We start from the raw sequence: 272,500 nt of genomic DNA, 5'->3' as shown, positions 1-272,500 counted from the left end.
CAGTAAAAAGAAGGGGTTAATTGTAGCATTTGTACAACAAAAAAAATACTATAATAATAATAATAATAATAGTATGAACAAATGAGACCACCGCTGAGCTCATTGTTCATCTCAACTGGCTTCTATTTCGTAATGTCTGCTACTGAATCAGGTTTTACATGAAAATCAATTGAGTCTCTTTACGGCAAAAGGTAACACTTCCTGGACACAAACCAGCAAAAAGAGGCAAGCAGCTCCAACACAAAGAGAAAGACAGGCAAAAATGATGTCATAGCAATAAAAAACACTCTTAGAATATGTTGATCAAAATGCACGAAAAGCAACACAAGCAATAGAGCATAGAGAGCCTGTCATCTTGGCCATAGTCTCAGTCATACATAACCCCCACAACAATTCATTTGATAATAAAATAGGGATACTGTTAGCACATTTAAGTGTGCGCTATATTAGCAGTACGACCAAATCAAGCTGATGTTGCATAACTGAAAAACCTTAACGTTAAATGTCTTCTTATGTGAATTAAAGATCATTATCTACACACACTGGCAGGACCGCACATTTTTCATTAGATTATTTAAGCTTATTAGTGGGATGTTTGGTATGAGAGTCATCTGCATGCACACGATGACGCATTGTTATTCCCCTGCATGGCCATGCAAGCAGATTACAGTGCTGCAGGGAAATAGTTAGCCTCTGCCCTCAGCGGGCCGCCACAGGGCAGCCTTGGAAAACAGTTAAACTGAATTATTTTGCACTGCAAAAACTACCTCAGGGCAAAATGACATATACTCACATAACAAGTTTTGAAATGGGGTGACCTATTCCTTTAGAAATATGTGCACTATAAATAAGCCTGTCAGTGGCACTGCACTCCAGACATATAGGGTCAAGTGTTAACATATCAGAAAACATAGAAACACAATCTTTTTTTCTAATGCTGCTCTCATCTTTGCTCCTTTACTTTTTGTTTCGTTGTTTATACTTCAGAAATATACATCCACAGTTTGCTACTAGGGCTGGGCTATATATATATATATATATATATATATATATATATATATATATATATATATATATATATATATATATATATATATATATATATATACAGAGTGCCATACAGAGTGTATGTACTCTGTATGGCTATATATATATATATATATATATATATATATATATATATATATATATATATATATATATATATATATATATATATATATGCTGCCTTACAGTAAATTTATGTATTTTTAATAAATTAAATGTTCTAGCTGATAAACAATATTGTGATACTTGATTTCCTCCACATCACCCAGCCCGGGTTACTTCTGTTTATATGCAAATGATTGTGTAGTTATATGTCTGAGTGTGTTTGCATATGTGCCTGAATGCCAAATAAAACATCTGAGTGCACGCATGGGTATTTTTGGGGTCTGTGTATGGCAGACTCGGTGTGTCGTGCTGTCTCTGAATCTGCTTGCCATGAACTCGGTATCGGGTGACCTTGGTGATTGTTGAGTGTGTGGATAAGAATAATGACACGTTTGCTAACAGACTCAGTGGAACGACAAAAACGGTTCAGGTGGGGATTGGCACTGTCAGAAGATACTGCATCTGACCGAGAAGGAAGGTGAAAGAAAGAATGAAACGCAAAGAATGAGCACGGCGACAACGAGTAAGGCAGAGTGTGTCACCAATCTTTTTCTATGCCAGACAAACACTCCAGTTTGATCCCAAAAAAAGCATAACAACTAGATAAATCCGTCTATAAATAAGTACAGCTGGTGCCGTATTAAGGCGAGACTGACAGTACTGCCTGTAGATGCATTTGAATTATACCTCTCAATTCTTCAAATAAAGCAATGACGGTACAGTTCAGATGACATGTCAACCCTCTTCCTTCTGTCTACAAAAAAATCCTCCTCACTTCTTCCACTGTCCAACATCACAATATAAATAATGTCAAAGTAAATAATCACAGCCTAAGTTGTGGACGATAAACAAAAAACCTGAAGTTTCTAGCAAAAAATAGATGACTAGATTTCCAGGATTTTGTACCCCTCAGCTTCACTGCTCAATTTGTCTGTGTCCACATGGCCAACCTTAGACGGCAAGGGTAAAGCTAAGAAAGATAATTAATATTACAGAATTTATTGCAGGACGACGTGGCGTTTTATTAACTTCTCCTTTATATATTTACCGGAGATGGATATTTACAGAATAATACATAATATTTTCTAGCTGCAATTGGTTGTTTAACGTCACATGATAAGGCGCTTGGGAACGTCTGGCAACGTATGTGCAATGCTACAGCGCTGTTCTCGCTTTTGAGCACCTTGAGAACAAAAGGTTTGAGGGCCCAAAAAAACGTGACCAGTGAACTAACCTGGTCCCATGTCCCGTTTATCATCTAATGACCCTTCAGATGTATGATTTTGTACTCAAAAGACTTGACGTACATGCATATATTGCTCAAAATAACAAATGGAGATGCGTCCACGGTGTAGTTTGATGAGTATGTAAATGGTGTGATTCGGATCTCAACCCAGCTGAACACCTTTATACGTGAGGTCTTAGAGTGACGTGTCCAACGTACTTTTCAAATGAAGGAATATATTTTGGGAAAATGGTTCATCCCTCCAGTCGAACTATAGAGTCTTGTGGCTTATGTGGACCATCCCACAACTGTGACGATTCCTCTCAAATCTAGCTTAACTTAGTGTGCACCTTTTTCAGTTACACAGTGTTGTTTAGCTTGTTGTTGCTGTTTAGTAAAAGAGCTCTTCCAGCCATGATGATATTATCTTATAATAGAAGACGGAAAGACAAACAGACAAAGAAAGAGCGTGAGAGATAGCAAGAAATGCTGTGGCAGCGTACTGTGACAGAAGTCCGGAAGTGGAGAGCAACACCAGGTGGTCGAGCGTCTGGAGGCAGGCAGTCAAAGAGCAGTGTTGCCTTGACAACTGTGATGCCTTGCTGATGATAATAACTGAGCACCTCGCCACCAGCATCCCACTCAAATAATGCAAGTGTTTTAGACTGTATGTATGCACAGCATCTGCACATTTGTTTTGTTTAAAAGAAAAACATGATTGCTTCATTAGAAATAATAGCATGGCCTAAATTTTTGGCTACACAGGCAGCAGTGCTCTGTATCAGCATCAGTACAGCCAGCATTCTGGCCAGAGTTGATTATTATTGTCTTCTCTCTCCTTTCGCTTGCTTTGGAGCAGTGCAGTTCATCACTCGCCAATGGCCGGCATCATATCATATAGAACAAGGAGAGTATCTGATCCAGCCGACAAGCCATCTGTTCGTCCAAGCCGCAGTGGACTCTGATCAATACAGCCACGGTGCACGGTGAATGTGGCTGCTGTGGCCTCACACATTGACTGGAATAATGGATCAGCTTTTGGGTCACAGTGGACTCATTGTACCAGCAGCATGACCGCTGAGGTTCCAGCCTCCACACCTCTTTGTTTCAACTCTTTTAATTAAGGAGCTGGGCAACAGAATTCCCTAACAGGCTTAGCTATTGGCAGCCTCGCAACCACAACTCATTGTTTAATTCAGGATTTAGCAAGTAAAGCTTTGTATGGACAACACATAGTGCTTTAATTTGTCAGGGTGTCAGGCCTTTGGGTGTTAATGCATCAGACCAACATTGACAAACAAAGTGTGGGCCGAAACGCAGGTATTTATGTAAAATGGGGTCCATTTCAATTGAACGCTCTGATGATCAGATGTGGACCAATCCAGTGTCCTTTCCTCTTCCGCTGCATCAGCTGGTGATTTCTGAGCACATAGCCACTGCAGCATCCTACCACCTCATCCTCCTCCACTCTCTCTCTCCCTCTTCTCCTCCCCCACCCTCTATCAACCCCCCCTTTTTCTCCTCCTCCTCCTCTCCACCTGCTTTTAAATGCATGGCGCTGCCCTGCTAGGCCAGTCTATGCAAGCATCATCTCTTCTATCAGCCCCTCTAGAGTGAAGGAGGAGACTGTGGAACAGGATGGATGTGGATGGTTATCAGCCTGCATGTGCAGCCAGGGGGAGGGGAGGGGGGTGGGGGAGAGAGAGGGGGAGTGTATGGAAAGTAGACAAGGTCGTAGTGAGCCAGCAAAGCCCCTCTGCTCTTCCGTGTAGTACCAATAATCGATTGGGGGATGAGAGGCGACCTGAATCCGGACGGCTCACCAGTCTGACTGAGAGGGAAATAGTTTAGCCGTACAGCTGTAGGCTGTCCTGCTCCAAGCATCCAGTGAGTAAATAGAATCCTGGCTAAATGAGACCCTGATATAGTCAACATCCAGACAGCACTGCACAGGAGCCAGGTTATAAATTATGTCTACAGTATTCGTCTTCTTCCTCAAAAAGGAATAAATACAGGTCAGATCCCCCAGCTTTGGGCAGATATGTACTACCATGCAGTGCACGCCATCACCTGATGCATGGAGGAGGGAAAACAGCCTGGCAGCATCCAACACACACGTCCTGTATCCTCCTAACGCTTTAGTCCTCCAGACCTACGTCTGCTGTACATTTTTGCTCATATGTTTCGTAACGGGAAATACGTCAAAAAAAAAAAAACAGCTGGATTAAATCCTCTCATATGGTAGGCCCGGCATCGCAGACACAACCTCCAATGGAAAGGGTAGAGATAGATTGGGGGTGGTGGCAACGTATATCTGATCCTTAAATAAAATGATCGCCGTTGCACTGGCCGTTTCTCAGCTACCTATACATCACTACTCCTTTGCGCACAGGATGCAGGGCCCTGCCTTCAACAATAGGCCGATGCATAATTTTGAGCCATTCTCATGCACACACATACACATATATGTCGATGGATAGCATAATGCTAGTCGGCCTTTGTTCGTGTTGGATTTATTTTTGTTAAACTGCTCAGTAGACGTGCATATCTTAGTGTCTTCGTTCTTGAGGAAAACGACATTATTTCGTTCGGGTCTCCGTGTTGTGCGCAACATTGTAGCGCTTCGTCGTTTGCTGGAACCTGCCAATGCATCACTTCAGGGTACATATCGGGGTCAGGAGAATCTCTTGCATACACTTTCCCTTATCCACTACAGTTCAACTGCAATTGTGTTTTCCTTGTTGCAGCGCACACTGGTCGTTTAGTCAACAATAGCTGGTGATTAGACTACCCTTCATGCCTTAGTGGGGTCACATGCTTCATTTGGGTCCTCGAGGTTTTACAATAATACAGCTTCAGCCTACGTATCCTCCAACACTGCCTCGTGTGTGCTCCTTTTTTATCTGCAGAAAAGAAAACCCCCACATCCATCCTTTGAACAAACAAATGACATCATCTCTTGAAAGCCACAAAGCCACGGGAGTGAAGCATCGTAAATAAAACATAGCGGGTTAGCACAGCGATCCGACTGTGTTTCTATGGCTGCCTTTCTGTGTTTCTAACAGTTTGCAAATGTTTTTTGTTTTTTTTTCACTCACCAGGTTCAGCACCGTCTCCACGATGTCCCTGTTGCTAACCTCCCCGACCTGGATCAGGCCCACCAGTACGGCGAATTTCATCTGGATATTCCTGATCGGGACAGCGGGGTTGATCACCCCGGCCGGGAGGACCATGGATCCGGCTGAAGACACCATCCTTTCCCCGGTGGCGCCGGAGCCAGCGCCCGCGGAGACCTGCAGCTGCGGCTGCTGGACGGAGGAGCCCGGCGGCGGATGGGAGTCTCGGTCTGTGTCCGTGAGCGAAGAAGTAGACCCCGGTGGTGCTGAAACCGGCTTCTCGCTCGACATTTCCCCTTGGAAACAGGGAGGAGAGGAGCGGTCGCCGCTGTCTCTCACACCTGGTGTACAAGCTCGAGCGTCTGCTGCTACACAAAAAACATCCACTGCGCAGAAAAAAAACAAGGGAGAGCGGTGTTGCAAAAAAAAATCCTCTGAATTCACCCTATCCTCCTGGAAATGTGTCGGGATTCATAGGGCTGGAAAAAGGGATGGAGGTTTGACGGAATGGTAGCCTCCGCTTCTTTCTCTCTCCTCTCTCTGTCTCTCTCTCATTGGCAGGTTGCAGTCAGTGCGGTCGTCGAGAAGAGAACGCCATGTTGACGCCCCCTGTCTGCGGCAGCGCGCGCTCGCCACACATGCGCACTCGGTAGCTTTCTGGTAGGGCACTGAGACGGAATAACATGGAGCCGTCAGCGCATGGGTTCATGCAGATAACAGTGCAACCTCAACCACTGTGTTTTTTTTTTGTATGTATTTGTTTGAAATATTGAATGGCTCTGGAGATTTAAGTGTGGAATAGTGAAGACGAGATGAATACAGTGATTTAAAAAAGAAAAAGCAGCCATAAATACTCGTGGGCATATTTTGGGTGCAAGGGGCAATTCATATTGAGTTCAAGCAGTTTAGGGAGTCTAGCCTCCAGACAGAGGCTGTTTATATATTCAGAAGCCAGCAATCTGTCCCACGCATTTCTGTCCTCATAGTTTAACCTTTGTTTCCTTACAGGTGTGCTCTCCTGGCACATTTTTTTCACCTCTCTTCCTCTTTTTTTCCTCACCTCTTTTTTCTACTTTGCTGCATTCATTTTCACTTTTTGCTCACACTTTCTTCTTTCACCGCCTCGGCTTTCTCATGCCTTCTGTTTTACATATAGCATTCATATATTTTCTTCTTGGTGCTACAATGTCCTGCATGCTTATCTGTGTCTGGACCTTTTTCTTTCGATTTGTTTGATGTCGTGCTCTCATTATTATTGACTCCCAGGCCCAGCTGGTGTCTCTCATACACACACTCATTCACTCATACACCTACAGTATCCCCTGGTGGCTGCCCAGACCGTGGCTACTGGTTCACCTGTGTGCGGACTTAAGCCTGTTTCACACTCCATGTGTTCTTCCAACAGGACACATCTGCTGGGTAGGATTCCCATTAGCAAAGACGCTGTAGAGGCTGATTCGTCTGTCTGAGTGTATTTTCATATAGGCAGTGATGCCAGTCTCTTTGATGTCTCGCTCTCAATTTTTCTTGAAATGCTGGCTGTTGACAGGGTGACAAGGTGAGGGTGACATGGGAGTGACATTTTTCGGGCTGTGTGTGTGAATGTGTTTCACATTTGGCGCAAATGCATGTGCACACATGAGATCATTTAAGAATATTAGCAGAGGGCGAGGCCATGTCGTTTTTTAAGTTCTTCCTCAACCCAGTCTTCAGCAGAAAGGAAGCGAAAGGGACAATTACATACACTTCTGTTACACATTTCCCTCATACCCATAGAAGCAATTTCTCAAACTAACACATGCTATCTTGCTGTCAGATGTGCACACACTTAGGTTCACATGCACACACGTGAACACACGCACACAACCACAATGGCGGGCTCTCTCTCGCACACAAACACACTCCTCTTTGTTTTCAGACAAAGGCTTGCTTCTGCAGCTTTGTCATGATTTCACAAAAGGCGTCTTTAGCATAAAGAGAGGTCTTAACAGGGATCCCGTTTGTGATTGGGTAGAAACACGAACATTGTTCTTCTCTCACTCTCTCTCTCTCTCGTTCTCTCTCTCTCCTCCACCATCTCTTTCCCCTCTCTCACCTCCAGTAGAGTCCATCAGTTTCCCTTCTGTTCCGTTGCACCTTTGTAGAGAAGTGTGGAGGTAGTGCCAGTGTCCTGTGGGGGTGATGATCACAGTGCTGGAGCTTCCAAGCTGCCAGCGGGGGCTCGGTGAGGTGGGCAGAAGAGGTGACATCTATCAGAAAGGGTTTGATCAGTGGATAATGGAGAAATTACAGTTTGTAGCTTGGCAATTTTTTTCCTGCGTAGTGATGCCGGTATTTGTATTTGTGGTTATCATTTAATGACGGATAATTCTGTCAGTGCCTGGACAAAAATGACACTACATTTGTTTGGAGTTGAAAGAGCAGGATCAATGTCCAATTGTTTTCATTTAGGATGTTATTTTGTCTATTCTGCTTCCAATTCTCAGTCTCTGCTATTAGGAATAATAGAAAAGCTGACTTGTTGATGGACAAATGGCTGACCTCAGACAGTAACACAGGTAATAACTTCCTGTTTTCAAAGATGTGAGTCATCATCAAGATGGCTGTGCCTGTGTGTGTGTGTGTGTGTGTGTGTGTGTGTGTGTGTGTGTGTGTGTGTGTGTGTGTGTGTGTGTGTGTGTGTGTGTGTGTGTGTGTGTGTGTGTGTGTGTGGGAGAGAAAGAAATTAGGGATGGGAGATGTACAGAAACTGATTACAAATCTGGCACAACACAGCAGCTTATCTTTACATGTAATTCGTCAATTTCATATTATTTCAGTGAACAGATTAAATTTGACGAAGTAGAAACATTTAATCAAAACACTAATGAGCTAAATTAGGTTGGGTTTTCTTTTCTGCTGTTAATATTGTCAGGGTCTTAAAGATGTTCTCTGTTTATCTGTGTTTGGACATGAGAACCTGGTGACCATTATATTGTTAAGATAAATCTAATCAAGATGACCATTTATAATGATTTATTTTCAGTCTTATGTTCTGCGATCTTATCTTTTATATTGATTCCCTTGCTTTACGACACAAAAACATTCATCTTAAACATTTATTTAGTGACAGCCTTTTTACCCATTACTTTATTTGTATTCTATAAATCAATTAATTGTGTAGAAATCAAGAATATTGCATTCTTGAAAACCATTTTCTCATTGCTCCTTCACTTAGATCCTCTGCAATCTTGCAACTAAATACTTTAAACAAGCAGGTCATATTCCCTCTCGCATTTTACTCTAATACTGGTGGAACTGCAGAGGACAATCCTCAAAGGACACCACAAAGTAGCTTATTAAAATTTCAAAGATAAAGAGTGCCTATATATAAGTCTGAAGGAAAGAGCAAATGAGAGAAAAAAATGGTCGTCCTGCTAAAATCTCAATAGTGGTCATTGTCATGTTTTAAGGATTACAAACCATGGGTATAGAAGATTACACCATCTTTACTTTCATGAATTGCTTTTTAAAACCCCTCTGGAGGAATTCAGAAGCGTGCAGAGTTGAATGTTTGAACAAGCTTCTTTTATCTCAGTCAAGAAAAAAAATAGTCATTTTGAAACAATTTTCTTCTGTAGAAGCTATATGTCACAGTTTTATCATTTTCATTACCCAAATGTTGAGAAGCATCGGTTTGTAGAAACACTCCCTTTGGTCTAGAGCTGTCACGAGGGATGAAGGAGACGATTCTTTGACAGGGGTCACGGCCCAGGATCAAGGCCTTGGCACCTTGACTGGGCTGGAGCGCTGGGCTGTGGAACTGTGGTGGTGGCCATGAATAACCCAACTCAGATGAAACCGGCACTTCAGTTTGATGGAAAAGCCTACGTACATATGTGGCCCTGACGGCTCTCGAGTTGGGAAGGCCAGCTTTGAAAATGTGTACACTAGAGAACAGTGGACAGTGTACGATACATCTGCCTGTTAGCAGCATCGGCACTTGTGCTGTCAGTAAACGTGACAATGATCCAGTATGGCTCAATCTTTTCAACCCCATGGACCCTAAACCTCCTGATGAGTCAATTCAGCCAAGCATTGTTTAAACTTGCGGAACTTTTTTTAAATTCCACTCAAGATTTCCCTCTAATTTGTCACATTGAATCACTGTATAACCAGATGCACAGCACAAGAATTTACTCAAGAGTTTGGAAATTTACTCAATAAAAAAAGTGTGAGATTCAGAGGCAGTGTGATAAAATTGTACTCCACAGCTGACATTGTTGGAAATTGGGTAAAAATGTGTTCTCAATTCTTCGCTACGTATAGGGGACATTAGTGAATTAAAGGAAAAGGGTCAAAGCCATTATGCCCCATTGGTACACATGATGTCAGGACACTGTGGGTATGACACATCCAACCCGATACCTGAAGACATATACAGAGAGCAACTAGCTGATGAACAGAGCGGAGCATTTAGCAGCTAAAGAGCCAGATATTTCCCTCAGGAGTTGGTGGAACTAGAGCTAAAGGAGAGTGAATATTGAACTCATGCACCAGGTGTCTAAAAGCAAATCTCCAGGACAGAGCACATTGTGAATTTGTGTGGGTGTTTTAATTGTACAAAATAAAATCAGCCATACTTTCAAAAACCTATATCTTAAAATACCCCAGAGTTTCCACCATCAGCATACCAACAATGATACATAAACCATGACACTCACAAGCCACAGTCTGTACCTTTCAAAGCCAAGCATCACATTTTCTGGAAAATAATTACAAGGCAATCTTTAAAAAACCTGCAGGGTCATTTAGCAAATCCTCAAAGACTGTTACCATCTCGATGGAAAAATATTTGCAAGATGCTACCTAGGATTGCTCAAGTTGTGCAACCTGAGCCAAAATTTAAAATGTTCTTAGTTTTTAAACATGCACAAAATAAGGCAAACATTTCTTGTTTGTATTTTACCAATAACGCAAGGGCATACATATATTTTGGCAATCAAAATATGTCGAGCAATATGATATGTTTCCATCCAGTTGGAAAGAGGATTCTGAAAAAACCTTTAGATCAGTAGGAAGTGCTGTAAAAAGAGCTACTGGGCTTTTCAAAGAGCGCAGAGTAGTTATTTTGAAGAAAATCAGCTGCTTTAATTCAATTACTCGTGACACATGAGAGGCACAAACTTTGTCCTTGAGCACCGCTAACGAGTTTGCAGGTGAGGCACTTGGGTCAAGGAGCCTGAGAAACATCCAGCAGACCTCACAGCAAATTGATTTGTTAAAAACTGAGCTTCACCAACTGCCACGCCAAATCACCCCAGAGGTGTAAAGTGCTGTATACCCGTATTTATGGCACACTTGCTCAGGCCACACCCATCTTTGAACTCATTTTGATCTCAACTACGCACCTGTCGAGTGTTGTAACTGCATCTTGCCCTTTTGACACACACAGATTAGCATGATACAACAATACCAGTGTTGTTTTCACAGCTGATCAGTTATGTTATACAATGCATAATTTAGATAAATATGTCTGCTGCACCTCATACTGTCAACCAGGGGTCAGCTAACTTTTTTTGATTTGAAGCGCTATTAACATTGAGGTTTACATTAAGAGTCATTATGACACCATATCAAAATTAGAATGTCCAATGAATCTGAAAACTCATGAGCCCATCTCTGGTGAACATAAGATATAAAATGGTGCTTTTCTGTGATGCTTTGTAGAAAATCAGTTTTACAAACCTCCAGATTAAATAAACTAATTGATTAGTTGATAGAATTGAGTGTTTGTCAACAAAGGAGTTCTTTGGTCGAGGACAGTCCTACTGTAATTACATATGAGACCACTATACAAGAATATCATCATCCTGATGAAAACCTTCACATCTGTTTTGAAATCATTCACCCTACAAACCTTCAACCAATCCAGCGTTACATTTCATTTAGCTGACACTTTTATCCAAAGAGACTTGCATTTCTTTCTCTGCACCGTAGACACAGCAACAGTGAGCACTTCAGGATTAAGTGTCTTGCTCAAGGACACATTGAAGTGGACTAGCGGAGCCAGGGCTCGAACCACTGATCCTTTGATAGAAAAAGAGGCATGCTAACCACGGAGCCACAGTCGCCCCATTTCATCAACAAAAACCTTCAAATGAACAACACTTTACTGAATATGCACTTGTCCACATTGTGTCACAATAACCCAGAAATCTTGATTCAATGTCCAGCTTTCCTTGCGCTGAAGGTTTCTATATGATGTATACAGAATAGGCAACGCAAGCGTGCAAGGATCAAAAAGATGATGCACTGTGCTTCTGGTTACAGCAACATTATTGATCTCCACAACTTGATTCATCTGTCATGAATGGTCCATGGTCATGCTCAACCTGTTTGCCATAACAGTTACAAATGTAAGCAGGGACCATAACCTTAATTATTATTATTATGAACTACTGCAGAACTTCATACTTTATGTATATCACATCTGCGTGGCTCTTTGTTCCCATTATGGCACATGATTAGATCAAGGTTATTTATTTGATGCAGTCTGTGCAGCAGACTCAACTACTAACAAGTTCCAACTGTGGACATAATGTACTGAAATTAAGTGATTGAAGTGATTTTTTAATCCCGCTTTGTTTTTCTTCCCTGTTTTGAAACGTTTAACTCACATTTCACAAATGTATGCCATGCATTGTGCATTCCTTTGGTTATAGTATGCCCAAAGAATACACTCCGGGATACTGTACACACAACTGCCAACATCAATAATTAATTTCTTGGATAATTTATTCATTAATGACCTTATCATGGTTGTCTAGAAGAAGCAAGTGGATTAGCCAGTCTCAGAGAAGACACATCTGTTTGCCCCTGTTTGACTCTCTCCCTGCTTAGCTTTATAGTGTGAATGTGACAAAGAGATAAAGAGATCAATAGATAAAAAGCAACAACATTAAACAACATTCAGAAGTCCAGCACTACAAACTCTCCATTCAACTTCAACTTCAAGATCTTCGGATAGTGTGGATCTGATGTTGGTCTCTTTCATGAGATAAGATGGCCTTTCTTTTTTTCAAATTCTGCTATTTTGGTCTGTTAATTAGAGCATTTTATAAGCAGGCTGGGTTGAGATTAGCCATAACTCCTACAATTATTTTATCATATCTGTAATGGAGGAGAACACATATGACAAATCAAAGGAAAGTGATAAAAAAAAAAAAAACTGATCAGCTTTGTGGTATAAAGTATCGCAAAGAATATTTTCTTCAAGAAAATGAACAGGCTATTGGCCTGCATTCAGAAATCATATCCTAAAGCCGCTTAAGTTGTTCTTTATCAATTAAAAATATAGTTTAAATATTGTTAAGTATATTTTTGTACATATCATTTTGGTGACAAGTATTTATTAACAGAATGTTAATGCAACTTAATGCAATTACTCAGAACAACATAAACGGTAAGCTGCATATTGTTTGTGATGTATTGGTTCAGTTAGACTTTTGGACGGTAACATGTCGGCCTATTTACAAATAGACAGACTACAGAATAGACTTCTACACATTAGTGTGCTTTAATACAAATGAACCATATTATAAGGGTTACATAAATTAGCGTCGGTGTTAACATGTAGATTTCATCTTCCAATAGTATCTTTCCAATCTGCCTATATTATGTCATCCCCACCACGGCAACAAACTAGATTTTGAGTTTTAATTATTTAGACCTATTATGTTCCATCATATACAATAAAACTGGCTGTCATGTTTACTTGAGTTGAATTAGTGAGAGGTATATAGTTGGAAGTATAAATCAGTCAAATCTGACAGACATGACATGATGCACATATTTTCAGTTTTACTTACATTTCCCGAGACTCCGATGTCGATGTCGAATAAACAAACGTCCACAAATCTGCTTAGAAATTACGCTCTTTACAACCTCAGAGCTTGCCAGATAATTTCAACATTTAAAAGTTTTCTTCAGAGTCAAAGTACTCCAATGATAGTTGTCTGTAAATCCGTGGGTGTATTGCCAAAAGAAACTGCCAGGAGATAATTCAGTATACTTATAATGTGGCCAAAATGTGTACGAATAGGGTGTCAAGTCAGAGCCTAAAGCAAACTAACTGACTCCACGGCCACATTAACTCTCTGTTTACATCCTTCAAACCTCTTAATCTTGAAAACTGTAGTTGTTGTACGTTGATCAGTATATTTCTCGATGGTTTCAGACTCCCATCGACACGACTTTTAGATTCCTGCCACACCAACACTCCTCATTAGGACGTTTGTTTTGCTAAGAGAGGGACGTAAAGACTCTTGGACAGGGCCAGCTGCTGGAAGTGCACTTCCTGTTCTTTCCAGAAGAGGTCAGCGTCAAATCCTTTTGCAGGGTCACCCTGCTGCGGAGCACCATTAATGATCCTATTAACCCCTCTTTATCTGAACATAAAAAGAAGCAGTGCTGCAAAAGCAGATTACGCTTTCTTTACACGTCTAGGTTTGCTTAGAAAATGTGCCCCTCGAGGATTAAATGTATTCAGTTGGGGAAAAAAAAACAATGTTTGAGTCACCTCGTCAGTAATCTTGTTTTGTTTTTTTCATGGTGTAATTTGCAACATGATGTTCCTCATTTGTCAGCCTCCATGGAGTAGTGGAGCTGAAGTACACCCACGGAGCAGAGGATCATTGACATTCAGGAGCTGTAACAGGGTGCCCTAGATAAAATCACTGACATGTTAAATGGAGTAGAAGTTAAAGTAATATTTCACACATTTCGGTGTCGTTACACCCCCGCTTTAGAGGGAGAGTAGAGTCTGTGTTAAAACACCTTCATCGCCCTCTGTGAGAGTCTCCATCTGACACGGCTAAGTAGGTAAATGTGATTGAATATTGATCTGAGCTGTGGGGGTTTAGTTTCCTAAATGAATCCATTGAAAGGACACAGACGGACAACAGAGAAAATCTGCATGGGGAGAACCCTCTGATGACCCTTCATACACACCTTATCTAAAAACATTCGACATGCAGGCACAGCTTCCAGATTCAATGCTGACCTTCAGACTCCAGCGTGGCGAGAGCGCCACTCCATGGACACCGGAGCACATGACGAGGACCATTATTTATCCATGTATTTACGCGCTATTATGCCATGTAATGTTAAAACAATGTACTATCAGAGACCGAAGAACAATTCCACACAAACTATGTTTTTGTTGAATTCGTCGATGTTTTTATTATCTTGTTTAGTAACAATGGATCTGTTTTCTGTCACTCAGAAATAACCACCCTGGTCTCAGCTCCTCAGATAGTTTGGAGCCTCTTCCCACACAGCCGAGGGCTCACGTCAAAGTCACGCACGCACGCTTTGTCTTTCTCATACACACATATTTACACAAACACACGCACTTGGCACACCAGCAAACAGCATCCACGCAGGATTTTGGTGGCACTGTCGAGATATTGTATCATAGCAACACCATAGCAACGCCTACAGCCGAAACATGTCAGAAATAGCCGCGGCAGTGCCGTGGCAGAGCAAGTTTGATTCTGCTATTGCTTTAGTAGGATGGCGTATTATGGAAAGTTGACATTTCAGCATATCAATATGATAGGAAGACCCTGAAAAGCTATGATGTTTTGATCTGCTGGCACAAAAAGCATATCTATATATATTTACAATAAAGGCTGTTCGTATACCTAGGTGCAGATACACAGGCGCATCCATGCATGCACACACACACACACACAAACACACGCACACAATTTCAAACATGCTTCCCGGAAGCAGTGAAATGGTCACATGTCTTAGACATTGTATAACATGACAGCAAAAACAAGGTGATACGATATACATGTATATAATGACATGTATATATAATGACAATGATAACTTTAAAATAACATTTACATATGATTAACACTGAGAATAGTGACAGAAGTAAATCAACAGTGATATCCAACACCATGTTTCAATATCAGCACATTTATGAACCTGATGAATGTTTTTGCTCTTTCTGTGATCCAGATCCCTCGTGTGCTTGTGCTTGACCTGTAGTGCCCTTTTCACAACGTAACGCTGACACGTAGCCATACTGTATCGGTCCTGGTCATTTCAAATAACAGGGATATTTTTCGGGGCACTGGGTTCCATGCATCTTCATCTGATGAAGGCTTGATCATAATCAAGTGCCTTTTATAAATGTGCATACCTAAATAATTAGTTCACCTCTTTCTAGGAGTATTAGTTAATAGATGGATGAATCACAAATTATTTCATAAACAAGATTATTAAAAGCAGGATTAAGAATCATGTGAGGACTGCATGTCCTCACACTGAATGGCAACTCTTTGGTTGGTTGATGCAATTTGCCGTGTTGTTTATTATTTGTCATTTTTGATTGACTGTGATAACTGACTGAAGTATACGCGTCCTGGTTTTTCAGGTCGATTCAATAGAACATCGAAGAAAAATGATTATGAACAGTTTCAATCAACTTAGTAATTCATATTCCACTTGCAGGCCGAGTGCAATTTTAAAGAGATGGAGTTAAGATAGATTTCTCAAAGCAAATCATCGATACAAATGTGGGTATTCTACTTTACTTGTGAGTTACCTCAATGTCATTTTTGCATATTATAACTTCAGTTCTAGTTTTATTAAATTAAGGTGTTAGAGACGGCGATCATTTCAGGATCACACCTTCTGGTGCTGACTGTTTCTTTTTTTTTTTTACAATATATTGGGTTAATAGACGAGGATTTAGAAGAATAATCCAGTAAAACTGAAAATATCTCCACTACTCCTCCAAAGATGCACATGGTTATGGGATTACTATACGAAAAATGAATGTCTATTAAAAAAATATAAAATTAGCGGTTTCATTTTTGGAATTGGAAACCAGTGGGGTATAATATTTATGGGATAATTAAGTATGTTATGTAGAATAGCTGGAATACCTGGCAAAACCTCCCTTTTCTGTAAATGACAGTAACTCAGTACAGTATGGTACAATACAGCTGAGTGTGGCTCAGAAGGAACTAAAGTCCACTGCCTGGATGATTCCCCTCCGGGATTCAGATCTTGGCCTCAGAGCTTGTCGGATCTGGCGGCTGAAAAGAGGATCGGATCCTCTGAGCTTCGTTAACACACAGGTAACCAAATGCTTTGTTGTACCATTCTGGAGATCTTCCCCTGTAACAAGAAAAGCAACATCAGAGACATTAAACGACTGCATTGTTTAAAAAAAACTTTTACAATGAGAGCACTGGAATTGCGCCCACACCTGAGGTCCACTCGGGAGATGTGTGTGAGTCTGGTCCTTCCAGCCCCACTGGGCTCGAGGAGGTACTGTGACTCCAGCACCACCCCCCTCACTGCTCCCGTGCATGGGGAGTCATCATGTTCGATGGACACGCACACCAGCGCACAGGAACCTTTACATAGGTCTGTACGCCACGATCTGAAGCGGCAGGGGGTAAAAAGGAGAGAACAGTCAAGCATTCAACGTGGGAAATGGTTTGGTAACAACTCTCATTATTTGTATTGTCTGCAGATTATGTAAATCAATGAAATGATGCTCAATAAAATATCAGAAAAAAATCTTGTTCTGTCAGTCCGAAATCCCAAAAATATTCATTCTATTTTGACGCGAGCCAAAGATAAGCATTACATTACAGGTGATTTAGCTGACGCTTTTATCCAAAGCGACTTACAATAAGTGCATGCAACCGTGAGTACGAACTCAGAGCAACAAGAATCAAGAGAGTACAGTTTCTTCAATAAAGTCAAACTACAATGTGCTGTCACTAAGAGCCATCTAAGTGCTGCTGAAGTGCCTACTGTCTTTATTCAAGGTGTAGTCGAAAGAGATGAGTTTTTAGTTTGCGGCAGATGATGTAGACACTTTCTGCTGTCCTTTATGTCAATGGGAAGCTCATTCCACCATCGAGGAGCCAGGACAGCAAACAGTCGTGACTTTGTTGAGTGTTTAGTTCGCAGTGACGGAGCGACAAGCTGAGCAGCAAATACCCACATTTGAGAACCTGCAACTTTCTCATTTTTGATTCAGATTCAACTATATTGTCATTGCACATAGTACAAGTACTGTGAAAAGAACAGTGGTGCAGAGTTGAGGGTGTTGACAGCTGAGTGGAAGAAACTGTTCCTGAGCCTGCTGGTGCTGGAACGGAGGTTTCTATAACACCTCAGGGGGCAGGAGCGCAAACAGTCTATGGCTGGGTTGGGTGGGGTCCCTGACGATGCTGTGCGCTCTCCGCGGGCAGCGCTTGAGGTGAATGGACTCAATGGCAGGGAGTGGAGTACCGGTGATGCGTTGGGTGGTTTTCACCACCCTATGCAGAGCTTTCCGGCCTGAGACCAAACTGTGATGCAGTTTGTAAGAAATATTTAGGTGTTCTCGCTTGAAATGAATGGCAACTAGTTTTCTTTTTCGTTGAGCTAATCAATGTAATGTTGCAGCTTTGTGCTTTTCTACAGTATCCTATTTTAAGGAAGTCTTACGCAGGTTGTTTTGAAAAGTAATAGAGTTCTCAAAGCATGTGAATATTTGAATGCATTAATCCTGACCTTAGTACCACATAGTCACAGCTGGGTTGAGGCGCCATGTTGTAGTAGGAGTAGTGGTACACGTCTGTCTGTTTATCCAGCGTCTCCAGAACCTTCTCCTGCTGTAGATCAGTCTGCCACAGGGGGCGCTCTCTCAGCAGCCGCTGCAGTACCTCATCTGGAGTTGCCGACACCTCGATACACACTCGCCATCGCCTCAGAGGATTACCATCTCCCACCTGACACACACCATGAGTGTTAGATGTAATGTGATTGTGTACAAAAGAGATTCTAGCCGTATCTGATCATGAATCATTTTAACGTATGTAAGGATGTGGGTCTTTGTGCACAGAGATGTGTTTAAAAAATACATTTTTCCTTTAATTGTTTCTTTGTTTTTAAAGTCTAAAGTTAAACGGGTTTCCTCTTGAGTTGTGCTTCCTGTGGAGAAGCTAACTGGAAAGTCTTAATGCAAAGTCTGCACCAAACAAGTAGTATTATAGATATGAAATGCATGTACAAAGTTGGCCCTCGTTCTTTCTTTCTTTCTTTCTCCCCTCTCAAATTCCCACAATATTCCAGATATTTAATGAACACACACCTTTTTGAACGCCAGTTCTGTATTGTCAGTTGTCGAGCGAGACACCCATCCTTTGCTCTTATCTTTGGCCTCTTCCAGCAGGTTCTGGATCAGCCTTTCTAGGTGTGCATGATAGGATCCCTCCTCATCCTCCTCTTCCTCCTCCTCCTCGTCTTCATCCACTTCTTCCTCGTGAGCCTTGCACAGCTCGTCCAGCGGAGGCACCATCAACTCAGCCTCCATATAGGAGTTGCGAGACTGGGTCACCATCTCCTCTGTTATCTGGGGGACAGCCAGAGGACGTGTATCACATCACATCGCACCGCATCAGCTCAAGTCTAAGCACCACCATGTCTAAAGCAGAAAATAGACCTTGACAAACAAAAAGAGAGCAATTTGACCCTGTTGTCCATTCACCATTGGAGCAACAGCAATGCTCAGCAGTTGCACTACAGAGATTTAAAACATGTCATAGCAGATCATATTAAATATTTGTTTGTACAAACAATTTAATATCAAATGTCCTCTGGCTTTCTGTTATCTTACATAAACATTTAAACTCCAACACCGGTCACTTTCATGTTTTGGAAGAATTGCACTATTCTGGCGATGGTTCAGAAGATTCATGTATTTTTGCTCTTGTGAAAGCCCCACATTAAACAAAAACATGCATGGTGATCAAGTCTCTCAATAGGTTTTCAGTATACACAGTACACCCCGTCAGCCTCAAGGTAATGATGATACACAGTTTTATAAATGATCTCATTAAACGCAATAATACTGAGGCTTTGGATAATAACCACTCAGCAAGGGAACATACAAAGCTTTGCAGTCATTTTTGTCTGTTAATGTCACATATTCAGACCTGCAGGTGCATCATTTCAGAGTGGACACAATTCATTTGTTTAGTCACTTGTTTTGTCAGTCACTTATTTTTTTTCGCTCTCGTGGAAACAATCCCTGTGAGAAGTAAGTTTTAAATCCTGACCTGAAAGAGACAGTGGCACTCGGTGATCATGTGAGACAGACCCTGGGTGGCTGCCAGGTTCTCATTCAGGTCTTTCTGATCGGGACGGCCCGTGGTGTACTTCCTCTGGATTGACCTTTACGAATAGAACATTTTACAGAATATGCAGAATATAAGTCATGTTAGCATTACAAAGACGGACAGAACAATGCACTTGAAGAAGTAAAAGCAATTTATATCAAAATAAGTTCTTATAGATAGCAAGCTGACTGATACATAACATTTACATTTTGTCATGGTGGCAAATTACAGGTAATGTAGTCACTGTGATCGTAATGATAGCAGTGGTAAGAGCTGTTTTCTATTATCTTATTAGCGATTCACCTTTATTTTCATGGCACTCAATATATAACATGTTATAAAAACAAAAGAAAAGTAACAAAATAAAGTGGCATAAGAATGTACCTAAACTGGATTTAACATCATAAAATACGGTAATGTAGTTTATTTTGCACGGCCGAAGCTGTTTTCTGTTTTTCTATGTGACCATCAGTGCTTTCACCCGTGTGTGACTGCACCTTGGGGAGAGCATCTCGTTCTTTAGTATGCTGAGGTGGAAGAGGGAAGGTCCCAGACAAACAGCCAGATTCATCGGCGTCATCTGGTTCTCCTCTACCAAAGAAGTCACGTCACGCAGGAAGTAGAGCAACGCCTGCAGAATCTCCCTGTTTTCATCTGGCATCAGCAAGATGGCCGCTCTGACGGCCTGCAATCTCTGCTCCTTTGGGACGTCTAAAGAAAAAAGATGAGAGGAAGTGAGGAGCGGTTCCTAACATCCAGTCATCTCTTTTAGTCCACATATGCACATTTCATACACATAAATCATATATAAAGTAGCTACAATTTAACTTTTCATATCAAACACTGTGTCTGTCAGATGTGACCAATGATGTCCTGAATTTCCCGGTAATACATTTCATAAGAATAATAAAAAAAACTTGTGATCATTTGTAACAGATGACACAGTTTGCTGACTGAAATTCCATTGAGGCCCGCTTAGCATTCAAAACCATTTACAGTCGCTTCCTCTGAGGCAGATGCTGTGATAACACATTTCAGCATTCTTTGCTCAGAGGCGACTTACACTGGTAAATATGCAGGAAGGTTTCCCCCAGCTTGCTTGTTAGCAGAGGCTCTGGCAAGTCCCTGAAGAACTGTTTCACCATGTCGGCCACGTCGTAAGCGGACTGGTCCTCGTAGCTCACAGAGTCAGGGGACAACTCACACTGCTGCCTCAGAGCCTGAATACGTGACTTCACGCCAGATTTGCGAAACAATCCCACCTGAGACGGGAAGGAAAGAAAAGTCAAACAAAGCCAACGAGGAAGCTAAAACTGTTGGAAACCACTGGTTTGATGCATTGTTGTTTCCTAAGCTCTTAAGCTACAGTTACTAGTTAAGTAAGCTAATTAGTAACTGTAGTTGCACTTGTTTAAAAAGGATTTACATCTAAATTGTGTAAAAGAACAATAACCGCAGTAGCATATCATGATGTATTCAAGTATAGTACTTGAGTAAATGTACTTTTGTACATTTCAGTTTTGACTAGCACTATATATGGACATGCAGACCATTATAAATGTTGTTTTCCTCTCTAACCTGGTCCAGACAGTGTGTTCTGAGGTGGCTGAGGGCCTGTTGTAAACACAGAGGGAGAGGAAAACCACAGCGCTGGACATGGATGATGAGGGGAACACCAAACACACTCTTCTCTTTGTAGTCTGGCACCTTCATGCGCTTCATAAACTTGGGCACAGACCTGGGAGCGATAGACAGAAAACAATTAGGGAGTGTGTAGGAGAAAGATGCTTTTTCCCTTTATGTACATGGTGGTCAACAGAATTTCCCTCCCAGGGATATTTAAAAACAAGAAGGAGTGATTGTTGACCACAATGGTTGTGTGGCCAGTTTTTGAGCTAGACTAGCCTCTTAAATTATGTACAGATCCATTGTAAGTGTGTGTCAGTGTGGTAGATGAAGTAGAGGTTATTGTTTGTGTGAAGGTGTTGATGCATATGGTCCTGCTTTTTTAGCTCTGATGTAGAGAAGTTGAAGAAAACACGAACACACATACAGATCACACCTTTTAAATTCCCTGAAATATGAATACATGCATTAAATCCAAGCTAACAGCCCAATATTGGAGAAGAGGAAAGAAACACATGGACGATGCATGTGGCAGAGTGTATACCCACCATGTCCAGCCATGTTTATTAGACATTGAGTATTTCTCCATGATGGCGGTGAGGCGGAGCAAAGAGAACTTCTGCAGCAGGCTGAGCTGGCCCGCTGATTGGCTGCTGATCTGCAGCGAAGACGCCGGCTGGTTGAGAGGATCAGAGCTTCGGAAGCTGGGCCACCGTAGACTGGGATGGGGAGAGAATACCAGTAAAGAATGAGACACACCCAGTGATTTAGTCTACATAAAGGCCTCACTAGGTCAATGAAAAGGATAAATACAACGTGGGTCTTATTATGATTGATTTGGACATATGCCTTATATCTATAACAATAACATTGTTCTCAATGTTATTGTTATAGATATACAACACACACAATCTTTTTTATGATATCCTGAAATGAGACCCATCAAAAAACCTCCAGACAAGTGAAATTAGTTTCAAAGAGAAATCAAATGCGAACAGCAAAATACCCAAACTGCTCATTGTTAACATCCATCACAGTTTATAGACCAACCTTCTGGTTCTTCTTTAACACGTTGCATTACACTTTTCCTCTGCATTGAGAGATTATTACTGACATTTTGGGTGCATTCACATTTGATTGTACTCACCGTGGTCTTGTCAGTGAGGCCCCAACTCCAGAGTCCCGCCTCTCCCGACTGGTTCCTGTCGAATCAGTGTCAATCAAGGAGATCCCATCTCTCTCGCCTTCACTGGGGGTGGTCCTGCCCTCCCCTTCCTCCTCCCCCTCCCCTGTCTCATCCTCAGGCAGCACACTGCGGCTCCAATGGTCCACTATTTGCTGCAAGCCGCTGACGTGCTGGATGATGTCATCTAGGTGAGGGAACAGATTGTCCTCTGTCTCCAAGTCCATCAGGTCTCCTGTGCTGGCGTAGAGGTGGGAGCCCGGAACATTGTCATAAACACTCACCCTGCTGCCACGTGGCGCTCCAGGACAAGGGGGCTTAGACAGCGGTTTGCTAGACCAGGGCTCACCTGGGCCATTCTTGGGTGGAGAGGATTGGCCGCGAGTCTGTGCGCCAAATTTTTTGTCACCAGGGGAAGGCGCTAGGCTCTCTATGGACAGCGCTTTTGGAAAGGTGCCTGGTTTATGGTCTTTGGGGATGTGAACGAGGAGGTTTTCATAAGAGTGAAATTGGTTTCTGCCAAACTGGCTCTGTCCTTCAGTCCGCTTACCTTGAGAAAGCAGCTCAATGTCCTCCAGATACATGCTGCTTCTCTTGCTGGCGGTGCGGTGTTTTGCACACACAGGCTCCTTCACCTTGGACGCCACTGTCTCACTAATGGGACTCCCCGTGGACTGGACTTTACAGTCATTGGTGAGCGAGACAGAGGAGGTGTCACCATCAGTTTGGTGGTTGTGTTCTAGTTGGCTGATGGGAGTACACTGGAGCACCTGCAGTGCGAGAGGCTCCTCGCCATGTAACACCGGCCCGCTGATGACCAGAGGTGCCCTGCGATTTGAGCTTTTCCGCTTTGTCGACGGCCCCCAAGTGCGCATTAATTCCATGCGACGCAAAAACTCTTTGGCTTTACTCCGCCCTCCTTCCCCGTGGCGGCTGCTCTTGATTGGCAGGGAGTTGTAGTGTGGAAGATCCCGAGGGGCATGGTAGGAAGCAGACAGAGATGCCATAGATATAGAGTCTGGCATGGCAGAGGCGGAGTCCTCGCTATGCAACGAGGAGATTTCTGCAATCTCCTGCTCGCTCAGGTCTGTCAGCACGCTCTCAATGCTCACTGTGCTGTGCAGCAAACCCTCCCCCGGACCTGTCGGGCTGCTTTCGCTGGTGCTGTCCAACAGGTAGTCTTGCAGGCGCGACCAACGTCTGCTGCTCCACTCGAACGTCCACCTTTTACTGATGGCCAACGGGTCATCTTCATCCGAGTCATCGCCCTATGGAACCACAAAGAAGTGATTTCAGGGTGAATAAATGTCAACATAAAAGGCCTAAATGAGAGTTAATACATAATTAAGATCCGCTGTTGTGCTCATTTATCCAAAAATTTAGGATTTAGGATTTACTATAAATAATTCAAGCCTTGTAGAATAGAAGTTTCTATCATTGGACAGATTTGGAAAACTATCCTTCATCATCAGCACAACTGATCAGAAAATATCTGGACATTAGTTGACCCGTCAACTGGATTTCATCATTCATAAATACCAAAAATTAATCATTTTATTCATTTATTTCCATGATAAGTGTGAACATCAACATTAAATGGCAAATCCACTTTAAGGAGCAAGGCATCACATTTCAAGAAGTCTATTGACCAAACAAAGAATTGGCCAGCGACACACATATTGTAATACAAGCAAAAAACAAAAAGCCTCATGTGTGTATTTGTGGCAGCTGACAAAGCAATAACAAAGAGTGTGTTAAGTTGAAGCCTTACAGTTAAAAGAGGTTGTCTTACTTTCTTCTTGGGGTGGCTGACATCCAGTTTCATGGAGGCACACTTATTCAAAGTATTTAGACGTCTGCAACATAAACACACAGGAAGTTAAATGTGTTGGAGCTGGTGTGGATATGTTTTGTCCGTTGCTGTGTTAGTTTCCCTTTGAACTGTCACATCCTCATTTTCACTCTCTTCTCTTGCACTCCTCACTGTCTCACATATTTATTTATTTTCTGACTCTATCCTTCTCATTACACTCTCCCTCAATTTTTTTTCACCCAAGCTGTCTTTACTCCTCCCTCTTCTCTGGCAAGTGATGCCAAAAGAGCTGGGACTGATCTTCACCCTCAATGAGTGTATTTCCCCAAAAACACAGCCGGCTCCTCCCTTCCACTTCCCTACCTCCTCCCTTCATCTGTCACCCACCCCCTTCCACGTTCCTGCTCTGGAGCGCTGCGGGCAACCTCCTTCTGCAACTCAGGGAATGTGAACAGCGGCTGGTCAGGAGGGTGGTGTCTGTGTTGGTGCCTTTCAAGACGGGATGATTAAAAACATTTGTAGGCGCTCGTGACCTCTGTCCTTTCAAAGATTTCAGCCTCTTATAGTACACATCCTCTTTTGTTCACTGTTTATTTTTTCTGTCTTCTCATACAAAGTAGCAGACAAGGGATTTTATTCATATAAACTCTATATAAACCAGAATGGCATACCAAGAGGAAACAAGCTGTCATATCAACTGTCTTTCTGGCTGAAAGTAAACATTCATGTTTTAAAATATACAAGGGAAAGAACCCCTGGAGTCTCCACACCCTGCATTTCTGCTGCAGGATGAAACAAACAATTCACCCTGGTTAAATATATCAATACAGATTTAGAATGATATGCTTCATAAACTATGTAGTCTTGCATGCATTTAGTAGAATATAATCTAGTATACAATCCAACTTTAAACAGTTCTGAGATGCATGAAGAAGAGAGATCTCATTATGAGTGTATCTTTCAGCTTCTGAGACGTTCTCAAAGAGACTGATACATATTCTCTCACAATATAGCTTTTAGGAATCACTAACACTATAATTACCACACCCTCCTCTACCATGGACATTGGAGAAGGGGGCGTGTAGAGAGAAGTAGGGTACACTGGTGCGAGGCAGGAAAACGTCAATGGAAAAAGAGGAATAGGAGATGTGAGACAAAACGATCAGAGAGGTGTGCAAATGCACTTAAAACACACACTCAAAGCCATCTGGTCAAATACACTGGCATCCCCTCACTCCTTCTCCATTCCCTTTGCCTTTCAGCCCCCCTGTTTTGCCCCCTGAGGGTCTCTGCTCTTTGAATGGGAGATCAGAGTGTTGCAAAGGGGAGGGGAGGTGACCAGATCAAAGCCTGGGCTGTCAGTTCATTAGGGGTCAGGGTCAGATATCTCACGATTAGCAGTTAGCACCAGGCCGCAGGGACAAGTGCAGGACCTGGGATTTTACTAGTGTTAAATGGGCACACCAAAGAGTGAGGGTTGCATGTGTACAGCTGGGTGACTTAAGTGTACAGTATGTACATGTCTGTTTCTACAAGTGCCCTTACCGACATAAAGGCTCGACCAGATCTCGATCCAAAAAGTCGTGGTCCCTTTTCACAGAGGAAATGTCAACTGGAAACTGGGAATCTGTACGAGAGAGAGAGTCAGGAGGGAAGAAGAAAAACAGAGATTGAGTTTCGTTAGTTAATGACTGACAGGGAACGGCAGTTTTCTCTGCCAGTTAACCATTATTGAAGTCTGTGAGGCACGGCACAACTGCTGCCACCGCTGTTGGCACTTGTCATGTGCATATGAAGTTTGGAGAAAATTCACCCAAAATAACCAGATTTCCACACAATGCCAATGCCAAAATGACTGTTATTTTGGTGATTCTCTGTGTGTGGTGGCAGTCTGCAGGCATCATGTAACCCCGGGAGTAGCCAAAGAGTCCAAGAGGCCGCTATCCATAACCCAACATTGTGTGTGTGTGTGTGTGTGTGTGTGTGTGTGTGTGTGTGTGTGTGTGTGTGTGTGTGTGTGTGTGTGTGTGTGTGTGTGTGTGTGTGTTGGCTGTTGAGTTTTTAGAGCTACTTCTTAGATTACTGGGGCCATTTCCTGTTTGTGCCTCAACTGTATGAGACCCGATGATCATCACATGAATGAGCGCCCGTTGGCTTCACAGAGAGGTGGGGAGAGGGCAAGACAGAAGGAAGGAAGGTAGGAAGGAAGGAGGAAAGAAAGCTGAATGAAAAGCAAGACAGAAAGAGATAAGTAAGGAAATACAGACTCGAGAAAGGTGGAATAAAGAAGGGAGAAAGAGACGCTGGGAGAGTCCCAGCAGAGATAACAAGGCCTTTCCCATGACCCCTCCCTCTGGACAGGAACTATAGCCTGGAAATAGATCGCAGCGGCCCAGAAGAGGAAGATACGCAGATAGAGGGATGGCGGAAAAAAAGAGACAGAGAGGATGCAATTTTGGTCATATGGATTTCAGATTTGGATTTAAACTGGGATTATTCAAACATGTAAAATGGTGGGATTACAGTATCATTGAGCTGGGTGTTGTAATAGCAGTATATCAAGTATGACAACATGTTAAGTATACACAATTAATCAATCTGTGTGTATGTATATATGTGTGTGTGTGTGTGTGTGTGTGTGTGTGTGTGTGTTTGTGTGTGTGTGTGTGTGTGTGTGTGTGTGTGTGTGTGTGTGTGTGTGTCTGTGTGTGTGTGTTACCTTCATAGAGCTGGGCATACTGTGGAAATCCTGCTGCTCGAAGCCAATCACAGGCCTCCTTAGCCTCAATCTCTGTAAAGTAAAAAAAAATAAAAGCACACGTGAGTGCACACAATAACATATTGATTGAATGGATTTGAGGATATTTAAAGTACTCTGTAATAATAAAACTGGAAACAACATTTTTGTGGAGAAAATCCCCAAATTGTTGAATTGTGTTACTTATTCCAGCGGACTGATGTCTTTTTTTATGCGCCGTGTTAATTATCTGCTCTCTAAAAATAAAAATTGGTAAATTAAGAGGCATGAAGATCATAACATTGTATTTGTTTGTCATCCCGATCCCAGCATTTGTAGCTTACAAAAGAGGAACATCTCAGGGAATTCAATTTTCCTCTGGGAATCAACTGGAATGATGAGATTGGAAAAACTGGAAGTGAGCCAGCGCTCACTTCCAACAAAGGAAACACTACACAACTTAACCAGCAGTGAGATTTCAGCCGTTAATGCGTAAGTTTAACAGGCCGTACACATGGCACCACACCCCATTAGATGCTGCTGCCAGCACCACGAGACGTTTTACAGGCATTTGTTTTACTACTTTTTTCCGCCAGCATTAGTATTGCTCACACTGCACCGTTCGTGTGTGTGTGTGTGTGCGTGTGTGTGTGTGTGTGTTTGGATGTATAGGTTTTCTTTATGAGCAGACACTGATTACACCTCTCTGCAGAGCTTTGTGCTGACAAAGACATTTTAAAGATCTTGGTGGCTCAATCACATGAGTATTATTTTACAGAAGAATGGTTGAAAATACAGCAATGTAAAATATATAATTTATAAACAGACACATACATGCGCACAAACACGTTCACACCTATCCTCGCATATGTTTAAAAACTGTGAACAACTGTGAGTTGAAAAGCTTTGGGTTCTAAAAATGAATTACAAAGAATTACAAAGCCATTGCAAGTTTTTCAAAGTTGTAAAGTTGAAAATAATACTAACTTCCACACGGGGTTATTACAGTCAAATAATGTCACTTGTCATTGAAAACCCACCATTTTTCAATATGACTTCTGCATCATTCTGCAGCCGCTGTCCTGATCTCGTCCCTCTTTTTTAAACCACCCTCCTTCTCACTCATCTCATTCACTCATCTAGAGGTGCTGGCAGTGAATGGGAGAAGCACCGCAGAAACACAGGGGTCAAAGTTCAGCAGGGCAATAAAACATCTCCGTCTTTACCATCAGAGAGGAGAACGGTCAGAGGAAATTATCCTTTCAGCGCAATCTAGCAATTACATCCCTCTCCCAGCATTCTCGGCATAACTCCTCTGTCTCTCTAAATCACATATGAAGCGACAGATCATGAAAAAGAAACATCTTGTATCACTCTGAAAAACAGACAGAGAAACACCAGAGAGCCTGACGGGTGAGAGAACTGAAAACTTACTTGAAGCCCTCATGGTGCAAGTGATGACATGCTTCTATTTGTTTCTCCAGCGCTCTCCTCTTCATCCCATGGCACATCCACTCGCTGCTATGCAGCTTTCCATCAAGTGGGAACGTTTCTGTACTTTCCTCATCTCTGCCTCTCCAACCCTCGTGTTTACAACTCCCTCTTCCAGCCTGCCCCATGCAGGGTTTCTCTTCTCTCTAATTTTCTGCTCAACCTCCTCTCTCGCACTTTCTGCTTTGTTACAATCCACATACAAAATCTCTCTATTTTTACATCCCTCCCTCTGATGCTGCACTAGACTTTTTCTTCTTCTCACTCTTATTTTAGTCAGTTACTTTTCCGTCTTGTTTATACTTGTGCATTTCTGTTTACTTCGTACTCTCTCCGCATCGCTCAGGCTCTCTCTCTAAAGACAAACCCTTTCCTTCATCCAAGCGTCCCCTTTGCTTCTCCTCATCCTTTCTTCCTCTTTGTTGCGACAAGAAGCTGGTCAATGACACCAACTCCACATCTTCTTTGTCATCACCAGAGCTCCTGCTGCCCATCGTGTCCCTTGAGGAAATGACTAATTTCAGCTGGCGTTTGCATCAGTCAGCCCTCGTGGTCACAGACAGAAGACTGTTGTACGCTAACTTCACATGTCAGCTCAAACCTGCTGGCGGGCCAATGAGGAGACTCTGACCTCGGCCTCCTTCTTTTGCTTTACTCTACAAAACTGCATACCGGAACAATGTGTGGGAGAATGCAGCGTGTACGCACACACATACATTACACACCCCAGAGCGGATATTTAGCACAGTCCAGATGTTACCCCCAGTGAGTCAGAGGATAGAAAAAGGATGAGACAGGCAGACAGCTGGGTTGGGAGGGAGAGCAGCCGAGATGGACAGAGCCTGTGGGAAAACCACAGGGAGGAAGACATACCACACCAGCCGCTTATTTACTACTGAAGTAAATGTGAGATTTGAAGATTATCAATTATTTTTAGAGACCAAGAATCTAATATGAGATGCAGATGAAGAGTGGGAGACATTTCAAGCAAGAAAGGTTCAAGGTTAAGTCTCTTTTCTCTAGTTCTCAACAAATCTCATACAAAAAAACAAAACCAACAATCAATTAATCCTGCTTCAAAATACTTCTTCCTGATTATGTGTCTCTGCCTCAGATTGCTTTTAATAACAGAAATGCCATCGCAAATCCGCACAAATCTTATTACTGTGCTGCAGCATTCTGTCTTAACAATGGAAACACTCAATTTAGAGATAAATGAGGGATACTTACACATCGTGCTACTATCAAGTGCTCTTTTTCCAGTGTTGCACTCAAAAGTAACCAATAGTTATGAAGCTGTTGCAGTTCAACCAAATAGTTGACCAAATAGTAGAAAAAGCACACAACAGTGTGCGTCATTACGGTGTCTGTCCATGTGTTATTGGCAATGTGTCTTTATGTTTGTGCACAAAGGTGCCAAGTGGCAAAGCCCCTGTCAGCATGGGAACAAAGCACCACTATTCATCTGTGCAGAATTTAATCAAGAGATTAATTAGTACATGAATATGTTATTAGTGGGTCACAAAACACACAAGCGCACACATAGTCAGACGGAGCTAATCCAAGCCGCCTACCGTGCTTTTCCTTCAGTCTATTCCATGTGCCTGTGTTCCTGCTGTGGAGAATATATGACAACAGGCAGCCAGCCACTAGGACAACAGCAGGGAAGGTAGACAGATGGTATGTGTATGAGTGTATGATGGGCTTGTGAATGTGGGCGTCCATGTGTGGGACAAAGGGGCTGTAAGGTAGTTCCTTACATAACAAGGACACCAGCTATGTTGCATAATACACATAATACAAGCACCCCCGTGTCCTCACAGTTTCTTTCTCAGAAAGTGTGCCTTTGCCTTTCTTTCTTCTACCTTTCATTTCCTCCCTTTTATCCAATGCCAGTAACCTCGACTTTCTGACAGCCTTTTCTTAGTGTTATGTCTGTCTGGTGCTGGGTCTCAAGAACCCTGAAGTGCCATGCATGACATCATTTCCTGCTCTGGATTTCCCAGGCGTCCATAGCCGCGTGTGACCTAAAAACAGCAACAGGAAGTGGATAACTCAATTGGATTGAACATGTCAGAAGGGACTCGGCTGGGATATATGTTTCGCAAACCATGGGGAAACATAGAATAGGACTACAAAGTTTGTTTGATTTTACAAAATGTGTCCTTTCAGTACAAATTAATTTGATAACTCGACAGACAAATGACAGCTTATAGTTTGTAAAGGCTGTACAGGCATAAATTGAGCAATCTTCATACAATACTACACACATACACACACATACATACATATACACATTACACATATACACACAGACATACACATACACACACAAACACACACAGCCTGGAAAGCAGCCATATTCCCACACAAGCTAAAGCACTTAGTGCTTCATGTTTTAAGGTCAAAAGGGGGAAAAAGTAGTGGAGAAGGCAGAAGAGGAGTAATGCAAGAGAGGAAAGAAGGGAGGGAGGGATTTTAAAAAGGGATATGTTCATCCCATCCCGTATAGTTCATCTGCGATGATGTCGAGCCCTCAGGAATGCGCTGTAAAACAGCATCACCACGGCATTAAATCGGTGCAGGTTCACGCGCAGCGTCTCCTGTGCAGCACTCACTGAGGACTGCAGAGGTTAGACAGCCCTGTATTTATATTAGGATAGAAATACCAGTATTAATAGGTTGGCTTATAAAGATCAAGTTGAGTATTTGGCTATGCCACGTTTCTCCAGCAGAGGCTGTGAAAGCAATGCACTTAATCTTCAGGCTACAATGACATGATGTATGTGTGCTGCATTTTATACATTTTGCTATTCAGTGATGAAGGATTTATTGTTTTGACATAATTTACTCTTTTTTACTCTATGTTTTCAACTTTTCCAATGTGAACAGGCTACATATTGGATTCAGTATTTAATTCAGTGTTGGGATACAGGTTCTGTGGTTGTTTTCCTTTACCAATGCAATAATTTATTGCTTTGGCCATTGGCAAGCGCCAACAAGCTGTGAGCACAACACTAAGTTCACTTTAAGCTGATGTAGCAAACAGCTAGCAAACAGCTGCAAATGTACACATTCATTAGACACAGAGACACATTAGCATTAATGTATCATTAATGTATAGTTATGCTTGTGGTCACCTAATGAAGGCAAACCAGATTTTCACTTTTCTTTATGCTTTGTTTTGGGTCTCCACCAACTCCTGTGTGAATATATATATATATATATATATATATATATATATATATATATATATATATATATATATATATATATATATATATATATATATTGCTAAAACTTCCACTATCTTCAACAGCTATAGTCACTATTTGGTGCTGAGCAGTTTATCATTGTTATTATAACAATACTGGTTGCTTTGAATTGTCACCTATCTGTAAATAGACCATGTGCATATTTAAATCTTAATGGCAGGAAGAGGCATGCACTTTGAGATAAATAAACTATTGCTTATGAAAAGTGTCAGATTGGGGGTCACTGAGATCTTTTTTATTTAAGTCTGTCTGAGACTCTACCAGCTGCTAAGAAGTGGAATGCAACTTGGGAGAGAATGCGTGAGAAAGACTGAGAGAGAGAGAGAGAGAGAGAGAGAGAGAGAGAGAGAGAGAGAGAGAGAGAGAGAGAGAGAGAGAGAGAGAGAGAGAGAGAGTATGATTGGAGTAGAAGAAGACCAAAGTGTGGATAAGTGCAGGCAGGGCGTGAAAGCTGCATAGGTCATACCATCATCCAAAAACAGCACAGGCATAAACTTGCTTCTCCATCTACATTCCTCATCTGCCACAGCTGTCATATCTCTCTCTCACTCTCTCCTTCACACATTTCAGTTTTTTTAGATGCTTCATATTAGATTTGGCGCCAGATTCATCATCAGAGGATAAAAAAACACAAGACCTGGCATGTTTCTGCTTCCTCATAAAACCAGAGTTGTGTGCGACTGTAAATCAGAACAAAAAAAACACACACACACACACACACTATCTGATCTCCTTTACGTGTTCCAACATGGAAAAAAACACGGACAAGACCTCAGAAAACAAAGGAGAGAGACTCATCTTCTACAAAGAACTCAACAATGAATGACGGGATGTTCTCTTCACTCCCCGGGAAACTTGAGCCATGTGACAGGAAGCTGAGGAAGTAGCCATGGAATACAAGTTGGGTGGGAGAGGTAGGGGGGGGGGGGATAGACAAAAACAATAACACTACAATCCTGTATGGTTTTTTATGACTTCTTTCAGATTTATAAAAGGCATCTTTGGAGGAGGAGGGTCGAGGAGGGGGTGAGGTGGAGGGGGGGGGGGGGGGGGCTTACGTCTGACTATTAAAACTAGAAAGAAGTGTGTAGGCACCCTTTGGTGTGCAAAATCTTGCTTTAAAAAAAAAGGAAATAAAAAGCATGATGAAACAGAAGATGGATGAGTTACTTCTAAAGATTGAGTCTATTCATTTTTGGTGTTGAGTAAACCTCTGATGAATAGTCAAATGTTGAAAAATTACGGAGTGAAGAAGAGAGAATCTCACATGAAACAGCTGCAGAGTCCCTTTTTATGGTTTAAAACTCACACTTTCTTCAACATAGTTTGTGTCTGCACCCAGTTAAGTTTTTTCACAGGAGAAAAGAAAACTATCGGGAGATTACCACTAGGTAGACTTGATATATATCTAAGTGTAGGTCTTAAAAACAATGATGGCAGTGTCAAATGTATAGCATGTTCCATCTCTCAAACTAAAAACAAAACAGCAAAAGAAAATCTATTCGGATAAACAAACTCAGCAAAGCCAATCCCAATCTAATCATGCTAGTGGGATTCCTCTTTCTCTAGTTCTACCTTGTGCCAGCCTCCGTAGCAGCTGCTGGCGGGTAATGATGCGCGAGAGGCGCAGGGCAGAGCGCCGGCGAGGGGTGTCGCCCAGCCTCAGGTAGTAGTCGTGCCCGTCAGAGGTCATGGCCTCCAGACAAGATCCCTCATTGGTGCTGTCGCCGTCACTCTCACAGCCATTACTGTTGTCCTTGGCGTTTTGATCCATGATGTCATCTATTTCCATACCCGTACTGCCCGTAACACCAGCTGAGTCTGCGCTGTCCTCGGCAGCAACGGTGTCAGCGCTCTCTGCATTGTCCCTCACATCCTTGTCTTTGCTACCTTTCATTCTCTTTGCGTTGTCCACGGGGTCCAGACTGTTGTTCGCTGAGTCTTGCTTTCCTGCAGCATTTGCTCCATGCACCACACTGTCCATAGTCGCTGCCACTTCATCCATTACAGCCACTCTGCAGTCCACAGCCTCCATCTAAAGCTCACTAACCTACAAATCTTCCTTCCTCGCGTCCTATGAGTTGTTGTGAGTACACACCTTTCAAATTCCTGCCTCTAACATGTCCTCACTGGAAGCCAAATCACCCCCCACCTCCCCCCACCTCCACCCCCAACTGCCTCCTCCCTTCAACTCAGTTGAATAAACACAAAACTTCATCACATAACCTGACACGGATGACAGACCTTGTTCTCGGTCACACATTTGCCGACCTCGCACGCTGAGATGGGAGGAAGACTGACAAACTCTTGCTTCAACAAGGTTTTTCCTTTTGGTCACGTGACCGGCAGCCAATGGCATGTGAGCTCAGGGAACACTGTTCTGCTTCCTGAAGCTGAGCCAAAGACACAATATGGTACATGCCTCAGGCAAATGTGCATGTGTGTGTGTGAGAAAAAAAATATCTGAGATGGAAGATGTGATCAAATTGGGAATAGGCCTGGAAAAACAACACTATCCCAAAGACCATCTGGCAATGTGACATGAGAAAGGGCAGAACAATAAAGAGAGAGGCTGTGTGTGAGAGACTGCACAAAGGAAATTATAGGAGCAAATTGTTACTAAAGTTGAGTGGATTGTACTGCCATTAAAAAGGGTTCTCTAAATCCACGCCATCAAGTTCATACCCTGTGACATTTAACTAGAAGCACAGCATGAAATTCTCCACCACTAATGGAAGCGAAGGAGTTTAAGTATCTCTGGGTCTTGTTCCTGAGTGAGGGTAAGATGGAAAGGGAGATCAACAGGCGGATGGGTACAGCAGTACAACAGGCACTGCACCGGACCGTCTCGTGAAGAGATGTCTACATTCAGACCCTCACCTATGGTCACGACCTCTGGCTTGTGATCAAAAGATCAAAGTCATGGATACAACGGAGAAAATTAGTTTCCTCTGTAGGGCTCAGCCCTAGAGAGAGGGCAAGGAGCTTGGACATCAGGAGGGAACTTGGAGTTGAGGCGCTACTCCTTCGTGTCAAAAAGAGTCATCTGAGGTGGTTCGAGCGGCTAATGAGGATGCCTCCTGGGCCATCCTGAGCTGAATAATGTTGCAGGTGAGCAGGTCTCCATCGCGACCCAATCCCAGGTAAACGGATAAAAATGGATGGATTGATATATTGTATTGTGTAAAAAACATCATACATTGTTCCCTCAGTGTCTTCTATCCCCTGATTCATTTGTGTTTAAAAACACTTCTAATAAACGTAAAGATGCCTCGAAGATATGCAGAACATGAATTACATTCAAATCAAACCCTTAATGGCCGGAGCATAAAGACCCTCTCAGCCATCCCTCGATCCATAACATTAACATCACAGCTTCCATAATGAGACTGAAAATTCACAAAGAATCATTTTGGTATAAAAATATATTAAAGTAAAATAAGCAAAAGTGAAGCTATGGGCAGGGTGTTACTGTTGAGAAATATTTCCTCCATACATGCCAGATAAATCGCTGATCCAGCACATTTACACCACCCACATTCCCTGCTTGGGACTCATGATAGCAATACTCACAAAATCTTTTGTATAGTTATATTAAGCAATGCTAATGCAATAAGTGTGTGACTGAATGTTGCAATACAGTAACTAGGTTGGAGGACAAATATATGAAATGCAGTGAAGGAGAGAAGTTCTACTTTGACCTGGTTCGGCTGAATAGGGATTTGCCAGAACCTAAGGATATAAGGGAGCACTTTTAATTCATTTTAGGGAGGTAAGGCGGCAGTGTGTACGAGTGGGATGGGGCTGCACGTGAAAAGTAGGTCATTGCGAGGTCAACTCTAGGTCAGAAGTCACACACACACACACACACACACACACACACACATCTGATCTCACATTAGATCGTATTATATCAGAGCTGTTAGTCTGAAGGTCAAATGCTGTAAGAGAGGTGCAAGAGAACAGTCTGAAGTGATGAAATCTAAAATCCGTGATTCAATTGATTAGACTGGCCTCTTGAGGAAATCTAAGACACATGCATTTCCTTTTTTTTAATTTCACGTTCGCCTAATTAGACTAAAAGAAAAATACACTCAAACCACTATGCAGAGCCCTTTGCAAACTGTCAAAGTGACGGAGGGTACAGCAGGCGGACTGAGTCACGTGACAGTGAGCTATTTAGATGTGTGTAAATGGATTGGCCGAGGGTGGGCTGTAGTAAGCAGCCAGTAATATAATATCCATCTCTTTCTCAGTTACAACCGGTCAACGTGAGACAGAAACTGAACAGGCAACCTAAACAGGAGACCTAAATATCAGGTATGTGACAGAACATATTAATCAAATATGTGGGGTGTAGGGCGATAACAACAAACATCTGGTCAATATAAAGCAAAGAAAATGTACACAATGTTCAGAGTGAGTACACAATGTTGGACACAGCAAAATAAACTGGACATTTGCACCGCACATATTCTCATGTATTTTCATTAAATATTTTAGAACGACCTTTAAAAACAGAGGAAACCTTTTCAGCTTTTACGGATCAGGTTGGATGTATTGATCCATAGAGGTTTCAGAACCCCACTGATAAGACTTTTTCTTTCTACTCATACATACCCACCAGTCCTACTCTCGAATAGATTCGTTATTTATCGATAAAAACCCTCTTTCCATCAGTGGCTAATACATAACAATCTGCAAAAGTAGAATCTGACTGCTCCAGTAATTCTAGACCTATCATTTCATCTGTTAAAAGAAACCGCATCCCGTATGGAGGTTCAACTCTCTTCTGGATAAAAACCCTTGTGATTTGATTAATAAAGTCAATCAATGAGTTTCTCATAAATAACCAAAAAGACAATGCATCCCCATCTCTTCTTTGGGAAACTCTGAAAGCTGTCCTGACAAGAGAGAAAGTTATAGCTTTTTCATCGCTGGACAGGATTTTTATGGGATGATAAGCAACCAAATAAGTAAAGTGATGCTACAAAGATATTGATCTTGAGATAGACTTTCTCTTCAGATATATCAGATATTACCACTGTGCAGCAAATTTACAGAACATAACATACTGATTCAAGCTCCCTCAGGCTGGTGCCTACATGAAGCTAAATATTGTCCATCTTCCTCTCTTCTGGCGTTGGTCACCTCTACTATCTTTTTCCCCAAGAAAATAGTCATCCAACCCGAGTAATGACAACATTAAAAAATCTGGCACAGTTTTGCACAAACTTTGGCTTCACAGATGTATCTACTATAACCGCTGATCATGATAATCACCTCTTTCCCCCACCCAGACTGGACTATGCATTCTCTCTATGGCTTAAAAATGACATTTCCAAGAGAGGTCAATTATACCTTGGTGGGCTGTTTGGAAGCTTCTGGCATATATCCAAGAGATGTAACACCCCTCAATCCCATTTCTTTTGCGATTTTAAAGTGTGATATTCAGCTAAATCTAACAACCACAATTTTCCTAGTCCACCGCAAGACTAACATTGTCAAAATCAAAGTAGATTGGGAAAATAACCAGGCCCTAATAAGGGTCAATAACAGCTCATTGTGTGCACGGTAAATGTACAATTCAAAGTACAGCATCGCCTCATTCGCCTACACTACTCGAACTCTATACTTTGTCAAATGTACTCCGGTGTAAAGGACAGCTGCGATACGTGTCACAATGCATCAGCTGATCTTACCCACAAGATCTGTCCCCAGCTGACAAATCACTGGGTTACAACAGTTTAAGTCAAATCGATGTTCCTCAATCTGAATGTGTTACCCAACACCTGCATGTGTATCTTTGGTGTTCAGGGAAACGAAGATCAAACTTTAACTTAAATGAATAAAAAAAAAAATTGCTATCTCAAACATTTTGGCATGAATGAGAATCCGAATAGATTGGAAGTCACCTCATTAACTTGTTAACTCAATAACCTACATAACTCTTCTTTGTTGTCTTGGAAGGCTTTATTTAATTTGTCTTTGTTGTTGTTTTCTCTCTCTTCCTTGAATTTGTGAGGAAAGGCTGCTGGTATCATAAAAAGAAGCCCTTCAGGAGGTTTTAGGTGATCTAAGGATGACACTTGTGTAACCACTCTGATCTCCAGGCAGGTATTTCCAAGCTTCAGGCTCTGACTGCCAAAGCCTGGTCACCTTTAAACTTGTAGACTTATATACAGCCATGGGACAAGATTCATAAGCATCCAAAAACTACCACAGGCTAAAAACATGTAAAGATTTTTTGTAAAAAACACTATCTGAAATGAGACCTGAGCAAAATAAACAAGTACTCTCAATCCTATACAAAGACATGTAGCAGCCTCTTGCATATTCTAAACCCGTTGAGGAAGACCTGCTTGCTAACACAGAGGAATAGCATTTCCTTGATAGAAACCTCGTAGATTGAGGTGGTTCATGGTAACATACACGCACGCATACACCAACACACACCAAAGCAACTAAGACCCACAAATCCAACATGCAAAGGGAGACCCGACCCCCACCGCTAACCTAAAAACCTGAGGGATTACATCTAAATGCAAGTGCTATTATGTATTCTCAGTTTACACACACACACACACACACACACACACACACACACACACACACACACACACACACACACACACAATTAAATGAAACACCATCAAAATTCAGTTCACTTTCCAAGGATGAACGACATTATACAATATGCCATTGCTCTGATTTAATACTGCTAAATACTAGCATCACGGTGAGGCCAGATGTGCACATTTTAAGGATCCCCTATCTCAAAATCTGATCCACACAGATGTGAACTGTGTGCCTCCTGGGCTGATGGGTTAAGCAGTGGGGGCAGTGAGGAGGGGGAGCTGCGGGTTTGAGGGTGTTTTTGTCTGGAGGGCAGAATAAAAGGGTGAGAAATTAGTGGAAAGAGGATTAGTGGGGCAGCAGGTGCTCTCTGATGCTCCAATTGACTGACATCCCTCTCTTATTAATTGTCTGCAAAGCATCACAAAACCAACATCTATAACAGTTTACCAGCATGCATCAGTTAAAATGAGCTTTAACAATGCCCGAGTGGTCTTTTGCCGGTCATACATGCAATGTATCACTGTGCACGACTGACAGGCACAGAGCCTTTGACGAATATCGTGGCCTGGTGGTTTGTGAAGTTGTGAATGTGGGAATGTTCATCTTTTAATTTGCTTAAGAGGCAGATATCTCAGTAATTACATTAAACCAGGGAGACAGACGCGTCTCTCTCTCTCTCTCTCTCTCTCTCTCTCTCTCTCTCTCTCTCTCTCTCTCTCTCTCTCTCTCTCTCTCACTTTCATCCGTGCGTCAAAGAAGGAAAGAGAGAGGGAGGTAGGGGGGATATGCATGCGCGTCCAGGCCACTGTAAATATAGAGCAAAATGACTGAGCCCCTCCAAACTTGGTGCATTGGCGCGTATTTGTTTCCATGCACATAAGCATGAAATGCCTAATCCAAAAATATCAACCCCCCCCCCCCATCGCTCTCTCGAAGGTGCAATAAGCAAAATAAACCATGATCCTGATTTGGACAACAAATGCTGAGCTGTCGGCATCTGAAGCCCCGGCTTGCCTCCTGTCCACAGCGCATGCCTGCGCGGTTTCAGCACTAATTTTGACAATGACCTTCCCAAAATATCAAGGGGCGCGCTTCATGTGACGTTACATGAGGCTATGTGCAGCACATAGACCGATATGAACGTGTGTCTTCTCTCCTAATGTGAAGTCGTTCTGCTGGCAAGTACACGCGCGGTAGAATTATGTGACAATAAGTCGAAAGTCAATGTCCAGACTCTGATTGTGTTTCAGGTTAGATGGGGTGTCAGCACTTCACGACTCATGCCGCCGTCAGCTTTAGTTGACTGACGTTTGACAGACCGAATGAAAATAAACAGCATTCCGCATATTAAAGCAAGTTTCCCTTGTTTTTGTTTTGGCTCTCTGACCTGCCAGCCGTCTCTCGCGGACATTCCTCCACAGCAGATCCCAAGCCTTGGACGTGGAGTCCCGCAGCTGCTCGCTGATCGACCGCCGCAGCTGCAGCTTGGCAGACCTTCGCTGGGCTGTCATTGCGGTGCAGCCGGACGCATATTCCGTGACTAAAACCAGCCCTCCGCCAACACCCGTTATTCCTCAAGCCTCCTTTTATTCCACTGTGAGCCGCCTCGGCTGTCGGGCTGGGGCAGCGCGCCCCGGCTGCTGCGTCTGGCTGCCGCAATGGTCGTCACCGCTTCACCTGGCATGGAGCTCCCCCTCGAGCTGCGTCACCTTCCTGCACCAGGGGAGGCGGATGAAGTCCACTTCGTAGGGTCTGGACTCACTGGACATATACCGGTTGAATTAATCCAGCATGTCTGCAATCCTCAGGCAACCACAGCCCGACTCCTCTTGTTGGAGCGAATGTTTCAACATAACTTCTGCATGCGAGTCTGGGTCTCTGACATGGAGAGCCAGATGTGAGAGGCTGACTCCCCCTCCCCATGTGTAGGGCTCTCTCTCTTTCTCTCTCTCTCCCTCTCACACACACAGAGAGAGAGAGAGAGAGAGAGAGAGAGAGAGAGAGAGAGAGAGAGAGAGAGAGAGAGAGAGAGAGAGAGAGAGAGACACACACACACACACACACATACACACACATACACACATACACACACACACACACACACACACACACACACACACACACTTAAACACAAGGATCTCTTTCAATCCCCTTGATAAACACTAATAACACACAGTCATGCCACACACACACACACACACACACACACACACACACACACACACACACGTTGCAACTGAGATGTGTTGCCAGGAAAAGCTTTCTTTAGCATCTCCGGTCATTCGGTCACAAATCTGACCTTAAAGAGCAGCTGTACAAACTGTTGCAACAGACATTTGCTTCAGCAGCAACTGACTTATTTTTCCTCCTGCTTCCCTTCCTTTCCAATGAATGGATTGACGTTTCAAATCTTAGCAGTGACAAATACAAAGCAGAGGTAACCGGAACTCACAGACAGGAAAAGGAGAACAGAACTAGCGTCACTGGCAATCTTTCTCTGTGGTGTTAATGTTGTGTAATGTGCCAGTTATCTCCAGGGATAAGAAAAACACAACAAGATGGACAAAGAATTGTCTTCAGTAGGTGATGGCATGACAAAGAGATAAAGAGGAGTGTACTCAACAGAATACATGCTCCAGTCTGACAACCTGAAGTGAAAACATCAGCCGTCTGAGCTGTCTCTCTTCGTGAGTCACATTCACCTGTCCGACACGTCAAGAGCTTCACCCCAAGCTCCGAGTTACTCCTGTGTTATCCCAGGAATGCCAGACAGAGTGATCAGACTGACCAGGACACTCCCCAGCTGCCGTCCGCCTGACACCATCGGATGTCCTGTTTGTGGCGTTGAGTTCCAGGTCAGCATTGATCCATGAGCAGAGACCTGATTCGACATACCGGCCTGTCGAAACGCGCTTGACATCCAGTCAGCAGAATTCAGCACTTATATGGACTCAGAATACCACTTTACCGGTATGGTTCACTGTAATAAACTGGGCTACGAATAATGGCTTATGGGTAAAAACATTTTTACTTCACCCAAACTCTGTACTTTTAATATTAGGCACCTAATTACAATACATCACATAGGTGCAAGGCTAGCATATGTACACCAACATGATGGCAATGTTTCATTTCCTTATGGTTAAGTTCTAAGTTTGTGTGCAGACATGACAGACAAAAATGTGAAATATAGAGCTGCAACTATATTTTTTACCATAAATTAATAATGAAATAGTGAAAAATGCCCGTCCCAATTACCTTAAACCTAAAGGGAATTAGACATATTCAGGCACACAGCATTGATCTGTGAGCAACGATGCCAAGGATCTCTCAAAAGAAGCTGCTTGGTTGCATTCTGTGTGAGCCAATCATGTTGAGGATAGAAGGGAGAGGAGGGGGTGGGGGGGGGGGACAAGCAAGGTGGTGAACCTGTGTAAGGTGGGACTGTGTGGGACTAAATCATGGACTTTGTGTGCTTTTCAAAGAGGCACAAGATAAACCACTAAAGGTCTTGAGTCATGACTGACAAAAGCAGAGCAAACACATGGACGCCTCAAGTGATGTCTGTGAGCCCGACACATCCCTGCTGTCTTAGATATTCAGGGAGAACTTATTCGCTTGTAACCCATGAAACCATCTGTTTGTCACTTACAGACGGGCAACAAATGAAAAGAAAAACCTGCACGCAGTTCTATTCATCCACTGAAAGGTCTGACGATGGTGTGACTCATATGCTCCTGTTTGACCTTCACAGTCACAAGATCCCAAACCAACAGAACCCCATTGTAAGGGGAGTTTTGAACCAACATCACCATAACACAAAATGAGCGAATATCTGTAAAAATAGACTTTGAGAGAGTTGGAGAATTCTTGCGGAGGAGCACTGAAGTTGATCTAAAGATCAAAGTGACTTTATGTTTTAAAAATCACAAAATAAAGACTAATTTAAGAACAGACCAAATAAGAGATGAGAGGAATATTTCATAATTCAAGTAGAAGGTACTACAAGGGTATAATGTGTTGTTGTTTTCTGGCGTGTTGCTGTACATGCAGCAATGTCTTGGATTAGAAAAAGGAGTATGCCTGCAGATTTAAAAAAAAGAAACAATATATGTGGGAGAAATAGAAATACAGTGTGACAGATTGCGTGTGCATTTTTTCAGAGTTTTTTTGGAGAATGGATGATTTTATAACCATGAAACAGCGTAACACCAAAGTGTAACATAAACCCTGAAGGTACCAGACAGAGTGACGGCATTGCAACTATCTTTTTTGTCACTCAAAGAGACATTAACATACCATGTCACATAGTAAGTAAATATAACATGAAACCCACACAAATACAAAGCATGCCTAATCTAATGCTTAAGTGGATGCATATGTATCCAGTATGAATATACAAGCATACACATATAGGCACACATTACCTTGTGAGCTGTGTTGCCTCTGCAAAGGCTGCCATGTGTGGGCAGCAGGATTAAGGAACACACACTATCTCAGCCAACTTCAGGCACAACAGGCTTATAATCTGAAACCTTTGACATGACTCTGAGGAGGAGAGGATTACCACTAACATTTTCTGTGTTTTCTTAGATCTTTCTAGACATTTACCACTGATATTTCTTTCTATGTCAAATGTACTGCGATGAGCAGAAGAGTGACAGAAGAGGTGCCTCAAAATGTTATCTGGAGATAAATATCACAAAACACACTTATGTGCTGATTTACTGCTTAATTAATCTACAATTTTGTAATGCACGATCACAGGGTCCCAGATTAGTCTTTTGTAAATAAACAGCCCATTTTTTTAAAAGAAAACTCTACTGATTTTACATGTGAGCTTCAGTTAAATTGTCTTAGAAAATCTGCTTGTAAAAAAAGACGTATAAGGCTCTTAAATCTTTAAGCTTCGCCCATAAAAGTCAGGATATCTCCGGCCCTGCTGCTTCAGTTTTTACAATTCTTTATTTAATCTGTTTCTTGTGAGTTCCCTACAGAGGCTGTATATAAGAAGGAGACGCAATGTCACCCATTGGTTTGTGGACTACAGTTTGGAAGTGTCAAGGTCGGCATTTTGGCTGTCGCCATCTTGTCTTTTGTCACCAAAAGTGAAAGGAAAGGGTGGCGCTAAGCACAACCAAATGCTGAATAAAACATTTTAGGAAACCACAATGTTACAATTAACCTCTGTGAACTAAAAACACACTGTGAAGGGTTTAAAGTTTAACTTACAATGCTGTGGTAGTGACCTTGCAATCACAGCCATGTCCTAGCATACACTGCTTTATCACCTGTTTTACTCTCAATAGGACAATAATGTACATCACGCTGTCTTGAAAACGACTTGAAACTAGCTTGAGACCATAAACTCATATTTGCAAAGGTAATAAATCATGTGAGAAATTTATTGTAGACTTCTGTACAGTTGGACTTATTTTTGCAACCAAAGGAGTCTCCCCTCCCTCCTCCAATGGTCGTTAGAAGAAATGCAAGTTTAAGGCCGCATTGGCTTCACTTTTCAGACCTAATTTTATATCTGGCATTGCTCGAGTGCCTTTTCAAGGAAACATAGGTTAGCACCTCTATCAATGAGTCAGAAATTATAACATGAATAGATCTTCTTTACTGACCTTTTATACAAACATCGGTCACTTTTTATCTTTAAGCCAGTAAACAGAGAATTGTTGAATAGTCATACTGCTTTTCAATAGTTATTTTTTTAAGGTAAGAATGAATTGTATTCTTAAGACATATACATTGTCTCTATTGATGAAAATACAATCAGACTGGGTAGATTGGACAAAGCGATGAAAGAAATTGTAAAAACAGAGGGGATTGTGGGTTAAGGTCCAGCAACAGAAGAGTGAGAAAGAAAATAGAAATTGAACACTTTAGTGGGAAACCCACAACACCACAAGTGACTTTGATCCAGGGTCAGTTTTGAATTACTCCGCTGTGATGTTGAAGGCTATGATATGTGGTTGGTGAGTTGGTCTTTGAGGTCCACCTCTACTCCTCACAGGGAGAGAAAACAACAATGTCTCACAGCAGCAGCCAATCAAAACAGCAACCGAACCCATTTCAGTACTTAAGCATCCAATCCAAGCAGCACAATGGACATGTTCTCTGGACAACCCGAGATCAGATTCCCAGGACAAATACACAGCCGAGCATGGGCGTGTCCCATGGGAGAGCGATCCAATCATGCAGCGGTTGCAAAATTTGACAGTAGAGCTGCTTTGGGGAAGACAGGTTTGGAGGCAGAAAAGATGAGTAGGTGGAGCAGAAATAGGAGGATGAGTTTCTCTCTCCGTCTTCCTGGCACATTTCAGGTTATAAATTGTATTATCAGCAAATTCTGCACAAACTGCATGTGATGGTCACAAAGATTCTCAAAGCCCTCTCGTGTCTCCAATGGTAGGAGATGGTTTAGAAAATTCTGCTGCAATCTGCTTCAAACAACACATTACACTGACATATTTTATATTGCAATTACATATGAAAACTGAATGCATTTATTAATGCCAGTTTTAGAGGAATTTTGAATGCATTTGTACGTTCTGAGTGCGAAACTTCTAGTTTCCAGGGTTTTCTGTCACTGACTCTCGTGACCTGTGATAGTAGGAAGGCACATTCTGCATTAGCGAGTTCAGGCTGATCAATGATTTAACAGGTCATGTGATCAAAGACTGTGAAAAACGCATCTGTGAGCAGCCCACGACTCTCTCCTGGCTTCCTTAAATTTACATGTCTGCTCAGCTACTGTGCTCCCTCTTTCCCTTCCTCTTCCTCTTGGCCCGCCTCTCATTTTTTCTCCTCTTCATCCCGGCCACTGTCTCCGTGGTCTCTGTCTTCTATTTTCAGAAACACTCAGTCATTCAGGCCGTGCTGCTCAGCTCACTCGGCTCTACTGTTTGAGACAGAAACACACGTGCATGCATACACCGCCTGTACTTATACTGTATGTCACCCCTACAACTACTGCTCACTTGAAATCTTCGGTTGCACTACAATTAAAACTAAACAAAAGAGGAATCCAGACGGATAATCATCTTCATACAACGAAAGCATTCGTCGTCCTATAAAATAGATTGACTGCAGTTTCGGTGAGCACCACAAGTCTGCTTAAAGTGGAAAACCTTCATATTAAATGAAACCATTGAACAGATGGCACTGTGTGACCCTGACCTAAACTCTGAGCACATATTATGATCATGTGATCCCTGAGAGCACACGCACACACACACACACACACACACACACACACACACACACACACACACACACCTAATCATCTCACCATGATTCACATAGTAATTCCATATGTTGCTCACTCACTTCCTTGAAGCGTTGGGAAGAGCACCGCTGCAGGATTCAAATCCCAACATCTGTTCATGAGTTCACTTGTGATCGTGTTCTTTACCTTCAACAACACAACATGAGCTGGAATTCTATATTTGGCAAGAAAAGCTTTGTGGAAAAATAAAGTTGCTTCTGTATATTTACAAAATATGAATGAATAAATAATAATAATAATAAATAAATGCTAGAAGAAGTAAAGGAGGAAACAAAATATCACAAATGAAGTATGTCCATGCTTTGAACATGGGGAGAAAATAATTTAGTATTCAAGAGGTGATTTTCAGAACACAACCCTTGACTTTGATACATCAGAGTGACACTGTGATTGACAGGTGCTACTTGCAAAAGCAAAGGCAGTGAAGACTCAGCAAGAGAGGAAACGCACAGATGATGGTGGCACTAGAGATCCAAAGAGTATGACGTCAAAGATGTGAGGTCATCTTTGTTAAAAGTTTGAAGACATTTAATTTGTCAAGACAAGGATGACAATTCCAGCTTTCCTTTCTGACATTTGACTTTGATCTTCATTAAAATTAAGAAGTAATATACTATAAAAACATGTGTATGCTTATCACTTGTATGAATGTTCCTGAACTGAAGCAACAACATTACAGCCCTCTGTTCACAAGGGCAAGAATCAACAGTGTCGGCGTGTCTCTGTCAATATTTCTGCACCGGCCGTCAGAGAATGCTGCTCCGGTCAATTCCATCAGAAAAATGGGCTGTGGGGATAGTGGTTCAGGAGCTAATTCTGAATGTCTTTCCTCCTCCTCTTTCTCCAGGAACAAAACTTACCCTTGTCCAGCATGCAAAGATAAGTCTGTTGACATCGCCCACCTCCTATTCTGAAGACTGGATCACCTGCAGCAGGAGATGGCTATCACTGTGACTTGCTGAGGCCGGGGAACACAAAGCAAACGTCTCGGCCTCAGGACCGAGGAGGAGAGATGATACAGATGGGAAATTTGGGGAAACCAGGGTTTGGGTACGGGAAGCAGACGGAGCCTGGAGTAGAAAGTATGGAACTTAATGGGGAGGGGTAGACATTGTATTTGGAGAATGACGTGGGGGTTTGAAAGCCGAGTGCAGAGGGCTACGCGGTGCAGACTGTGGTATGGAAGTAGCAGCGCCGGGAGGGGAAACAATAGCTAATGGATACGGAGGAAACTCCACAGGTCATGGGAGTGCAGATCACATGCTGATAGGAGGTCTTGTTGCTGGGTGTCTTATTCTAATGGCACTTAGGGGGGATATACACATAGTGATGTTTTTAGCTGTTAAAATAAGCAGTTTAGCAGGAAAATCCTCAAGGACCAACCTCCTTCCTCAAGCGTTTCCTCAGTGCTAGTGTAGGGTTGCAGGACCACACGCAAACAAACAAGTGTGTAGAGGCAAACCACAAATATGCACTCATAGGTGTGTCGTCAAACACACATGTCGACACATATACACACGAATACACAAGTAGTTGAGTTGTACAATCGTTCAGCTTATTGTTTTGGTTTTATTGCCTGTAACTGTTTTGGTTACTTTTTCTTTCCAGTGGTAGCAGACAGCTGCAATCAGTGACATCGCTCTAAAAAATTATTGCATGCTGCCCAACCAGCAGTCAACGGCAACCAGACACAGTGAGCAACTAGCAGGGGATCATAGTGAAGCATTTAGCAGCTGAAGTCAGATCTTTACCTCAGAAGTTGGTGGAGACCAAACCAGAGTGAAAAGAAACGTGTGAATATTGGACATTTTTCTTGAGCAATAAATCCAATCTCCGAATCCTGCTGCATGTGCAAATAGAGAAATCTTTTCTGACACGTTTATTTCATAAGGTATTAATGTGTCAGTGTGTACAGCTTATGTGTGTGTGTTGCTAATTTATCTGATAGCTTAGTTTAATAAAAAATAAAATGATGATTTGGAACTTTACAATTCAGACTGGAAAGAGAGTCAAGGTTAGATAATTTGAGATAGTAGCACTAAATTGTAGATGCACAGCAAATGTGTGTTTTTGTGTGTTGGCATGTTGGATTAGGGAGACAGAAATAGACAACACAGCAAAGTGAAACAAATCAAGATGGAAAATAAAAATCACTGTGGGGTCGAGTTACAGTTTGAACGATCAGAAAAGACAGCAGAGGGCAGACAAACAAAGAAAAATGAAAAGGGAGAGATGAGAAAAGACTGGGACAGCCAAAATCCACATCCAGACGTGTTAAAGCACTGCAATGTTCAACACACACACACACGCATGCTGACTTACCAAAGCCTGAGTTAATAAGAGACCTCCTAGCATCACAACCCCTTAAATGTATGTACTCTGGTAGCCCTACAACCTAGCTACTAACAATCACACACACACACACACACGCACACACACACGCAATAACACCACAACAAGCTACCGTCAATAGGCTGTAAAGGTTTATTGCAAGTTAATTGCTGAGCCAACGGCTTTTCTGTGGGAGGTATCTAATGCAAAGCACACAGTAGCAGTAGCACACACACACATACACACCCATGACATTCACACACACATGGAGAGACTGAACCCGCTGACACTTTAAATACTTTCACGCAAGTTAAAAGAAAATGTCAAGGAAGTGTGAAACTTTGGGGGGTTAAACATCAGCATGATTACTTCAAGGAAAATGTGTGTCAGAAGTCAGCTCGAGTTTTAAGTCATCTGAATCCCTCCAGTCAGACATATTAAAAACATATTTACAGACATGCAAGCGACACACCACAAGGATTCACGGACCACAGGTCGGGATTACACACAGCTTCCCAGAGTGCTTTCCAATAACAGAAAATCTGTCGGATTATGAGTTTTTTTATAATCCTGGACTGCAGTGAAAGTGTAGAGAATGTGTGTCAGTGTGCATTTGGTTCATGCCAAGGTCATTCGTAGCTTATCAGCTGCTCTAAAATAGCAGCACTCTTCTAAAATATCTTTGAGTGGCAAGTAACACCAGAACATGAAAGGTTCACATGAAAAGTAAGTTCACTCAGAGTGAACTTCAGACAACTCGTGTGTTTGCCAGATGCCTTTTTGATAATTCAGTATTCCATGAATCCATTTCTAAAATACATTGAAAGCACTGGGGAGTGACATATTAGAGTTGTTGTTATTAGCTTTGCAAATCATAAGTAAAGCTCAAGCCTAGGATGAAGTCACAAGTCCAGACCAACAAGTGCCGACTTGAGTCAAGGTACTAAACTTTGTGTTGCAAGTCTTAAACAAGTGTATTATTTGTTGTTCACAAGTAAGTCTGAAGTCGAACTCAAGTCCAAGGTCCTGAACTTTGAGTTTAGAGTCCTAAAACAAGCCATACTTTCTCCAAATGTGTGTGTGTATATATATATATATATATATATATATATATATATATATATATATATATATATATATATATATATATATATAGAAAAAAAAGATAGGGGGAATTATGTGTTGACATGCTGTGACTGAATATGAGAACGTTGGTTGATCCAGGAAATTATTTGATTCCTGTTTAAATGAAATTTCAGCCTGGGGAAAGTAATGAAGTCCTTGTGAAGTCAAAAGTAAGTGTTAATGTCCAAGCCGAGTCATGTGACTGGAGCGTAAACCTTCCTTCCTGTGTGCACAACTTGATTGGATTGGCTGCTTAATTTCAGTGGTATTGAGTATTAAAATTTTAGCTGGCAATTCATTTACCATTGATTAGTTAAGTCTATGTTATGATGAATAGCACGTGTCAAACAATGATGCACATTGAGTAGCTCACGGAATGAATCAAAGGACGTGTCACCATCTCTGGAGTAAGCGTTTGAATAGCAAATGGACATTGCTGCCCTGATGGATCCATCTTTAAAGCGAACACTTTCCAGAGCTAAAGCCCTTCTACATGAGACTAGGGTTTAAATGTTGAAAAATCAGGTTTTATGCATGTGCCACAGAGTGGAGGTAACAGCTGACACTGTGGAGGGGCTCTTAAAGATTAAGAGATCACTCAAATGCAAACCAACTTTAGATCAAGTAAAGCGCTTCAGCTTTTATCCCAAATTACTGTTATTGCATATTAATTCCTCATAAAAAAAATGTTGAAAATAAATCCTTTGCAGGGATTAAATGCTTTCCTTAGGGCAAATTTTGATTTAAACCACATATCATCATGGCATTGCATTACCTCATACAGGCACCCACATACAAAAAAGACATCAAAAGATTCACGCTAAGGATGACTACAAAAACCTCTAGCCCAGGGTGCCAAACTCATTTTAATGAAGGGGCCACATGCTGCCCATTTTCATCTCAAGTGGGCCAGACCAGTAAAATCACAGCATAATAAGGCATAAACAACGACAATATTTTTCAATGTTTAAATCATTGGTGAAGGTTGTTGGATCATAAGCCCTATTTTAAGGTCTTTCAACAAATAACTAGAAACATAAAGACCAAAAATTCAGACATCAGCCCTCTGTTTATCTGCCTGGGCCCTTCTCTGCAGATTCCCTCACTTTGTGACGCCACTTTCCTGACGTAATCCATTTTTAACGACTCCCAACACAATAATTTCAGTGCTCACATCAATTGCGACTGTGGATCAATGGTTTGCATGTCTGTCTTCCAAACAGTGGATCAGAGGTTTGAATCCCTGCTAATTTTGATCTAATATATATATATATATTTTTTTTCTTCTGTTGCACTGGACACCCTGGCGGGCCGGATCGGGCCCGTGAGCCGTATGTTTGACACCCCTGCTTTAGCCTGATGAGGAGACCCCCAGAAGAGAACACACTTATGAACACCAGTAGTGGTTTAATCTTCTGGAGAGGAATTCCCTTGTTTATCTGGCAGGGAGCAGACTGAATGTCAGCTATGTGAGCAGAGATATGTGCGTATCATATCCTGTCCCTTTGCAGTGAAGACACAGCCCACACAGGCCGACACACACTTGATTGATTAGACAGGATTTCTGTCAAAAAGCCAATGTGTTTCATATCAGATGAGAAAATAAACACTTTCAAGTGAGAAAATAAACCCACAGATCAAAAGCCCAAACAATGAAACTAGTCTACACGTCTCGCTCAGCGCTACCGTGTTTGTATGCAATGTTTCTGTGTCTCTCGCACGTACACACACTTTAAACCTCAGCAACGGCATCACCTCTGACCTCGTACAGCCTCTGGGGCCTCATTACCCAGACTGCACCTCTTCTCCGTGGACTATTGACAGTAATATGACCCTTGCTGTGGTCAACGGAGAAGCCCCAACATGTACACAACACACACACACACACACACACACATACACGTACAGACAAAACACACAAAAATAAACAATCCTGCAGCACGGCGAATGCGCGACATCTTGCTGGGTTACCGTTACCACAGTCGCCATGACGCCTGTGCATGTCAATCAAAAAGGGACACTGAGGATAAGAGATATGGACAGGGGTCAGAGTTGGACTCATTAATCATCTCCTCAGACTCTCGTATCACTGTCTCTGGGAACTTGAGTCCCAGAGGGAAAAACAAAAAAAAGACAAAAATTCAAACACCGAACAGAAAAAAATAAATAAACGTTCATCTTAAAACAAGAGATATAGTATTTTGTGTTTGTGGTGAAAGTATGATTAGCTTCCGAGTATTATCAGAAGACAAATTCCACCAAACCAAAACTTCAAAGCATAAAAGTATTTGTTTTGTTGTATGAGCTTGCCCGCATATCTTTGTTTATGCACCTAAATATGTATGTGTTGTGGCAATGCTGTGTGTGGGGGGGGTATGTGTTTTAGTAGAAACAGTATATCAATACTTCTGGGTGGTTGAGGTTCGTCATACTGGCTGGAAATCCTGTGGGAGACATTCCCAGAAGTCCGGTTTTATCCCAAAAGCGAGAATGCAAACAAGCAAACTAAATGGATAATGAATGGATGCCCTCCCTCCCCCATACCTGCGGATCCACTGGTCATCCTGGCAGCAGCCTGACGTGAAAAAAAAGAGAAGAAAACACACAGTGAGAACAAAAGCACAAGCAAAAAAAAAATAGTGTTTGTGTGTAAGCACATGAGCTTTGAAGAATGTAAATTCAATGTCAGCCAAAGGCAAAGACTCAGTTTCCTTGATACACACTCTCCTCCAACAGCAGCGCGTTTAAAATGTGGTTCAACCAGCAGAAACAGATGTCCTGAGTGTGTCATACACTCATATTAAAACCCACTGAGCCCTACAATATCATTTCTTTGAATCAACCAGAGTTTATTGGAATTGGAAAAGTGAGGAATATGTTGTTTAGAAAGCAACTTAAATAAATTATGAAATGAAATTAGAGGAAATTGGAAAGGATATTGTCTATTGTATTTATGTGTTTGTTTCAGTGATTCTTGGGAATATGATCTGAGAGAAGAGAAGGAGAAATAGAGGGCATGACAGAAAAGGAAAGGTAATGGAAATAGATGATACTACCTGGTGTAAAAAATAATAATAGGAGAGATGAAGAAAGAGAGCGAGGGAAGACAATAAGATCAAGAACAGTAAACTCCATCAGCAACATGGCCTTAATATTTAATAGCTAGAATATTACCACATAAAATTGAAGCTTTAACTCTGATCACGAGGAGTACATCACACACATATTAAGTCCCAGAATATAACAGGAACTGAAAACAAATGAGATTCATTTCTTTTCTCATGTGTGAAACATAATAATAGAAAAACAGACTTTGTAACGTGAATCCTGCCACTGTCATAGGAAAACCCCTCATCCTTACAGAGCATGGCATCAGGAGCAAGAATTTACCAAATGATGCACTGCACTTTTGCAATTACACAGGAAATTCTGCATGATTCCCAATGGGCTTCCCCCAGCCCTCTAAATATATACTGTAAATAAACACTAAACACACAAGGCATCATGTTACTTGTCAAATCAAGTTTTTAAACGACCAAAGATTTACAGTGTAATTCCTGATGAGTGAAAAGAAGACAAAGAAGAAAACTATCACTCGTTTAAATTGTGTGTTTGTGAAATGAAGATTGATAACCTATGTAGAATTATTACTCGTGTATATTATTACCCATAATATTTCTCAAGCAAATTGTAACCAGACAAAACCCTAAAATTGACCCAAAAGCAAACCTTTAAATATGTATAGCTATCTGCAGTAGCTGGTTCCAAGTAATATTCAGATGATCAACAAGCAGTGTGTGTGTGTGTGTGTGTGTGTGTGTGTGTGTGTGTGTGTGTGTGTGTGTGTGTGTGTGTGTGTGTGTGTGTGTCCAGTGTAGACAGCTGTGCTTTATCAGTCACAGTTGGGGGAAAATAAACCCAGTCCTCAGCATCAGTCGGGTCCCACGGCCCCTGCTGCTATCTCTAACTACCTACACTTTCACATATAAGCCAGACACACACACACACACACACACACACACACACACACACACACACACACACACACACACACACACATACACACGCACACGCACACAACTTGACTGCATGCTGACCAAAGGCATGTTCCAATGTATTCTGCAGAGGCATGTCAGCTTTTGTAAACATCTACATGAACAATGTTTTTGGATTTTTTAGCTCAAAACCCAGTATTATATTTTAGTATTTCTGCTGTTAAAGTGACAGTTTGTCAGGTTTGTTATATATAATTGTTGAAAGCAACTGAGTGTGTGTGCAAACTAACAGATCATGACAACAGAGCACAATCCATCCACTGATGAAGACTTAATATTTCTGTGATTAACATTATGAAATATCAATTAAACTAATTTTACCTCCCGTCATCTGTCTGACTGTTGTACCTGTTGTGTATTTGTGGTTCACTGTTGCCGCAGTGCTGACACAAAGAAAGATGACCTTGCATACTGCTGGATGTTAGCAGAGCCTTCTCATCCTTTTACTTTCACCTTACTTACACAACAGCAGACTGGACTGAAGCCCAGAGAGAGGGAGGAGGGGTGATGGGAGAAACAGAAGGGTGCAGAATTGAATTTTTTCTAAGGCAAAAGTGAGCTTTGGGTAGAAGTCACCAGTGTAAGGCAACAAATATACAAAGCAGTGCAAAGATCAAACTGTCGGCAAAACCAACAAGTCATTGTCCTTAATTATACAGCACAAACTAGGCCTGAACCAGATGGTTTTCCTCCTCTAACCTTCCTTAGATGATTAACTGCTCAACTGAAAAATATCAATCACACGAGTCCCTGAAGCTCCTGTCTGCAGGGTCAGCTGCAAATGTTGTTTAAACTATTCTGTTTCTAAAGAGTGAGTGAGTTAACAGCAGGTCTGTAAGATGATCAACTCAAGGGTAAATGACAGCCATCATGTGCTTGTGTGTGGTACCCTGACATAGTGATCAGTCGACAAAACCTGGCTTTCACAAGGGAGAAGCTGCCGTTTTCAGGTGAGTTTGTATTGTTGCATGTTTTTTCTGCATTCTTCTGATCAGCTTTCTATCTATATTGTGCAGTGAATAGTCCGCAGGGAGCACCGAACGCAAAAGGTTTGGCAGACTGACTCAAACACTCCTCGACACATCCACAGAAGGAGAGTCTCGCTCACCCGGGCCCGTCGAGCATGGAGATGCGTCGGGGACGAGAGGGACGAGCGGGTCAGCGGCCTGCTGCGGGTCAGAGGTCGGGAGTGCCGCCTGGTCAGTGGCTCGAGCTTTTCCGGAGCTCCGGTGATTCCCTTCTCTTGACTTGGCGCTTGACTCGCTGTCCGCCCAACAACCGAAGACCCCTGTGACGGCAGAGAAGAAAAAATCAGATAGGGGCAAAGAAAAGCTGCTTCTTCAGCCCAACCCATGACCCTATCAAGCTTTTTTTTTGATGCGCACTGAATGAATTTCTCATCCAAATTCATTCTTGTACTTGGATACGGCAGATGACAAATACAGTTTCATTGAAAGGCCCATCCTGTAACTTACCCTAAAAGTATACAGTTCCCTGAATAAATGGAAATTTGAACATCTCTTGGGAAACTCCAACTGCAAAGGAAAATCATGTCATGTTGTCAAACGCTCAAGAACAGCTGGGAGTGGACTTTGTGGTGAAGCTGCTTTTGTCATTTGTAAAACTAATGTTTGACACAAGTTATGAATAAGGCCAGCCACAGTCAAATAAAATAAAATGCATCTCTTTCCCACATCAGCTCTTCAACATCCACCTCAGTATAACATCATCCATTAGTAAGTTGTTATAAAATGATCACCACGGTCAATCATACAAACACCATTCCTTTTGCTTGTGTTTCTCAAGGTGACAACATATTCTGTTAACCCCTTCAGCTGTTGGTTTCCCTCTCTTCTTTATTTACAAAGATAATGTGCATTTTTAATTCTTCCACAACATGCAAGAAACTCTCCTTCTTCATTATAAGTCTGACAGGAATAAAATGCTACACAATCTCCTCATTTACTGTTTATTTGTTAGTGTTAAATTGCAATTATGTCTGAAAATAGATGATTCTTTGATACCGTGGCAGCTTTAATATCAGTCTCTCTGTAGCTGTGTTGCTTACCCGAGTCCCTGTCTTCATGTCACCTGCCTCTTCAGCAGCTCTCTGTACCTGCTTGGTTTCTGTGGCGTATTTAGTGGAGCTGCTGTTGGTGGGGAGTGTTTGAAGATATCTAACACTGCTGATGATGTGTCTGCCCTTCTCTCTTACTAAAAAATCCCCCCTTATCCGGCCCATCCTCGTCCCGCTGTATCTCCGCTCAGTGACAATACTGGAAAGTCCATGCCTGCTTGACCTCATGACTCAACTACTGTAACCGCTTCAGTGGGAAGACCCGCTGCTGTGCTTCCCGCTCTCCAGTACTGAGCTGATAACATGGACGTGTGTGAAAATGTGAGTGAAGGAGGAATGAGATACATTTCCGTAAACATCGTGCAAGAATCCAATCTTCAAATGCACGAACAGAGAGACGCATTTTCCCTTCATCACGACGGACAATGCTTGTCTGTGTTGAAAATTCCCTTTCTGACCCCGTGGAGCATTTCCATCATAGAAATAGCATGATGCCGTTGCTAATTTTCTAACTATGCAGTCATAGTTAGAAAGCAACATCACGGACATTGTATCCTCAAAACAAATGGCAGTTCAAACTGAAATCAGACTAGTTTTGGTGTGACTTCATTTTCACACTTCTTACTCTGAAAGAGAAAATGTGATACTTTTCTACAGAATCTCTATCGAGTAGATCTATAGTGTAAAAAACAACTTCTTGCCAATGTCCTCTGTGTGTCTGGGATGCGGTTGCAAAATCTGTTGTTCCTTCTGCACCCATTGACGTGAAAGTGACACAGTTGGTGGCGAGGATGAACCAAAGAGTGCTACTTCTTTGGAAGTTGTAGAACGTAATTATATTTAAAAGCATATGCATATAAGGAATATGAATGTGGAGGACACATTGAGGTGGAGGATTTTAAAAGCTTACATTTATACAATGTAGATTTGATATGGTTTTGGCCGACTTGGATACTCAGCCATTGTTCAGGCAGTTAAAGAGGCCACGCCGACCTGTCACTCATAGTCTATTTTACTCTCAATGGGTCCATAATATACAAATGACCATCATGCTGTATTGAAGAAAACTAGAAACAAGCAATTTAGACCATAAATGTTTACTGAGGTAATACATCAAGTGAAAAGTAAAGTGACGTTCTCATCAACTGCTATACAATCAAATAGTCGCCCCCTGATGGTTGTAGAAAAAATAACAGTTTAAGGCACATTAATTACAGTTAATGTAGGAGGGATGGTCATTCAAATATATTTTCTGATTACACTACAGTCACAGAATACTTGTCGCAGTGGAGTCAGTTATTTCTGCAGTTTTTTATTTATTAAGCCCTCAACTTGCAATAGCAAAAACATCATTGTTGTTAGAAGATCAATATTAAACTACCAAACTGTAATTTATTTATTCCAAAGAATATTGATGTCCTTATTACTCTGCCCTGGACTGAACTCTGAATGCCTATTACTGATTTTAAAAAAAAGAAAGTCAGGCATTACCCTTCTGGGCTGAGGTCATTTAATCTTTATTACCTTGTAAATATTTGACATGTTTGGGATAAATAGTCTCTTTGGTCCTCTTCCACTACAAGGCAGGCGGCTGAACAGAACATCATTATTGATTTTTCTTTTTATTGATCATAATATTGCGTGTTCTACCTTCATGGGTTGCTGCAAAAAATCTATTCCCACAGCAAGTAAAAGTTTATTTAGTGTTACATAAAAATACTTTATAGAAAATATGACGCAGAGCTAAAAGTGTCTGTTTTACTGCTTTACTAGCTCACCAGACAGCTTGATTAAGATTAGCTTGATTAAATGCAGCCTTTTTATAAGAATTCCTAAAGTTCTGTGCTGTTGGTTTAAGAGCTATTTGAGGTTACCACATTTACACTTGGCGTGCATAAAGAGGCAGCTGGAATGTAAAGTGAGAGGAGAACAGAGGAGCCCAGCACAGGAGCTGGCTACAGGCTTCTTCCAGAAATAATTTTAAATAAGCCTTTAAAATAACGGTAAACTGGTGTGAGCTCGGCTCTTAGGCGGGATCTGTAGATCCTGGAGGATTGATGCTGTTTCCAGATGGAGACCAGACGAGTCGGAAACCATGTGATTTAGGAAAGGCTTTAATGGTGGAAAAACAACAGGCTTGAAGCTCATCCAAACTATTATTCGCAATTAAGTCACCATATTAAAAAGGGGAGAGACTGCAAGCCTGGCAACCCATTCCCCTAAGTGGGCCCAACATGATTGTGAACTGTGCGTTGACTCAATGGCACATTCTTTACACTTGAGTGTGTGTGGTCAAGATTGATATGATGTTAAATATTGAGGAACTTTGCCTATATTGTTTTTTTAGTGCCAGCCAAATTACCTAATATGGAGCTTTGGTGTTTTGGCTACATTGCTGCTGTATCAAAACAATCTATTTATAAGCCTAATTATATGACTTAAAAAGTTAGTTAAAATAATAACAATAATCTTAAAGTTGTGATTACTTATGAATATATACACCTACATCCATGCAAAGACTACATTTTAGTTAGATTCCTTTCGTCTTGAATAGAAAGTCTATCCAGACTCCATGTACATGTTTGTACAAACAACTTCTTCACATTCCCTTTATGGTTGTCATTCATTCATTTATTATTCTGTTCATTTGTCTCAGTCAGGATTGTTTAGAGCACCATGTACATGAATAAGACTTTGACTTGACTTGATCTAACGGTACGTTACTCACCGTGCTGCTGTGCTGCTCCTCCTCAGCATTGGAAACGTCTGAATGGGAGGAATCAGCGCTTTGGATTTCCTGGATTTCCTCATTGAGATGATCCAACTTCTTCATCAGCAGGGTCATAGAGTCACCCTCAAGATCCTGAACACAGAGGTGAAAAGACACAACACTATATATGAATATGGTTCAAGGACAAACTCTGGGGTTAAACCTTGCACTGATGTATGCTGGTCTCTGAGAAATCTGCTGAACCCAACTCAACACACACTTCTCTTCCTCCTCATCCTACTCCACCCTTCATTGCCTCCTCACAGGAACATTGTGCTTTAGGGGTACACAGTGTACCCTGCACTGTGGAGGAGGTGACACCTTCTTAATGAGATTAATTTAAGGCGAGGACAAGAGAGGCTATTGATAGAAGAGAAACCAGAAAGGTACCTAAATAAACCTCATTTGAATCGTATTTAAAAAAGCAGTGTGCACAATGTACAGTATTTGAATGTGTTGTAATATCTGTTCATTTCATACAGCTCAGTTACGCACATACCTAAACCCTCGCTTTCCCTCTCTTTCGCTTTCCACCCATTGGTCATGGACTCTGACTGAGACACTTGTTCACTGGCCTTCCAGGAAATGAACAAACTGCTTTGTTTCTGGGCTCCACTGCCAATCCCAGAGTCCCAGAGGCTGATAGCCGTACATAGGGCCCCTTTGAGGAGCTTGAAGTCCAAAAACAGCCCCCTCACTCACACACATACATGCATAGACACAAGCGTGCCCTCACCCACCCACTCACGCACACAAACACACTCTTCTGTCCACTCCCATTCCCCAACCCATCATGTTGACCAGTTTAAAAAATATCTACATCAACAGCTTTGGCAGTAAAGCCATTTCCTGTGTGTTACAGCCCCCACATCTCCAGATCCCTACACACACAGAAGGCTGTCTATGTGCACAGGGGGCTATTTTTACCCTCACTATGGGGGTAAGAACCCGGGCGAGGGGAGAGCACAGGGAGTGGAGGCTTTTCTGTGGCATGAGTTACTGCAAACATGAACATTATACACTGAGTGGCAAGTGAAAGTACAAATATGAACACAAATGCACACCGTGGCAAGCGCAGACTCCCATTGGCACACTTACATTCACAGCAGAGTGCTCTCAAAGTTCATGAAATGTTAATAGGCTTCTGACCCAAGTATTTACAGAGTGTAGAGCTCTTAATGCATCACTGTATCTCTGCTACAAGGCCATTTCATTATCAGTCTAAAAAGCTAAAACACCCATTCTGGTCTAAGTAAACATATGAATAAATAAAGAAGTGATACTATTGGCCTGCACAGTAAGCGTGCTCTGCAGATGAAATGAAAGGTGTGTGTGTGTGTGTATGAATCAATGAGAATATCATGTTAGTAGTGTAACTAAATTATAGTAGAGGGAAAGTATACACACTTAAAACGGCTAAATATACCACTGGAAATTTCAGGGGGGGGAACAAAAGAAAAAATCTTTAAGATAATGAAGTCACACCTACGTAAAACAGATCATAGTTTGTATGCTTAAACATTCAATATTCTGTTCCATTTTTGACTTGGTAAAAAAAAAAGGAGAATTCGTTGAGACAGTAACGTGCTGAAGGGACCACGGCTGACATTTAAAACACCTACAGAATTTGGGGGATGAGAGAAATACTGTCTTATAGCGGATTGGAGTATGACAGCTACATTTGTAAGATTCATGCCTGTAAGATTCATGCCACTCTAAAAGCAGCTTAAACACTCTATTTTTACCCTAAATTGTTGCCCACATTGTGGAGTGTGACGAAACTGCCTGAACCAAGATATTCCAGGAATGTGGAACCACAATGGGGCCTCTTTGACTTAACAGGTATTCAAATGAGCCCTGCCTGAGTCCATCAATATGTGACTTTAAAAGCCACTTGGTCAAATTCTAAGAACAACACTACAAAAGCAGCACGGAGAGAACAAATCCTTTCATTTTGGTCCAAGGGGGAACAGTGTGCAGTGTGCCAGAGGACCGTTAAGGGAAGGTGCCAGTGTCTGAAGGCTGCTGACAGGTGTGAGAACGCCGTCAGGGGCACACTCACACTATACCCCTGTGGTTGCCTGCTGGTACGGTGCATGCTGGGAGGTGGTCATGCCAGGCCAGAAGAAAAATGAGAAGAATTTATGATTAAATTTATACCTGCCAAAATATTCCTTTTTGTTCAGTTCCCCTTTTGTTTCAACACGTTCTTTCTCTTCACCTTAAAAAATAAATATTCCAATGATATTTTGGAAGCACAACGGGCAACGTTATGATGAGATACATTTTTGCCATTTTCTACTTAACTGCCCAATAAGAAAGATACAACAGCCCAAATCAAACCACTGACATTACTACAACATAATATTAAACACATGCACGTTTTCATGACCACCAACGCATCAGGTTGCATCAGTGTGTTGCCTCAGTGTACATAATGAATGATGTAATCATTTATATTGTTCCAAGCTAATATTGAAACTTTAATGTGCAATTAAAATAACTGGAAATGACTCTGGGGAAAATAACAACAAGCATCAAATAGCCTTTTAGTTAAGTGGAAAGAAGATCATGCTGAATAGTTTGCTGCCCTTTAGTGGTGGAATTAAGTATCACAGTTAAAGAAAATGTCTTTTTTAACTGATGACAGTTTGCCGCATCATGAAATTAATGAAGGATCAATTACATTTAGCTGCTTCTCTTTCAGGCTGATGGCTTCTTGATGACCTTGATCAGAACAAAACTGTTGTTAATGTCAGTCATGATTTTCCTCCTGTGAGAAGTCAACTTGTCTGCCTATCTGCAGTAAAAATTGCAACACAGACATGCAGCTACACAACTGCTTTCATTGCTAACTCTACACAGTGAATAGGACTTCTTTGTCTTCGTTATCGCTTTGCTCCCATCTTGTTTTTCTTACCTGTTTTCCATTGTTCTGCTGTGTTTCCTCTTCCTCCTGGCTACCTGTGAACTCAGGTTTTCCCTTGTTGGCGGGGTTTTGCCAGCTGCCAGATGCAGCACCATTAAGCTGAGCATCCAGTCTCTTCCTCGAGCACTTCTTGTTCCTGCTCAAGTTTCTACGGTGACGACTGACCTGGAACTCCTTATATTGTGACACCTGAGGAAAATCATCGTCCTCATTATCATCACCCTCTCCCTCCTCAGTGGTGGATGAAGAGGACTCTCCATCGTCAGAGATCCCCTGGTTGTCAGTGCTACAATCATTGTCACAGAACACAATGGCACTTGGCTTATGCTTCACTATTCTCAGCAGATCCAAGGAGCAGTCCTGTGATGCGTTTACAGATGCTGGGAGATGGCTGCCACTGCATTTATCCATGTCACGGCCTTCAGGAGCCGTGTCTGAACTCTGTCTGCGTTCACTGTGTCCATTCCGCTTTAAGGCAGGCTTAGATGTGTCATAGGGGGAGCTGATGTCCACCTTCAGAGGCCTCCACCTTTGAGCATGACTGACAACAGGTTCAGACATGTTGGAGCTTTGACTCAAGAGGGGAACTTGAAGTTGCAGGTCACCCAAAGGGACACCCACAGCCTGGAGGTAAACATGCCTGTCCGGCTGTTGCTGAACAGCCAACGCAGCTACTGGACCTGCATGCATGACGAGGGATCCAGTCCTCATCCGTTGAGTTCTTTATGGTGAGTACAATAGAGGCTCATTCAAACAGAGCCGGGGGAAATGTCGTACAACTTGCAGCTGCTCAAATGGTGCGTGAGTGGATGGATGATATTTACACTTTGGTCCACATTTGAATGGCCTATCAAAATTCCTTTGATACCTAAGATGGAGAGAGATAAAAGGAAAGAAAGAAACACAGAACATAACTTTGGGGAAATTATTTAAAAATATATGAATATTTGCATGTACAATTCAGAGTTATTTGTTTCTGTAAATGGATGAGGATGTCTGGATTTGCTTGCAGACTTGACTGCTGCTTAATTCATCGGCCGATCAATAATTTCCCTCTCAGTAAGACGAGGTCCAGTGCTGCAGTTTGATTCAATTATTTAAGCAAAAATAATTTCCCCACTATTTGGATTCTGTGAATACTCTCCTTACGACTAGATATTAGTTAAATTGTTTGTGCCAAAATAATCACAAATATGACTGGCCTATGCCAAAGTCTTCAAAGTTTGCCCTCATAAAAACCCCACACCCTTCAGACTTTTTTTTTGACAAACACACTGTGCTCAAACATATTGTTTTTTCCTAGGGGACATTTTTGGCTGTGGCCAACACACCCTTTCCTTGCCTGGCATTTTTTTTCTTTGTCTTAAAAACTGGCAGTGGAGGGTCTTAAAATGAGGTTCAAACGACTTCACTGTAAAGCACAGGCAGCATGAACGTATAACAAACAAATGAGTGTCCTGCCGCAAACTTGCTAAATAACAATAATTTGTTCCCAATCATTAAGCTAAATACTCTAACTTAACAACATCTTTATTTCAATACAAACATATACCCTAATCTCAATGTTAACCATAATGGAGCATCTGTGACTGTAATGTCAAAAAAAACATTTTAGGAAACACCAAATGAATATTTCCACATACCATATATTTTTGTACATAAGTTGTGTCATCGAATAGCACATCAAGCGAAGCAGTCAGAAGGTAACACAAATATCCAGCAGGGCAACGTACCGCTTATATGCTGCATGAATCCAATGGTACAGAAAGAGTGAGTTTACCTCTGAAAAGTGATTCGAAAAGCTGTGAGGGGAGGAGAAAGAAAGAAAGGGTTGAGGAATGCTCCCCCTCCTTCATTACCTCAGCAAGAAGACAGTGAGTTCCACAGGCAGGTGTTTGTACCTGTGCAAGTGTGTGTGTGTGTGTGTGTGTGTGTGTGTGTGTGTGTGTGTGTGTGTGTGTGTGTATGCAAGTGTGTGTGCGTACAGGTATGTGTGCTATTTTGCATGTAAATGCGAGCTTATGTAAAAGAGAAAAAAAATATTTTGCACTTATGTTGTGGATATTATCAAACAAATTAAATAAAAATAAAAAAGACTTTGATTACAAGGCTGGGGGCCTTTCACTCTCCCCATTCCTCCTTTGCACTCAATGATGTATAATACAACTCCAGGCAAAGGATTCTTTTTTTCTTACCTTTGGGGGACATTCCTCATCAACACATGAGGTAATGCTTTTAACATGTTCTTATCTTCTCTCAAAATTTCTCAGTTCGTACATTTTGTAACTATAAATCAACGCTGTGAGCTAAAAGGACTTAAGGTCCTTCCAAAACTGACAATGTACTATGAAATTCCTAAAGTCTGCCAGCAACCATAACATTTTATGTAATGTAGGTCAAGACTACGAACCTGTTCTTTGTACACTCAGCTTGAGGATGGTTCTGCCTGTCGACGCCTGCTTGACCTCGTTCTTGGGGAGAAGAGATCTGGTCAAGGTAGACTAGGATTTAGAAGTAATTTCAATCACTGTCTGCTATCTCCATCCACAATCACGGAACAATATATTATTCTCAGAGTGCTCTGCTTATTGAGGAAAAAATATATTGACTGAAATGTATTCATATAAAGGAGCTCATCGATGTAAAGTTTGCAGCAGTCTAACTACCACAAAATGACATTTAAAAGCAACATTACGTCTTTTAACAGAGCGACCTTCATGATAGTGCAGTATGTTTCCTGCATCTTTAACTGCTACGTGTGATTTATCACCATAAAAACAGAACTTGCCAACAAACTTGCCATTGGGAAAGCTACCGTGACCTGAACCTTTGAAAAATAGGTAATACCTTAAAAAAGAGACCATCAGCACAAGTTGAACTATCTGACAAATGTATTTATGACTCAAATTGATACTTATGAATGAACATCATAAGTTATCTTGCATGAAGTAACTTGATAAGCTTCCACCACGCGTCCCAGATGTTTCATTGTCCTACATTGCTGTGATGATGGATGCTAATTAATTTAACTCCAACATGTATTTCAGTACAAGCTACGGCAACCTGCTGAGACATGCTCCTACATATACAACATTCCTGTCAAAAGGTATATTTACCTGGATCATGCTGAAGAAAAGCAGGGAAAAGAAAAGGCTACAGACAGATAGGATACTGTAAAACATTTTGAAAAAGAGTATAATGAGTATGTGTAACAGCTTATGATTGCCTTATATGAAGTCTAAAAATCAATTTGACTGCGGGAAACACATACGCGTTTATCAAGACTACTGCAGAAATACCCACACTGAATTGTGTAAGCTGTGTTATCTTGGCAGTGTGTACTGTAGATACAGTGCAAAATATTAGTCAGAACAAAACTTGATTTTGACAACAAACACATGCAGGAAGTCAGATAAGCAAAGAAAACATCTGCTTCCCAACTTTGTGACTGCAAGAAAAAAAAAAGATGCAATTACAACATGGCACTTTAATGAATGCACTATGTGGGCACTACTAAGTTTTCCTTTTCAAATGGGGATCATAGAATAATTGCATTTAATTAGTGTAACATACAGCAACACATTGAGTTAGCTCCTCCAAAAACGACCAGTTCTCATTCTCATTGTGGTTCGAATGACCTTATGGTGACATTATAAGCTTTTGTTTTTGTTGAATGGAATTAAATTCTCAAATTCCTTGGTGGCATCATAGTAATGTTACGGTCTTCACTGTAAACGCCTGCAAAAAATAAAAGATGTTATCTTTAAGAGACAGAGACTATTCTGCTAGTGGGCCTATAGGTGAAACGCTTGCTGCTCGGTCTCTTTTAACTCCCCTGGGCTTTCACCTTAACAAGGCACTTGTCTTTGCCATGGCTGTCCTTTGTGGTACTCATGCGCACACACACACACACACACACACACACACACACACACACACACACACACACACATTATATATATATATATATATATATATATATATATATATATATATATATATATATATATTTATATATATATATATATATATATATATATATATATATATATATATATATATATAAACACAGTCTTTTATGGTACTTTGTACTGCTTCTTCACAACTTTATTCAAAAGGAAATGTTTAACTTATTCCACCATTGCAAAATATAATGACTGTGAATCTCTGAATATTATGGACAAGTTGTACATCGCACACTAATGGTAGCTGTGTAACATGTAGTAAAATACGTCACAAATACGTTACAATGTATAATTCTGTCAGAAACGGGAACAACAGTCTATCGCCATCAGATACAAGACATGTCTGGGTGTCAATTAGCCTACTTACAGCTTTGTGGTTGCCAAGATGAGTTTTACCGCTCGCCTGTAGCCTTTTTGACCCGTTCGACTTTCCGTAGCACAAGCGGAAGTAGCAGTTGCTTACAGGTTGTCTATGAATACTATTTCGCGGGAGAGTTCGTTAGCTAGAGCCAAGCTGTCTGCTGTCAACACTGACGAGTACAGTTATTAAATTCATAACACAATGAGTTTGTGGGTGGACAAATATCGTCCGACGTCGCTCGGGAAACTCGACTATCATAAAGAGCAAGCGACCCAGCTGAAGAACCTGGTAAGAGGACCAACCTGCGATGTTAACTATAATCAGACCAAGTTAGCATTAGCAGCATATTCAATAGCTGCGTATAGGCTATTGATTAATTTAATGTAGGAGTCACATTAACGTCAAATATGAGTTGGAGAGCAACCCTAGTTAAACTAGCAGGTTAATGACATCATTGTCCACGTTAACGTGAAATACACAATACACAAAATTACAACTTTCTTTTTAATGTGTGTTTCAGGTTCAATGTGGAGACTTTCCCCACTTGTTGGTGTATGGACCGTCGGGCGCGGGGAAGAAGACCCGCATCATGTGTCTGCTGAGGGAGCTGTATGGAGCCGGGGTGGAGAAGCTCCGCATAGAGCACCAGACAATCGTGGTGAGAGAGCAAATATACACTACAATACACCACCGGCATGCAGTTACTGCACACTCCTCTGTCTTCATTTCAACACTGTCACATTGTCTGACGAAGGCTGACTTGCAACTTGTGTTTTTTGTCTCCAGGCTCCATCAAAGAAGAAAATTGAGATTAACACAATAGCCAGCAACTATCACTTGGAGGTCAATGCAAGGTAATTTAATGTTGTTAGTTTTGTACACTTACTCAAGTACTGTACTTAATCACAGTTTGGAGGAGAAATTGTATCTACATATCAGAGAAAATGTTGTATTTTCTACTCAAATGCATTTATTTTTACAGCTGTAGTCTCGGTTACTTTGCAGATTAATATTCATTCATATGGCTTCATGGTTGGGTTATTATTAGCTATCCACTCAGCAAACTTAAGCCAGAGGTGCACTTTTCCCCTGTGAATGGCTTGTTTGGTCACTCATTCAGAAAACTTAAGACAAGTCTGATTTTTGTACACATCTGATAAGAAAGAGACTTTAGCAGAAACAATAATGTTGGTTCTTCCAAGTTTGAGGCTTCCATGTTGTTTAACAGGCTGCTGTCTGGCTCGGTGAGACCAATTCATTTCTGTTAGGACAATAAGTATTTCTGTTCTGTTTCTAAAAGTGATGCTGGAAATCAGGACCGTGTGGTGATTCAAGAGCTGATTAAAACTGTGGCTCAGTCTCAGCAGATCCAGTCAAGCACCCAGAGAGAGTTCAAAGGTAGGAAAGACACAAACCTTTGTGTTACTTTAACTTGTGATTGCTGGTCCATGTTCAAGAATGTTATTACACAGCCACAGCGTGGAATCGGAAAAAGCTCAAGACCAGACTGTTATTGTTGTAACTGGCAAATGTTTGCTTTCAGTGGTGTTGCTCACGGAGGTGGACAGACTCACAAAGGATGCCCAGCATGCATTGCGCCGAACAATGGAAAAGTACATGTCCACCTGCCGTCTCATCCTCTGCTCAACCTCCACCTCTAAAGTCATCGGGCCGATTCAGAGCCGTTGTCTGGCTATCAGAGTTCCTCTGCCAAGCTCAGAAGAGGTACGGTGAAGATGATGTGCTCAAGATTGTCATTGGTAATCATCTGAAAGTAGCACGCCTTAAAGATTGCTGCTTAAATCACGGTCAATACTACATTTCACATTTTTACCCCTTGTCTCCTGTGTTATTGTCTGCCAGGTCTGCAGTGTTTTAACATCAATCTGTAAAAAGGAGGGCCTGATCCTTCCACCTGAGCTGGCCAAACAAATCACAGAGAAGTCTGGTCGCAACCTCCGCAAAGCCCTTTTGATGTGCGAGGCATGCAGAGTGCAGCAGTAAGTTTTCACGAAACGTATTATCATTGCTTTACATCATAATCCTTGGATTGGCGTGAGATATGAATGAAAATAATGTGCTTATTTAGACTGCATTATTCTTTCTTAGGTATCCATTCTCTGCAGATCAAGACGTCCCGCAGACGGACTGGGAGGTCTACCTCAGAGAGACTGCTAACGCCATCGTCAGCCAGCAAAGCCCTCAGAGGTAGGAGGAGCACAAAGAGAGAGAAGAGGTTTAGTTTGTTCTGTATAAACTAAGGAAAGTTAATTAGATGTGTGTGTATTTCACTGCTGAATCCCCATCTGGATCTGTTCCAGGTTGTTGGAGGTTCGTGCCCGGTTGTACGAGCTGCTGACTCACTGCATTCCACCTGACATCATTATGAAGGTATTGTTCATCATCTTCCGTCATAGTGTTAAAGTTTTTAGGGACGTATACAGTCAGGATTATTCATTTTCCTCATCCAATCCTCAAACAGGGTCTGGTAACGGAGTTGCTGAGTAACTGTGATGGTCAGCTGAAGACAGAGGTGGCCCACATGGCAGCCTACTATGAACACAGACTGCAGCTGGGCAGCAAGGCTATCTACCACCTTGAGGCCTTCACCGCCAAGTTCATGGCCATATACAAGAAGTTCATGGAAGACGGTCTGGACGGGATGATGTTTTGACTCTGACTAGAATACGGATACTTATTCAACAAGTAGTTCAACAGCCATTGTTTTCGCTATCTTGTTGTTTTTTGCCCTAAAAACACCTCCAGTGGACTTGATACAGGTTTGTATTCTGTAAGGCATGGTGACATGAACATAACTCACCCAAAAACAAGTCTGTCTTACAGTTTGTCACTTTCTGCCGTGGATTGTTGCCCAAACAAAAACGTACTGTCACTAGTGGGATAAAATAATGCAAGCAGACCAGTTTAAATAGTAGCAGGCAATTCCTTGTATTAAAACTATACTGCAAGGATGCAGTGTTTCCCTAAAAATCTGCATCAGAACATATTAAATTACTTTGTTTATATAAAAGTCTGACCATGGATTTCATTATTCTGAACAAACACAACATAATCTGTACATTAACCCTAATGTTTCATAGCAATCATGAGTTTGATGAGTGGCTGTGGCGTTTATTTTATAACATGACAATGCGTACATTAGTCTGATGATGCTCCAAGTGTCCCAGTATGTGAGAGACAGGAAACACGGGGAGAGAGCGAGGATGATTAATGCAACAGCCTGATTTAAGCCAGGGCGGTTAAAGTATCTACATTTGAGTTCTACCATGTCAAAACATGTTTGTTAGTGGTTGCTTTTACCTTTGTATTTAAGGAAATGCATTGTCAAGTTGAGCACTAAGATAAGCGTAACAAATACTCACAAATCTGCGCAGACATTACAAATATTAATTTAAAAAAATAGTCTTTTGAGATGTTCTGTGAACCCATGAAGGCATGTACAAACACGTTTCCTTTGGATTCTATGGATAAATTATCTTGTGGAGTGCAAGAGTTCTCAGAAAATAAAACCCCTAATGGGTGACTTGACTTTCCGAACGGCATTAACTCACAAGCAGCTTCGAAGAGGCCATTCTGTGAAATACATATCTGGAACCGATAACAACAATCAGCTCAGGTTTTTTTCCTCGAGTAATTTATAAAACAAACTCTATTTCCAAAGTCACAATGATCAGTAGCACTCTTTGTGTCTCTTGGCTGTGTAGTAGATGATGAGGCCCAGGGTGATCAGCACCGCTGAACCCACCAGAGTCAGGAAGCCCACCACAGGCCTCTTGACCAGCACATGGCAGCCGAGGCAGGGCTGAGGCATGCTGGGACACTGCTGGGGCGACGCTCCCTGAATAGGGAAGCCGTTGTGCTGGATGATGTTGCGATAGTTGGAGAGAGAGGCCTTGATGATGACCTCCTCTTGAACGTTGCCGTACAAGCCGAAGCCCGGATCCCTTTGGTCACTCAGGGCGTACGCAAAGTAACCCTTCAGGTTTACGCCGTCCAGAGTGTACGCTGAGGAGGAGAGAAAGATGTGACGGGTTCAAGATTCATCTTCAGGGACTTTCACGTGCACAAGGAGGTGAGTTGTCGGGCTGGATGCGTTTGACGGAAAACACTTAACCTTTAACGCCTCGTTCAGTCGGTAGCATATGAACGTATAATTAAGTTAAAAGCAGATCTATGGACGAGTATTTAAATATTTACAACAGTCATAACTTCAACTATGCAGACATACTGCATATATTGTCGCCAGCTACGTCAATGCATATTTAAAATATAATTGTTCTGTACTGCAGCTGGAGGGTTGAAATAAATCGTTAGCAAAAAACAAATATAAAACATGAAGCCCCTGTTTTGAGTCGCAATCCCCCAAGAAGTAGAAGTTGTTTTTATCAGTAGAAAGTAACTATGATAGTTAACAGCTATGTATTAATGTTTTTAAGGACATCTTGTCTGAGTGTTTGTTTTTCTTGTAAGCCCAATTTATGCCACAATAAAATAAAAGGAAGTTTCAAATAATTTAATGTAAAATGTAATACATTCCTCACATGTCATGGTTATTGTAGACAAAATACAGACACTAATATATAATGATATAAACTAATTGTTTTCTGAGGGTGGTTGCCCCCTAGTGGTAAACGAGCACACTGACACACAACAACACAATACTATGTGCACATCATAGCACGACACTGCAAGGTTTCAAAGTGCAAGTCAAGGTCTTCACTGAGTGTGACCCAATAAACTTTGCAAGGACAGGTAATTGTATCACAAGTGACCTTGACTCTACAATCCGAGCGAAGAGTGTGTATCTGTGTTGATATTTTGTGTCTGTTCTGAGTCAGCTGACTATTCAGGGGTCAGTGACCTAAATACTTGTCTAATAATTAAACTCCACTGAGGCCAGGAAGGGAGAAAAACCTGCAGTCACCACTCGATGCAGTGATTATAATCAGCGGTTTGGCATTAAACCTACAAAATCTCAACATCCAGACATTGGCCGCGTTTCCCAGATTCGTTAAGAAGCTCTTAAGCAATAAGAGCTTCTTAGGAGCGCTCTTAAGAGCGCTGTGAAAGAAGGATGTTTTCCCAGAGTCGTTCTTAGCTTAAGAGAATCTTTCATTAAGAAGGAAATGTAAGATCAGCCTGACCCACTCTTAACAGCAGAAGGCAGTTAACAACGCATCTGGGAGACACCTCTATCTTAGCGCTCCTTCTTAGCCAAACCCTTCTTAAGAGCCTTCTTAAGTCCTTAAGAACGATCGAATCTGGGAAACGCGGCCATTGTGTGTCTGGTCTCACCTTTCAGCGCCTCATTAATGTAGTTGTACAGGTAGTAGACTCTCAGGCTGTCTTTGAAGCGGGCCGGGTCCTCCTGCACCCCATTAGCCATCACGTAGACGGGTACATCGCAGTAGTGCTCCCTCACCTGACAGCAGGAGAGCAGCGTGAGTATGTATCTCTGTCAAGGGTCTGCTATCAGAGTATATCACATACTTCACATCGAACAACAATTAACTTTTCATCCACTAGGTACAAAAACACTTTAAGTAGAATATGAAGAATCTAAATCGGCCAATAAGCCACGCAGCGAAATACTAAAGATGGTGTTTGTAGACTTTACAAATAACCCCTCAATTAAAAATTCAGAATCTATTTATATTTAACTATTCTTAATGTCAAAGGTCACAAAATGTCGACTTGACAACTACTGGTTTAAGTATATCAAAAAGAGTCAGCTAGCTATCCAACTTTGTCATCTCTTCACAAGACGCCAACACCCGGCTCACCCAGTTGAGGGCTTTCCTCAGACCCCAGGGCACAACGGGCCTCGGGGACATGATCCATGTGGTGTCTATCATTTGCTGGACCTCCAGCATTGCTGTGTAGGTGTACCTGCGTAGCACATGCAGATGATACAGAAGCTGAAGACAAAATAACATTCTTATGAATATCTAACGGCTTTAAGATGCTGGAGGAATCACAACATCGGGGCTAAATATTGGTCCTCAACTAAACCCTATCGGAGTAGCTTTTTAAAAGCTCATACCTCGCTCTCCACCCTCTTGTTTCCGGTTTTTATGTCATGTTTCAATCTCAAAATAATGGCAAAAAAGTGACTTTATCTTACGAGTCTTCCATGGCGTGTGTCACCAGCTTGGTACTGAAGTGACTAATGGCAAAGAAGTCATACGTCCCTTTAACCAGGTGTCTGTCCTCCTCATTGAACACTGGCAGGCTGAAGAAGCACACACACACACACACACACACACACACACACACACACACACAAACGCACATCCACATTCCACAGATTATTGATTCAACATGTTGTCATTAATGATATACTGCTACTACAACCTCCAGCTCAATGATACTGAAATTCCACCATATTACATCTTTGAATAATATCAGTTTAAGCCCAACCCTGAAATCCTGTTCAACCAGAATGACAACAACACATTGAAATACGGAGCCTTCTTCATTGTGACTCTGAACTGCAATGTTCATTCTTTAGTCAACAAAGTGAATGTTTTGAAGTGAGAGTGAAGCGTTTGTACTCTAGTGAGTTGAGCTGCCGCAGCCAGCTCCTCATTTCCAGAGGGTAGTCCCCGCTGCCGAAGATCGGCTCTGCAAACCAGCCGACGCGGAAGTCCAAAACTCTTTTAGCCGGTTCCACGTCTTCGCGGCTAAATGAAAATGCCGGTTCCACCCAGTCCATGTGCAGAGCCAAAGACACCTGAGACACAACACAAAACATGGCGGAGCAAGTGTCATCTGTGATGTTGTCGTTCTCCTATTGACTGAAGTGATTCATGGAAGTCCTCTTATGCTGCATTGTGTTGCACCAGAAAGAGTAATTAATGTATATGTTAAATGGATTGCACCAGAAAGACTCATTCATTTAGAGTAGCAAAAGAGCCAACACAACAAAAACAAACCCAACACACAAATGTCCTCAACAGAAGATCCATTAAAAAGATTTAGCTGTACTGACAATGACTGTTTGAATACTTGCATACCATAAAACAACATACCACTATGATAAAAGTATTTGAGTATAGATAATAAATAACATAATGAATAAATTCCTCTGCTGACCTTTCCCCCCTGTGTGTGTCTGAACTCGCGGTCGTAGGCGCGCCAGGCCAGAGCGTGCGCCCGCAGCATCTGGTGACCCTCCTGGTAGCTCACCATCTCGTCGTTGGGCTCGTTCAGGGTGATCCACATCTTCACATGGGCGCCGAGTTCTCTGTAGCAAAGTCTGGCATAGTCTGCGAACGCCTCCGGAGTCTCTCTGAGAAGGCAAGAAGAAAGGGTCCAATTTGAATCCCGCACTAAGATTGCACATCAGACACACAGTGGTTTTCATTTGACCATGAAATTCAGATGTAAAGAATCACAATATAACAGAAGAATACTGATATGCTCACACGCATAAATAAATGTATATTCTAGAGGACACGTAGGCGATGTATTACAATCTAACATTAAATGTTGTGCCAGTACAGATGAAAATGCCAATACATTAGAGTGTTGCATTATGTAAATAGTGTAATCACTGCTTTTCCTGGTATCTCTTTATGACAGGAAAAGGAAAGATGATTCGGCATTTATAGCGGTTCCATGTTGATGGCACCCATGACAGACGGTTCCTGTGGACATCGTTGCATGTTTGCTCAACCACTCTGTAAATTGCAATAAACCATATCTGACAAAGATGGGTGTTTATTAGTTCTGCGTTCGGAACAGATTTTTTTTTAACCTCGAATTTCCATGTCAATAATGTAATATTTTAATTAAAATGAGAAACTGGATAAAACCTGCTTCTGACCTGTTCAGCCACCTGTTGGCGGTGTCCAGCGGCGCCGGCAGGCTGCTCCGCAGGCGTGTGTGGTGCCACAGAGTGACCACGGGCGTGACGTTGGCCTGCAGCAGCTGCCGGGTGAAGCAGCGGTAGTAGCCCAGCAGGGTGGTGTTGGGGTGAGCCACGTCACCTGAAGGCACCACGGCTGACCAGTTGAGGGAGAAGTGGAAGTGGTTTACCCCGACTTGCTGGATTTCATCCACCTGAAGACAGAGGAGGAGGAATAACGTGGCACTATAAGTTTTACACCTCTGGAGAAAAAGCACCAATTAGTTAAAAAAAACTGAGCTTTTTAATACAAAAGTCAGTGGCTGAGGGAATACTGAATACAAGTATGTTACAGTACACTTTCTCGCCAATTAGTGGTTGAACCCCCACAATTTTCACCTTAAAAAGTACAAATAATAGCATGTTTACATACAAGTAATCAAAGTAAGTGACTGAAAGAACTCCCAAATCCTTCACACTGCTGGTTACTTCATTATTTTACAAATAAGTGACATCAAGTGACAGAAATGTTTACTTGAAATGTGTGTTGAAGTAATTTTAAGGATTACTCAAAAAATAACATCTGCAAAGTCGTCTTTATTTCTTCTATCTATTTCTTGTGCATTTCGGAGCTACTCAGAGCTGTAAAACAGACATGATCCCTCACTGTCTTCCCACACACATACACACTGCCACTAATGTGTCACCGATGTGCTTTTATGTCACGGCAACTGTGAAAAAATAGACTTTTCAGAGCAGAGGTGTTCTCTTCCTCAAACTCGTGTTTGAAGCTCTTCAAAAGAGGACTGGTCGACAGGCAGGAGAGGCTTTACCTGTTGTCGGATGGTGACGTAATCGGCACAGTGTGCGGTTCGGCGTACAGGCGGTGCGCTGAAGCCCTCCAGCCTCAGCAGCTCCCCGTTGTTAGAGATGTTCCACAAGTAAACACTGGGGTCTGCAAACTGGCTGGGCGTGGTCTCCACCTATGACGTGAGGGGAAACAGAAGCAACACACCAACGTAAACATGCACCGAGCCGCCCTCTCACCTCGTGTTTACCTCATACGCACGAACGCAAACAGAGACCAAACGGGACCGATCGATAGAAAGACTCGGTCCTGTGCTGTTGAGCAGAGCTAGACGTTGTCAGGTTATGTGGTTTATGATTCAGAGATGATTCATCGTTGTGGCTGTTTCCGAGCTGGACTGTCACCATGAAAACTGCAAGTGTAAAACTTAGTAACGGTGGAAGTGCAGCTACTAATTTACTTCCTCACTGAAAAACAATACAATAAAAACAATAATAATATTATATAATAGTGATAATACTTCACTAAAGGTGTGTGAGGTTTGTACTGAATCGCTTAACCAAAGTTAATAAAGTGTTAATATTTTCTCAAGTTCTTCAGTTTCTGAGGAAATAATCTCATTGAGTCTCATTCACTAACAGACCTCTGCACTTTGGCAACTTATTTATCCTCCCACAACACACTAATACATTACACACACTCCTTCCTCTCATCCAAACACACACACATATGCACACACACACCTGTATGGAGTTGGCTGAGACGCCCCAGGCAAAATCACACGGGAAGATTCCTTGTGCTGGTCTGTTCTCCGGGAGTTCTGGGAAACCGTTCCTCTGGATGACGTTTCTTAAAGAATAATGAATAATCATCGACTCAGGAGGAGTAAGGCATCATGACATGAGCCAGGATGTGGACAGTTGCATCAACAAAGCCTTCAGAAGAAATATTAGCATTGTTATTGCACAGATTACAATATTGTGCGTCCTTTGCCAAACTCCCCACTGGTCACATGATGACATGTACCTGTAAAAGGTGGCAGATGTCTTTGGCTCTCTCTTCATGCCAAGAGTGTTGAAGTCAACGTAGTACAGTCCCCTTCGTATCCCATATTCCCTGTGCCACTCGAAGCCGTCTATGAGCGACCAGGCTGTGTATCCGATCACATTCACTCCATCTATGATGATCGCTGACCCACACAGATGGACGGAGCAGATTAGCTTCTCCGAGCTTTAGATTTAAATGTCATGTCAAATGGTTTATGCTCGTGTAAAAAAAAAGGAAAACAAGTGTATGAATGTGTATGAAGTGTATGAACGCAGTAACCTGTGTTTACTGTTTGAGATCAGACTGTATCATTACTCACATTTCAGCGCCTCTGCAATGAACCTCTTGAGGTAGTACATGTGTTTTGGGTCTTCTGTCTTAGTATTGCCGAGGACGTACCTGTAGTAAATAGCAGATGGTCGACAACACAGCAACCACCAGAACAACGCACAAAGAACATCACAGACGGACGGACGAATCAACAGGACACCCGAACCCACCAACCGCTCTGCACCACAAAGATGGGCGGCTTGTTGTACTCTGCGTTGACCCAGTAGAGCAGCATCCGCAGGTCCAGAGCCTCCTGCTGCCCAAACTTCAGGCTGTCGTTGACGAGCTGGAAGCTCAGGGCGGCTCCATGAGACAGGGCGAAGAAGTCGGCCGTCCTCCTCACCTGCTGCCTCTCCTCCTCGGTGAAGGAGGGCAGCCGAGAGCCCAACCTCGCCTTCATGCAGGGAGGGTAGTCTCCATCTATGAAGAGAGGCCGGGCGAACCAGCCCAGGACGTGGTCCAGGGAGCACTGACACTCTCGCAGGCTTTCCAGGCGAGTGCGGCTGGGCTTGATCCAGTGAGAGGCCAGCGCCATGGACAGCTTGCCCTGCTGGCGGGGCCGGTAGTGGCGATCGTAGAGATGCCATGCAGCTGCATGAGCCTGGAGGGGAAAGAAGAATGATGGGCAGACAGGGTGAAGGAGAAGAGGAGGACGGAGGAGACGGAATAGGATGAGGGAGGATATATACTTTATTCATCCCCAATGGGAAATCTGGTTGCGGCAGCAGCAAGCAGAGTTACATCGAAGACAGAAAATGAAATAATACAAGTGCAAAAATGCAAAGTATATGAAGTGTGTAACTGTAGTAGGATGGTATAGTTTATAACATGATCATGGAAGGAGGGGGCGAAGGGAGAGGGACCAAATGAAGAAAGACAAAGTGTATTTCACTCTGATCAGTGCAGTATAAATACTTCACAGGTGAAGACAGTCAAACAGGAAGACTTCTTCACACCAAAATAAAAATAAATTAAAATTAAAATGGACAAAAAGTTTACAAATTATAAAAGTGAAAAAAAGATGATCAAACGCAATAACATTATGCAGTTTTGGAACTTTACTCAAGTACATTTTATGCTGCGTTTTTAAAAAAAAATCCAATTCATAGAGGGACATCGCTTCATATCTATCGTTAAGTTGCTCGATCCTTTTGTTTCAAACGGGAGAACCCACCTTCAGGAGGTTGTGTCCGACACGGAACGGGAGATCGGGGTCGTTCTTTATCCCGGGAGCGACCACTCCGGTGCCGTACCCGTGCCGCGCCACCACAAACGGGTTATCAATGGTGATCCAATACTTCACGTCATCCCCGAAAGTCTGGAAACAGAAATCGGCGTAGTCCTTGAAGATCCCCACCATCTCCGGATGGCTCCAGCCGCCGAGGGTCTGCTGCAGGTGGTCCGGCAGGTCCCAGTGGTACAGCGTGACCACCGGCTGCACGCGCTTCTCCTTCAGCCTCTTGATGAGCGCCCGGTAGTAGTTTGTGCCGATTTCGTTGTAACTCCCGCGGGTGCCGTTGGGAAATATCCTGGACCAGGACAGGGAGAACCTGTAGTGGCTGACCCCGAGCTGCTCGATGGCTCGTACGTCTGTGTGGATGTTGTGATAGCTGTCGCTGCCGACGTCCCCGGTGGCCATTCGGTTCCCACCGCGCGTAAAAGTGTCCCAAATGGAGAGCCCCTTGCCGTCCTTCTCATACGCGCCCTCCACCTGGTACGCCGCCGTGCCCACCGCCCATATGAAGTCCTTGGGGAAGGTATCGTAGAGGAAAGCCTTGTCTCCTGGATAAGGCAGTTTACTGAAACGACCCCACGTTTTCAACCCAGCGTTGGGCTTTGCGGCCGCAGAGGTCAGGGCGAGACAAGTCAAAAGGGCGATCAGACCACTCATGTTGCCTCTGATGTCCAGTGTTGCACTTTAATCGTCACTCAACCATGCTGAGGGCTGTCAGGGCTATATAGCGGGCTGTGGAGTGCAGTCAACCAGCTGTGAACCCACCACACGTTGCCTCTACAAATCTATCAATTATTAGCCAAAGCACCTGACGCACGAAGGTCTGCAGGCAAAACATGATGTAAAGAGTCCGAAATGACCGCTCGTTAAGTAAGCAGGGACACATTAGTTTAAGATTTAACTATAAATAAATACATGAATAAGGAATGCTCATTTCAAATTAAAATGAATTGTTTTTTCTTATTCTGTTTTAGCTAAAAGAGTGTTTTTTCTTCAACATGAGCATTTCCTCCCTCCAGAGTGACCCAGGTGCAAAAGCCTTAATGTGATCCCAGTAACAGAACCATTACCATACATCCTGCACCGGCAGATAATCTCATAACTCCGTTTAAATGGCACACGTCAGGCGCAGAAAAACGCATCTGAATTTTTCACTGGATCAAGTTCAGTCAGGGAGCGAGGGGAGAGGAGGGGAGAGGAGGGAGCGAGGGGAGAGGAGGGGAGAGGAGGGAGCGAGTGCAAACAGCAGAGTCAGTGTCCTGCTACACCGCGGTCACCGCTTCATTATCGGCCTGCTTTCAGCAGGGTTGCTCGGAAACTCAGGCCTCTTACTGCTGGCCATCTTGGTCCATGTAGCACCTGCATAAATAACTGAAGAGGTGTTAGGCTGTAGGATGTGTGTGTGTGTGTGTGTGTGTCTCTGTGTGTGTGTTGCTCCATAGGAATACACATTTTATGGATAGCTTTAAGATATTAAGCCTGTAGGATTCGACAACAGTAAATTGTGTAGACAAGGCCATAAACATTTTGTTAATAGATTTATTGTTAAAATATTTTTTTCAAGCAAAAATGCCAAACAATTCCTCCTTAGTTTCTCAAATTGTCGGCTTAATGTTTTAGATCATCATAAGTCAATATAATCACCTGCATGGAGCTTTAAGTTGTTTCTCGCTTCAGTTTTCTGACCAAATGTAATGGATAATGCCAACAATCAGTTGTTGAAGATGTTGAATCTAGCAGAGCAGAAGATTTACTGTTTAATTATTCATAAAGACAAAGTTGTCAAACAAGTTATTACATAAGTAGTATACTGGCAAACTGTGCAGGGTGGTCTTTTTACACCGTCTGTCATCCAAATGCATTAAAAATACAAATGTCAACCAATATGAAAATAAATCTCAGCATATATTTTGAAATCACGTAGAGCTCAGCAAGTGACAGGTGAAGAATGTCGTCTCTCATTGCGTTTGCCTTGAAAGCAGGCGCTTTATCTGATGCAGGAAAACAGACTCAGCTGGCAGTCGAGCAGCACGTGACTACGGCTGGTCAGGGATCATAACCAGAGGCCGTGTGTGTGTGTGTGTGTGTGTGTGTGTGTGTGTGTTTCCACCAAGCTTAGCTGCACTGGAAAGTTTAGATCTCAAATGTACATGCATAAGCAATGTGGAGCAGTTTCCATATTTAAAGCAAGAAGACCATGTGATGCTCAGCCATGAGAACAACATGGTGGTGATGGGATGGTCTCTGTGGTTAAATCAGAACCGACTAGGCCCATAAATCTGTCTAAAAAAGATGCAGAAAGGGTCTGATATGATTTGGATTAGAGGATAACAATACGATATGACCAAAACTGACCTCCAACCAGAGAGCGCTCCATTTGTTTAACTGTTGCTTCATGAAAGCATTTGTAATTAGAAATCTAAACTTCATGTTGGCTAAAACAAGTCTCAAGACCACTGAGAAGTTAAATTATTCGAATCAAAAATCCATTTCTTCCGGTATATTAGGACATTTTAAGATGCTGTCACATCCCGCTTTCTTTCTTCTATCTTAGGCCTGAAACAAATATGCATCAAATACATTTTCTTAGTTTTATGGCAAACTGTACATAAGCAACTTTTGGACAAACCACTGATTTAGCGATGGATAACTTTACTTTTCAGAATGAGCAGGTCTTAACTGTAATGTGTTCTTAAAAAGTGACCACATAAAGTGAACTTAAAAAAGTCCCCAAAGCAGCAAAACATTCAACTCTTAGCTGGAGGAAATGAATAACCCATCTGGCTCTAAAGAAACATGCATGAACGCTGTTGCAGCTGCGCACTACTTTCCCATAATTACACACAAAAGGATGCACGCAATATTAAGCGTCAATATTGTAAAACCTTGAATATTTAATCTTATTTGTTTTGCAACATCTACCACTCAGAACTACGGATGAAAAATGTCCTCTTGGCTAACTGGCACATTTATAGAAATGGTTTTATTAATGTGCACTGTCCCTTATCACATAAAAAGAAGAAAAATTAAGCGGCATGACAAAAAATAAAGGCTTGTTGATGGTGGTGAAACAGCTCAGGGAATGTTTTGTTTAGAACAATTTCACATCCTGCTGTTAGTTTAAAAAAGAAAGGAGCCTATATTTGTGAAGTTTCTGATCTGAAGCCGTTTAACAGCAGAAATAGATTTCTCATGTTACAACTACAGGTGTTATAAAAACATCAACAATGTTTACACTTCTGGGATCTGTGACATAGAATGTATACATGCACTTACCTGAGAAGTTTCAAAGACATTGTACACAGAACCGGCCAATATTGCTCAATTACAGACACAAAAAGGCTGAATTACAGATACTTTGAAAGTTTCTGAAACAATGAATTTTAGATGAACTTCAAGCTGGTTACGTGACGCTATTCAACATGTTCATCTTCCATATTTGCGTTACACCTGAAGGCACCACAGCAGGCAAACTGCTTCATCCAAGACTTCGAAAAGAAATAATGAGAAATTGGGCATGTAAGGTTTTATAGAGAATTATATTGATACAACGGAGGATCTGACTGGGTGGATGTGAAGTTAATCAGCAGTGACAAACTACAACCACAGCTGCTCAGGACTTCCATCTACCATTAAGTACAAACCTAAAAAGGAGACTCACACTACAATCTTTTCCAGAGGCAAGCCTACATTTGGACAGGTTTCTGACATTTTTTTTAAATTTTTCAATACATGGTAAAAAAGTTAATATACAGAGCTGTAAACAAAAACGCATGTTTTCTTTTAAATTAAAAATGACAATTAACGTCACAAAAAAAGATGGTTAATCTCTTTCAGTTTTTAAAAGTGTGACACAGAGGGAATGATTGATAAGCAATATTGCTTTATGGGAGCACTTTAATAATAATAATAATATTGGCGGGTAAAAGGCTTAACAGCATCCCCCCAGTCAGCATCAAACAACAACAGAACATGAAACAGACATAAGAGACTATTTACAAGTGATCCTTTTTTTTTGTTTTTCTGTTAAAATTATTTCTACTTAATGTGGCGAACATCATCACAATGCAACAACCCACAGCTGATGATAAGATGTACTGATGTAGTGTGCATGTGGCATATGCAAGTGTGTGAATTTGTGTAACAGTAGGAGCGTCGGCGTATGAAAAGTTTAAAAAGTTCAGTGTCCATATTTTCTTTTCTACGTCATTCCTCCACGACGCGCCATTTCTGCCCGTCCTCCTCACTTTTTAGCTCATCTTCTTCGCGTCGCTGGCTTCTTGCGACCCTACAGAAAGGAGGTAGAGGAAATAGAGGAAGATAGATATAGAGACAGACATAGAGAGAGAGAGAACAGTGAAACAACAGGAACCTTATAAATTCTTCAACACATCTTACATTTGTTTAAAACTCTCATATACGATTCATGTTAACACTTTCAGTACCTTCGGTGTTGGCTCGTCCTCCTGCTCCTCCTCTTCTTCCTCTTCATCTTCTTCCTCAGAGTCGTCTTTAGCAGCAGCTGCCTTCGATCGCCCACCACGCCTGGAGACCACAGAGGGGATACGCTCAGAGTCAGAATGTCTCAGCATGCACCGGTGAGACATTGAGTAAATATAACAAAGCTGCATCTTTATCATTCTACATTAACTAAACTCAAAAATCAGTTTCCTTTGGTTCCTCGGTGCCTCTGAATGTATTTTCAAGCTAGTCAGCGCTGTTTGTTACATTAGTGCCTATTTGTCACATCAATCAGACACTCCTCGACTCCGATTGGTTGTTTTTCTTTTCACACATCACCATTATTATGAGGTGCTATTAATGAAATTTCATATAAGCCACCAGGAGAATATGTTGCATGTGGAAAATGTATTTTGATTGAGAAGAAATAGGTTAAACTTCAACAGAACAAGTTAAAACATTGACCTCGTGCTAAGCTTTCCATCTGAAAGCTGGTCCATTTCCATTACTCTCCCAGTCAATAGCAGGTGAGCAACAATTAAATGTATGGCACACAAACAACATTTCAAAGTGCAAATGTGCACTGGAGTTTAAGCAAGATGACAAAGCTTCTGTGCGCCTTACGCTGGTTTCTTGGCAGGCGGCTGAGCTGATTTGGGGGGACGTCCTCTCCTCTTCTGCGGTGTAGACTCTGCTGACTCTGTGCTGCTGAACGAAGACAAAATGCAAACGGCACCAGAGTTTGAGACAGAAATGCATCTTGCTGACGGAAAGCTAAGCGGCGACAGCAGATGTTCTGAGTGAAGCGGATCCAACTCCTCTACACATTTACTGCACACGGTTCCTTACCCTTGTGATCGCCTCGGCGCCCTGGCCTGCCTGCCTCCCTTCGTCTTCAACTCAATGTTTTCACTGCTCCTGTCATCCTCTGCTTCCTCCTCATCCTCAGCGGTTGCTGCTTCCTCCTCCTCCTCCTCATCCCCTCTCTCCTCTTCCTCCTCCTCCTCCTCATCCTCTGGCGGAGGAGCTGCCTTCTTTCTTCCCCTCTTACCCTTGGCAGGAGTATCCTGACTAGCAGTAGCCGACTTTGGAGGCCGGCCTCTGCGTCCTTTTTTGGGCGGGCTGTTCTGTTCATCCTCTGGCCGATTGTCCTCGTCCCACTGCTCCTCGGACTCGGCCACTGAGGTGGTATTGGCTGCTGCCTTCTTGCGTCCACGCTTTGGTTTGCTGTCCTGGTCTTCACTGGAGGTCACGCCACGTTTGCGACCGCGGGGCTTTTCAATATCCTGTAAAAAACAAAACTAATAGTTGATAATGGGCTGATGGGCTTCCTGCTGTGTGGACCACAATCTTTCATGAAGGAGCCAGAGCTCTTCTTTTAGTTTAAATGTTGTGCTTTTCTGAATGGAAAGGTCTTTCCACGCCAGAAAACTTGTTAACTGTCTGGTTTCCACAACAGTTTTGCTTGCTGTGTAGATAAACTGCTTAAAACTATTTACTTAAATTAATAAATTAATGTGAGAAACAAGTTGTAAATCCTTGTCAACAATCCTGTCAAACATTGGCAAAGGATGCAACAGTAAAGGATAGATTTAGAGAAGAGGGAATTGCTAAACTGCACTGATTCAGAGCTGAGCTGCATGATGTAGGCAGCCGGTCTGCAGGCTGTTATAAATAGTTAACACAAAGCGTACTTGCTCATCCTATCTTGCCTTAAATCCAGCCGGTGTTTACACAGCAGAACCAAAACGGAGTCACTCGGGTTTATGACTGGAAACACTCGACTGGATCACAGCAACAAACCTCTCTACTCATCCTAAACTACTGTGTGATTTTTGATCATCGTGTTTGTGCAGTCATACTTTAAAATAGGATTAAGAAAATGTCAGTTTTATTGCTTTTAATACTGAAGACCAAGATCATATTGTAAACAAAAAAAGCAATGTTTTATATTTCAAGTTCATCCTATTGGTGTCATGGGTGATAAAATAAATTACAGTCAGGAGTAAATAAAGCTTTGTTTCTAGAAACAAGGTTGTGCAAATATGGTACAAATTACAATACCAGCAACCTTTCTAACTGAACGGAGAAACATCAGAGGATTAAAATAACTTACCCATCTTTATTCATTTATTTAATAAATATATACATACACACACACACACACACACACACACACACACACACACACACACACACACACACACACACACACACACACACACACACAAATAAATAACTCCAACAAAGGAGCTAAAGACCTTGAAAATAAAACATTGATGCACTTCTGCTATATTATAATAACCACTCACATCACACGATATTATACGAGGACATAAACAGGTTTTAATACCTTGTCGGTGCTGTCTGCTCTTTTTAGGCTGATGTCCTCGTTTTCACTGTGATCCATTTCTGTGCTGTCAAGCCTGAAACAGTAATTATTAATTGTTACTATTTCACACACCAATGAATACAGTTAAAAAGGTGCAACAAAATAGAAAACGCCATCCATGTGTGTTTGTGTTGTCCTGTGTCGTCTATGAACATAAAATCATGAACATTATTTTCTTGATTTTCCCATTTGGTGAATAACTTGATCCAGAGGTTGTTCTCTGAACATTTGCAACTGGACTGGATTCATTGTCTTGCTCAACCACACGCCAGCAGGGGAAAGACTTGTGACATCAGGGTCTGAACTTGTGGCGTGGCGAGTCCTTAAAGGAGCATGGACGAACGTCACATGTCTTGTACCTGGTCTTGCTGCGTTGTGGGGAGCCTGGGTTGGACGAGGGGTCGTCGTTGCTCGCAGTCTCCATACGTGAAGCTTTACTCTGGAGCTGTTTCCCCGCCGATGCCAGCGGCTTGTTTACTGCGCCCAAAACGTTGGCAGACTTGGGCTTGATGAGGGAGGGGCGAGAGACGACCAGTGTTGGATATGCGTTCCACTCAAAACACAGAAATTAGCTGAAAAGCCAACGTAAACATTTCAGATTAAGCTTACCTTTCCAGGGGTGAAGAAAGACTTCATTTCTGGTGGGAGAAAGTTTTTTGTGTTGCTGAAATTCTGAAACGAGAAGAAATCTTATATCAGAGAAATTGTTTGTGTAGAGAGAACAATCCCCAAACACAAGATGAGGATCATAAGAGGTTTTGCTCCTGCCAAACGATCTTATTCACCTAAATGTAAGCCAGATACCTCCATAATGCCTGTGTTCACACCAAAACCTCTGGCACTGAAAATCAGGTTACTCCCGGGTACCACTGGTACCTCTTAGAGAGTTAGACATGTGTTTGTAGTTGTGTAACGTGTGCATCTCGCCCCGTCATTTAAAAAGTCAAATGATTTGTCGATCTCACAAACTCCTCAGCAGTTAACGTCAACAAAGAAGAATGTAAAGAAACTGCTTTGCTGGATCACTTTGGGGTGCAGAAACCAACCTTGTCGGGTTTGGTGAAGTAGATGGAGGGCAGTACGGGGTCTTTTGGAGACTCTAGGCTGTAGGTGGTGCTCTTTGACATGATAATGTGCATGGCTACGTCACACACTGTGTAGAGTTTCTGCACAGGGAAGAGACATAGATCTGGTGAGCAGGAAGGCAATAAGAGCAGTAAAGAAAAAAAAGGCTGTCCATATTGGATCTATTAAGTGAACATGAACTTGCAGATGTAATATTTACCTCGTTGATTTTGGGATCGCTGGGGGACTGTGCATCTTTTGTCTGTTTGATATTTTCCACCATTTTCCTTATGAAGGCATGGCTGTTGTTCTCATTCTTAGCCATGATGATCTCCAGGACAAACCACAGGGCCCTAATAAAGAACAGTTTGACATCAGCATATCAGACTTTAAAAAATGACTCTACACCATAAACACCAGATTGAAATATTCCACATTAATCCAAGAGTAATCTATAAATTAAGATTTCTTTTTTAAAATTTGGAAGCATTTCTTTTGTCATCATTGTTACCAGCATCCACTGGCTGTCCTGTACATTACTTACTCTTTAATTTCTTTGAGCTGCTCAATGTCCTGGACTTTGACGTAGTCTGGGTCATGTGCCAGAAGGTGGATGGTGTAGGGCACCACGTACTCCGGAAGCAGAGAGAACAGCTTGTCTGTTGTCACACAAACACACAAGGTAAATACATATTACATCATATTTCCTCATTACAACAGTGATAATAATGACTGCCATGGGCACTGAGGTGCACTACAATTCCCTTTTCATTTTTTTCAGTCACATCAGATATCTTGCATATATTCTGGTTTTTAGATCTATACTGTAGAGCGGGGGAATTTAATTAAAATTCAATGAGGCCCTGTTAGAGATAATTACCGCACGCAAAAGATACATAACATCACAGTATAGTCCAACATGCGCTATGATTTAGACCCATAATAGGGGACTTAACAGTTTTATTAACATCTGTATGTAGTGAACAACTGTCTGTCAAATCAAATACAGAAAGTTCCATGAAATACATTTTTTAAATTTACTTGATAAATTACAAATAATAAATAAATGTTCTTGTCTTATTTCAAATAAAATTAGAACAAAAAAGTAGTTTAAAGTACTTTATTTTAGAAAGATTAACTGAACTGTCTTGCAGCTTTAAATTCACTTCATTCAGTTGTGAAGTGATGTCACCCAAAAAAAAGGCACAACATTATATTCTTCTCATTTTTTAAAGATGATTTTGTGCGCAGGGACTTTATCTGTGGATATTGAAACCACTTGTTTCCGCTCTATTCGGCTCTCTTAACAACATTGTAGGACAATAACTTAATGTATTAGGATTCAGATCGTACTGGGCTTTTAGGGCTTTATTTTTCTCTCATTTTTTAGATGCGCGTCGGAAGGTTTGCTCAAAAGATAGAAGATGTAGTAGCGCTTCACATTACCGCTTTTAAAACTCCCTACGGTCTCTGGACGTATGACACATGCTAGTTATGAACTGCTTTTGGAAAGACTGAACACATAAGAGTCTGTTTATTCTTTTGAAGCCTCTGGTCTCGCGGTGGGAGTATAGTCTGAATGCAACCTCACTTTTTAAAATCTGAACCCTCTCAGTTATTTAATTTATTTGGTAACTGGCGTCACAACTTTTTGCTAACGGCTAACGCAGATAAACCTGTACTTTAGGATTAGAACAATTTACAAAAAGAAAAATTGGAAAACTTGATTTTGTTCAGTTTCTTTACCGCTGATGGCAGCATGCTGTTTGAGATACTCTCTGCGTATGTTGACATTTTTCACCAGGCACTGGCGAGCGTGAGCCCTCCTCTCCTTAACGGGGTCCTTGGCACACAACGCAAACACTGCCATGTATTCCAGAGGCAGACGGAGGCGGCACAGGCCCCGGTGGAGCTTCTGGGAAAAACACTGTCGCACCTGGTAGCACTCATCCTAGAGCGCAAAGACGCACAGAAAAGGACGAAAAGACATATTATGTTGGAGGGAAACATTACATTTCATTTAGCTGACGCTTTTACATTTTTGCTCTATACACCGTAGACACAGCAACGAGGAACAATTAGGGGTTAAGTGTCAAGCTCAAGGTCACAAGGACTAGCAAAGCCGGGGATCGAACCACCGATCCACTGATTGAAAGATGAGCATGCCTACCACTGAGCCACAGTGAGGGCAGTGGAGTAAGGCTGAGTGTCCAGTGCATCACTTCAAAACAATATAATATCAAACTGATGAAAACTAAAACAATAATATGCAGAACCCTAAAATGACCAAAAGCTTAGCATGAAAAGAGGAGACAATTCATACGTTGATGACGAGCGCACACAGCTGGGACTGCTCCAGTGTGATAATTTCGTGATAGCAGGGCTCCTGTGCCAGTTTCAGCAGGGCGCACGCCGCTGCCAGCCGCAACCTCGACATGTCTGGTTTACTGGAGGAAGGAGCAGGGGAGACAAGAGTAAACAAGGATTTCTTCATTTATCTGCAAATGTGTTTGCGATTAAGGCCCAACATCCCCCGAGGGTCCACAATACCCATTAAAAATCCAGCGTTTGACTTAAATTTACAAGATTACAATCTCAAGACAAAGCTTACTCTAAGCTGCTTAAAAGGCTGACACACATACACACAACCTTTGTCTCAGGAAGAAATATAGGCTATGCTGCTTACCCCATCCGGCCCTGCTCGGTTAAGTCTCCATCACTGTGTAGAATAGCGGTCAGCATCCTCAGTGTGGAGTTGCCTGATTTGCTCTGATTGTTCTTCACTCCTAGTAACCACCGCACCATGAGCTTTATGCCCTGGATCTGAATGGAGGGGGGTTGAAACATCATTCTTTGGTCAACAAAAGTGCATTATTTTACAATATTCAAAATCAGGGGAATCTGGACAATTTATACTGCATGATCAAATTCATATGATAATTAACATTGCAATTATTTATCTTAAAGCATACATGTACGAAAGGAAAATGATCAGAAACACACAGTAGACTGAACAGTTTCTACGAGACAAACATGGTTTCACCGCTGACCTTGGCCAGAGTCTCTGGGGACACTTCCTCATCAGGAACCCAAAGTTTGGTTGTCTTCTTGCCCGGGATCTACAGACAACACAAATAATACTTTAAGACTTAGAACTGCCTTCATTGCTATTTAAGCTTGTTGTGATGCTATTTCGTGCAGAATTTTCAAATGCCTCATATGTCTAAAATCTGCAAGTCATTTAATCATAGTAATTTATAAAATCATAAATTGTATCATAAACAGAAAATAGTTTTTCAAAAAATGTTAATACAAACACACCAAACATATTTTTGAAATATGTAAATAAATAAATTTCTTAATAAAACAATTCTCAACACAACTCACATTATATATGTATCTATGGGTTAAAATAATATTGATCCAACTGTGATGAACAGTTTGTCGGTTCATGGAGGAGTCCAGTTTCAATAATAATAATAATAATAATAAAAACATGCACTTGTTTACTTTGGATTTAAGGTCTGGAAAACAAAGACTTGGCTCTCAACTCGAGTCAGGTAAATGTCATGTATGCATGTGTACCCGGTCATTCATGAGCAGATCCTTCACAATGAAGTTGGCGACGAGCGATTTGAGCGGTGCAGCAAACTGTTCTGGGGCCAGCTGAGCCAGATGACCCAGGGTGGTCAGAGGAGTGATGAGCTGCTCAAGGTTAGCGGGGTCTAGGCTTTTGTGCAGAGGCTGGAGACAAACACACATTTCACTTACGGTTTGATCCTGGGGCAGACATGCAGATCTACTGGTCACATTATATAGCTTTGAGAGGTGCGCCTATTTAATTTCTTTATGCACTTAAAGGAAATATTGAGTTCACCTCAAGGATTTTTATTGTCTTCTTTTAAAACATTTTCTAAATATATCAGGCACATTTATCGATATAATATTTTTTTTGCATAAAATGATTTAATTAAAAAGAAACACAACATATGTAAATTATTTGCAAAATGTGTCAAACCAGGTCCTTTTGAGAGTAAAACAAATCTAAAACCAAAGAGATGGGACCGACTAACCTCAAAGATTTGGGCGAAGTGTGTGTCTCTGTTGGTGAACATGGTGTTGATGCAGTGGATGGCATACTTGGCCTGGCGGGGCTGCCCTCTTTTGGCTTTTGCCTGCAGTACAGGCAGCAAAACGCTTGGGGGAGCAGGCAGAAGACCACCATTACAAACCATACAAAGTATTGTCATGAGTCAGAAAGAGTGCAGCATGCTCAAAGCGAACCACAGTGATTTCTATGTCCCAACAACTACCCGCGTTTGACTGAATACACCCCGCTGTAAAGTAAAGAATGAATGAGGCAACGCAACGTACGATTTAATATGAGGAAAACTCTCTTCCAACTTGCTGCCCGTGTTCTTGAAGATCTGAAGAGCAGCTTCCGCGACCTTCTCGTCATCCATCTTCAGACAACCCAACAGAGACTCAAAAGTCTCAGCAGAGTGAAAGGAAACCGGGTGTGTGAACGAAAGCACCTGAGATGAAAAACAAAAAAAGGGGGGCGTTGCATATTCTTCAAATTTATTTAAAAAAATAATAATTTAGCAAACTCTAGAATTGGTTTTGTCTCTATGACAAGTTCTGCTGCTAGATTATGTTTGGGTTTCGAGCTGCTTTAAAAATTTTATTTTTATTTTTTTTACCTTCAGCAGTTCCAGTCCTGCTCTAATGGCCTCTTCAGTGGGGACGCCCTCCTCCTCGTCATCAGCAGTCCCGTCAATAGATTTGTTGACCTGTTTTATCAATGCACTGATTGATGATGGTATAGATAAAAGAGGGATTAAAAAAGAGGCCCTACATTGTACAATTGAATCAATCATCACTGGCATTTGAAGTCTTTGTATCTATACGATACAAAGTTTGTCTCATCTGCCTTTCTTCACAACAGAAAAACATTCACACAGTACCTGATGGATTCTGTGTCGATGTGTACAGGCGCTATTCTCTCCAGAAGGAACTTGACCATTTCCAGGAATGGATTGCTGGGCTGTTTGGGGCTGCCAAGCTTTTTAGTGATGTCTCGCTGAGAAGGGGACAACAAATATTTTTTATTCAAAAAAATAATTATTCAAATCATGACAGTAATGTAGAAACCCAGTCTCACACTTGCAGACTTTGTTTAATTCTAGTTCTGTAAAACCAGATTCAATTTTGATGATGATAAAATCAAATTACATTTGTCTCAGACAGAACAACGTGAAGTGCAACTTTTGTGTCGAGCTCAAGAAACCAACTAACGAGTCAAATAAATCTGATTTTAAAAAAAAAAAAAGGAGAAAAAGAAAAAGAAGAAAAAAACAAACAAAATAACAGTATGTTTCCAGGAAATGGAACAACAGTATGGCCACAAATGAGTTTCAGATATACATTCATATGCAATATGTTATAATCATAATATAAATTATGTGTAACAAGTTATAGACACAGGTTCACGACACGGATGGCCGGAGGGAAGAAACTCCGCTGCATCCTCTCTGTTTAGGCCTCGAGGCAACAGTAGCATCTCCCTAACTGCAGCAAACGTTGTCTCATGTCTGAGTCAACACCCTGCTCGGACGTGCCTCAAGTTTGAACTGAATGTTTTCAGATTAACGCAACGGCTGCAGGACCACACGGTGAAAGAAAGCAGAGGGATTTGTGTTTGTTTCACCCTCTCTAACTGTGACCAATGAATTATCTCAATCATCATCTTTTATGCATAAAATCAGACCAATACACTGGGAAATCATTAAAAAGACAATTTTAAAGAATCAATGATATCCATCTTCTCATATTTATGTTTCCCCCTGCGGTGCAACCGTGGCAAAGAGGTTATAAAACCCTCTTATTATAATTACAAAAATAATAATAAATCGGGCCAACAATATCGTTATGTATTTCCATTTATGCCAACAGTGTGGATGAATAAAGCAATATTTAGTATACTCTTTGAATGCAGTGAGTTAAACAAGAGTAACGACTTCATGTCCTGTCATTCAATGGTTGTGCACGGTTGAATATTATAAAAAATGGACAGTAGAGCCTGGTTTTAAATAACATCTGCTGTCACGTCTGAATGAAGCTGTAAGGCACATTAACATGAACAGACAGCTGAGTGAGGCTCGGCTTGAAGCTCCTCTTAATGAAACTACAAAGCATTTAGTAACAACTTCATCAGTCAATAAGAGTCTTTGACTATTTCTTCATACAAAAGATAGATTGAAGATAAACTATACACATTTTACATAAGAGATTGCTGAAGACAAACTCGCATTACAAATGATTAAACTATAACGCGTGGATGACAGCATTGACCACACTGATGAGGGAAATGTCAATACTCACCACACAGACTTCAGCTTGCTTGCAGGAGCATGAGGGGCTGACCAAGGTTTCCAACTGATCTCTGATCCGCTCGTCGTCATCCAGGACCTGAGCCAGCTTCTTCACAAAGTCCTGAGCCTTGCCCGGGTCTGGCAGGTTCTCTATAGTCACACAGTATTAAAAGATTATGTCTACAATGAATACATTTGAAACAAAGTTAGGTGAGGCTGCTTCAGCAATGTCATTAAAAGGTTTGTTCATTATTTTTCTTCTACTTCAGCTAAGCGGAAAGATCCTGAGGTTGTTGGTAATTCAAACACTGAGATGTAAAGAAACTTCTTTAATATGCGTGTAAATCCCTTACTTGTGATCACCATGACTTTGGCAAATACGGCCTTGCTTGATGCTTCAGACTAAAACAAACAAATAAAAAACAAAACAATAACACAAAGAAAAAGTTTAAAAACATGATACGAGAGTATATTAAAAATCAGTTTTTTTTGTAGTGTGCGTTAGTTAAAGTTACCTTAGGTTTTTTGACCAAGTCCAGCAAGTCTTTGACGTTGTGCCTCAGCAGGTTCTGGCATTTCCACATCTCGTTCAAAGCTCTGAGAGGCACAAGTGAAGAAGAATCAACGGTTGGAGATAGAAACAGATGAAGAATCGTGGTAGTACAGTAGGAAAATAATGGGAATGAATTTCATCAGTTCTGAATGTCATCATTAATCTTATCCTGAACATTTTCTACAAGGCAACTAATGAAAATGTTGTGTTTTGCTTATATTTGTGAGAAATACTTACTTGACAGCATTTGTGTCCAGGGTGGCATACAGATAATAAAGACACTTCATCCTCTCAGCGGTTTCCAGGTTGTGAGGGACCATGTACTGGGCAAAGACCCGCTCCACCAGCAACCTGTGCACATGGAATCATTTTGATTTAAATGAAGAATATCCTCGCAGACTCATTTTCCTATTCAATGGGTTGCGCTTAGAGTCCTGACAGTCATTAAGATACCGTTGGATTTGTTTAATAGGATTATCTCGACCAGGGTCTGAAATTAGGCCGCCCGTGACAAAGTACTGTTGAAAATTTGGGAATGTCCTAAAAAAACAAAAACAAGATGGGGCCAAAGTGCTATTCATAACTTCCCTTTTGAATTGGATCAAATAATTGCATGAATGCGTGAGATAGATATTAGTTCCTCACTGGGAGTTTCTCACCAAACATACCAGAGACTATACAATCAAGTAGACTGACATGATTTCTCAGAGGTTCCGGTAAAATCTTACATTTTATTAACCCTCATACTAAAAATGGGGCATTTTTAAAACCGTTTCCTCCTTAAATTTTGGATAATCAATTTTAGAGGTTTAAGGGGGACTTTGCTGAGCAGGCACAAGTATTTCAATACTGGCCTATTTAGCCTACACGCAGTTACATACTCAGGAAAAGTCTGTACTGTAACAGGAAGTGTCTGTTTGGCAGCTGAGCGGCTCCACTGCAGCAGAGTGATTGAATGGATAACTGCACCCTTACACACTGTTCAGCAAATTTCTACATTTGAGGCAATGATGTTTTATGAAGTTGTCATTCAGGCATTTATTTTAGAGGTGCCTACTTTGACTTTGGACATTCCCAGTAAGGAACTGCAGGATCTGCTGAAACAACACCCCACCAAATGTTATAGCTATAAGTGTATTGAGAGATGCTGCAGTGTGCCGTCTGCCTCCTCGTATGCTTTCAAACAAAATGTCCTACATATTTTCAGTGCATATAAAAACAGCTGGCAATACATTATGGAGCCCTGAGGCTATGGTGGGTGGTGCATGTATGAATGTCAAACTGCTGTAACAAAGAATTGTTCGAGTCTACAGGGAAGCCTCTGCTTTCTGGATTCTGAAGGGCTGATGTAAAAGTCTGACTTTACCGTTTGTATTTAAGACGGGTTAAAAGTGTTTGTCTAACTGCCAAAATCTGCTATGAAATATTTATTTAATATTCTATCAATATTTACAATGTTCTAGTAATCCATGGAACAAGACATATTAATCGAGAAGAAATCAAAGCTGTTTGACAATAGCTCAAGGCACAAAAGCTGTGGTTGAGCAATTGATTTAAGTAGCTCGCTGATCCTTATTAGCATCTTTAAGGGAACATAATTGAATGTGCTACCTTTTTAACTGTTATCCTCAGGTATTAAATGCATTATTACAATTCATGAAGGGATTTCAACTTTTCTATTGGCCAGGAATACATTCACACAAACCTGTCATCGATGCTGTTTTGGTAGTAGATGTGGAGCAGCTTGTCTTTTATCCAGGAAATCTGTTTAGAGGCCTCTCTTCCTCCCTCTCCCTGCAGAGAGTACTTCCTGTAGATCGATGCTAGGCCCATCATGGCCTCCTTACGTACACGCCACTGATGGAAGAGGACAAGGCAAGATAAAAGGAAGACAATTTTCAATCATGACAACTAGTTCAATGAGAACCGTGGGAGAAGTTACCGTGGCTGTAGTGCCCAAAACAAAATATTAACACTGATCACGACAGGAAATATTCTCAACAAAATGTGAAACACTGATATAGTCAATAAGCTAAATTATTGACAACCACAAACACAATCAAGTCATAGAAACAAAGCTATTAGTAACAAATTATATTGCAGTCCTTTAGGAGCAGACCGCCTTCTTCCCAAAACTAGAATGTTTGACTTGTGGTTGAATATCATGTTTCAATTTACATCCACCTGTCCAAGATGTCAGCATTTTATCCAATTAAGACATTTCTGTGAAATTGGCTTAATTAGCATTTTAGTTAAGACCAACAACTTTTTTTCTGGTAAGATACACCACCAAATTCTTATCAGTTCATCCTTCGAGTACCAGTGGACGTTTGTTTCAAATATGAGACCATACAGAGTCCAATCACAAACACACAAAGAGTTGTCCACTTACTCTCTTGTCCAAGGTCCTCTCCTTCACAAAATTGAGCAATGCATCATTCACAAGAGACAAGTCTTTCTTGGCAGCAGTTACTATAGACACGATGACATCATGGCGGATGGCCTCCTCTGGGTCATGTGATCTAACCCTCAAAAATTCTGGGAAAGAAAACAGGACCAAATGAGTAGGACGTGAGAGAACGAGACATCTCTAACAGAGCAAATATCTGGCAATTACTTCATCACAATACCACATTTGTTAATGAACAACAATAAACGTGTAACTTATCATTAAAATCTTGTAAAGTAAGCTTTGGGGCATCGCATCACATCCATATAGTGGCAAAATAACTCAACTCTGATCACAGCGAGCAGGTTTCTAAGAATGTGCTTAGAGGTCAGAGCATTTCAGCTAATTTACCCGTGAGGTCTTTGGCCAAGTCTGGGTGGTTCATGAGACAATGACTGGCAAACTTCACACACTCCAGTCTGATAGGCACATGGATGTCATTAAACCTTTTGGGGAAATAAATTATTGTTAATATCAGCAACTTCACACGGCAAAAACATACATAACCCAGCCGGTATTTGCTATACGCACACACTGCAACTTAGGAAATCAAATGTACGATTTGAATGTATATATTGCAATAAAATTATTAACAAAGAGACAAAGCTCAAATTTAAAACTGAAACTAAAAAAAACACCATTTCTAAAACTGTCACACAGTGTATGCTTGAAAAATTACAAGGAGGTATGATATGTTTAAGAACATGAACGAAAACTTGTGTGATGGTGTGAAACCACAACAAACAATACATTTCATAACAACCCTGTTCTGCATAAATGAAACACCAACAATAAAAAAAAAACTGAATTTAATGTTGCAAAAACCCATTGTAATACTGTAACCCACCTGCCGAGGTAACACTGCCAGAGAGGTTTGTTCTGTGCAGCCAACTCAGAGTCCTTGGCTCCAAACATCTTAGCCAGCAGCTTCACCACTTGCAGCCTCTCATCATTATCATTACTCTGCAGAGACAGAGCGACGGAAAGAGAGAGATTATGCACAGAATGTGGCTGTGTTGAATGGCCAGACAAGCATAGTCAATTACATTGGCAACAATACCACTTTCATTAAAAAAGGCAGCAGCTTTTTGGTATCAATCTTGCTTTAGAATGAGCCGTGAAGAAGAGGAAACAGCAAAGACGATGAGATGTAAAGACAAAGGAAGACAAGTGGTAGGAAGGAGAGAGGTTAAAAGAATAAAAACAGTAGGAAGAGAAAACAAGGAGACGTAAAGATGGAAAAAGTGATGGTGAGACAATGAGTGAGTGAGCATGAGAGAGAGACAGAGGGAGAATGTGTAATCTGTGGGGGAGAGATTTTATCGCAGCTATTATTTTGAGAAGACGGCAGTGATCTACGCTCCCTCTGAACGGTTAATGAGCGTTATCCATCAGCGGGAGGCCTTTATGAGACACTGCAGAGGCAACATTATGCTGACTGCTCTATCTTTCTAATATGAATCAACAACCCTGCAGATAATGTGAAACTGTTAGAGAATTAGGGTTTTTGGTTTGGTGTGTGAATATACTCATAATATTAACCAAAGAATTGCTGCTACTTCTATCTCTATAATATTTTATATTACAACTTAATCTAATAAGGCTAATTGATGGCATGTATCTGTCAAATGTCCAAATAAGGTGCAGTAGGGTGAACTTAACAATTATACTAAAAACATGACAGACTCAAAATGACTCAAGATTTAACAATTCGTACATTGTAAAGCTGAACCAGGTTGACGACAAACATCAAGACGGAGTGGAAAATTCAAAAGTGAAAAAGCCCCGCGTTTTCAGGACATCTGTGATGGAGACAACCGAGTCTTCCTCATGGAACACACACTTTTTTTTTACTACCTTGAGTTTAAACTCCAGCTGTGGCAGCACCGAAAGCAGCAGGTGACTGTCTATGTTGTAAAGCTCCAAGATGAGGTCAAAAACATGTTCGGACAGATCGCTGACTGAGGTCTTCCCCAGCATCAGCACCTGGTTGAAGAACTGATAAGAGGACATAGAGGGAGGAATAATGGTTACTAATAACACAGATTAAGAAAAGAGATTCTGTAAATTAGATGGTGACTTTTCTATCGACGGACTCCTTTTAAATTAATTTTTTTTTTTTTTGTGGATCTGCACATCTGTGGATGAAACAGCTCATGAGGCAGACGCTCAGATTTCATTCGCTGTCAGGAGAAAGTAAGAAGATGTATTGACATTGTGATCACTGCACAGTTCCACCTCTTTGGTAAGGTCAAAGATCAGCACCCTCCTCCCTCCCAGCTGCTCTGCATGAAGTTAGTTCCTCCCACTGTGAGACTGGTGCTCCATACATAGCCTCAGTTAATCTGAACTCCCAACACTAAAGTTGCATGTATACAATATGAGCCACAGCACAGATATTTGGATGTATCAAATGTTTTACACTCAACAGCTGATTTTAATGACCAACTTATCACACAGATCTTCATTGACAATACATTTTTAGCATAGTCATTTCATCAGGTTACCTGAGACAAACTTTGCATCTACACCATGAACTGTGATACCAATAACAGGTGGATCAACAGGATTTGTTTTGTTTATGACTACAGGATATAGACAGCTGCATGATGTCCTGTGTTTAATTCAGGAAAACTATTCACCATCGAGCCACAGATTTGAGTGATAAAAAGACAACAAAAAAAACCTGTGCATTAAAGATTGAATCTTACATTGGTGATGTAAGGTTCAATAGCTTGAGCAGTCCTCTTCAGCAGAGCTTTGGCCAGGTCATACGCTTGTTTATTCAAATTCTAGACAAATGGACAAAACAATTGGTGAATAAAAAAGCAGGTCAGAGAGCATGTTCAGACAGATCACAAAAAACACATGATGTCCAAAATAAGGGTGTAGTCTATCACTTCTTGTTTTTCACTTATCAGAATCCCATTTGGATGTGTGTACGTGACAGACATCCATAGACTCGAAAGCTGCTTTACCTCTTTTCACCTGCAGGGGTCTCATTGAATTACGGGGGATGGAATATTATATACTGACAAATTAGCTCAGACTGTCAGTTACTGAGCACCAAAATGTGTGGTGTATGTGTGAGAAAGTGCATACATGTAATGTGTTCTTTATGTGATCGTGTACGTTAAGAGCATGTGTATCATTTTGTGCACATACCTTGTGCGCAGGCACCAGGTTGACCAACACGGTGTCCAACAGCTCCTGCGATACAGTGTCTCCCTCGCAGATGATGGAGCTCATCAGGTCCACCATATGCATGTGCACCTTCTGGTTATGGCCGTTGCTGGTGAAAAAAAACAGGAAAGGTCAAAGACCATGGATGTCATTGTCATCATTGCATGAGTTAAAATACAATATCACATGCTGGTTCATGTTGAGGCAGCAACATCAAATTGGTTGGGATAAATCAAAATATCAGATATTCCTTGGTAGTTTTTAGAGACTTAAGATTTACTTTGCTCACAGCATGCCATTTGTCAGCGTCGTGTTTTTCAATTGCTGAATCTCTCATCTTGAAAACAAACGGTCCTCATACAAACAGACTGTGGTGCACTGATCACAGAGGGTGGGTGTACTTGCTCATAATGAGCTGCATTACATCGGGAAGTAACGCTTCCTAGATTTTTATCTCAGCGACTGTTGTCCACCGAGCTGCAAGGCATTACTAGTCTCATTACCTCCTATTCACTGTGTCACTTACACACAAACAAACATGAGGGCTGCACTCCCCTACACCTTCAAGCTCGCTGTAATAGTTCAAGCAGAGCGCTTTAAAATTTCCCCTTATGATTAAAAGAAAACAACATTGTTTTTGCTCAACCTTGACACACACAACCATCATTGTGTTCAAATGGCAATGAGCCAAATTCTGCACTGCAGAATTCAGCCCACAAGGTTGTGTTCAGCAGAGAGAAATTGAGAGCAGGGTTCGGAGGAAAGAGAGGAGAGGAGAGCGGGCAATCAAAGACAAACAACTGGAGTGCTACTATGCCGTTTAATGATGTTGCAGGAGACCAACCAAGGTGTTGGAGGGTGCTGCAAGGGCTCATTTCTGACATTAAGGACTGCTGCATACAAAAAGTGGAGGCTATGTGGGAGGGAAAAGAATCAAATACGGACAAACACCATGACAAATATGGACACAAATATTAACAAAAATACTTACTTGATAACCTGGAAGAGTGTTCTGTAAAGCTGGGTGAATATCTCATTGCTGTCTTCAAGTTCAAAGCAAATATTGTAAGACTTCACCCATGCTATGTTCTGAAGAAAAGGAGAGAAGAGGAGGCAGGATGTTAGTGACAATACAATTTACAATGGCAACAGACTTGGAAGATGAAAGAACAATGTGGTGAGGAAGGAGGGCATTTACACATACAGCACTTACAGAACAACATTAGCAATTGTTTGGAGATGTATTTGTGGCCAACTGATGAATTGAAATGAAACAGTCACCATCTTTTAGCTAGGTTTTTGGTCTTCACCAACTCCTAAAAGGAAACATCGATCTCTTTAGCTACTAAAATGCACCAGCGAGTCTGTGACGGTGTCAGTCAACCGCCGAGCAGGAAGTGCGCAGTGAGCTTCTGTCTTTTCTTTGAAAACAATTAGTGGTTACGTTTTTAGAATAATTAAAGTTTCTATTCCACCTATAATTAAACAACTTGACTTTATTTTGGCCTTCAGATATGAAAATGTCCAAAGAACAATAAAAACAGTAGTACTCTAGAATCACAGAATTCTGAAGAATTAATGGCTTAAATTAAACTAAGATATGTTGTAGTATGTCCTCCATCGAATCCGAGAACAGATACAAGTCTCGCAGACTCCAATTTGGCTCATGGAGCCAGAGCCGCTGTCGCTTTAGTTGGAGCAATCGCCGATGCAACCCATGCAGCATTCAGGACAAAAGGACTTAGCTGAAGCCTCCGGAGGCTGCATCACACACACATTTGAATCCAGGAACTGCCAGGGAGGCTGTGCGGTGTGTATTGTGTGGAGAGAGAAAAACTCAAAACCCTGCCGTTTAGAGGGTCCCGGCAAATTTGACTTTGAGATACGTCTACACAACCAACGCATGAAAACAGCACTTATGGACTTCATCATTAAACATTTTAATAGTGGGAAAAACAAGTGAGGTGGAAGCCTCAGAGTGCATGAATTGTGCTGCTTTAATGTTAAGGTTAAAGCTCTTTGACTATCCACGGCAAAAAAAAAAGGTCGTCCGTCGCGCCTCATTTGAAACAATTAAGACTGAAGACCAAACCAAACCATTAATGAAGAATATCAGAGTAAAATATTCTTCAAAGTACTGAGGGCTTTAGAATAGTAATTTTTGGAAGGCATACAACATTTATTATTGTAATCCATTTAAAAAAGTGTTCAGACTGCTGCAGCCCATGTATCCTATAAGCGTCTGTTGTACAGCAGAAGTGAGTGCATGTAATTCAGCCACCACTGCTACCTCCTTTGTGCCTTGCCCCCCACATCATTTATTTAATATGATTTACATACGATATTGAATACACATGAAATAATGAATGTATTCAGAAGAACAGAGGTCAAATGCTGTGTGAAAGCCTAATTCACAAAAGAGATCAAACAAAATGAACAGCCAATGCTTAAATTAGCTTTTGGCTCACGTCACAAGTCCTGCACAGGTTAAGTTGTTCACATTAATCAGTTATTCATGGTTCGTGGTCTATGCCTACTATTCATTATATGAATAATTTCTGTCATGTTTATTAAATGTGCTGTAAGTCTGTTACATTGTTCATTCTGGTCACATGACATCTATTGCTTCTGTCCTTCTGGGGAGAGGGATTCTCCTCTGTTGTTCTCCTGAATGCTACATCCTTTTCTTCCTCTTTATTTATCTTTATTTGGGGAGTTTTTCCTGATACAATGTGAGGTCCTGGGAAAGGGACCAGATTGTAAAGCCCTCCGAGGCAAATTTGTATTTGTGATTTTGGACTATAGAAAATAAACTCAATTGAATGGAATTTCTGTTTACTCTGTTGCCATTTATATACCAATAAAATATCACTCCGCCACCAAAAAAAAAACCTTCTAATTGTATACGGTGGATTACTTCCTAAACAAAGGGAAACAATTATATTCAAGAATCAGGCCATTTAAAAGTTCATCAACAGTGAGGTTGTTGATCGTGAAAAGTAAAGAAATGTTAACGTGGCAGAGTTAGACCAGGCATATTCACAAAGGAGGTTGGGATAACTTTCACATTAGATTCCATGGAAACCCATCCACACCTTTTCAGGCTACTCAACAGCCTCATGCTTAAAAGTCCCAAATAGACATAAAAGTACTATTCTTGGAATAACACAATAAAGTGGAAAATTACTCTCATAGATATTTTTCAAAATTACATCTACTCCTTTAACCTCCCTTAATCTATGAATAATGTAAATTGTGGGTTATAAGCCGCTACTTTTCTTTCTTTTTCCCCTGAACTTTGACTCATGCGGCTTAAACATTGATGCAGCTGATTTGTGGATTTTTTCCGATTCTAAAGTAAGCGGCAGTTCCAGAGGTATAGGGTACAAAATTCACAGGAAATATTCCCAAATCCCCTTCAAGAGTGATCTCACTGTAAAAGAGGGTTCTCTCAGCAGCAGCAGCCAAACTCCCTGCTGTTCTCCCCATCCTGCGGTGCCCCTCACCCAGCCACCCCACTTGGCTCTCCGCCAGCACCCACCGACGATGAGATGCGATGGAAAACAGGTCTGACTCTGACATCAAGGAAACCACTGCCTCTCAAACTACCTCTACAGCGCGACGTGTTATTGATCCCACAATAATTTGTTGCTACTGCACTGTTTGAGTAAACACTAAAAATTCAGCACAAAAAAAGTGTTGTCAGCGCTAGCTGCGGCAGCTAGTGTGGCATTTGTTATAAATGTATGTTGGTAATGTTCATAACAAATAGTACATGTAGTGACTTAGGACACCGGGGCGAGGGGGGGTATTCAGGTTGGAAGCACAACCTGTGATGGGGCTGCATTGGGAGGTCAGCGCAAGGAGTTACCGTTAAGAGCAGTTTGTTTTCACGTCTCAAGTGTATTTAAAAACACGACAGCTAGCTCCCCGACAACCAACGAAGGTAGCGGGACCAGCCCGACTCGACGCCCAACTCTGGCAGCAGCAGGGTCAGCAGCACATGCCGCTGGCTTATAAACTGTTACGGCTAGTTTATAATTAAATACAACTTTTCCTTTAAATTGAATAGATGCGGCATATAAAAGGGTGCGCCTTATAACCCGCATTTTACGGTTAAGTTTTAAGTTTGACTATTGGACACTAATTGTCTCAGCCTCCTACTTCACTGAAAAGTTCATTCTCGGTGTTTGTGTTATGGAGGCTTCAATAATATTGTTTAAGTTGCATATTGGACCATGATTGGCTTCCGAACTGTAAAAACGACTAACCAATGTCAAAATTCAAGCTTGTACATTCATGCCTGACAAAAAAACATCCTTGTAGGGTCAAACTCTGCAAAGTGAAGCGCAAACTTGGAAGAAACAAAACATATTTTTGAACAGACGGGCGGACAGAAAAAATTTACAATTAACTCTTGTATTAGTGCAGGCACTTGCAAATGACACGGTAGTACAAAATGTAAACCATACTTTGGTGATTCATTTTTAACCAGGTATGGATATCACTGGCTGGATCCATTATATTTGCTTGTGAATACAGTATACAAAGTAAGACGGTTACACTTGCTGTTTTACCTTGCCAGATACATCTAATCTCCACTTCACACTGGGGATGACACAATATAAGATTTGGATTTTTGTCAGAGAAAATATCACTGTTTCACGATTAGGAAATCAGAAATATAGCAATAAACAGTGTTATCCAGTGATTCCTATTACATAGACTCTGGCAGCCTGCCAAAGTCTATTTTGTACTACTTCCACAGTTTTATAATGAACCGGAAACATGTTTCAACTAGCTCTCCGTGCACAGTGAGCTGCTGTAGTTTGGCCCACAAATGGAACATGGCTCATGACTTTGGCCACGATAGCTTTACAACACCCTTCGGCAGAACTTCCCAGCTTCCCGGGACCGTGAACTGTAGTGCTATTTACACACTCTCTCCCCGTGGGAGTGCTGGGCCCGATGTTCCCTGAGCGACTGTTAACCAGTGCAGAACCAGTGCAGAAATGTCAGCAACCCACTGTGTTTGATTAAATTGTTTACGAGTGCAAAATAAAATATACTCGTTACAAGTAAAAGTGATGTATGGATAATGTTACTTCGTAAAAGTCTGAACGTATTGGCATCGAACTATTCCTAAAAAAAACCAAAACATTCATTATGTTGAATGGCCCATTTCAAGAGTAGACCTTATATCATTGAATTATAATTATTGAGTCATATTGTGCATTATATTTTGCATTAAGAATCTGTAGTAGCCAAGTTAGTAACTAATATGGTCAAACAAATGTTGTGAAGTTAAAAGTAAAACTTCTGAGTTGTAGTTACATAAAATGTAAGGGAAACATCAATTGTATCCAGTGAGTGCTCATGGTGTAACGTTGGCTACTAAAAAGCAGTGTTTCCCCTACCATTATAATAGGGGGGCGGGGCACCCACCTGATAACCCGCCCCCGCCCTCACCCCCGCCCCCTTGTAATTTTGTCTATAGCGCCAGATCACAAAATGTAATTTACGGTTCTCTTTCCTGTAGAACAGATTTACACCGTTATCTGTTATTGAACAAACTAAACGGCCGTATTTTATTGATCGGATCTCCATGACAGCTTGTCATTTATGTCTCTATCACCGGAGCAGCTCTCTGAACGATGTTCTCTAAACTGAAAGTGAAACGAGTCAAAGTGCTCGTGTCTTGTGCCAACAATGAGCTGTTGGCTTCACACATTAAAAAAGTACAAGTTATACGGATATAAAACTAAGTCATTAATAAATATATATGGAGAAATGCCTGTACTGTCGGGTAAATGTTTAGTTACGCCGTTAACAGGTTAAACTAGCGCATGCGCGACTCGCCGATTCTTGGCATTTTGCCAAAAGTAAAACTCCAGAAGTCTCTGTCAGGTTTTTTTCTGCTGTTCTGTCTCTTGAAACAGAAAACAGATCTCAGATGAACATGGAGCATAAACTGAGAGCGGCCGTATCAAATCTACAACCCAGTTCATATTTGTAGAGGAAAGCTGGTGCTTTCCTCTACAAATATAGCTCAGTGCAGCCACTAATACTGATACAACCTGATGCTCACATATCTGCACTCATTCTGTTTTGTCAAAAAAATATTAGCTCATTGTTTTCCACAATAAGCTATTTAGTAGTAACTAAATATTAGGGTTTTTTTTTGCACGTTAGAACGTTATTTTCATTGTTCTAAGTGATTGCAATTTAAAAAGAAATTGGTCTGATGGAGCAACCTGGTTTACTTGAAAGTTATTGTAATTTCCTTTATTCTGTGACAAGAAAAGCATAGAGGGAGTCACAAAATAATATTTTTTAGAGAAAAAGTTTTAGAACCACTGCATTAAGGGTCTGTGTCGTCGTCGCCGCTGGCCGACCTCCCCCCCGCCCCCCCTCCCCCACCTGAAGCTGTAAACCTAGGGGAAACACTGAAAAGGACTTATTGGTTTAATGGTAATAGGATAGCGAGAGTGAGAACGACAGCCCCTCCCACAGTCCTTCTCAGTTGGTAAAACTGACTCAACGCAAAACAAACACGTGTAGCGTGATTTGCTGGAGCAGAGATTTCACCGCACACACAAACAACCCGCCTCGTGCAGCAATGCAGGAATCAGGAGTCATCAGATCATCATTATTTTTACCTGTTATTTGCTGAATACAAATATCTATAAATGTTAAAAGTCAAACCTAATTACAGTTAATGAGGGATTCAGGTTTAATACTGGATTAAAATGTGGTAAACAGAGCTCCAACCCAAACCGCACTACTGATCCATACAGTCACGTACCTCAAGCAGATAGAAGTATCTGTTGAACTGGGCGCTTTTAGTGTCCTCCAGTCCTTTGAGCTGTCTTGTGATGAACATAAAAATGTCCTGGACAAGAAAGAAACAGACATGTAAATGCACCAGACACACACACACACACACACACGCACACGCACGCGCACACACGCTTTACTTATAAGTATATACATTTAGCCAACTTCTTAAAAACATTCAAAGCAATTTCTCAGTATATAAAAAGGGAAATGCAACAAGTTATGCAATTAAAGCAGTGAGTAATTCGGCTGGAGCGCAGTTATGTAGATTTGCAGTATTTTATTTTATTTGCCTGAGAAAAACCTTCACCACCATACCTTGAGTTTATCTGGGGAGGTATAGGGCGCCTCTGGGGCGTAAATCCTGAATATGTCTGCCAGACAGCAAGCCACCAGGAGGCGCACGTCCTTGTCTGGGTGTTTAAGGAAGAAGTCTGAGGCCAGGTGGAGGGCCAGGTTCAGATACAGCTCCTTCTCTTCCTCTGAGTCCTGGTCCATGTCCATGAAGGTCTTCACAACCATCTGGAACAGAGGTGTGTGTGAGGGTTACTAGCTTTGTGAGATTTCAACTAACTCAAGTGTGCAATCAATCCAAGACAATGAGATTCAAAGTCCCTCTGTAGCAATTAATTGAAGTGAAATCTAACTTGAATTCAATCTTTCAAAAAAGTTTTTTTTTTTTTTTTACTTTAAATACATTAACAAATGATAAATACTACTACTAATTACTTATACCATCATGCCTTCTGTGATATGATAACATTAGGGTGAGATGCCCGACAATTCCCCCATGAACTGTGCGACTAGGGCTGCAACAACGAATCGATAATATCGATAAAAATCGATTATCAAAAAAGTTGGCAACAAATTTCATCATCGATTCGTTGTGTCGCGCGATTATTACGCCGCTTAATAAGTCGCGGAGATGTTTGAGTATTGAACAAAACAGTTGAGTGAAGCGGAGCACCGCAGACTGAAGGTCCAGGAGCTTCTGTAGCGCGCTGTACCTTCTCGTATGTCACTGTATAGTCGCGTTGTGTGTACAATAACTTAACAGCTAGGCTAACCGTTGTCGTTAGCTCGCTAGCTAGTCGTTCATTCTCCGTGTTTGAGCCGCGCTGTTGGGTTAGGTAACGTCTTCGTTATAAAATACTGTTCAACAGTCCGATATAATGAGGCTTAATGCAGAGGAAGTGTTGCTGGGATTTGTAGTTTAATATCTAATTAACAACCTTTGTTTAGGTAAAGTGCAGTCTGTAAGTTATCCCTTGATACATTGAGTGTTACTTCCGGAATTCTCATCTCTTTTTCTCTGAGTTCTGAGTGTGTGTATCTGTGAGTGTGCGTCTCTGGGTGTGCATGTGAGTGTGTGTCTGTAAGTGTGCATGTCTGTGAGTGTGTGTAAGTGTGCATGTCTGTGTCTGTATGTGTGTGAGTGTGCATGTCTGCGAGTGTGTGTGTGTCTGTGCATGTGTGTGAGTGTGTGCGTGTCTGTGCATGTGCGTCCGTGAGTGTGCATGTCTGTGAGTGTAGAGAACAAGTTCTGACAAATCCTGTTAAGTTTTCTGATTTGTATTTCTTTATTTTTTATGAATTCTTTATTGTTAATAATGAATTAATAATGATGAATTTGCACAGTTAGTTCTGTTTTTGTAATAAAAAGGTTGCAAATTAATGCTTTAAAATTATTATGTTTTATCTGATTAATCGAAAAAATAATCGATTATTAAAATAATCGTTAGTTGCAGCCCTATGTGCGACTACACAGTAAACAGAGATGCTGCAGCAGCAGACACTGACCTTGAGCCTGCGGACCATTTCCTCTTTGGAGATCTTGTCAGAGATCTCCTTGACCCCCGGAGGGTAGGTCACCTTCCCATCTGTGACTCGAGCTTTAGAGTGAGCCATTCTCTTTAGCTCTTCACTGCCTGAGGAAAGAGAATTACAGTTGAAGATTAAAACAGAGAATAAAAACCTGAAACCTTGAAGAATTGCTGAATCTTAACCAAAAAAAGAAACGAAAGAAAAAAGGCGCACATTGTCAACTATTAGGGACCAGAGGCAAATCTTTATATTACTTCAAAGCTTCGAAAGAAAGCTGCAGAAGAGACTTCTGAAATAGTCAGCAAGGTATTCACAGTACACGGAAATAGCTTTCTACAAGCTGAATCAGGGATGAAATTGCTACATTCAGAGAGCAAGCCCACGTTTCACTGCAAGCTGCTGCGGCCATTATGCTCCCAATTTTATTACCATCGCTACTAGACTGTCAAAGAGTACACCCAATTCATGTTTAGAAGATTCACATGATGTAGAATGTGCTCAGACTTTCAATTCATTACACGGACAGATTTGCCATGCTGCACTTTACACTGCCTTTTGGCAACGCTACTGAACTGATCCGTTTCACCTTGCCACTGTTTTTTCTCCATTAAAGATATTAAAAAGGCAGAAATTCATCTATTGATTTTGACTTCATTTTACTGTTTATATCTCAACTATGTGTCAAAGTAAAACCTGACTCATAATCTACAAAAGTCTGCATGATGCAAAAAGCACACAAAGATAACATTTTTACGATACATTTTTTTGTTTGTTTTCCAATCAATGAATTAGAAGACTAGAATTAAAAAATTATCTCAAACAAAGCGCCTCATTCACAGTCTGAGAAATAGCGCAACCAAACAACTAACCAAAACAACTTTCCTCCAGCGTCAACTGTTTTACTAGCTAACTATTTATATCGGTTGTTTATTTACATTGACTGTAAATAACATCTATATACGTGTTGTGAACAATTTAGATATTTCACACATTATACAAAAACAGAATTAATTGAATATATTGCCCAACATAACGTCAGCTGCACGTAACAATACTTCTTGAATGGCCAAATCTAAACTTTGTCTGGTATTATTGTGACTGTACCCAGCTATTGCTATTGAAAAGAAACACTGTAACACCACTTCTGCAGTGTTTTTCTATTTTAATAAACCCACCATGTGAAAACCAAGAGAAAATAACCTAAGATGGCTAAATTGATATGAAACTTTTATCCAAAGCACTTTACAAGTTGCCTCCCATTCATACACTCATGGCGAGGCACTAGCCAGGTTCAGTGCCGACTGCTGAGCCCACTTCAGCACGTGGATGGGAGGAAAGCATTGAGCGGTCAACCCTGTGGTTAGTGTACGACCAGCCCTGAACCCTGATCACAGCTGATCGTGTCACGTCAACCTGTTTTGCATATCGAATCAATAGGCTCTTTCAACAGAAGGCTGCAAGCAACAACAATCATCAATTACACTGCCAAATATTTTCTTGATCAAAACAATACATTGTTAGGTTTTAAATCAGTAATTTAAACTAAAATAAATAAACAAGACAGTAAACTGAATACTGTTGGATTTTGGTCTGATAAAACAAGCAGGTTGGCTTTGGAAACAACAACAAACACTCCTCTACGACCAGCAACCTTGTTCAATTTAAAATCATCAAACATCTCCCATTTTAAACCAAAAGCTTTGATCCGACTTGCGATGTAACTGCAGCATAATGCGGTTAAAGAATAATTGGTCAAATTTCATAGAGATGAGCAACAGCAGTGAAAGACATGACATGGTGTCTGACACATCCTGCATGACGGATGGACAGAAAGTCACGACAAACAAAAAGACAGATATTGAACAGTCTGGTTCATAGTTCTTTCCGGGTCCCATCTGCTTTTAGTTGTTAAGTATCAGAGTCGACTGAGCGTGGTACACCCCGGGCTTCTGGTATGTTTTTTTTGTGATCTCCAGTATCTCATTTCACAACAACCACCGTACCTAGGGGATTCAGTCAAACAAGCTTATACTCCAAAAAATAAATAAGACACTGCATATACACCGTTACCAAAAACGTTAAATTAATTGACAGCTAACATTTCTTCCGTCACTAAGTAATGTTTGCTACTTCTCACAAAATACACTGCTTTCTCCACTGAGGGAGATTTGATTATTATGAAGCTGGGCAAGTAGGTCTGCCGTTTGACTAAAGTGCTAAGTTTGATTTAGAGTCCAGACCACAAAACAGAATTTTGAATAACAACCAAACATTTTTGTACGACTGCACTAGAGCTTTTATAAAACAGACACGCACAGAAATGCAAGCAGGGCCTAAAACTCGCGTACACTGGACACTGGCAGGCTGCCAAATTGTTTGATTCTGACCTTCTTTTCCACCCCACAGCTGCTGCCAAATTTGAGTACATCTCTCTCTTAGTCTACCAAACAGAGCTCTGGCAGCCAATCACAGTAGAGTATTTCTCAACCTAGGGGTCTGTCTGGGTACCATCCAGCAGAGAATATTTAACTTTGAATAAAAAGCAACAGTAAATAATTACACACAAGCAACACTAAAGCACTGGAACATGGGCTACTGTCAACTCAATACTGGTTTATCAAAGTAAAACACATTTATTTCCCCACTGAGGGTTTCCTATTGGTCTGGTGCTTATGCTCTCACCACTTTACCCCTTTGACACAGCTGCCAGCAGAAATATGAATACTCAGATCAGCTCTCCTAAACTAATCTGAACCTTGACACAGACGTCCTTTGTTTTAACCATGTGGGTGATTACAGGGAAGAGAGTGACCGTCAGCAAACAGAATTAGGAGGACTGGACACCAGCTGGTTATAAGGGTGAACTCAACGACCTCCACATTGGGCACTGACAAATACAAAGCGATGGAAACTTGCTGAACAGGAAGGCACTATGAAAGAGTTTAGTTTCCCCCAAAATGAAATGAAATGGACATTTTCTGAACACAGCATGCCTCTGCCAAATCGGAACCAGTAGAGGCCACCAGCCAGAAACAACAACAAGCGGAGAACAAGGGTTTGAAAGTAGTCCAACGGTTTTGAGAATTAGACAGGGTAGAAGTAAACCTTCATATTTAAAAATGACATGGCATGTTATTAGGTAGAACAGACATGTTTCTTCCTTTGAATCCAGTCAACACAAGTAAACCTCAGAAAAACAAACTTGGCACTTCAAAATGTGAAATAGTACCCTGTGTGCTCTTGTAAATTACCATTATACAACTATAACTAGCAATAATAAATGTACACACTAAAAAAATGTATTTGGTAATGCAACACCAAATCATTACGAGATACAGCAATATTGGAATAAAGTTATCTTGAACAGTACTTTAAGAGATTGTGGGTGTTATAGGCAGAACTCAAACGTTTCTAATCACCAAAATTCCATGGCATTAAAATCAGATCTTTCAGAGACTTTTTACAACCTTTGATTCGTTGAACAATCCGAGGTGTTGATGGTGACACAGTCAACAATCACAGCCTGATAGCTGTCAACTTATGCACTGCAGCACCCTGGAAGTGACCGTCCGAAGTCTAGAGCCCTCAGTTGTTTTTTTTATTATGCTGGGTGTCCAATTTCATCGTCTTGGTTGCTTCTAATGTCGCTCCTCTTCTACCAAACGCATTGTTTTTATTTGCATTTTTTTTAACAATAAAAACAATAATGTCCACGAGATTAGGTTTGATACAGTCATCATAAGAAAGCGTAAAATATCCCTGCGATATCTGTTTATTTATTTTTATATATATATATATATATATATATATATATATATATATATACATATATATATAAACCACTAAATAAACTATTAATGCTGCAAGACGTCTGCAGTACATCAAAGTAGTGTCTTGTAGAAACTGTTAGTTAAGCAGTCACAAACACAATAATTTTGTAAAGGAAAAGGCCACCGGTTTACTGTTACTTCAATAAATTAACGCGATATAACGTCAGTCAGTGATAAAGAAGAACCATGCAATGAATAGAGGTGTTTGTTGTTATAGTACAACAACATGTCAAGGCCATGGACTATGGTGAAGTCAGAGGCCATGGTGGACTATGTAAAGTTAGGGACTATGGTGGAATATAGTAAAGCGAGAGGACTATGATGAAGCCCGAAGACATATGGTAAAGCTGGAGAATCTCGTAAATCCACATAGTATGGCAAAGCAGGGGACTATAGTAAAGCAGGAGACTATAGAAAAGCAGGGGACTATAGAAAAGCAGGGGACTATAGAAAAGTGAAAGGCTATAGTAAAGCCGGGGACTATAGTAAAGTATGGGACTATAGTGAAGCCAGTCTGCCTTGTTGCCGTTATGTTGACCGTGGCTAATCTAGTGAGCTGCCTCTAGCTAACGTTAGCCGATATCTCGCTGGCGACAACACCGACTAGCGTAACTGAGCTAACGTTAGCAGCAGCAACCTCAATTGAGAGAGGGCGGACATGTAGTAACGTTACGCTGAACAAACACCCCGTTATATCGTTATAAATACACCGACCCCGGTCAAAGAGCCGAGTGGGGTCGTTGTTGGCTCGTGCTGCTGGGGACATTTAAGCTAGCAAACCGGCTAATATGTCACTAGCTAACCGTTATGCGCCGCAGGACCAGGTCAGCCAGCGTTGTGAATCGGACGCGGCTGCCGAGAACACAGGCGAGCGAGGCGGGCTGCGCTCCGCCTTTTTTAGCGCTGGAGACCTGGCTACTCCCGCAGATTCATCCTGGGCCGCACCTCATTGTTCGCAACAGCACTTGGAAAATATTCCTACCTTTCAATTTCAAACATTTAGCTTGTTTGTGCATTGTATTACCTGTTACGGTGAATTGTGATCAATCGCGTCCTCCTCTGCAGCTCTCTTCCCCCTCCTAGCTCCAAAATGGCGCCAATATGTGTGGATTCTGTGCCCGTGGGTACAAACGATGAGTGAGTGCGTAGCGCCACCTATAGGGCGAGGGTATGTAGGTCTTTAAGTGGTGCCCGTATTATCCTTGAAGAACCTAGAATTATCCGTCTTTGTTTATTTATTTATTTAGGAAAACGTACTTCACAAGAAAAATATATTACAGAGAACCAATCGTTTTTTTAGAGGGATTAATATATCAGAGTCTTGTTGTTTCAAAGCATTAAGAGGGTTTTGTTTACCCAATGCTGCTCAGAAAATAAATACTCATAGTTAATTATCGTGTAAAATTAGTTACTTTGTTAAGTAGCCCAGATTTTACAATCTGGCTGCAAAATAAGGAGCATTTGCTCTAAATTAAAATTGAGGCATTTCCGCAGCAACTAGCTTTTCTTTTTGATATGGAAAATATCTCATAAATGAGATTCGGTCACAACCATTTTCTCATTAGTGTAATATTCATGTTCCATCCGAGCAAACTTTATTTACAATCTATTTAGCTGCTTCTCCATAATGCTATTCATATCAGAAAGTATTGATGTATATTAAAGGGCATTTTAAAAAGTCAATGCGTCTATGTATAGCCTTTTCTCAGATACTGCTGCGGAGCCTGTCATTATCCCCATTTCTTTTCACTGGTATTCATGAATATGCCACGTTTCTATGTAAGAACATCTGTTCCTCTTGTCGCATATGTGCATTTACTTTAATTACACTCGTCATTGATAAGTCTCATGCAAAATCCATTTTAGGCTACTACACTTGTCTTGCTATACTCTACTGGTTTACAGTAGATACAAGTAAAATGAATAGATGTCAACAAGATCAGACCATGGGTCTTTTGCCAATATGAACTATAGGGGGAGCTCCAATACAACGTTTCAGATTTGGACCCCTCAAATCCAAAACTGTATTGCAGATGCAGAATGAGAGATACGTGCATAGTTAACTAGAGTAACACGTGTGAAAGGGTATAGCTTGAAAGCATATTGTCGAATTTGTTTGAAGTAGGCCACGACAGATTAGTGATCACATTTGTGAATGAGAATATAACTAAATAACAGTGGATTTAATATATTTACCTTGCATTTAAAGAACACAGCATAACCGTGAACGTAGACATATTTGAATTAAATCCACTTGAAATTACAATTATAGGTATTATTGGGTATCAAGGCATTACATTAATTATTTCGGATAAACAAGATAATTTAGAGATAATACGAGCTTATTGTGTCTATGTGTTTGTCAGTATCAGTTTACCGTTGATCCTTATGGATACCATTTTTAATATGCATATTTACGTCCATGGTGGCTCAATCGGAGGATGCGCAGCCCTGTTCTCAATCAACCAATTAGTAGGCTACTGCAAGAAGGACTGCTTAAATCCCAGTTGGAAGAACTTGGACTGGTTTCATGGCTCCGGTATGGAGCGGTTCCTGTCCACGTTTCCACCGTACACCGTCTGCGCGGTCCCAGCTCAGGACGGCAGCTGGGGGAAGCGAGAGGGCCGCTTCATGACCCCCCAGGGCTTCAACTACCTGGAGCTCTGTAAGGCCATCCTGTCCCACGTCAACCACAGCTTACCTCCTTCACTTAAGAAGGTAAACACCCGTGAATGCGGCGTGCAAGTTAACGCCAAAGTGGATAAAAGCGTGCAGTGCTCGCTGGGCCCCAAGACGCTGTTCTGCGGGGAGGGCGACCGAGACGTGTCCCCAAAGTCTCCATGCAGGAGCCCGGAGCTGTACAACACGCCTCCGCTCAGCCAGCCGCGCTTCCCGAGGCCCGTTTCTATCTATTCGCCGGTGTTTGACCGCCAGCTCTTCATGAAGCAACGCGAGGATGACGGAAGCGAAGGAGAAGCTGAAGCCGCCGAACAAGCCGCGTCTGACGAGGACAGCGAGACGGATCACAGGGGCGAGGACACTGCCCGGGACTTCAAGACTACTTTCCACAGGTCGTTAAAGAGGGCCAACTTCCAGGTGGGTCTCTGACAGGAAACCCGGAAGCGTAGCTTTCACACGTGGCACCGAGTAAACCCATTTTCTAGGAACATTATTAAGACTTAAAATAAAGTCTTCCCCAAACTGCTAAGTTTATAAAATGTATGATTTCAGAAATTCACAACACTGAAAGGCCCAAATTAGATTTGACACAAGGACCCTGCTATGGACATCTAGTGCAGTATCTGATAATACAGACTCACCTTTAATGCCTGTCATGGTTGTTCATTCTAGTATAAATGGCACAAGGTAAGGCTTCTTTTTACAGCCCCTTTCAACAAGGCAATTCAAAGTGTTTAAAATACACACAAAAGGCATTAAGTCAAGCTGTAAAAGAAACAAGCCGATACAAATTAAAGTAACCTACTGCAAAATAGGAGCTTAACATGATTTAAAAGATAATACTTAAAAATTGCAGTGCAAGTTATGAATGAATACATTGATATATTTCATAAAAGGCCGTTGGAAGGCCGTTAATACACAATGTGCCCCCTTTTCCCAGTTTGTGATTGAGCCTTAGTTCCAACTAAATATACTTTTTTCAATTTTTAGTTTCTGGAGCAGAGGTATGGCTTTTTCCACTGCAAAAAATGCAACATCCGGTGGGAGAGTGCTTATGTGTGGTGCATCTCCGGAACCAATAAGGTAAGTGGATTATTACCAATCCTGCATTTATTATAATAATAATGCTAATTATTTTTATTTTTTGTGGTCAGGTATACTACAAGCAGCTCTGCCGGACGTGTCAGGTGGGCTTCAACCCCTACAGAGTGGAGTCAATCCTCTGCCAGGTACATTTACTTGGTTGCTCTAAAAGCAAAGTGAATAAAGCCGTCATTTTTTTCCTTCAGTTTCTTAAAAGCAGAGCGTCAGGCGTCAGAATGATCCTCTGAATGCTTGTGCTTCTCTTGCTTCCTCCAGTCCCTAACAGTCTCATCCCCTCTGTCTCAGGGCTGCTCTCAAACTAGCTGCAGCTGTGAGAAGAAGCAGAGGCACATTAACATGAAGAGGCCTCACCGCCAGGACCTTTGTTGTCGCTGCAAGGGCATGAGGCTGTCTTGTGACGCCACCTACAGCTTCACATATATCATCTGAACTTCCTTGCATGCTCGCTCTGGTCTGGGATCTCTTGTTTCTCAGCAGACATCCAGTACCTGTATGTGTCACAAATGGAAGTTTCCTCCACTTGCAGACAAAAGAGCGATTCAAAACGTTCCTGCCAGCGAGAAAATGAAATCGGTCTTAGTTGTTAAATTGAAGCAACTTCTCCAAAGGGTTCAGTTTCCCTTCATCAATCCTGGAGCTTGAATATGAAAACTATTTTTGTAAAAAATGAAATTGATGAAATAAAGAAATTGCATATCAAAAGTTGAGAAATTATTCTATTATATTGAATTTGCACTTTCATTTAAAACCAATATCTTTTATAGCTAACGACTCAGTTTGGTTTAGACTCATGCTGCTTGAATGCATGCAACTTTATGCATAAGATATCCTGAACAAAAAAAATAGCCCCCAAATAGTGTTCATTACTGTAGTGTCAAGAGACAGTGTGTGCAGTCTAAAGGTTTTAGGTGAAATACAGGAAAAATAACTTTATGTCTTTTACTTTGACAGACTTGTACAGAGCATCAACTTAAACAACTTCACAAAGGCTGTAAAAGTATTTACAATGTGAAAAAAAGACTACAGTCTTGATCTAAAAAGCTTTAAAAATGTGCAATTTCTTGTATGGCATGCACACATGTTCTCCCACACAAAAGAAAAAAACATACCCGCGTGAGCTTAAAGCTCCCTTTTGTACCTCATACAAACATATCTTTCAGATAAAATATGATTTGTTAATAAATATGTCAAACACTCCATACAGTACACTGAGTCATGCATGGCAGTTTGATTTGAGAGAACAAACATCAATATAAAACCTAAGTCGAATGAGTGATTTATAGCTGATCAGATATATAAATAGGAAAAAGATATTTGTACAGCAAATGGAGGGGGAAACCAGCGAGTCACAAAAAGGGCTGACGACAGGAAGTGTTGGACTTCAGTAGTAGCGCAGGGTTTTGTTTTGAAAGACAATGAGTGCTGAATGTCAGCATTTCCCTTACATGTAAGGTAACTACAAACCACACACAAACATATGCTACAATGGTTGTGTGCCTATAAGTGTTAATAGTATACAGAGACAAAAATATTTGAGTGTATACATGCACCATCCTAGCATGTGAACACAAGGTAAACATGTTACAGTGTCGGACAGTGAGAAATATACGTGTACACTCACTAATGATGCTACAACTTGCCACAGAGGAGTGCACAGATAATGGCATGATTAGTGCACTAATGTTTACAACGGTAGTCGGGAGAGAAGCTGGTTCACTGATACAGAATATAAACAGAGTGAGGGCAGCATGAGGAGAAACGCTTGAATATTATGCTTCCGTGCTTTGTCGATCAGTCTTTCAGTCAGTCTGCAGAGGTCAGACTTTCATGGAGCAAAAGGGACACTAGTACAGTGAAAAGCATTCATCTGGGTCATGCATTGCACAATTTCCTCCAAAGGAGGATTCGAAACAGTAGACACAAAAGGAGAGATAACTTATTCCAGCTTTTGGCTTCTCTTCCTCAGTGAAAGTGACAGCCTTTTCTCTCACAGTGACAAAAAAAAGAACCATATTCACCTTTGTGTAACATCTTTTTAAAAACTAATCCCAAAATTCCATTTAGTGCAATAGGGAAAACTTTACCAGTGATGTTACGTAGTGTCACAGGTAGTTTCCTCACTGTCTCTGGCAATACTAACAGCAAACTACGCCCTTTTTGACGGAGGCTGTCAATCAGTTCTATTAAGTTCTTCTGGGAATCAAGTTAGAACTCAAAGCTAAAAGCCTCCACAGGTCCTCAGGTGCAGAAAAGATTTAGTGCTAGTAGCCCTAGCGTTTGGATAGAATCACATCACGTCGTCTTTATCAGCAGGCTGTCGCGTCTTGTCGGTTCAGTGATTCCATTATGTCTGGGACATGATTCAATATTCTAGTGTAAAATCTAAAAGTATCTCTGGGATGTCATCTCATTTTCAGATATAAAGAGCTGAGGGTTTCTCAGGGATAGTTAGTTTCATTCAGGATTCATAGAAGTCCAAGCTCCTTAGGTCCTCTGGCATGGTAAGTTTATGTCTTAGGTCTGGACGTCCGACGGTTCAGCATTCAGGAGACCCCCTACTTTCAAAAGGGGCAGGGCAGCGTGCCCCACTTTCCCAAGGTAGCGAGATAAGGGCGTAGCAGCTCCACCGAGGGAACAGCAGCAACCCCATGCCGCAGCCTCTAATGGGCCGGTTGGGCAGGGAGAGGGAGGAGAGGGAGGGAGAAGGGATGAAGACGCGATGGGGCCGTGGGTTAACACTGTGTCATGGCCCGGGTGTACATTTGGGGATAGACTTGAGTGTTTGTATGGAGAGCGAGAGACATGGGGGAGATGTAAACCCCGAGGGGGATCAGGAGATGTGTCTGAGTGTGTGAGCAAAGTGGGTTCTGAGGCTACAGTCGGGAGCATGCTCGATGTACAAGATAATACCAGGTGTCTGCTTCTATGTCTATGTAACTGTGGTGAACTGTGTGATGAATATTCTCTGAAAGGATAATAAAGGTCAGTGTTCTTATTAAGATAACTCCTCCTTGGCTCTTGTGTGTGCGGCGTTATAAAATCTAGTTGGCCTGGTGCGTTTGAGAACAAGTCTGGGGGTTTGGGGAAATCCAATAAGGAGGGATAAGAGTCCACAGTGGATGTGGATGAGGAGCGCAGAGAAATGTTTGGGTCATGAGTTAAATATGGTTCTGGTGTTGGGCAAGACGGTAGGCAGGTATCTGCCTGTTGCTGTGCAGCCGGGGCAGCAGGTACACAGGAGGAGGCAGGGGCCAGGTATGTGGGTGCTGGGCCTCCTCTGTCAGAGCAGGCTGAGATGAGAAGGGATGTGGAGATGATTTTGGAAGCGTCAATGTTTGCAGGGACGGGGGAGGTAAGGGTGGGGAAGGAGGGGGAGGGGGGCTCCTGAGCTCGTGTCAGAGGCTGGTCCCGGAGGCGCTGGAGTCGGGGAGGTAGGTTGTGACGACCCGGTAACCCTGGGCGCGGCGGATCATTTCGCGGATCTCCCCGTTGAGCTCCAGCAGCTTGGAGCAGATGAGGCTGAGGTCCTGGCGGGAACCAACCAGGGCGATGGTGCCCGTCTGGCCCAGTGTCTGGTGGCGAAAGTAGACGTTCAGCAATGTCTGGACCTCGCTCTCTGAGCTGCCACCAAACACGCCGCTGGGCCACTGCCTCCTGCAAACAAGATTAAAAAAAAAATGTGATAGGTGGATTTAAAGAGAGCAGAGTGCTTTGTGTGCATGTGAAGGGAATGCTATAGGTTTCTGGGTGCATATATGACAGTGTGTTCAGTTCACTTTCTGGATACTGATGCATTTTGTAGGGGAGAGCAAAAAGAGGTCGTGAGGTCATGTTGATGTATGTTGAGCATGTTTTGATTAATTTCTAAATACAGCCGTCAGTGTTGCAGCTGTATAAAGCAACAATTAAACACATAATGTATCCAATATTTTCTTGTACTACAGAATATGTGCGATGAATTTTCCTGCAAATGCACTGCTATTACTGCAAACACTTTAAAAGTACTGGATTCAAGACAGTTTTTACTATATTTCTATTGGATGTTTCAGGATATTAAATACAAGCACAAACTACTGGTTGTGGATGTCATCTCGCAACTGTCATCAAAGAATTTTGAGAGAACTGCCACTTACCTGCACTCCTGGATGTAGCGTACAGCTTTGGTGAATTCATGGTTCTTAAGGCACTCCAGTATGGCCTGCACAGCTACCTCCGAGGTGGGGAAGCTGGGCACAACCATGGCCGCCACCAGGGTGGCGTGTGATCGAGTGTGAGCCAAGTGTTTGTGTTCCAGGTCGCTGGCTACCGCCGCCTCAGCCAGCTGCAAGCTGGTCTTTAGATCAGTGAGCTCTCGAGACATGTTCAGAAGCTAGGACGGAGGAAGGAAATAGATGGTGGTTGAGCGTGTCACAACAGGAATGTTTATACAATTTGATATGCTACTCAGTATTTCAGAGATAGCACTTTCGGAGATAGCAAAACAAGCTTTTTTTATCCTCTTTAAAAAAGCCAACACAGAGTGTGTAGTATACTGATCATGTCGCTAATGTGAAGTCGTGCAGCTGAATGCAGTTTCATAGCGTCATCTGATTTGGCGATAAGAGAAGCATTATGAGCGGCGTTAATGAAGCCGCACGGCTCCTACTTTGTTGGATCTTTTGGATGATTATTGTGTGTGTGATGTAGCAGTGGGTCTATCCGAGGTACATGTATGTTTACATTTGATGCGATCCCATCATGCGCATATTCATGTATACGCTATCAGACAGCAGGCCTACGGAGGAAATGCATGGCCCGCCACAGCCCTTTGAGCTTTTGTGTACGAGGGTTGGGGGAATACGGCCAGGATTCTGCTGTAAAGCTGGTGTTTTGTTTAGTATAATTCATTTTGATTATTTCTGTTTTAAGGAATAGTTCTATGGGGTTAACTGTGTTTTTCTTATATTTACAGCCTCGGCCTTGGTGGTTTTCTATTTTCTTTGTTGACACCCTGAACAGTGTATAGACTATAAATGATGTCTTTGAAAGCTTTGATTTGGCTCACCTCAGGCACAGAGCTGACAGCATGAACTTGACCAATGAGTGAGCAGTAGGACTGGAACAGTAGGAGAAGCTGGAAATGCAGCTTGTAGAGCCTCTGACAAAGCTCCAATTGCTAGAAGACATTAAAGAAGAAAGCGGGTCAGGTTGATTAGTAGCAGAGAGCATGCAAACATAATAGCGTCACAAATATACACCTGCATGCAAAGTAATACAAACACACAACACCATGACTAGCAGATTGTCTTGTGCAAAGTAAATTAAGCAGTTTATCAAGAGGTAGTGAAGTGAAGAAACTTGTAAGAGAACTTACTGCAAGAGACTCCATTTGCTAGACAGCGAGAGAGCATGTTAGGGCATCAGAGTGAGGTGAGAGGAAGACAAAGCATCAATCAAACACATGCACAGCGAAGTACAAACAATGACTATTCAGTTAGCGAACATGAATTAGTCAACAATGTATAAAACCCAGCAGCTTAATATTTCATTTAGTGCTTGGTGGCTGGGGAAAAAAGAGAAGAAACTAGATAACACACTGCAAACATGCAAAGAGAGCAGAAATCTTAGTGTGCAAAGAGAATTAGATTTACAGGTTACTCATATGTTGAGCTTGTCTGCCTGTAAAGTCTAAATAGTTGCTTGTACCTTCTCCTCTGAGTCTCCAGGCTGGCAGCTAACCACACTGTCACCGGGGCACCTGGGAAATGTGTCCTTGCAGTTCCTCAGCCACTGAAGTAAAAAAAAAAAAGAAAGATGGTGAATATTTTGTTAGTTCATCAAACATTTACATGAATATGTATATATTTTTTTTTTATTTCGACTTAAATAAGGTGTTTGGTTACCGATACAGCAGAGTCCTCTCTGGTGTTGTAGGTGTCCAGGTACTCCTGTAGCTCCAGCGCACTGAACTTCATTTTTTCAAGGAGACCATAGGACATGATCTGGAAAGACCAATAAATGAGTTCAGTGCATTAGACTTGCATGACAAATTCAACACAAATCCAATCTCCCGCTGTTTACAGACCACCATTTGCTGATCCAACCAACATGCTGTTGTCAAGGTCAGGTCAATTATGTCTGCAATACTCACCGTGTCAGCATCAATGTAAATTGTGGGACAATCTGAGCATGTGGTTAGCATCTGTGACGACCTGAGGAACTTTGATCCAATGCCCCTTAAGCCCTCTCCAAGGTAAGTGGCAACATCAGTGGTCAGGAGGCAGAATTTTCCCTGGATGTTCTGGGAAAGAAAGAAAGTTTGATGAATGGTTGTACAGCTGCACCTTAATGCATGTGAAGTCTACCCGATATAAGCGTTTGCTTGACGAGAAAAAAAGAGCATCATAGTTACTAACAGGGACAGAAATAGGAATTCATTATTGATTCCAACTATTCCTTCCTGTGATTTACCGTAAAGAGAGATGAGAAGACTTGGAAAGTGTGGACAGCACAGGATCCATCTGAGTCGGTCACAAGCTGGTTGATGTGACAACGCCAGGCATCCTCAGCATCGTCACACACTGTGGGTTGGAAGGCTGCCAAGATGGCGGAGAAAAATGGAGAGGGGGGAGGAGGAAAACCGAGGTCTTCCAAGTCATCTACATCATCACGTAAGCTGTCGCCATGGAAATGATGGGAAAGATATGGGGGTACAAAGAAAACAGGTTTTGATACCTTCCCCCCAAAAAGGTTTTCTATCAAAATCAAGTGCCCAGCTACCTCATTAAATAATAGGAGTTGGATAATGCAATTGCCTCTCTTCAAGTAGTATTAGGCTAAACATTATGAATGTTTTTCAAAGCTAGCGTAATGTACAGGTTACAGGGGGCATTGCAGGGCCCAGGATTAACAAAAATCATCTAATAGGAATTATTTAAGAGGAATAATTTAATAAAGAAAATACCTGAAATTTCAGGACAATAAATGCCAAACACAAACTGCGGCAACAAAGGAAAAAAAAAGTAAATATAAAGAATCTAGCAGGGATATAACATGTACAGCTTGTAGAGGTTGAGACATACTGTCAACCTGCATGCAACCTAATATTACCCACATATATCGCAGTGTCTTTATTTAGTGATTTAATTTCTTACACAAGGTTTAAAGTCTATTTTAATGACACTTTTTTTTATTATTTTAATCGTGAGGGGGGGTTGCAAATATGAAAAATAAAAATTGGACGTCTGAGAAAAGTATTTACATCACACTTCATTGTGAATGGCAGCATCTCATAAATGACCTATTCTGTCCCAATGCTATACGCACAAGCACTCTGTTGTGACAGATACAAATCAGTGCTTGGACTGCAGCTTTACCAAGGTTCAGTCCCAATGTCAGTTGATAAAAAGTTCCAGTGAAACAATATTCCATATTGTTTCCTGTTCTTTTACTCCTGTCTGTCACATTCACCTGGGCAGACAGTTGGGGTCTAGAAAGTCCAGCGGTGGTTGGCAGTAGTCTGCGTTGAGGCTGTGGTCCAGATTGTGCAGATGATCCAGAGGTTGCCCTGGCAACTCCAGGGTGAGACTCTCGCCGCAGTCTGAGCCGTGAGGGAGCTCATTGGCACTCAGCGACAGTTCATCATCCTGGGCCTGAGTGTCTTCATCCTCCCCACACACCCTCCCCTGAGGAGATGAACAAGTTAACTTTTTCAGGGGATAACAATGCATATGTAATAATACACAACTATATATATATATATATATATTTATCTTAGTCCTCACATGTAGGTCCCCGTGATAATCATGGAGTGCTCCCTGTCCCGGTGTGGAAGCATTCAGGGATTGTAGGTCGGCAGATGTGTCGTAAGATGTAGATAGAGAATCAGTGTGATTAGTTTCCTCCGATGGAGAAGGGTTCGTCTGAAACAGGAAGTCAAACAAGGGATATCTATTATTCTGATTGACTTATCCTGCCAAATCCGGACAATAAAGTCTTTCAGGTTTCAGTGGATGTTAATGTAGCATTGATCCGACAGTTAAAGGTACGCACAAGCTGAGAGTGAGAGAGGCTCTGGCTAGTTGAAGACTCCTCTTCCTCTGAGGACTCGTCTGAATCGTGGGGGTCCTCGTGACCCAGGCTGGGAGTGCTGCCTGAGTGCTGGCTCTCCTCCAACAGGTCACCCAGCTCTGTGCTGTCCAGTGAGCGCCGACGCACACCCCAATTAAAGTTATCGACAGTCTCTCCCTGGATAAACACACACACATACATTGGAAGACAAGGGTAGAGGCGATGGTAGCAATGAATTTTCCTGCTGTGCAAACATGAATAGTTGCTGTCTAAGAGCATCTGATAACAAGCAAAAGCTGCAAAATGCTATTTATGGCATGAAGATATGTTAGAAAGGCTGCAGTCAATATAGCTACAATATAATTTATCTCCATTATGACAAATGTCAATAAGGTTCGAAATGTAGTCTGCAACAAAGCTCAAAGAGAAAAATGAAGCACAGTTATCCTTAGTTTTTTCAGTGGGAAACAAAGAAGCCAGCAACACCACAGCGCTTATTAAAGCTAATGTAAGTGCTCAGTGTGAGAGACCTTACCTGGAGCTCCTAGGCAGCGAGGGGAACAGAGAGAGACACAGAGTTAGACATAGAGAGAGACAAGGAGGAGGGACAGAGAATATATATTTCAAATGTATTGTTGTTAAAGAAAGACAGATGGATAAAAGTAAACATGCATCAAAGGTAAAACGGAAGGAAAGAGAGACTATACTTTATTATCTACAGTTGAAATCAAGAGACATATGTTCATTACTAACAGGGACTCAAAGTGTGTCTGTAAAATACAGTAAAATATAAATCTCACCTCTCCGTCCTCCAGCTCCACATCCAAGAAGTCAAAGTCTCGGAAAACCCTGAACTGCTGCTCGCTGGCAGTGTCGTCGAGCGTGTCCTCTCTGGTTCCCCCCTCCTCTGATGATACACCACTCTCCCGTATCTCCATCATGTCCAAGTCACCACACGATGAGAAGATCACCTGACAAGAAGGGGAAAAAAAGGTATTTACATCTGGTGAAGTTTACTTCCTTGTAAATATACATGTAGATATTTTTCCAGATTATCCATTTTATATGGACGGAAGAATTAATAAGCTCACTAAGACTCAGAATTTCAAAATTTCCCTAAAACAAGATGGACATCTGCACTTTTGTAGATGTTTGTACTTCTAACAAGTCAACAGTACAGGTTGTGTAAACAAGACATGGGAGGCAGCTTACAGATGGATTCTTGGTGAGTCCAAATTCTTGTCCACAAAGAGACAAAACATTCACCAGCTTCTCTCTGGTTCTTTTCTGTATGAAAGAGAGAGAGAGACAGAAAAAATAAAATAAAAGACTATAAATCCAAGAGGGACTCAACATGAACTCTTCTCTTTCTTGGGTTGTTCTTGGTTAACTACCTCGGATGTTTAAATATCAATAAATCAGTTAATCCCAGTGTTTGAGCCCTAGAAATATAGCATTTACAGTACAGATATACAAAGTCTTACATGGTTTTTCTCGTAATATTAAACTAAGGCAAGCATATATAGAGAAAAAGGTACAAATAAGGTCGCCAAATATGTCATTGAATATACAGTAAAAAATAGTGGCAGTTCTATAGGACAAATTTGACTGTTAATTAGTGTTATTATTATATATATATATATATATATATATATATATATATATATATATATATATATATATATATATATATATATATTATATTATTATTATATATAATATATATTTAATAACATTGGCAAGCCACATGCAAACACGAACAGTTAAAGTTACGCAAAGAAATGTACATAATCCGTGACAACGGCAATTCCTTAATGCAAGTGTCTAATTCTACCTGAGAGGACTGCGGTCGCCTCCAGCTGACGGGCACCAGGATTGTGTTGGAGTTGGATCCAGAGGAGGTGGAGGAAGTACTCCGCGTTACAGCCATGGCTCTAGCCTTCCCCTCTCTACCCCCAGAACCCTGAAGCTCGTCGAACCGACGCCCAATCACTGGAGTCTGTAAAGAAAACAGTGGACAGGGCCCTTATTAAAATGCTTGAGTGTTTTGAATCTCATAAACATATGACACGCAGTCGTCTTTTTTCTCCGACAATTTTGTAGTTCCCCCACCTCAGAGATGTCAAAGGTGAAGTCCAGCGTTTTTCCTGGCAGAGCCTTGGCTGAACCGTCCCACACCCGGCTGACCTCCAGGTTGGAGAGGTCACCCTGCGAGTGTCCGTACACCGGATGAACAAGGCTGGCAGAGCGTGAGACCACCAGCTTCAAGATGTTTAAGGCATCCTTCCAGTGCACTGTCTGTGGAATCACACACACAGTATAGAGTATCAAGAGACAGCAGTGCACACATTATATCACAATAAAACACAGACAAGTAGTGGAAAATGGGAATGGTTAACACTCAGTACTATAAGGAGTTACCTGAACAAACTTCTCAATGGTCTTGGTGACATCACCGTTGAACTGTTTTACATGTACAGCAGTCAGGTCCATGTGGCTGAGCAGGCAGTAGATGATCTGGAGGAGGGACTGTTGCATGCTGGGAAGGCCCTTTTCCAGCAGCTGAGAGATAAAGAGAGGCGTTTACTGAGTGACAAAGCATGCAACCACTACATTCATTTTGCTTAGTAGTAAAGACAAAAGGTGCACCTCACTAAAGAAAATGATCAACTGGTGACACCAACAACTTTTACCAAAACAATACACAAAATGTTATATTAACGAAAGTATAATACTTGTAGTGTATCCTTGCAGCCACATTGGGAGAAATCTAACCATATCAAGGTATGCAATGTATATTTATTAGCACTTGCCTCAGCCATATAGGTGACCATGTTAAGTGTGATTTCCGAGAAAGCTTCATGAAGGTAGCGGCAAACCACACTGACCCAGGAGAAAGGGTCCCGTGTGTAAGAACGTGTCTTATAGAGAGTCATCACATGTGCCAAATGGGACAGCTTTGTGTTCTTCTCCATTAAACACACCTGAAAAGAGGAAAGGGAGAGCTTGTACTTTTCTTGTGCATGTTTATTTCTCAGGCCATTTTTCAGACAAACTTTTGCTAACACTTTCGTGTAGCCTCATTTAAGCTAAAGGAAACTGAAGTGAAGCAAATAGTTTCATCATACCTGTGCGATCCTCTCAGCACTTTCCTTACAAAACTGAGTTGGATGGCCAAAGTGCAGCACCAGGTGAGGCAACAGACACAGCACATTTAGAGGGAAACCTACACAGAGAGAGGAGGTTGAACTTCCAACACCACCCATTATACATGACAACTATAGACATATTTGTTTAAAAATGTAAGTAATACAGGATGAAGATCACCGTTGTACATACCTATAGACTGAGAGCTGTCAACAACAGGTACGCGGGAGACCGGCGTGAGCTGACAGAAGAGCTGTAAAGTGAGGTCAGAGGTGGCCTGGGAGGTAAAACCTTTCAACAAAAGTTGCTGAATCCCAGAGAACCCGCTCCACCTCAGCTGAGCCTGCAGCTTCTCGAGGCGTTCACGGTTTTCGGCTCTGTCTAAGGGCACCTGGGGAAAGAGTTTTTTTGTTTTAACTGTGTTATTTAGTTTCCTCCTGCAGTGTATTCTACAACCTGATGTGTTTGTATTGTTTCACAGCAAGTTGCTTTTACTTCTGCACAGAACTGATCGCTGTGAAACACTTTATATTCAAGAGAAAGGAAGCTTTACTTTGAATGTATAATTAAAAGGGCAATTTTGTAGCGTTACAAGTAAGAGTATGAGATTCTTAGGGTGGCCGAAGCAGCACAGCCTTCAGACATTGCTTGCACTCTGCTGCTTCTAGTCTGATCCCTGTCCAAACTTATGCTACTACAATTACATCTATTACGCATTAAGATTTGTAAATTTCATCTCATCTACCTTTGACAGCAACTTGTGAACGAGGCGTAGTGACATCTGGTATTCAAACTCAAAGTCTGACTCCATGAGGGCCACTGCCACCCAGAAGACTGTGGCCAGTATTGTTGAAGGATGGGAAACATGGGCAGGATCTGATAGAACGCTGGGATCGATGCGATTGGTTGATGATGTGCATGACCCGGGGGTTCTTCCTGTCCGCGCGAGGCCATGGCTGTTGCAGGCCTGTCGATTGAAAATTAAATATCACACTGAATTAGTGAGATGCACCGTGTTCAACTAGTCAGCTTTTACATTAAGGTATCACACTAAACAACAATCTTCCGGTCTTGCCTGTATGCGATCCAGAGTTGCACTGCGGGGAGGATCACTCAACTGGTATCCACACTCACCAAACTTCTTGGGGACCGAGTAGGAGCGCTGGTGTCGTTGTGACGACAGACCGACAAATCCCGGGCCGGGGAAGTTCAACTGACCTGTGCTCTTTCTGTTCATAAGTTTGTCGCTCATCACAAAGTCTGGTGAGGATGTCCTGTGAATCAAAAACATTTAAAATGTATATACCTGAATATGGTTACATAATGTAAAGTATGGTATTTTCACAACATGAGGGCTGGCTGAACTTTAATTTTTTCTTCTAAAAGAGGCCTACCTGGTTAGAGCTGCCATAAGGTCACTGTTTTTCAGACACTCTGCTAGATTCACCACCACTGACTCTAAAGTCAACAGCACCTCCATCACATAGCCCTGAAACACACCAGCATGCGTTCTCATTTACAGAGTAAAGAGGGTGTTTCGTGTTTCTTATATACTGTTATTAACCAGACAATCTCACCTGCACCTCGTCTCCATGTTCTCCCACCACCTCAACGAGGCGGGAGATCAGGTCAGAGACAGCGTGGTTGTTAATTGGCTGTTTAAGGGCTCTGAAGATTTGAAAAGAGCGGCCAGCATAGTGACGCGAGGAGCTGCATAGAGCCGTCTGTAAAGCCACATCGCTCAGCTGATGCTCCAGGTGGAAGTCTATAGAAACCGATGGGTACAAAGACAAAAAAAGACACATACATGCAGGTTTGTCTGTAGATAAGCGTTACTGTTGTGAATATTAGTAGACTATTTGCTCCCGGACTTTATCATTTATTTTGTGCCAGTGAAATTTTGCATTAAGTATAGTGAATTTCCTTATGGCCGAACACTGAAAAGGGATTTAAACAAATCATCTGGAAGTGGAAATAGGTAGGAAAGACATTTGACATTGTGGTCAGTTTATGAGCAGCTTCTCACCTGACTTTGACTCCTTAAAGACAGAAACGACGTGGCGCAGGAAGTTGGAGAGCTGCTCCGTGCTCTTGGAGTTGGGGTTCTTTGGTGTGATGTCCTCATGCACCCACAGCGGCCCGTACGCTCTGAGCAACAACAACACAGTACTCCAGGCACTGTATACCCACCACCAGTAGCACCACATACATGTTACGCAAGCTCTTAAGTGTGTGCGTAGTGCACATAGAGCGCACAACAGTGAGACACAGATGCACTTTGCTAACAAACCTGCTTGAACCTTTTGGATGCCAAACTTCTAGAATTGCACAGAACGCAATTGTAGATGTGCCTACCTGGTGGAGAGGAACTCGATGAGTTTGTTTGTCTTCTCATCAGTTTCATTGGGCATATCCTCAAGGTCCTCCAGGTCATCAGGTGTCACAAGGGGCAAATTTCCAACACTGCCTGCAGTGCTGCCGCCACCAAGACTGGCAGAGGACGAGTGGGAGGTGGAGCTGAGGCCGGAGTCCGCCACTGGAGAAGCCTGCCACTCTCGCAGGAAGTCAGGTGCATCTAAGTGAACATGACAATAGAGTATACTATTAATATATTTCCCTGCAGCGTTATCATATTGTTAAAAACTGCACTGTTTCAGAACCTTTCTAGGTTTTAATCAAACAATATATTCTATACACCAGTAAATGTCACAGGATTAATACATGTGTGTTTGCATGTAGAGTATTTCTAACTTACGCGACTGCTGGTACTCTGTGTGGTAGCTGGACTTAATCGTGAGGGTCTTGTTGTCACTTATCTCTCTCGTCAGCATCAGAACTGAGGCTATTACCTGGAAACACAAAAAGGAAGATTCAATCATTTCAATTCATTTTTGACCAACTAACTTTCCACTGCTACTTCATGCAATGCTAATTCAGGCTAAAATAGCATTACAATAACAAATATGAGGATCCCACTCTGACCTGGAAGTTGTTGTTGCAGGAGAGAGCAATAAGGAGGTGGAGAAGGAGACGTTTACTGTGTTCATAGACCTCTGGCCTGTAGTGGTCCAGACCTGCCAATGAAATACAGACTCAGTAAGACAACCACATGATTAAGATTACTATACAATACTATAACAGATGCATGCAAAGAAACAGAAAAACACACAAAATAATGTGTATTAATGATGTGTATTAATGTAATAATGTGTTTAATATTCATCAGCTTGTATACATGCTGATATTTATCTGCATATCTGTCTCACAGTATGTGTAGATTAAAATTCTTAGGAATAATTATTCATAAAAATACAAATTCTAAGAGACTTGAAATATTGTTGTTACTGTGCCCAGATATGTTGGTGTACAGTTTATTAAAAGCCCTTGTATGAAGACTTGTTGTGTGTCGTTGGTTGCAATGACAACATTCCTACAAATTCACTGCCGGTATTAATATGATTTCTTTGACAACATCATGGACACAGTCGTACAGATTGGATGATAACTTGAGAGTAAGTATGCTAAATATCCATAATAATACATTTCAGCACAGCTGACAGGGTAGGTATGTGTCCAAATGTCTGAAGGAGAAATGCAGTCCCAGGGGAATGTGTCCGTGTCTTTATTGACTCAAGAGAACGGTCTGTTCTGAAATGCACATCTGTGACGAATGCAGATAAAACCTCACACTGTCACGTGATGATCCTATTGGACGTCATAGAAAATGCCTACATACCTCAAAGGTTATTTGTGTGTGTCTTTGTTTGTGTGTAAACAACCTTTTTGGCATGTCAGTATATTCTGATTTTCAATCTTCTATTTAAAGTTCCTTTAAGTCCACCTCATGTTCCCTCATTTAGGGGAAGAGTGAGCCCGGCTGGAGAACTTCATACAGTTGACCAGCCAGCTAATCTTGTTTTACACACAGAATACAGAACTTGCATGACATTGAAGTGGTTTTCTTTTACCTTCCTCTTTTTTTGTTCTCAATGAATCATCTAATGACTGACTGGGCTTGTACCACGAGTAGGATATATCATATCCGAGTTATGCGTATGTGTGTGTGTGTGTGTGTGTAGCGTACACCTACCCAAGAAGAGGGCATGTAGTAGCAGGGGCAGGTGTAAAGCCCAGTCTTCTCTCACGCTGTGGTCCACCACCATTTCTGTCATAAAGATCACTGCAATGTTACACCTGAAAACCAACATACGAGAGAAGAAGAATGTGATTATTGAGGCTCAGGTTCAAGCACGTGTGACATCAGTCCACACGACTTAAGTGTCCTGAAGATTTAGCCGTGAAAACATTTATTCTATGTTATTCAAAATAAAGAGTAAATGAGTAATGATTTTGTCCTTCAATCAAATTAACACTGCAACGAATTATTATATTTTCATAATCAATTAATCTTTTTGGTCTATAATGTCTTTGACAATAGAAAAACTGTGGAAGTGTTTTTACATTGGTTGTCGAGTCTGAACCAGGAATCTTTCTTTGAAATGTATTTAATTTATTTTTGAAATAAATTTGTTGATCAATCAATCAAGAATATCATCGACAAATTATTTCAGCTTTCAGTCAAGTCAAAGAAAAAAGCTCAAGACTATGTTCAAGAGAAAACTATTTTTTCTCCCTCTGAAAAGCACATTCCTTGACTTACTGATACAGATCCTCTTCATACCTGAAGTTCATTTGACAACTGAGACACTGCAAAACAATTGTTTTGGCAGGTGTATCTCACTATATCACTCAGTGAGTCTTATTATAGTAACTGCTTTTGTGTGTATATTGCTGTTGTGGCTTCTCTCTAACAATAATTAACATGACAAACTACACTCACAGAAACTGTATTTGCCTGAAAAAAAAACCTGCGTCATTAATGTAATACATATAGGCTGGAACTCATCTTTAGTAATGACTTTTGAGGTGTCGAGAGAGATGGAGAAGATAGACGAGTAAAAAGCCTTCTAATATTCATTCTCGACATAGCAGAGCCAGAGCAGGCTGGTTGGCTTTCATTCTGTGCCGAGTTTATCAGACCATCTGAGAGAGTAGTTGTCACAAGTCTGTGAGAGAATGCCTTTCTTTGTTGAGTCTGCTGATACGCTGCTGAAAGCAACATTGCTGGTTCAACTCTAAATCTGTTTTCTGCGTGCGATCTTTGTGGTTGTTTCATAGTGGATAGCCTGTTCAGTGTGCGTCTATGTTTGTTTGTGTTTACCTATGCAGTGGTCCTCTGGGTGTGATGGTCTCTGGGAGGTAGTCAACCAAGGGAGCCCAGCAGCCTCCATTAATGGGCATGGGTAACGGCTGAGGATGGTTGGTTTCCAGAACACCCAGTAGCCAACCAGCATATGGTGGGAGTGGGTCGGCTACAGAAACAATATTTAGTTTAGTGGAACATGTATATTATATACACAAGCCTCTTTCTCTCTCGTAACTTTCATGATACACATTAACAATGCGCTGACCATAGACCCTCAATCACAAAAAAGTTATGTCACGTGAATATCATAGCTGTGACGAACAGGTAATGTGACGGGTCACTTTTACGAACCGCGCAAAAACAGTTCATTCAAAACGTGTAAAATTCCAAAACGAGCAAACTTTACAGTGCATATATTTTAACAATAAAGTGGTTCTTGAGCATGTTTGCAGCTGTTGACACTTCTAGTTTAAGTTACTACCCTACACTAATACAACAGTTTATTTTATGACATAAACATACTTCGTTTTTTGAATGTATTTATGAATGATGTATGATGTTTTGTACTTAGCCTAAATGTTGAAATATGCTTATTTGCTTTCTTGTCAAGAGTTAATGAGAAGATTGATACCAATACTGAACATACAATAAGTATGAAACTACAGGTGGGTAATGAAGATAATCTCATCAACACCTCCAAAGCTCACTAATTAACATGTTACATCTCATTTTTTGAATCCATATAAAACCAAAAACAACAATCTGCCATTTTACGGCAGTTGCTTGGCAGCTGGCAGACACTGCAGGAAGATACGCCCCCCGGTCAAGAAATATTTCAACACACAATCTCAGGGACATGGTTTCATTTTCAGCAGGAAATCCAAACGTATCTAAAAAAGTTGAACATTTAGAAAAAATAAAAAACATACGTACTGAGGAATATATATTTTCTCGTTAAGTGCTTGACAACATAAAAGGGCACCTAATTGTCATGGTTAAGTGTGAAATAACTATCTCATTAAACACTGGCTTGATGAAAGACGTGAAACGTCCAGCTTTTGAAAAATGGACCCACCCTCGTACTTGGCTGGTTACAGCTCTGCTTGGTCACATGAGTACTACCAGCAGCAGAGTCATGTCATGCCTGGAAGCCTCCCAACACAGACGCTTGCTAAAGATAGACTGGGCACCGTTGTTGAGGTTAAATCTGTGTATCTGTGTCAAAGGGTTCAGTGGTGGGCCTTGGCTTGTGTATAAACAACATGTTTTATATATAACTACTACATAAATGGCAAACATTGAGTGAATAAGACACAAACATTTTGTCTTGGCCTCACAACAATACCTCTTTTATTCAGTCTGTATGGAGGAAATCAGTGTCAATTAGAAAGAAATTGGTAAACATTATGCACTGACAGGAAGAATCTAAGTCCTGAAGCTCTTTCCAAATAACAGCTGCGAGTCCCCTTCGGCTATGTGCGTGTGTGAGTACACATTATTAAAATAAAGCAAGATTGTACATTCATTCTCATAAGAACCAATAGAACTTACTCTTTTCATCCTCGTAGGAGCCCCCAGAGCTGTTGCTGTAGCGAGACTCCAGTCTGTTGTGAGCCCTGGCCATGCTGAGGCAATGTATGACATTAAGAGTTAAAAATAAAGAATTTGCAAAAAAGGCCTTATTTTTATGACTGACAAGTTGAACTGCATAACTGCACTCATAGGATGCTTACATGTTCGGCAACATTTTATCTACACAAAACTATTGAGAGACTGTTGTAAATGTATTAATATTTACCGCTCTTCACTTTCTCTGACCAGCTTATTCTCATCCGTGTCCGTCAGGTTCTCCTGACCGGCCACCACCGTGTTACTGCTGGACGTTGTGCCTGACGAGAACACATTTCAGAGTTATTCTTCAGAAATACAGTCAATCATCCGTCACAGATGTCGAGTTCAGACAGAAAGTCATGGTGGAGATGAAAATAGAGAGTATGACAGGAACACCTCCTCTTACCTGTCTGTGAGGTGGAGGCTTTGTTGCTGGCAGCAAAGCGATAGAATGGAGGGTTGTCACAGTGCAGCACCACCGGGTTGACTGGGTCAGTCTGCTGCAGCTCAAACAGGAGCTCCTCCATCGTCTGGATGGTGTTGTTGCGACACAGGTAGATAACCACCTTCTTTATCTAAAAAATATACAAACATACAGTATTAATTGTTGTAACCCAGTAGCAGTAATTTGTGGTTTGTGTTTATATTTTACATTGTTTTATTAATAATGAACTTTGAAATCTGTTTTAACAGGGGGCCCTCTAGTTTAAGTCCATACGGGGTTTCACGTGTCCGTGTGTACAGACTACACTTACAAAAGACAACAGTGTCGTATCACTGCTGACTCCACACAGGCTGATGAGGAACTGCAGGGTGATCCGCAGGTTGTTGCTCCACCTCTCGTTGGACACCAGAGCGTTCCAGGCATTCTCAATCTCTGGGCCAGGAACCTCGTCTCCGTACTGATAAAGTGAAGAGAAAAATGTCCAGTTGGCAGGCAATAGCTTTTACTGGAAAAGGCGGAGTAATTTCAGCAACAAGTACACATATAGCTTCGTACCTTAGCAGTCATGAACATGAGGTTATTAAGCACCAACGATGTCGCCTGTAAGGAGCCCCAGCCGTTGCCTCTTAAACTAGGGGACATGCCCTGCCCCTGACCACGTGGTTCTTCCTCTGGTGTGCAGGGACTTGAGGCTGGAGGGAGGAGCCCCGTGTCCACTAGCTCAATGTTACTGAGCCAGGGTAGCAGGTAGGATAACATTATCTGTCTGCCGTTGGTGTGGGTGGTTGAGAAACGCTGGCTCACTTCTGGACGGGCCAAAAAATATCAGAGGAATAAATGTTAGAAGTGCCTTCGGGAAGCTGAGCTTTCGTTAAATGTATCGAATAACAACAAAGAGACATTGGGAGCAAACGTAAGAGCTCTCGCAGATAATATACTAGCCTTGTTTTTTATGTATGGGTTCAAAGGTATTGTGCGGTTTCGGAGGCATTCCTCCCTGCTTCAGGACTCAATGGGTACACTACATGCAAACATTTGGCATATCGCACTGTAATGAACACATTCACCCTGAAAACATGTACCTGAGAAAAGAGGCAGAGTGAGCTCTGGGTACATGCTGGCCAGCTGGATGGAGAGTTGAGACAGGTTGACACTGTACAGCGGAGGCAGAGGACCGTGTGTTCCATACAGAATATTACCAGGCTTCTGCTCCACCATTCGCTTCGAGTACGCACATAGCTTAGACTCGAGCACCTGCAGACATATTATTTATCTTTTAAACTTATAATGCATCGCAGATTTTGACTTTATGCTTGTGTTTTCCTTTCCCTCCTCTTTGCATGAAATGGAAAAATATACACAAGACCTGTGTTTATGCACCCTGTGTGTGTGTGTGTGTGTGTGTGTGTGTGTGTGTGTGTGTGTGTGTGTGTGTGTGTGTGTGTGTGTGTGTGTGTGTACCTGCATCAGCTGCATTGAGATCTCATATATTTCCCTGCTGGTATCTGAGGCCTTGAACAACACCAGATTGAGCAAGGTCACAAGATCACATGGGTAATTCCTGGCAAAGTAAGGAGGAATAGTCATTAGTTGCTGATTACTATCTCAATAGATGTAGACTATCTACCCTCCTACATAGGGGTGTAACAGGCAATAAATGTGGCAAAAGGCGTAAATCCTCACCTGTTGCCGCAAACAGTGGCAATAGCCTTGAAGCAACCAGATGCTAGCTGGTAAGACCCAGTGAAGCAGCGGTCCACGGCCCAGTTGAACAGATTGATTTGGTCTGGGTTTAGTTCTAAGAGCAGTATGACCACCTCACACCCCAGACGGTGAACCTACACCAAACACAAGTTATTATGTAGAGGTAAATAATCCACATGTATAGGAAATTACACAAGGGGAGCAACAACACATAGAAAGCTCCTGTGCAACTAGTTGACCTACCCGTATGTCATGGCAGGCCAAGATGTTGTCAAGCCATTTGTAGAGATAGCCGTCAGTAGAGAGACCCACATTGTCAAACACTGGACCGCAACACAGAACTGCTGACATGGCCTACGACACAAAAGTTCAATTGAGGTAACGCTGAAGTTTCTGCCTGAAAATAACAGAATGATGCCTGTAGTGTACCAGGGTTTGGGACATTTGGGTATCGTTACCTTGAGAGCACAGTACTGGTAGCGAGTGATCTGGTGGTTGCGGTCACTATAGCGATCGAGGGGCGTGAACATGACACTGAAGGGTCCAGCCCATTGGCTGAAGAGGATGAAGAGATGGTGTCTCAGAGACTGTTGAGGGAAGAGAAAGCGTCTGTGGTGGACTGCGCAGATGTGAGGGTGAGAGAAAGAGAGAGACATGGACGGTCAAAATAGAAGACAAATAAAAAAGCTAATAGATTACAAATGTAAATTTAAGTCTGACTGGAATTGAGTTTGTCAAAATACAGCGGAAGCCAATGCTACAACATCTACTACTACTAAAAAAACAATGTTTTGTAACATATAATATCATAAAAAAGTAATACAGTGATTTACCAGGAACACACTGGATGAGATTAGCCACCATCCCACTGAAATGGGCTCTGATATCTTTAAGTACGTCCATTTCCTTCTCATTCTCAGCCTCTAGAAGCATCCGGGTTAGATCTACATACTCAAGGAACAAGGCACCCAAGGCCAGTGAATCCCGCTCTAGTGCTCCATTAGTGCTGTAGGGAAAGAGAAGATCATTATATACGTGCATCAGCAGGCAAGAAATTACACTCTAGATTAAATTTGTGATCTACCTGTCACTGATGACTCCTGCATTAGCCAGCAGTTCAAAAATCCTCAGTAGCTGCAGCCTCAGAAGATCCCTCCTCTCTCTGCGCCTCTTGTTCTGAAAGCAAGACGAGTTTTCCATTCACTGCTAAATATATGTTGGTAGATGTGTATTTGCATTTTCATGAATAATAAATTATTGACCTCTGGAAAACCTAAGATATATAAGCATAAACTATGTACAAGTACACACATAAAAGACTCCTTCTGAACTTGTATTAACTGTTGTTTATAACATTACATTTCATCAGGAGGAGGTTTTCACAATTTTCTGACTGGAATCAATAAAGTGAATCTGATCCTCTCTCAGTGTTGAGTGTGTTTCTCTCTCGGTATGTTACCTCCGGCCTACGTTCCAGGGCTTCCTTCATCAGGGGATGCAGTTCTTCAACCAGCTCCCTATGAACAGCATGAAAGAGGGAACAAGTCAATTGATTGCTTCTTTGCTGAGATGAGAGTGATGAAATCATTCTTCCTTGTAGATAAAGGACGGCCTGATTTAAGGAAACAGAATGGCTTGTAACAGATATCTATCTTGTGCAACCCAAATGTCACATGTCCTAAAAAACACTAGTCCTCATGTCATGTTAGACAAATTCGTCTGAAGAGACCTTAATCCCTTTGACAACAATGAACGCCCTTTTGGAAAACATTTTAAACTTTTTAAAAATAGAGGATCTATTTATAAATGAAATACCTTCCAACACAATGGAACCTTTGTCCTTTGGAAATATTTTATATATCTCTGTCCCTAGAAAGATCAGTGACATACTTTTCACATATTTTTTTTTTTTGTCAAAGGGGTATGCAGCTCAGTTATGAAGAAAATGTAAGGACAAATTGGACTCAGTAATAAAAGTAATAGAAGGCAGAATGAAAAGACTCGGATATGAAAAAGTTTAAATCTAGCACATCATCCATCTGTAGATTTCGGTCTCATGGCATTCCTTCCATTTAGGCTTTGTGTGTTTATTGTTACTCACAGTTTATGTTTGTTGAACATTTGAGCATTAACTCAAGATGTCAAAGACAATTTCTTTAACATCTTAGAAGGTAAAACAATATCCAGCATTATTGAGATACAATCTTTGTGTGTATTGTCGGTGCACATTTCTGAATGCTCCTGTTCCAGTACCTGAAGACCAGAGCGTTTGTGCATCCGAACCCCAGCACCAGAGACTCTGTGATCTCCAAACTCTCTGCTCTCATGAGCGGGACGAGCTGTTTCAAAAGCCAGGCTATTGAGGGAGTGCCTATCACCTGAGCAATATGAAAGAAATACACAAACATTAATCAGGCAACATTAACAACCTAAAACATGCTCTTACTCCCAGTTTGTCAAATACAGGCACTTGGTCAGTGGCTCAAAGCTTCAAACTAAGATACTTTAGGGACCTCTAGCGACAGTGTGTGTCAGTTTCCAATCGTTAAATGTACAGTGTCTTTTAAAAATGAACTTCCGTCTTCCCAATAACTTAGGTTTTGGCAACAAAACCATTTAGTTTTGTTGGCATCAACTTTACTTAAAAAAACGACTCACATGGCTAGCAACTTACAATTCACGTGACTAGCAAATGGCGTGAGTCATGTGACGCACGGGATACGAACAGCAGTCTCCTGAACGAAAGTCCTGTGTTTGTTGTTGGTTTTTTTCCGGTATATATTACTACAATTAAAATGTATTTTGATTTTGGTTGGCTAGTTGGACAAAACAAGACATTTTTACACTGTTTTCTGACATTTTAGAAAAGAATTGGCAGAATGATCTACATACAACAAAACTTTTTCCTAACGGAGAAATTCCAAGGCTTTTCAGGAGATGAAAATATTTGAACAATTCAAACAATTTCCAACACACACACCCACCTTGTTGTCGTAGGTGACGCTGCCGTCGGGCGTGGTGGCTGTGATCTCTGGTGTGGAGGCTCTGAGGTGACCGGGGGACATAATGCTGGGCTTAGCCACACCTAGACACAGGATCAGGTAGTTACGCCACAGAGAGATGTAGTTGTCACTGGAGCCTGCCGTGCTGGTCTTCTTTGCATTCACTGGACTGCTGCAGAAAGACAAAAGGATAATAGCCAAGTGGTCAGATTAATCTTAATCTCCAACACATTTGTTGAATGAGATAATTGATCATTCTATGGTCACTATGTTGTTAAAATAACAGGCAAATTCCTAAAAAGTGTAGTATTATAATGTGTGTACTTGGGGTCAATCAGTGGCAGTAGCAGCTGCAGCCGCGTGAAAGCGTAGGGCCAGGCGTATCCCAGGGCGATGGGGCAGTGTTTGGGCAGGTGCTCCTGCCGCAAGAAGATGTGCAGACAGAGCACCCACGGATCCTTCACACACTGTGCAAAGATCCAGACATGGCTGGGGCTCTTCACGTCGTAAGAGCTGCTCACGAGTCGAGCCGTCCACTCCACCAGCCACTGGAGGTCAACATGGTGGCTGAGAGGCAAGGTAGACTGAGAAAGGGGAGGGGAGGCATTTAGGAACAATACACAGCTGCTGAGGAAGTAACTTGGAGGATTGTGATATGAACAACGTATCTGATGTACAACCAATACATGCTCCACATAAACACACTTACCGTGTCAGAGACAGCCACATGAACAAAGCTGTCCATTACAGCTGGGCTCAGCTGGTCCATGACCTCTATCATGGGTTTGTCATCATCCTGAAGGGAGAATTATAGAATCAGCTATTTTTATAACAGCGTCATACAAATGTGAAATAATACACGTGCAGCATATGCTGCATACTGTATCTAATTACAGCTACGTCCCTCCTTTCATCATTTCTCCCTCGTTGGTACAAATTTGCCACCAGCTGTGTTATACATGTTAGTAATATTTGTCTTTGGACTGTACATTTCTTACTTTAAATCCATACAGAAACCTTAAATGTCAGAGAAGCTTGTGAATTGTTCTCCATTATGTTTTAGTCGGTGAAGATGTGAGCGTCCTGTACTCACGTCAGCATGTCCCAGAGCTGTGAAGAGGCAGCGTATTTCTCTTAACACACCAACAGCCAGCTTCCTCGTGCTGATCTGACACGAGCAAAGGAGCAGTAGGGCCAGACCCTCGACTGCATGGAGCACTGAGCAGTGAGGGCTTCGCTCTGGCAGTCTTGGGCTGGACTGCAGGAGAAGGAAGACAAAGAAGGAGAGTAAGTAAATAGTACAAATATTCCAGTAAGCCATCTTGTTTGACCAGTTATTAAACCCACAGTAATGGCAATAGACACTTTACTTAAAAAACCCTAACGTGTAATCAGATTACCGCTATCATTTTCTTCTTTTTCTGCTATCATTTTAATGATGAGCCACATCATTGGACCAACATATTTTAAAACAAAAAAGATATTGATGATGTGATGGGTGGAAAAAAAACCCCAAATATGTCTGTAAAGTAGTAGTTTTAAACTACAAACCTCAACTCCACCTCGCGTCTTCCCCTGGAGCTGCAGCGCTAACCTCCACTGAGTGAGCAGCTGGAGAAGGAGCTTCACTGAGGAATCCTGTAGACCCTGATGGGTGTCTTGAACCTGGAATCATTTGAAGAGGCATTTACAGAAGGGCTGCCAATGTCCTACGATTATATGTTGTTAATAAGGATAATGCCTTTTGAATGCAGGATCAATAGCGTATTTGTGTGGTAGCTGCATGTTTCCGTGAAATTAAGATATACCTCGCGTAAAAGGAAATGTGTGTAACCAAACAGGACGTCCTCCCTCCAGTCTGAGAAATCGAGTAACAGGCTCTGCAGGGAATTCTGGGAAATTAGACGAAGCTCATCGTCCATGTGCACTGTAAGTCTGAGGGATAGATGAGAACACAAAGCTGAATTAACAAGATCTTGTTGTACGACCTCATTGACAGAAAGAAAAACCGTAGGGGTTCCAACACAAATGTAAAGAGTGTATCAGTTATACCTCAACAATACATTTCTGAAATAAACACATGTATTTTGTATATAATAAGCATGTATTATATACGGTAACCGGACAAACACTAAGCATTTCCTGTCTCTAACTCACCGTGAAAGCAGGTCAATGAGCTCAGGTTTAGACATGGCATCAGGAAGGATACGAGGAATGGCGGCCACACATGTCCTGAACAGGTCAATTTTAGGCTTCCTTTCGCCACTGTCAAATATAGAGGGGGATGTTAAGCATGTATGCTTAGGTGAGGGAAAGTTAGGTAACTCCAAATACAGATAGCTCATGTTTGCAAAAGATAACAATGTATATGGTATTTGCCTTGTGCCAAAAGCTCAGTCATTAAAATGGCATAATTTCAAAAACTAAACATCTATTTCCTGTGCATCATTTTCAACTGAGGCTTTAATTACAGTATGACAATAACCCAAGCACTAAAAAGCTGGGGAAAAAAACACTGCATTTTGCGGTTACATACGTGATCATGTCCTCCGGTTCTTTGTTGAGCATCTGGACGCTGGTGAGCATCATACAACGACCCACCTCCTTGTCCAAGTGTCGCAGGATGTTGTCCAGAGCCTTCCGCACCTGGGAGTAGTACAAGGACATGCCTGTGTCGGACAGGAAGAGACAGTTTATGGCGTTAGAGGCTACATTCATACTACACTGTCTGGTATGCCGACAGACACACACAGACCTATAAGTTTGGCTTCCTCTTCAGTAAGTGTCTTGCTGAGATAAGTCTTCTTTTTCTTCAGAGAGTTCCCAGAAGGCAGAGTGGCTCCTGTGTTGGGCATAGGAGGCTCTCCATCCTTCTGTTGCAGAGCATCTGCTATCACCAGGAACGCCCGGAGACCTATATTCATACGCTAGAACACAGACAAAGCACACATCCTCACTATGAGCCACAGAGTCTGGTTATTAACAGCAATGGCACATTGAGTAAAGGCACCCCAGCCAGTGCTTACATTTTCATGTTTACTGTGTATGAAAATTCATTTGGGAAGATTATTTTTAAAACATTCAATAATTTGGTTCCTCTCAAAGGATTGTTATTCTTATAGTAGGTGTAATTTACTATTACAAAATGTACTATATGTAACAATTTATTGTACTTTAAAAATGAATGTAGTCTGGAGCTGCTAGCCACAAGCTGAGATGAGGAGATGTCCAAGAGGTCTACGAAGCTCGGTTCTTTAATTTTCAAACTCAAGTGTCAGCACTTTGGGCAATTAATCAGAGATCTCCAAACTCCCGCTGGAGCCACAGCTTGATACAACTGTTTTACACATATGCAGTCATACTCCCAGAGACCTCTAAACGTACTTAAATGAGTATAATGGCTTTCCCTTTAAACTGCATTGATTCTTAGGATTTAGTGTGGTTCAAATGACCAGAATCCTGTAATCACATGACATATGATCACCTCTCAGGGCATTTCTTTACTATAGCTGAAATATTTCCTATTCAAAGTTCAACAGAGAACATACCGTTCTATTACCTTCTTCGCTGACTGAAAACTACAAATGAAAACTGGAATGCTTATCCTTGTATCATGGCCCACAGGATACAATGTTGACCTGTGTGCGATTGTGTGCACATGATTGAATGTCTGTGTTGGCAGTCTTTACCTCTGGGTTGAGACTGAAGGCTTTGGCAGGTTTCCCAACACTCAGCAGATCAAATATTATCTCCTTCATAGCAAAGTCCAATTTCTCCTGAACAGAGGACAAACAAACTGGTGTTACAAGATGTCAGAGTTATTGTGTGAGGCAGCAAGCTCATCTATTGTATGTGACCAATGGGACATTTTTTATTGCTTAACTGTTTATAAAAATATATATAAACTTGAAGAGGCAGGACAAAGCAATATATGGATATAATACGTCTTATTTAGCTCTTGGTGTTATTTACAATAAATGTAATGTATGCCGTTTGGTAATTGTGTTTTATCAGAGCAGCTGGAGAAGGTCCCACAATTTTTTTTTTCTGCAACGCTGTCAACTAAGAATGTTTTGATTAACCAGTATTTGTATTTCTTAGTAATAGCAGAAAGCACAGAATAAATCTTGGAATTTGGCACATTGTTGGCTCCACACTCAAAAAAACAAATACTTCATTTCTCATGGCCTAAAGCAGAGTGTACTAACTTTGTGTATGAAAGTATGTGCAAGTATGATACACACCTGTGCAATAAACTGGATAATCTTGACAAAAATGTTCAGAGGCATGTCTCTGGGCACAACGCTCCGACTCCCTTTGGGGAACAGAGTGGAGGTGATGGACGTCAGACGACTGGGGAAAGAATAAGAGACGAGAGAGACAGACAGATAGGGAGGGAAAAGTGTTGAGGCATAAGTTAAATACCTCAGCAAAATCAGAACATATTTCTCTTTTTACTGAGAACAAACACAAAAAGTGCTCTGCGTTTGCTAAAACATCACAAATGTTACAGAACAAAAGGGGAAGCAAAAAAATAGCTGGAGTTCTCTTTTAACCCTCATTTGTTCACGATAACTATGACACTAAACACATGACACGTTTAAAGTTATATCTTAAATCTTGTTAATAATAATTGAAATGTGACTAGTGGCTGTTACCTCTGTGTTCCAGTGTTGCTCTCGCACTTTATTCGGATCATGTAAACCCACAGCAGGCGGTAGAGTGATTCTAGAGCCACACGTGCCATCTTTGGATCTCTATTCTGCATTCAGACAAAGATTCATCACGTGTCACCAGGTGAAGTATTTCACAATGCTCACATCTTACAAAAATGCTTCACATGGCCTATTGACCAAAAATACTTTAGTATTCCTCATTCCTCATACATTGTACCTACTGCTCGCAGTACTACTATGTGAAAATGGCCACGGCCATATGTCAGACTGACTAGTATAGGAACACCACAATGTGATGTGCCTAGAGTAGATCAGCTGTTGTTTGCGATCAAAGCAGAAAATAAGTCTGCCGTGAAGTTGCCTTGCTTTATTAAACGTAAGGTGTCACACACCGGCACCGCTGTTTGGCGGTGTCTTCAGTGGAGCAGCTGACAGCATGTTTGGAAAAGGCATATATTAAAAACGTAGATTTTGGAATTGTATTACTTTATAATCAGATCATTCAAATGAAGATCAATTTTCTCTCTTTATTTATTTTTTTAACCAGCCCTATATCTTACAATAGGGGTGAGCAAACTATGGCCCGCGGGGCGTTTTAATCTGGCCCGCCAAGTATTATAATACATACATACATATATACATACATACATACATAATTATTTTAAAAAAATTATAATAACAATCATAAGTTGTAGTAAAGACCGCTGTAGCGCTTCTCTGTTCCCGATTTGAGTTTCCTAAAGCACGATGACGGCAACAGACCAGCATCGATGTTTCTTAATGCTTATTTATTGCTCAGCGCTCTTAGGCTGTTTGTGTGTGCGCTCTCCTATTGCAGAACACGGCATGCAGGTCGGAGGACACGCACGGCTGTCCTCCTACCGCACGGTATGTAAAGACTGCTGCAACGCCTTCTGCTGCAGGAGGGCACACACACAAACAGCCTAAAAGAGCGCTGAGCAATAAATAAGCATTAAGAAACATCGATGCTAGTCTCTTGCCATCATTGTCTTTCAGGAAATCCAAGTTGGGAACGGAGAAGCGCTACAGCGGTCGTTATAGGCTGTCGCTGGGTGCCGACATTTCTGCTGGCGTATCAGCCTGCGAGAGCAACACAGTGAGAGCCGAGTGTTTAATGAGGGGTGGACTGTTTAATATTTGTTCATAGAAGTACGATCAAAGGCTGTATGTCTTATTGTATCTCTCTTACTGTATGTCTCATGTGGAATTCACACGAGTAAAAAACAGAACTAGTGGTTATTTCAATGGTGGATGGGGGAACGGTAACTGTTTTCAAGGAGATAAGTGTTGGAGATAAGCCACGCCCCCTTTCAGGCGCGAGTAACATCCGCAGCTTTACTATGCTGGGGCCGGCCCACCCCTGGCTTACATACACATGATTTACTGTGCACTACATACACCGCTTTCGGAGCCGGAATAGCGATGTTCAATGCGCAACAGTGTTAACATAAATCATGTGTTAACGAGCCGCCATCAATCACTTTATTCTTAACCTGCAGTGTTTCCCTCAAGGCAATACATACTGATTGTGGATTTTATAGTTGAAGAGGTATTATGTCATGCTGGTGTTGTGTGCATGTACTGTTTGTCACTTTGTAAAAATCATTCTTCCTTGGCGGACATTTTTGGCACTGGCAGCATTATTTCCGTGTGTGAATACCACACTCACTGCTTGTGAACTATACAAATAACCTTATCTCTGGTAATTCTCACATTTGCATGTCACAGACAGAAAGGCTGACCTTGAGGTTTGAGAGGCAGTTGTTGAGGAAAATGTGCCAGCGGCTGAGGAAGAACTGCTTCTGACTGACACACAGCAGGCAAGTCACAAGAGGATACAGAGCCTGGGGTGAAGAGAGAAGACAGATGGGAGACATTTGCATCAGGCAATTCACATTCAAAGTTCATTCACTGAATGTAAATATAAAATAAAAGACACAGGCAGTCTTCCTCACTAGTTTTCCACATGCATGCAAATTGCATCCTATTACTTTAAAACGGCTTTTAGATGTTGAAGCTTTTGTTGAAGTCTGTCATTAAAATAACTAGCAATGATTCATTCTAAACTGTAATCAAATGCCTGAGCTCCTCCTTTATCATCTAACAACAAATGTGGAATTACATTATTTCAGATTAAGCTTTTCACAATCATGTTCCACTTATTTTAAGCCATATAAATCCCTCATTAAACTGCTTCTTCAATCATCTATGTCTTCCTCTAATTTCTCTACCTTCCTTTCACTACCTTCCTTTAATGGAATTAAACACTTATTTATCTTTGCTTGATATTGCCAAAAGGTTTTTGTCGGTCCGTTTGTTTAATTCATTTATGGACTTCAGATTTCTTCCTCCATTTCATGGAAAAATATAAATCAACAACAGTTTCAACCATAGCAAGTTTATAGAAAACTCAACATACATCAATGTGAACTTGGTGTCTGTCTCGTTTGTTCGATCATCTGGTAAGGGCATGTAGACAGGTCATTGTTACATAGGAATGCCTTCAATGACGTGTGAGTCCAGGTACACCCTTGTCATGAATGGTTATGGAAATGCTAGGTTTGAGGAGTGCATCATTTACCTGTCGCATCTTATTCAAGTTGGTATTTGTTATCTGTATCCCTTTCATTTCACTGTCAACTCTCGCTCTCAGATACTCAGATACTCAGATTGCCCCACATGACTGTCATTCCTATATCTTTCCATTCTGCTCTGACATGGCAGGTTATTGTCTGTATATATATGCGTGGATGCCCGTGCCTTGTTCGTTTTGGAAAATGTTTGTGTGCAGAGAGGCGTGTAGAGCTTTGACTGCACAAATTGCTCTGAGTTTTTGGAGAATCTAACGAAGGAAAATTGCATAATGGCAGAGAAGCGTGTCTGCAGCTTTGAGGAGCCACAGCATGAGATACCCGGGTATACATCACAAATGACACATTGACAGCAACGAGCAATAAGGCAGTACATTTGTCATCTTATCTGTCTATCATATGGCTATGGAATATACAACCCAAAGGTGGGGCAACATTTAGGTGAAAACAAAGCAAGCATTGCTCCTCTGCACTACAAGAAATTAATCAACTACTTTCAATAATCTTCTACAAACGAGTGTTTGTATCTTGAAACAAGAAAGATTAAAGCATGTAACTGTACTAAAATAATTACTGCATTTGCATGTATGGTTTCACCAACCAGTCAAGTTGCAGTTCAGTGTCATATTTATATATTCTTGAGTTATGACCAAATTTGAATCAGTTTATCCTTGGGTCCAAGAAGACTTTTGTGCCAAATTTGAAAAAAAGTCCCCTCAAGGCGTTCCTTAGATATAACATTGACGAGAATAGGACAGACGGCCGGCCGATCTGAAAACATAAACTAAAGATAGAAAGAAATAGATAGAAAATATTTGTTAGCAAGATTTTTGTTACCAGGAAATAATGTTGTTATTTGGTAATCCTGCATTAGATATTATTGCCTGTTCTCTCATTTCCTGGATATTCATAGTTAAAGTTTTTAAGGTCATTTTCATACTAGTCTTGTTCATAAAGAACCACTATCCTAATAAGGGAACTGCTTCTAAAATGCCTGTGTACAGCATGCTGCACTCCTGTCTCCTTTCCATGGAAAGATAAAAGCCCACATGTTGAAGAGTTACAGTAAGTGTTTTCCCCAATTACTGTTAATGGAGAGGACATGAGGAGAGAGGAGCAGTGATGAAACAGAATAAAAGAAGAAACTTACCAGAGAGTGTTTCTTCCTTGAGGACAGGTCCAATGTGGTATCGTGCAAACTTTCTACGAAATTTCGTAGACACGGCACGTTCACCTCATTCTTCACATTCTGGGAGGAGGATGAATAACAAAAAAGTTAGTTTAAAGATGCTTTTTCCAGACTTCATGATGCATACAGACAAATAAAACACTTTATATTCAAACTTACGTTTTTTTAAATATTCTCATTACTCTTTTATGACTATTCTCAAGATAAACACTGTGTATTAAGACCAGCAGACACACTGTACAGCAGAAATACAATAACTTCAGTGGGACTCCGGCTTTAAATTAATCCAAAAAAAAGCAAAAGTACACTGAGGTGCTCTTAGCAGTAAAATGAAATGCACTTACAGCAGCTACAGGAACAAGTATCTCCACAAAGAGTCCGGCTAATGAGTGTTTAATATCTTTATCCTTCACTTCCAAGAAATACTGCGCACACTCCTGAGGAGAGAAAGAGAGTAAAAGACAGTTATAGAAACAATGTATGTACTTGATAATGCTGTGAATGCAAGGTCATCGGTTCTAATCCCTGTATTGTTACTGGTGAAGGAAAAGAGAAACATTTTTACCACCGCAACTACCATCAAAGGGACAATAAAAACCCTAATTACTCTCAGGAAACCTCTTGATAGTCAGGATACAATTGCTTTTTGATAGCACTAAACTGCTTCCAGAGATGAAAGTGAATGGACAAAAAGCATGTGAAATACTTCGTTAGATTCCTAAACCAGAGCCTATTTGCAATGTGTTGGTATGAAACAATCAGATAAGAGACGAAATGATTTCAGTTCTACCTGCATGAACTGGAATGAGGCTTCAAAGTCTTCCACCGGATACATTTTGATGCGGAAGAACTTGAGTCCCATGATGAGGCTGATGGTGGACTGGATGACGTAGGGACTCTGCTCCTTCTGTCTTAGCTCCTTCAGCTCGGAGATAAACTTCTTCCTCACTGCTGGGAACCTAGAGAGTGAATAGCAACCAGATGTGACCAGTTGCTCTCTTTGGAGCGTTCGTAAATGTTTTCATACCCCGGTCTCAGGTGAGTGATGGTATCATTAGCAGAATAACTACAAAATGGCAAGAATGTCATGTGCGTTAATTTGCTCATATCAAACTGAACTCGGACTCCTGTATTCACCTGTTGTTTTTTTTTGCATTTGCAAAAACGGGTGTATGTATCCAACATCCAAATATTTTTTTACCAAAAGTGCTCTGTAGGCCTAAATTTAGAATGGCATCTGGACGGGTGATGTGGAGGGAATGTGTATGTGTGTGCGAGATTCTTTGGTCGTTTTTTCGCGCATGCTTTTGCATGCTTCACAGGGGTTGCCACAGCAGTTAAGTAAGTGAAACAGCCATCAGCCTTCTGTTTAATGCTGAGTGTTTAAATAAGATACACATAAACACTGTGATCCATAAACCAAGCTGGAAAAACACACACTAATACCAAGAATAAAGTATGTGCCAGTGTGTGCTCAACCTTTTCACAGCTCTGTGTAAAAATAATGTACTACAAACAAATAACACTGAAAGGATTGTTACAATCATCCAGGAAGCTTAATCAAGTGAAAAAACACCCACACAGTCGACAGTCTGCATTTGCTAAACTAAATCTCCGTATTGACTTTGATCCAGTCGTGACGGTTAAGTTTAGGGTAAGGGGGAGGGAGCGAATTAATTATGTCAATGAGAGAGAAAGATAGAAGTGCAGAGATGTGTGTGTGTGTGTGTGTGTGTGTGTGTGTGTGTGTGTGTGTGTGTGTGTGTGTGTGTGTGTGTGTTTCTGAGCCGCCCTGTGAACCTCCTCCATCACAGTAATAACCTCCTGGAAAATGGGAACAGTGCTAATCTCTCATCACAACATTACACAGAACGAGGACCATCATCTGGAGTGTCATTATCCTCAGTTGCCATCAGTCAGACACGTGCACGTGCATGCGAGTATACACACACACACACACGCACACACACACACACACACACACACACACATACATGTGCACACACACACATATTTGATTATTTCCTCTCCTGTTTCTGAAGTTAAAGAATAAGTAAATAAAACCACTTTTAAAATTTAATTGTAGATATTCAATTAATTTATTGTAAAAATTGGCAAAAATATAAGGCCAATTGTAGCACTTTGAATAACTGGAAATTAATTTACTGGAATACTCTGCATCTTCATGAGACTTCAGATATTATTATATTATTATGAACCTGGCAAATTACCTCAACAAACAATATGAAAAATGTATTGTTGATTTAAATTGCATTACTCTTGAACACATAAGCAGCATAAACACCAATTTGCACATTACCTGGACTGAGCTACAACTCCCACTACTTCCGCATAGAGGTCAGCCACTATGTGCATGTTGCCTGTGTTGGGTCCCAGATACCTAAGAAGTGAACAAAACACATGGATATTATAGTATGTAGTGATTTGCAGACTGTGATAACCAAAAAACATAATTCCTAAATGGCAGTTGGTCAGAAGGTGAAGAAAATATTTCACTAAATACATTCTAGAAAATGATTTGTTTCTTTTTGTGATCATTCTTACCCTTCTTTGTATTTGAAGTGCTTGAATGTCAGATTTATGACTTCTTGGATGAGTCCATCCAAAAGTGGGTGGAGGGGGATCTGCATTGAGAGAAAATGTGTATTATTATTTTAGTCAGATTTCTTTCTTTTTATTCGATGTATCTGAGCATTTAATTTAAACAATACGTCCAAATAAAACACGGTATTTCTATGTTCCTGATAACAGTCTGGGGAACTTGGTGTGCAATATATCTCCATGTTCTTTAGTGAATCAAGAATATGAAAAAAAACATTTTAATTTGAGTTAATTTAGACACAGTTTAACATGAGTGGGGTCGGAAATACTAGATAACTGATATAATGTAATTTGCTAAATTGGAAATTTGCCCCAGCTTAAGTCAGAATCAGAAACAGAATCTTTTTATTGCCACGTGAGTTAGTACAAACGAGGAATTTGTCCTGGCGGAAGGTGCATCACAACACAACAACAACAAAGAACATTTAACTATACAAAAGAAAGTATAAAATAACATTTGGATAAAAACAAGTAATAAGTAAGTAAATAAGTAACATGCAGTAAATAATTAGTGATGCAATTATAAAATAAGAAATAAAGGAGTAACGATCAATAATAATAACAATAATAAGAGTAAAGGTAAAGTAAAGTGCACAGAATGAGGTTATGATTATTGAAAGTGACAGGTGATGGGTAAAGTGGCGAGTGACTTTAAATGTATGGGGGGATGTGCAGGGGAGAGAGGGAGAGAAGGGAGAGAAGGGAAGGTCCTGGGGGAGACAGAGTCAGTCAGTGGGGGACCCGGGCTCTGTTGATGAGCCCGACTGCTGCTGGGTAAAAACTGTTTGTGTGGCGGGTGGTCTTGGTCCTGATGGACCTTAGCCTCCTGCCAGAGGGAAGGGACTCAAAGAGTTTATGTCCGGGGTGAGAGGGGTCGGCCGCAATCTTCCCTGCCCGCTTCAAGGTCCTGGACGCAAACAAGTCCTGGAGGGACGGCAGATTGCAGCCAATCACCCTCTCGGCAGAGCGGATGATGCACTGCAGCCTGGCCTTGTCCTTGGCAGTGGCTGCAGTGTGCCAGATGGTGATGGAGGAGCAGAGGATGGACTCAATGATGGCGGTGTAGAAGTGCACCATCATTGTCTTCGGCAGGTTGAATTTCTTCAGCTACCGCAGGAAGAACATCCTCTCCTGGGCCTTCTTAGTGATGGAGCTGATGTTCAGCTCCCACTTGAGGTCCTGGGTGATGATGGAGCCGAAGAAGCGGAAGGACTCCACAGCGTCGACGGGGGACTTATGCAGGTTGAGAGGGGTGGGTGGGGCTGCGCTCTTCCTGAAGTCCACAACCATCTCTACTTTTTTCAGAGGATTGAGCTCCAGGTTGTTCTGGCTGCACCAGGTCACCAGGTGGTCAGTCTCCCACCTGTAGGCGGATTCATCCCCGCCGGAGATCAGTCCGATGAGGGTGGTGTCGTCCGCAAACTTCAGGAGCTTGACGGACTGGTGACTGGAGGTGCAGCTGTTTGTGTACAGCGAGAAGAGCACAGGGGAAAGAACGCAGCCTTGGGGGGAACCGGTGCTGGTGGTCCTGGAGCCAGAGACGTGTTTCCCCGGCTTCACGTGCTGCTTCCTGTCAGACAGGAAGTCTGTGATCCACCTACAGGTGGAGTCTGGCACGTGCAGCTGGGAGAGCTTGTCCTGCAGCACGGACGGGATGATTGTATTGAAAGCAGAGATGAAGTCCACAAACAGGATCCTGGCGTAGGTTCCTGGGGAGTCCAGATGCTAGAGGATGCAGTGGAGGGCCATATTAACTGCATCGTCTGCAGACCTATTGGCTCTGTAGGCGAACTGCAGGGGGTCCAGCAGAGGGTCGGTGATGTCCTTGAGGTGGGACAGGACCAGGCGCTCAAAAGACTTCATGACCACAGAGGTCAGGGCGACGGGCCTGTAGTCATTGAGTCCTGTGATCCTAGGTTTTTGGGGGACGGGAATGATGGTGGAGGCCTTGAAGCAATCTGGGACGTGGCATGTCTCCACGGAGGTGTTGAAAATGTCAGTGAACACCGGAGACAGCTGGTCGGCACAGTGCTTCAGGGTGGAGGGGGAGACAGAGTCCAGGCCCGCTGCTTTGCGGGGGTTCTGCTTTTCAAAAAGCCTGTTGACGTCTCTCTCCTGAATAGAAAGAGTCGTCACTGGGGACGGTGGCGGGGGGGAGAGGGTAGGTGCAGAGGTGTGAACCCCTGATGGGCTGGGGGTTTGTGGCTGGATGATGGGCCTGCGGGGGATGGCGTCAGGACTGCTGCATTGTCTTTCAAAGCGGCAGTAGAACTCGTTCAGCTCGTCTGCCAGGCGGAGGTCGTTCATGGGGGGTGGGGGGGGTTGGGCTTGTAGTTGGTGATCAGCATTGGTAGTAAATGTTGTCAATCGAAGCAGTTAATTCCACAGGGTTGATCAAGAAAGCCAAGTTCTAAAGTTTCTAAAGCCCAGAATCCGCTGCATCTCTCTACTACATTTCTTTGATACCTAATTCAAAATGTGTCTTTGTTCATAACATCCACTGCACTCATATTTTGGCATGGCTCTTTCCCAATTGAACGTACAACAGGTTTAGGAAGTTCTGTTTCCTCCAGGCTATCCAGAGGAGGAGACTAGAAATACAAGTTGAAGTAGCCTGTAGTTGCTCCTGGGATCTACTACATCACTGTTGCATCTAAGGAAGACGCTGAATGCAGGAAGAACAACTGATTTTACAGATGCAAACTCAGCTTCCTCCATCAATACAGCTAAGGAACGTCTTGCTTTAATTGACAACATGCATCATCAACAGTGATTGGATGTACACATACATTTCCCGTTAAATATCCAAAATTATTTCCTGACAAATATTACTTAACCAGTGCAGCTTTGTTTTCCAGTGATTGAAATACTGTTTGACGACCGACTTTTCTTTTTTACAAGCCCAAAAAGCACACGCCTTTTTTACAAGTCTTTTTTTTGTAATGTACATGTTGTTTACGCTGTAAATTAAGAATTACCTGCTTCAAAACCTCTATAAGCACAAGAGAAAAGATGAAGTCTATTGCCAGATCTCTCCTCTCCAATAAGTAGTCTTTCTGTTGCTCATCACTGAAACAGATAGAAAAAAAGAAACAATTAGTTTATTTTTTTATCAAGACCCAAGTGCACGTTCCTGTTCTTGCCTTGGTACTCAGCACACAAGAATCTGCTTTTAACATATGTCCAATAATTAATTAATTGAAGGCACTATCTGATTCACTACGCGGCTCTGTGTAATCCGTATGCAGTGTGTTTGAGATTTGCAAACAAGCTTCTGCCTTTAAAAGTTACTCCAGTATTGCTTATTGTCTTAAAAAGTAAGTTTAAAAAAGTGTTTCTACATTTTAGACTTCCAAATCTACTTAAAATTCTCAGGTAGGTGCAGAGAAGAGTTTTACAATCAATGTTGCTCACTTTTTTGACTTTGTGTTGGCCCTGGGTCGATATTCATGGGACTCGTCCTCCAGGCCGTTCTGCCTCTTGTACCAGTCAAACAGAGTTCTCAGGATGGACGGCAGGCAGTACTCTGCCAGAGAACTCATACTGCTGATCAACTGCACCGAAAGAAAGACAGAGCAGGTCAAGGTTAGTGTGAGAGAGAGAGAGAGAGAGAGAGAGAGAGAGAGAGAGAGAGAGAGAGAGAGAGAGACACACACACACATGTTAATTCCACTCTCAAAATAAAACGATGCTGGGGCTGATGTGGATGAGAGAGAAAAAAAGGGTCAGGACAAGTCAAATGTGTCCATGTCAGCTACACGAACCTGGTCGAACTGTGGGTCCTCTCCTCTCTGCAGAGATTTGTTAAGTGGCTTCTCCTGTGAGATGAGAACAGACAGAAGAGAACACATTAATGTTGGATAACATTTTATAATGAAACTTTGTGATCAGAAGGAGAGCTGAAGCTATCGCTATTCTACAGATTGACCACACACTAATTAAATAAATACTTTTGCTTTATTAAAAAAAGCATTAGTACATTCAAAAGAGGAAAAAAGACAAGGCTCTTAAAAAGAAGAACTAATTGATTTCCATAATAATTTACATGAAACCCATTTAGAGCCATATTATAATTTGGTTTTAAAAAAACGGATTAAACAATCGAGTTGCTCAAGGAATCGTTTCAGCCCTCATCAAAACTCAGTGTCACTAACTGCTATCTCTCCAGACTCCAACCTGTATAGTCTGTAAACAGTGAAGACACTGGAAACATATGTTAGTGTTGTGATTTCAGATGAATGTAAATGTGATTATCGACTAAGTGCATAAAACATGCCGTTGACCGACTTCACTACTTAGTATGAAACTAGCTGCTCCGGCACTAACCTTGTTATGTTTCTTTTGTGAAACATATCAGGTGTTCAGCAATAAGTGCCATAAACATACAACAATCTAAAACATTTAGATTTAAAACACATACTATTTTAAATGAAACATTTAAACCGGAAGAATACGTTTCTGGTACACTTAGTGTGACAAAAAGGTAACATGAGAGACTCAGAGGTTGGGTTACAGTACGTCATACATATTTGGTTACTTCTGCAGGCAGATATGTAAATCTAGGACAACCACATAAATCACATTTGTTTTGATCAAATTCATTCATTGGGGGTATGATGAGACTAAAATATGTTTTCCATACAAGGTGGAGCATATAATTTACTTTCCTTATGATAGGAATTCACTACAGGGATTTACAGTTTTGAATTGATGTAACAAACTTTTTTGTAGCTGTAGCTTTTGGGCACTTAAATGCACCAGAGGCAATAGGAAATTAGAAAAAACAATGCAATATACTAAAGCACTGTGCGCCACCAACAAGGCAAGTGACAAATAATAAAGCCTGCAAAGAAGCCACAGTGTGTCTCAATGTGAGATGGAAAATAAAACAACTAGTTCCTTCTCCAAAAAGATGAGATATTACTATTTATCATTCAGGTTTGCTTATATGTAAAGGAAGCTTTTTCATGTTTAAAACAGAAATGCGTGATCAGGGGGGGAAAAGGCCTAAATATGACTGTGAAAAAAATAGGAACAGAAAATATTGAAAATGTGTTCGGCCTTTTCTAAATAAAGTTATATAAGACACACTGATGGGGATATACTATTTAGCATAGAGGTACATTGTAGTCATCACTTCCTCTGCACAAAAAAAGATAAGTCAACATAAACTGTTAAAGCCACTCTGAGTAACACAATCAGATACGATGCATCCCTGAATGACGCTGTAACCTGAGAGAGATGAGAGACGGAGACAAAACTAAATGAGGCACAGATGCAAAGTCACTCACCAGGGGTTCGGCCATGATGATGCGAATCTTGCGTTCGGAGAGCAAGGTGAAGTTGGCAAACAAGCTTTTGAGGACGAACTCGCCCGGCTTACTCTCAGGGTCCACGTTGACGGGCGCCATGACGACAGGACCCTTCCTCTCTCCCAAGGTTCCAGTGACTGGCGGGAGGGGCGGCTTCAGTCCCACTGGAGAGGCTGCGGGGAGTCAGGAAGCACCAGCGAGTTAGAGACAGGTAAAATACTGTATAATAAATCACCCCGGGCCAGATCCTCCGTCAATCGAATCATCAACATCAATAACCCTAGCACCGCTTTCACTGTACACTGTATTTACACACTTCATATACTTTGCATTTTTCTTATTTAATTTTCTTAAATTTCTTATACGCAACTCTGCTTGCTGCTGTCCCAACCAAATGTTCCCTTGGGGATAAATCAAGTATATGTCTTATGTCACCCTAAGACACTGTTATTGTTCTTTGTCTTACTTCTATTTGGAGCATAATCATGCGCTTACATTTTGGAACCACTGTTCTCATTGTTTGGAGGTTGGGGATCAACTTTTTTAACCATTGTTTTTGCCTTTATTTGTTCACATTGTAACAAACTGGCAGCGCTAATTATGCCCAATTATGTAATGGCGGTTCCTGCTTGCCATGTATCCATGAATGAAGAGTCAATTATCACTGGAGTTCTTTCAAAGTGAGAAAACTCAATCAGATTTATGAATGTTTATTTGAAACTGACATTGGAGATGATATCCTCAGAATGGGTGTCACACTCAATTTAAAAACGTGTATATATGTCTGTTAGGACGTTAAGAAGGCTACAAATCTTTAGGTTAAGAGTTTTAAACACACAACCGCTTCTGCAGCTCCAACTGCTCCTATACAAACTCCTGTTATCTTCATCAAAAGAACCTCCTGACACTATACAGCTGAGTCACAGATCCTCATGCTCACTCTCCAGCCTCTCGTCGCAATGAACCTCATTCTTGGATGAAAAGAATTTGTCGACGTCAGAAAATCAATTCATCATTTTTTTCGGTTAAAGTTAAAATTCCTGTCATGACAGATTTGTGTTGAATGTGCTTCAAGTTTGACAGGCAACGCCTTCCACACACACACACACACACACACACACACACACACACACACACACACACACACACACACACACACACACACACACACACACACACACACACACACACACACACACACACACACACACAGGGCAGTCCATGTTTTCGTTCCTCCCTTCTGATTACATCATTAGAAAGACTGGGCACTATTAATTCTCGCCAGACGTAATGATAAACATTCACGGAAAGATAGATAGGGAGTGGCTGAAGTCTCAGAGATTTAAGTGAGAGACAGACGGACGGAGAGCTATCAGGATGGAGGGCATTTCCTGTCACGCATCTCGAGGAATATTGTCATCCCCTTAAAAATAGAACGAGCTCATCACTGTAAGAAATGGCGTTGGTGGCTATAGGACAAGAGCTTAGGCAAGACTTTTTTTAAATTGTGCATCCACTTCGGATTATTATTAATCATGTCAACCAATACAGTTTACGAAAACACAAACTCACACGAAGCCTACAACAGTAAGTTTAATTCCCTGAACATCCTGAGAAGAACAAGGTGCATGAAACACTTCTCTCCGTAAGGTGAAACAAAGCATTAGTTTCCCAGAGCAAGAATTGGCTGAAGTGTGTGAGTTACCAGTGTCAGTGTCAGGTCTAACTTGACCACATGACCTAGCCTCACACGAGAGGTGAAATCTAAACACTTATTCCCGGACAGAACAGGTCCCCCAGGCCTCATAGACCCATTTGTGTGTAAGATGAACACTAAAATGAGGCAAACATGCGTGCGTGCACAGGAACACACGCCCCTGCAAGCTTACCAAGGCCCTTGATGAAGCTGATCACACTAGCCCTGCTCCATCTATTTGGCACTTCCATGGTGCAGACAGTCGAAAAGATAAGGATACAGTGGGTAAAATTGGCTGGAACAGTGGAATGGAGGATGGATGGGAAAGGATAGGAAATTGAGGAGGGGTAGCTGCGTCTAAAAGGTGTAAAATTGAGCTCCCATGATTGACAAGTCAAATAAATTCCTTGTGGAGTGAGCACAGGAGAAAGTTGTCTTTAATATCCAACTATTCCACCATGACAGAAAATACAGAATATTGTCTGGCTTTGGCACAGGGCAGGTTCAACCAAAGCTAAAAGTGTCAAGCTCCATCCTTCAGAAAATGATAGGCAGGTAAAGTGAAAGACGTGTGCCTGGGGCGATAAAGAAAACTGTCATGGCAGCTGTAGTCCACAGTACCTCCAAATGAAACAGGAAGATATGCAACATCCAAAGACCGGGAGAGCCATTGCTGGGCTAAAACGGCCCAAGTGAAGACAACTTGACGCCTCAGAGCTGCAAGTGTTGCAATCACGGAGGAAGAGATGACGCCAAAGTGCCTTCTCGAAATAGCAGAAGAGACGACCAACTCCGTCATGAGTGAACTCTACCAACGAGGATCTAGAAATATTCCACTGCACTGCTCCAGCAGAGGCTTGGGAAGATCAGAGGCTGCGCAGGGCCCCATGCTTGAGAACTGCATGAGCTTAACTATCAGTTTCAACTTCAGCTTCTGGTGCGACTCCGGCCTGCCTTCGCTTCATTGTACGACGGCTCCCGTGACTTTGGAATCCTTGCATTGGAGCGTTGTGTTGCAATAAAGTGCGTCTTTCAAAGTGGTTTTGTGGCTGCCCTTTAGTTGTCAGCAGCAGTTAAGCAAAGTCTGCTTCTTGTGGAGATCTGACCAGAAGAGTTGGGTTGGAATTTCAACACTGCCCCGAGAGAGAGACGAGGGGCGGAGGGAGGCGCTATATTTAGACCACTGGAGGTCACTCTCTTACATACCCACCACTCCCACTGACCCCTACAAGTGCACACACACGCAAACACAGACACACTCACAAAAACACACACATACACATGTACGCAATCATTTTCTGAGGAACACAGTGACAAATCAGGAAAACTAAGTAATGTGATTAAACTAAAATGGAAATGGGACTGATCTAATTCAGAGAATATCAGGTTGACTCTAAACAGAGATAATCCGGTAAGGCGTCTATGTGACATAATTTAAGACGTGAATGCGCGTGTGCGCCTCGGGGAGAAGAAATGAGAGTAGGAAGATGTAACGTGACCGATAAAGCTGTTGATATTGCACACCCAGGACTTCCCAGGACTCTCGTAGACATTTGTATGACTCAGCATTTCAAAAGATTAATCAGCAGTAATCTGCCATGTCATTACAATTTAAACTTGATTTAATTACATTTTATATCCTAAAAGGTTTATTTCATACCGAGATGTCAAAAAGAAAGATGAGAAAGAAGCAGATAGAGAGCAGAGATGGGGAGGATGTCGTAGACCTGCAACACTGACCGGTAGTCAATTAATCAATGTACAAAATATGTATCAGCAACTATTTGGATAATAAAAAATAACGCTCCTTTGTACCAGCTTCTCAAAGTGAGGTTTGAATGCTTTTCTTTGTCATACACGACAGTAGGGATGTAGTAGAATATGGATGCACTTGAATATCTTAATATTATTATGATGCTGTGTGGATTTTAAAAATCACAGTCCCTAAACATCCAACATCATAGCACTATGTTTTAGTGCAATTTGATCCACTGTGTGCCACAGATCTTTGTTACTATCCCACAATCACATTTTTTTTTAAAACTATTCATGAAAAAATTATAGTGACAAATGCAAATGCAGATTTGATGCATATGGCGGTGTGCTCTTTATAGATGAAAATATTTGATTTTATGAATCGCAAGATTTTGCCTTGCTCACAGTCTCGCTAAATATTTAATTGTAATCCCTGAATATGTATCATATCGCTGGATTCTTACCAATACATAACCCTAAACAAAAAGGTAAAATAAATACATTTGGGGTTTGAGGTGGTTGGACACAAGATGAAAAATGTAACCACTTTCCAGACAAAAAAAGCATAAACCAAAGCTAAAATAATTTGTAAATTGATAACGTAAATACTTACTTCTCACTAGAAGAGAGACTACTTCTCATCTAGACCTCCATCCATCATGTCACACCAACTAACAAGCATACTGAAGTGATGAATCAGGACAGACATGTACACACAAACACCACCTGACTCATCAAGAACACAGCTTTCGAACTTATGTCATCACAGAGGTTTGAATCAAGACCCCAGGATATTAGTCTGGGTTGGTAAGCATCGTAACAAGTTTTCTAGGCTTGTAAAAGGATCAATCATTCTCGCATAGCTTGTATAGTTTGTTGGCAGCACAATGAGTCATTTTAAAAAGCACAGGCAATTACCACAAACACACCGACTGCCCCCGACAAGACCGAACAGAACCAAACCTGAATGTTGCAGAGGTAGCTCACAAATACTGAAAATGCATTTGATAAATGTATTCTGGCATTTTCATGGTGTTACTGTAGGTCCTTTAGTCGGTCAGTTATGGCACCTTTAACTACAACAAAGGTAAACAAATACGCTTGAACACAAGTTTATTTAAATATACAAAGTGAAAATGTGACATATAGCTAAAAATAAGAATAATTTTAACATTATTTTAACTTGATGAGGTCAGCTATTTATCTAGCAATTTCCTTCGATAAGTAACTCATGTTGGAAACACAAACCTAACATGAACCTATCAGGCCTGTTTTTTGCCTTTCAAGCCTTCTGACTGCATTCATCATCATGACCTTGGGGCAGACAAACCCATAAGCGACTGAATTAGGTCCTATAGCTGAAAGAAGCCAGACCTTAAATGAGGAAACGCATACACCATCTCCTCAAGGTTCCTGTAATTTCTTTTTTTTTAATGATATCACATAAATGGCTGACGGGGGATCCATCGACGCATCCTCTGCAATTCATCTGTAATCCTTAAACCAACATAACCCCCTGCTGACAGTAACCTTCAGCACACGCCTAAACAGCTTCCCTGCCGACCACTCACACAATACCAATTATATGGCGTCTGATGGAGGGGGACACATACGACACAAAGATCATTTAGCAAATATTGCACATTGAAAGGCATCTATCACTTTTAGACGTCTCACAGAAAGGTCCCAACACAAAAGCAGTGTCCCAGTCAACACAAACAAATGACAATGACAGGAAAGCCTACAGTCTGAAGAAAAGAAACATAAAAAGGGAAACTACAGGCTGCATGGTCACAACTATATTAGAGCCCCAGTGGTAAAACAGCTGTGCTTTTTACTTAATGTCCCGGCTCATAAGCCTATTGCTGAAAGTGGTGAAAGTACAGCATGTCCAGTTGGCGATAGTCAGGGATGATGTTGTTGTTGAGCGTTCATCCCCGACTAGCTCAGCGTGACATACAGTAGCTTCACTTTCTGTTTAGTAAACACTCACCCACTGACTGACTGGAGGACTGATTAAGATGATTTTACTTGTTTGTCGACAGCACACGTAAGCTTGACAGAATAATAAAACATGTAAACATGATCCTGTGTATTTAACTTTTAGTGCTGGCACGAAGATTAGAAGAAATTCAGAGACTGACTTCTGCTTTTACAGAATAATATGCTGTACAATTCAGAGTAAACTAATTTACACTCAAAACAAACCCTGGAGCTGTTTTCTCTCCCTTCCATTATTCCATTACGTAACATTGCCAGATATTGACAGTGTGGATCATGCTGCATGCTGCCTGTTTTTCAGTCTCATCCACTAACACAGATCAACAAAACAAAATATGCGTAGCTGGAACACTGCAGGATCTACTGACTGCTAGTCGTCGCGCATCACACATTTGTTTGGCACACCGGCATCAACAACTGATGTGGTAGCTGTACTGTACTCACTGCCTCCTAAGGACTTGAGCAGAGACTTGATGCTGATGTCAAAGAAGCCCGAATCCTGCTGGCTGGTCGCCATGGCTGCAGAGGCTATGTCGCCACGGTGACAGACAGCAGAGGGAGGACCGGACGGCAGGATGAGGCGTTGCGGACAGAGCAAGTGAGAGAAAGAGGAGTGCGCTCTGAGAGAGAAAGACTGGGATGCGGGTGGGCAGCCAGCGATGCGGATGTTGCGGCTGTCTGTTGCTGAGTGTGTGTGTGTGTGTGCCTTTGTACGTGCGCATGTGCACAAAACAGAGTGTGTGTGTGTCAAAGAGATAGAATAAGAGAACGGCAATCAGCCTCGCCTGCGCTCTGTATTGCTATCTTGCTGGCTAACACTCCCCATCCCCTCTCTGTTTTGCTCTCTCAGGACAGTGATACACAGATGTTGGTAGATGCCAGCAGCCAATCCTCTTAGAGGAAAGACACAGAGAGAGGGAGGGAAACGGAGGGAGGGAGAGAGAGACAGAGAGAAAGAGAGAGAGAGAGAGAGAGAGAGAGAGATAGAGAGAGAGAGAGGGAGGGATGGATGCAATAACGTACAGTAGATGGTACTGCACAGGGGGGAATGTGGGGAGGAGTGAGGGACAATGATGAGACAGTGGGAGGAGGGATGCTGGAGAAATTAAGATGAGAGAAACAAAAGAGACATAAATCGAGTGTTTCCTGATCACTTTTGTTTCCGTTCTGCCTTGCAATTAGTGATCACCAATCATTGACAAGCAGTCCGTATCAACAAATAGTCAGGAACAATAATAATGACAGCACTGCCTCAGATGATCATCTGAGTATGAAGTGGTGCGGTGTCCAAAATCACTCCTTATTCACCATATGGTGCACAATAACAATAGATGTAGTTTAAGGGGGAATTTCAATGGAGGAGACTTGTGTTTACATGACCATTTGGTTGTATTTGTGTTGGACAGAGGAGTTCTAATATAAAGCATCCAGACAGTATCAAAGTGTGTGTGTGTGTGTGTGTGTGTGTGTGTGTGTGTGTGTGTGTGTGTGTGTGTGTAAATACTAATACATAATGCATTAGTTAACCACCACTGTAACAGACATGCTCCCATGGGAATTAATAGCTTCCACCTGGGGGCGGTTTACTAATTAGCTTCATTTTAAGTGTGGGTGAGTGGTAGGGGAAAGGGTTTTGGGAGGTTAAATCTGGCTGGGAAATCCTAAACAGTAAAGGGAATGAAAATCTCCTCCATCTTGTTACAAGTAAAAAATAAGTCTTTTAAGAATCTTAAGGCTGAATTATACTTCTGCAACTACAACTGCGGCTGGCCACGCAGTTGGATTGACGAACTCGTTTTGGTTTATAGTGCCTGTGCATTTTTCATACGCCAGAACAGTAGGTGGCGCAACGACCGTTTAGAGTCGACCTGAATACTGACGTTCACCGAGATCTCCCTCCAGGAATTCACCTCCATCTGCGTGTCCTTATACTCCGTCAGACGGGTTATATAAATGCTCATATTTGCGGACCTCTTCAGCCAAACGTTCTTCAACGGGATCCATTGTTTGTGTTTCTGCTATGGCTTTTGAAAACAGCGGTATTATGCTATGAAACCGGAAATGCGAGACTCAGAAAGGATGTGGTTAGCGGACCAATCACAGCCTTGTGGGCTTGCGTTGCTTTGACGGATAGTCAGAAATTTGGGGTGACGCACGCAAGCACGCAAAATGGCCGATCTGACCACGCAAGTTCGGCCATGCGTGTCTTGCATGCTTGCGTCTCTGCGTAAAACCCGAGTATAAATCAGTCTTTACAGAACTTAAAGATAGACTTGCTGCTGTTTGTTCCAATATAGACAGTTGTTATTTGAGAAAAAGACATCTGATGTGTAGGTGCGGTGCTAATTTGCTTTACCCTATCAACACAGGAGGAGGATGACGTGTCAGGTGATGAAATGACAGCAGTGACACACTGTAGGGTGGTGCTGCATAGTAAATGAACTTGATTGTATCATTTGTAGTAATCTCTATACAATGGTAAAGTTTTTTATCATGCTGCTTAGCTAAATCAACTCATTGGCAATAAAATGGGAGTTTTGTTTTCACGTCAGGTTCATGATACTGGCTGATTTTGCAAATATAGTTTCAGTCTAAGACATCTAACTGAAACGAAACATCTGCGAAACATCTCATCTTGGCTAGAGAGATTTTAATGAGTAAAAAAAATGTAGTTACTGGGCTTGCTTGATAAAACACCATATAACTATGCCTTTCACTGGTTTACCACTGCAGCCACTTTTAATGTGTTAATTACCTCCTTAAGTTACTATGTGGACTAACACCAACATTCACTAGCACTTTGCTTTCAGCTAATATTAACCTTACATTCTTGACGAATGATTTAAAGAGCTTCAGCATTGTTTCTCACAATTAGACAATGGATAGTGTAAATAAATGATCTCCCTTCATCTTAAACATTTACTTAGCTGTCCTCCCAATTGTCGCAAAGCAGAAATGTATGATGGCCATCACGGCAATGACGCTGTGGTAGGGTGACTATGAGTGGAAGTAAAAGTGGATAATTGGGGTCATCATGTAATTCCCTGGATGAACTGCAGAAGTGCCACAAGACATGTAAACGGTGAGGGAGGGAGAATAGAAGAAGGGGGAGAGAAAACGAGAGTGCGGAGAGGAGTGGAAAGTACATAAGTTACGGTATCATGCAAAGCGGTGACACACAGGAGGGCTACCGAGCACAAGATGGCCTGGTTCACATTAACAGACAATTACAGTCGAATCTCAAAGGAGGAGAAATATAGAAAAGAACTGCTGCAGGCCTATTCCTGTCTGCAACTTGTGCTTACTCCATTACAGTCCGGGGCCAATCACTATCAGCAAATAACAATTTCTGCCTTTGTGTTAACCTGCTTACTTAATTAGGTTAATTCAGGCAAGTTGACAATCACAGTAAAGTAAACCAAATCTGACTTTTAAATTGTCTTCCTGCAACTGAGCATGTTTTTTTGTGTATATACCCTCCACCAAGCAGCTGAACTCAAAGATGATTACTGAATACTATTTTACCATTCTTTATTATCTCAAACCACCACAACCTCATCTCTTCTTACCTAAAAGAAAGTATGAACACGACAAGTATTACCGTTTGTTGACCCTATTTCTCACATTTCTTATTGGGTTAAAAAAGCTACGTCGGCCAGCTGTGGGACCATGGGAGGTTTCAGTTGTTATGCATTGGCAAACTAAACATGATGACCCAGGTAGTTTTTGTTTGAGTGTGGAAGCTGCGGACAAGGCAAAGTAAGAGCAACATTTCTTGCAGGATTAAATAGCAAAGTCAAGAAAAATAGAACAGAGAAATGTGTGAGCACAAAGTGTTTGTTTGTGCAACTCATCTTCTCATCTATTTAAACTCAGGACATATAAAGGGAATAGGGACATATGCCACAGAATGACACATTTATTCAGCTTACGAAACAAAGACATAGACGCGCACACACACACACACACACACACACACACACACACACACACACACACACACACACACACATACACACACACACACACACCCTTATGGAGGTCCTAGGATTCCTCACATTCTGAGCAGGGGCCTGGGCATGCCAGCTGTTGGAATGCGACTCTTCCACACAGACAGCAGCACACACCCCTACATGCACACATACGTACACACATATATACACTGGACTCTTATGACAAGAGCTTGTGGGTGATAACTGGTTGATCACAACACAGCAAATGGGTACACAAGCGCACACACAGACACAAACAAACACACACAAATAGCCACATATCCACAGAGGGACTGTTTGAGGGTCACAGTTCACACAGCGGTGTCTCCTTGACACAGCTGGGCTGATCAAATAGATAACTTAAGTGAAGAATGTGTGTGTGTGTGTGTGTGTGTGTGTGTGTGTATGTGTGTGCATGCATGTGCGTGCGTGTGCGTGCATGTGTGTGTGCCAGTAGTTTTCATGCCAGGCATACCTGCCTCACCAACATCAAAGCCTTACGTATTATTATTATGCACATTATAATAGCATAGAAGCCCCATAAAAGTACATTTCTATTGTGTTGACAATTTGAATTTTATGATCTATGTGCTCATTTATTGAGAAGTATTTTTTCCCTGAAAGACATGTTTGCGCAGGTAGTATTTTGTTTCACAGGAACCACTTCAGACCTCTCCTTTCCCTGTAAAAATATATGTTGTCAGATACAAAACGAGTTCCTTTCTCATCTCTCTGACATCACCTTTTTAGTTTCACAAGCACAAGTTTATTCTAGAGACACATTTGAACTCTTAAGTCTTCATTTACTCATCTTCACTATTATTGACTGTAATGTTAAAGGATATAAAAGATTATTCTGTTGAATAATGGTATCAGCCAAATAAAAATGTGGTCGAAAGTGTGGGGCTAAAACTAAATACCTGTGCCCCCCCCCCCCCTTCTCTCTCTATAATATGGATTAGTGGAGTAGTTTTGTGCCATTTTCTCAAAACAGAGAAGGTATCACTTTTCACAGGAACCACAACAAAGACACTTGTCAAGTCAAGTTCTCAATTCACAGCATAGAGGAACAGTGTTGTGGCATACATGGAGAGACAGAGGGGGCTGAACAGGCAAGAGATCTAAAACATTTACAAATCCCAGTTGGAGGGTGCGGGAGGGGAGGGGGGGGGTGAGGACCATTATGTCAGCTGGATGTTCCACCAGCCTTTCCACCATTTCCAGCATGAGAAAACCACTCAGGTCATTCTCATTCAAACCAACTAGGAGGCTAACTAGGCTAATTGTTCTCTCAACTTGTTGTGTTCACTCTAAACAAACAAAAACAAAAGATCCGGAAGCTTGTCTGCACCTACCTCTGAAGATCCTTGTCCTCTTTCTGAACTTGGACTGGATCTTGGTAAACCTCCCAGTGAAGTCACTGGGCTCAAACATGTCCAACGACAGGGAGGCAATACGCTCCATAACTATCCCATCCTGGCCTTGGCTCTGGTGGTCCAGATCCTGATCCTGATCTTGGCTCAGAGAGTGGCCATTGTAGTGGTCTGAAGTGCTGCTTTCCACCCCAAGACTTGCAGTGCTTCCTACATCTTCTAGAGACATGTCTCTACAGAGCGCAGGAGCTCGCCCCACTCCTGGTTGTCTATTGTCAAAACCTGGCCCACCTTAGAGCTCGCAAGAAGACACTACATGATGGTTCTACAGTAGACTCAGCAGGAACAAACAGAAAGAACCATTGTTTGCTTTGTTTCAAAAACACAACTCTTAAAAGAAAAAAAAGATTCAAACTGTTCAGGTAGTCCTAAAAATTCCCGTTTCCGTTATCTTCATCTCGTTTTTGTCAGATTTTTGGTATCCAATTTCTTGTCTTTTTGATGACTTCATTCAATCCTGAGCCAGTGAGCTCATTGCTTTGTTGTTTCAGAGACACAGCTCTCCTGAGAGTTCAGGTTCTCCCCTCAAGAGTTTCTCCCTCTTGCTTAAGATACGACAAAATATCTCTGTTTCTTCTTTTGTTTGAGAGGCAAGTTTATGTTCTGTGAAAGTTCAGCTGTCATCACCTTATGCCTTCTTTTTGCTCCTGGCTTTGTTTGTTTCTCTCTCTCTCTCTCTCTTTCTCTTTCTCTCTCTCTCTCTCTGCCTTTCTCCCCGCTCTGAGTCTCTAAGACACTGCTGTGTGTCTCTGCTCTCAGGTGGTGAAGAAGGGAGGGATCCAATTCCAAGAACGCACCTTGATTGGGTGGTTTGGGAAGTTTGGGTGGTTCTCTTATCTCCTCTCCCTCTCACCTTCTTCTTTCACACTCTGGGGGTTTTTCCAACAACCCCCCCTCATGTCACTACGGACTGACAATAAGGAAAACATTTCCTTCTTGCTTACGCACCTGCTTTTTTTCTCACATAGTCCTAAAGTATATTTCCCTCTCACATAGTAGTAAAGACATATAGAATGGCATGCATGGGCTTGATTCAAACAGCCAACACATGGCATGTGGGTGTGAGTAAGCGCCAGAGTCTCTGCACTCACTGGTCGAGGCTGTTTAGCCAGTTACAGTAAACTCAATGTGTTAATGGTGTAGGATTACTGAGGGAAGACACACCCCTTTACAGAGGGGGGAAACAAAGCCAAACACAAACAGGAAGAATCCCAAACACACCGACACACATGCATTGTTTTGTGAAAGTCTTCATTAGCAGATGTATTTTAAAAGACAAAAAAAATAAATTAAAAAATACCAACAAAGTAAAACTGTAGAAGTTATTCTTCATGACAAAAAACTCAGAGATACCAGAATTGAATGTATAGGTCTCAAAACCCAAATGAGCTCTCTGCTAAGATAAAAGATAATCTTCCAGGAAGTAAAGTTCACTGTTTTGGTCTCTCCCTAATTACATGTGGTTCTCTAAAGCTGGCTAATCTTCCCTTATCAAGAAGACTTGTGCATTCCCCATCAACACTTTAAGAACCTATTGCGAAAGAAAAAACAGCAATGTTTTAACATCTTCCACATAAAGTTTTCTGTAAAAAGTAAAGAAAGACCATTTCACACACAGTCAAGGCACTAAACCAGTATTCATTCTTCAAAGGTGAATATACATAAACAATTGTCAGACACACTTTTGTTCATCTGCATCTTTCCCTCTAGGTAGGCTAGTTCGTGTCTCTCAGGAGGCACTTACCCCGAGGTGACTTCCTGCTGTATATGCCATTATTGTCATGACATCAGCTCCATTAAGTGCCTCACCCGAGAGCTCGTTTGTGTAGATTGGAAAAAAACAAATCTTTCACATCCTCTTTGAAAATAATGTCAAACAAGTTTGAGTAACTGGAATAAAACATGTGACAGTGAGTCTATGTGCAGCGTACGTAGAAGAACATGTCTGATAGACATCAGTCTTAAACTCTTTCTCTGTACTTTTCTGAAAACAAGTGAATAAATAATGTTGTTTTTCCACTTTTTCCTGTTTTAGAAGAAAAATCCCCTTCACTTGAGAAATTCCTCAGTACTAAAAACTTTTTTAAAATTTTCATTACATACTTCATATTGATGTCAGATAATTTCCTCACTTCTTTATATAAAGAGTGAGATGTTTACATGTTTTACAATTTCTACAGCAACCATGTGGCGCAGAGATAGTTAAGGGTGGCAAACAAGCTGAGGGAGGCACTGTGCCAAAGTCAGTTAGAGAGGCGTGCCATCCCCTCGGGGAGTACAACAGCCAAGTTTTAAGACAGACACACACACTCTTACACACATGCATGCACAAACAGGAGATTGTTTTTTTTTCCTTTCATTAGCTGACAACTCTGACCAACCGATGAAAGAAAACACACAGGTTACCCAATCATCTTCAGGAATGTGTTGGCAAACAAAAAGTAGAGCGGTGATGACGGCTGTCACGAGACGGCAGCAAAGACAAAATATGCAAACCACATATTTTAAATAATATACTACTGATAATAAACTGATAGAAAATGTTGCATTTCGGATATTTTGACTGATGCCTGCTGCATCTGGGTTCTTTGACAAGCTCTGTAGGTTTGTCACTTTTTAAGTTTGCTTGAGTATTATTACCAGATTAGTTAGTTAGTCGTGTTTATAAGCAGTAGGTCAACTGCTGACATTCTCACTCCTGATACACAGAGGATAATCCCATCTATTCTTCCCTTTGCACATTTTTTAAACTGTCGACAACACTGATCTGAGACACACAATATGCATTAATGACTAGATTAAAATAGATATCATAATCTGTAGAACACAGTCTAATAAATTATCTACGATAAATCATTATTTTTAATTCACATACCCAAAAATAAATCCCTGAAGGTTAATTCTCACACCACATACGTCACTTAAAATCATAATTATTCAATTTGTATTATCTTGACTTCTTTTTTGGGGGGTTTAGTGAACAGATGTTGCACATAAATCAGCCTGAACTTGAATTATGAGCAAAGCACTGCCTTCTACCAGCTGTACAGACATGCTTTGGGTGACTGGGAGAACCAAACACACCCAAACATGCATACACACACAAACCACAGGCTGACAATCTGGATAAACAGCAACAGTATCTTAATAACTATGATTTCTCTGCTACCTCCGCGCCTATTCAGTCATGCATGACTTTCTTTGTCTGTCCCATTTTACTTAGTTCTTTATCCAAACCCCATCTTTCTCTCCGATCCCATCAGTCTCTATTCTATTATATCAGATGGTCTCCTGTTCTTTGGAGCTGGAACTAGAAAAAGGTTGACATGACAAAGACATGTGACGAAGACACAGTGGTGCCAAACAAACTGAAATGTAAAACTATTTCCCCTCCCAAGCAAAAACGGTTTAAGTCAAAAGGAGGCCACAAGGAATGTGCCATTGATTTACTTGTCATCGTCATAAGTTTGTGTTTTAAATGACCTGTCAAGTAATTTAAAAATGTACTAACTCTGTGTTATTCGTTTGGGTGGTGGAGCTACCTGATAGTTTACAGCTGGGTCATAAATTGGGCATTTAAGCATATTGCAAAAAAGTGTGTCCTTGAAAAGAAAGTATTCTGTACAAGATGCTATTAGCATACACTGCACACCTTTTTTCGGCTGTGTTTTGTTATTTTGTCTTCCATTAAACACTCGGAAACAACCTCACCCCATGAACCACTTCTTCTCTGATTTTCATCCCTCCACTTATCATTTAAATTGCACCGTCTGAGACGAGGAGACACCTTTTATTTCTTCCGTCACTCAAATATGCTGTCAGGTTAACACAGTTTCAAAGATCGTCCCGGATGCGCAGCAACCCGGTCTAACAGGAGGGCATTTATAAGCAAGTTTACTTTTCGCTTATGCACTTCAGCAAGACACCAGTTCAGGGGTTTACTGGGATGAAGGGTAAAATGAATGATAGGGTTGCCTCACCGCAAAAAAAACTATCAATCTTAACAAACAATGCAGCTTTGTATCACTAATATTAATGTTCTACTGACAGTTGTTCATTAGTAAACATTATTTAGTGCACATGTTGAGTACTCAACACCAGCATAGTTAAATACATGAAGACAGTGTTTTTAACATTTTATATGTTTATATATTGATTTTTATATAAATGACTGATCTATCATTGGACATTGTCAGTGTATTGGCATTGAAATTCAGAGGTCTGGAACCAGGCTCGGGCAGCAGTATCAGGTATAAAACAGAATCTAAACTAAAATGAACTGAACATATTTTTCATCACATAGAATCAAATGTAACAAGTTTAAATAATTGCAAAACAAATACTACTACAAGTCATAGTACAACTTAAACTGTTCACGGTAGACATCAAGCCTCCACACCGGCTCTACAATGGTGCCCCCTTGAGCCCGTTAGAGAAATAATTCTGCTTCTGCCTTTCGTCACATTTTTGATACAGTCTTAAAGACATCTTCAGAGACACTAATTGACACAATATTTGTTTTTTAATACTCATCTGTTCATTAGTAAGAAAAATCCTCATGGGGGGTTAAAAGACAGTTCTGAGGGTATAAAAGTTAATTTGTGTTTGTTTGTCAGGACTAAGCGGAGGAAATAAAACATGACGACTCAAAATAAAGACAAAGGACTTTTGTTTTGGACAAAGAGACTCCCAGTTTTTGTTTGTTTTTTGTTGAGTTTTAAAACTCAATGAGATGTTACAAAATCTTCAATCATTGAAGGAAAGAGGGGGGATATGCACTCCCACAATTAATGATTCAGGCACAAATATTAGCCCTAGATTATATGTGCCCATGCAAACACTAAGCCCCCCAGCCTTTGCATGCATGCATGCATATATATATATATATATATATATATATATATATATATATATATATATATATATATATATATATATATATATACACACACACATACATATACATATATGTATATATATATATATATATATATATATATATATATATATATATATACACATATACATATATATATACATATATATATATATATATGTATGTATATATATATATACACACATATATGTATATATATATATACATATATATATATATATGTATACATATATATATATATATATATTTATATATGTATATACATACATACATACATACATATACATATATACATATATATGTATATATATACACACATGTATATATATATATATATACACACATGTATATATATATATACACATATATATATATACATATATATATATATGTATGTATATATACATATATGTATATATACATATATATATATGTATACATATATATATGTATATATGTATATATTTATATATGTATATACATACATACATACATATACATATATACATATATATGTATATGTATATATATACATACATATATATACATATATATATATAATATATATGTATATATATATACATATATATGTATATATATACACACACATGTATATATATATACACACATGTATATATATATATATATATATATATATATACACACACACATGTATATATATATATATATACACACACATGTATATATATATATATATATATACACACACACATGTATATATATATATATATATATATATATATATATATATATATATATATATGTATATGCATCTCTAATTTGCAGACTAATGCATCTGCAAATAGCCTCAGTAAAACAACATTCCCTGACTAATTATTGGATCGTCCTGAAATCAAATCCTAAAACAAACACACCAAAACGCACAAGTCAAGTGAATAATTATCAACGTTATCAACGTTTGGATAGCTACATCCCAGAGGCTCAACCAGATTTATCTGATTATTTAAAGTATAAGAGTTATTCTGTTAGCAATATTCAGACGATGAGCTCAACCATAAAATAAGCACTTATCTCTTCCACAACAGCATCTTAGGCTAAGTCAAATAGGGAGTGTGATGGGAAGGAATGCAAGTGTGATGTCTCTGTTTGGGTGGACTTGTGTTTGCCTGGCAGAAACACTGGGTTATGTAAGCCAGTGGGAGTGAGGTGCCGTCAGGTATCTATGGAAACGATGACAGTGAGGAAAGATAGTTTTTCAGCTGAGACTGTGCTTCGACAGGCTGTAGCGAGGGGGAGAATGAAGCTAACAACAGTATAGTGAACTTAGTGATCAGTGGCATGCACACATCACTGAACCATAGAGCTAAAATAGCGCAGTGTGTCACTGGGTAGAAATTTGACCATGAGCTTGAACCGTGACTTAGACTAACAAGACGCATAACAAACCATTCAACCACAGTGTCACTGCCTGGAGCCAAATATGTTTGTCACAATGTTATACTCCCTCCATCGCTTTCCCTGTTTCCTGTCCCCCTCAACTGTCAACCAACCACTAAAGATATAAATAATACATTTAAAACATGCATATGCTGTAGGTATTGTAATCTCGTCATCAGGATTAGATGGTTTGTTAACCATGTCTTAACATAGAGAATAGAAGATTGGCATTGCTGCAACAACACTGCACTATTATAATGTAACTTTTATAATAGGGTGTAGAATACAATTGTGTAATTGTACAACTGGAGACATTTCACTATCCATCTCGGTATAGTCTCTTTTATTGTCATGTCTGACATCAAGTGCACAGACTGCATGGTACAACTTAAAGAAGCTCAAGCATTGCTACATACTACACGGGGGACTTTCTATAAAAATGGAACAATTCTTGACGCATGGTTAAAAAACCTGCTTGTGGTGTGGTTAATCTTGCACTATAGCTACCGAATAACCAACCCAGAGCACCATAATACACCTCTACATGCTTACCCACATACATGTGATAAGATAAAATTACTACATCTAAGTGAAGAGAAAATCCTCACATTCCTTAAAACGCTTTAGCATCATGCGGCACCACTGAATTCTTGCTCTTATAGTTATTCACAATACTTTAAAACAACCAGTGACAATTTTCTGATAATACTTTAGGACAGTACCTCAAAATTAGTCAGGGGAAGAGGAGAGATATCCTAAACTAGGTTTTGTCAATTGAGAACAGATAAGGGAGTGAGGGGAAAGCATAGCATGACACACATGACATGCTGTCTGTGTGTGTTACTTAGTCCAGACACAGAACAATGGAGTTAACTGGGTCGCCGTGGCTGACTAGCCGGGCCAAACAGCTGGAGAAATGGAGAGGGAGATGATTGAGTTAGGAGGGGAGGAAGGGTGAATAATTAGGAGGAATTGGCTTAAAATAGGAGCATGAACAGATCAGGTTGGGAAAGAAAACCATAGGCAAATGGAAGAGGTAGATCATTCTGATACCTACTAATTAACTTCTCAGCAAGCTCCCTGAATGTGGCTTTCCAACCAGCACAATATCAACCCAATCAAAAAATGTATACAAAAACAATATGATTCAGTTTTGCCAGATGACAAGAACTGAAGCAGGTCCACAGTGAGGGTGGTGCCGGCTATGTGGCTGTAAATATATATATATATATATATATATATATATATATATATATATATATATATATATATATATATATATATATATATATACACAAGTGCATGTAAATAATAAATGCTGTAACACTGGCTTTCTCACACAAAATATTCAGGCTGACTCCTGAGCGTCTCAGCTGCTGAATATTAAAGTGCACAGCCACTCAGGCGGGATGATGTGCACCGTTGGACCATAACTGATGACAATTTGAAGGCTGTGTTAATCCACAACTAGGTAATCATCTTCACAATGTGAGGAAAACATCCCATCTGTGAGTGATCCAAAGGCTCAAACATGGCCTTTGACATTGATTTAGGTTATATTAAACCACGAGATGTTATTTATTAAGCCCCCCAAAAAGCTGTATTCGTTAGCAAATAGCAATGGTGACTTTGGTTGGTTGTAAGCTAACGTTACCTAGCTGGCAGCTAACATGCAATTTGGCATTATCTCTCACCGCCATCGCCAAGTGTGTATATACAACCCCCGTCAACATGAAGACTGTTGCTGCCTCACAAAGCAACGCGGCATTGTTCGTTGTGTGCGCGCCGCCGAGGAAACGTGGAGCGTGTTTAGGTTAGTCACGTTTTATTTAGTATAACGTAATGGAGTCGACTACTATAACCAGCTATGCCATGTAGCTAACTCGGTAACGTTAGCCGACGAGCTAGTTCAAGCCCCGGTGGTAGTTATATCGATGTTTTATGGAGACGTTGCTCGGTTGCCTTTGTAGTCAACACAGCGCCGTCAAACACCATCAGACACAGCGTTAACGTGACATTAAACTCAACCGTACCTTTTCTGCGTCGACCTTGGCGACTACAGGATCATATCCAGGCTCTGGCTCTTTGTTTACGTGATTTAGTGGCCTGTTTTCATCAATCCGTCTCGTCTCTCTCCTCCGGGAGTCGTGCCGCCCCGGCTGACAGCGCTACTGCTCAGGATGACAGGGCCCCGCCCATAGCAACCAATTAGAGGCCGAGGTTCTGGTAGTTTAGGCGAGGCACGTTTTCTATTGGCTGTCGGCGGTGTTCATCAATGTGTCGCTAGGGGTGCAACATGGTCCAAGGACAGGACACCTGCCACGGAAGGATGCTGAACACCGCAGGTGCGGTCAAATCAAGTGATGAAAGGACTGTCGAAAAAAGAAAAGACATGTTGTGGGCATGACAGCAGATGCGTTTAGCACATGCATCTTCGCAAGCACATAAGAAAGTGAAATAGTCAGCTTCTCTTCAAGAATGCATTTGAGCGTATGTTTTTATTTTACATATTAATAAAAAGGCTTACTCACACAAATAAATAAGCATTTTATTTCATTTTAGGTGAGCCCTTTTTTAAATTAAATTCCATGTATTTTATAATGCATATCTCCTGATATTTCAAAAGGAGTAAAATGTATCAAACCAATTAATTACAGATGTTCCTTGATAAATTAAAATAGCTTAACATTGTATTCCCTACTTCATTCATTTAGCAATGTAAAGATACAATTTGCTAATATTCTTAACCAACTATAACTTTGATTAGGTTTTGGATGCTCATAAGCAATGTGTCAAAAAAATGTTTTGGAGTCAAATGATAGCCACTAATTTATGTAGGTTCTCAACAGTAGATTGACATTCATTTTGTAATACTAATATAATATAAAATATATAAATAATATATATAAAAAATATATATATAAAGAACCAGGAAGTGGGTCAGTGCTTCAAGTTCTCCGTTGGGTGCATCTAAGGAGCATTATCATTTTAGAACAGAATTGCTCGCTCAGCACATCTTATTTCAAGCATTGTGTGTGCGTGTGTGTTTGTGTGTGCATGTGTGCATGTGTGTGTGTGTGTGTGTGTGTGTGTGTGTGTGTGTGCATGCTAGTGACAAATGCTATTTGTCAGCTTGTTCTATTTTTAAAGCATTTCTTTTAGGTGTCATGTAGCAATTTATTGATAGCGTATTGCTCACATGAAGGGGCAAAGTGTTTTTATGTACTTCAAGTTTGTTTTTTATTAATCCAGTCAAAGAGCGATCTCTGTGTGGAAAACAATAGACAGAAAATCACCAACTTGACATCATCAGATACAATACATAACATACACAAACAAGACAGTCTCCTGTAACAAATTTTATACAACAAATATAAACCTGCACAGCATTATACGAAATGATAGTCCTCGTTTCATGATTGTGGGTTCCACTGCTCGGCATATGAATCTGTACACTTGGAAAACATTACTTGTCTCGTTCCTCTTTCACCATGATCTGGTTGTATATTACCATTGAATCAAAGCGACTGTGAAAAGGCAGCAAAAACAAAAGTATATGATACAGTTTATTAGTATAAAAAGTATAAATAGAGACCAGTGACAACAAATCCAAATTAAACAAAGTCCTCATAGACGAGTGAATTATAAAGCATGCTTTAACCAACCATTTAAATCCAGTTCAGGTCAGTCACACAATCAGGAGGTCTGAGCAATAAAAGTATCATTTAACATCAAGATGCTGCAGCATATTGGTTCAGGTTTACAATTAATCAATGCACATATTACCGTATTTTATATGTCTTTGTTTTCGTATTTTATTGTCCTATGACCCCCTCCTCCCTCTCCCCTCTTGAGTTTAAATTGAATTTACATGCAGATGGATTGCACAAAATATCATAGAACAAAGTCAGGAAGAAAAACAAATCACATTACACTCATTACATCAGCACAACATTACAAAAATAAGGCAAAAATGGGCATCAGTTTACATTCAGTGGGGAACAGGAAGCTGCTGCAACACATAACTGATGCACAACATTCATTCATTGTCGGTGGCTAAGTCTCTTTTACTTGTGTTTTTCTCACATTGCTTGGTCTCTCTCATATCTTTAAGTGCCTTGTACATGTAATTATAATCATGCCGTAAAATAAAACATTTAAATTCATATTGGCAAACACATTTTTACCTCTTGACATAAGTAAAGTCCAGTTTACTTTGTTGTTGTCAAAACAATCATTAAGGGTCAAATTATTTTAAATATATTAGTCATTTATCAAGATTTATGCAACAATTATTTGTTTAATGTGCAATTGAACATTAAACTTGTAGATTTGTTTCCTTAATTAAATGTGATGTGTAGAATATCTTTAACAATTTAGCGTTCAACACCGCATTACCAAGCTAATCAGGCAATAAAGCAAACAATGGATGGCGCCAGAGACATTAAAAGAAAGAAAAGAGAAGACAACAGACGACAGAGAGGAAGCGGAGAGCATAACAAATGTCATGGGTTATTTGCATAATTACCTTGAATTGTCTTTCTAATTTAAATCTAGATTGTTTTATAGATATTGAATTGTCATTTGCTGCATTTTAACTGCCGGATATAAAGAAAAAAAATGTGAGCTAGAATTCAGCATTTTAATGTATAACACGTTTTTGTTTTTGTGGACATTAACCACTGATTTGCAATTTCATTTGTACTATGACAGCATTATAATTACACAAAGCATAAAGTGTATGCAGTCTCTTTTTGTTTTGTTTGGTCCGTGAACCTATTTCTCAGCATAGCGCCTGAAGTTACATCTGTGACTCAGTGAGCTTTAACCTGTAATTCACTCCATAGAACGATGTCTGTGAGATCAGAGAGATATTTGACTACATGTCTCCCAGCTTTTTCTGTCCTGCTCTACCTCGATAATCTGACCAACGGGCCACTAAAGTACATGCATTCTAGAAAAGTACAATAAGCACTTTTCTTGCTTGATTTAAGACATTTTAAGTCCATTGAGTGATGGTCCTCTCGGTGGTAGTGAGATGTACAGAATCTGCTCATCTATCTTCTTTGTTATTCCTATTAGCACCAAACCCCAAAGTGCTGTCCCAGTGTGTATATATAGTACATCTTTAACAAATGTGAAGCACGTCAGCGCCTATGATTTTTAACATTGTTCAACTGAAAAGCCAGTTTCATTAAAGCAGTGCTACTGCCCTGTCGGAGGGTAAAGAAATAACCAGCAAAAGGAACCTAAACCAGCAGGTTTACAAAGCACCAGGGAAGTTCCTGCCTCGCCTCAGGCGTAGCGGGGATCTGCGCCGGTCAGGGACATTTGCTGGAGATAGCACGGTGGCTGGTAACAAGGAGGCCGCGGCGTCTCCATGAAGATTGTGGAGGAGGTGAGGCTTTTGCGGTCTTTTTTCATGATGTGTCTTCTCTGCCAACGACAGAGTAAGACCTCCACCTGCTCTCTGAAGAAGCTGGTGGTCAAGGTGTACAAGATGGGGTTCAAGGCACTATTGATGGGAAGGATGAAGATGACAACCCAGCTAGAGATGGTGCCTGAAGGAGAACATGAGTAGAGTCCATTTTTATATTTATTTATTATTCTATTAAATAAGTAAAGGATTCAAACAGTAGATCACTGATGTGTGGCAGCTGTGAAAGTATGACCTACCAGGTATCTCCACCTCCAATAGTGAGAGGACTTTCACCAAAAATATGGGAATCCAGCAGAGGGCATCAGAGAACACGATGAAGAAGAATCTGTTGGCCACAGCCACATCTCTGTGCAGGTTGCTCCTCAGGTCTGTGGCATTGACCCCAGTATTATAGATGGAGTAGAACATGCTGGAGTAGGAGAAGGCGATCACCAGGAATGCCACCAGGTTTAGGCCTAAAGAAATACACATGCTATTCACACACATAAATGCATGAGGGATATTTAGATCCTTTACTTTACATCCAATATGCAAATGTCAAAAACATTACAAATAAACATCCAGCAATAAAAATCCTACTAAATTAAAAGTCATATCAAAAGTATTATTATGAACATATACTGTCCACATTCTCAAGAAAAAAAGCAGCTACCACTAATATATTATGATACATTACACAGTTACATAGTTAATACTAAAGCATCAACGATTAAGCAATATTTTGATGTTGTAGCTGGTCGAGCCCGTTTTGATTACATCATACCAGTTGGATAGTTTAGGGTGGAGCCTTCTGCTGCTGTGAGATTATGTATGTTTCAGAGAAAGAAAAACAAACATCTGCTTCACATATTTGTATTATGCTATAGACATTTTGTGATATAATGAACGTTACGTCTTGGTGCCTCCAGCAACTACATAAATGAAACCATCTGAGAAATTTCCTGGATGTAATTAGAGAACAGTGCCGCAGGCAGCTCCCTGTTTGTTCCTATGAAAAGTGCTTATTAGTGCACAAAGCAAAACAAGTTAAACTTCCAAGTATATAATTCAGATGAATCTTCTGTTTTATGGGGCCCCGAGCAAGTGCACAAGCGTTTCCTTGAACTCTGCTTTCCATCCCTCAGTCTAGCCCAGAGAGTGAAGCCTTGTTCTCGGGCTCATTCCCAAGAAGGAAAATAACTCTGTATTTATTAGATCCATTAGAGGGTTTTACAATTTGTAGGGCCTAATGATTTGAAAAAAGTGCTTTTCATGCGCTCGTATGTGGAAGTTTACTTAAGAAGAATGATCCGTGATGCAAATGCTGGCACCCTTTTGAAAGGATATCCCCCATAATTTATTCAGCACTGTTGCCAGACTTCCGCTGGTCCTCAGTGAGAACATTGAGTTATACGAGCCCAGACTAATCACGAATTGCTGATGGAGCCATGGTGTGTGCGGAGTAATAGCCAAATCAAACATGCATTGCTCTTCCCTGTCCTGTTAGTTGATGGGTACACGCAGCAATGTTCCCTTGAATTCATGTTTTCTATATTTTCTTTGAACAGAAAAAATAAGCAATGTCAAATCCAGATGCACTATCTGCTCTTACACAGGTTCTAAGTGATGAATCCCACTTAGGTCTGTGGCGATTGTTTATTATTGATGTAATGTGCCCTGAAAACTATATTAGGGCTGCTGTGTTCTTCTTATGCTTTTTGATGAGATGAGATTGCTCTTGAAACTGACAAGGTGATAACATAAAGCTGCATCATATTCAACCATCCATCCTTACAAAAAATAATAACAATATAGAGAGTTTTAGTTGTCATGTCTCCATGATGAGCAAGTTAATGGCTCATTGGATTTAAAGCTCAGTATTTTTAATGCAGTTTATTGCAATCACTTTTTTTCATCGATAACAAACACACAAAAAAACAGCAGTCACTATATAATGAGTTATAAATATACACTAAATAAAAAAGTTTTTTTCCTTCAATTTACCCAGAAATATTCCTGTTGAATATCCTTTGGCGGTAGGTTTTTCTTGCCTGTCAGAGTGCAAGGGAAAGCAGACCCCATTACGTCCATAGTAGTTTCCAAACACATCCTCATTCATCAGTGGCACAGTGGCAATGATGAACCCCAGGAGCCAGATAGAGGCCAGGATCACCTGGCAGCGGGACGACAAACATGCTGTTAGGATTTCAAACGTGTGCATATTAAAGCCCACAATAAAAAAAAGCAAAGGCTACAGAGGGTTTCACAATAAGCGCACTAGCTGAGCACTAAGCAGAACAATAATAATAATAATAATAATAATAATTTTTTTTGTATTGCACTTTACAAGCTGAGAGCACAAAGTGCTTTCCATTTACAACAGATCATTAACAACTACAGCAAAATAAAAGCAGACGTAAAAGACTGTATAAAATACATTTGCAGATCAATCATTTAAAAGCATAAGAGGTAGTAAGGTGTAACTATTAAAATACACTTAAAATAATGTGGTTGCACAACAGAGATATATTTTAAAACAAATGAAAACAATAAATAATTGAGTAGCTCATCATAATAGCTCCTTCTTTTAAATAGAGGCTTACACAAGACATTAAATCCATTAATTTTCCACCATAAGGTTGAATTATTATTTTTACACCACACTGTGAAACGTGAACATTAAATCCATTAATTTTCCACCATAAGGTTGAATTATTATTTTTCCACCACACTGTGAAACGTGAAGACACTCAGCGGTCCTTACTTTAGTGTGAGTATTATAAAGTAGCTCACCAAAGTTTGAACTTTGCCCGGGCGCAGGTTGCTGAAGGGGAAGACAATGACCAGGAACTTCTCCAGAGTCAGGTAGGTCAAGAGGAGAACAGACACCTGAGGGCAAACATCCACATTGAATCGCACAGGACCGTAAATTCATCATAAACCACTTGCAGTAACATTTTTGATGACCATTTTACAGAGCATACCATAAACTTGTCGACTGATCAGAACATACCTCAGATTATCATTAATAACAAAAATGAATAACATCAATCGGCTATATTGTTGACAAAGAACACAGAGCAATGTGTGCTGATGCAGTCTTGAGCAACGGCTTCATGAAACCTCTTCCTGGTTTGTGTATTCAAGTGCTTTTGTGAAAGACAATTGAGACTTGAGAGTCAGCTGGTTTTGACAACAGGCACGTGTTCGGGTAAAAAATACCCAACGTTAGTGATAGAGGATATAAGAATTAAGGTGGATATTACCATTGCAGGGAGTCTGTCCTTCACCGGACGAGGCTCACGTGACCCGGGAACGGGTGGACCAAAGCACTCTTTCTTAGCTCGATTATTTTTATTTTTATTTATGTTACACCCGATTTTAAGCCCCTTTTCAGCGTCCCCCACGATACCTGTTTTTTGTTTCATGGGAATTTCTGTACGGTAAAATAAAATACAAATACTTAAATTTGCTTTGTATTGTTGTATTTTGTCATATTTTGATGAGAAGTCTATTTTATCAAGTACATTATATATCGGCTAAAATATACCCAGCGTTAGTGATGGTGTTACTATTGGTAATGTTAGTGTTTAAGGGTTGAACAAGGTTCACCTTCACACAGCAGATTAGTATGTTTGTGTGTGTGTGTGTGTGTGTGTGTGTGTGTGTGTGTGTGTGTGTCCATAACGAGTTACCTCTGAGGAGAGCATGGCCAGGAAGCCAATGGTCCGACACTCAACGCTCTCCATCCAGAGCAGGGCGTTACGATTGTATTGTCCGCGGAATTTCATATCAAACACCCCAATAAAAAACAGGTACACACCCATGAGGCAGTCTGCACCTGAAGAGATAAAGACAAGCATGAGTCCCTTTACGGAGGGCGGTGCCCCGCGTGGGTTTGATAGAGAAGTCCATCTGACAGCTGCTGGCACTGCAGACCCAACCTTTCTCCCTAAAAGACACAGCAACCATATTTCTACTCTTCATTGTTGGCGAGAGGGATCACTCACTCGGCGAGTCGCTGGGTTCACTAAGACATTTTGTTTATATTTCTAAATATTTCTTTTTTTGTATTCTGTAGACAACACAGAGTTGTCAGAGACTTGATACTTCAATCGCTTTAAAAAAAAAAGGGGGATAACAAGAAAAACATTTTTTCCCTCAAAAAAATGAGAGCTCCATCTTGAATAAAGATGAGAAAGCTGAGAGAACAGAGTAAAGCTGTGGGATGAGTCGACTGCAGAGGGAAGAGAAGTAAAGCAAGGGAGAGGCAGAGTGATGGGGGTTAATTAAAACTGAAAAAAGAGTCCAATACTGAGACAGAAGAGAGAGGAAACACATGGTGCTCATGAAGGGAGGTGTCAAAAGGCAAAATGTGGACTTTTTAGAGAAGCTCTTTGAAAAGCATCTCCATCCTTATTAAATATTTGAAGATTTAAGTCTTTTGAAGTGGCTGTCATTGATTTATAAACAATGCCTGTGTGCTACATGTATTGTTTTTGTTGGACTATGAATCCTTTTTGTTGGGTATTTTGAAATGAATGTTGATACTACCTCCAGGCCTCGTTAAAGCTGCAACTGTGTGTATTTTTCAAAAGTTTAAACTTAACCAAGATAGTAAAACTGAGAGTCATCATACAGTAGTTGACAGGAATAGGCAAGCCTGAAGATGTCTACATTTACTGTAAGATCATTCTGTGTTTTTTAAGATGTTGTATTCATTAATCTTAATCGTAAGGTGCCTTACGCAAGGTTTTTACAAATTTATATGATGATGCAGGAGAGATGTGGGTTCGTCGTTAATGTAAAACACATCTTCCCCTCTTCATTTTATTTTACACTTCTCTATAAAAATAAAAGAATTCAATGGGACAATATATGTCGGATAAAAAACAGAGAAAATGTCAAATGTATTGCATGCAAATCGTAACTATGAAGATCAAGATCATTACCGTCATTTCAAAGAACCAATTAATAATAGTTATTCTGCCGCGAAGGATTGATAAGTGAGAATAATTCCTGCAGTGACCACTGCTGAAGCTAACAACCTCAAAGCATCATAAACGCTACATATAAGATTTAACAAGATCTTGATCACTTGTAGGATTTAATTCAATGGAATAATTCAGAATGTTCTACATTCATTATTACAAATGAAATCATCAGCTGCATGAGGACGAGCTGACTCCGCTGCCTGTGTGACGAATCATCTGTGCAGTAGTTTGACCACTGCTTTACGAAGCCAGGCCGAGATGTCCTCGAGTCACCTAATCTGTTTTTTTTCAGGCTGGATTATTGTAATGTAACAGTGACAAGAACTTGCAAAGCAACTTGTTTTAATGACATACAAACATGTGGTTGATCTCTCACCAGGCTGGACTTATGAACTCCATTCAACCCTGTCTAATGTTTTAGCTACTGTCGGATGACTTACAGCTTTCTCGTTGATATTAAAGTATTCACCTCCAGACCTGATTATCAGTCTGGACTGCGAATACATTTTGACCTCATTATTTGCTGAATAAAATACAAAATATAGATGACAGCAGGGATTCAGAAGTTTGGACCCAGAATACTTTTTCTAAAGAACAGTTTGAAGATTCCCTTTCATAGATCCGCTTTTTTAGTTTCATCCTTGTGTTTTTTTTAATCCCACTACTATACTGTTGACCTTTTAGCACTGTTGTTATTATAATAAGGTTTACCTCTACCCTAACATGCAGGATGCTACATTTGTATTTGTATTTCTGTACTTCTGTCTGTATCGTATACCTGACAGGACAAAGGTGTGGTTACTCACAGCAAAGGACCTTGATGCAGGCAGCATGCAGGTTGTTCTCTGCTCGTATCAGTGACCTCATGCCGATGACAAAAAGGTTACCAAAGCAGGTAATAAAGGCCATGACCCAGACAGACACCCGCAGCACCATGTTAGCCAGCAGGTCCTCAAAGGAAGAGATGCCATCTGTGTTGGGCTTACAGGACCTGACATGAGGCGCATAGGAGCAGTACTGGAACGTCTTAAAGTAGCTGGCGGAGAGAAGGAGCAAAGGAAAACAGAGGGTGGTAGCAGAAGAAAACGAAGGAGAGAGACAGAGTTAGACGAGCAATGACACATGAGGGCCAAAAAAAAATATAGCGCAACATTACGTTGGATTATTCGGTGGTGACTGGATACATGTACATTTTGTGATACTTGTGTTGGAGTGCACGCACATGTGGGAGAGGTTCTTCATTGGAAGGAACATCTTAGTCTGGATGTCAGGAATCTCTATTCCCTCCAGCGCCCTACAAAAAACAGAACATATCTCAGCACTGAACAGGCTGTGTGTGTGTGTGTGTGTGTGTGTGTGTGTGTGTGTGTGTGTGTGTGTGTGTGTACTCACAGTGACTGAAGATTTGTCAGGTGGTTGAAGTGACTGGGGTGAATATGGAGAAGGGGATTGTGGGAAATATTTCTGCAACAAGAAACAGATTATAATGAGGTCAGCAAAGCATGCCTGGCCGATATGTAGCGTGTGGCTGAATGACAGTAAAGTCCAGATGTCCTTGGTCTATTTTGGCAATAGCAACAAGCTTTTTTGTGTTTTGTCCTGCTCCACACTGCCAACTACTGCACATTATGTATTTAAGTACTTTCACACTAACATTGCCCATTGGAGTTATACCTGTATAGTAACCTACAATGAAAATACAAAGTACAACCTTTCTGTGATATTGTTTGCATCAAGGCATTGCTGCTATTTCTGTGCAATTCATACCCGGTTTCTTTTACGTGTTCGAAATCAATTCACACCTGATTATTTCTCAAGTTACTTCTTTCTCCTATACAATAAAATACAATATTATATTATATTATTATTGGTGGATCGCTACCTCCAAGTGGGGACCACCTCAGTTGACTTCTATACAAAACAATACAATATTTTTGTATGCCTATTTCATCCCAGGCAGGCTGAGAAAAAAAAAATCAGCCTCTAATCAGGACTGTTTAATATAAGCTAATAATTATTTGGGCTCAACGCTATCGCCAAAAGCTACAATTATTATTTTTCATTTTGCACACACAATCTAACCATCAACCTATCTGTACTTATTCCTTTTTGATTTATTCTTTCTTTGAGCAGGTTATAACCTACTGTTTGAGTCATAATTAGTTGTGACACTATCGTCATATTTATTACCCTTGGGCCACGCATTATCTATAGTAAGCCGATTCCGCTCCAATAATATCCTCTAAACAATCTAAGGGTAGAGTAATGTTTTATTCATACTTAAAGTGCTTTCTGTGTTATTTGTATCTATTGAATAACTCTCTAATAAAGTGGACGCTACAGGCTGGACAGGCAGGTATGCAAAGCTGAGGTGTGTGAGATATTCATTCAGGTTTCAGGAGCAGTGTCCTAGTCAGGATGCGTGAACGTATTATGCAATATTTGTTTCTTCTGGAAGTGTTTGCAATACAGTGCAACTTTTTTCTTGACTGTTTTAATGTTTTAACTGTTAAAAACATTGTTAAATCTGCATCATATTTTGCTTTAATGGTTTTATGTGAAGCACTTTGAATCGCCTTGTTGTTGAAGTGTTTTATACAAATAAACTCGCCTTGCCTAAACTTTTGAACTGAAGTTTTCATCTGCTCTCTGTTTGATATTTCTGTTCATGGCTGCTAATCTTTAAAAGATAGAAGCAGCATTTAGATCCTGAGGCGACATTTGCAATACCACACTGTAAATACTCTTTAGTGATGGTCCTGCATGAAAACATGAGTAGAAAGTATGTTTTTTGTTCTTAGTTATTTTCCACCATTGCCTTACTTGGCTAAAAGACATAAAGTGTATCATTGTTTATGTACAATTGACACAGAGCCGGACTCAGTGCACAAACCTGGTTCTGACCATACAATGAAATAAATATGACACTTGTGCTCATCTTTTCATCCCAGACACAACACAGAGGGCCAATTATAAATGAGCTTTCAAACGTTTTGGCTTTGCGATAACAACACAATAACATCTCTGACAGCAAGTCGCACCACAAGACTAAAACTTTATTTATTTTAAGATACTCGCTTCAATTTTCTAAGATTCTTTCCTGTGGGAGGAATTAACGGTAGGATGAAAAGTTGTTCTCTAAATCCGACCTTATAATTAGAAGTCCCTAAAGTGTTTTTACACCTAATATACCATAATCCCCCCATAATCCACACACGATTACGCACACCTCAGTTACTCACAGTTTAAGAAGGGACTTGGAGAGACTCCTAAAGATGTTTTTTGGCAACTTCCTTATCCTGTTGCTAGACAGATTCCTAGATACATTGAGACAGAAAATAATAAAGACGTGAATTCCTTGAAAATGAATAACATGCAGCTATACGTATATAGATTTTTTTCTCATTCATTTCCAAACATTAATTGTGGAAAGTATTGAACAAAGCACAAATAATTATTTTGTTACAGCAGATTTATCAGGTAAAACATTTGTTTAATAACTACTATAGCAGATGATTGAATAAGTGATGAAAATAATTTCAGTATTTCTTTCCAAAAGTGTAATTTGCAAGGATGAATCAAGAATACATTTTAGCAGGACAACACTGCATGGTTTCCCACACAGCTTTCATTGAATCTCCCTCCATTACCTTTATAATTTAAATAATAACACCCATACACAGTGTTATAGACCATCATGTGCATTCTTGCTCAATGCTAATCTATTTATTATTTAGATTCATTTGAAATGTATTTTAAGGTCCCTTTAAAATCAAAACCCTGTATTGTGTTTACATGTAATGCAATTCTGAGATGTTATATTTATCCTCTTAAGGCTCATTAATCTTTATTCTATCTTTTTCCATTTTAATACAAAATGTAGAATACATTATTTTGTGTGATAATAAATTAATTACGTTTGAGAAAACATTCTCAAAACAACATTTCAATTCCCACTAAAACTCAACAACTGCTTAAACTGACATCTCAATATAATTTACTCTCTTCTGATACAAACTGAAATAATGATGTGAACAGAAGGATAAGCATACAAACAAAGTGGCTAGTACTTACAGTTCAGCCAGTTTCCACAGAGACTGGAATATGTTTTCAGGAATACTTTTGATCCTGTTGTCCATCAGTAATCTGAAAAAGACAGAGCTGCTGTCAGAAACTGTGTGCCAAATCTCATTTATTGAACGAACATCTGGCTCCCAATTTCCACAAAACACAATCTGTCAACAGTTGATGTGAACTCAAACAGCTCTCTCAAAAACAGGAGTTTCTGCATTGTTTATGAAACGTACAGAGCCACACAGATAAATGCCTTGCTCATTCTCATTGTGAGGCAGAGCATTTCTTATTCCTATTAAGAGGAAGAGAGAGACAGAGAGAGAGAGAGAGAGAGAGAGAGAGAGAGAGAGAGAGAGAGAGAGAGCGAGAGAGAGAGAGAGAGAGAGAGAGAGAGTAAAACCAACTCAAAATAAGAATTCATAGTTCAAACGCAATTAGTTGGACTTTATCATTATTACTCCTATTTATAGTAATACACATAGAATTAAGATGTTCAAACTTTGCATGTTGAAGAAGAATAAGTTCATGATGATTTAAATGTTTGTCTTAGTGTGTTAAGAATGAAACAGAACATGTAACATCAAAACTAGAATGTCTCTTGAGTCCAGAGATATGAGCCTAAAACAAAACAAAAACAAAATTGATGATTAATTGTCTGGTATAGAATGGATGTCTGATATAATTACACTCAGGAAACCTCGTCATGTCTCAGACAATAAATGAGAATGCAACTAAATTGGAAATTATGTTATTGGAAAATTGGGAAAAAGACCCCTAAATAAAATGGATTGACTCTACACTCCTGGATTGGGTTTCAATCACTTGCGACTTTTATTACATTAAACATTTACGTGGGACACTCACAGAACTTCAAGGTTGCTGCAGTTCTTCAAGATCGAGTAGTTGAGTGTTTGAATTTGGTTTCCCTCAAGATCCCTGATAGCAGAAAAGAAATGGAGAACATAAGCCTCCTGTAATCTCTGTCTACCATCGGTGTTTACCAATGCACACAAGCACAAACACACACATTCATCCGTCTGTATTTAGAGTACAAATATCTACTGATTCACACACACACACACACACACACACACACACACACACACACACACACACACACACACACACACACACACACACACACACACACACACACACACACACACAGGTGCACTGCCACATCAGACTCACAGCCAGTCCAAGGCAGGCATGTGTTCACAGAAGCTCAGGTGTGGAAGCTGCTGCAGCGAGGTGCCCACCATGGATCTGATGATGAGAAGAACAACATGTTATTGCAAATAAGAGATTCACCTCACACACTGCACGAGTTCCCACGGTTACAGAGAGGAGGTGATGCACAGCTGGAAGAAGCAGCGACTTTAGCTGGCGCTCCCTCTTTAAGTCTGAAATCCTCATCCAAGCTCGAGAAGGTTGAGCCAGAACTTCCTTGAGGCCAACCAAAACGCGTCCAATGTCTTCTCAGACTCCTCCCACACTTAGGTTTTGTGCTTTCACACTGACCAAATGTGCATTGTTGTCCTGGAGGTGAAATCTCCCTACAAATTAAAGTCACTTTATAGATTAAAAGCTGTCATTGATATTTCGGGTGGCAACCCTTCAGACAGATGTTGGGAGAGATGAAAACCCACTCCACAGTTGAATGGAGAAACCAAATGAGGGACATATGGTCGTTTCTGACTAAGAGTAACTCCCGAATGGTACAAGCGTTCTTTGAAGAACTTTATCTTTTTTAACTTTAAAGATTCAAAGGACATTTCTTGAAATGGTTACCTGTTGAGGATAGAGAAGCAAACAGAGAGAGATTGAGTCTATAGTGGAAAGAAAAACTGTGAGTTGACAGGTGTGAAGCACTGAGGAACTCTTTCAGTGAACAAAGATTTAGATAACAATATTGCAATTTACGATATTCTACAAAGAACAGTGTTCGCTGCCGAGTCAGTGAAGCCGAGACTGTATGGAGAGGAGAACGTTTGTGACAATGACGAGAGATAAGAGAATAAAAGGTAAAGACAGAGAGAAAAGGGTCCGTAAGGATGATGCTCTGTCCTAGATGCTGTCAGACTCTGTCAAATAGTCTCTTTTTTTGCTTTGGAAGGTCCCACACAGAGTAAAATTACCCAGAAGCACGTTAAGGGCTGGTTAAATTCTCTAAATGCAAAGAAAAATTGCGACATTGCTTCCTTTCTTATCTCCTTTTTTTACTGAGCCATCCTTTATGCAAATAAAGCGATACCGTGTCTGACCATTCACTGTCACGTGCTCCTTGTTTGCTTTTTTTAGTGCCTGTTACCTGTAACCTAGCTGCTGAATATTATTACACTGGCCCGTTTGAACCTCTGCCTATTGTGAAAACTTCTGAAATGAACGCAATTAAATTGCCCTTTGTAAGACTCTATTGACTCCCTTGATTATTAACCACCTTCATAATTCAAAGACATAACTGAGCATGATATTATGTTCATCTTCACAGAGTATGACTAAGCAGATATTTGACAATAATGAAAACTCCTCCAGTGGAAAATGAGACCCGTGGGATTGCCAACATTACTGTCTTCATTAGGCATGCATACATGTGATCTGAATAAAATTATAATTTCCCACAATGAGCTGAGTAGGTGCTGGTTTTATATACTGTACATAATCATACTGTACTGTATATGGCCAACTGATATCCGATGCATTTCTCATATGAGACTCAGCAAATGTCGGAATCACTTTGAGATCAGAAACCATGCAGGCAACACTAAAACAGAAGATTTTAAAGAGAAAACCATGCAACTCACAGGAACATGAGAGACCGGAGGCCGATGAAAGTGTCCTGGGACAAGCTGCTTAGCGGGTTATGATCCAACAGCCTGGCACAAAGAAACATTGTTACTTATTCGTATCAAAAGAACAACTCAACATTTCGGGAAATACGTGTAATAACCTTCTAACCAAGAACTAGTCGAGATGAGCATTGCCACGCTCATTTCTGTACGCTAAATATGCATCCAGCATGGTTTTTATTTAATACTACTTCTTCTCCAGCTGGGTGCTACATGTCACGATGGACCTTACAAAAATCCTTCTTTATCGAGACCTGATGTGATAAATGCAGAAGACCTGTAGCCTGCTGCCGGCCTAACCAAAGACGATCTGGACAAATAAATAATCCACTTTCGCAAAGGTTGGTAGTATTTTTATTTCCTCTCAACTTGTCGGCGGCGAGCAGACGGCTTGTAGCTAACAATCCTAACAGTGCACACGTGCTGACAGATCAAACAGTGTTTACCTAAAGGGCCGTATGAGTGCAGAGCAGCCGATGGGCACGCTCACATGGACGAACATGCACTAAAAGCACGTGTGGTGGATAAACGAAGCAAGAGAGAGAGCGACATCATGTCTCTACTCAGGTAGACATCACTGCACCATATCTTTATGTAGCAAATAGTTGTTTAATGCTTTATTATTGTTCAGAATGTTAAATACAGCTCACCTGAGGATTATTGGATTAACAGTAATGCTTTCTTTGTTTCAAGGTGACTCAAATTCGTTTTCACAGGGAAAACAAAGAAAACACAACTGGGCAAAATGTTTGACTTCTAGGAGTACAAATCAAAGCGCTCAAAGCGCTCCATACTGAAACCCAGATGATTTGATGTAAAGGGGATTTCTTTTAAACCACAAATCAAAATCTGAAAATAAAATCCAGAGGCTTATGAGGAGACCCACGCATGGGTCTATCCAGATTTAAACAAAACCAGGCAACACAATACAGAGAACAGCTGCTACACACAGGCACATAATGACTACGGTGTGTTTGAATATACTGAATATTACACAGTGTCCCTCCATCCACATTATTATAAAACCAGCGCCGTATCCAACACGATAAACTCCTCATGCATGCCCGCGCGCGTGTGCACATGTGTGTGTGTGTGTGTGTGTGTGTGTGTGTGTGTGTGTGTGTGTGTGTGTGTGAGTGTGTGTGTACTCACAGCCACTCTAACTGATCGAGATCCCTGAACACACCAGGACTAAGGGAAGATATTAAGTTCTCACTAAGAAATCTAAGAGAAAGCAGAGAAAGACGGGCTGATCTTCAAATGTAGCTTCTTTGACTCTCAAATATAATACAATATTTTAAGCAATACTAGCTTTAAAAAATTATATATATATATATATATATATATATATATATATATATATATTTATATTTATTTATAAATAGCTTTAAGATGTGTTTTCAAAGACCAAATGGATATAAACATATGAATAAAAAATAGACTAATGCGATAAACAGGTGATGAATTGATAATCAAAAATCATTTCCAACCCTAATACACAGTTACTGATTATAACATCCAACCTGTAAAACTTGCTTATAAGCTATTGTTTTCTGACCGTAATATATTTTTTAATGCCTTGTCAGATTACTGTCAATAATAAAGTAATCAGAGTACTTACAACCTCTTTAAACTGCGCAGGCCACTGAAAGCGTGTTTGGATATGAACTGGAGGCTGTTGTTTTGCAGAAACCTGGAAACACAAAATCATCAAAATCATCAAAAACTCTACGGCTCTGACTGTTGATCCCTCTAATGCACGTAAACATCATCCACACAAACAAACAAATGCTATTAAACTGACTAGAATAATGACAAAATGATTAGTTTGAATAAAATCATCATTATCATCCGCTGCACTAGCATCCATTTATCTTTTTACACTTCACTAAGAATGATGTACGTAAGGACAATATCTCATCAGCGTATTCTCCACATCAACACAGAGGACAGTAACAATCATTTGCTCAGATGCAAATTATGACCATTCAAAACACACGAATAACGAGGCAGCAATTACTGACCTTTGATTCGTCATTAAAGTTTGTGTAGCTGTTTGTGAAGGTGTGTGTGTGTGTGTGTTCCCTACCAATTAGCTTCTGCAGAATGGGAAATAGGAAATGGACTGTACTTGTCTTGCGCTTTTCTCATTTTCCAACTCCTCAAAGCACTTCAACACCACATGTCATAATTCACCCATTCACACCTATTCATGCACTGATGGCAGAGGCGAGCATGCACGCTGCCGTCCTCCCATTAGGACCTTAACTAACCATTCACAATGAAATCATTCCATGTGAATACGAATCGTCATATTTGAGAAGGAACAATGTCAATGTGGCAGCAGATTATACATTTTCGTGTGTGGCGTTAATATTTGCTTTGATTTCAGGGATCCATTTATCTACATGAACATTAAAACAAGTCTAATGATAATTCACTGTGTCTTTGAGGTTGGAAAGATGAAAAAAAAATGCCTTGAAATACCAAATGAATTCGCCAGAAGGCAAAGTGTCTGATCAGAAACTGCACGGATTCATGTTTCCTTGAATGACATGGATTTACTGTGTTCCCACACTATATGCAGAAACATCAATAATGAATAAACCAACTGTTAGCGTGAATCAATATTGGAAGCCCGGTGTCGCCTCCAGAAGAATTCGGTTCGACAACTTCTCTTTTTCTCGTAATTTATTTCCTCGATCACAAGTAAAGTACTAAGCTCTGCAGTTGCAAAGGCAGGGAGTCGTCCAGTCAACGCAGGATGACCGTCTACAACAACACCCCCAACAGCCGGAAGTTCGGCTCTTTAATACACGTTTTTCCGTCATCAACATATCATAAGAAAAGTAACATTTAATTGGCATCTACAGAATTTTTCGATCTATATTATCACAACAAAATGTACCTATTATGAGGCTGTGGAAAGCAACACGAAAATTACTCACAGTCTCTCGAGGGAAGAGTATTCTGAGAAAACAAAATCAGACAACACTCGGATCTCATTGCTCCTCAGCGACCTGCAACAGGAGCCATGAAACGCCGCAGTTAGAAAAAACATCGGTTTCACACAGAGTACAGATATAAAAACATTTACTGAGTAAAAACATGAGTGCTGCCGTTTTTTCCACAAATTGTTTTTAGAGCCATGACATCACATTTGAAAATTGTTGAAAGTGTTCAAAGGGTTTGAAAAGGTTCACTGTAATGCAAATTTAAAAGGTTAGTACGAGGGCAGGTAAATAAAAATGGCAGAGCATAAACTGATACACTACCCCCCCGCCCACACACACACACATACACACACACACAGTGCTGGAAAAAGTAATTACAGGAAAAAATAATGCCATAAGAATTCAAGTAAACATGTTTTGTATACTGAACAAAATGATATACTGAACCTGTTTGTGTTTGTTACAGCACAGCGGGTCACGTCATTAACAGCAAAATAGCTTATTTACATAAAATATAACACGTATGCCTTAATTATACGCCCACCTACACACAAACACCATTTGACAAACAATAAAACACATTGGCAATAAGATCTGAAGTGATTTTCATTTGCACAATACGGACTACTGAGAAAATAAATTGCTACGGAATTGCTACAAATAAAAATAGTTTGATCTTTCTATGTTTTCTTCAGAAACCAAGTTCTGTGGCCTGATGATCTAAAGTGCTGCTCCGCCTGAGAAGGTAATTCAATGTATTATTCTCTAGATTTTGTTTCAAACACCTTCGGATTAAATGAAAGATGCAAAAGGGAGAGAAGATAGAATAAAGTAAAATATAATGGTAGCCCTGGGAACCAATTTCAAAGCGGAATTAACGAGGATAATAAAGTCTGCGAGATAAAATCTCAGGCAAAGAGCTGCTGGCTTGTGATGCCTCCTCTAAAGTAAACTGTATTGCTGAAGGTCAGACTGAGTTCAGGCAAATGACGCAATAGCCATTATATACAACTATAAACAGGTTATATATTATAAAAACAAAGGAACGTTTGTGGAGGCCAAGGCAGTCGGTTGTCTGAGTGTTTTTTTCTGATCGAGGGAGGTTATTAAAGCCGGTTTTGAGGAGCTGAAATTTTAAAAAAAAGTGTCCATATCAATTATAAGAACTTAATATTTTCATCACTGTCATTGTCATCGCCAAATGCGGAAACAGTTGACCCTTGAAGACGCAGTCCAGCAATTTGTTTTTGCACTGCACGGCCGCACTGCCACGCCAGAAGCAGGGGATAAACACAAAATGAGTGGGCTAACAGAGAAAGGGTTTATTGAACTTGCAAAATTCAGAGACAACCGTGATGTTTGAACACCAATCCAACTGGTGTCGTCACAGCTACAACACATACGTATGTGTGTACAGCATATCTGATCTAATCTTGCTGCAGTAGGTTTCACTACATGTGTGCACTCATGACACATGTCAGATAATCAGGTGTTGGTTCCTGCGATCTCAAACTGAGCCTCGGCATGTGGTCGGCTTAGTCACACTTCAATTTGAAACAAAAATCAAAGCTTGGCCATAAAAAGCCTACAAAGTTCAACTGTGGAATTGATTCTGTAATCACTGGAGCTAAGAAACCGATTTCTAGCAAGAAGGCAAGGAATGGAAGCATTTAAAAAAATTAAAAAAAGACTGCCTGTAAAGAAAAACCTGTAAAACGATGTTTCTTACACTCAACAATCCCAGAAAAAAATCTAACTGAGGAAATACCAGTTTGAAGGGGCAGGTTCTCATTATTAAGCTTTGAGGGGAATTTTAATGACAACAAGCACGCATGCAAATTCTAAACGCCACTTAGAAACCAACCGAAATATTATACAAAGATGAGGAGTGTGATGCGAATCAAACGCATGACATCTGGCAGAAAGAACAAAACTAAATGTCCACAAACATCTTAATACGAGCTTGTTAATGTTTAAATCGTCATCAGTTACAACTTTGTAGTGGTCGACTCCAGACGACCAAAGAAAGTGCTTGATAGTGCAGTCTGACTCATCAGTACAGAGAGAACAGGATAAGGAGTGAAGCTTCTCACTGAGAGACCAAACTGTAAAGGAATCAAAGGTTCAATGAAGCAATGCAGCGTCAAACTAAAACAAGTTGCCAGACGCAGAGAAGCTGAGACTAAGATGAATGTGAGGATACTACAGGATGTGAACATATCAAAAATAAAATGGATCCACCTATCCGCCTCTGTAGGACTCTACAAGGGGGTGTAAATGAGGATTGATGGATGCATAGAAATCATAAATGATATTCTAGTCAGTGTTCAATCAATGATTATTTAACTGAAGTGGTGTCACTACTTCATTCAGAGGAAAAGAAAACAAGGCTGCTGGAGCGTTCACCTTCAACGATACCCACTAAATAAAATACATTTATGAAACAATGAATGTATTGAATATCAACACTGAATGAGTTTTGAAATAGACTACTGCTAAAATACTGAAATGACATTGTCCTGAAATTGTTCACCAAGACAGGATAAATTAGCATTTGACTTGATGAAAGCAGAGAAGCAAGTTTGAATAAATAGTTTGACGTGTTCAGTTTTTGAGTCGTATAGCAAAACAACTGGAAGCTGGGCGGGAAACAAGTTAGTCTGCGGTTTCCAGAGCTCAGATACTTTTTCACAGCAGACATTTTCGCTTATCATGGCGTGAAAAGCAATGGAGTAATTAATAACATTGAAAACAACTGTATTATATTTAGGAGAGTTAAATATTTCATGAGAGCTCACTGGGTACAGCTTCACACCACATACTTCTTCTGTCATAACCTCGAACTTTGACCCTTTTTCTCATATGTTTGCTGCACAGAAAATTGAGGATCAGAACAGCCAAAAAGGTACCGATATTATATTGTTAAATGATGTATACTATATATAGTAAATATCTTTCAAGCCTGCTACGTAGCGTGGCAGTAGGGATTTTGGAACATGCAGAACACGTCTGCCATAGATGGGATCAATAAACACTTTGTCTCTTGTTTTATCAGAACAAACAATCAGGTCTATTGAGTATTGCAGCTGCGGACACACTGACCTGCAGAGTGTCTGATGGTCTTTACTACTGGGCAAGAAAATCACTTCATTAACCTTTTTTTTTTTAGCAGATAAACAACAACAAGACCAAGGATTTAGAGAGCAGAGATGGTGCCGAAGAAAAACTGTTTTTCTGTTTCTGTTTTTCTTCTGTGATCTCGTGATATTGTGAGAAGCCGGCTGCCGAGCAACAGACGTGAACAGTCAAAAAAGATTGGTTGAAAAATGTAAATATAGCTGGGAGGAAAGTCCAACAGAGGGCAACGGAAACTTTGGTAATAATTTCAAGAACAACAATGGTAAGTGGTTTGTGCTTTTTTTTCCTGTCTGTTCAGCACTTTTCATTCACTACATATATTTAACCACTTACAGTTATTATCTTGGCAATTTCAACTTGATTTGTGTTTATTTGTTGGATCTGTGTTACAGACGTTCTGATCATCGATGCCAGAACAGAAACAGCTAACTGAAAACAACATATCATAGCTTGAGAGACCGTAAGGATTGAGAAGACTTCTCACTTTGAACACACACACACACACGGACACACACACACGGACACACACACACACGCACGCACGCACACAGTAATTACAATCAGAGGACACTTACAGAAAGGTAACATTTGGGGAGAGACGTGGAACATCCTGCAGGTTGACTTTGACACATTCCACGTCTGTCTTTAAGCAGGCACACTTCTCCGGATACTCCTGCAAGACTACACACACACACACACACACACACGCACACACACACACACATACACACACACACACACACACACACACACACACACACACACGCTTCATGAATTATAACTATGCAGGCTTATTACAGAATACTAATAGTTAATAAAAGTAGTCCTTTGGAACACAGCATGACGACTTTGGTGGCCTTTAGAATTATAATTAATAATTATTTTTCATTATTAAACAACTGTTGAAATATAAAATGCGAGTCACAATTTCCCAGAACCGAATAGTGATTCAATTAACGATGTCTCTCATATTTGCTGAACACCTTATCTCATTACTGTCTGAGCACACAAATATAGTATACACACATTCGAATGATAAATACTACACATACACAAATACTATCTACACACACACACACACACACACACACACACACACACACACACACTCACAACACTCATTTGGTAGGTGCTGGTCCACATCATTGGCATCTTGTAGAGTTTGGTCGAATAAGTCGGCCCATCCGATGTTGTCTCCTGCAAAGCCAGACAAGGAACAATAATTATCTGTACAACACAGAAATCTATGAAATAACCACAAGTTCTTAACATCGCATTTCATGGTGGTTTCACGTAATGTGGAAAATGACCTACAACCGCTTAGTTTTATTATAAATGTTGCCGAATTTGTCTGCTGCAAAACAGATGTATTGTACTTACACATTTTAGAGTATGTTGTCATATGTAATCACACAGTCTGGCCAAAGTTTGCCTTGTACTGGGAGGACTGGTATTATGAAATTAACTAGACTACACGCTCATGATTAATTTACAAAAAGGAATTATAATCCATCCATCTATTATCTTTAACCGCGTCTCCGGTTCAGGGTGGTTGGGGGGCTGAAGCCAATCCCAGCTGACATTGGAGGCGACGGCATGGTTCACCCTGAACAGGTAGAGGGGAGTCATTTGTTAACTTGGGTGCAATTCAGACTGTTCTCCTCGTCCCTTTTCCTGGAGTCAACACACGCCGAAAGACAACTGGAAGCAGAATCAAACCAGAGTGTATTTTAGTGTTGTTTCCCGACTAGGGTGTGTTTTTTTTTTTTAAAGTGTTTTCACGGTTTGAGACTTGATACTAACTTACAAGGACAATAACGTATCCTCCAGTAAAATACCTCCGCTTCTTCAATCCATGCTCTTCTTTATAACTGCAGCGCCTGTGTCAAAGCAAGCGACTATAATACGCCTGTATGGACATTACAGAGTAATGAAATCTGAGGTGTGTTTTTAGGGGTGGATTTAGTTTTATTAGAAGACCCCAGACCAAGACTGACTTGTTGGCATTCTCACCCTTTTGTAAACTGGGAATGTTTGTATTGGTTTAAGTAGAAAAAGGTTTTTTTCTGTGGTAAACTATGACCCATTATTGCTAAAACTTGTAATATATACATATACATAAAATCTGTAATTTTTATGTGGTGTTGGATAGTTTAATCAACAATAATGAATTTTATTTTATTTTTACATAATTGTTATATATTAATTGTTATATTTCGTGAGAAAATATGAATCTGCAACCTAGCCTGCAACTTTTCTCAGTCAGGTAATTTACTTTGGGGCATTTTATTAGTTATTAGTTAGTTATTTATGGTGTTTAAAAAAACATTTGACCAGCATAATACTTCTCAAGCTGATGCAGGGCCTTAACGTTGGACCCCCAGGCAGTAAATGATGAAGTCTGGCCCTGGTGTATCTTTCCTGAACCCGAGTGGAATTCACTAACCGTGAAAAGTCACGACTTGGGTATGTGACAGACAGGCGTGTTGCTCTTGGCCAGAGAAAGTCCAGTGGTAAGTGTAAAGGTGTTTATACGAATGTTTTTTTGAAGAAAAACGCCAGCAGCAACACCACAGCCCAAAAATTGAGTTTGCTCTTTCGAGCCATGTTGGGAACTGCAACTGCACGAGTTGTTTCGAATATCGCAATGAAGCTCTGTTTTTTTCGAATGAAAGTCAAATTTCCACCCGCGGCATAGATCAGCGCTGTTCGGAGCTGTCAAACATGTGTGTGGTCTCTGACATGGAGCCGGCACACTCTGAGTACACACCGACCCCAGCTGACAACTGTCAAAGCCTCCCGGGTGCTGGAAGTGACTGTAGACATGAAACGGGTTTGAAGAGTCACTGCTGTGCATTAGCAGATGTGATGGAGGAATGTATTTTGTTGCTTATATAAACTCATGTTTTTTTTTCTGTCATTTACAGAAAATAAACCCTCTGACTAAAACGTTTGTGTCATAGTTCATAACGTTTCAATTTCAACTGTGCAAGTGACATGTATCATTTTTAAGGGGTTATAATTTACCAAGAGTTTTGTAAGCACTTCTATTAAAGTTCCCATGTAAATATATGTTTAGACAGCTTATTAGACCCTGCCCTGCAGTGGTTATCCGCCTTAAATCTACGGACTTCCCTCACAAATGAGATCCTTCTCTAGCCACATCCCCTGAACTGTGCACACTATGTAATATATTAAATCATTAAAGCACTCTTTAAGCTTCACTTTCAATTACGTCTCCACTTTGACGTGTTGCCAAGTTGCTTTTCCACAGATGTTGTTTGGGGAATAGCTGGCCTGTAGTAGAGCAGCACACTCCTGCTCAACAGCTCAATACTCAAGGTCGTCCGTTACTCTCTGACATTGACACTGATCTACTCCATGGTTTTTATTTTGCCATTTGTGCCTAATTCAACAGTCCAGACACATGGATGCTCCCATTTACATTTTTTTTTTTTTTTTTTTTTTTACCAGTCTCGCGTCCCCTCTTTTGTGAACCACTGCTGTAGTGCATGGCAGCACCTGGAGGACTGAAATATTCAAAAGCGGAAATATTCCCACTTAGAACTGTGTCAAAAACATAAGAGATCCCACATCTCGCTGCAGGGAGCTTGCATTAAAAAGTCATTTGCAGGTGCTGCTTTTAACGAGCTCCGCATGGCTGCAGACCACGGGGAGGGCCGCAACCTGAGCAACTTGCTTTTATCAAAAATATTAAATTACATGAAACTTCCCTGTGATTTATGCAGGTGTTCAAACAGCCATTCGATTTTTTTTTTTATTATTGCTACTCCACAGATATAAGTGCATGCTTTCATACTTTCAAGCTGTTTGCTGAACTCTGATAAAGGTGTGTGCGTACCTTTTTTGCGAAACATTAATATTTTATTTTGATATTCGGCCCATGGTATCAATTGATTATTTTGGTTATAAATTAAAAGTTTGTTATAATGCCTTTGAGTTCTTATTTAGCAAGACATAGCCAGCCAACAGATAATGCACACAAACTGAGCACCCGGCGGCGCACAATAGAGACGAAGCGCAATCTAGTCCCGCCCACAAAAAAGAGAATAACAATTCTCCCCTCATTTGGTATTGCTCCAAGGTGACTCCTTTTCATTTTTTGCTAACAATCAACAGAGAAAATGTCTAAATGCTGCTGTGGGGTGGGATGCACTACCAATGTTGAACAGAAACAAGGACTAGGTTCAGGCAATAAGACGTAAGAATGAAAACCTGTGGGATCCTGACACTCATGTCATGTGCCGCATTTTGTCCAAATGTCAGATTGAGGCTAAACATATTTTTGTTAGTTTAGCAAAAGCATTTTAACAGTATCCAGTTATTATATGTTATAGTATGTTACAGTTGAACAGGGATAATGTTAAATAGAAAGTAGTGCAGTATTATGTGATAACTAACATAACAGTTATCTATTTAAGGTTAACAACAAGAACGTAGAAATGCATTGTCAATTAAAAAGAGTGAAATCGGGGACGCTATAGTTATTTCCTTTGTGAATGAAACATGTTAATATGCATTCCATGGTAAATAAGCTGCGCTCTTAACTTGGAGAGTGTACACGTTTTGTGTCCATCATTATGCAGCAAATTCACACTGTGTATATTTTAGCCGGGTGTGCTAAAAGTGGACACCTCCCCCAGCTGAGGTGTCCCAGGGAGACTATCAGTGTGATGTGTGGAGACGAGAGGAAAGAGGGGGGGAGGAAAAGAGACGAGAGGAAAACAGACGAGAGGAAAAGAGAGGGGAGGAAAAGAGACGAGAGGGAGAGGAAAAGATAGGAGAGAAAAAGCGAGGAGAGAAAAAGAAAAGGAAAGGAAAGTCTACATGAGACTAGTTTATAAAGATGTATTGATGTTAAATGGTTATTTATTTCTTAGACCTGTATGAGTGAGAAATAAATATAAGTAACTAAACCATGGTCTTAGGTATGTGACCTTGTTTTTTTTAATATTTAAATAATGCCTACCAAAATGAGGAAGAAATACAATGGTTGTGAAGATGATGTAAACCTAATGGGCCTGGTGTCCATTTATTGAGTCTGTTTTCTCCAATTTGTGTCATTACGGAGATGTTGCACAACATCGAGGACGGAAAAGAGAAGTAATCCAGCAGAGAGCGGGTTTGTGTTTATTGGCAGGATGACCTCACTGTGACTAATTTGTGCTTCATTTTGATCTACAGCTGATATGTGAAAAGCCATTTTTAACTTGCAGAGAATGTATTGTTTTTCAAGATTGCAACTCTTTATCAGATATATGTAATTCATCTGACCTGGCCTCCAGTGATGAATGATGAAACACACAGAGTAAGGCACGGTTATTAAATTAAAAGAGAACTCAAAATGAATTTCATCACACAAAGGTCTGGAACATCACAATAATGTCTAACTTGCGCAATGATTTCATCCCATGTATTAAAGTATTCATAGCAGTTGTTTCAACCTCTATGACCTATACCTAATATACTGTACGTATGTAGTCAATAACTGACTATAAAATCAAATAAAGAAAGTTAAATTGAATAATATCTCAACAATATTTATCGCTCATTGAAACCACAATATTATATTTGTCTTTTCTTCTAAAAAGAGAATTATGTGCGCAGGGACGTTATCTGTGGTCATTGAAAGCCCTTATTTCAGCTCTATTCTGCTCTCTGTTGACATCATTGTGGGGCAGTTGATGGATGTGATCATTTGGCTCTGAGGTTTATTTTCTGTGCCTTCATTTTGGACTTGAGTGGGTGTGTTTGCTCAAAAGATTTGTGCTTTGTCTCATAGTGGTGTTTCACATTGCTGCTTTTAATAATCATCACGGTCTCTGATCATTCAAGACATACTGGTTTTAAACTACCCCTCAGAAAAATGAGCACTTTACAGTTAGTCCATTATTGGTTATAGGCTCTGGTTTAGCTGTCCACATTTTCCTTTTGGAGAACACCATGTGAAATGTCTTCTCTGACTCACGTCTCCTGCTGTGTCTCTCTGCCAGTCTCTGCTGTTTGTAAATCTCACTGGAGTTGTGATTATAATCAGAAAACATAATTTTGATTGCCGATATGATTTAAAACGCATGTAATTGGTCTGTGGGTTTTCTAGACCGCTGGATGAGTGTCGTACAGGCTAGAAAAGTTACGCAGCTTGAAATAGAAGTGCTCCATCAATTATCTATCGGTTGTAGGTCCAGGGTCATTGGGGTCTTGGGCCGGACTCGGACCGCACCCTCGGCCTATTCGTGACCCCTGGAGTAAGTAGTGATATTCATTGAAAATAGCTCATTTTCAAAATTTCTTAAATATGAAAAACAGATATGAGAGGAGTACAACTCTTCTCATATAACTCTTGGCAAAAAAAAGCCTCTTTTTTAAATACTCAACTTCATTTCTGTGTATTCCATCTTTTTTCTGTTGCTGATCAAGCTATTAGTGTTCCTCATGCTTGACTTCCTCTTCTCCTATTCAGCTAATTTGTAGAGGATGAAGAGTATGGTGAAGAGGTTTGTGCCGTGGTCATCCGCATGGCCACGGAGCAGGACAGGTTACAGCAGAGCGAGGCCTTGGTTGGCCTGAAGCCATCTGATTTATTAGAAAATAGCTGAATACACCACATGAAGTGATGCTTGACTTAACTTACAAAATCACATCCAAGTGACATTCAATGCTCGAGCTTGAACTATTTAATATAATCGTTTCTCTAAAAAAAATAAAAAATGAAGATCTTTGCTTTTCAAAATGAAAAAATGTGGAGTATTATGATTATGAGGTTACTGTTGCCTTTCAAATCTCAGCAGAAAGTTTATTGGCATTTTGAATTCATGCTGAGCCGAGTAAAATTTGAAACTTGTTCCTTTCCCGCTTGGCTGAATCCAGCGAGCCACAATGTCTGTTGTGAGCACATGCTGACTGGATGCTGAATGCTGCTTTGACTTTATACACAAACACTTACCACAGCGCCGCTCGTCAGCTCCATTCGGGCAGTCTTTGTGTCCGTTACACTGCAGAGCCTGTGGGAGACACTCACTTATGTTCCCACAAGGGAACTGGCCAAGGGGACATCTCGCGTCTACTTCCACCCGGCTTCCCAGCAGTGCTGATGAAGAGATACGGGAAAGAGAGTGAATTTATGTGGATATTCTCAAAATTTGCATCAAAGTTCAGTTGTCGATGTACATTTTCTCCTGTTGGAAAAATCAGGGGAAAGAGTCATTTTCTAAAAAGCCGGTCACATTAGCAAATGTTAATGGTATTTTGTGAGTTGAAGCAGGCAGTTGTAGTGGAATTATTTTTAGACCAATAGTTAATGATAAACCTGCTGTTGTGTCACATAGATGCACAGCAACTCTCACTTTGGAGACATTCAAATTGTTATTTAAGAAATTCAGGGACTGAAATGTTTTTGCAAAACCCGGATTACATTCAGTGGCATGAGGAGATGTTATTGTGGATATAATCCAACCTGTTACTGATTCTGCCTTTGTGGCATTTAAAGTTATATCTTTATGACCATTTCAGTTCCTGAAGCCACTCAAACTATTTATTTTGTGTTTGCCACTTAAAAGTGCCTCCTTTTGAGAGGGGAAAATTACTCGTTCTCAAATTTCCTTTAATCAGTTCAATTTGTCTGGTCGTCCCCCTCAATGCAAATAATCCATCGAAACTGTCATCAGTTCAACTAAAGTGACTTCCTTCTTGAAACCAAGACACCATTTTTACCATTTAATCCATGACCCATATTTTGATGCATGCAAAGCTTGTAAACGAGTGTTAATGAACCAATGATTCATTTATCTCAAAGTAATTTCAGGTTTTATCTCGTAAGCTATCATATAGCGTAGCTTTGTTATTTAAGACCAGAGAATTGCTATCGAAGTCACCAGACTCTTAAGCTGTAAAGACTTATCTTGACTTTTCATTTATTGCAGCCCGTCATGTCTCTGGCATGAACAATATGACAGAATTCCATCTGTCATGACCGGCTGCCAGCTGAAATAAAGAAACACCTCACATCTGCAATACTGCACATGCATCATTTCTCCCTTCTTACTGACACTCAATAAAGACCTGAAAAGCTCTTTTTTTGTTTTTGTATATGATCAGCAAACAACATTATGTAGTCAATTAAGTATTTATTTGTGAAATCACAAAGGGAAATACAAGTTTTAGATACTGAAATGAAAGAGGAACAAGAAGCTTATAACACTGTAAAAAGTTGTTGGTTGACATGTGTAATTATATATATATATATATATATATATATATATATATATATATATATATATATATATATATATATATACACACATACATACACACACTACGACCTGGTTATTTGACTGTAGTGGGATTATTATAATATTTGTAATGTGATATTAGGGAGGAAGAGCGGATTCACAATGTAATACCCAGAGAAGTACTCACACTGTCACACTTTCTCTTTTTATAAATCCTCTATGTGGAAAATGCACATCTGTAAGCACAGTTAAAGCAACCACTTTTCCCCCAGAACTGGGAAGGGTCCCTACTGAATAATAGATCCCAGGTGTGCAGGACAGGGCAGCTCACTAAGGCCACCTGGAAGACAGGTGAGGAACACACAGCATTTAGTTTGTGGCTGTTGACACGTTAATATAAGTTTCATAAGCAATTTTGATACAAATAATTTTATTCTCATGAATAATTTGGTATTTCATTGAGGATTTCAGAGGTGGCCAATACATAATATTTCCTTAACCTCCTGGTGTTCTACATGATCAATAATAATGTATTTTAATAATGTATCAATACTTTATTAAAATGCATTTATGAAAGTCTGCAAAAACACTTCAGTAGCATAACAGGATTTATGAGACGTCCATTATGAAACCGTAGCAACACAGACTTTGAATTGCGGATCTAATAAACACTAAAAGACACAGAGTGTGAATACCAAAAATGAATTACAACAATATTTAGTTAATTAATGTTCTGTCTTTCATGTTTTGTCTCAGATTTACGTGACCTCAGTGGACAGGTTACGACAGCACCTATTGTACGCGGCCAATATTCCCGTGAACACAAAGTCCTCGTGACATTGCTGACATCACCCGATGAGTCGCAACATCTAAATCAAACGCTTTGTAAAAACTACATTCTAACACAACAAGTGTAACACATAACCGTGGAGATTGTCTTGGCACAGTGATCACAGGCGCATTGCGTTCACGGTGTAACCTTTTCATCCATTCACATAAACACACACTCAAATTTAGAAGCAGAGATTGGACCTGAGATGTGCCTGCAAGACTATGAAGCTCGAAAAGACACGCCATGCCATGAAAACAGACACACTGGGAAAGTACACGGAGGCTCTGCAGTGACGCACAAAGAAGCAGGTGTGGTATTTGATCGAAAGTGTTTCACGCCTCTGAAATGTGAACAAAATAACATTGTCCCTTTTTCAGTTACTACTCTGGGCTGTTGAGAAGTAATTTATTGTTCACCATCTTTCTGATAAACACATTAAAAGTCAAGAATGAATGTGCAAACACATACTGCATAATGCATTTATTCGTGGAATTGAACAAACCCATTAATATTTAGACTATATTTGGCAACTTCATTTTCTAAAGTGCCCATTCCAGCATATAGCTGGAACTCCTTCATGGGTGTTTATACAATATACTGGATTTAAATTGAACAGAGTTCGAGGTTAAGTGCAGATATTTAGTTTGAGTTATAGGGCTGAACGTCCTGCACTGATCTTGCACTAAAATGCCTGACTGAGAGTCCGTGTAGCTGCTCTATAATCAATGTTTTACTTCAAACCCAATGACCTGGAATAAATTTGTTTGTTTGTTACTATGAGCGGTGTCAACAAGAGCTGCCGTGCTGAAGCAGATAGCACAAAGCACAGGGATCATAACGACGTAATCTCAATCCGTCAAGGCAAGGAACACTGTGAATAAAACAATAGCAAACATGAGAAACGGTCCTGCACTCTGCGAACAGATGGAAAAAATATCGCCTGGCTAAGACATGATTTGCCTGAGGCAATATTTTTTGGACACATAGATGTCTCAAATATTATTTGCGTGTTTTGTCTTTCTGGTTGGCAAGTGGTTTTGAATGAAATATATAGAAATCATTCTGCAGCGCTATCAGTGAACGCAACTATGAGCTTGATGTAAGAAAGTTTCAAAAGAAGCTTCCTGTTATGGTTTTTCCAGAAAAAAATATATGAATTACTCTACAACATCTTCAAATAGTTCATTAGTTTTTCACCTGGTGGTGCTTTGGTGCTGTGATTGACAAGTGAGACCTCATTTCACTTGTATTGGGATTTTATTATTATGCTTACTTTTTACACTGTTCTGCTGATTGACAGCCGTCAACAATGGGCCAAAAAGTGAAGTAATGTGGCCGCAAAGGTTGTGAAGAAGACTTCTCGCGAGAAAACATGGATGATTTCTTGTTCACAATAAAACTTGTGAGGGCACCTTAAATATAAGATAAGATAAAATAAGAAAATCCTTTATTTTTCCCTCAGTGTTGAAATGACAGGATTACAGCAGCACTGCTCACAAGTAAATAAAAAATACAAATCAAGTAATATAGATAAACTGTAAAACGTTTGCTTTTTGATAATGTTTGATATTAGTAATATTATTATTTTCGCAAGCAAATGGTTAAATGTGTGAAATGTAAAAACATCTGAAAAAACACACAAAGAAAACTTTGATTATGGAAAATAAAAACATGTAAAATAGACTGAACAGCTTCCTCTCTGCAGCCTGCTGAAAGTTAGTTAGTGTTGGTCAGGTGCTTTTTTTATTCTATCTATTTGTTTAATGTATAAACAAATACAATATGTAACCAACCAAGGTAAATATATGTGAAGCTCTCCTCCTCTGAGGCAGTGAGAGAAAATACAAAAAAGCAGACCCAGTTTGACATAGCACCTCTCCCAAAGGCAGGGAACCTTCACACGTGGAGACTAAAGCCAAGAAATTACAGAAACTGAAATTGTGCAGCATCCATGGACCTCCAGCCTAAAGGAAGCTTGTGCCACATCTGGATGCTCACCACAATTGTATCTATTCAGTGACCACTGGACCAAAACACTAATTGTAACTAACTTCATAATTTTCCTGATGGTTGACTGATTCCTAATCCTCGCTCCACGGTCTCTACTCTACTGGAATCTCATGCTCAAAGTAAAAAAAAAAAGGAAATTGCCTGTTTATGCGCCAACTGCACGCGCTGTCTAAAGACAGAAAATACTCAATCTGACAGATATCAGCAATCATCAGTATATCTTTCTGTGTTCTGACGGGGATTACACTGTCTAGATACTTTCTAAATGTTTCGAGGGGAAATATAACTGAAGACTGAATGTCTTCCTCATTTCCATTTCTCCACGAGTTCAAGGAAATGTCAAATAATTTGTGACCGATTGCTCTGTGACGAATACAACTTCCTTGACTCTGAAGCTCTGCCGCCTAACTGGAAAAGTTTGAATCATTGTGAATAACTTGTCAATTCCCCCTGAGAAATAAATGTCAATCTGGACTGAGGTAATGAGATGCAGTAGGGAGACACTGAATGGTTTCCTGTGATGTGGTTATTGAAAAGGATCTAGTGTCTGCAGTTTACGGCTCGTTTTGTATTTTACTCTCTTGCTTCTTTAAAAATGTTTTCCCTTTTGGTGATTTGTTTGTAGTTTAACTTGTTTTGCTCTGATCTTTTATACTTCGAGTTCACAGTTTGGAAGCAGACAACAGCATCATATGTGTCTTGTCGTGCTCAACACCTGCACACACACACACCCACACACGCACACACACACACACACACACACACACACACACACACACACACACACACACATGCCCATCATACCAGCATTCATGCAAACATTTTGACTCAAGAGGAGATCTGAAGGTGAGTCACCAGGTGGAGCATGAATGAATGCGACATGAATTGGATATTGATTTGTCTGATATTTAACAGATCAACCCTCCACTGTCCCTAGAAATAATCTGACGGATTGGACAGTTTTCTAGAGAAGTAAGACGTTTGTATACTATGTGTTAAATTACCTGAATATGTTTTACTCATATTTGATTATTAATCTTAGCAATTCTGTTTAAAGCTCAGGGGGGAAAAACATCCGACATTTCAGGATTGTATCCTTAGTGGTCAATATTGCAGCCAGATTGATCCACTGTGTTTGTGTCATGTTTTGCAGAGCTGTCTCTTTAATTGTGGACGTAAATGATCATTTACAAAAGCGCCTTCAACTTGATGAAAGCAAATGAGAGGGAAATATAACAAACAGAAAGCGAGGACACAGCTTGCAATATATGAAGACAAAGAGACGTCAGTGACGAAACAGCACTAAACAAAAATACAATCACTTAAATAACAGTCATGTAATCTTCTCATCGGCTCCATTTTACTTTACCTCGAATCTCAGTGTGGGTCAGGTGGATGAGCAAAATGATGACAGGTACGTCCATCCTGAGGCTCAGAAGTTTTCCTGCGCTCATGTCGCTGAGGCTGGAGAGCTTCGGACCGATTAACGAGAGGTGGGAAAACTGCCAGTCGACAGATAAGTCAGCCGAAGTCCAGACAGTCCAAATGTTAGATCATGCCTGACATTTAAAAACGGCCAAAAATATGAACTAAGCCATTGGAAGAATCGAATTACCTATTATACGTGGTGCGTAAAAACAGCAACATCCTCTCCATGCGGTATGTCCGGAGTTCTCTGAAGACACAGTCTCTCTCTCTCTCTCTCTCTCTCTCTCTCTCTCTCTCTCTCTCTCTCTCTCTCTCTCTCTCTCTCTCTCTCTCTTTCTCTCTCTCTCTCTTATAAACATCTCTTCATTCTTTGCTCCATCTTTTTCTTTCCTGCCTATTATTTCTGTGACACACCTGCATAGACTCATTTCCTGTCAGTTGACCCAGCAGCACAAAGTGTGACATGTGGACGTTCATGGACCTTCCAGGATGAGCTTAGTTGGTGGAGCTAACTTTCAAACTTTTCAAATAAAGGACCAGAACTGATAAAGCAGAAATAGATCTATCTAATTCCTTTATTTAATAATTAATTAATTGTGATTTAAACAGCTACCAGTACTTTTTCTTTTTTATTGAATAAGGAGATTGTGTTTTAAAAGTTGATGAAAGTTTCATTACTGTCTGTCCATCAGTGTAATTAGCGTAATTAGCATTGGGCTATGTGATGTACAGACAGGGCTGAGTTCAACCGAGGAGAGTTTTGAAACATGCAAAGGTGCAGGGAGAGTGTGTTTTTTTTTCAACAAAACATTTTGTGGACTTTCTGACAAATCAGGATATGAAGCAGCTGCAGCTGCTTTGCAGCAGCAGCAGCAACAGCAGCAGCAGCAACAGCAACAGCAGCAGCAGTAGCGCAACCTGGCAGCAACAGCAGCAGCCCGGCAGCAGCAGCAGCCTGCCAGCAGCAGCCTGGCAGCAGCAGCCCGCCAGCAACAGCAGCAGCCTGGCAGCCTGGCAGTAGCCTGGCAACAGTCTCGTAGCAGCAGTCTGGCAACAGCAGCCTGGTAGCAGCAACAACAGCCTGGCAGCAGCAGCGCAACCTGGCAGCAGCCTGGTAGCAGCAACAACAGCCTGGCAGCAGCAGCGCAACCTGGCAGCAGCCTGCCAGCAACAGCAGCGGCCTGTCAGCAGCCTGCCAGCAGCAGCTACAGCAACAGCCTGGCAGCAGCAGCAGCAGCAGCAGCCTGACATCAGGGTTACAAATCTTTCTTTTGATCTTGGTTTTGTTAATATCTCCCTACAAATCTTTTACTCTAGCTAGCGTGAGCCTCATCTGGAATTAGATCACAACTTCATGTCTTCCTTTATTCACAGTGACAGTAGGCATTAATAGACATTGATCATAGATTACGCAAAAGGATATTTCATTGGACTGTAGTCCCATAGCTCACCGCTGTTGCTGCTGGGTTCCTTTTTCGCAACTGTGGATTAAATTAAAGATTATTTAAAATGTTTAAAGTGTGGTTGTTTCACAGACACAATGTTTCAGAATCAAATAATCCAAATGTAACTCACACACTTCCCAATCATAATTAAAAAAAAACAATTATGAGATGATAAGAAACTGTCCTTTTTTCTGTCATTTCAATAGAAAAACACCTGAGGGGGCTTTTGGTTTTCCTCAGAAAACAGCTCTCTCCCTGAAGCATATGGTGACATTTCATTTGATTGCCATTGTCATTTAATTTATCGAATACAGCTGCTGTTTTGATGCAAAAACTGAGTTTCCAAAAATGGAAAATATAGAGGAAAGAAATTAGAGACTCAATGTCCCTGAAAGAAAGCCTTCAAGTTACTCCTCAGCCGATCGATCGTGTGTGATCAAGAAGTTAAATTGGCCCGGTGTTGCAGTTCCCTGCCACATTCCTTTGTGGAACAACGGTTGTTGTTTTTTCAGTCTCAGCATGGGCCTTGGAGCTGGAAATGACTATGACTTCACACATTTTGCTGCAGGTTAAATTAATGGAGTTTGATGATTCGATTCAAAAGATGATTTGCGGTTAAATCCATGACATGTTTTCTGGCCATTTGGGGGCAGTGGAATGAAACCGAGCACAGCAGGTTAGTTAGTGCCGTTCATCAAAAATGAATGAGAGGTGAGGAGTGAAAATTAAATAAACTGAAAGGCTCACTAAAGGGAATCAGTTTGCACTGACTAGCCTAAAAGCAACAACGCAGTGTATTTAAGGACACTGTTACAAAGTAGCCTCTCTTTCATTCACAATATTTTTATGAGACAAGACTTGAACTTACTAGAAAATTTCCTCAACCTTTGGCATACCCCCTGTTCAACACCTATATGCTTCCACTGGCTCAGACTAGGAATAATAAAGTGTGTTATCAAAATTATGCAGATGACACACAAATCTACATAACTATATCACCAGGGGACTTTGATCCCATACACGGGCTGGATAAATGCATTGAAGAAATCAACATCTGGATGTGCCATAATTTTCTTCAATGAATTAAAGATAAAACAGAAGTTGTTGTTTTTGATCTCAAGGACGAACGATTGAAAGTCAGCGTTCAGCTTCCATCACTGATGTTACAAACCTCAAACCAAGCCCGAAATCTAGTTATGGATGCAGAACTCAACCTGAACAGCCATATCAAGGCATTTACAAAGTCAGCCTCCTGAAGAATATATCGAGGGTTAGAGGACTTCTGTCTCAACAGGCTTTGGAGAACCTTGTCCATGCATTTATCTTCAGTAGACTCCACTACTGTAACGGTGTGTTCACTGTCCTCTGTACAAAGTCAATTAGAAAGCTGCAGCTGATACAGAACGCTGCAGCTCGAGTCCTGACTAAGACCAGGAAAGTGGATCACATCACTCCAGTTCTGAGGTCTTTGAACTGGCTTCCTGTCCATTAAAGACTTGACTTTAAAATCCTGCTGCTGGTTTATAAATCACTGAATGGTTCAGGGCCAAAGTATGTTTGTGATCTGCTGCGACCTTATGAACCATCCCCTCAGGTCGTCTGGTTCTGCTCTACTTTCTGTTCCAAGAGTAAGAACTAAACATAGAGAGGCAGCGTTCATCTTTTCTGCTCCACATATCTGGAACAAGGCAAAGTTGCAGGTCTGCTGAGACCCTCAGCTCCTTTACATCCACGTTGAAGACTTTTCTGTTCGCTGCCTGTAATTGAACCAGATTCAACTGCTGCCTAAACTGTGCAACTTTTACTCATTTTTTTCTTTTTTTATCCATTGTTGATGTGTTGGCGTTATGTATTGTCAGCTATGGACTATAGTTTATTACCTGACCTTTTCCTTTAGGACACTCAGCCTGTACATTCTTTCAGGGGGACAGGCAACGGAAATCAGCCTTGCGGCTGGAATTGAGTGCATTTACATTTTAATTTTAAGTGTTCATTAATGTACATTGTTCCTCTTGAGCAAATAAACTTGAATTTAATTGAATTGAACGTTTTTTTTGTCTTTACTGTTTTAATGTTTTCTTAACTGTTTTTCAATCTGCGTCATGTTTAGCCTTTAATGGTTTTATGTGAAGCACTTTAAATCACCTTACATGCCCTAAACTTTTGAACTGAAGTTTTCCTCTGCTCTATGTTTGCCTAAACGAAACAAAGACACACACACACGCACACGCACACACACACCAATCCATCGTTTTCGTTAAATCGTTATCAATGCACGGGCTAGATATTTTGATCGTCAAAAAACAACAGTTCCACATTGAAAAGGGACAAATATTTTGTTTTATTCAAGAGCTGAGAGAAGCTTTCACTGTCGCTGAGTCGAAGCTCTTGTGGTGACGAGCAGGAGGTTGATATCCAGGTGAGACAATGAGCAGATAGATGTGTGTGGTGAGCTGAAGCGGGAGAGGTGATGTGTCGACTGCAGACAGAGGTGGTGGTAGGCAGAGTTTAGGGGATTGGCAGGGCAGACACCAACACATACGCGTGCTCACACGCACACACACGCACACACACGCACACACACACACACACACACACACACACCGTCAAGAAGAGTGTGAAACAGTGAAACACAAGGGGCTTGGACTGTCTGACAGTTGGTTTCATTCCTGCATTGATTAAACGCTTTGCATTTGATCTGTTCCAGTGAAAGCATTCGACAGCTCAGGGACAATAAAGAGACCACAGAAACCACAAAAGGACACGGGTGTCCGCTCAGAATTAAAAGAGGCAGCGAAAACAACCAAATTAACTTTTACCAGGCATCAACCTTCACCATCTGCAGTCCTATTAAACTTGGAATGGATGTGGATGAATGTGCACAAACACACAAATAAGCACACAGACTAAAGCGGCTCATTTCACTCAAAGCGTCAAAGGTGTTTAAAGATAAATAAATAAAAAGCTTATGTATATTCATGAGGAGTTTGTGAGCAGCTGGGAGGGCAAACCATTTGGCTTAAGAGACACAGTTGCATGAATCAACATTTATCGTATTCATCACGATTCAATAATCTCTTTAATCTTTTCAGTGTTTTTTTGTTACTGTGACAAAAAAAAAGTATAGTTATTTTATCTAAATATATAAATAAATGTAGTTTTTGAGGGTAGATAAATAATAACCTGAATCATTTACGATGCTTTTTTCAATATGGTTTGATGGTTTGTGTCTGTGTTGTATGGAGCCTTGAAACTGACAAAAATACAAAGGAATACATCATTAAGATACACAATTAAAAATAAAGCCTGGGAATTTTTCTATGACCTCTAATCAGCTGCTATTTATGTATTACTTTTCTCCTTCAGCACTAATCATTGAACTTTTCTAAGCCTATGTATCTTTCAACAGCTCCTTTCATTTTCATCTTCTTGGCATTTTCTCATTTAGGATTCCTGGATTAGTCTCATGCCCTTACCACAAAAGGCAAAATTATAAGCATTGGAAAAACAGGAAATGTGGTGACTAAAATAAGAAACAATTGGGGGATATGGGGAATATATAGATGATAAAGTGTGTATTCATCACAGTCATCTGAAACAGTTATTTGGAAACAGTCTATGTTTGTTTGGGGACGTGTGGACAAACACTTTTGGTGGCAAGGAAAAACAAGGGTTGAGCTCTGAAGCAATTAGTGTCAGTTAAAAAGACATGTGCAGTGAACAAAGAGGCGGTTCAACCCTGATGGATAGATGGATAAAAAATAGCCCATGATGAAATCATGCCTAGACGTAAAATGATAATCAAATCAAGTTTACCTGGTGCGACACGAATACCTGTGGGAAAGTGTGTGGCTTTTGCGGTAGCACGTCTTCTAATCAGATTGCATTTGAAAAATATTTTGGCTTTAAATACATTTACAAAATTGGTTTAGTTGAATTATTTGACTTATTTGTGATTTTGGGAAACTGGTTCTCAGCATTACGTCATGGTTCCATTCACACGGAGCGGAGCAAGTGAACAGTTTTAAGTTCCTGAGACTCAGCATCACCTGCCATGCTCATCAAATATTTCCAAAAAGCTAATGAAAGGCCATATTTATTGAAGAAACCTAAGAAGGAAAAACTCCTGTGCAAAGTTATTGTTAACTTCTACAGACTGGAAACATTACAAGCCTCCGGAAAGGAGGGCTCCACAACATGTGAATAAAACCAGAACAGAATTGGCAGCGTCTGCTGAGCTTCAGTGATACTGGTGAGAAGAGGAGCCAGAGAAGCTGATACATGCAGTTCACCCTGCTGCCATCTGACAAGAGATACAGAACTATCAGCTGCAGCTCCGGTCGACATCAACGCAGCTTCTCTTCTCAGACTGAGAGACTTCTAAATTTACCCTCCACGTGTTATAGTTGTGCTTTTACTGTGTTTTTCTTACATGTCAAAATGGGACAGAAACTACGTTTCACTGCTCACACTTGTCGTGCAATGGCTATAAGTGGAACCTGAAACGTTGATTTTATGTGAGTCTCTCCGTTGTGCCCAACTGGCTAGTTAACGGCGACCGCTCTGCACGGCACTCATGCAGCAGTTAGCGCTCATAACTTCCCCCAAACCCAGGGGAAGCATTTACCAGTCAGTGTTTTGAGCAACTTCAAAAACAGCATACTAAACACGAAATACAACAAATACAAACTTTAAAGTTTAAAAACTATACTCTGTCAAAAACATTCTTCAAATAAAATCTATGGTTGAGTCATGCACATGCTTGCTTGAGGGCAATATATACATATATACTATGCGTGTGCATTTAGCATCGGTATTTCAAGTAGGGTGTTCGCCGTTAGATTAGAGCGGTGTGTTGTCACCGTCTTTTTGTTCCCAACTGTATTTGCAACTCTTCGTACAGTAAAACTAGTGCCTTTCTTTAAACAAGTGGTCTGTAATCGCAGTTGTCGTCTCCAAAATAATATTCACAGTCACCAGAACAGTACACCTTAAACGTTGGCTCATCAAGATAAACAGCTGGCGATGCTAATTCTCCAACTTGGGGCCATTACGTCTGACTCCGCCTGTTTTTATGTAAATTAACACCGACACCAGGCAGCATTTCACTCAAGCTGGTAAAATATCTCTGAAAGAGTCCATGGACTTTGACACTGCACATTTAGCACTGTGGATTTTACTGTGTACTTCTTCAACTCGGCTGCATCCTACCAGCTGTTCCTCCTTTGTAGCGTCAGACATATTTTGGCTCAGGGCTCACTTTAAGATAATCTCATATTTAATGTGGCTAAAAGAACACACAGCACCTAGCCTGCAAACAAACAAATGGCCTGTGCCAAGTGAACCACCTATATTGACAGCCATATACCTGTAAACTGGGGTTAACCCAGAATGAGGTTTATAAACGCCACCTGGCATTTATCATTCTCGTAAAATACCATTTCATCTGTTCCCAGGCTTGTGCAGGTGCAGTTTGATGCATTGTAATACCAAACTTGGAAAAGAGCTGTGAGACAAAAACAGAGGTGGGATAGCAGACAAAGGCGGGAGAGAAGCAGAGAGAGATAGATGTATTACATCTGTGCAGCAGAGCAGCATTTTATCAGGAACTCTGGGTTCCCTCTCATTCACATCACATCATGGATTAATAATACATAGAGGCGAAACTATCGGGTCTCAATTAAAATGCCACAGGCTGGTCAGCCACAGAGATACATTTAAAGAGACATCCTTATTCTCAAACCATACATTTGTTTACCACATGAGTGGCTGTGATGCATCTGTGCATCTGCAGTGTTCGTGCCAGGAGCAATTCTTGAGAGTATGCTCGTTCTCCTTCAGTAAGAGCAAGAGTAAGAGTTCCTCCAACCCATTCTCACTCCCGACTCAACAAAAAACCACTCTTGGTCAGTTCCCTTCTGCTAAAACAAACTGTATTATAAAACCAAATATCGTCATTATTCGTCAAATTATCTAAAGATAACACTATCAATAATTTCATTACGATGTCTCTGGTTCTGGTGCAGTGTTCTTGCATGAAACACACAAACGCCCCAATACAAATCCCTGAACATTTTCCGCTGCTGTTTTGTACACTCTTTGTATTTTATTGTATTTAAATTTATAACAATTTATAACAATGTTATTGTATTTATTGTTTGTAAATATGTGTAACGTTTTTCATACAAGTTATTGAATTTCTAATCTTTTATCCTTTTTATAACTGTCAATTGTGAAACAAAGGAAGAGGAGCAATCTGTATAACATGAGAAGGGGACTGGATCGGACCGGTGTGTGTTGGCTCGACCAGCCGACCAAAACAGCGGGGAATGAGCTGAGTGATGGTGTTTCAGATAAAGGCTGCATTCTTTTCTTGTTGTGGAGCAATCAAAGGATTGTTGTGGCCTCTTTGGAGACAAGACTGTACAGCCATTAAATCTCATTTTATCAGTACGACATGTGTTGTGAAATTTATAGCAGGGCTCCTAAATCCTAGTGGAGATAGAATTACTGTTCCAGGCTGAAGAAGTTGATTAAGTTCTTTTCTTTTACTCAGACCAAATGTACCTTGGGATATGAGGTCCAATCAGGATCAATTTCGAGATGAGATAAATGCAGATGCAAACAGTCCTTTTAGTGGGAAGCACAATATCTTGCAAAAACATCAAGTTATATCTAATCTTGTGAGGCAACTGTCGGTGGACCAATGATGGTCTACTTCTGTTCAACAATCCTGTAAATCATGTTTGACTTTCACAAATGCTTAATATTTATAGTAATTACATTTATGAAGATCACCGCACACATGACAAAATGCTCAGGTGCAAGAAGGTCAAATACGTCTAATCCTGAGAAAGGAAGGCTATGCACACGGTGTCCAATGCAAGTATTTAAAGATACAGACAGTCCTTTAGTCTTAGATTTTCATCTGGGGAAGAGTTGGCAAGGAATCTCCAATCTTATAATGGCATGAAAATAGAGAGCACGCACCCAGGCTCTAATCAAATAAAAATAACGAAGATACATATGAGAAGTAGTATGAGGGAAGAAACTAAATCAACTGTAAACTACATCTATAGTTGTATTGCTGGTATCAAAATCCACATTTAAACCAACAGAATGCAGTGGTCTGCTCTGATATTTCATATCAACAAGGGATGAAATGACTCTGCGGAACCTGAATGAGTTCTCCTCAGCTCGACGGACCACTTTACTGTCTGCCAGCTCAGGGTCTGTTGTTTTGGTTCACGACTGCAGCTCTCATCATAGTCATTTCCACAAAAAGATTCATAACCGCGCTGCCTACCCTATCGAGAACGGGTTGAGAATTTTCATGTTTCATTACATTTTCCTACAAGCAAAACCTGCTCTTTAGTATTCCTTCCACTGCCCAGAAGGGCAATCATGCCCTTCTGGGTTGTGTCGTGGTCCCAGAGTAATGTGTAGATTGTTGATTGTTTTTGCCTGCAGGGGATTCCCATTGGCTGTAGTAAACTACCGTGAAGGGCTTTTCTTCCATGAATCACCAGCAAATCAGACAACAGAGACAGAGGCCACAAGAGCTGCATGGAGACAGTGTGTGTGTGTGATTGTGTTTGTGTGCGCGTGTGCGTGTGTGTGTGTATGTGTGCATGTGTGTATGAGAGCACGTGAATCCTATTCTTACACTAGTTATTAAAGACAGCAGTGGCTGCAGGTTAATTGGATACAGTTGGAGCACCGACCTGATCATATTAGTTTTACCAAAGACATCTCATCATCATACTGCAAGGTGTTACATACTAAAGAGTGTATTGCACCAGTGTGTAAAAGTTGTTACAATTATGTGAGTTGTTAGAATTCTGCTGAATTTACGATCACATCTCAAAATAACCCTGTTGCAGCCAGATCTCCTGGGTAGTTCTGTGTTCTCGGTCTGTTTCGGTTGTGTTGTCTGTCACTCACATTCGGCTGCGCCTCGCCTTGAATCCAGACGAGAGCAGGCGGCCGCTGCGGGAGGCGTTCATTAAAAACTGCGGTCAAGTCGGATAGTTTTCAGCTGCCTTCAAAGTGTTAACAGTATTTTTTGTGTGACACGTCCAGGCCCAGGGGCCCTTGGTTTCTTAATTTGTCCATGCCGGAGTCCTGTCGGCTCCCCGGGCCTCGACCGCCACCTCCGTGCAGCTGCCGGCCAGGTACCGGCCGCTTCCCCCACCAACTACCTCGCCTTGTGTCTGCTTGTGGTCCTGTTCCCCAAACCACCCGAAAGCTGCTAATACTTACACCAGCGGCGGGCCGTCAGGGCCAGCAAGGCCTTCTCTGCTGGCCTAAACATAATCACAAAGTTGTAGCTATTTTATAATTAAAAATAATAATAATAATTAATAATTCAAAATTATATAAAATGTCGCCACCTGGATTTAACTAAGCAAATAGGTACGAGCCTCCGATAATTAATGCATGAGCGATTTTCTTTCAGCTGGCAACAAGTTATTTAACCCCAATTGGTGCAATGAGATGCTTCTCATTTCTTAAACAACCACGTCGAAAGACACATCTCATGGTCGTGGGAAAGATGTTTGTGAAGGGTCAAATCATTGGCAGGCATCAAGCTGAGAAAACATCTAAGGAGATTGCAGAAACTACTAAAATTGGGTTGAGAACTGTCCAACGCATTATTAAAATCTGGAAGGATAGTGGGGACTCATTGTCCTCGAGGAAGACATGTGGCCGGAAAAAAATCCTGAATGATCGTGATCTTAAACGTTTGGTGAAATCAACTCGAAGAAAAACAACAGTAGAACTCTGGACTATGTTTAATGGTGAAAGTAAGAGCATTTCCACACGCACAGCGTGAAGGGAACTCAATGGATTGAGACTGAACAGCTGTGTAGCCTTAAGAAAACCACTAATCAGTGAGGCTAACCAAAAAAAAGAGGCTTCAATTTGCTAGGGAGCATAAAGATTGGAATCTGGAGCGATGGAAGAAGGTCATGTGGTCTGATAAGTCCAGATTTACCCTGTTCCAGACTGATGGACGCATCAGGGTAAGAAGAGGCAGATGAAGTGATGCAGCCATCATGCCTACTGCCTACTGTACGAGCCTGTGGGGCCAGTGCTACGATCTGGAGCTGCTGCAGTTGGTCAGGTCTGGGTTCAGCAACAGTATGTGCTCAAAGAATGAAGTCAGCTGACTGAATGACCAGGTTTTTGTTAGGATTCGTAGGGCTCAAATTGTGAAAGAGTGGTTCAGGGAGCATGAGAGATCACTTTCACACGTGGAGTCCAGACCTTAACCCCGTTGAGAATCTCTGGGATGTGCCAGAGAAGGCTTTGCGCAGCGGTCAGACTCTACCATCATTAATACAAGCTCTTGGTGAGAAATGAATGCAACTATGGATGGAAATAAATCTTGTGGCATTGCAGAAGCTTATCGAAACAATGCCACAGTGAATGCGTGCTGTAACTAAAGCGAAAGGCGGTCCAACGAAATATTAGTGTGTGCAACCTTTTTTTGGTGGCGACTGTTTTTTTGGCCAAGCAGTGTATTTTATAATGTAATTGTTTTTCACAAATACACTGCATGTATTCTACTATTTTACTATATGAATTTTCCCTCTTAGCTCATGTTCTCATTGAGCAGCTCTGTTCCTCAGCTCGGCAGGCGTACACAGCATCAACAACCACACACTGGTGAGGCTAAAACAAAGAACAAAAGAGACACAGTTTGGCATTTGGGAAGAATATGTGTTAATTAGCTGATGAACGTATTAAAAATATATGAAACAACAGCTTCCTTTGTCACAAACTTTACAGGGCTTGTATATGAATTAGTTAGGAGGGAATCAGGTGGAGAAAGTTGATTGTTTTGGAGGGGACAGGTTTGTTGAAACACTCTTTTCCACCTTTGACCCTCTTCTTTATGCTCTTCTCAAACTACAGCTAAAAGTTGTGCTCGAGAGCTTGCTAAACTTTTGCTCCAGCCTGAAGCACTGTTTTATCCCCTGCTTAACTCAGAACTGGAGAAAACGGTCCACTCCATCCTTGTGCTATGAAACCTAATTTTAGAATTGAAAAAGAAAGCTAGGCCAGCTACCGAGATCCATGCAGTCACAACCAGTCAGAAGACAATCTCATACCAAATCCTGTCCAGTTTGTCCCAAATAAATATTGTTTTATAATTTCATAGTACATTAAATACTTGTTGTGAAACATTTTAGTTTTGCAAATAGAGGGACACTGTTATGTCTGTATTAAATACAGGTGTTTTATTTTTTCTGTGTGCCGCAAATTCATAAACAACTGCAGATAGTTATCACGCAGAGCTGTAGTGTTGCTGAGGTCAAACTTAACTTTTTCTGTAACGGATTCTCCGGCAGAGCGATAGGAAGATAGGTTTAGCATCTCCTATCTGTATTCTTGTTATACTCACTAATCAAAGATAAGATGAAATAAGATAATCCTTTAATAGTCCCCATGGGGAAATTACAGGATTACAGCAGCATTGCTCATAACAAGTAAATAAAGATACAAATCAAGTAATATAAATAAACAGTAGAACAGTAATAGCACAAAATTAAACAGTAAGAAGAAGAATAAATATATAAATGGAATAAAAATAAAAATGTTAATAAAAGTATTTAAAGGTAATCTGTCAGTTGCTGAAGGCTAAAATTAAAATTAAAATAAGGAATGCGGGACGCGCTGCACAGATACTGTGATAGAGGAACAGAGCCTAAAAGAGCTCTGTATCTACAGACATTAATATTGATCCCCTCCTGTTTTATTTTACTTCCGGCCCGTACATCTCGTAATGACACTGCTTTTTAATTAAATCTGATTTGTGATTTTAAATATCTTGAATTTTGAAACATTGTAAATATTGACTATAATGATATTACATCATGTGCATATGTTTCCATTTTAGAGAGTGAAAGTGTGTTTGGACTAAGCTTCACTTCTCTGGGCGTGTGTTTCCCTTGGCGGTGGTGGACTGACATCTGAGAGCTGCGCTGTCAACGTCAGGTCTGTGGTGTAACACCGACCGCAACGTGTCACTTTACAGCCTACGAATGTTGACACAAGAAGTTATGTCTCCCTTGTTCGACAAGCCCACATAGTGTTGGTTCTGTTCCAGCAGTGATTTAAGACATCAGTCCCTTCACAATATTAAAAGGTTTAAAGAGACCCACAGCACAGGCTGTTCAGTTGGTATGCTAGTTAGCCTAGCGAGCCAACTTTACCACTGTTTTCCACAAAACCTGCAGAGCACTTCGTGCCGCTCCCACACAGTATTCTGCATGCTACAAACGAGCAGGTCTAGGTCTAGTTTTTGTGATGCCTAGACATACAGCAACAAGTAGTGGCTGTAACTTAAGCACTCTGTAATCTAAATCAATAGCAATGAAAAAAATCTTAAAGTGCATAAATCAGAGGGATTGAAATATGTTGTAGCTGTGTGTGTTGCAACTGTGGAGATAACAAACAATGTTTAGTGTTGGCTCACACAGGTTTTACACTCGTGAAATTTCTGTCAGAACGAAATGTTCACAGCCCCCTGGAGAGCATGTGTAGCAGAACAATATTAAAATTGAACATTTCTTTTTGATCATTTACATTTTGACTTAACACTGTAAAATGGTAAAAAAAATGTTTAATTTCAGCTCAACTAGTTTTTACACATCAACTTGAGTTTAAAAGTCCTGGTAAGCACTACTGCACATATTAAACCTTCCGTAGAGAGCTGCACAAAGTTTGATAAATTGCCTTAAGCCTCGAGCCAGCATGAGTTGGGACCACTTAGGGAATGAAAAACAATCTGGAGGTGTGGAGTTACCAGCGTCAGACAACTAGAGACTTAAGAGCAGCAGGACTCAGCCGCTATTCATTAAGAATGGGACGTGGCGTTGCTGAACTTTATGCTATAAAGATGCAAGAGACATTTGTACTAATTTTAATGCCGGAAGAGAAAGAGACACTAAGTGTATTGTTCTTCTTTGTTAAAGAAGAACAATACATTTAATTAAAAGTAACTCTAGTTCTAATTTTTATCCGATCACGTGTCCCAAAATCTCACAAGAGTGCTTTAAAAAATACTTTTCAAATATATTTTATTATACCAAAGTAACCGAGCAGTCAGATCGGTTATCAGCCCTTTGGTATATAATCTCTGTATTTCCTTCTGCCTCATAGCTCTTTCATAAGTACCGGCTTTTTTCATGCCAATTGGCATTCTTTCTCCATCTTCAAAATTACTTATATTATATTATATTAATTTAATCTGTTTTCCTGCCTTCTTTCTTACTCTGTTTTCAGTTGTTTACGATCGAATAGTTATGTCCAATGGGAACCTCAAGCTGTTTAAGATTCATGACAAAGTTAGTGATAATGATGGTTCACTGGGGTGGAAATGCAAATAAAGCAAAAGTGTCAAATTTCCGTGTCTGGGATGTGCTTCATGAAGCAACACAAACTCCTGAAATACAACACGATCCCCCATTAATCACACACACTAAATGCTGTCATGAAAAGGCTTCGTTAACGGATATGTAGAGCTTGAATACATTCAGAGTGTTGGATGGCTGATGCAATGTTTTAATCTGTGATCACTATGCAAACCTGAGCTAAATATTTCCATTTTATGAAATAATAAGAGGCAAACCATGAACTTGTTCCGCCGTTGAAGTTAAATTATTGATATGCGAGTCGAGAGTAAATTGTTTGTATCTCTTGACTGACTTCGGAGTCACAAGTCCTCGTCTCCAATAACTCGTTGTGATCAATTAAATCACTTTTTAACTTGCTCTCCGAACCCGGAGCTGAAGGACTGACTGGAGCTGCACAAACCAGTCCCTCGATCGCTGCAGTTTGATCTATGCCACGTCATTAACTCTCCAGACATTTGGTCCCTTTTTAGTGATCAATCATGGAATTCAACAATCTGTAATTAGTATTTAACTAAAGTTATTTTCTTTCCCTATTTTCTTTGTGTTGACCGGTCATCCGCTCTCATTTGTTACTGCTGAGTTTGTCTCTGAGTGACTGACTCTGTAACTTAAGTGACCTAAAATCGTACAAACCTGTAGTGAAAACAAATTGAACCTCCCACCTCCAACTTAAATCAACCAATATGTCTTATAATAATTCATATTCAAAAGGTGTTTTGACACGATAAGGAAAACCTAGCGGTGTTTAAAATGTGTGCGGCGCTGATGTCCCAAACAATAGCTGCAAAAATGTTTTAGTTTGAAATTAATTATTTATTTTATCATCTCTAAAACTGAGCTGTACAACAGTTCCTAATGCATCCATCGTGTCTTTTGTGTAATGTACCTTTACTCCTCCGCATTTAGCTTTTAAAAAGACATCTGTTTGAACTTTTTATAATTTCAAATGCTCCTCTCTGAACTAATGACATGAACAGTAAATTAATTGTAGCAGTTCACAGGCCAAAGAATAAACAAAGCACTTGAAAAGATGTTAGTGATGTGCAGTATGCAAATCTGCACTGTAATCCAGGTAAAGAAATGCCAAAAATTAGCATAATTAGTTTTCAGAATGCCACCTCTGAGTAATTAATCAGAGCATAATGTGTCATTTTTAACTGAATTAGGAGAATAGTAATAATCATGTGCAACAGGTGAGAGGCTCAGACTTGTTCCTCAACCTCTTTTGTGGCTGTTTCAGTTTCAGAGAACAGTTTGTCTTTGACATGTCAACATGAGTTTATGTGCTTGTGAAACATCACGATGAACAAAAAAAGTTTGAAGCATGGGGAAGCAGACCGAGGGAGAAGTTACTGAGATGAGAGCTGAGGCTTGAATGTCCTCGAGATACTCGAGTAACTTCGCTTTTCAGCATTAAACCACGTCATCAACCAAAATTGAAGCAAATAGGTATGCTAAACATTTTTCAATGTATGTATCAAGTCGTCAGGGCTGTTGAACGCATCAAACATACGGCACAAACCTGCAGTGCAGCCATGATTCAATCTCTAGAAATCACAACTGAGCATAATGATTTAAATGTCACACCAGTGGAGACGCAGTCCGAGACAGGAGAAGACGCCAGACTGAAATCAACAAAGCAAACATTGACATGTTGCTACAGAACAGACATACAAACAAAACACACTTTTCTACTAATGGAATTGATTTCCTATATTTTGATAGCTGAAATAAACCTTTTATCATAGCAACGCCCTTGTGCATAATGCCAGGTTTTTGAGTGCCTCCAAATATTTTGGCTGTAAAGCAAAAACAAAATCACAGCGTGTGAGGGACAATCTTCTCTTTGAAATCTTACGCCGTAAAAGCAGCAGTTGAACATAATTGATAGAAGCTTACGGCTGAGCAAGCTGTTACATAAACCAAGGATTTGAGTGGAAGTATGTATTTAATGCTGCTTTGCTCTAAACAGAAAAAAAGGAGAGGAAATGTACCAATTTGTACCAATCAAAGGTTTTGCTCAGGTTGCAGCAGCATTTCAAGCAGAGTTCAGCAGAACGAGACTAAATAACACAGCCAGCAGTGTCAGCGGCCAACATTTCAAAGGACACAAACACAGAAAGACTCGAGTTTAACCCAAGCAGCAAAACACTTGGCGACATGAAGTGAATCAGTTAATCAACCCTTTGAAAAGCAGAGTTGCAAGAAGTTTGGCGAGAACGTGATTTATTTCCTCCTCAAAGCCTTCTGCACGAGCAAAGCATCAATATAGTAGAGTTAAAGTTAAAACATGACCTAACTCCTTGAGTGAAGCAGTGCACTTTCAGAAAACTTTTAGTTTTGTGTAGCATCACTTAAAATGTAGACGCTATGATAGCAAACTGGTGCAGCTCTCCATTGTCCTGTGATTTAGTAAGCTCATTATTGCTTTAATCAGATACAACAGCACGGCAGCCCTGTGTTCTCATGTGTGTCTGCCTCTTTTCTTGCTTGTTTCTGTTTGTTTATCATGGACTGAAAAGCTTCGTCTGTATGATATTCACATGTGGCTGTCTCCTTCGTCCCAGAGCTTCATCTGAATGCCATTTGAGCCGTCTCTGGTCTCAGTTTGGTGTCCAAGAAAGCTGTTAGCCTTGCCTTATTTTCATCCAGCCCGGCCAAAGTGAGCACATGAATCAGCGAGACTAAGATGCTTCAGATGTGACACTAACACTGACTGACTGAGTGCTGTGTTTACTTAGAAAAATGTGCTTGGCTCCCAACTGTCTTCTCTTATATCAGTGGATATTAATGACACAAAAATAAACACCCAAATAGTGGTTTCTTTGAACCTGCACCAGCTGATCTAAAATACTTTGTGGTTGAACAGTGGGAACAGAACAGGACTACCTCTTCTTGTCCGGCTTTTCTGTAATGCTCGGAGGGATTTCTTCAAATTTAGCACAACATCTATGGACTCAATGTTGAACTTATTAACTGGATCCCATTAGCTGGAGCCTTTCCTTTCCGCCGCCACGTGCATACATAATCTCATAAATATACTCAGTGCCAAATCTGGTTTCTCATGACTCACAGACCAGTTGGTGTTTTTCACATCCTCCATAAAAGATAATTTTAGGAAGTACTTGCATGACCTTTTGTCTGTAATCCAGTTTTAGCGAGCTTAGTTTACCCTTTAAGCGTTATTAAGTTGTGATCCCTGAAACCAAGAGCTACCGCTACTGCTTGAGAGCTGGGTTTAGGGGTACTTGGGAGGAAGTGATCAATACATTTTGATGATCTTAGTCCATTCTTACTTGTGCTGGTTCTTGTCGCTAAATGAAATCGCAGACACAACAAAAACGCACTTTGGATTTTTACTGGAATATTCTGGACATAAAGTGATTTTAAAACATGAGACCAGTGGTTGAGAATGAGTTTTAAAGATTCCACATTCGGGATGTTTTTACTATCATATGCATAGTTAAGTTATTCTATACAATGAAAAGTTTATTTTTCTTATGATAACATATGATAATAGTATTGCTATGATAAATATGGTACAATATGATAATAGTATTGCTCGTATCTTTATACTCTATGCATTGCTACAACATTGTTACAATGTCCATGTATGGTCGTGACATGAAGTCACAGCAGCCGTTCACAGTTCAGTGAGGATCGTGAGATGTGATTGGACAGTCCATAGTGTGGCCCGGGCACAGCGCTGCAGGCTCCTTCACGTTGCTGTACACTTGGTCCGGGGATTTAAAGTGTGGTTATTAAAAGAAACATTTGCAAAGGTTTTCCTAAACCAAACTAAGTGGTTTTATTGCTTAAATCTTAAGTTAATTTTGTTGCATGAACTTAACCAGACTTATTTTAAGTACAACCACGATATTTTTTGTAACCCTAACTGTCACGGGAGCACAATGTTAAGACCCAGATGCAGACCACACGAGCACAGAGATCAGTAGAAGGCAGTTTATTTACTCCCAACCAAATAGTGTGGAGCCCCAGGTCCGACAAAAAATAAGCAGTTGCACAACGTGGATCCCGTGGGCCGACGTTGAGTCGCGCAGACGCTGGAGGCTGGTGAGGCAGACGGTGGTGTGGAGTGAGGAGAGCAGCCAACAGGTACTCTGGAACGAGGAGAGAGGAAGTTAGTGAACAACCAGAGCAATCCCAAATGATCACACAGAGCGGCAGTGGTGACCACCGGGGTAGTAGACGCAACAGACTGACAACCCAGGTGTGCAGGACCAGGGTTGATATGCTTGGCCACGACCACATGGCACAAACAAAACAAAGGGATGACAGACCCATGAGGTAAGGAGACCTGGGAGAACAGAGGTAAACATGCAATGGGTTAGACAGGGATCCTGACACTAACCTTGTTAGGTCGTCCCGAGTGACTGAATAACAGGATGCAGGCACTTGAATACGTTAGTTTAGAAGTCGTGCTGAGCGAAACAAAAAAAATGGAAAATTTGCATTAATGAACACAAATCAATAGCAGACAAATGTCTAATGTGATAGAATTGATGAAAGGATGATATTTGGGACAGACAAGGATGTAAACTGCAACATGAATGGTTGGCGGAAACATACAGTGGTAATTCTAGTCTCATGTAATATAAAATAACACGACACGCTCTGCAGCCACAGACAAACTATACAATCCCTTAGATTAGGACGGTGATACAATTGTCATGGTTTTTGTTATGTCCTCCACAGTCTGATACGCTGACCATCAAACTCAAGACCCCTGCTCCAGGACGGTAACCCAAACCAACCGGGCAACCATGGCAGAAATCACATTTATCCCTTTCTGCGGTCCAAAAGAAGTGCTTTATCAGTGTTCAAAATGTATTGTAAATGTGTTGACACTGTTATGTCATTAAGAAGGCTCTAGCTGAGTGCGTGCTTTACTTGCTGGAGACCAAACTAAAGGCAAGAAGCACAAAATATGCCTAAAGTATTACCAGGGGAGCATCTGCTGATGTCCTAGTGAGTGACTGCAAAAAATTCCCACATTTTTTTCAGAAGCGCATCACCAGTTTGTTAACAAGTCAGTCAGCAGCTGTGCCTTAAAGACATGAAAGGGAGATGGGAAGTAAGTGGGAAGTGGTACCAGTTCATATCCTTGAGGTGATCAGTGTGTGCTTTAAGAGCAATACAGTACACCTCTGATAAACATCAAAGGCTTTTAGCACTGTGTAAGAATAAAAAAACATCACCTGAAGCAAGCTTTTTTCATACTAGTAAAAAATAAATCATCTGACTGATTAATAAAAGAAACATCATCACGTCTTCTTTTCCTATGGGTAAAAATTATGATTATATTTTGCAGCATTATTTAACTAAAAAAAAAGCAAAGAACTGTTGAAAAACACCCCACATGTGGCAACAATACTGAAAGTGTTTTAAGTGAATGACTGTTATGCATTTAACAGTTTAAGAAAGTTCAGAAAGTTAAAGTTTCAGAACTTCTTGAGCATAAGGTGATGAATTATTTTCAATTTGACAGGTCAGTGGATCTTTTCAAGTGAAACGCTTGGTGCACATTCCACTTAGCTACACCTGGTGATTAACCAACGGGTCGGTCGGGTGGTTGTTTTAACTAAATGTATCACGCTCCACTAACATCCCCCAAACAAAAGAAGCAAACAAAAGATGTGTTTACACCCTTTTTAAGTGATCATCAGTGAGTGAACCATGTGCAGAAGGATAATATTAAAAAGCCAAGATGCTTTGAGAATGAGAATCCTGTGATTAGGCATAGTGGTCTGAAAGGGACAAGTCAGGCTTTGTGCATCAATTGTTCCTCTGGGCCATCCTTAAATATATCATTTAATATGAAGATAATAAGTTGTACCTGATTGTTGGCATGAGCATATTAAAAATGGACTATTCACTAAACCCTTTCCCAAACAGCTTTAAATGGGAACAAAAGGTGACCGGACGAGATAATTGGACATTGTCAACACGTGTAGGTTTGTCAGTACATGGCGTGTGAATGCATTTTGCAAAACATGCTCATGCACCTCAAAGGCCACCGTCCAAGCTTTAAAAATATGTGAGCCTACACGTCCTGTGGCTCCTTCTTTTCCTGCAAGAAGAGAATATTAGACAATATATAATACAGAGTGACTTGTTAGAGGGCAGAGTCTCCTTCTGTGATAAAAGATAAGCGAAAAAGAAAAGGGAAAAAAGAGAAACACTTATTGAAAGATACATTTTAAAGATACTTTAATCTCATGTATCAAATCATCCATCAATCAAGTGGTTGTTGATCTCATGTTCTAGTTCTGTATTTGGGTCACAGATAGTGTCTTTAACAATCAGTGATATCTGCTTTCTAATATGATAAATGGCGGCGAGATAAAGTGGAAAAGGAGGTGAAAAGATAAGCGGTGGCTTATATGATTCTCCCAATCACACAACGATGTGGCTTTGACTAACTGTGTCCAATAACTCTTCATTAAAAGAAAAGAAACATAATTAAAGAATCGGAAAAGTAATAAAAGCTAAATAAACAAATGACAGGAGAACAGGTAGACCAAGTATGAAGGTAAATAAATCTTATAATACAGAGGCAGATAAAAACCACCTGTGTGTTTACTGAATCAGATGTATTGACTGTTCATCGGTTGAAATTGGAAGAAGAGGGACGGAGCGCTGAAGGAAGAAACTTGAGCGATGCAGCCGCCGACTCTCGCAGCTGATTTAGACTCAGAGAAACATGCGCGACAGCATTCAAACGTCTCCTGTGTGTGTGTTGTTGAGAGGCAGAGCTCTCTGGAGTTTACGACATCTCAGTGGATTGATGATGGCGGCGTGTGTGTGCGCATGTGTCTGTGAATGAAAGCGGCCGGAGGAAAAGAGTGATCCACTTTTGTGTAGATGACAGAGACATTTACACATGAAACAGCAACACAATAATAGACCCAGAAATATAGGACATGCCTGCAGCTGCAACTTGACATGAAATTTAAAACAAAAAACTTCAACTTGTAAGTGTAAGGCGAGCAAATGGAAAAAGGTATCACTCATGTCTTTTTTTAGTCTTTGTTTGAAGCAACTGTTAATAATGTAAGTGATGATATGATTACAGAGAGAGTAATCTCTGTGTTCATTCTTTCTGTGAGGATGCATATTTCATGGCCATCACACAAAGTATTCAAGCAAAACTGTCACAACAGGAATGTCCTGCAGGGCAGTGAACGTCCCTGTTGCTACAGTAACTCATGTCACGGTGACACGACACAAAGGCACTTCACAGCTTTTGAGATTCTGGCCTCAATGAGAATGACAAGTCTGGAAAAATGAGATCCACACAGGGAGGCAAAAGGAAAGAAAATGCAATGTCATCAATGAAATATCGTCCCCGCGTAGTGGTCTTTGTCATTATTAGAGGGGCAGAGATCCTTCTACAGTGATAATGGTTTATCTGTGTCTTCCTTCTCTCATCTTGTTGTCAGTTAAAAGAAAGAAAGAAAGAAAAAAAATGCACAAAAAAAGTTTTTTTCAACATAACATTTTATTTTCAAATTATTGAAAAATGTAATTAAACAGGTTTTCAGCATGCATACACACACATTTATATATTCATAAAAACAACTGCACAATTTGAATACAACCAGCTGGTTGTAATTACTTTTACACCAATCTACAAAGCCACAAACACACAGTTCAAAAATAAGATTTTACAAAACCCCATCAGAGACTCATCTGCATTATGATATTTCATGTGGTAAACATATAAAGAGTTCATACAAACATGTACACACAACGTTTGATGCAGCATTTGGAAATTTGCTTCAGAATATATAAAATAAATTAAAATTTAAAGGTCAGACAGTTTGATATTTTGTGAAATCTCAGTAAGAAAAAGAATAAGCATGTCTAAAAAAATGTCATCATATTTTTTAACACGAGTGTTTTTTAAATACAAATAAAAAATAAACACAAATACTAAAATATTACTGAAATAAATTATTATAGTGTTCTTATCATCAATAATATTCTATGACAAATTACTTCTTAATTGTCTCTATTCTTAGTATTTGTATCTGTTTATCAGTATTTAATCTAAGCTGTTGCCTGATTTTATCTTGCGTTGTCTGCAACTTTAGGTCTTCTTAGAGATCGTTAAATATTTTTTTATAAACCAAATAAACACTGTATGTCTTGAGACATCAGATCACACAAATATATTAACACAATCTTTCTTCAATAAATGAAACATGTGGGTTCATGGTTACATTTTTGTTTGGGAGTAAAGTGACAGCAGTTACTCTCAGACATCCACTCTCACGATCCAAGTGGCAACCAGTGTTGCTCCATGTCAAACCAGTGAGCCCTTTCAGATCCAGAACGGCTGATAGACAGCGCTGATGTCCACAGGAAGACCTCCAGCTTCTTGAGAAATGTAAAGTCTCCGAGTCTGTCATTTTTGTCAGCATGCTAAGCATGCTAACAGGCTGAACTGAGACGCTGACCGCGGTAAACGTACCTGCTAAACATGAGCATTATAACTCAAAGCACTGTTGTGGCCCCACAGAGCTAGTAGCCTCGTTAGAGACCTTTTTTTACTGTCATCGCTCCTTTAATACTGCATTACATGAATTGATATTTGACCACTTAAAGGTAAAAGGACAGACACAGATTCATCTGCAAATCCCCGGCGTACACTGGTGCTTAAAGCTACGCATCCAGTGGAGGCAGGGAACAATGTGTATTCACTCAGCAGGTTTATCTGTTGTTTGGAGCTTTTAATAAAGCAGTTTTTGCTCCGATTCAATCAAACAGTCTATGCACAGGTCGTTTGATCCCAAAGGTATAGTCTAAATGAAGGCATTAACCTCTGTAGAGTTTCAGATTTAGTTGATCATTCTCTGCGACCACGTTAACACTACACACACTCATTTGATTTTATGTTGACATACAGAATATAGATTAATGCATTTTTTTCTTAAGGCGCTTAAGAATTATGTTTCAGGGCACGTTTTGCTGCTTGTTTTCTTATCTTTAGGTCTACGCTGTTGTGCAAATATAAAATACATGTTACAGTATTGTTAGAGTTGTGTATCGTAAACACACAGTGCTTCTACAGTTCAACTCGTGGGTGCGTGTCCTGCAGCCAGTGTTTGTAGACGATCACAGGATCTATGTTCCAGTGCTTGTGGAAGGAGACGGCCTGCTCCAGTGTTTCAGAGTAGTCATACGGCCGGGCCTAAAATATCAAGAACAAGTGGTTTTGTCAGTGTCTGCGTGTGCGTGTGCTTGTGGTATGCTCCAGGGTAATTCAACATCCTGTTTTTAAAGCTTGCTTAACCCACAAGGCTGTCTTTCTGCCTTTTCCAAACTAAATGGAAGAGGAATATGAATAGGGCAGAGCATCATCAGACTCTACTGAAAAGGTTACTGTCGTAAATTTGTCTCCCATTGGTTTATTTAGTTGCCTCTGCACAGTGCAGTCACAGTAGTATTTGCGGCCATTTCCACAAACCATGACGGCATCAGCTAATTTGACTGATGACCAAACACATCATCAAACCTTGTCGTTCTTGAGTATATCTCAACATGTGTGTGTGTGTGTGCGTGTGTGTGTGTGTGTGTGTGTGTGTGTGTGTGTGTGTCGTCTCCTACCTGGTGGAACAGTGGACTGTGTGTGATGGGAACACCCAGAGAAGTGAAGCACCTGCCCAGCACCATATCATCAGGAGCATCGTCACTGTAGCAGCGACACCCACTGGAAACGAGCCTGGACACCGCCACGCGACTGAGGACCATGCTGCACACAGAACACAGGTATTTAAAAAAGGGAATCATCTCCACAAAAATATAGATGATCCAAGCTTTATTTCCCTGAGCTGTTTTTGTTTTTCATCATGCAACCATAGAAATAAATGATTGTACAGATCTGGTGTGTTTCAAAGAGGCAGTGTTCCTTGAATCTTGGAGTGAATATATTCTTAATTATTAGCATGTCCCTGTATCACGAACACCTGCTTTGACGTTAATACTATTAGCGCTGCCACCCCCGTTTTTCATTTAAAACAAGGTCAGGGAATCAGGGAGCTTGTGTACGTAGAGAAGCATAGAGGTACAGTTTCCTCAGGAGTGGGTGGAGGCGAAAAAGACAAGTAGGCAAGTGAATAACGGACTAACTATTGTCAGATCCCCAGAAACTAATGATAATGACCCAAAATAATGATAATGTTGCTCTACATGTGCAAAATGCTTAAATAATCAACATACAAGAAGTCAATTGATCCATCATTATTGTAAACAGATGGATTAATCCTTGGTGTATGATAATATTTAGAGTTTATGAAGTTTTTCATTCGATGATTAAGGGAACGGTTTTCAAATAGATCTGAAATGTAGATTTTTTTTGTTTAATATTTGCTGAATAGTACTGTACACCACATGTAACACTGTCATACTATATTTGATTTACTATTAAATTGTTAAAACCTTACACAGCAGCTTACTTCTAGACAAAGTGAATTTGTAATCAAGTTTACAAGTCAAGGAACAGATTGAAATGACAATTCAAATGTTTCAACCGTGTCCCGGGTTTTTTATGAATCTGCTTCAGAAACATCGGAAATTAGAAGAAAAATGAGAAAGACTGGAGGGAAATAACAGAAAGCAGCAGTTTTAAGTTGAGTTCAGTCCGACGCTGAGATAAGCACAAAAACACAGACCCACTCACACAGAAACAGATGGTGTGTCTGTTAATAACTTACAGCTACCGTCTTCGTAGTTGACACGTTCGCTGCCTGCCGAGGCGAATAAATTCATATTTGATTCAGTCTCCGTCTGAACATTTTTTAAACTAACTGCTTGAACCACCGCAGCCTCACCCTCCTCCTCCGGTGGTGTAGCTGTATCCGTTCAGAAGCAAGCTGTAGCCGTATCTCTCCCCCAGGCTCACCGCCTCCTTTGGGTCATAGCATTGCAGCAGTCGCCTCAACCTGGGTAAACTGCAGATGGACACAAAACAACCCTCGGAGAGACAGGAAGGAAGTGAGGTGCATGCATACCATAAACTACTGACACGAAGCTGGATGATGTCAGTAGTTCCACCTTTAGAATTGTTCATAACAATAATTAACCAGTAGGGGACCTGTGTGTGTGTGGGTGTGTGTGTGTGTGTGTGTGGGTGTGTGGGTGCAAGATCTATACATTCATATTCAAAAGCGACGTTAATTATTCTTTTACTTTAGTAAGCTGCCACTGCAACGTCAATGAAATATAATTTGAACAGAATGTTTTTGTTGATGCTGTAAATTACAAAAATTAGGAACGGTGTGTTTAAACAGAATCTCTTCTCCCAGTTACCTGATGAGTGTGTCATCATCAACAATGAGTAGCCAATCAGCCTCTGGCACCGCTTTGCTCAAGAACCGCCTCAAGATGGCAAAAGTCTTCCCACAATGCCCTGCAGGGAGACGACATCAAAGGTGTGAAAAAGGTGAAGCTGACTTGAGGCTCATGAGATATGTGCGGCTAGAGAGCAGCAGCCATTCTGATTTATGTGTTAAAAACACATATTAAAAAATCACAGCTAGGCCGGCATGAGGTTGACTTACATTAACTTTGTCTCAGCCAGAAAGAAAGAGAGCAGACGATATAGCAACTAGATGTATTTCTAAAATATTCTTACTTTATTCTCATAAAAGAACAACTTTATTCATGATTTCTGAAATATTTCTGAAATATTAAAACCATATTCTCAAAGTCCCAGAGAACACAGGTGAGTGGGTTATGTGTTGAATTTGCAGAAAGAGTTGAACCTTAAAGCAGATGACCATTCTTACTGCCATTTCTGTAACAATATCTTGATTCAGGCATTTTGAAGGAAGTTTGATGAATCACAAGTTTATATTATACACGCGTGTAACTGAAAACACATACACAATGTAGGAGCTATTACTCACATTATAAGTTTATTTTCATTCACAAGTAATATTGTTTAATTATAGTCGTTTGTTTATTTAGGTTAGATTTATTAGGATAGGGTTTTTTTTTTATAGTTAACTTAGTCTTTAAATGTGTCAAATGGGTAACGCTGTGGGCACCTAGTTTATTAAAAAAGTAGACAAGTACAGGACCATGATGCACCTGGGCCTATGATTTTTTACCAGCAACAACAGCAGCAGCAGTAAAAGCAGCTGCACCAGCAACAGCAGCAGATCAGGACGGGGTAGGCAGCATTAAGTTACAATAAAACATCAGTAAAACCGGAGCTCCCGCATGGACCCTGCATTCTTTTTAGCTGCGTAAATGACATACCTACAGTGCATCAGTGGCTTTTTGATTTGGGTTTATTTTTTATTCATATTTTTTTTGTTTTTATTCAAAGAATGGCCACTACACACATATTAAATATTTTATAAGACAAAGTAAATGAATTTAGGCGCCGTGAACAGGCGCTCTTTTTTCCCCCTTCCCACCAGTAAAACCAACAGACTGTACACGAGCCTTTCATATTAGATAACATGTTGTAAGTAGCCTACATGGATCAGAACAACACAGACATTCTGACTTCTTCATGCGGCACAAAGGTCTACTGCAGATATAAATGTTAAATAAAAACCTCTGGAAGAAACTCAACAAATGTATTTGGCGACCCTAATAACATCTGCTGCGACCCACCTGAGGGTCCCGACAGTGTTTGTGAGTGACTGTTCGAGATCAGCTCACCTCTCTCGGTGTTGGGCACGCCCAGGTTGATTGTGGGTATGGAGGCATCAGTGACATCGCTGTAATACTCTAGAAACCCAGCATCTTTCTCCCAGGTTGCCTTCACAACTGGAACTGGTGAGGAGACATAGAAGAGGGATGAACAGAGACACGTACACAGCTCATAATCAGAGCGAGTCCCACACTGCAAGGACGCTGATAACTGCCAGTCGTATTCACACATTATTTATTTTGCTTAGGAACACTGACAGCTTGCTCTGCAATTCTAGTGACCTGAATTTAAAGTAGCAGCCAATTTAATAACACACTGTTCCCTCTACTTTTTATGCCACTTTAAAATAGTGAGTCCTTACCACTGGCTCTGGTTGACCTGAAAAACAGACGTAGACGTTTTGGATAATTACACAACCTGCTGTAATTTCAGCAGACAGTCTCGAAGTTGTGGATTTAAAAAGATAGTTTTCAGCTGACAGGTTAACTGCGAACGAATGACCAGCAAACTGTTAAGTGGCGGTAAACAAAAAAAGCAGCTGCAAATTAAAAGTGTCAAGTCAAAACTTTTTGCATCTAAATGTCCTGCTTTCCATTTCATTTCCATCTATTCTGTGATAAAGATAAACAGAGTAAATGTTGGCAGTCTGGATCACAAGTAGCGTTGTTTAAGAACTAAAACAAATCCAGTTACTCTTTACTTCTCCTTTACAATGATACTTCATACTTAAACTACACTATCAGGAGGATATCCTGGGGGTTTTTTAAACTCCATACATTTATTTGAAGGATGTAGTTCCTTTTTAGATTAAAATCAGTTACAGGTATGATTTTTCTGCAGAACAGGTCACTTTACTTTTGATACTTGAAGAACATTGAACTAATAAGTACTTTAATGAATTTTAAATTCAGAACTTTTTCTAGCAATTAAATGTTTTTACCTTAATGTTTTGGTACTTCATGTTAGGTTAAACGTCTGAATAGGCGGTGCAGTGCACCACTGCAGAAGAATTTATTTTTTAATGAATTAAACTGTTTTTGTCCTTCAGAAAGAGTCAGCAATAAATAACACACCTCGTTCTGAGTGGAATTTTCGGCACGTTTTCACAGCAACAAATACTTCATCCCTTGACACCGGATTTCCCTAGAAAAGAGAGAAAGAAAAACAATGTTATTCTTTACTAAAAAAAGTGACGCTTCATAAGCATCAAATGGTAAAACGTGCACAGGTGAACACAAACACAGTGTGAGCTGGAATATATAAAAATATACCCAGAATGTAATAGACTTAAAATCAAGTTGAGAGGGCAAAATGAGGCTGACCAGAATAGTCAATGTGAACAGTCAGACATGTTTTTTCCTTTTTTTTCTCCGTGTTAAAAAGTTTTTCCTGCACTGATGTGATGGTTCTGGGACAGGAGATGTTGTATGTGTACAGATTGTAAAGCCCTCTAAGGCTTATTTCTGATTTGTGGCTGTATAAAACACATTTAATTAAATATAATAGTTATATCCCTTTTCCCAGTTTGGGTGTCACCTCTTATTTCAGATAATTATCAACACTAATAAAGATGTTGTTACTTATTTCTAGTATCCGTTTGATCTGCTATCTCTTCTAGAAAAATCAATATAAACACCAGCCACTTGCTCAAGATGCATTACACTAATAATTCCTGTAAGCACATGATGAGCTCTAGATTGTTCATTGATTTGTCTTTCTTTGTGGTTTCACCGCCTGAGGGGTTTTCTACAGTCACTTGCAGGCTGAGCAACCGCAGTGGAGCTCAACCCTCATGTGATGAGCACATCGGGTGTTTGACTTCTGCTGGGGCTGAAGGGTGATGCCTGATTGAGATGGCATACGTATGTGCCACGAGATCAGTTGACAAAGTTGAGATTTAGTGATTTTAGTAGTTAGGAACAGGGCACTTTTATTCACTTCATATTTCTCACTTGGTTGTGGGGCTTTAAAGAGCAGGTTATTGTTAAGAAAAGAGAGTATTTTTGGTTATCTTCAATACCAGCTTGTATTTGGTGACATCATAATTGAAATCATGTTCGTCTCCACTCTGGCATACAAAATAGTTTGTGCTTCAAATAAAAGGTCGACTTAATGTTGTAATTCCTTCGAAAACGTTGGTACATATGCAGCAAATCTTTGTTCTATATTGCAGGTGTACAGATGTGATGGTTTTATAACTTCTGTCTTTCATATTGTTTTGTGTACCATCTTTCTTCTGCTGCATTTTGTCAAACAAATCCCACTTTGCTGTCTACTTGGTTTCCACTCGGCATTCAGTCTGACTCACTGTTTGACATTAATTATGCCGGACGGATGACTGATTATTGTGATTTGAGACGATAGATCATAAAAAGGAACTCTGTAACATATCCTTGATGTCCTGCTTTTGATAATTACCGCCACCAAAATCTAGTCATGCAGACATTATATATCATTTTTTCCCCACTTTCCCCAAGCTGACACACTTTACTGGCCATTTTAAAGACATCGCACAAAAGACAATAAGACTTGTACATACACAGTTGGGCAGGTAGGTTGTAAATGTTGTTGCACAGTTGTCTCTCGTGTCTGTACAAAACTCTGGAACTGCTGTCAGTCTTGGACCATTTCCTTCCTCCCAAATGTACAATGCAATCTCAAAAAACAAAGACAGGGCATGAAAACAACTACAAGCCTCAAACCGGTGAAACAATGGATTCCAGTGACAAGTGACGTCACAACAGCTTACTTGGTTCCTCGAACAGTAATTCTGTTTAAATATAATAAAGTACACATTCTTAGTCTCACTCAGAAGTAGGGAAGTGCATGAACAATAGTAGATCTAGATGCTTTAGGCATAGAAAGCTTTTTAACAAAAGGATAGCCAGTCGCAGGAGGAATAGTATGTCTATCATTGTTATATTGTCATGCATTTCATCAAAGCAAGCATACTGGAAGACAAGGCTGACGAAGCTTTTCACAGCAGTTGTTGAGGTGCAAAGTAAAATTCAACCATAAAGTTTGAACAATAGTTGCCTTTTTAGAGTCATATCACTCCTAGGAGGTTTCAAAGTACCTCGTGTTTCAAGTCGATTGTGAAGTCTGACTTTAGATTCGTATGTTGGATCCGCTCAGCGAGTCTGAAACACATGAAAGTGAAAGATGTTGAAAGAAGAGAAACAGCAGAATAGGAGTGTGAACTTTTCTTCATTGTTCACGAGAATGCACATGAGCGAGCCAAAGTTATGGATGTTCTGAGTTGTTGGTTTGGTTCAGCAATCCTTTTGAATACTGTGCTGTGTTTTCTGCATTAAAAAATAGCAAAAGCTCCAGATTTGAAAGATGGCTGGAGTCAGTGGTAGAGGTGATTGATTCAATGCGCAACAGATTAAAAGGAACCTCTGAAGAAGGGACCTTAATTTGGGACATTTCTTAGGTTGATATAAAAATCAATCGAATGTAAGATGTCAAGCATAGACAAAAAATATCCCATTGGATGACATTTTTTTCTCTTTGTGCATTGTGGACTGTATGTGCTACTTGTTCTTATCCCTTTAATTTGAGTTTCTACACCACGTCTGGTATTGGTGTCTACTATTGTGTCGCTGAAATTATATGAAGGCTTTACGGCTGCCACGGTAAAGTCACCTCTTTGGCAAAAAAAAATAACAAGAAAGGAGAGAAACATATCAGTGACACATTCATGCGCACACACCTCTGGAGCAGCGGCATGCTGAGAGCCCATCCGGCTGCAGGGTCAGGGTAACTAAAGGAACCGGGGTCTTCAGAGAACGCATAGTGGTGGATAATGGAGGCCTCGTTGTCATAGAGACGCTTACCCAAAAACCATTCCTCAGAGTTGGAATAAAAAGGTGCATGGAGCAGGGTGATATCAAAAGAAAGTTGATTAGTTATGATGCAACAGTGCAGGAAACTAGATCACCAAGACATTCATTTAGCAAAAAAAGCTGTCTGTATAGTACAAGTAGACGGTGTCTCACCTCCTGGACTTCATATCTGTTGAGGACCTTCAGCAGATTAGGCAGCGAGATGCTGGTTTCCTCCTCGATGAAGAAAAACCAGGATGCTGATTGGCCATACGTGGCAGAGAGACTGTAAAGATCCACACAAAGTTATTTACTGTATCGCATTTATTTCACCCCATAGGAATCACTACAGCTAAATTCCATCAAATCTCTAAATCTTATTGAATCTGATTGGATTAATTTGTTTATCATCTCTTTGTGTGTGGATAAGACTCACTTAGGAAGCAACGGGATGATAATCCAATCCCTTTCATACTCTAACAGCTCATGGAGGAGAAGAACAACTGGATCTCCCTGCATGAAACAAAACAATTCAAGTTTAAAAATGAGTGTGTGTGTGTGTGTGTGTGTGTGTGTGTGTGCGTGCGTGCGTGCGTGCGTGCGTGCGTGCGTGCGTGCGTGCGTGCGTGCGGACTCGGGTGCAGAATGGCATGCTGTGCACAAAAAAAGAACAGAAGTACTCCAATTAAATTTTACGAGTGAAACTAAAAATAAAGAAATGAGAACTTTGGTTTGCAGAAAATATTTAAAATAAATAACAAGAAGTCTACTATAATGAGTGACTCCTTGGAGGAAATGATACGGGTGCCACTGACATGATCTGAGAGCTACACCTGGACATCCTGGTGGGCGTCGACTGGCGAGGCCTTTGATCAACAACATGTGGAGGAAGAACATATGTGCATTCTTCTGTTTGGAGGTTCATACAGTTCTGGGTGTAGTTCTGGCAACGGCATGCGAAAAAGCAGGCCAGGTTGACGGGGTTGATTTAGAGGCTCTTGTTTTACGACTTCCCTTCTCTCTCAGTGACTCGTACACACTCACAAATCTCATCCACAGAGTCATTCTTGGCACTGACGATCGTGACATGATTAATGTAAATATGGCCATAAATAGGTTTGCAATGAATGTCAGTGTGAGCATCAGAGTTCGGGCAGAGAACAAGTGCCTCATTAGTTACATCCATGTTTAACTCAGGTGCCAAAGAGTAACAGAAAGCAAAGTTATTTTTTTTAAATTTATGACAATGACGCAAATTTAAGCCGACGGAAACAATATATTATTGTCAATACAACAGGACGGTCCTTTCGCTACGCATTGGACTGCATCATTCAGAGATGTGTTTATTATTTAGCCTGCCCTCCTTGACATAAATGAAGTGGACAAAATAATACAAAACACCGGTCTGTATAGCACAATACAATTCAACAGCGCCACACACTGAAACCTTTTAAAATTATAAATCAACATCTTGCTAAAATGGTTTAAACAAATACTGACCATTAAAATGTTCATAAAAGCAGGATTAAACTATGTTAGTTTGAGCAAGGTGTGCTGTACCTAATAAATGTGACATTTTCAGAGTCATCCTCTGGCGGCTAGCCATATGAGGAATACAAATAATAAACAAACTAGTTTTTTTACTCTTTGCAAAATATTCTTATTGGCTTTTAAACACACTGAATTAAACTAAAATCAAAGGGATATTATAAACAACTTGTCTTCAGTTTGGAATAAAACATTTTGCACAGTTTTTCCAGATTTAACAGCCCACACAATGACTAATATCTTCTGATACTTTATGTACATGTAGCTGTTAATACTTCAGTATTTCAATAACCTCTCTTGATTCCTGGAGTTGAACGGTATCACCAAAGTTATTATAATTCAACCTGAGCGGACATGAAAACATGTCTTAGCAGTCCATGCAACAGGTGTTGAACTCAGCGGCAGATTAACTTCATCATCTCTAGAGCCGTGCCTCTCGCACGGCTAAAAATCTGAATGTTTGATGTATCGTTTGTGTCCTAGTAAAGCTACAATTAAGGCAAAATAATATGATGTGTCTGATAAAACATTGATTTATTTCAGTTTAAGGCGTGACGAACACAACATTTTGGTAGTGTTCGTACAACATCTAATGTGGACAAAATATTAGGATTCCCACACTTTAAAAGTTCACATGCAAGCACACCTCTTCTCAGATCTCAGGTTCTCAGGTGTAAAATGCTGTAATTGCCATCTTCTGTTCGGGTTGCAGTGAGATGTGGGTGAGACGAGCTGAGCAGAGCAGCAGCATTATAATGAGGCTGGCTGATGAGGCAGTGGTGTGATGAAGTAAAAGTCTGCACTGACGGCTGTAACCAAACGGCCCTGTGACAAGGCTGTAAAAATGTTTATCTATCCCTTTAAATCCAGGATGCGGAAAGTATGTGCATGAATCTGTGTGAACAGAGTATCAAAACTGAGGTACTGCTGCTCATATTTTGTCTACATACTGTACGTCAAAAACCCTTCGAGTGTCAACAAATAAAACATAAAAACAGCCATACGTCAGTCAGACAACAAGCTGTCAACATGCAAGAGTTCTTGGTCCCCGCCTCCATTAAAAATAAAGACCTGGTTATACGTCAGTCAAAAAAAGCATGATGCAAAAGTTGCCCTCATTGAAAACAGCTTGCTACAATTATGGTCCATGTAGCTGTGACAAACACCACTCAACACACACACACACACACACACACACACACACACACACACACACACACACACACACGATTTTATATACATTTTTTTATTTGATACAACTTCTTTCTATTCCCACAAAAATATTCCTTTTTTCAGTTGCGAGACAGCTGTTTTTGTAAATTATGATTGATGACTGAGCGCTACAGGAGAAACATTATTTTCAGCTTTGTCAATACGCTGGCCACTAGTTGCATCAATAATGTTTCTCTTGAATGTTGTTTATATCTCTTTTACCTTAATTCCTTTCCAAACCTCTTATTCTCTTCGAAAATTATGTTTTTAGTCACATCACAGATCACATCCTGTTGTTATCACATCATATCATATCACATTTACTTTGCTAATGAATCTCCACAGAAATGTCCATATGTATGTCTTCTCATTTTACTGAAGTCTATAACAAATCAGTTTTCACACCTGCTCTGCAGGCACCATAGTAAATGATTACAGTATGACAGAGCTTGGTTCCTCTCAGCGTAGGGAGAGGAGCTCTAAGGCAAGGAGGACACCTATTGGTACCAATGTAATACCACAGCAGCGCAAAACTCAAAGTCAAATTCAAAAAGCCACTGCCCGCACATTGAAAATTAAACTGGTAATAGCATTACTGACTTGTTATTGCAAGCACACCACATAGCATGGCTACAATGATGACAAGTTATTTTTCCCGACGCTCTTTCATCCTCCAAAGTAGCCAACCTCAGCTTTAAAGAGCTCAGGTGCTCATGTACTTCTTTCTGAAATATGGTCCAAAGCCAAGACCTAAATCCAGCAGTGGGGCTAATCAGCGCCTTCCAGATGTTACCTGCCCCAGCTCAGCTGCCTGCTGAAGAATCTCCACCTTCCTCTGACCACCTCGGCGGGCATGGAAGGAGTTCCTCTGACTCTGAATCACTATCACCACGTCTGACAATCCTGAGAAAAAAACAGGCACAGAAAAGGCAAGCAAGTTTATTTGTACAGCACATTTCAACAAAGCGATTCAAAGTGCTTCACATAAAAGCATTAAAACATAATGCAGAAGAAAACAAGATTTTAACAAATCATGACGATTCACTTAAAAAAAATTAAAATAAATAACAGTCAAAAAGCAAAAAAATTAAAAAAAAGTTGCAGTGCAGTTTGTCATGGTAGCAATGAAACATTAGAAAACTCAAAGAGACGTGATGATGCAATAAAACAGGGCATTTGTGAAATACACTTATTCGGTTTCTCGCCAGGTAAACCTCACAATAAGGACACATGGTAACTGGACTGTGCTCGTATTGCGCTTTTAGTCTTTCGACCACTCAAAGCGTTTGAACACCACATGCCATCATTCACCCATTCATACACTGTTGGCAGTGGCTAACATGCAAGGTGCCACCTGCCCATCAGGACCTCAACTCACCATTTACGCCCATTCAAAACACCAGCTACAGGAGCAATTTGTGGTTTAAGTGTTTTGCCCAACTTACCACTGAGCCACAATCGCCCAAATAATAAATTTGCTTTCCTGAACCGTGTCACTGACCATCTGCAGTAAAATCCCTCACTCACCAATAGAGCGGTGTGGTGGGTGCTCCTGGGACTCTGCTGCCTGCACAGAGTCAAGAGGGATTCTCGTTAAGTCTGACACATGCTGATGAAGCATAATCACAGCAAGGATCTGGGCGTGGCACTTACATGAGCACGGCCAGTACGTTTGTCTTCAGCAGAGGCACCTTGACGAGGTGATAAGGAACATTTCATAATCAAAATGCATTTATTAGTAATGCCGACAAACATTAGTGCAGAAAGTATAAACTATATATTCATATAATAATGCATAAAAGGCCCAACTTTTAACATTCTGTCAGATCATGACATGTAATTGTGTAAGTACCCCCAGCAGGAGCAGATCCAACGCAGTAGTCACATTATTTCTGCACCAACACCTCTTATCACTCTCAACAAGATATAACCAAGACTTTGAAACCATGACCCTTGAAAGCAGAATCGTATTTCTTGTGGTAAGTATATTCAACAAGTATAATGATGTGTAAGCATGTCAATCTATGCCAAGGGTTGAGATATGGCTGGGAAATGCAATTGTGCCATTCTTTAAAGTCTTGGGCTCGATATAGCTAGACATTATGGAAAGTTATCCTTCTGACTTGAACATCAACACAAAACGCTTCATACCGAGGCTGAAAAAAAGAGGCAATGCTCGCTTTATTTTCAAACTGGATAACAATGAAGACTGGTCTACAGATGTTGAATTTATTCTTATCCAAGCACCAAAATTGATTCTGAATGCCATCAAATTGAGGCGAGAAACAGGCATGTGTTTTGGAAAAATAAATTATTAACATTGAAAATTAAATTTCTTTCGGGATACTTACCGCTGTGGTACATATCGGTATCTGATTTTATTTATATATTCCCACACATATCAGCCAAAAGGCCTCTTTCAGTTATAGCAGGAAAAGCACAATTGTAATTAATAACATCAATGATTGAGAGCCCCAGAAAAGCCGTTAAAGTGTGTAGAAAGCAGCCGTCACATAAGTCATTAATTACACCTGTGCCTTTTCATATGAAAGGTGAAAGGTCTATGACAATACTAACGATATGATATGCGTTTGTTGAAACATTTGATTATGAATCCAGGTCTTAAACCCTTTTCTAGTGTCTAGTTTAAATGCCCTGCCCCCCCCCCCCCCCCACACACACACACACACACACACACACACCCCACCACAGGTGTTTTCAATACTTCACCTGATTAGACTTCTGGACTCTGTTTGCTTGTACAGACTGTGATTGATTGACATCCACATTAGGTGTGTTGCTTGTGTTAGCTCAGGACAACCTGCACGTTAATCATTCATCAGCAGCGTACATCAGAGTTTGGTGACTTAAAGTTTGGTATTAAACACCAAATCGTAAATCTAAGCAGAGACCTAATTAGCCTCTGGGTGCTCAGAGCTTTTCATATTTACATAATTGCTAGACAATTATTTTGATGCTAATGAGCTAAACGTTGGGGACAATAATTTTACGGGGTTACAGACAAATAATAAGTTACTTTTCACTCCAAGCAGAATCAGCATGGGCTTTAACTTTATTCACAAGCATCTTCAAAAATGCTTCTGTTTAACTATATCAATGCATTATTCTACAGGAAGCACATTTGCAACAGTAGCAATTTTTTTGACATCAAACATTTGATTACCTTTACATGCATAACATAAGTTGTATGTTATCACACGACACACGCATAAGGAGGGCGACATAATGTAAAGAACACATGATGGTTGTGTTCATCATTCTTTATAAACTTCATCCAGAAATGTTATTTTACTGTACTGTTTGTTGGTTTCAAGTGAGACATTAATGACTTTGTATTGTGACTTCGCTGTTGCTGCCACTAAAACGTACACACTTTAATTAAACAGACTCTTGTTTAAGTTACGTGTCGTATACGTTTGTCTGCATTTGTGGTGTGTCCATTTATCAACTATTACTTTAACCACCTTTTTTTTTTTTGCATTTTGAGTTTCATAATAAAACTAAAATACTCAATATGTATATAAACCAAAGGCCAAGCTGTCACTGAAGAATAACTCGAATATTTATTTTTATTTTTGTTCGAGTATTTTTTGGAGTGAAAACATTCATTAATATATTTTCCAAACTGGAATGCATTCAATTTGTCTTGTCTACTTATTAACTAACCTTACTTTGAAGGCCAAATCGACCGACTTCCGGTATCTGTCAGCCTGCCTTCCGCAGTGCACCCTGCTTAGTGCTAACGGTTTAGCTAACGGGATCGGTCTCAGCAGGGCGATGACTCCACTTACCAAGCCAGAGGAGAAGCACAGCGACCAGTTTGCATCCATTCGCCACATTATAGTGTGACATGGTGTCAGTGGCATCTGTTTCACGTTTGATATATAACCGTCTTTTTACGGCTAACTGGAGGAAATGGCGAGTGACATTCCCATACTGGCAGTCTGACTGAATGTTAGTGCAGAGCTACAGTGACCTCCAGCGGTCAGCGGTATACGAGGTTACTACCTGGATTTATAGTGCTGCTGTAATATTTTGTCCTGGTCATTCTGATATAATAAAATACATTATGCAAGTTACACTAACAGACAGTGTTTAGCCACGGAAAGTTGACAAAGTAGGACATTATTATTTTTGTTATAACATTACTCAGCAATTACCTCACTGCAGGTATTCGACAGCTAGCCTGTAGTTACCGAGAAGGTCATTATTTTACACAAATATGATACATTTGTAATATAAAAACTGATAATAATGATACTATAATTTTATGGAATGCTTTTCAGAATGCTCAAAGACGCTTTACATAGGACAAACAGAACAAAACAAAAAATAGAAAGACAAAGGAGCAAACAAAACAAATGAACAGAAAACAGAATTTGTACAAAAGAAAACTGGAATAGCTGCAACTGAACGAGTCATGTAGTGGAGGGTTGGGTACAGGGGGTCAGCAGGTGAAGGCGAGTTTGAACAGGTGTGTTTTTGAGGGCTTGTTTGAAGGCAGATAGGGTGGAAGCTTGAGTGATAATATATATTATGAGGTATATATCATTATTTTATCATAGGTTGATAATTATACTCACATATATATATTACTCACATATATTTCAAAATTACAAGTATGCCTACATTGTGTAGATAATACAAATGTAAATCTGTGTTGAATAGCCTTGTAATGACTTCTTTTACACCTTTGTACGACATTTTTGCTTTAGTAAAATACCAGAATATCCTCCCACCGCCATTTATGAACCCTATCAACTATAACACCTTGCACAACTAAAACTAATTTGCATTATGTATTTCTTAATGTTTCCATCTTCTTCTCTTTTTTTTGGTGGAAAAAGGGTTTTATTGTCAAACCTCGACAGATTTCACATAGAAACTAATTAAAGCATTTCTCAAAACAAATTGTTGGAGTCACTTTTTGCTTTTTGTGTTTACAAATTGGGAAAATATTTTTGTCATATCTTAAAGTTGTTTCTCATTTCAGAAGTAAATCACAAACATGTTTTTAAAGAATTTCTTAGTAAAGCGTGTATTGTTTTAGTGATAAAGATCATAATTAGACTTCTGCCATGATACTAATCACACGATGGTTATGAAACACTTTGTAATGTGTATCTTTCAAGTTATATGTCTTTACTGATACAAACAAAAGAAATGTTTATTATCATGGCAGAAGTCTTAGTTGTGTCACAAAGTTTCCACACTTTTACTCCTCAATCCTGCAAATAAACAACATCTCTGTACTGATCTGAGAGCAGCTACAGAGCTCCTATTGTCCTCATCTGCCCTCCACGGGGAAGAGAGGAACCAAGATATTTAAACAATAAAGATAAATTGGACTTTATGAACTTTACAAATTGTGTTTTTCACGGAAGTGGTAATGTTTACAGGCAGGTACAGTTTACGATATCATATGAGATAGAACTTCCCAGAAAGGAGGCTGAAATAATTATTTATCTTCTCGGCTGGTACGTTCAGAAAAAATGAGTCAATGGTTTCCTGACCACTGAATCTAAACATGGCGACAAAAGTTAAACCGGCTGGTTCTGCTGTGAAACCACAGCTGTGAGTGTTCACATTTTTGTCCATAAACTGAACTTCAGAAATCCAAAGAATAGTACCGGGTTTTATAAGGGAGATGTAAATACTTTATGTGCAGAAGGATAGGCTGCTATTATTCACCTTAACACCTACTGTCACCTTATCAAACAGTCATAGGCGGCAATAAAACCAGAGCTGTAAATGATTTACGGATTTGTTTTGGTTTCTGTCTGTGTAAGTTTGCTGAACCAAGATATTGTTTTATAGACATGCTCCTCTAAAAGGTTTGAGGAAATGGATAATACTTGCAAATTATTGTGTCATTGTAACACAAAGCGTCACTCATTAACTTTTAAAATAGGTCTACATCTGCTGTTGCCAATGTTAAGTAGCTTCTCATAAAGTTGTGCATTTCAGCGTCATTATCTAAAAGTCTCAATGAATCAGAACAATAGTTTTCCACCTTCATCATTTATTTATATGTATAACTGTTTTATTTACTTTATTTGCTCACTTACCTATGCCTATGCATTAAGTAGCCCGCATGCAGGCCTATGTGTGCAGAATAGAACCAGCCAAGAAACGAGCCTTGATGAATTGATAAGGCAGAAGAATCCTGTCATATACCAAAGGTCATGTGATACATACTACAGAAGGAAGTTAATACGTTTTCCTTCAAAATAAAGCTATTAAAAAAACAAAACTATTCTTAGGAAACATTACATATCTGATACATTTCCTTTATATTTATATCTCTCTTTTATTCAAACACCCTAAGTAGACAATGTAACATCTGGATAGCATTATTTCATTTAAATTTAGCAACATTTATTCGACTATCTCAAGATTGCTTTATGTAGTCTACTATTATCTTTTTAATGAATTATATGTTTGTTCTATGAAATGTATCAAAAATAAATAGGGAAAAATGCCATGTTGATATCCTCAAAAATATTTTATTTTGTCTGACCTACGTAATAAAACCATAAAGACATTCTTCTTACAACAATCTAAAATTCAACCAACTTAATTTGTGTAAGTTTTCAAAACTGCTAAATGTAAAATAAACCATTTCTCGACTCAAAGATTAACTGCTAAGATCCGGGATGTTATTCTCAATTACTCTACATGTATAATGACATATACACAGAGTCCGTGCCTGTTAACTGACATAAAGCAATTATTCTGGTAAAAATAAAAACACCCGGAAGTGCTCTCGTGTCAGCATGTCTAACTTTCCAGTGGTTATTAAAGCTGCAGACTGAGGGAGGCGATATAAACAGCAGCAGCCGCGGTGGGACGTGCACCAGGACGAAAAGCCAACATGTCGCCGAGCAGCATGAGAGTCACAGAAGTGGAAAAGTTCCTGAGAAACCCTCCGGCCGGCTTCTCCGTGGAGGTCCTCTGCTCGGGTTGCCGAGTCCACAGCGACCCGGAGAGCAGCCTGGTGCTCATCGATGCCTTTGACTCCTGCAGAGGGAAAATTGTTTTCCAGGAGTCTCTGGGAAGGTGAAGGAGAAGAAAAGCAACTGCATGGGATGATGCACGGCCTTTATTTTATGTCTTTATATACACGCACACATCAACAACAAAAAACTCACATCTGACTGTTTTTTTCAAAACAGGAAGGTTAAAATGCACAATTTATGGGAGTACACCAGCATGAGAAAGAAGCTTCTGTCCAGGAGGATCTATCTGCTGATGTCTGCCTGCGAAGGAAACTTTTCAGAGACCGACAAAAATGAAGCCAGAGGTAACTAAAACTGTAGCTTACCGCTCATTTTACCATAAGACCTCAGCATTACTCAATACAGTAAAAAAAAATACAGTAAAAAAAAGAAAAGAAAACCCAATTTCTAAATGGGTCAAGCAGTTTGGTGTTGTGGGTGACTCATGCATGGCTTTCCAATTTGGGGTGTTTGCAATGGGTGGAGTAGAGAAATAACAACGGCAGCACACTACTTTTGCCACATGACGACATGTTTTTCTCTCCTCAACTGTATTCTCTCCTGTTTTCCTCTCTGACCCTGTTTCAGTGCTAAAGCAGTTTGTGGTGTCCATAGACGGCAACGATCCCTTCATCAAGTGGCAGATGGAGAGAGGCCTGGACTGGACCATCTCCTCCGTTGCGGGGGAAAGCTACAGTGTGGAAGTAAGAAGGACTTAGTGGTCTTTCTCTGACATTTATGTGAAATACATATTGACAATTCTCTTCATGAGTTGCAGTTGTATTTTGGTATTGAAAGTGACTTTTCCTCATATCAGATTGACTTGACTGAACCACTGGAGAGCTGGGCTGCAAAAAACCTCCACACTATAACTGATAGACCGATGGAAGTCAAACCTGTGTGGAGAGACTTCTCGTTCACCCTCAAATACTATTCTGATGCACTCTTTGACTTCCCACACTGGTTTGGGTTCAGCAAAAGAAAGTTCAACGTAAGTATCTCTTATTCTTCTTATTTTATGTCGATAGAAACCTAAACATGTTCTGTACGTATTCCACTTGTTGCACTTGTCTAACTTGTTTTTCTCGCTCGTATTTCTTACCATTGAAGTTGAGACTGACGTGAGCCAGCCGTGACTGGAGAGCAAGACAAAATGGACTTTAACCGCTTAGTCATCCATGGAGTTTGGGTCTCAAGAAAGTTACGTGATCAACGCACAAATAGTTGTAACCTGCCAGGTGAAGGACCAGCCTACCTCTCGGGATTGCAGCAAACATATAATTGCTGTTGAATCCACGGGGTTAACGAGACTGAGAAAGAATTTCTGAATGCCATAAAGATTATTTTGTAAAATTTAAAGGTGTTTTTGCAAGTAAATATATTGCACTTTACTGTTGTATGAAAGGTCAAATCTGTGCTACTGCAGAATACAAGGTTTGTAAACTTTTCTACCAAAGAATCAGCATTTGTTTATAAGAAGTGTATTTATTTTTTACCAAACAAAATAAATGCTCTTTCACAAAAAACTCAAAGGAAATCAGTGTTTTAATTCAAGCCCCATCAGATAAAAGACAAATGTGCTGTTGGCACACAACACACTAAGGGATGAGAAGAAGAGCAGATGCGGCGCTGGTGATGGTTTCCACGTATTCCTTGTACTCGCTGCCGTAGTAGTGCACCAGCAGGTAGTTGAAGATACCCACAATGCACATCAAGAACAGGAAGAAAAGGATGCGTTTTCCAAATAGGAAACCTGGGGTGCTACAAACATGGCGAAAAAATAAAGTTAGACCTTGCCACTAACACACACACACACACACACACATCACTTGTAACCTTGTTACCTCTGAGAGGTTTCTCCCATGTATCCAACAAAGTACTTCTGCCTGACAGCAAGATAGATCATCCCAGCAAAGGCAGCAGGAGCTTTAAACGGACAGAAAAAAAACAACATTGAATCCGATATTTAACCTCCATGCAGTTCCTTGATACACTGTGTGGCTCAAAGTATGTCCTCCACTTTGGGATGAGGGCTTTCTTCATGATTAGGCCCTTTTTCTCCACTTATGCAAGTTTTGGAGTCCTTCCTTGAATTTTCTATGTACTAAAGCCTCTCTAACTTTATTCTGATTCACTTTATTAGACCTTACAGTAGCATCATTTCAGAGAAATTTCTTGCATTCTTGGCATTTTTTTCTGTGTATCATCTTCATTTACTCTTAACCAGTAACATATAAACTGATAATTACACATTTGAACAAAATATTCAAATAGCCCTAGTGGTTGCACGGATCCGCCCTTATTACTTTGGTACAAACGTTTCGGGGGAAAGGGGCTGAAAATAGGTGGGTTTTTAAAAGGTTGATAGAGCATACAGTGATCAGCTGATGTGACCCACACACAGAATGGTCACGTTTTTCGCTTATGTATTTGTCTTATCAGTTAAATCCATAAAACTGTTGATAGTGAGCACATGACAACAGACTTGTGGAGGAAATTTCCACTGCAAATAAAGAAATCTCTCGAAGTTAGGAATAAAAAGTAGAATAAACAAGTGATTGCCAATGTTTGAAGGGCTGCTGATAATTTGTATATCAAAGATAAACATTCCTGAAAAAAAATGAAGTGGTAATAGATTTATACTATGTGTTTTACAGGAGCCCATTCTGTGGGTGTTCTGGATTAATTATGAGGGGACATTTTCACTGCGGTTTATATCTGGGAAATGAATGTGCATATTAATATGCATGTGTTTGTTTTTGGTTTGATTATGTTTTTTTATTTTATTTGTTTGATTAATATATTAGCTCAAGTACATTTACGTGTATCTGCACAAGCGTGTCTTTGTGTCTTTGAAGTTTTACAATTTCTTTCTTTTATATTATTTTGTTCATACTAAAATGGAAAACTTTATTTGTCTAACATATTGGATAAAGGTTCAGTTCTGACTTTGCTGATATCCACCGAATGATTTTTAATGTTTCCTAAGTTAAAGTGACAGTTGTGTGGGTGTATTCTTTTCAAAGGACAGAAGTATGTCATCTCTTTGTCTCTCTTTTACAAAAAACGATTAATGATTACCTTGATTGAGACACAGACCGGCACACCACATCACTGCCATGAAAGTGGGATATGCATCCATGCAGTTACGGCTGTAAAGTGGGTAAGCAAGACGGGTAATTAGCATTTCAGGAAGTCACCTGCAATAAGAAACTATGAAGCAATCTGCAAAGTGCTACAGACAACGTGGAGACCGATAGTCGGCTGTTAGGAAATGTTTTGAAACTGCAGAGCAGAAGTGGCTGTAAAATCCCAGTGTGTCTGTCAGAGTGTTGGAGGGGCAGAGTGGAAATGGGAAACCAGGAAAAAATGAGCCCATTCGTCCTGGCTGTTGCAAGACATTGCAATAATCATTACAATGTGTTGCACAGAGTAATGTCAGAGCCTCAAACCTTTTGCAATCTCACGCATGTCATGAGAGTCATCCAAAAAACCTCATGACTCAAAACACTTCTCATTCTGTTGCTTGGGACCCTACAAGGGACCTCAAGATCAAACTGAGGGGCCACAAGCTGATTTGTGAAACTAGATAATGTCTGACATACTAGATACTTTTACTCCTTTATACTTCTAAAAACCCTTTAACAAGAGGTATTACAAACACCAAACGGTTGCATCACATTTTCGAGGCTAACGTTTGAAATCCTCACATTACCTACAAGACAGGATGTTGCTCAGGTTTTCCCTTTTGAAAACAGGAAGTGCATTGTTGCTTGTGGACTAACAGAGCGACTGGACCAATAACTGAGATGTTGTGTCAGTGATAACTATTAGGTTTGAATTTAACTGTAAGCCTCATTGTTAAAGCACATTAAAGTGATGCTGCATGACGCATTATCATCTGCAGTATTAATATTTTGATTATAGATTACTTTGTTGACTATTTCTTCTGAATAATTTATCCATCAAGTGGCCTATAAAATGTCATAAAAAAAGGTGGTATAATCACAGTTTCAAGGTGACTTATTCATACTATCTAATCAGTTCAAAGCACAAAATCATACTCAATTAACAGTGATAGAAAATGCACTAAATGCTGACGTTTGAGAACCTGAACTACATTTTTGTAAAATCAATTCACAAAAAAGTTTCTAGAATTATCAGTTAGTCGAATAGTTGATTGTTTGATTGTTATAATGAGGAGTTAAAGTAGTCAGGTAAAGTAACTCTTGAGTTGGCAAACGTTTATGTGCCAAGTGGTTTTGCAACAAGCCTAATGTGTTGAGAAACAAGCTTTCACGCTGGACATGATCCCTGAATGGAAACTTGACACAGAGCTAGACATCAGTTTGAAATGTCAAACCCTAGACAGCAAATGTATGAGCAGTAATACGTCTAACACAACTTTGACTTTAACGCCGCATGATGGTGAGTCATCTAACTGAGTGGCTGGAAGAATATACTTTTTCCATTCAATCATTCAAATGAGCTCTGGACCAGCTAGTTCAGGCAAATGAGGGCCGCCTCTCAATGCAGGTTATATAATGTAAAATGGAGGTTATAATGTAAAACCACATAGAAAGGTAATCCGTGTTATAGTATAAAAATAAAATAAAACAAATCCCATATTTACTGGCATACTTTCATTGGATTAACAGTGTGACAGGGTACTTACTTGGCACAACAAACTCGTTCAAAACCAGATGTGCGGACATTTTGACCCTCCTTGTTGTTGCCCTCCTTCTCTACCTTCAGGGCAAAGAAGGCTTCAAACACACAGATCATTAACGTCATCATAACATCACTTTACTGAATGCTGAACATCTCGGACTGCTCATTTAGAGATTGAAAAACTACAATTGATGCTTTGTGCTTCTTCTCACCATTCTGAAGTACGCTGATGAGGGTGACCATGACCAGGAGGTAGATGTGTTCCACCACAACGCTGTACATGATGATCACTGAAGATGCAGGGGCAGGTGGATTGAGAGGATGAGCTTCTCTTTCACGTCCAGAAGTGCGTCTTTACAGTCAGCTTGCAAAACATGAACTGATAGACATAAACCTGATTCGTCTCTGACATCATGTACTCCCCATCCCAGCTCCATCCCACACACACACTCTGTTTGTGGTTTCCTCTTTATGTAAATGATGCTCTGGCTTAACAAAGAGGGGTGCAAACAAGCCTGCTACTTCCTCTGTGTTTTTGTTAGCGATTACACACGTATAAATTTTCATTGCAGTGACTGTGTATGTTAGTTTTTGAGCCTTTTTAGAACCCTTTATAAAGATCAATGCATTTGGGAATCTGTTAATATTAGTTATTTAAGTCCTTTTTCACAGCAAACATGTTGACGTACTAGAAAAACCCAGATGTTGTGTTCTTAATTACACATGTGCTTTTCCTTTTATGACAAGTCAAAGTGTTTTCATTAGCACTGGAAGAAGGACCGATCTTTTACTTAAAAGGAGAAATACCACTCTGTGGTAGAGTATTTAAACATCGAGTTTATATGGCAGGAAACTGAGGTGTCTATTACAAAGGATTTAGTATCAAATAAATGTAATGGAGAACAATATTTTCCTCTAAAATGTAGTGGAGAAGAACTATAATACATCGTAAAATACAATAATCAAGTAAAGCATTCAATAAATGTTACCCTGCACTAACGGTGTGCTGTGAAAAAGGTTTCTATGGTACAACTGTCTCAATGACTTAACAATAATAACAGTCAAACAGCACCTGCTTGTGCTTTTGAGTAGTAATGCAGCTGCTTTACCCGCTGGTGGGCTAGTTTTACTGTAATTTCTCCACAATATCAATTTTGAAAATGTGAACATGTCAAACATTTTATAAATAGTATATACATTAAGTAAATCAGCCAGCAGTAGGTGCATATCTGAAGGATAAACCAAAACCTATTAAGTTAGCATTTTTATGCTATCAAGATGTTAAGTATGAGTATTGACATACTTACAAATACAATCAAAATCAGAATCAGAATTGTTTGATTGCCAAGTAAGTTGAACGTATGAGGAATTTGACTCGGTGAAAGGTGCATAACAATAAACATAGAATAAAACAATAGAACAATACAAATATAATAACAACATTAAACATACTGACATAACATATATACATATGGTAAATAACAAACAGATAACAGTACTTTAAAACAATTATATATTTCAAAATAAAAGTCGCAAGTGTATTTTATAATAGAAGAGAAGAAGAATGAGGAGATGTGCTGAATTGGCTCACTGAGGACATAGTTTTAATAGAACGGTGTTGGTGCATTATTTGCTATTATAACTCTGATAATATTATCAAAGAGGAAACTAACTGCACAGTACAGAATGTAGACAGTACATGAATCTGTGAACCTTCTGACGTACGCATGTATTCAGCATGTGTTTAAAATCATTTGAGATCGTGAAACAGGAGAGTGTCCCATATGGTCTAGCGGTTAGGATTCCTGGTTTTCACCCAGGCGGCCCGGGTTCGACTCCCGGTATGGGAACAGTTGTTTTGGCTGTTTTGATATGAAAACCTTTAAAAAAATACTGACTTAACATACATAGAGGCTGATCTATTAAGGTTTGGGTAAAACGATACCACCTACTAGTTTAAGACTATGTACATATCTGGAAGTCATTAAATATAATTAAGATTACATGGAAGTTATCCAATTACTGAACACCTATTTTTATGTTTGTTTACTTGCATAACAAATGAAAAACACCTGAAAACTACACCTACATACACCTATGCAGTGCACATTTGAAGAAAAAAAAATGACACCAATGCTGATATTGAACTTTGTCATTGTCAAATAATTATATTATTCGAAGGATAATTATGTATGGATTGTGTTTGGCTGACAAGGTGAATAGAGATTTAATTTGCTTGATTATTTTTATTAGGTTATAATCTTGCTCAATATTTAACACCATACTTCCAGATTTGGAGTTGCACCAAAACCAAACTTCTATTTTTACAATACAGATGTCTTTTTTTTTTTTTAAATGGAAGAGCCGGCATTCAATAGTCTGAAATGTTCATCTGTTTCGTATTATCTTTCACATTGTATCACTGATCGCTACACAATGGATGACGTAAAGATTGTTTGTCTGATTGAAAGTATCCTAAATTATGCTGAATTCTGTGAACCTTTTTTCTTAGGCCGACGGTAAAACGATTCATATTTCAGTTACAATAGACATGTGTTAGTGTCAGTTTTGCTCTTATATCCAGTCTCATCAGTAGTTTAAAATATGTACAAAAAGAAACAAAACACTTTCAATATTTTACAATAACACTTTGTAAAACAAACACAAGAATCATCTAAAGTATTTATTAAATGACCGTAAAAAATAATTTCCATGTTTCAAGTAGGTTAATAACAAACCAAAGCAAACAAACAGCTTTGGCTGTAAACACGAATGCTTCATACAACCCGGTAACACACAATAATTACAATGTTACAATATTATGGTATACAAATACCAAATATGGTTCAACAAACTCCACCACATAACATGGACTTGAAGTTGATTAACCCATTAAACTGAATAGCAACATAAATAATAGAGATTTAACTACTATAAATTTGTAAATTGCATCTTTATGTGGAACAGTGCATTTTAAAACATTTCCCTCAATAGACAACGTAATGGTTGATGTTATCTGTGACTGGAGCTTGCAGAAAACCAACTCCCCCACAGCTCAAACGAAAAGCTCAAGTGCACTGAGTGCCTCGGTCTCCAGTTCAGTCGGTCCCTGAGCCACAGCCTGCGAGAGAAACTCCTCCAGGAAGTTTTCGGTGTTGGGTGCGTTTGTCTGGCAAACTGCACCGACTGCATTGACCTGACCGCAGTCCACCTGGTCAGCTCTATCTTGCCCGTTGGCGAGCATCTCGAGGAAGCCTGTGCTGTCTGGTGAAAGGTTGCTTGCGGTCGTTGCCGGCGAGAGCAGGCCGGTGAGGAAGTCGTCGCAGAGGGAGCCGTCGTAGGTGCTGGAGGTGACCGTATGCGGGGAGCTCAGCCCAGTGCTGTCGGGTCGGAGACTGGCACCGCCCTGATGGCCCAACATCTCATTCAGCTTGGCAAGCTTCTTTTTCTTTGCCTTCAGTTTCTTGATCAGCTTGTACCGGAGGGCTTCTGTGTCGCTCAGACCGGGCGGAAGCTTCGAGGAGTGGCTGCTTTGTTTCTTTAGGTGGGATATTTCAAGAAGCCGCTTTGCTCCAAGCAAAGGAGGCACTGAACCAGACACCACTGCGGTGTTCTTCAGGGAAGTCTGCTGGTTTGAAGTTATGGGTTCAAACAGTGTTGGCTTGCCATTGAGAACAACAGGACATGGGAGCGGACTTTGGGTATTTGAGCTCTTTGCACCAAATCCATCGTACATTTCCGCAGCTTTCAGCGGGAGACCGCCACTGTCTTCTGTCTTGAGTTGTGGTTTTGGGAAGAACCCCTTAGGGTTCTGCGGTCTTCTCACGGGGTTGGGCGTAGACTGAGTGAGAGGAGTGGGCTTTACTGGTTTGAGTGAAGTGCCTGTTTCGATGGGGTCCAATCTAGTAATCGTCTTGTGAACTTGGTTTAGTGGGTGTTTGCTGAGCATGAAGGACCAGCGCGCGTTCTGAGGAGGACCTTTCGGACCGTCGGATGACGGTGAGGCATCTGTAGAGGACACAGGAGACGGTTGCTGAGCGCTTTCAACAGGTGGCGTGTTATCCTGAGCAACAGCAGTGGTCTCCGGTTTGCTACTGATGACTCCCAAAGCTGCAGGTGTTGCTTTTGTCGGCGCCTTTTTAACCCTTTGTCTGCCAACTCTTCTACCCCGTCCTTTCCTAGCAGCAGGCACAAACGTAGGATCACTAGCCGAGCCATCTGCGGAATCAGATGAAGTAGCGGTGTGGAGATCAACATCAGCGTCGTTGGACAATTCAGCATCGTGAGAGACTTTAGCGTCGTGAGAGATTTCAGTGTCGTGAGAGATTTCAGCGTCGTGAGAGATTTCAGTGTCGTGAGAGATTTCACTGCCTATTACAGCAGAGGAGCTATCTGGTGTGAAGTCCTGTATTTCATTCCTGGTGGGAACACTAACATCCTGAGTTTCTTTCTTGTCGTTTAAAGGTTGCATTTCTGAATCAACTTTCAACTCCACCAGTGTGAGTGTAATGATGTCATCTTGAGAAAGACCCTCAAAGGCGTCCAGCAGCGTTGCAGAACCTATTGATGTGTCAACTTCGGCTGCAACCGTTGTGTCCATAATGCTGCTGTCGTCTTCAGACAGAGAGAGTGCACAGACGAGGTCGGTGACGTTGTGCGACATCAGAAGAGACTGATCGGGACTGCAAGAAAACAGTTTGTCTGCAGTTAAGTCTTCGTCCCCTTGATTGGGGGTCATCACATTGTCAGACGGGGGAGATTCAGTAAATGTGCTGGAGGGAGAACAGACACGGGGCTCTTCAACCTCCTTCCCCTCCCAGAAGACCACGTGCATCTCTTGAGCAGGAACCAAGAGCTTTTGATGGGTCCTGCATTCCGGGTGTTTCAAGTCGTCATATTCCAGCCAGGACCCTGTGAGGGACAGGTACGACAACACACAGTTAAAACTAAAAAAAAACAATCTCTTTCAGGAGTCAAGGCCGCAGCAGTACACACAGAAGATCACAGATGTGGCAGAACAGAACTTAGACTAAAAACTGAATTGATAAAATCATTAAAGAATAATCATATTGGTTAAAATTAAAAATAAAAAAAAACTGTTGGCTGAGAAGCCACAGAGCACATGATCTAGAAAGGACAATGAAATGAGCCCTAAATGGCTGGAGTCCTCTGCACATTAACATTGCATGGATTGTCCAGCAGAATGTGCTGTTGGCAAACTGTAATGTAGAGTAGAAATATCAACCTTCGCTCAAACAAAAGCTTCAGGCTTTGTTTTTACACGCGCTTGTTACCATAGCACAAGTTTCAGAATATGACCGGAGACGTTTACACTCAATGCATTGATGAATTTAAAAAAACCTATGATTGTAACCCACAGATATGCCCATAGACTGTAGGTGTCACTGCCAAAAAGCAACTTCCACAATGATGAGGAGGGATTATAATTAGCTGTAAACTCATATTTCATACTCATTGACTACTGTAATGCCTTTGTACAAGGCCAGTAATACATACATTATGAAGAAGGTGGAATATCCTGTAAAGAATTTGATTGGGCTTCAAAATATTTAGTTATGATGAAGATTTAATACCAAGCAAATTGACCTTCTTTGAATAATCCTTAGACATGCAAATAGTTATTTTAACAGCTAACTATTTGTAACAGTCACGTAATCGCCAAGTGTGGTTTCACACCAAGTGCAAAGTAGATTTAAGATGAAAACAGAGAAGCAAAAACCACATGCTGTTCAGATTCAGTTCATTTATCCATGTAAAAATAATGTGATAACTGGCCTTTTTAAGATTTATTAAGATAAATATGGTCCTAAATAGATACAACCACAAAATATTTGTTTTAATTGATCTCTAATCGTGGAAGTCAGGCTACCATTGCAAGCTAATTCATTCATCTACATTTCAATTGTAAATATATTGTTTCCACGTCATATCAATAAGACAAACAGAAAACCTACCATCAGAGTTACAAATCCAGGTGACAAAGTGCTGAAGTTGATGGCCGTACTGTATGACAGTGGTGATCGAGTAGCGTTTCTCTTTGAAGGTGAAGGCGTATGCTCGGACATCATTGTCAGGAAGCCCCTCGACGAAGTGCAGCGCAAACACCGGAGGCACACTAAACACAACACAAAGCAAAGGTTGTGGGAAATGGATGGAAAAGTTAAGACCTGAGAAGGACTCTCAACATGCAATTGTGGACAAACTACACATTCATCTGTTAAATTTCACACACTATCAAGTGCTGCGTAATAATTCACCTGTGGGCTGGCAATTAAAGTTAATAACTTCTTTCAAACGAAGTGCTCAACATGCAAAGAAACTGAAAAGCAGCAGCAATAGTGAAGAGGGAGTTATTTGCATAAAAGCTTGTTTAAGTGTATTTTGGTTCAATGTACGAGGCGCTCTCATGGAGAAAGCCCTATTGCCTTTAATCCCGAGTTTGGCCTGTGGAACAACCACAAGAGCATTAATATTACTGATTCAAGGCTGCGTTCTGGCTTATAAAGAGTTAAAAGATCAGCAATATAGCTCAGGACTAGGGCTTTCTGTGCTTCAAAAAACAATGAGTAAAATCTTAAAATCTATTCTGAATCCGACTGGTAGCCAGTGGAGATATGATAAGACCGGGGTAAAATGGTCTGAAGTGCCTGTTGAAATCCTAGCTGCAACATTTTTAACAAGCTGGAGATGAAATAGGTAGAGGGAGTTGTAATATTAATTAAAATCAGCAGGTGATGAAAATTACTTGATACTTAACACATTTCTGACCTTAGGGAAGCAGGACAGCAACTTTTTTGATTTAGTACTTTTCCTCTTTTTTTTTTAAGTCAGCACAGCTTTTGCCTTAAACATAATAAAATGACCACAGTCTCCTCCACAAAGTGAGGCATACATCTTATTAATCAAACACTGGTATTAGCTCGGTACTCAGTATCGGCCAATAACATCGGGAGGTGGAACAGTGAATCCTTGTTGACAGCTACAATTTAATAATTTCTCAAGATTAGATTTTTATCATTAATTTATCTTCAAATGGTGGTCTGATTTAAAGCAAAGCCACACCACAATGCAGTTGTCTTCATTTCCAATTGTTCACACAGACACACCTCTCCAGCTTCATAGTCCTCCTCTGATCCTTCTGACAGCACACGTTGCACGGGGCCATGTGAACGGCATCAAGTGGGCGCCAATCAGGCAAAACATTTGTGAAGGTGGGGAGAGTTTTCATAACCCTGAAAGGTACAGTGAGAAATACATTTAGGATTTACACAAAAGAGCAGCGTATGTCAGAGAATAATTATATTTTCTTTACAACGTGGTTTTCACACATCGACTGAAACATTAGTTGTAGTATCTGGGATATATTTGGTTAGGGTATTTGTAATAACACAGTGAAACTGAGTATTACAAATGGTACAATTTCTTTATAGACGACGATCAAGCTATTTAGAAGGCATATCTGCCGATAAGGAGCAGGCTGCCAAACAATCGGCACATCGTTAACGATGAACTGATCAAAACGTGGCAAGAAGCTTCAGCAAAGCCAACAGTAAATAAAATAGAAGGCAAGATATTTACAACATAAAACATTTCAGCAAAAAAATGAGTAGTGCTTCGAAAAGCAGAGACAAAACTCATAATGGATTCAATAGAGCCAATATAAAAAGGAAAGTGCCTCTTATTCCAAGTCAATTGCGTTATTATGTTGTATTAAACAGTTAGTTGCCAATTAATGGGTGTTAGCTCTCAAAAGCAAAACAAACAACTTGACATCCCTAGTTGCCCTACACGTTATTCTCACCACCTGAGGGGGGTTTGTTTGCACAGACTTCATAGAATCAAAATTATTTGTGGGAGTTTAATTTCACATCATTTTACCAAAACATGACTATGTACTGTTCTGTACAGGTTTCAAATGGCTTTACTGGATGTTTTTCTTTTTCAATCCTGTCGCTAATAACCTAAACCTAATAAACTGAGTTTTAAGACAGTACTGGAGAGTATTCACAATCACTTTTGGATAAATTAAGTAACAGTTAGTGTATTTTTTTTTTTAAAGGACACTTAAAGAATGTATACCAACTTGTATTCAGTACTTTTTAATCTATACATTCAGTGTTTCCCCTACCATTATATTAGGGGGTGGGGTGCCCCTCTGAAAAAACCGCCCGCCCCTCTGAAATTTTCTCTATAGCACCAGATCACAAAATGTCATTTACGGTTCTCTTTAATATGGAACATATGTAAACGCTCCCAGGTTGAAGATGGCATCAGTAGCTCTCCTACAAGGATCACCGGAGCAGCTCTCTGAACGATGTTCTCTAAACTGAAAGTGAAACGAGCCAAAGTGCTCGTGTCTTGTGCCAACAATGAGCTGTTGGCTTCACACATTACAAAAGTACAAAGTACACGGATATAAAACTACACGGACATAAAACTAAGTCATTAATAAATATATGGAGAAATGCCTGTACTTTCAGGTAAATGTTTAGTTACGCCATTAACAGGTTAAACTTGCCGATTCTTGGCGTTTTGCCAAAAGTCAATTTCCAGAAGTCTCCGTCAGGTTTTTCTTGCTGTTCCGTCTCTCGCAACAGACAACAGATCTCAGATCAACATGGAGCCTGAACTGAGAGCAGCCTTATCAAATCTACAACCCCGTTTGAAACATATTTGTAGTTTGTAGTAATGTTTGTATTTTCTGCTGCTTTCCTCTACAAATACAGCTCACTGTAGCCACTAATACTGATACAACCAGTTAGCTCACATATCTGCACTCATTCTGTTTCGTTAGAAATATATTAGCTTATTGTTTTCCACAATGAGCTATTTAGTAGTAACTAAATATTAGTTATTTTTTGCACATAAAGAACATTATTTTCATTGTTCGTAGTGATTGCAATTTAAAAAAAAAGAATTGGTCTGATGGAGCAACCTGGTTTACTTGAAAGTTATTGCAATTTTCTTTATGCTGACACTATAAAAGCACAGATGGAGTCACAAAATGATGTTATTTAGCGAAAAAGCATGAGAACCACTGCTTTAAGTGTCCACCATCACCGTTGAAGCTGTAAACCTAGGGGAAACACTGCATATAGTCCCTTCTCCAGACAAACACACATAAGTGGGCCTTAATCCAATTACAATGTATGTGATGATTTTCAACACAGTTAATTGTTCAACCCCTACCTTTCTTTCGTTGCGGTTTTGCATTCACTGCATTTGAACTCCCAGTGGAAGGTCGACTTGAAGAGAGGCTCCACCCACGAGTCCGACGCAAGCAGAAGCGGCATGGCAAATACCGGAGTTTCTCTTTGACCTGAAAAGAAGCACAAGCACACAGCAGTTAGCATATCGTCACAGGTGAGAGTGCTGGCAGAAGCTGCAGTTATGTTCTCTAATTCAAGGTAATTTAAAATAATTGTATCTGTGCATGAGACATGAGCTGGATTTCAGAGATCACATGTGTCAGGACGCCTGAAATTAATAGTGTGCCACCTGCCTGTATGTAAACTGTATTGCCATTGTTTGCCCAACTTCTGTACTTGCTCATCCTTTGTACGCAACTTCTCTCACTTTCCATTGACCAAACAAACTCAAAAAAACAAAAACAATACATTTGATTTCAAGTGATTATGGTTGCTATAAAATCTTAGAATCTGAAGGGGGAGTTGTGCAAAAATATCTAAAGCAGGATACATCAAGGTGGTAGAAAACAAAACAAATTTTTAACCACAGACCATTCCTCTATAGACACTTCTTTTAATCTCAGCCTAGTGGATGAAGTGATCAGTAACATGTCTGCGTACTTACATGTGCGTCTTCAGAAGTGAGAGTGTCTGTCCGTGTCTCATCTTGCATTCTCGTAAAATTTGGGGTGCCCAGTTATATATGGCTGTTTTATGTATTTAAATATTTTTGCCATTGTATGAAGTGTATCATACAACAACTAAAGCCTATTGCTTGCAGTCAAAGCTGCTTGTTTTTGAGTTTGGTCAAATTGTGTGTTTAAGACGCCTTACAGCCAATTGGTGTCTAGACAGGAATTGGGGGAGGGCAGTACAGCAGTGGTCGTTGCTGTGTTTGGGTAGCAAAAACCGGTGCTACTATGGCACCGGATCCAAGATGATCGGTATCTACCGGACCGAAACAACGCAGATTTCGGTGCCTGAGCCGATTTAAATACTTTTTTTTTTACACTACTCTGTAATCTTGCACTGTATATTTTTATGCAATCGATACTTTATAAAAATAGCACGGATCAGAGCGCAGTGACTGCTCCGCTCCCTCTCATGTCATGCAGCGGGGCTCAAGGGGGCGGGGCTACCAGCGTGCACACACGCAGCGTGCTCACAGAGTGATCGCTGGGGAGACAACATGAGTGCAGGAGCTGCCTACTGTCTTCAGCTGGTGGGAACAAAGCTCTCCCAGTTGATATTAATGATGACGTGTAGTCCAGTAAAGCAGCAGAGTTTGTAGAATCTAACAGTTTCTGACTGGATTTGTGCTGCACACAGTCCCTATCAGGCCACTTGATGCTGGTGTCTGTTTGTTTGTTTTTATTTATATATATATATATATATATATATATATATATATATATATATATATATATATATATATATATATATATATATATATATATATATATATATATATATATATATATATAGTTTGAAGTTTAAAAAGTGTGCTGAAGTCAAGTGTTTTGTATGTATTTATTTATAGTTTACTTTAAACAGTTAATATATTGTTCAATTTGAAGAAAAAAGTAATAAAAAAAAGTATCGGGAAGTGAAACTTCAGATATGACACATCATTCAGAAAGCATTCAGAAATGAATTCTCTGATTTGATCACATTGCTTTTTGGCTGCCACGAGCTGGAAATGGGAAGAACATTGAAACCATGCAGGCTTAAGATTCAAAGACCATATTCACATCTAGGCTGTGAGTCAAGGGAGACAGACACTAGTTACGAATATCCAATAGCACTTTCCCATACTGAGCTTGGTTGAGTATGTTTTCACTGACTGAGCTTACCCAATTTGCAATGCAGCTTGGGCTGCAGTAGTTTGAAGACTGACATCCTGAGACAGTGCAGGTCTGCATCCGCCTTTTGCAGCACATGATTTGGCACCCTTACAGCGCCATCTTAACAGAAAAACCACACATAAATGCATTGCATTATATTGTAAAAACAACTCAGAAATGATTCAGCTGTAAATGAGCTTCAAATGTTCTTTACTCAATGAGACCTGTAATTTTTCATTAAACAAAATTAAATATTTTAATTTGAAACACGTAAGGGTTATCAGCCAAATCACAAAATAAAATTAAATAAAATGTAACCCTTGTATAATTTTAGCAATGCAGACTGTTTCAGTTCCCATATTTAGTTTTATCCACCTCTCAAACATCTGCCACCATCCCAATCAAGTGCAGGAAAGTCATATTGCTGTAATTTTTCAATAGTTTTGTTACTGTACAACAACCTCCATTTTATTAAGGTCACACAATAATTATTATTATCTTAAAACTTGGACAACGCAATCCACAACAACCAGCAAGCTGAGATAGGTGAAGAGAGTATAGGTGATTCTGCTCTTTAAATTACATGAAGAGTCTAAGATTAGTGTATTTTACAAACAAGAACATTAGAAGCAAAGAAGAAATGTCTAATTCTGTTGATTGTGCCACAAAGACTGTTGGAATGGCATTATACTCACAGGTATACTAGAGATCATCTGTTTAACTTACCTCTGCCAGTCTGTTGATGGACTTGGATGGAAGCACAAACGTCTTCATACTCTCCCATCAGCTGCCAGACAGATGACTGGAGAGGCTCCTCTTTAGGTTTACACTTTCTCAAGCTCTTACAGTTTACCAAAGCAACAAGCAACGAGTCCAGCCAACACAGGTTGTCGCTGTTCCTCCAAAAAGGTTGATTTTGAACAGATACAAGCTCCTCTGACTTCGTCAGCAACGAAGAGGACAAACCATCGAGTTCTGACTTAATGTCTCCTATGTCCTTACATGCGGTAATGTCTGCAGTCGGTGATTTCTGTTCTGTCCTTCCTGTCTGCTCATTATACGAAGGCAATGGAGTATTGATTTCTGTTGAAAAAATGTCCTCGCTTTTGAAAAAGGACTGATTGTAGTCCAGATTGCAGCATCTGTTCAGCACTTCATGAGAACTCTTCACTTGCCTGCAGTCATCCTCTGCCTCTGAGACACCAGGAGCACAGCGGTGAGGAGAGAGCGAAGGTGCATCCCCATCGGTGATCAACAAGGCTTCTGATGAGCACTGCAGGTGTCCAGCTGGTGTCAAGCATGTCGGGGGAGCAATACCATCTGCACAAACAGCACTCTCTGGTTCCTTAACCAGAACATCACCCTCATAATGTAGTGACTTCCATCCTGCTGTCCCTGCAACTGGCAAATCCCTGTATCCATTCACCTTCCCCTCTTCTGTCTTGGGTGCTGCATGATGGCCATTATTGACAATGTTTAAGGCACCATGCTCTGCTGGGGTGACAAGTGTTTCTGTAAAACTCTGGGGCCCAAGACTGTTACTTGATCGCAAGCGTTTGTGTCCGGGTGTAATCAACTCTTCCTTTTCCAGTGCCAAGGCATTCTTTCTTTTGTTCTTAACAGAGGTCTCCACAGGATGCAAGCTAGCCAAAACATCCTCCAAGGACCGGCTGACCAGAGGGAAAAGGCACTATGTAGGAAAGGATACAAAAATGTTAACATGGCAGCTCGAAATAAAGTCATGAAACATGTCTGGTCTGCTGGGTGTGTAAATGGACCTGTACTTGTATAGCTTTTCTAGTCTTCTAACCTCTCAAAGCACTTAAACACTAGATGACATCATTCACCCTTTCGCATCATTCATACACTGATGGGAGGAGCCACGTGCCCATCAAGACTAACTAACATTCACACACTGCGAACTGCTGATCCTCTGATTGAAGGACAACCCTACTCACCACTGTGTGTGTGTGTGTGTGTGTGTCAGCAGTACTGAGACTAACCTGTGAGTTTGTGCAGAGGGTGACTGAATCCTGGAGGTTGATGCGATAAGAGCGCAGCGCATAGGTCAAGCCCTTTGATGTACACCAGGGACAATACTCCAGTGAAGCAGCTCTTTCCTGAACCTTTTACAAAAGTTTAAAAAAATACAAAGTTAACTGAAATGTGATGTTAATTATGACCACGGACATTAGTTTCACTCTTTCAGAATTATACCCCAAGTTATCAAACTGTTTACAGAACATACAGAGCTTAAAAAAACTACACCTTATCATCGGTGAACATGAAATTTCATCAGCATTCATTTTCGTATCCTTCCAATCACATTTAAAACAACAAACTGAACAATATAGGGGAAAAAAAGTTTGGTTGATTTACCTTGGAGAGTTTCTGCATACAAGTAAGTACAATTAAAAGTAATTGTCAAGTTTTAGTGTTTTATCAAACCTATAAATAATAGATTTATTGCATGTCGTACAGTTTCTCATAAAACACACACTCTTTGATTCCACACATTGTGAGCTTCGAATCTGCCAAATACTTTCGCCTTTTACTACCAAAGATTTCCATTTGTGTTTTTTGGGGGGGATTTGGATTGGTACTGCCCAGTCACAGTATTTTTTCTCAAATACAATTCAGCTTTGCGCAAGTGACAAGAGTTAGAGGAAAACAAGAGCTCTACTGACTTTTCCCAAATACCCCACCAGTGGTGAGGCCAAAGCCCCCAAACCAGTGTCTTCGCCAGTCATTGGCAAACCACTGCTGCTCCTCTGGTCCACGGGTTTCCAGTACCATTCAAAAAATATTACCATGTCACTGCAACCTGGCTCACCTCCGGAGGAGCTGGGGAGAACAATACAGCACCACACGGGAAAATTACTCAATGACCAACGTGCATGTCATGTATAAGACAACAGAAATGTGTGATTCAACTATAATGTATGCAATGATAACTTCGCCAAACCTAAAGACACATATAGGTGGGCACACGTGGGACCACCGGGCCAGCTACAGTATACTTTGCCATCTATGGTGAAGCACAAGGATATGACTTTAACAATTAAACTGCACAAAAAGTGTGTACTATATGACAGCATTTTAATGTCAAAATGTAACGTTACAGCGGTTAGTACTAGCTCAGTTAAGAGGTTGTACAAAGGCCATTATAAAATCATATAAGAAGATGCTTAACGACCAGTTTTTGGGCTGGCTAATGCATTAAGGCTATTGCGACTTGTGCTGAAACCGGTCAAATGTAATGTTAAGATTATTCATCTTAGTTTTCATTTAATAACTAAGTTATCTATACGACCAACCACTGCAGTTGCGGCTAGCATGCTAAAATGTTAGCCTTAAACCTAGCATTAATTGCATACGCCACAGTCTCGTTTTTCTGTTACAGTGAATAAAAGTGCATACGTACCGATAGCAAATAGCAAATTTCAAGTGTTTGTGATATTATGATGCCGCAAAATCCATCCACCCATTACTGTATGTATGTATGAATTCCGTTCTGCGGAGAAAGTCCATGTGCACCCTTTTGCCAGTTCGTGCAAGAAACGTTGGTTTTCCGTTCGGCGGTGGTTGTGCATCACTCTTAGTCTTCCCCTCTCGGACAGAACAAAGGTTCCGCAGACGCCATCTGGTAGTTCAAGTGAACTGCACTGAACTGCATGTGGAGAAGGCACTGACCATGAAGCCGGGACTAATAATCAGTGCGAGTACAGAACATGAACAGTGACATAATAATATATACAGTGCATTTAAAAACGTTATGAACTATCATTGATCTATTTGTATTCATCCATTGTCTTCGAAGGCATAATTTCAAAAGGTAAATATAAACCTGAATGTCATGTTTTAAAGAGTGAAATACTGAGTGCTTGTCTAAAAATGTAAGAAGTTTAATTTTAATTACAATTTTCAATATATTTTGTACAAACGTTTTAATTATTGTTATAAGTATAGTGCTATGCTAATAGTAGCAGTGCTATAGTAGTAGTAGTAGTAGTAGTAGTAGTAGTAGTAGTAGTAGTAGTAGTAGTAGTATTTACATAATTAGATGATAAATTACATAACGGCATTACATAAATGTCTTATTCATCGAGTCTGTAGTTTACTTATCTGGTTTTATAAATAAGGCTGATTTATTCATTTTAAAAGGTAGGATGAAATTGCTCAGGTGGGGTTGGGATGGAGGTTATATATATGTAGATGTATATATGTCCCTCACCCTGGTTCTAAAATACAGCCCGCACACCTCCTACTCCAACACACATACACATTTACAGACGCGCATAAATCTCTCCCTCCACCCAGTCCCGCCTCTTGCATGTACCATCCTCTCTTAAGCCCCTCCTGTATCTGCTGCTCTCCTGTCCTCTATTTTCCTCTTGATGACAAAATGAATTTGCATATCTTTTCCTGTGAGCGCTCATTAGAATGCATAAACCGGCCGCCTCCTCGCCTCATGAGCAGGCTATAGCTTTCTGCCGTGGCGACTCCTGATGCAAAATGAGACAGCCAGGCAGCATCACAGGCAGACATGTGGCTTGAGTCTGGGTTGTGATTGGCATTTAGAATCAGTTCACCCTTCCCTTTCTTAATTCAAGGATAAGGATAAAACTCTGTGTCGGCCATTTTTCTTTGTTTCTATATTAGCTGCTAAGCAGATGCATAATTATTAGATACCATTTCCACATTAAATGTATTAACAATTAATTATTTATTGAGCATGTATGGTTATACTATCAGTGATACATGATTATTTTTAAAAAGTATAATGAACATTTTCTTTATTTTAGAACCCTGCCCCCATCACCTCATTTAAGTCAGGTCTTTAGTCAAATAATTGCATTACATGCACTTTGGGTAGAATAATAAAGTAATATCCAGATGCCTGTTTCACATAATGAACTCCTTCTGAAGTTTCTGCAGACTGGCCTGTTCTAAGAATGCCCTTTTCTCCTCTGTTTATATCTGACAGAGTTTTGGTGGCTCCCTATATGTTACAAGACAACAGTATTCTACCTACTTAAAATGTAAAAGCAAAATATACATGACCACTTGTTGAATTTGTAACCCCACGTTATGTTCATAACACCAGCAAAGGAAATGTATAAGGGTCAGAGGACTAAGACACAATTATTAATGGGAACAACACTGATTAAATGCATTCTAATCTGTGTCTGATGGTGGCGCTAGAGCAAGCTCTCAGGGTCATTAAAGTCATTACAATAGTTTTCTTTGAGTAGCATGAGTGTGCACATTACATTTAAGTATTGTGTAACCTAAGAAGATGTGTTGTTGACCAGACAAACAAGCAAATTAACAATTGCATGACAAATCTTAACTCAATTGTACAGGACAGCACAACAAAATGTGGTTTCAGAGTGTTGTTGAATTTGTATTAGATACATATGAAAGTAAAACGGGTGGAAAAACTGGGAAACTTTGTGGATATAGTTATCTCTCCTATATTATAATCTGTATGAAATTATAAACAAATAGGATATTTGTTCATAAGTAACAACATAATTTAATTTAAAATACATTATGAACTGCTTTAAGAGCTGCCCTTGTATGTTTATGTTATACGTGATAGCAATGAATGTAATTCCCCCTATTGCCTTTTTCCAATGTAAGTACTTTGTAATTCATGGGTTTAACCATCTAATTACCCAGAACAATGTCTGGGTTGGGAGTAAAAAGCCCATGTTGCTATCAAAAGGACCTGTTATCTATGGGATCTGCAATTAGAACGTTTTAATGTATTACAAATCATACCAGCAAGCATTATTTCCCTCATCCTGATTTTAAAAAAAATCATGTAGACTTAATTAGTGTAAAAAATAATGTGTATAAACTAACTTCGGCTTAGAGTGCAAAGTGGCTATTTGATCTCCATTGTTTGTGCATTATTTGTGGATAAGCACCCTATCATCTTTTTATCAGCTACTGTATATAAAGCATATAAAAAACATTGTGCAGTTAAAATATAAACAATCCATCTTGAAGCTCAGTAGGCCAGTTATCATGATTTAATACCTGTTGATACATGCTTACATCAGCCTAATTTGGACTACATGCTCATAAGCGAACATCTTGAATAGCACTAAATAAGTGCATGATACAAGTAATGATTGTGTATACTTGTAGGAGAGACTAGAAACACACTGTGTGGTAAAGTCTGCATGTTTTTCTGAAATAAAAATGACCGTGTATAAGCCAAACCATTAACCATAATACCATTGTGTTTTCATTCTAACTCGCAACCAAACCCTTTAATATGTCATATACAGTGCATAACTGTGCCATAAGGAATAAGCAAACACATCTACTACCTTTAAAACGCGAACACGGGACGCACACTTTATGTGTTGTTTTTAAAGTAATAATTGGCATACAAGCTCACGTGCATTGAGGTTAATGTACAATGGAGCTGGTTGATGAAGAGAGACAGTCCATCCAACACAGTCGCACAACATTGCACGGCCGCCACATCCACTGCCTACAAGCCCTCCACGTTGTCTCATTCATTTCAATTGCCTACTGTACACTGTGCTCGACGTAGTGAATTCAATACTATGGCAAACACACTACACTACTACCAGCTCCAGCATGCTGGGACGGCAATATTTTTGTATCCACGCGCTTCAGAAAACTTGGGTGACGTTTCACAAAAGGCAGCCAATGGCTGCTCGTCTTCTATTAGGACAATGAAAACCCTCCGTCCAATAGGAGGAGCCCCAGACTGGGCGCTGGCCAATGGCGTGAGAGCCCCGCCGAGAGTAATGTTAGAGAGCTGAAGGCTGAAGACACTGCGTATCGCCCGTGTTCCCTCACACACAGCCATTGCAGAGCATTGAGATCCAGCCATAGTCCCTTGGTAAGTATCACACACGAAAATTTGAAGTAATCGTAATGATGATATCGACGATAACATGTATAAATATCTTACTTATGTGTTTGCTATGATCGTGTACGAGGCCTCTTATGACTCGCAGATAATTTTATTGCGTTGAAATGCAAAAAAAACAAGAAATAACTGCGGTAAGCAGGTACCGTTACATTGCCCTGGCTGGGAGTGTAGACCAGACGCTCCATAAAAAAGAACGAAATTAATATTAACCTTGACGGAAATCGACGAAAGTCGTCGCTTTTGGTAAATATAAATAATTTTGTATATTACTGTTGTAGCATTTACAGATAATGGAGTAAAAGCAGACCGCAGATATCGCGTAAAAATTGAGAAATGTCGAGCGGACAACACGGTTAACGACAATGGTATAGGAGCCTGGCCGCTGCGGTGCGTTGCGAAGATGAACGGCTGTCATGTGAAGGCTGGGGAGCGTGCGGGGTTTTATCGTTTAACAACCGAACATTTAAAAAAATATAAAAACATGAGAAAAAGACAGACCGATTCAAAACATACGCGGTCGTGTGTTTGTTCGCATTAATTCGGCCGAGAAGACTGGGGAAAAATTACCTCACGATCTGCGCTTTTACTGTAATGGCTGACTGTATTCGCATTGGAGGCGAAGCAGCGAGGCAAATGGGAAGCTAGCGACGAGAGGCGCAGTTGAGCTCAACTTTTTCCAACCGGGTTTTCTCGAGAAACAAACCGGTAACTATAAAATGTAACGACGCCAAAAGAAAGATCAAGCTTTCGTCTTTCCAACGACACCATTGCGGTATTTTTCCGCCGCTTTTGAGACGTTTTAATCGCGGTTTTCAAAGAGGTGGCTGCCGCGGTCGCTCTGCCCTCTATTGCATGCAGTGCAATGGCTGAGCGCTGACACAAAGAGAAGGAGCCATATTCTCCATGTTAGTGGATGAAGACGAGCGGCCATTAGGAGCTCATAGAAACCAAGGCAGTAGCACAGCCCGCTCATAGACTCAGTGCAGACCCAATGTATTGCTATACAAGCCGGCGAGTGCAATAGGAATCAATCGGGGAAATATTTTGTCAAGATCGCCGGCTTTGCAGACATATTTGTCACGTTGCAAAGCGAACTGAAGGGAGGGAGGAGACATTTGAGGGGGACTTTCTTTCATGAAGAAGGCATTCTCACAAAATGGAAGAAGAAATATTGCCGTCGTTGTTGACCTCCTTTTCCACAACGAAAGCCTATGCGCCATTGCTACTCCGGTCGACACAGCTTAACTGGGACTTACAGTAGCGTTTGATGGGAGAAAATGTTCAGGAACATTTAAGCAGTTTTTAACATATTAACAAAAGCAGTAGAATGAATTCCAGAACAAAACAACATAAAGACTGACTGTCAAATTACATCGAATTGCAGTTTTAAGTGTTGTATTTTCAATAAATACGGCTTTTTGTGTCTTTTTTGTGTGTGTCAAAGTTATTTGTTTGATGAAACGTGAATGAAACGGAAGGTTTCCAGAAGACCTTTTGTTGTTGTAGATGTGATTTAAAGGGTCTATTTCTTGGAAAACACGAGTCCTTATGTCTTCGCTCCAGAGTCCCACGGACGGCTGCGGTTTATGTTGCACTTGGGGGAACTTTAGCAGTTTCATGTGACAGTCGATCGCATTGCTGCGATGAAAAACATGTATTTATGGGTGTTTATGTCATTTTTATTTTAAAAAAAAATTAAAAAAAATCCGGAGCGTTGAGCCACTTTTAATCTCGGACCACTCTGTTTCATGCAGAGGCCACAGCGCAGATCGCTCAAATGTATAAAGTGCGTTTCATCTGTTCCGGGCGGCTCTGCTTCAGCGGAATGTTTCCGCGGGTCTTTAACTTCGCGCAGTTTGACAGCAAGAGGGCGGGTCACTTAGCGCCATCAATACCAGGGCTAATGGGAGAAATCAAAGACGGTCCCATTGTATAACACCAGTAACACAGTACACTAGATGGCTATAACATACCTATGTTTGATTTTATTTGAAATTATGGTTTAAAAACATTATACATATTGTTTATAAAGCCTTTAGGATATATATTAAGTATTAAGGGCCATTTATCACAACAAGCCTGACAGTTGTCACTTTATCCTCTTTCCAAAGTAAACCTGCACCAATAACATTTAGTATTTTTGCAAAGTCATGCAATTGCACAGCTAATCTAAACAATTTTTATTTATGTTTTCAAGATACCGCAGTCAAGATGGTGAGAGAGCCAGGAAAGCCGAGGGGCAAGATGTCCTCCTATGCCTATTTTGTCCAGACCTGTCGGGAGGAGCACAAGAAGAAACACCCCGAAGCTTCTGTTAACTTTGCGGAGTTCTCCAAAAAGTGCTCAGAGCGATGGAAGGTAGGATTAATGGATGATGGTGAGCTAATGGAGTAAAATATCGCTTAAATTTTTGAGAATGGATTAATATGCCACTCTTAATTGATATTCATAAAAAAATAATTCAGGTTCAGGATGCTGGGTAATTTAAACAACCTTAGAATCAGACCCTCAAACCTAGAAAATCCGAAGAATGAATACCCTGAACACTTGTGTACAAAGGTTTTTGCCACAGACGGTACAATCAGCGAACTACTTATTTTTTTCAGCCAATGACCCTTAAAGAGAAGGGGAAATTTGAAGATCTTGCCAAGCAGGACAAGGTCCGCTATGAGAGGGAGATGATGAGCTACGTCCCACCCAGGGGATCCAAGAAGAAGAAGTTCAAGGACCCCAACGCTCCCAAGAGACCCCCGTAAGTCAACACTTTATAGCCTCTTGAATAATGTCTCTTTCTGCAGAACAAATCAAGTCTAAATCACAAGCAGTTGACTTATGTTGTAAAGACACAATATGAACCATTGTTATACTGTGGAAATGACAAGCCCACGCTCTTCTTCCGCCCCACAGGTCTGCCTTCTTCATCTTTTGCGCTGAGTATCGCCCTAAAGTGAAAGGCGAGACCCCTGGTCTCACCATTGGAGATGTGGCCAAGAGGCTGGGTGAGATGTGGAACGGCACCGCTTCAGAGGACAAGCAGCCCTTTGAGAAGAAGGCGGCTAAACTGAAGGAGAAGTATGAGAAGGTAAAGACAAATTTTACAAAAGATAATTCACGTTGCTGCTGCTCCCCCTTGAGCACTTTGATGACAAAAGGCCGGGCCTCGACACAAGTTAAATATCTCTCCATTCCTCCATCGCAGGACGTCGCAGCATACCGCGCTAAGTCCAAACCAGGCGCCGGCGGGGCAGCGACCGCAGCAGCAGCCGGAAAAGCCCCGGCCAAGGTGGAGAAGAAGGTGGAAAATGATGATGACGATGACGACGATGACGAAGACGAGGAAGACTTTGATGATGACGATGACTAGTAGATTGCGGGTAGCATATGAAGTGTTCATGTTCTTGTTTATAATGCATTTAACCCCAATGTACACAGTTAACTGACTGAAAGAAAATACATTAGTATCCAAGGGGTAGAAAAAAAACAACAAAAAAGGCTGTGTATATCAGTTGTTTTATGCTGTACAGTTTTTTTCTCCTTTTTGTATAGTTGGCACTACACAAGTATCGTGTCTGTATCTTTCTGCCAGTCTTATTTTTTCAGTGATAGTTCCTAGACCACTATCCGTCTGGTACAGTGTCA

At 40.6% G+C, this 272,500-nt stretch overlaps 13 protein-coding genes and 1 non-coding gene across 32 annotated transcripts in view; 5 read left to right on the top strand and 9 right to left on the bottom strand.

Annotated features, from left to right (window-relative positions):
* nbeaa (neurobeachin a) overlaps positions 1-6,046 on the bottom strand; it is an 82,027-nt gene extending 75,981 nt beyond the window's left edge. For all 8 annotated transcript variants that reach the window (XM_068601408.1, XM_068601410.1, XM_068601411.1 and 5 more), the window contains exon 1: positions 5,476-6,046. In XM_068601408.1, the coding sequence (XP_068457509.1) occupies positions 5,476-5,784 (309 nt within the window). In that variant the 5' untranslated portion in view covers positions 5,785-6,046. The remainder of the gene's footprint in view (positions 1-5,475) is intronic.
* An 8,660-nt stretch (positions 6,047-14,706) lies between these two features.
* Positions 14,707-40,225, bottom strand: LOC137802522 (stAR-related lipid transfer protein 13-like). 4 transcript variants are annotated; one of them, XM_068600455.1, is made up of 14 exons: positions 39,768-40,225; positions 27,018-27,089; positions 25,844-25,925; positions 24,257-24,341; positions 22,450-23,753; positions 21,851-22,021; positions 21,255-21,414; positions 20,740-20,938; positions 20,174-20,387; positions 19,617-19,731; positions 18,650-18,910; positions 18,070-18,287; positions 16,766-16,942; positions 14,707-16,674 (listed from the first exon to the last, which is right to left on the bottom strand). In XM_068600455.1, the coding sequence occupies exons 1-14, from the start codon at positions 39,889-39,891 to the stop codon at positions 16,557-16,559; spliced, it is 3,300 nt and encodes a 1,099-aa protein (XP_068456556.1). In that variant the 5' UTR covers positions 39,892-40,225; the 3' UTR covers positions 14,707-16,556. The 4 variants fall into 4 exon arrangements, with proteins under 4 accessions (XP_068456556.1, XP_068456557.1, XP_068456559.1 ...); XM_068600456.1 differs by having other exon boundaries at positions 24,278-24,341; XM_068600458.1 differs by lacking the exon at positions 39,768-40,225 and adding an exon at positions 33,377-33,836 and having other exon boundaries at positions 24,278-24,341.
* Positions 40,226-65,408: 25,183 nt separating this feature from the next.
* rfc3 (replication factor C (activator 1) 3) lies at positions 65,409-68,277 on the top strand. The gene is made up of 9 exons (XM_068600911.1): positions 65,409-65,578; positions 65,811-65,948; positions 66,077-66,144; positions 66,591-66,688; positions 66,834-67,015; positions 67,154-67,290; positions 67,400-67,498; positions 67,612-67,681; positions 67,773-68,277. The coding sequence occupies exons 1-9, from the start codon at positions 65,492-65,494 to the stop codon at positions 67,962-67,964; spliced, it is 1,071 nt and encodes a 356-aa protein (XP_068457012.1). The 5' UTR covers positions 65,409-65,491; the 3' UTR covers positions 67,965-68,277.
* Positions 68,278-68,981: 704 nt separating this feature from the next.
* Positions 68,982-77,236, bottom strand: kl (klotho). Its single transcript, XM_068601007.1, has 13 exons — positions 76,520-77,236; positions 75,516-75,946; positions 75,335-75,414; positions 74,995-75,157; positions 74,712-74,817; positions 73,994-74,143; positions 73,140-73,375; positions 72,407-72,602; positions 71,866-72,044; positions 71,436-71,543; positions 71,095-71,200; positions 70,607-70,733; positions 68,982-69,316 (listed from the first exon to the last, which is right to left on the bottom strand). The coding sequence occupies exons 1-13, from the start codon at positions 77,234-77,236 to the stop codon at positions 68,982-68,984; spliced, it is 2,934 nt and encodes a 977-aa protein (XP_068457108.1).
* Positions 77,237-80,101: 2,865 nt separating this feature from the next.
* Positions 80,102-110,671, bottom strand: pds5b (PDS5 cohesin associated factor B). Of its 2 annotated transcripts, none has more exons than XM_068600292.1 (35): positions 110,572-110,671; positions 105,694-105,821; positions 104,212-104,415; positions 103,862-103,948; positions 98,048-98,145; positions 97,039-97,165; positions 96,585-96,665; positions 95,731-95,871; positions 94,721-94,836; positions 94,225-94,319; positions 93,817-93,962; positions 93,130-93,281; positions 91,662-91,775; positions 91,387-91,468; positions 91,225-91,273; positions 90,882-91,021; positions 89,465-89,580; positions 89,201-89,306; positions 88,872-89,032; positions 88,571-88,694; positions 88,083-88,241; positions 87,548-87,616; positions 87,184-87,320; positions 86,821-86,944; positions 86,244-86,448; positions 85,042-85,156; positions 84,718-84,850; positions 84,479-84,598; positions 84,042-84,104; positions 83,792-83,937; positions 83,394-83,466; positions 81,890-82,326; positions 81,665-81,748; positions 81,025-81,124; positions 80,102-80,867 (listed from the first exon to the last, which is right to left on the bottom strand). In XM_068600292.1, exons 2-35 carry the CDS (start codon positions 105,799-105,801, stop codon positions 80,835-80,837), a joined length of 4,245 nt encoding a protein of 1,414 aa, XP_068456393.1. In that variant the 5' UTR covers positions 105,802-105,821; positions 110,572-110,671; the 3' UTR covers positions 80,102-80,834. The 2 variants fall into 2 exon arrangements, with proteins under 2 accessions (XP_068456393.1, XP_068456394.1); XM_068600293.1 differs by having other exon boundaries at positions 81,665-81,745.
* Positions 110,672-112,088: 1,417 nt separating this feature from the next.
* Positions 112,089-113,961, top strand: zar1l (zygote arrest 1-like). Its single transcript, XM_068601340.1, has 4 exons — positions 112,089-112,643; positions 113,217-113,309; positions 113,381-113,455; positions 113,616-113,961. Exons 1-4 carry the CDS (start codon positions 112,089-112,091, stop codon positions 113,757-113,759), a joined length of 867 nt encoding a protein of 288 aa, XP_068457441.1. The 3' UTR covers positions 113,760-113,961.
* On the bottom strand, positions 112,913-172,268 carry fryb (furry homolog b (Drosophila)). Of its 4 annotated transcripts, none has more exons than XM_068601338.1 (66): positions 172,132-172,268; positions 152,885-153,078; positions 151,358-151,411; positions 151,008-151,147; positions 150,572-150,662; positions 147,537-147,616; positions 147,292-147,372; positions 145,762-145,930; positions 145,316-145,408; positions 144,933-145,031; positions 142,934-143,035; positions 141,153-141,256; positions 140,739-140,847; positions 140,184-140,270; positions 139,250-139,421; positions 139,031-139,163; positions 138,652-138,759; positions 138,303-138,429; positions 138,046-138,159; positions 137,588-137,752; positions 137,204-137,290; positions 136,819-137,078; positions 136,477-136,666; positions 135,746-135,870; positions 134,952-135,009; positions 134,577-134,668; positions 134,326-134,498; positions 133,951-134,111; positions 133,736-133,846; positions 133,472-133,626; positions 133,250-133,349; positions 132,871-133,042; positions 132,344-132,594; positions 132,099-132,245; positions 131,750-131,918; positions 131,531-131,621; positions 131,284-131,357; positions 129,748-129,898; positions 128,617-128,720; positions 127,509-127,600; positions 127,282-127,375; positions 126,882-127,101; positions 126,553-126,674; positions 126,104-126,291; positions 125,921-126,015; positions 125,602-125,800; positions 125,272-125,493; positions 124,719-124,917; positions 124,508-124,605; positions 124,193-124,363; positions 123,801-123,941; positions 123,492-123,677; positions 123,214-123,378; positions 122,592-122,666; positions 122,180-122,350; positions 121,362-121,556; positions 121,094-121,231; positions 120,780-120,994; positions 119,781-119,985; positions 119,461-119,610; positions 119,213-119,311; positions 119,016-119,099; positions 118,684-118,701; positions 118,375-118,485; positions 117,464-117,699; positions 112,913-116,984 (listed from the first exon to the last, which is right to left on the bottom strand). In XM_068601338.1, exons 2-66 carry the CDS (start codon positions 153,002-153,004, stop codon positions 116,726-116,728), a joined length of 8,967 nt encoding a protein of 2,988 aa, XP_068457439.1. In that variant the 5' UTR covers positions 153,005-153,078; positions 172,132-172,268; the 3' UTR covers positions 112,913-116,725. The 4 variants fall into 4 exon arrangements, with proteins under 4 accessions (XP_068457439.1, XP_068457436.1, XP_068457438.1 ...); XM_068601335.1 differs by lacking the exon at positions 172,132-172,268 and adding an exon at positions 158,802-159,163; XM_068601337.1 differs by lacking the exons at positions 118,684-118,701; positions 172,132-172,268 and adding an exon at positions 158,802-159,163.
* A 1,129-nt stretch (positions 172,269-173,397) lies between these two features.
* On the bottom strand, positions 173,398-206,103 carry rxfp2a (relaxin family peptide receptor 2a). Its single transcript, XM_068600499.1, has 20 exons — positions 205,990-206,103; positions 200,494-200,637; positions 194,640-194,723; positions 194,102-194,207; positions 190,383-190,454; positions 189,056-189,127; positions 188,587-188,658; positions 187,390-187,461; positions 185,777-185,851; positions 185,450-185,521; positions 184,586-184,657; positions 183,754-183,828; positions 181,904-181,975; positions 181,734-181,805; positions 181,318-181,547; positions 179,213-179,358; positions 178,311-178,406; positions 177,522-177,690; positions 175,775-175,993; positions 173,398-175,659 (listed from the first exon to the last, which is right to left on the bottom strand). The coding sequence occupies exons 1-20, from the start codon at positions 206,072-206,074 to the stop codon at positions 175,394-175,396; spliced, it is 2,271 nt and encodes a 756-aa protein (XP_068456600.1). The 5' UTR covers positions 206,075-206,103; the 3' UTR covers positions 173,398-175,393.
* Positions 206,104-223,882: 17,779 nt separating this feature from the next.
* Positions 223,883-243,165, bottom strand: b3glctb (beta 3-glucosyltransferase b). 4 transcript variants are annotated; one of them, XM_068601262.1, is made up of 15 exons: positions 243,009-243,165; positions 240,850-240,887; positions 240,724-240,763; positions 239,990-240,099; positions 236,873-236,949; positions 236,611-236,722; positions 236,325-236,461; positions 235,686-235,749; positions 235,149-235,265; positions 233,683-233,752; positions 232,618-232,731; positions 231,253-231,352; positions 230,775-230,894; positions 229,552-229,696; positions 223,883-224,039 (listed from the first exon to the last, which is right to left on the bottom strand). In XM_068601262.1, exons 1-15 carry the CDS (start codon positions 243,067-243,069, stop codon positions 223,887-223,889), a joined length of 1,458 nt encoding a protein of 485 aa, XP_068457363.1. In that variant the 5' UTR covers positions 243,070-243,165; the 3' UTR covers positions 223,883-223,886. The 4 variants fall into 4 exon arrangements, with proteins under 4 accessions (XP_068457363.1, XP_068457366.1, XP_068457365.1 ...); XM_068601265.1 differs by lacking the exon at positions 223,883-224,039 and adding an exon at positions 224,280-224,360; XM_068601264.1 differs by lacking the exon at positions 223,883-224,039 and adding an exon at positions 227,422-229,135.
* A 2,882-nt stretch (positions 243,166-246,047) lies between these two features.
* LOC137803034 (mesenteric estrogen-dependent adipogenesis protein) lies at positions 246,048-247,673 on the top strand. Its single transcript, XM_068601284.1, has 5 exons — positions 246,048-246,276; positions 246,393-246,520; positions 246,804-246,919; positions 247,033-247,206; positions 247,326-247,673. Exons 1-5 carry the CDS (start codon positions 246,092-246,094, stop codon positions 247,338-247,340), a joined length of 618 nt encoding a protein of 205 aa, XP_068457385.1. The 5' UTR covers positions 246,048-246,091; the 3' UTR covers positions 247,341-247,673.
* Positions 247,674-247,783: 110 nt separating this feature from the next.
* alox5ap (arachidonate 5-lipoxygenase-activating protein) lies at positions 247,784-251,168 on the bottom strand. Its single transcript, XM_068601220.1, has 5 exons — positions 251,099-251,168; positions 250,891-250,981; positions 249,297-249,367; positions 248,060-248,141; positions 247,784-247,976 (listed from the first exon to the last, which is right to left on the bottom strand). The coding sequence occupies exons 1-5, from the start codon at positions 251,166-251,168 to the stop codon at positions 247,814-247,816; spliced, it is 477 nt and encodes a 158-aa protein (XP_068457321.1). The 3' UTR covers positions 247,784-247,813.
* A 1,496-nt stretch (positions 251,169-252,664) lies between these two features.
* trnae-uuc (transfer RNA glutamic acid (anticodon UUC)) lies at positions 252,665-252,736 on the top strand. The gene has a single exon. It is a non-coding gene; the product is annotated as a tRNA-Glu (tRNA).
* Positions 252,737-253,556: 820 nt separating this feature from the next.
* Positions 253,557-265,516, bottom strand: uspl1 (ubiquitin specific peptidase like 1). 2 transcript variants are annotated; one of them, XM_068600462.1, is made up of 10 exons: positions 265,364-265,516; positions 264,905-264,967; positions 264,627-264,783; positions 263,943-264,065; positions 262,666-263,629; positions 261,949-262,059; positions 260,097-260,226; positions 258,014-258,139; positions 256,862-257,022; positions 253,557-255,797 (listed from the first exon to the last, which is right to left on the bottom strand). In XM_068600462.1, exons 3-10 carry the CDS (start codon positions 264,750-264,752, stop codon positions 253,942-253,944), a joined length of 3,597 nt encoding a protein of 1,198 aa, XP_068456563.1. In that variant the 5' UTR covers positions 264,753-264,783; positions 264,905-264,967; positions 265,364-265,516; the 3' UTR covers positions 253,557-253,941. The 2 variants fall into 2 exon arrangements, with proteins under 2 accessions (XP_068456563.1, XP_068456564.1); XM_068600463.1 differs by lacking the exon at positions 264,905-264,967.
* Positions 265,517-268,722: 3,206 nt separating this feature from the next.
* Positions 268,723-272,494, top strand: LOC137802565 (high mobility group protein B1-like). The gene is made up of 5 exons (XM_068600527.1): positions 268,723-268,828; positions 271,059-271,219; positions 271,468-271,613; positions 271,769-271,943; positions 272,061-272,494. Exons 2-5 carry the CDS (start codon positions 271,073-271,075, stop codon positions 272,223-272,225), a joined length of 633 nt encoding a protein of 210 aa, XP_068456628.1. The 5' UTR covers positions 268,723-268,828; positions 271,059-271,072; the 3' UTR covers positions 272,226-272,494.
* Positions 272,495-272,500: the final 6 nt, after the last annotated feature.

The sequence above is a fragment of the Clinocottus analis genome, unplaced genomic scaffold (assembly GCF_023055335.1).
Source record: "Clinocottus analis isolate CAN_PGR_092001 unplaced genomic scaffold, fCliAna1.0.p SCAF_5, whole genome shotgun sequence".
In the NCBI taxonomy this organism is placed as follows: Eukaryota; Metazoa; Chordata; class Actinopteri; order Perciformes; family Cottidae; genus Clinocottus; species Clinocottus analis.
Note: the sequence above shows the minus strand (reverse complement) of the source record. Positions and strands in the feature narration are given on the sequence as shown.

Bases quoted from the DNA above. Each gene is read 5' to 3' on its own strand.
- LOC137802522 (XM_068600458.1), bottom strand. From the start codon at position 33,836: ATGGAGGCTGTGGACTGCAGAGTGGCTGTAATGGATGAAGTGGCAGCG. The intron at 21,415-21,850 runs GTGGGTATACAC...TATCGCTCCCAG, and splicing joins AATAAACATGGCTGGACATG to GTCTGTGCCCAAGTTTATGA. The intron at 18,288-18,649 runs GTGTGTGTTCAT...GGTGTGTGTCAG, and splicing joins CAGAACTGGCGTTCAAAAAG to GTGGGAGATGGTAATCCTCT.
- rfc3 (XM_068600911.1), top strand. From the start codon at position 65,492: ATGAGTTTGTGGGTGGACAAATATCGTCCGACGTCGCTCGGGAAACTC. The intron at 66,145-66,590 runs GTAATTTAATGT...TGTTTCTAAAAG, and splicing joins CACTTGGAGGTCAATGCAAG to TGATGCTGGAAATCAGGACC. The intron at 67,682-67,772 runs GTATTGTTCATC...ATCCTCAAACAG, and splicing joins CACCTGACATCATTATGAAG to GGTCTGGTAACGGAGTTGCT.
- kl (XM_068601007.1), bottom strand. From the start codon at position 77,236: ATGAGTGGTCTGATCGCCCTTTTGACTTGTCTCGCCCTGACCTCTGCG. The intron at 74,144-74,711 runs GTGTGTGTGTGC...CTCACGTCATAG, and splicing joins TCTCAGCCAACTCCATACAG to GTGGAGACCACGCCCAGCCA. The intron at 71,201-71,435 runs GTAAGATAAAGT...TGTGCTACGCAG, and splicing joins ACACACGCCATGGAAGACTC to GTACACCTACACAGCAATGC.
- pds5b (XM_068600292.1), bottom strand. From the start codon at position 105,801: ATGGCTCACTCTAAAGCTCGAGTCACAGATGGGAAGGTGACCTACCCT. The intron at 88,695-88,871 runs GTACGTTGCGTT...TGCTCCCCCAAG, and splicing joins AGTTTTCCTCATATTAAATC to CGTTTTGCTGCCTGTACTGC. The intron at 88,242-88,570 runs GTTAGTCGGTCC...GTTTGTCTCCAG, and splicing joins ACTTCGCCCAAATCTTTGAG to CCTCTGCACAAAAGCCTAGA.
- zar1l (XM_068601340.1), top strand. From the start codon at position 112,089: ATGGAGCGGTTCCTGTCCACGTTTCCACCGTACACCGTCTGCGCGGTC. The intron at 112,644-113,216 runs GTGGGTCTCTGA...TTCAATTTTTAG, and splicing joins TAAAGAGGGCCAACTTCCAG to TTTCTGGAGCAGAGGTATGG. The intron at 113,310-113,380 runs GTAAGTGGATTA...TTTTGTGGTCAG, and splicing joins GCATCTCCGGAACCAATAAG to GTATACTACAAGCAGCTCTG.
- fryb (XM_068601335.1), bottom strand. From the start codon at position 158,874: ATGGCGACCAGCCAGCAGGATTCGGGCTTCTTTGACATCAGCATCAAG. The intron at 133,847-133,950 runs GTAACGATACCC...TTTGTGTCGTAG, and splicing joins ACCAGTACTGTGCTCTCAAG to GCCATGTCAGCAGTTCTGTG. The intron at 119,100-119,212 runs GTAACCAAACAC...TTTTTACTTCAG, and splicing joins GAGAGGACTCTGCTGTATCG to TGGCTGAGGAACTGCAAGGA.
- rxfp2a (XM_068600499.1), bottom strand. From the start codon at position 206,074: ATGAGCGCAGGAAAACTTCTGAGCCTCAGGATGGACGTACCTGTCATC. The intron at 194,208-194,639 runs GTGAGTGTGTGT...GTGTGTGTGTAG, and splicing joins GCACCTACCAAATGAGTGTT to TCTTGCAGGAGTATCCGGAG. The intron at 189,128-190,382 runs GTGAGTAATTTT...TTGTGTTTCCAG, and splicing joins TACTCTTCCCTCGAGAGACT to GTTTCTGCAAAACAACAGCC.
- b3glctb (XM_068601262.1), bottom strand. From the start codon at position 243,069: ATGTCACACTATAATGTGGCGAATGGATGCAAACTGGTCGCTGTGCTT. The intron at 240,888-243,008 runs GTAAGTGGAGTC...CACCTCGTCAAG, and splicing joins TGTGCTTCTCCTCTGGCTTG to GTGCCTCTGCTGAAGACAAA. The intron at 236,462-236,610 runs GTGAGACACCGT...TCCAACTCTGAG, and splicing joins ACAGATATGAAGTCCAGGAG to GAATGGTTTTTGGGTAAGCG.
- LOC137803034 (XM_068601284.1), top strand. From the start codon at position 246,092: ATGTCGCCGAGCAGCATGAGAGTCACAGAAGTGGAAAAGTTCCTGAGA. The intron at 246,277-246,392 runs GTGAAGGAGAAG...TTTTCAAAACAG, and splicing joins TTCCAGGAGTCTCTGGGAAG to GAAGGTTAAAATGCACAATT. The intron at 246,920-247,032 runs GTAAGAAGGACT...TCCTCATATCAG, and splicing joins GGGAAAGCTACAGTGTGGAA to ATTGACTTGACTGAACCACT.
- alox5ap (XM_068601220.1), bottom strand. From the start codon at position 251,168: ATGTACAGCGTTGTGGTGGAACACATCTACCTCCTGGTCATGGTCACC. The intron at 249,368-250,890 runs GTAAGTACCCTG...CCCACTTTACAG, and splicing joins GAACGAGTTTGTTGTGCCAA to CCGTAACTGCATGGATGCAT. The intron at 248,142-249,296 runs GTAATCATTAAT...GTCCGTTTAAAG, and splicing joins CGGTCTGTGTCTCAATCAAG to CTCCTGCTGCCTTTGCTGGG.
- uspl1 (XM_068600462.1), bottom strand. From the start codon at position 264,752: ATGGTAATATTTTTTGAATGGTACTGGAAACCCGTGGACCAGAGGAGC. The intron at 260,227-261,948 runs GTAAGCTCAGTC...GCTTCTTTTCAG, and splicing joins CAAGCTGCATTGCAAATTGG to GTCAAAGAGAAACTCCGGTA. The intron at 257,023-258,013 runs GTGTGTCTGTGT...TGTTGTGTTTAG, and splicing joins AGGACTATGAAGCTGGAGAG to TGTGCCTCCGGTGTTTGCGC.
- LOC137802565 (XM_068600527.1), top strand. From the start codon at position 271,073: ATGGTGAGAGAGCCAGGAAAGCCGAGGGGCAAGATGTCCTCCTATGCC. The intron at 271,614-271,768 runs GTAAGTCAACAC...TCCGCCCCACAG, and splicing joins AACGCTCCCAAGAGACCCCC to GTCTGCCTTCTTCATCTTTT. The intron at 271,944-272,060 runs GTAAAGACAAAT...CCTCCATCGCAG, and splicing joins TGAAGGAGAAGTATGAGAAG to GACGTCGCAGCATACCGCGC.